Consider the following 238,609-nt stretch of genomic DNA (forward strand, 5'->3'; position numbering starts at 1 on the left):
TTCGAAAGGAAGAGTAGTTGCGCTTCAAATCATTCATTTATTAGTATTTTACAGGCTTTATGACACAAACAATTTGTTTTGTCTTTTCTAATATTTGTTTTTCTAAATACTAATCCTAGTCAATATTTAACATAAATTTTAATTATATAGTAGGTATATAATTAAGTTCTTTTGACATACTTTAATACATATGAATAAAATTTTTCAATAAACTAAAGTTTTTAGGTAGTTTTAGTGTAAAGTAGCGCAATTACTCTATATATGAAACAACAGCAGTATTAGCGTAAACGATAACATACCTGCTCTGGGAGGGTATTGGGCGCACTTTATTGTCATGCATAGTTAGGACTTCCTGACAAAGGCCGTGCAATCAAAGGGTTGTTTGTCTGTTGAATGTAAGTAAACCTAATATCCTATAATGGGCTTTAGAGTATCGCAGTCCATTACAAGCGGATGAAGCTATGGCTTCTCTAGATGCATATAAAAAGATATTTTTTGCTTGTTCTTGTTGCGCTTTTTAAGAACTTAATCATTATTGTTATATTGTACAGAATTAACTTTTTAAAAAATAACATGTTAAAATTAATAATTTGGCAAATAAAATTAACATATTTACATTATTCTATATACATTTTACATATTATATTATAACCTTTATAACAGATTTTTGATAATATAAATAAAAACTTTATTTTTATAAAATTTGAGTATGACTTTTAAAGATTTTTTCATGAAAAAAACAGGGTTTTACAATTTGATTTTGAAATGGGTAAAATTTTATTAAAATCTACAAAAACAAGAAATGAAATATACAAGTTAATAATAAGATTTGGTGTACGGATAAGAAATGGCGCGAAGCTTCTCCAAATATTGCTGGCAACTCTCTTTCCTGATAACAGATTGATAGATTGATTAATAGGCGGATAAAAAGATTAAAAAGGATAGATAGAAAGACAGATGGATGTATAGATATATAAATGGATTGCGAAATAGATCGATGGATATATTGATGGAAGAAAAATATAGATAACGAAAAGTTAGATATATATATAATAAGATATACTTAAAAATAGCTTGGTACCTGTCTAGAGACGTGTAATGCCTCTTGTGTAGTATGCCAATAAACAGGTCCAATGCTTGCAACACACTCTACTCGAAGACCTTAAAAAATTCAAAATTAAATCTTGTGATATCAGACTAGCGTTTGACAGTGGTCTACATTATAAAATGTTCTCTAAATATTATCAAAACATAGAGGGCTTTCAAGGCTGATCATAATTTTAATACTATATTAGACTTATTGCAAATAGATATCCTTATATAAAGTAACATGATCAGTGTCTGTGTGTCTGTCTGTAACAAATGATCTTGCTAACCGCTGAACCGATATGGTTATCCATAACAGTGAAGTTTAGGTCCTGTTAAGGTTTATAACTATTTTGGGGGAGGAGAATTAATACCCTCCTGAGAAAAATCGCCCCTGGAAAAAAAATTACCTATGCAAAATTATTTTACTTTTTGTTTTAAATACTCAAACTAAACTGAGGGGGCGGGCTAACTTCCCCTCCCTCACCTTAAGTGTCCCTAGAATCTTCTAGGGTAGTAGCCGCTAGCAGATATATATATAGATGTTGGGAAATAGATGGATAGATAATGTGCAAGATCTGAATTTAAATGCAGAAATATCGACTCCACAATTTTGGAGTGAGTATCGGAAACTTGAAATGGATCTAATAGCTATGGATGAAACTAAACCGATTGATTTCCTTATTCAGGGAAGCTTTTCATAGGTACTTTAGCATTAATAGGTTCATAGGGATTGTTTTTTTTATTTCTGAATGAAAGTCTTGGGATGATTTAGGTTATTTTTTCGGTCCTCCCTCCCACTCCTTTCAAATACAAAGCCCATAGATGCTATGGGCACAGCAACTGTTATGCTTATAATTAATCAATTTTCCTATATGATGTCTATACATTTGCTCATAAATGCATCCCTAGCCTCTAAGGACTTATAAGGGCACTACCTTATATGAATGCCATCCATTGTTAAAAGATCCTTCTTCTGAATTATGGATATAAGGATAAAACTAAGAAAGAAGAAAGAACAGACTAAAGGGGAAAATAATTATTAGGCTGCCACAAATATTCAGTATTAGTATTCAATGGCGTACACAGTTTTTTGCGCACCTGAAAATTTTGATACCCCGCCCCAATTTAAGCAACATCGAGGGTGGTGTAGGGGTTGTATTACAGACAACAAGAGGGGTGTATTTTTAAAAGCGAAGCTTTTCTATAATTATGATCCGTCCGAGAAAGATAGCTTTTTTTCGTTAATTTTGGCATGTTATAATTGTCCTATCGATTTCAAACTTTGCATGGTCATTCCTGTAGTAGTTTAGTACGATTAAGAAAGCGTAGAAACTCTATAATCATTACCAGAATGTCTGTACGTCTATTTTAAACATGTTGATTTTCTATTTTTTTAACAACAAATTTTTATGTGATCTAATTATCCGTTTGATCTGATTTTTGGTATATAGATTCCTGGGACAACAAAGTAAAATATTATAAGCGAAGCAACTTTATAATCAAGTCCTAAAAATGTAAGTATGTCCATAAACATTATCCTGTATCAAGCCGATATTCAACAAATTTAATTACAATTTTTCTTCGACTCTTATACTTTTATATTCTGATTTTTCAGTTCTGATACTATACAAGTGTTAATGTCCATTTGTCCTATCGTTTCAGTGCTTCGCTTTTAAGGATATTGTCATCCTTGTTAGTGATATTGGGTTGGGGGAAAAAATTGATTAATTGATTAATGTTGAAAAAAAATCATCATATTAGTCAATGGTTTAATTTGAATTTAAGGCATTTATTAGATTGGCCATTTGCTTCAGGTTTAACAAAGCTAATTGACCTCATATTTACGTTAAAACTCAAACATTTCTTTAGTTTTATAATATTTTTATTTTATGTATAAGATTATTTTAGGAAATGAGTTTGATATTAATTTTGTAAAATAAATATTGAAGCAACTTTATGAATAAAATAAAGAGAGGAGAGGGTAAAATAAGTGTTTGAACAATACTGACAATATTGCAAATTTGCAAAAATATCAGGAAAACTACAGAAAAATCCAGTAGAACGTTTGTCAGCAATGGTCACTTTATTTATAGTCGATATAAACTCTTAAAATTGTATGTATATCTTATTTGAAGTTATAGGACAAAATAACAACTCCATACCACTTCCTATTACATAAAATAGTAAGATTTATTTTGTATAGCTTTAGATTTCAATATCTACTGAACTGATTTTCTCTGTCTAATTGAAGCTACACACAGGTCCCATTATCGTTTTAGGCTACTTTTATGCCCCTTTCTTTCCCATTAATAAAAAGTCCCTAGATTCTAGTATCTAAAAAAGTAGCCAAATATAGTATTTAAAAAATTTAGTTTTTACTTTAGATATTTTTTGTTGCTTTGCTGGATAGCAGGGTAAAGTCCAATATTGATGAAAATTGATAACTCGTATAAGATGTTAGAAATCATTGAAGAATCCAGAAGAAACAATAAAGAAACTTATACAATATTCTACACTAGTTTTTATTGATATTTTTTAATTATGTAACACTTACATATATTTATAATTAGTCTTAAGGTAAAGCAAGGAAAATAGGGGACATTGAAGCGCATAAAAAATACTGGTACACAAGGTTTTATAACAATAATTTCAAAAATTTTAGCTTAAAAACTTTAGGTTCTTCTAAAAATCTTGATTTTTTTGTTCAAACTAAAGCACCCAAAACTTTTAGATTTACTCTTAATTTTGTCATAAAATACTTATGGGAATATCTACAAATAAAACGAAAATTGCTTTTTTTAATATTATTGCTAAAAAAGTAAATTTCAGTAGATTTTATTTTCATACCGCCTAATAACCCTATTTCATTACCATTCCCAGTTTAGAAACACATTTTATTCCTACCATGAATATTAAGGGAATAAAAGAACCCAAAGTTTTGGAGTCACCGAGTAATAAAACTTTGGGCACCAGTATAATTTACATTCAAATGTCCTCACCACTCTTACCTTGATGTCTGTGAATATCCAAGACTTTGAACTTGAGATTTGAGACAGAGGTGTCCAATTTTGAGTCTCCCGCTCGTTCTAACCAGGACAACGTCTTAGCTACCACCGGTTCCTTGGTAGATAGATAGATAGATACATATATGGATTGATATTTATAGGTAGAAAGATAGATAGATAGAGATTCTGAAATTTTGTTTTATTTATCTTTCCCTCACTACTTATGGATAATGTCATCCTTGTTTCTTTACAATTTACTTATTATTTAATTTTTTTCTCTTCTCCTCTAGGTACAATATGTCAAATATATATTGCTTGTGCCATAACTCTTTTTTGTTCCATTAATTTGTATTCCAATAATTAGTTGGTATTTATCTGTGGGACCATTAGTAATATAAAAGATATACAGTATACATAGAGTGCTAAATATGGATATACACATTTAGTTGGTATTTATAAGTGGGATTAATGTTAATTATGGGGTGCAATAATCTTATGTGGACTAAAAATGCTGTATTGTAACCATGCGGGGCTATCCAGTATAACCTATCCTAACCTAAAGTAATAAAAAAATCAACAAAAACTTCCCTCCCCTTACTTTCAATTTATTTTAAAAATTTCAGTGATGTAAAAAAAGATATTTAAGAAATTAAAAAAAAACTTGTAAGAAGCTCTATTCTGTACATATGAATAATATCAGGGAGGGAGAGGACATTGGACTGTAAATTATTCTGGTACCCAAAGTTTTATAACCAAGTTAGTAACTTTACAAAGTGTCTCAAAAATCAGGCATGTGACGTCATAAAATTGAGGAATTATCCATCTCTTTTTAGGAGTTTTCTTTCCCACTTCTTCTCTCATCTCCCTAATTTTTATGACGTCACATGGCTGATTTTTGAGACGATTTGTAAAGTTTCCTACGTTAACTAATACTTTGGGTACTTTTGATAGTTTTTATTGGTTAGTTCAAAACTTATGGTTTTCAAACTTTTCAACCAATATTTTAATTTTGTTTGTCATCATAAGCCATGCATTGTACATCAAAATATCATCAATTGTATTATCCCTTTAATCCTTAAGTTATTATGTAAATATAGGTTTACTAAACACTTTAAACAATTATCTTCTACATTCTAATGACACAAACTATTAGGCAGGAACCATTTAACAACAACAGATAGATAGATACATGGTTAATTATGTGAATAGTTAAATAGATAGATAAATATGTATCCTTATAATAAAGTAACAGGATTTCTGTCTGTTTTTCTGTCTTTTTGTACCGAAAGATCTTGCTATGGTTCTCCTTAACAATATAGCATCTCATGGATCCTGGTAAAATTTTTTTGGGGGGAGGGGATTTTTATCTAGGGGCGATTTCTCTTGGGAGGGTGGTGACACCCTCCTCCAAAATAGTTATAAACCTTCCCAGGACCTATGAGAAGCTACTCAGTAAAGGAGAACCCGATAGATTCAGCGAGAGCGAGATCCTTTGGTACAAAAATATACAAATACAAACACAGAGACAAACAGACATCCTGTTACTTTATTATAAGGATAGTGTATAATTATTTTTATTGCAACAAACCTCAACTTAATTTTGTTTTGTATTGAATTTAGATATTCAACCTAATTAAATATGCAATTATCATTATAATAACAAAGAAAACCCCATTAAAATTACATTATATGTGAGTGAAAGCAAGAAATGTCATATATTTATAATCTTATATAATAATTGTAATATAAAAGATAAGCGGATTATATTTTAGCCTTATTTATTAAATTGTATTAGCTGTAAAAAATCACAACTTTAAAGAATGAACAAAATTTCCAGAAGTTAAAACCACCAATCTACAATTACTTATAGTTTGTTGTAATAATAACAAAATTTTGAAATATGATGTCCCATTGAAATTAGATAACATCTTAACCCTATTCCAGGGGGGAAGACAAATATTCACAATCCCCCCCCCCCCACTCTCCATATTATCTTGAAAATATAAGAGATATCAAGACACACCTAAAAGCAAAGTTGTTCATTTTATTTTACCTAAAACTTTGATGGATTTCAATGTTTGAAGTGAATTATATGACCATTTAAAGTTATATCCGAGGGAAGGACATTTTACAAAGACACCCACTCTGCCCAGAAAAAGGTTGAAATTGTAACTCACCTGCGGTTGTACAAAATCCATTCTGTCTATAACCCTGTCGTCTGCATAGCGCTTGTATCTGTTATTCTCCTAGATAGATAGATAGATAGATAGATAGATATAAGAGGTTAACTCACAAACAAAAAATGAATTTTACATATCTATTCAGACATTACAAATTGTTTTGTGCATGTTTGCACTCTTCAGATGTCAATGTAAAACAATTTAGATAGATAGATAGATAGATAGATAGATAGATAGATAGATAGATAGATAGATAGATAGATAGATAGATAGATAGATAGATAGATAGATAGATAGATAGATAGATAGATAGATAGATAGATAGATAGATAGATAGATAGATAGATAGATAGATAGATAGATAGATAGATAGATAGATAGATAGATAGATAGATAGATAGATAGATAGATAGATAGATAGATAGATAGATAGATAGATAGATAGATAGATAGATAGATAGATAGATAGATTGATAGATAGATAGATAGATAGACAGATAGATAGATAGATAGATAGATAGATAGATAGATAGATAGTTAGATAGATAGATAGATAGATAGATAGATAGATAGATAGATAGATAGTTAGATAGATAGATAGATAGATAGATAGATAGATAGATAGATAGATAGATAGATAAATAGATATATATGTATATTCTGTTTATAACCCTCTCGTCTGCATAGCGCTTGTATCTGTTATTCCCCTAGATATACAGATAGATAGATAGCCAGATGATCTATATGTAATTCTATCCAAAATATCTGTTAGATCTTTAAAATAAGCCAACTTAAACACAGCAGAGTCCCTACAAAAAAAGCATTTTGCTAGCAGATAAAAAGGGTCTCCAACAATTGGGGCAGGTAGTTGTCTGAATAATGCATCTAAGCTTATGCATTTAGTGTTGAAGTTAACCCATTAGTGACGAACCTGGTATTAAAACCCGGTTCCGAAAAATAGAAAAAAACGGTTTCCAGCTTCATAACTGCATCATTCTCAGTATAAATCCCCCCTCTACTACCCTGACTTTCATTTCCCCCTGGAGCAGGCAGTTTAGCTTACTTCCGTTTGCCGGTATAGCTCAACAAAATTTGAAAATCATGAAAATTCAAAATACCCTTCTAACTTTTTTGTTTTTATAGTAAAGTCGCTGATTTTTTTCGTAAAATCTAATGTTTATTGACAAGTACATCTATTTGTGAATTCGTTTTATTTAAATTATTATTTTTTATATGATTTTTTTTATCGTTTTTTTACACCATATTATCACCCGGTTCGGCTTGGCCATAAATACCCGACAGTTTTAAAACCCAGCTCGGTTTTAACTTTTCAACCAATAAAAATAACAGTTTACGTCATTAGTAAGGGTTTGAGCCACCCTAATAACCCTAGTAATCTCTATATGTGTCACCCAATAGTTTTATGCTCGTTTTCTGATATGTAACACCCAAATTTTAAATGTTCTTTTTTTGTGTATGTCGGGTTTTAAAACTTCGACAAACGGGCTTTTTTACCCGAAACGGCGGCCGAAACCAGCCGAAACACTAAATTTGAAATAAATCGCTTTGTATATTACTTGTAGCTCTATAGATTACATGAGGTTGTGTAGTTTTCAATTACGGATCGTATCAAAGTTCTAAAAAGTGTTCATCTCACTTTGGGCGTTCAAAAATTACATTTTTCAATTTTTAGTCGAAATAACCGGGTTTTTACTACAAAACCGGGTTTTAATGCCGAGGAAACCGCCTAAAACGGGTAATAATGCCTGGTTGGTATTTAAGGCCAGGCCGAACCGTTTTTTTTTGCAACTTTCCTGTGCACGCCACTAGAGCAAAACAAAAAAAATTGGAATTCCTCTTTTACCATTATAAAGCTTCCCTGAGATTTTCAGCTTGATCGGCCCATAAAAGTGGCGCTAGGCACTAATGGGTTAAAAATAGAACTATGATAATGTTCATATTTCTTTCTATCATAAAAGAAAAAACCTAGTTTTAGCCTTATTTTCAACTTTTATTAACAGTCATTTTTCTTACTTTGTTGATGATTTTTTAATTTTATAATGCTAATAAGGAAGATTTTCCTACAAGACAATCCAGAAAAATATCAACACCCTCCCCCCCCTCTTGCTGGAAGCTGTTCCCTTTTTTAAATTATTATTTATGTTACTTACAATATTTTTTTAAATTATTGCATGCTTTTTTCAGTGTTCATCTACCTACCTTTTCATAATCTTTATCTTCCCAATCATCATGATGATCAGGGGGAGGGTGATATTGATGACGTGATTGGGACACATTTACAGCCTAAAGGGGTAGGGCTAATTATTTTCACTTTATGATAAAATGTTGTGTAAATTAATATTAGCTGAAGAATGCAAGTTACATTTCTTAATAAGAATAATTTTTGACTTCATTGTCTTTATTCTAGTTCACTATAGGGAGGGAGGGATCTTGGACAAAGTCGCTTCGGACAAAGTAGCTTCAGGACAAAGTAGCTTCAGGACAAAGTAGCTTTGGACAAAGTAGCTTCGGGCAAAGTAGCCTCTACTGTTTATAAAGGTCATGGCCACAGCGCTCGGCCCCCTAGCCTATAACCTAACCTAACCTAACCTAAAATTTGTAAAAACATCATTTTAGAAATTGTAAAAACAATATTAAAAATTGTAAAAATCTACCAACCACTTTTTGTAAAATCCACAAAATTCCAAACCACCTAAGTATTAATAGTTCAGGATATTTTGCTTAAATAAATGTCCTGCGGCTTACATAGATCAGGTTAGGTTAGGTTATAGGCTAGGGGGCCGAGCGCCCGCGGCTAGGCAGGCCAGGGGGCCAAGCGCTGCGGCCATGACCTTTATTACTATTGGAGAATAATTTTTCTTAAGAAGCTACTTTTCTTAAGTAAATGTCCTGAAGCTACTTTGTCCTGAAGCTACTTTGTCTTGAAGCTACTTTGTCCAAAGCTACTTTGTCCGAAGCTACTTTGACCAAGATCCAGGGAGGGGACATTAAGCTGTAAATTACACTGATCCCCTAAGGTTTGTGATAATAGAGAACAATTTGTGAGGTAGATTTTGGAAGTAGAAGCTAGATTTTGTTAGATTTAGGAAGAATTTGTGAGGACAGGGTAGATTTGTTAGAATAAGGAAGAAATTGTGAGAAAAAGGAAAGATTTGTAAGAAAAACTAAATTTTGTTAGAATTAGGAAGAATTCGTGAAAATAATGTAAATTTTGTGAGGATTAGCTAGATTTTGTTAAAAGAATAATTTTTCCTTTTTTTACTCCAATTCCTAATAAATTACCTGATTATAATGTGGTTGGGTGTTTAAAACTTGTCCATACTCTTTTTCGTCACTGTCAAATACCTACATAGATAGATAGATACATAATCATTCAAAGTCGATATATGTCTATAGTTGGGCAACTTTCACTCAAAGTATCTAGTTGAGCCCTCCTTATTTTTTAAATAGATTGAAACCTATTTGTTTATAACATTATGTTAGGTCAGGTTATATTGGATATTAGGTAACACCGCAGGTATAAGCACTGAAGGGTCTGAGTTCCCAGAATAGGCATAGGAAAATTTGATTAAAATAAGTTTGGAAGGGGGGTTTCAGTGCTCAACAGATGCTTTGTGCAAAAGCATCAGAGATTAAAATATAGAAGTATTTTCATGTAAAAATATAACAGAAAGATAGAGTTTAAATTTACATATGGTCTTCTGACTCAGTTACCTGTACATCATTTATTTTCCAGATGAGGGAGGCTGGGGGACTTGAATCTCTGGAATAGCAGGTCAGGTTGGCAACATCACCCACATAATATTTGTCCTCTACGCCCTTCATAGAAAGATATTATCATAAAAATGATTGCATAAATACATGAAATAGATAAAATATAAATTTAATGAAAGAAAGACATAATTTGACAAAAAATCATATTACATTATAATTCTGTTTTAACATTTTTCTAATAAGGTAAAACTTTTTCTTTATATCTTAGATCAATTTTAAAAGTTTTTTCATAAGAATGTGATAGTAATTTCTTTTACAAGATTAAAATGTATTAAAATGGGTAGGATGATAGCCTTAAACCATCACAAGGATTTAATTAAGGATAGAATTGCCTGAAACAATCCCAGGACCTTCCTGTGAAACTTCCCTAATAAGTATAATCAATCAGTTTAGTAGATATTAAAATCTTGAGCTTCAAATAAAAAAAACCCTATATACTTTATATATTAGGGAAACCTTTAAAAATAAAAAGGAAATCTTAAAATAAACTAACAGTATAAGTAACTAAAACACAAAGATGTGGCTGTCTGTAAGTATGAAGCCTAAGATCTTACTTAGTGCAAGAATTTTCAATTCCTACAAACAAAGAATAACGTTTGGAATTATCCGGAATAAATCTCTTTAAAAAAATAGAAATTGGCTAAGATCTCCGTGATCTTCTGAATAAAAGAAAGTAATTCGTTAACATTTTGTTATTTTCTTGGGATATTAAATATCTTTAGGTCCCAGCCTCTAAAAAATAATCACATTTTAAACATTCGTTCTGAGTTTAAGGTTTTTTGTCTGTAGCTTAAGATTTTGATAACTACTGAATCAAATATTGAGTTCAACATTTTATGGAAGCTTCTTATAGGATGGTTTTTAGCCATTTCATTTTTATATCTAATTTTAGTTTTCCTATTTTCCTTACTCTTTCGAATACTTATCTCCTAGATGCTATGAGCGCAGCCGCTATTAATTTCCTAAAAAGGAAAGCTCCTAACATTATTCATAAATTGCATAACTAAACTAATAGATAGGGTAAGTAGATTTACATTAGACCAATCATACACACTTTCGTATCAATGATAGTTATTTATCGCAATGTATTATAGACAGCTTTCAGCGGATATTAATATGCAAAGTTATAAGATTAAAACCTGTTTTGTTAGTCCAAGAATGGCATGGATATAAAATTGATTTTAATACTATAATTATATATTTTATATTCGTAGAAAACTGGATATTATACAATGCTATACATGATTTTTCAGTTTTGCTGAGAACTGGTTATAAACCATCGGATATTAAGCGATACTGAAAGAATTTTTTAGATCTGATAGCAATGTCGACGGTCATATCAAGAGTTCAAATAATAGTTTTTACGGAAGTGATAATGTTGTCTCGTATCATTGGGGTTGTGCATAAACTTATCGTTCACTGTCTTGTCACTGATAAAATCATCAGTACAAAGAGGTTATCAAAAAGTCTAAGTAAACTCAATTCCTTTTGCAAAGAAAATATTTTTAAACAAAACTTTGAATTCAACTTTTTATAAAACATGATCTTTTTAAAACTAGGTACAATTACAGTAATGCTTAACCTACAATTTTATATTATAAAACATTATTATAATATTGTTAAATAAAATGGTTAAAAACTATAACAATTCAGTGAAAGAGAGAGAGAGAGAGAGAGAGAGAGAGAGAGAGAGAGAGAGAGAGAGAGAGAGAGAGAGAGAGAGAGAGAGAGCGAGCGCGAGAGAGATGACTGTAAATTATTACTTCCCCTATATAATGTAAATAAATTTCTACCATTTCACAGTGGGATCTTTTGAAAAAAATCGGGACATCCAAAAAATTTAAAATCGACTTTCATCTATCCTAGGAATTAATAATGGCTGTAAGTAGACAGCTAGAAAAGAAATTTTTAAAAAATATTAATTTTTGGCGGATTTATGCCATTTTTAAAAAAGGTAATGAAAAATTTCTTTTCAGTTTTGATGATTTTCCAGATTTTTTTACACAATTTTTCAAAGCAAACCCCAAAAAATCAGTTTTCTCCATTTTACCCAAAAACGGACAGGAGGCCCCGGGTTTTGCAATAATAATATCAATATACAACATGTATTGTGTATAAAACAGTTTTCACAACCTGGGGCCTCTTGTCCGTTTTTGAGTAATTGAGCATTTTACATTGCATGGTTTGAACAATTTCGTTCTTGTTAATTTCAAATTTTCCCCCGTTAGAGGGGGAAGGAGTCATTTTAGAGCCCAAACTCATCTCTGCAATATTTTCAAACTTTTTAAGGCGGATCTTTCTTTACTTCTGCATTATTTGCCTCCGGCCAACCGTTACGCCGTTATTTGCCGCCGTTGGCGTGATTTTTAACGATTTTTGCCGTTCTCGGGGTTTTAATGGACATTTAAGGGATAAAGGAGTCGTTAAATAAAGATGACTTATAAATACTTTTATTTTAGCAATTAAATTTGCTTAATTTCATGTGTTCTAAAAAAAATTGTAGTTCTAACTGGTTTTGGCCCAGCAGAAATTCAAATTTGGTTATTAATTATAATATTGCAAAAACATTATATACGCTTCAGAGAGAGAGAGAGAAATATACGTTTGAGAGAGAATATAATTTAGGTAATTATGTTTATATTCTTATACAAACTTTAAATGAAGATAGCTCGACTCAGAGTAAAGCTATTAACACAAAATCAAAAGTGTTATTGTGAAAATTATGTTATTGTTGTTTATATCTGTAAAAAAAATATTTTAAAATATGCCTTAGAAGTGTCCTATTTTACTCATTATGGGCCTACTTAAAAAAGCCGGGACTCAAACTGGGTGCACCTGACGCTATATTCATGTTCACAAACATTGTTTGCATTAAAGAAATATTTACATAGACGTTGATTTTGTTAAAATATTCCTATCCTAGCTAAAGTTATGAAGGTTTATAGATTTTTTAAAAATAGGGTAGCTTCGCTCCTCCAAAACAGCAAGACGTACTTACCAAATGCACATTAGAAGTTAACAGGAGCAAAATTTAAGTTATTTCTGAGTTAAAGCAAAAGAAATTACATCATTTCTTCAAATACAAGCTTATTTATTGAAGTTTACTTTTGCCTACTCTTAATGTCCCGATATTTGTCAAAAGATCCCACTGTGCATTTGTAGTTTTAAACACGTCAAGAAAATTATAATATCAAACCTTTAATCCATTCAAATTTTAGAGTAGCTGCGCATCAAAAAAAAATATTGTTACCTTTATTTCATTTACTTTAGGTTGCTGAACAACAATCATTGACTGATAACAGATAACATTTCAATCAATATTAGGGTTATTTATCTTAAATTGTACTAAATTACGTCATACTAAAGAGTCACAAATGGTATATTCTGCTGCTATCACTAATTGTGAGAGTAGGGGGAATACCTTTGCCTCTAAACAGGCGTAACTCATTACCAGAGTTACGACAAAGGTCGTAGGATAAAGGGTTGGTTGTCTGTTGTATGTTACTTAACCTAATAGCCTAACCACTTTCCTACTCAGCATTGGGATAAAAATAAGTATTTATACTAGTCTTACATAAAAAAAAAATAGGTTGTATAGCAAATGTTTGAGTTCTCTATCAAAAAGTAAATAGATATATAGATAGAATAAACAGAAATTTAAGAACATTTTTAGAAAATATTTTTTTTCTTTTAAAGCATGAACGACAGACAGACGAAAAAAATGTATAAGCTAGGTGAGGAACAGGTCATGGGAATATTCACTAAAAACTTAAGCCGTCTATCATAAAAAATTCAAGAAAATCTATTTTTTCCCATACTATTACGTACTTAAGTTATAGAAAAGCTACGCTACTGCAAATGTTATTTTTATAATTAAAACTAGATAATAATATCTATTGTAAAGATGTGATTTTTTGATAAATATTTAGAACAATAAAAGTTTTGAAATGCCACCCCAGGGGGGAGGGTGTTAATTAATTTGGGTCAAACTGTGAACATAGAATAAAATACTAAATAGAATTATAGATAGGTAAAAAAAACATTAAATAAATCATGAATAGAGCAGTTTATAATAGTTATTTATCGTATTTTCGTAATATTGATCACAATGGAATAAGTATTCTGTCAATGTTTAATCACATAACATAGCTTAAAATTTATAAGGGATCGTATAAGGAAGAAATTATATTTTTTGCCATGTACTTTTTATAATAATAGAATACACTGTTAAAAAAAATTTTTTTTTTAGCATCAGATAATACTATATATTCTTCACATTAATGTATAGTATCAATCCGTACATTATAGGAAAAAACCTCATTATGATACAAGGAAGTTTTCAATACTGTATTGGGTATTATATATTGTACTGTAGAGTAACATGTAGTACTAAATAATGTATTTGTCGTCTGTAGAGTATTATCCAATACCCTCTTGGGAATAAAATTCAATATGGTAGAAGTAAGTTTTTAATACTCTCCTTTGCAATTTTTGATATCCTCTATCATAATTTTTGATACGCTGTACAGTATGAAACTGTTTTACTTCGAATGAAAGATCAGTTTATAATATATGGTTATTATATGTACATATACATTTTGTTATATCAACAAACATACCAAGCAGAGCAATAAAACATTAATTTAAATGTAAATTTAGTAAAAAAAATGACTTTAAAGATGTTTAGGACTAAACATGATCCTTAAAAATAAAAACTATGGTCAGTCAGTTACTATCTTAATAAACCATTCTCTTGCGTATTGTCTGATACGCTACAGCGTATGAAATAGTATTAAATTAAAAAACTTTTTTACAGCGTATTTTCCAGTACACTAGAGTCTATCAAATAGTACTATTATAATAAACATTTCTGTACCGTATTTTCCAGTATTCTATAGCGTATCAATCGATACTAAAAAAATGTATGGGTTCTGTATAGTAATAATTATTGTGTTATATAGTATTACATAGTGTTATATATTAATTATATAGTTGTAGCGTACTTACGGTTCCAATACTCTCCAGAGTATCAATTGATACTAAATAAAAAAATTATTTTTAACAGTGTAGTTTAGAAACCTGTTCTAGTATGTTCAATATTACAAACTTCTATATAGTTAGCTTTATTTTGTCAGTTAGCTTTATTTTGTCAGTTAGCTTTATTTTGTCAGTTAGCTTTATTTTGTCAGTTAGCTTTATTTTGTCAGTTAGCTTTATTTTGTCAGTTAGCTTTATTTTGTCAGTTAGCTTTATTTTGTCACCGAGAAAGGACACACCATTTTTTACTCCCCAACATCCAACAACCTAAAGTGAAAAATGTCTAACAATGTGCTTTTCAAATCAAAATCTGACATTTCTAGTTTCTTCAATAATGAAGCTAACCAAAATCGCGAAATCAATGAGGGTGACATAACAAATATTAAGCAGTTAAAACTTAATAATTTTGAAGAAACTTTATTTAATTTCTGTTTAAAAGCTAATAAAAAAATCCTTGAATTGTGCAAAACTGTTGAAAGCCTAAAAAGCTTGGGAGAAAGAGAGGAGGGCGTGAGAGGAGAGGCAAGTGCTTCCGTTAGCGGAGGAGGAGAGAGAGGCTCTAACCCTCAACAAGAGAGAGGAAGGGCAAGAGAGAGAGAGGAGAGGGGGCGTGATGAGTGGGACGCTACCCATAGTTTCAAACACAAATTCAACAGACTAAATAATAGATTGGACTATTTAGAGAGCCAAGTTGATGAAAACGCAACTCGCCTTAGAAAAGGAACACTGATTTGTTCCTCCTCTAGCAAAGAGGGACATAGCCTACTAAATCCGATTATGGCCAGGAGTAATGGTGCAAATGTTAGTACTAACAACAAATGCACAGAGGACGAACTTGTTCAAGTTTTGGAGCTAATTGAGAAGAAATATAGGGTACAACTTGTACCCTCCAATATATCAGCCTCTCATTGGCTTCCCAATGGTTCCTTTATTATAAGATTTAATGATAGAGGAATTAACTCACCTTGGCAGAAGCTGGTGGAGGCCATGGCTGAAGGAGGAGACAGGAATATCAACTTATTCCTAAACTTCAATCTCACCAGGAAGAGGTTGTCTTTACTGGCTGAAGTGCGAAGATTCAAAAAGGAGAAGAAAATTGAAAAGTATGAGGTGAATGAGAATGGACAAATTTCCATCAGAATTAAAAGTAAATGGATGAAAATAACACATCATTATTCTAAAAAGACTGACATTCAACCAAGTGAATTGATCTACACATACTCCAATTATAAACTTCAAACAACTGTAGAGGATTTGTATTCTCGCTCATGATTGGTATATAGATAATAGTTATGTAGATACTGCCGATACTCTAAATTATTTGCTCTATTATTTGTTATACAATATTTTAAATCACACACACACACACTCAGGCGAGCGCCGCTTCACATACTCACTTTACGCTTACACTTACACTTTTTTTTACTCACACGCGCAAGCACGCACACACACATACACTTCCTCTTTCCTTTACTCACATGCACACAAATACATTTTCATTTTTATACATATACCCACACTTAAATTTTTCTTTATTTATGATTTTTTAATTACAATTTACAATGTTTTGTCAATTTCTAAAGTTTTTTTCATTGTCAAACGGCTTATATTCTACTTTTTGTTTTATCAATCCTTAATGTTTATATATATATTTCAAACATATAATCTACTTAATGATTTTATTTATTCTCATAAGTATAATTTTCTTTTTCTTAACTCCTATTTTAAACTAAATTTTTTTATATCATTTGCCTGAAATGTTTTATAAATGGAGCAAAATAGGATTCTGAATTTTGAATTAAACAGTAATTTTTTCTCAATTTTAAATAATGAAATGATAAATGAAGATTTATTGTTTAATCCATATGAAAATATTGATATAAAATGCCAATACTTTGATATTTGTAAAGTTATAAACCACTTAAAATCAAAGAAAGGTCTAAAAATTATAGGTTTAAATATTCAAAGCCTTCAATCTAAATTTATTGATTTTCAAGAATTTGTTGATGAATTCTTGAGGCAAGGTTGTTATCTTGACATTATATGCTTAGGGGAAATCTGGAATATAAAAAATGATGATTATGTTAATTTAAAGGGGTATGATTTTATATACAAATGTCGATCTCAATCTAATGGGGGTGGGGTTGGTATATATATAAAAAAAGGTATTGCATTCAAGGAAATAAAAGCTTTATCTAGATTTGAGGAAAAAATAATTGAAAGTTTAACTTTAGAGATTAGTATTGGGAAAAATGATAAAATATTTCTAACAAACGTCTATAGATCAAATTGTAAACATCCTAATCTAACAGAAAGTGAGCAGTTAGACAGGTTTATCAACTTGTTCTCTGACTTACAAGCAGATCTAAATAGCCGCAAATACCCTTCCTATATTATTGGGGATTTAAATTTTGATCTATTAAAATTTGAGCAACATGATAAAACTAGATCACTACTTGAAAATAGCTTTGCAAATGGTTTCTTAGAATTAATCTCATTGCCAACTAGGATCACTCATACCAGTGCTACTCTCATAGATCATATTTATACCAATGATAATAAAAATAAGTTTGAGTCATTTATTATTACAGCAGATATTTCTGATCATTTCCCTACTTGCACTATTATTCTTGACAAAGTTAAAGAGTCTGGTCCTGTCTTTGTTCAAACTCAAAATTTTAGTGAGGAAAATATTTCCTCTTTTAAACACGATATGTTAAATGCTGATTGGAGTTCAGTGTCTAATAATTACAGTGCTCAAGATGCATATAATAAATTTTATAGTATTTTTAATGAGTCATACTCAAGACATTTCCCATTTAAAAAAGTTAAACTAAATAAAAATATTCATAAAGTTGAACCTTTTATGACAAATGCTTTGCTTAAATCTAGAAAGACAAAATTTGAGTTATATGACATTAAACTTAGAGAACCAACTCAAGATAACATTTCTAAATACAATGAATATAGAAAATGCTATAACAAAGCAATTAAAACAGGGAAAAAATTGTATTTTCAAAAATCTTTTGAAGAAAATAGGAATGATTTGAGAAAAACATGGTCAATATTAAGGGAAGCAATAAGGAAGCACAATGACAAAAGTTCAGTCATAACTGAAATTTTTAGTGATGGGGTTTGCTATAAGGAGGGGAAAGATATTTCTAACAAATTTAATGAATTCTTTACAACCATTGCAGATGATATAACAACTAAAATAAATCCATCAGATAGAGACTGCACTTATTATACCACTGCATCTGACTCCATATTTTCATTTACTCATATTCAGCCTAAAGATATAGTAACAATTGTAAATGGTCTAGAGTCTAAATCAAGCCAAGACATGCTAGGTGTTTCTAATAAACTTATGAAAAAAATCATTGAAAATATTGCTATTCCTCTTACTCACATTATAAATTTATCCTTACAGTCAGGCAACATTCCAAATGAGCTCAAAATAGCCAAAGTTTTGCCAATTTTCAAACTTAAAACAAAAGAATCTGATCTTTTAAGTAACATGTCTAATCATAGACCAATAAGTCTTTTGCCAATCTTTTCAAAAATCCTTGAAAAAATAGTTGCAAATAAACTTACTGCATATCTTGATGAAAATAACCTTATTTACAAACATCAATATGGTTTCCAGAAAAAAAAGTCAACCATACAGCCCATTTTTCATCTAATAAATGAAATTGTAAAGAATAGTAATGATAAAAAGTATACAGTTGGAGTTTTTTGTGATTTACAAAAAGCTTTTGATTGCTGTTCTCATAGAATCTTGCTGGACAAACTTTCTAAGCTTGGAATCAATGGTACAGAATTGACATGGTTTAAAAATTACTTAGCAAATAGACAACAATTTGTTTACATCAACAATGAAAAGTCTAATATGAAATATATTAACAAAGGTGTACCTCAAGGATCTATTTTAGGACCCTTACTATTTTTAATTTTTATCAATGACTTAGCTAAATGTACTACTCTATTTACATTACTTTTTGCTGATGATACCAGTTTTTTAATTTCGGGTAAAAACCTTCATGATATTATTGATATTCTTAATATTGAATTAAGAAAAATAACTTATTGGTTTAGAACAAATGAGTTAAACCTACACCCATCAAAAACTAAATTTATGATATTTACAAAAGATGAATCAACAATTGACTTTGATAGCATTAGTATTAATCTTGATCACAATAATGATAACCAAAATGATCCAAATTTGGTACACAAACTTTCATATGTCAACTCAAGGAGTGAAACTCCTGCAATTAAATTTCTAGGTGTTTATCTAGATCCTAAATTAAACTTTAAATATCATATTGATATGATAAATAAAAAGATTTCACGCTCATTATTTGCTATAAATGCTGCAAAACATATTATTGGTGGAAAAGCATTGCAAACTCTATACAATTCACTTGTCCATAGTCATCTTACATATTGTGCCCCTATTTGGGGAAGTGCAGCAGCATCAACTCTTGATAAAATTGTAAAACAGCAAAAAAAAGCACTGAGAATAATTACCAACTCAAAATATAATGCACATACTACAATTTTATTTAAAAATTTAGAAATTCTTCCTGTAACTCAACAAATTGTCTATTCTAAATTACAATTTATGTTTGATTACGTTAATCATAGGCTTCCATGTTCTTTTGATAACTTATGGATTAAAAATAGCACAAGAACAACAAGAGTTCTTAGAAATAATCAACAGTACAATGTTCCATTTGTTAGACTTGAGACATTTAAAAAATTCCCTTACTCTGATCTACCAAAGTTATGGAATGAAATCATTATTCCTAATACTAATCCTAATCCTGAAAATGATAATAATAATGACGAGGTTATGTATACTTTTAGCACAGTTATGTCAAGAAAACAGTTTTGTATGAAACTTAAAGATTTTTTGTTGGAAAAACTTAATTTTATTTGTAATAGAGAAAACTGTTCTGAGTGCATAAACAGATCTTAAAAATTGATTTCATAAAAAACCTAGTGATTTTTTTAAGGAGGGGGGGGGGGGGAGTTGTCTTTTTGTCGGGGAGGGGAGTGTTGTTGTTTGTTTGTTTTTTTGGCGGGGAGGGGAGGGTTGAATACAGGGCAAAGATCAAAGTGGCATTCTTTAAAAAGATATTATTTTGAATTGAGAAATTTCTGTTTTTGAAAAATAATAAAATAATAGAATGACAAAGTCTTGAAGTATTGCTTTTTTTTTCCTTTTTATGTGTTTTTTTCTTTCTCCTTTCTTTTTAAATAAAAACTTTACTTATTAATCTTCAATGAAATTTTAAAACTTAAATTATGGTATTAAAATTATGATCTATCTTATAATTTTTTCCTTTTATACTCTCTTTGCTTTCATAATTGATTCATTTTGTTTTATTTTTCTCTAAAATCCTTAATCTATTTTTTTCATCCTTCTTATTATTTACTGATTTCTCTAACATAATATAAATGTTTATTTGTGTTTTTTCTTTTTTTTACCATCCTCACAACTCAATTTAACTAAATTAAAGTTTCGATTTTCCCTTTAACATTTAATTTTTTATGTTCTTTTTTTCTTTTTGTTTTCCTTAAAAAGGGGCTTCAGGAATCAAATACACTATCCCCATTTTGGTAAAGATAGTACTTCTGTAGCTCCTGGTGCATATCCTGAAAATTTTCCTTTTATTCCACCAATTTATATTTAGTTAATAATTAAACTCTTAGTATATATTATTTTATTTTTGTATGAGACTAAACATCATAATGTAAACTCTAAATTGTCGATAGATAGCAGCAATTTAGAGTATTGTATGTGCTATCTCCTAAGCTAGGGGGTACCTAGCAGCACCAAATAAACATTATTATTATTATTATTAAATTATTCTGTGTGATATTATGACATAGGACTATCCTAACATAGTTCTGTATGAATTATTCTGTGTGTTATTATGACAAAGAACTATTCTAACATACTTCTATATGAATTATTCTCTGTGATATTATGACAAAGAACTGTCCTAACATACTTATATATGAATTATTTTGTGTAATATTATGACATAGAACTATCCTAACATACTTCTATATGAATTATTCTGTGAGATATTATGACATAGAACTGAGGTGGGTTCTTAAAAAACCTTACCCCACTGAACTTTGGAACACTCATTTGGAACACTCAATTGCTCCCTTGTTTTCCCATTTTTTTGGAACATCAAATGCGGTAAATGTGATTCTCATTCTTAAAAAAAAATCAATTGAGAAAAAAAGTGGGGCAAAATAATGTTCCAAAGAGTGTTCCCTAGTTCAGTGGATTAAGTTGGGTAGCCATAATTAAATTTGGAATATTTTTTTTTAATTCAGAGATTTTTCAAATTTTCAAATATCTAAATTAAGCATAAAAAACATGTCTAAAAAAACAAATACCAACAAAGACAAAAAAAATTTTAATTTTAATTCAAATAAAACTTGGCACCCCATTTTGTCGCCATTTTGTATAGGCTTATATAAAATGAGAAGACAATTTTTCTCAGCAATTTGTTCCCTTTTTTAAGAGCGATTTTTTTGGAGTCAATTGTAAGCAGATAATTCCTTTTACTTTGATTTATTAGTTTTAATTTTTTAAAAAATTACAATGTGAAGCTGTGGGATTTTTTGTCAAGTAATTTTTTGTCCCAAAAAAATGGTCCAATGAGGATAAATTATCCTCACTCAAAAAATCATTTTGAAACATTATAATAAGTGGGGTAAAAGTTTTTTAAGAATCAATATTACCAAATTTTGTACTTTTCCCCACTGGTTATAATGTTCCAAACTGATTTTAGTGGGGTAAATGTTTTTTAAGAACCCACCTCTGTCCTATACTTCCATATGAATTATTCTGTGGGATATTATGACATAGAACTGTCCTATACTTCCATATGAATTATTCTGTGTGATATTATGACATAGAACTGTCCTATACTTCTATATAAATTATTCTGTGTGATATTATGACATAGAACTATCCTAATATACTTCTATATGAATTATTCTGTTAATATTATGACATATAACTATCCTACCATACTTCTATATAAATTATTCTGTGTGATATTATGACATAGAACTATCCTAACATACTTCTATATGAATTATTCTGTGAGATATCATGACATAAGACTATCCTAGTCCTAACATACTTCTATATGAATTATTCTGTGTGATATTATGACATGAACTATCCTATTCTTAACATACTTCAATATGAATTATTCTGTGTGATATTATGACAAAGAACTGTTCTAACTTACTTCTATATGAATTATTCTGTGTGATATTATGACAAAGAACTATCCTAACATACTTCTATATGTATTATTCTGTGTGATATTATGACATAGAACTGTCCTAATTAATTTAGCCCCCCACCACTTGTATTGTGCACTCTTAAGTTCATCCAGGGATAAAGGAACAACGGAAATAAAAAAAATGTATAAGTAAAGATATATAACCCTGACAACTTCCTGGCGAAAGTGGTGGGGACCTTTTTCGTCTGCTAGAAAATTGCTTTAAGCTCTTTGTAGCGAGTTGGATGTGTTGATATTTCCGACGCTATTGGCTGATATTGAAAGATCAAATTGAAATTAGACAAAGGGTTCTAACCCCATGGGTAAAGTTACTTCTAGATTGTACCCCATCTATTTTTTACTTCAATATACAAATAATAATGCTAAAACAAGCTTACAAAACACTGATATGAAACAATTTAAAGCTCCATAGTGAGGTTTTAATAAATTTTAGTCAAACTCTGTTTGAAAAGCTCTATCATTATGATTAACTATGAATTTCCGGTGGATAAGAACTGGTTTTCAGCCACACTAGAAAATCATGTATCGTATCGTATTATATAAATTTTTCTATGAATATAAAGATGTACAATCAAAATATTAAAACAAGTTTTGGTAGCCCGCGCAACTTAGGGCTTACAAAAATGGTTGTAATTTTCTACTTTTAGTATCCGTGGAAAATTAATTACACAATTCATAATTATTGAAGTTCTAATAGCAAAAAAGAAAGATTTTCTTTTTTATTATGAAAATCAATCCTAAAATTCATTTACGTATCCATATATCCATGTTCCTAAACGCAGTAGTGGGACAAATCACAAACAAAAGAATAATTAATTAAAAAACTCAACAGGAGGATGCTATAATACCAGGAATAGATAGATAAAAGAATCTTGTTGTCTTTATAATTGATAATATTTTATGAAATTGTATTTGATCTTATAGAAGTTTTTATTGAAGCAAATAGCTGTTACATATTTGTTGTTCTTTTCGTGAAAGCAACCTGTTAAATGGTTTTAGGCTATTATTCTCCTTCTGCCCCTTAATTCGTATATATAATGAAAAATTTTTCATAAAACTTGTTTTGAAAAAAAAGAATTTTTAGTAGCGAAGCTACTCTATAATTAGAAATGTCCGTCCGTCCGTCTGAGACAGAAAAGGGAAAACATTAATTTCTCGGCTCCTATAAAAGATAGAGAGCTGAAATTTTTAGGGATTAATTATGTTGACAGTCATCATATTTTCACCAAGTTTTCGTCAGTTGGTTGGGGTGCTAGTTCGATTCCTAGATTTTTAGGTTTTCATGTTTTACTTTACTCCTATTTGAGATAGATTCACTTTTTCCGGATATCCATCCATAATTTTTGTGCTTCGCTACTTATGGATGTTGTTATCCTTGTTATTTTATGTTTAATACAAATATTTGTGATAAACAAATTTGTAGCTGACTTTAAAATGCAATTACTCCATTAAATCATAACATTCCAAATAAAACCAGATAAATTAGCAATATGAAATATCGAACACATGTTGCATGCAAAAATACTGAGAAATTACCGTATCAAACGCCTTTATACAGTCAAAAAGACATAGATTTAGATTTAATAGTATTTCTCAAAAGTACTTTATCTTGTGAAAAAGTGTAAATAAAAGAGTCCAAACCAGCCATTTATGAAGAAAATATTACTTTAGAACAGACAAACAAACTTCCAACTACTTCAATAAATAAATATTTGATAGACCTAAACGACCAAGCTAATATTGCTTGATTCACTTCTACAAGAGATGCGATTGATAATGAGTATTTTTTACTTGAAATATATTTCGGAATGATGAAGTAGACTTTTTTCCTTTTAAATTGGGTTGAGAAAGATTTATAACTGAATAGTTTTTTTATAGATTGAAATGTTTCCTCTTCTGCATGTTTAGTTCTGAAACTTGGCGCTTCAGCACTCACTTCACATCTAAATAGATACATAGAGAGATAGTTAGATAGATAGATAGCTAGATAGATAGATAGATAGATAGATAGTTAGATATAGAGATAGATAGATAGATAGATAGATAGATAGAGAGAGAGATGGATAGAGAGAGAGATAGTTAGATAGATAGATAGCTAGATAGACCGATAGTTAGATAGACAGATAGCTAGATAGATAGATATATAGATAGATAGATAGTTAGATAGTTAGATATATAGAGAGATAGTTAGATAGATAGATAGTTAGATAGATAGATAGTTAGATAGTTAGATAGTTAGATAGTTAGATAGATAGATAGTTATATAGTTAGATAGATAGATAGATATATTATTGGATGTATGAATTAGTGATTAGTCCTGAAACTCAGTTCATTTCTAGATAGATAAAGAGATAGTTATATAGATAGATAGCTAATAAGAAAGATAAGATAATTAGCTAAATAAAAATGCATTTGCATATAAATAGATATATTATTGTATTATGAATTTGTCCAAGCTTTTTTTGATAATGAGATAGATAATGTGTACCTGTATGTCCCAGTAGCTCCTATTTGTAGGTCTGACCATTAGACATGTTGTCTTAGAGATGATTATACAGGTTGATAGATAGATAGATAATGTCTACCTGTATGTCCCTGTGTCTCATATTTGAAGGTTTGACAATGTGACATGTTGTCTTATAGATGACTATACAGGTTGATAGATAGATAGATAATATTTACCTGTATGTCCCAGTAGCTTCTATTTGTAGGTCTGACAATGTGACATGTTGTCTTAGGAATGAGTATAAAGAAAGAAAGATAGATACATAGAAAGATAGATAATGTCTACCTGTATGTCCCTGTGGCTTCTATTTGTAGGTCTGACAATGTGACATGTTGTCGGGAAGATTTGGACCTCTAGAATTTATAAATGAAATTAATTTAGATTTTCTATGTTGAAAATTATGATAAACAAAAATGTCTCTTCTGGAGAAAAAAAATATTGAATTAATGGTGAATTTGTTGGTACTTTTACAATCACTTTTTTGGTATACTTAAAGTCAAAGTCCTCGAAGATATTTACATAGTTAAATTAAATCAGATACTTCGCCTGAAGTCTATTGTGGACGGTAGGAAGGACAGGAAAATAGCCTAAAACCACCCCATACATATTTGTAATGTCAAATAATTCATATTATCGCCACAGAATATTTCGCTACATTTGTCAAAATTCGCCCTTTCTGAATATAATCGTTATTAGCAGCATGTCTTTTCTGAACCGCTGGAAAGTGTTATTTTTGACGTCATAAAAATGAGTATAAAAAGGAGGGATAAGAGGAGAATTGGGAAAGGAAATCCCCTAAAAGAGATGGTTAGAGACATATTTTTATGACGTCACACTTGACACTTTCCAGCGCATCTGTCTCACTTACATCAACTTTAATCCCGGGTTGAGGGAAAATTTGTAGCTTCGGCCGGTCATTCGGTACAAATCTATAGAACTCCTAAATAAGATAAATTAAAGATAAATTGATAGTTCAATAAAAGTTAAATAAGTTAATGTTAATTGGATTTCAAGTTAAAGATACTATTTTCTTTACATAAAGAGGTTAATTATATATGATCGAAACAGTCTAATGAAATTTAGGTAAAAATCTTAAATTAATAAATACGGGGAGAGGTTGTTCAGTGCTTTAAATACACTTCGGGGAAAAGCACCGCATAATGCCATTCCTTATTTGAAAAGCTGCCTCGCTACTAAAAATTTTAACTATATATATATAACTGGCGGCTAAGTCCCTAGAGCCCTCTAGGAGCACCTTGGGTGGGATAGGAGGTGAAGTCGACCTCCCCCCAATAAAAATTTTATTTTTAAAAAGATGGAGTAATATTTATTCCCTTTTTGTGGTCATTTGCAAATAGGGCGATTTCACATTGTAAACATATCGATGCAGTGCAGTGGTTAGCAAGATCTTTCTGTACAATCAGACAGACAGGCAGACTTACAGACATCCTGTTATTTTTATATAAGGATTACCTGTTCATTTCTGTACCATTTTAAACTGTATAACGCTGCTCCCTCCATATCAAACCTAAACAAACGGGTTTCTAAATTAATCCTATATCTGTCTGTGCCTTATGATCTTGTTTTTAACGAAATCGACAAAACCAAACAAATATAGAGTAGCTTTTTTACTAAAATAAACTATGAAAGCCTGAAACACCCCTAATTTGTACGATAGCCCACGAAGATTCATAATTTTTGGATTATTTTTAAAAAATATTTACATTATCATTACGGACAAACTATGATTTTGAATAAATTTATAGATTCACCTGCATGTTAATTTTACACTCTCCCCAACAACTTTATGTGTTGGCACATTTAATTCTACCAATTTTAGGCCTCGGGTCAGTCCTAAAATAGATAGATATATAGATAGATAAATAGGTAGATACATTGATGTATTATGGTTTATTTATAGATAGATTAATAAAAACATATACATATATTTAATTTGTTGGATAGATAAATATATATAACTTTATGTGTTTGCACATTTAATTCTACAAGTTTTAGGCCTTAGATTAGTCCTAAGATAGGTAGATAAATGGATAGATATGTTATTGTTTATTTATAGATAGATACATATTTAATTCTACAAGTTTTAGGCCTCGGATTAGTCCTAAGATAGGTTGATAAATGGATAGATATGTTATTGTTTATTTATAGATAGATACATATTTAATTCTACAAGTTTTAGGCCTTGGATTAGTCCTAAGATAGGTTGATAAATGGATAGATATGTTATTGTTTATCTATAGATAGATACATATTTTTATTCTACAAGTTTTAGGCCTCTTAATTAGATGATAGATAGATAAATTGTTAATTTTATTATTTAGGACATTGGAGTAAAACACTAGAGGAAGAAAGGGTTAAATTACTGTATCTCCACATCGCAACCGTATTGTGCAACCTTCCTATTAGTTCTTTGAAAATCAACCAATGGTGTCGCTTATATTAACATAGCCAAGTAGCAGAAAATAGATTGGAAGCAGACAAAAGAGGTCTTTGAAAAATAAAGGGAGATAGTTGTCTGTATATGCATCTATACTATAGATCTGTTTTTAGGAAATTGAATTAATTCTACCAGTTTTAAGTCTTGGGTCTAAGTTTTAAGTCTATTTACTTAAATAGATGAAGCTCTACAAAATGTCAGAAAAAATGAGCCGTGTGACGTCAACAGATACATCTTTTTTTTATAGGGGTTTCCTCTCATCTCTCCCTTTTTAACTACACACGGCTTTGTAGAGCTTCTAATTAGATAAAACGGTACAATAATAGGTTAGATAGATATAATTATAAACAAATTCAAAAAAGGATAACAACATCCATAAGTAGCAGAGAACTTAAAAATCATGGAATGGACAAACGGACAAAGTGAATTATAGAGCAAATGTTTAGTAGTCAAAACAAAGAAAAGAAAGAGAGAGAACTTGCAAAATCTCAAATAAATGATAAAACTTTTAAAAGTTAAGGTTTATGTCTTTTAAACCATGGCCGTCAGACAGGCGAACAAACAATTTATGGACTAGATGCGCTATTTAGGAATCGTAACTAAATATATCAGCTGTCTATATTCAATAGCAACCGAGAAACTAAAATTTTCCCCATAGCGTAACGTAGTGACTGACTACCAGACAACAATTTCTTACCTGGTATGTATTGAAGAAGAAAAAGATGTGAAAACAGGGTTCTAAACTTCATTTTTCCCAGATTTTCTATATTATTATTTGTAGATTTTTTTATTATTTTGATGAAAATATTGGTTTATATCATCAAACTTTTCAACTCATTGTTCATTTATGTTTTATCTGAAACTTTTAGATTTTCTTATTTTATAACAGTTGGATAGCTTGAGAGACAGATATGATTTGAATTTTACGAATAAGACAATGGACGATAAATTAATGTACATTCCTAATTACCCCTTCCCTAGATTAAAACTTCATAGTGCTATAGTTTTTAACTTACTAATCAAGTATGAATAAAAGTCCCCTCCCCAAAGTTTAAGGTCAACGAACGTGTTTATCAATGGCTGTTTATTACACTAGTCCCCAAAGTTTTATAATAACGTTTTCGGGAATAGTCCCTTTCGTGGCAACGCCCCTTAAGGGGCGATTCGTCGTATTTTTAAAATGGCTTTTAAAAGGTTATTTTAGGTTGGGTTATATTGGGTTGGGTGATTGCTCCACAGGGTTAGGCAATTGGCCGCGAAGGGTTAGAGACCCCCGCAGTGTCTAGAAATAGTAGAAAAGCTACTGTGAAAAAAACGAAGAATCGCCCCTTAAGGATCGTTGCCACGAAAGGCACTATACCCACGTTTTCTTATTCGATGACTTAACAACTCAAGGTACTTTAATTTGTTTTGATTGGTTCATTGAGTTAAGTGTCCAATCGTTTCAACCACTAGCTATAATCTACTGTAATTTTGTGTATTATCATTTAGATGGTCATTTCTTATAGGCCATTGTCGTACCCTTTAAATCCATGAAAATTTACGGCAGAGTAGCTGTGTTACTCCAAAGGATATTGTACAACATTGTGGAATCATAAATTGAATTTATTTCTCAAGTTTTTTGGACTTTGGACACCTTTGATTACTATTTGTAGAGCTAAACTTTTCTTTACTTTTCAACAAACATTATTTACATGTAAGATAAAGGGATATCTTATACAGGGAAAGAGGAGATATTTGGCTGTTTATTACACTAGTCCCAAGAGTTTTATAATTAGTTGGTTTAACAACATTGAGGACTTTTAAATGTTGATTGGTTGTTATTAAGTTAATTGTACAAGTGTTTCAACAACTAATTGTAATGGTTAGAAGGGATAATTTTGTGCATAATCATTGGGGATTTACATAAATTTATCGGCCATAGTCTTATCCCTGGATAGATATCGTATATGTTTTTCCTGTCCTTCAGTTTGTACCAAAATATCTGGCTAAGGTATCATCATAATTAACTACTCTCTAGATATACAGGGTGGGGCAAATAAGACCGGACAAACTTTAAACGGCCATAGCGCCAAAACTACTTGACCAATCAGCACGTTTTACCACACTATAAAAAGCTTTGGTAATGACCTTTAAGCACAAAAAAATCTTTGGACGAAGATGGACGTGTATAGCCGCGCATATGTTCAACAAGTCAGATTCCAAATGCGCCGGTGGTTTAATATGGATTCTCGACTAGGGTCCACTAAATCTGACCTCAGCCCATCTGTAGGTGAGGTAGAGTTATGCAACCTTCTGGGGATACTGTTAGATACATAAGTAAGACACTAGAAAAGACTAGAGCTCTATATCTGAAATGGATTGGCCGTAGTACTCCAGCAAAGTGAAACGGGGCAGATTTTGAGATGTAAAAAACGTCAAAAACCGTGAAAATTCGTGAAAATATCTCGGTTCTTGACTTCAGGGACCCATATTGAACTTTAAAACTCATTTTAGACTATGGGTTGCAATGACAACCCTAGCTTCATGCTTCATTTAAAACTTCATGCCATTTCCGAAAAGGTAAAGAACGCCGTTCTAGCTCAACTGTGGTTCAAATAGGAGCCTCCATGTCTAAGGGTAGCTTGAAAGTTGGGCGAATTTGGATCCTGCAGTTACTCACGTTACTAAGGAAATATGGCCTCCCAGCAGCCTGCTCTTAATTCAATGGACTTTTGGGCCTGTGGCTACTTTGAAGCATGCCCCAATAGACATGCCCATACCACAAAGACCTCCCTCATTGCCACAATCAAGGAGAACTACGCCAGCTTGGACAGGTACATTTTGACCTGGACCTGCCGGCGGTTGAGGAGGCGGGTTGTGTCGGTGATTAAGGCTGGTGGCGATTTTATTGAATAATCTTATGGTCATATACCTATTTTGCTTGCCAGTTTTTAAAATTCAATAAAATCTTTAAAATTGACGATTTTATGTTCATTTGTTAAGAAGTTAGAATTTGTCCGGTCTTATTTGCCCAACCCTGTAGATAAATTAAGAGAACTAAGTCTTTTCCAGAATAACCGATTAATATCCGGTACCGGCTATTTGCAATACTAAAAAAATCATATATTGTATCGTATTATAGACATTTTCAATAAATAATGAATATAAATCCTGATCTTAAGTAAAATCCACTTATTAAGGGTAAAAGATTGAAAAAAACAAGAAAATTAAATTTCTTGACTTCAGTGAGAAAATAGATAATATTCTCTTTAGTATGGCTTCAAAAACCGATTAATATCCGCTGGATTAGAACCGGTTCTTACAAAACCGGTAAAATAAAAAATCCATAAAAAGGTTAAAAGTTGAAAGTACGACAAAACTACATTTCTTGACTTCAGTTAGGAAAAAGGATACCCTTTAACCTTTTATGTTAATTCAAAATATTGGTTATTGAACAAAATTTAGAAGGAGAAATTTTACAATTGTAATAAAACTTGGAAAAGGAACCTCCCAAGTAACAATGGATGTAGAATATACGTGGATATTATGATAGGGGAAATATTTAGGTTGCTATATCCACTGTCAGTTCGTTTATCCACTAGGGGGGGGGGGGATGGGGTAAAAGAAGGTAGGGAGATTGTTATTTTAGCCCGCTACGAGGTTCACTGAATTAGCGTATCGGTAACGTGTCGGCTTACTGCCAGGGATCGAGTTTGGACCAAATGCATCATACTAACGACGTTAAAAATAGTACCTTTTAGCTGCTGCTATGTTAGCAACTTATCACCATGCACAGTTAAGACTTCCAGACAAAGTTCGTGCAATCAATGGGTTGGTTCTCTGCTGAGTAACCCAATTCCCATCGGGGAATGGACATTTAAACAAACAGAAGCCAGTAATTAAAGACTGAATACAAAACATAAATTCGCTAAAAAATTCAACATTGCTTGGATAAATATATAATTATTTAAATATGTTTCTACTTTCATCTTATCAATCAAAAGAAATGAAGTTTACAAAATTGCAACAGCTAAAAATCCCTCAATTTTATTAATAATAGTCATTGAAATCTAAGTAATTTAATATTTTATGAACTTATTACTATGTACATCTCGTCTACCACATATACATGTATGTATATATATATATATATATATATATATATATATGTGTGTACGAATAGATATTTAAAAATTATCTATACATCTAACTATCTGTTTTTTTTATTATTTGTCTAGTTATCATTCTATCTATCTTTCTTTCGCCTATCAATCTATCTAGCAATGTATCTAGCAATCTATCTATACATCTATTTATTTATCTATCTATTTATTTAACTATCTATCTATTCACCTATCTATCCATTTATTTACCCATTTATCTATCCATCTATATATCTATTTATCTATTCATATATCCAGTAATCTATAATTCCATATATCTTTCTGTCTCATTATATTTATGTCTGTCAGTCTGTAAATTATCTATCTATTAGGCTATTCATCGATACATTAGAGAGGCATACCCATATAGGAAGGTATACCTACCCTTTAAAAGGTTTAAATGTTTATATCATGTTACTCCAGCTAATATTAGCAGTTGCTTCAATATTTCAATTTTATAAAAGTAAATTTTTAATTAGATTATAATTTTAATGGATCATACTTTTCGCAGACATTTAATTGCAGTGTTTGTTTACTTCAAGGGATCCTAAGGGATAAGACAATGGACGATTAATTAATTTACTTCCCCAATTATTTTCCCATTCAGTAGATTAAAATCGTTGGTTGAAAAGTGTGGATACTGTTATTTTGCACCAACTAATCAAGAATTAATTAATCCTCCCTTCCCGCTGAATGTAGGAAAATGTTCTTTGATTTAATTGACCGACTCAAAAACTATCATACATGTATATAAAGAGCACAAACAAAAAAAATAGGGTTACAATTTCATTAGAGGGTGGGCTAGACCATTTTAAAGACCGGTCAGTTTTTGTAATGTATACTGTACTTATAAAATAGGTTACTAGTACATCACAATAAAGTAAACTTTCTGTAATTTATCTCTTGAAAAATTGCCCTTCGAACATCTTTAACCCCTCCCTAGATAATATTAACTACCACCAAAATTCAAGAGGGTTTTTGTTTGTTTAGTACACAAATATCACAGTAGATTTTCTAGACATGAAATGACATTTTCTTGGGGAAAAAATATTTGTTAGAACCAGCCGAAATAATTTTATACAATAAAAATTTTTTAGCTACTAGAATTTGTGTTAATTGTTTCATTCATAACAAATTCCGTGGACACTGCGCGCAAGTCCCCAATTTAAGCACTTTAAGCTGGTCCTCAAGGTTTGAAACCCTAAAATATTGAATATTTGATTCATTGTCCCCTCCCTTCCTCCCTGGAAATTTAATGAAAGAGTGTTGGTAAATGTTTTAATTAATTGGCCACAAGAATTACAATCAATTATTAATTATAAAAAGTCAAATATTTAGAAAATACTTATACAGCAAATATTTTTAATTTATATTGTTGTTAGAATGTTAAACTCGTCAGTTTACTAGAAACTAATTTCTCGTATTCATTCGAATCCGGTGGATAGGAACCAGTTCTCATCCATACGAAAAAACTATGTCTAGCTTCGTATTATATTATCATAAGATTAAAAACAGTTTTAATCTCATAATTGTACATTCTATATCCGCGTAAAGCCGTTTATAATAAGACGCGAGAAATAACTATTCTTCTATTAAAATTATAAAACAGCTAACAGACGGAAAGAACTTAAATGGAGAAAAGCTTCACTTTTAAAAAGATTCTCCATTATGACTACATTTTATACAAGATTCGATTATTCCATTTCTTTGATTTTTAATTTGATTCCTAGAACATTTAGGCAAAATAATATAAGCAAAGCTTCTCCATAATTATGGCATAAATTGTAATTATGTGAATATTTAGTATCCTATATTTAAGTATGCTTGAGAAAAATATATACAAAATTTTCGTTTAGACTTCTTTTTACATGTTAATGTTCGTTTGTCTGACCATCTGATTTACATAGCTTCACTTTTATGGACGATGTTACTTATAAAAAAGGTTAATATTCAAAATATTGATTATTTTTAAAATTATTATCAACAATATTTTTTGCAAAGTGTTTTACAGAAAACTTTTCATTGTACTCATTGTCATTCTGTTTTAGATAAATAGTTCTCTGGTGAATAATTAAAAATGTGACAAGTTAATTGAACCATTTAAAACTAAAAGTGGGAGAGTTAGCAGGGATCTAAAGGGATAAGACAATGCCGATAAATTGATGTACATCCCAAATAATGATACATAAAATTACCAATTTCTGTAGATTAGGATAAGTTAATAAAACGTTTAAACACTCAACTTACTCAACCAACCAATCAATAAAAGTCCCCAAAGTTGTTAAGCCAATGAATAAGAAAACGTTATTATAAAACTTTGGGGACTAGTGTACCTCACGTTGTCATCTCCCTCCCTTTTCAGTAAATTTTCCTATTTTAAATTTACGGCTATTCCACACTAATAACCTCCCCCCCCCCCCTCCCCTCTCTCCTATTTTGAAATGAATTGAAAATAAGGGAGGAGGTTCTTTATCATGTATTTGTTTATTACTTTAGGTTACTCGGTAGCCCCCGAAGGGGTAAGTCACCCTAGATAAAGGCCTGGCAGGGTTAGGAATCTCTGCAAGGTTTAGGCACAGAAAAAATTATCTCTTGCTTAATCTTAATTTATTAGAAAATATGGGGGAGTTGGTTATCATAGCTCAACCGGCAATTCGCGTGAAAACAGCGGTTAACGAGATCCTGTGGTACAAACAGATATATAGGCATCATTCTACTTTTTTATCAAGATAAAAAAATCAAGAAATTCTAGTTTTTTTAATTTCAACTTATAGAATTTATTATTTGTTTTTCAGTTTTGTACTCAAACATTTTTTTCTGTTCAAAACTTTTTTTTGCAAATGAATGAAAACATCTGTCGTGGGAATTTAAAATTCTACAGGTCCATTGAACAGGTGATTTTTCATTTGGAGGGAGAGTGTTTATTCTGAGAGTTCACATATCATTTTAATTAATAATTAAGTTATCAAACTTTTTGAACTTATAGATTAAAGATATGTATTTAAAGCAATGGAAGCTACCAATAATGTCCAATTGACTTAAATTGAAAATAACTATTTAACTAATAATTCGATTTTGTCTTTTTTTTTAAATTTGTAAGTACAATTTTAATATTTTCTGCAAGTAGTGGATCAATAAGAAGCCAACAACTTGTACTATAGTAACAGGATCTCTCAAACTTCTGAACCAATACGGGTCTCCTTAAAGTGAAGCTACGAAAGGATTTCGATCATGATTACAATTACTTTTTTAACCAAAATTTAAGATAAAGGATATTATAAATATAAAATAGTTGCTTCATTGTTAATTTTGTAAATGTTTTATCCAAATAAAACAGATAATTGTAGAAGATTATCTAAAAAATTTAAATCATACCAAAATAAAGTAATCAAAGGACAAACTTATATAGAAAGATAGCAAGAAAGATAGCCAGAACAATATGAAAGTAGGTCCGGACTGTTTAGGTTTGCAATAAAGTTGTTATTGTAAGATTGTTTCCGGTGGAACCAAGAATCACAAATTAACAGAAAAGTAAAATGAATATAAAATTTATATTCTAGTTTTTAGTGCCGCTTCATTGCAGCCGATTTTTGAGACACAGCAAAATAAACAAAGGGTGTAAAGATTCGTATTTTTTTAGAGTCTATCCGCCTGTTTGTTCATATAAAACGTTTTGGAGGAAACGTGGTAAAGATACACAGCTAAGATTTCTGGTCAACATTCCAGAGCATGTTTAAGTATGAAACATCTAACAGACAACACATCGTTTATCTAAATGTCCTAACTAGTCTTTATAATGGAAGGTTGAAGGTAAAATGAAGTTAAATGACATTCATATAGAATAATGAATTAGTTTTTAAAATGTTAATAGCTTGAGCAAAATACTTTCAACCAGTTCATATACAGCCCAATGACCGCTCCTTCCCTGGATACATGTAATAATATTTATGAATTGTAGAATTTGGTTAAATTTACATATCCTTTTATTTATGTATAGAGTGAGGAGTTATTTATTGCCGTATTATTTTCATCAACTTATGCATAACAATTTCAAATACAAATTCTCATACAAAACAACAAAATAGAAACGTTCTATCAATTTTAAACTTTGATTGCCGACCTTTGTATAAAAGTCCCCAAAGAAGTTGTATATTTTTTCGCCTGTTAACCCTTAGATTCCATATCCCAACGGGATGCTATTCATGTAGCGCTCTTCTAACCTTAGCTTGACCTAACCGTATTTAAAACAGACATAAAAATACATTTTTTCGTAAGCAATAAAAAAACGTTCGTGGTCTCTAACCCTCTTCTGACTTTGATTCAACCCCAAGACGGTGTGATTAACACAAAAATAGTTAGTGAAAATATTTCTTTTTAAAAATCTGTTAAATTGACTCAACACCGCTTAAGTTAGTCAGCTATTACAACTAAACTTTTGACCAATGGACTGGTACACAATTTCTATTTATGATTGTTCCGAAAATGAATATCATTTTATTGCTTTTAGTTAAAAGAGTATAATGTAAATCTTCCTTTAACCATAGATTAAAGTTTTAAGGGACTTTAACAACGGGGTGAAGACCCTTTTCCTACTTTCAATTGGTCTTTTAACCGAAGTTTTAATTAATTTTAATTATAAGCAGTTTGATTTCAACAAAGCATTTAACAACATGTTCATATTCTCTGGAAATTAATTCTAAATTAACTACTAGCGATAACGCCGCTTGTATTTAGAGACACTGTATTAAAAAGAATAGGAGGGGTAGAAAACCATCCTAGATCTGAAAAATGAATAGCCTAAAACCCTCACATGACCTATGTGAAGCGAACACAGTAATAGTGTCTGACTGATTATGACGTAACAAAAAAATTAGCCAATGAGAGGCCGTTATTGACCAATGGTAAAATTTATAGTGGCCTCTCATTGGCTAATTTTTTTTGTTACGTCATAATCAGACAGACACTATTACTGTGTTCATGTGAAGCATATTTAAAATAGTTATTGAGATCTTAAGCTTCAGACAAAAACCTTACTACTTTATACTATAAGATTTTAGTATTAAACTGTCTCTTTATGAGCTGAGTAAACATATAAAAAAATAAAACTAGACAGAATTATGAACAATTTAAAACCACCCTACTATTATGATAAAAGCTGTTTATGGTTTAGTCCGGAAACTGAAAAAGAAAAAATTCTTAAACTAAATATTTCATTTACAGTTCTTAGAAACGATATTCTTCTTGCATAAAATATTCTCAATAGAATGAAATATTTATCTATCCATCTATGAATTCATTTCTCAATTCATCTACCAATTCAGCCAACTTTTTAGCTATCAATTTGATTATGAATCATCTATCCATTTTTATACATTCTTTTAGCATTTACAACTTTATCCATCTATCTATTGTCAATCTATCAATTTATTTATTTGCTAGATACCTCTAGGAACACTTTAGGAAAGTGAGGGGGTGGGGGGGGGTTGACCCTCTACATTACACTCTAATTTTAAACTAATTTTAAAATTATTTTTTGGGGTGTAGGTATCGGTCCTGCAGTTAGCGAGATTCTTCGGTACACACACACAGACAGACAAACAGAAGAATCATAGACATCCCTTTACTTTTGTATAAGATTTGTTAATCTATCTATCTATTTATCAAACTATCCATCTATCAATCAATCCATTCCATCATTCATCCATTTCTGAATATTTCAGAGAAACGATATTGAAATTGCAAAAAAGTTGAATATTTATTTATTTATGTTTTTGGTCAATACAAGAAATGAAACAGCATATTAAATGCCAAAAATAAAATTTGAAAATTTTTCTTTACAATCGAGGCTTTACTTTTTATGTCCGGTTAAGTTGTCTTTGACTAGGCGCAGTTATATGGATCGTAAATAGTATTTTATTTGTGCACAAAAGTTTTGTTCGTGTTTATTTATTTAAAAGATGGATGTATTCTCAATAATTGGCATATTAACAATAACAATAACAAGTATCTACATTCAAAAAGAACAATAAAATGTACAACAGTAATAGCATAAAAACCATTATAGTATAACTTTGATAAAATTGATACATTTTTAGTAATTTTTGTGACAACCGTCGAATTGTCGTGTTGATAGACACATCCTATTTATAGAGTAGCTCCACTAGAAAAAAATATATATTCAGTGAATTCCAAGACTTTTATATTACCGTCAATAAATATTTATGTATCCCTTACATGAAGATATCAAAAAGATATCAAGGAAGTTTTTTTAGCAAGAATTATATTTTTTATTGCACAACATCTCAAAAAAAAAAGGATGACAACAACCATAAAAGCGAAGCTCTGAAACAATATGACAGACGAACATTAACTTTTGTTGAGTGTCAGGACTGAATATACAAAATATGAAAATAAAAGGTTTGACAAAATTATACGTAAATTTGGTGCAAAACTTCTTAAATACAGAATTCTGTTTAAGGACATACTGACATTTTTAATACTTGATTATAGAGATGCTTCGCTCATAATATTGTACCTTATTGTAATAGGAATCAGTAATCAAAAAATCAGATCCATCGGATGATTTTATCACATAAAAAATTGTTATTAAAAAAGCACAAAAATCAACATGTTTAAAATGAACGTACGTACATTCTGGTAACGATTGTAGAGTTGCCACGCTTTCTAAGTCGTACCTAACTACTACAGGAATCACCATGCAAAGTTTGAAATCGATAGGACAATTTTAACATGCCTAAATTAACAAATAAAAGCTAACTATCTCGAACGGACGGACGGACGGACCGACCCTAATTATAGAAAAGCTTCGCTTTTAATAACTGCATCCCTGTCTGAGAAATGTTGTATATTTTCAATAAGAGTAAATGCTACTTGAATTCTCGTAGAATTAAAGCTTTAAAAAAATTACCTACATCAAAAACGCTTTATTTTTCTTATTGAATGTAATATAAGTAAATTCATTAAGAGTTTACATCTACGCATCTATGTTCGTTTTCGGTAATTAAATTTGGAAATAGTAAATACAATATAGGGGTAGAGTCTCTTTCGTGGCAACGCCCCTATTCGACGTATTTTCAAAATGGCTTTTGATAGGTTATTTCAGGTTAGGTGATTTCCCCGCAGGGGCTAGAAATAGGAGAAAAGTTACTGTGAAAATACTTAAGGGGCGTTGCCACGATGGGGACTATACCCAAATGTGGATAAAGCTATACTCCTCATAACGAAAAAAAAATGACTATGAAACATTACTAAAATTTATCCAAATTTTAAAATATGGGAGAGACATTACAGTTATTAATTTGCCCCTTTTCACATAGATCCCTTAAAGGTCAATGATGTTGAAAAGTGACTTTTAGTAGAAATTTCTATCTTCTTTCTACCTCTGCATTTTATGTGGCCTGTCTATTGATGTCCATTTTCTAAATAGTTGAGATATCTATTACATCTATTGATTGATAGGATTTGTGCATTTAATCTTATTCACTATGTAGCTTGTTAGGCAGTGCAACAAACAAACTTTTAAAAAAATATGCATTTTGTAAGAACACAGTAAAAGTGTCTGACTGATTATGACGTAACAAAAAAAATTAGCCAATAAGAGGCCGTTATTGACCAATGGTAAAATTTATAATGGCCTCTCATTGGCTAATTTTTTTTGTTACGTCATAATCAGTCAGACACTATTACTGTGTTCCTTTTTATTCCTTTCAATTTTTATCAGCCACCAACGGCAATATAGTAGTTTTACAATGCATTGATTATAATCGTCCTTGGTTAGTTGCAAATTATAATATTTTTGTTTGAATAAATCTGTGCCATAAAAGCACATGTTTAGATCTCACAGTTAGTTTACAATGTGCAGAGTCATAAACATTCAAAATTACGCATTTAAATCCTATTATATAAAGATAAGCTTTTTTTGTTTTTAGCTAAGGATCTCGCTAACTTCAGAATCGATATGGTTCCCCCATACAGTGAAGCATCTTATAGGTCCAGGGAAGGTTTTTTAACTATTTTGGGGGAGGGTATCTTCACCCTCCCAATTAAAAAGAACCCTCTCAAAAAAACAATTATTTTTAACTACTTATTGGTTTTTGTAACTCATATTAAAAAAAAAACATGGAGGGCCTTTTTTTATCTGCCATCTTAAATGCCCTAGAGGCTTCTAGTGGCGTAGCTGCTAGTGTAAGTATAATGTATAAACATAGATTCGGTTTAGAAATCAGTTGTCTGAGTAAAAAAAAATTATGTTTCATTCATAAGTCAAAAATATCATGACCATCAAAATAAATAATTATGTAATAAAAAACAATTGAGTTGTAAAAGCAGATTAATAATTATTTTTAATTGTTTTTTGGTTCAGTAATTTAAACTTTAAACATTTTTATATCCTATAACTTTAAAATGTATGTCATAATTTTGACCAAAACCTTGACATTTATCTAATATTAAAGTTGTTTTAAAATTTTGATATTTTATTCAATAGAAACAAAAACAGGTAAACCTCTACCTAAACAACGCTTTTGTCCGTTAGGTCAATCTTTGGCTGAAGATTAACAATATCGCACAATCCAGATAGCGATGTTACTTAATGTCAGAAACCCAATGATTTTAATCTACTGAATTTTCAGCTATTTTGACACAAATTTGAAATGTTGATTCTTAGGACTATTAGGCATAATATTAAAAGCAAAACATATCTATAAACCAGTTTAAAAATTTGTCCTGAGTAAGCCTACTGTATTCAAGGAATTTTAAGAAACATTTAATCCATTTATTCAGACTAATATAATTATCTGGTTTTTTTTTAATGTTATCAATCCGACTGTTAGATTGACTGTACTTTGATTATCCTATTTTTTTAATGGAAGGAAGAACAGACAAATTCAATTATAGAATTTTAGCTGTTTAACCTTAAAGTGTCTTGTTCAGCACCGAACATCCAATTATTTTTAAACAAAAGGGGGTCCGGGACGGAATCGTTGTTTTTTTATTATTTTTTTGTCATGTTATGTTTGGTACTGGATAGCCCTGCGGGGTTTGGCGCCACAGGAAAAGAACCCGCAGTGTTAGGGCATTCCAAGGGAGTTCGTTATAGGGAAAAAACTACATCACTACTATTTTTCAATTTATAAAAAAAAAAGTTGGTAGGGGGTTTCAATGTTCGACATGCTCTTTGTGGGAAGAATCTAGGAACGCATCCTCTAGTTTGGAAAATAAAGGCTTTTCTTCAGAAATACTTTACTAAATTTACTTTGCAGTTAATTTTTTTGAATGATCTTTTATGGCCATATTACAACCTATAAATATAAATATACATTATTTTACATCAACCTTCCCTTAGACAATACAAGATATTTGGAATTGAATCCTCTATGACTGACTATGCATATATAGATTTATAATTCCAATACATTTTACATACACTAGCGGATTCGCCCCTTGCGTCAAAGGCTTACTTATTAGAAAATGGGAGTGTGGTGGCCAAAATTTTCTCAAAACTTTAATTTTCAAATAAATAGGCAAACTTATATCCTGGGACCGATGTGCAGCTTCGCTTAAATGGAGTTCTTAAACGATTTGTTGGTTAGTCAAATCTTCATAAACAGACAAGGAAACCTTACAATTTTATGTACTAAAATAACATAATTTATTTGTTATTAGCAAAGTTTATTATTAAACCCTTCTATTCGACATGATCTATCTAATTTTTTTGTGGACAACATACTTCTAGGTTTCATAAAAAAAAGTCCAAAATTCTGAGGTTTGATTTCATATAAAGTTTTAATTTTGATGAAAATTTCTAGCAAACGAAATTTTAATTTCTTTTTTATTGAATAACTACATCATCATTTTTTTTTAAATTGACATTCTTTGATATTTTAAATAGTCATTGCTGCGCTACTTATAAAAATAATATCAAACATTAGAAAAAAAAATGTTTAAATGCATGAATATCATAAATGTTGTTTTCATTAAAATTTGTGCAGGTTATTAATCACACATGAATCCATATTGGTAAACTTCATGGCACTAAACATAAACCAGAGATGGACAGAAAGACTAGAGAGAGATAGAGGGAAAGAGAGAGAGAGAGAAAGAGTCAAGTTGCCCAAGCACACAATCTCTATCTCTCTTTCTCTCTCTCTCTCTCCTATTCTTTTTATGTTCCTTTAAAACATTGTAAAAGTTTGTATCATTGGCAGTTTTCTGCGAATAGTAAAATTTAAAAATCAAGCATAAAAAACATTGATTAAATTAATGACTGGTTTAATTCGTGGAATATTTTCCCTATAAACAATTCTATACGAGTATTTTAGTATGGCTATAAATAACCGGTTTTGATCCAGCAAAAAAATCAATTAAAGCCATTATGGAAACAGTTTTAACTTTGCACAGCTTAAGCTAGCTGTACAAAGCTAGCTAAACAATTTGAAATACCTTTAATATTATCCATTTTTGCAAAAATAAAATGTTGTCTGTTTTGTAAACTATTCAAGCCTATATTATTCTTTCTCTCTCCTCTCTCTGCCTAAAATATAATAATGATCCTTCTATAGTATTATGTAAGAAGGGTTTAGCGCCAAAATCTGTGGTCATGGCGGCAAATTAATGCCATGAGAGGTCCTCTTACAATACTCCGACAATTCGTGTCTCATCCTCCGGGAGGCTGCAGAGTAATTTGCCGTTTGGGAAAACAATTCAACACTTTTCCCGTACATTTTTAAGTTCGTGGATTTTTTATGCACAATATCTAAGCTGTACTAGACCGGTTTGTGTGATAGGTATTGTTCTGATAATAATATTTTTTTTTAAATTGAGGGGGGAGGAGGTTAATTTGTTGGGTGGGGTGAGGTATGGGGTCAAACTCATGGCCATATTTTTGCAAAGCCAGCCACTTGTAATATATATCTATCTTTTATTTTCTATCTTTTATATAGATAGATAGAAAGTTGGATAGTACTGCAATTTTCTTCAAATAAGTCTTATCTTTATTTTGCAATTCAAAAATTTATTCTATTTGTTGCAAGCCGCTACTCCCCTAGAGGCCTCTAAAGGCACTTAAGGTGTATTAGGGGGAGGGGATAAGGAAGGAAGTAATTTTACACACAGACATCCTGTTACTTTTATAAAAGGTTAGTGTTTACATATATTTTAGATATTTATTATAAATAATGCAAATCATGAAGAACCGAATGCAATATATAAAAAAACGAGAGGTTGCGTAGTAGAATTTAAGGTATGTATAATGTATATTCGAAGATTTCAATTATTGCCAAAAACCACCAAAAAAATTAATCTAAAAATATTGTGGGACATAAGTGAAGCTTCCCTAAAATAAAGAACTCAACCAGTTCATTAGTTCTTAAAATCTTATGTTTTACACATATAAAACCGTACTACTTTATATAATAGGATTTAACAACTAAAAAAAAGAGAAATTTAGCTTTAATTATAGACAGACAGAGGGATTCTATAGAACATGCTGTTCATCTTCATATATTCTTTATTTCGCTTATTAATATATCAAAATGTTAAAAAAATGAAGCCATACAAGAAAATGTGTCAGTTAGCTTTCAGATTATTGTCAACATCTTGCCTTAAGTATTTAATTTTTTTTTTTTGAAGCAAAGGTTTCATGTAATTGGGATCAGTCCGTTCGTCCGTTTTTGTTTTTGTTTTTTTGGGGGTTAGGGGGGGTCCCACCCCCCAAGAAAATAGCCTAAAACTACCACAGGACCAGTAGGTATATTCCCTGAAGAGTAGAACCCGATCGGTTCAGTGGTTACCGAGATCTTAAAGGACAGACGGACAGACAGACAGACGGACAGACATCATTCTACTTTGTATTGTAGATACATACAGCATAGGAACTCTATACCCGTTTCCAGAAAGTCTGTAGGTCCATTTAAAACATAATGATTTTTAACTTTTTTGACAACAACTTTTTGTATGATATAATTATCCTATTCATCTATTTATTTCAATTATGATTCCTAGGACACAAAGGTACAATATTCTAAGCGATGCATCTTTACAATCAAATCCTTAAAATCAAAAATATGTCCTTTTTAAATCCTGAATTTAGGAAATTTTGCCACAAATTTGTTTACAATTTTATTCTGACAAATTAATGTTCTCCTTCTGATTTTAGACCTTCGATTTTATGGATGTTGTCATCGTTGTTAAAAATTAATTTGTCATTTTGTTTTTAATATGATAAAAACTTGTAAAAATGAACTAAAACCTCCTTCCCCCCCCCCCCCCCCCACCGCATATATTTCTTGTTTTAAATTTTACATAACTAAAATTGGAAAAAGAATTAGAAGGTCAACTTTACCTCCCTACCTTTTCTCCTCTTAAAAAATCCGCTAATTTGTCTAAAAATATTGGATTGCCCATCTTCATATGCATATAGGAAAGTTATGCAATTGTATTTTAATTCCGGAGTAATTTTAATTTTAATCTTATATTTATGATTTGTTTTGTAAATATGAAATTATTCTGACATTTAAGTACACATATTATGTTATATTATAAATAAATAACATGACTTTGAAAAGTCACAAACAATGTCTGATACTGTTTCTACCTTATTATATGAAGTAAAAAGATGTTTGTCTGTCTGTCCTTTTTTTAAAAAATACATACTGGTCCTGCGTGGGGTGGGGCTTTCATATACTAAGAGCAAGGATGACTTCATCAATATAAGGCAAAACTGATAAACTTAAAACTGAAGCAAAAAAACAAAGGATTTTAAATCATAAAAACTCAATAGAATCGGACTTCTATTGTTTTACCAAAAAAAGGGGGGGATACTAGACTGTAAATTACACTGGTAACAACAGTTTATACCCACATTATCTTATTCTCAGGCTCAAATACTTTTGGTATTTTATTGAATTTAGATTGTTTAGATCCCAACTAGTTGTGTCAATGACTTATCTAATTTCAACCAATAATTTAATTTACTGAAAAGGAAATGTTGTCAAATAGTGGCGGCCTTCTATCTTTTATAGAAGCCGGGAAAATCACGTTTCCCCCTTTCCGTCCTTAACGGACAGATGGACGGACATTTGGAATTGTAAAGTAGCTTTGCTATAAAAAAAATCGCATACCATCGAAAGGTTTCGTGAATTTTATAAAAAATATTTAAAAGATATATTTTAAACTTGTGTTAGATACCAAAAAAAAGAGTGTGTTGAATTACAAATATGGGCACTATACTATAATACAATTAGTCCGTATATGCATCCGTCAAATGCCGTTGTAGAGATCACCTTTTACTTATATGGGAGCTTTTGAAGATAAGCTTAACAAATAAGTATCTACAGTGTAACTAACTTCGTCTTTCCTCCTTTTGAGGATACAACTTGTGGAGACTGACATTCTTGTTTTAGCGTTTCTTTTTAATTTGGATGTTGTCATCCTTGTTTTATATTTATTTCCTGAAACATAATCTGTTCAATTATTAAATGCACAGTTTTGAATTTGAGTTTACAGGCAACTGAACTTAAAACATTCACACAAACATGGATAGTAATTCAGTGATTTTAATTGGTTTAGAACTTGCTGTGAATTGTGAAATAAAGCTCTGTTCACAACCAGATAAAAGTTTATATTATAATTTTGTCTAAAATTTAAAGGATAAGGATCTAAAGAGATAAAACAATGGATGAAAAATTACTGTATTTCCCCAATGATGATAAACAAAATCACCCCAATTGTTTATTGGTTTAAAAACTTTGGATACTACTCATATGAACCAACCTACATAAAAAGATTTATTAATATTTATGAAAATTAAAAGCTAACGAACGAGATAACGTTTTCTTAAACTTTGGGTTCCAGTATAAGCAGTGTCGTGAACAGGATTTTAGATAGGTGTAGTAGAGTGGACGCCTATGGGGGTGTATCCACCCCCCTCCACAAAGTTTTTAACGCATCCTAATTTTATTTTATTTGTCGCTTTCACTGTAAGGAGGCAACATAAACTTCTTAACTTATTGGTGGCCTAGATATTAAAAAATATGGTTTCAAAGTTATCCAAGCCAGTAGCATAATAATATGATGTGTTACCATGATCCATGTACAAAAAGTAACAGAATGTGTGTATGTCTATGTATCTGTTTGTACCGAACTGAACTGTGTAACCACTGAACTGATATAGGTTTATCTTAACGATTCTCCTGTAGATCCTCATAGGTCCTGAAAAGGTTCATAAAACTAAAATTGAGAGTTAAATCCACCTTCACCTCAAGTGTCCTTAGAGGCCTCAAGAGTTTCAGGCTATTTTCTGCTCACTATACGTTCCCTAGATGTTACTGGAGTACCCACTATTTATGGAAAGCATAACGGCATAAGTTGCACAAAGCATAAATGTAACCAATGATAGTTTCTATTGCTACTTTGCTTGATGTGTGACATAGTTAAATTTAGGTGTAATTTTGTGAATTAACTAATTGTAAAATATTAGATATTATTTCTGCAGTTTTTGCCAAAATTCAACAACTGTTTAATCTGTGTTATGATACAAGGAAAAAAGAAGGACTTTAAACCCCTCATTGAAATGTTTGGTAACTGACCACAAAAAGTCTGAATGAAGGTGTTCTTTTAAAAAGTACAGTAAATATGAAAATCTTTTTTAGAAGGCGTCAATAAAGGTGTCAATAAATCACAGAAATCATTTATTCTGGAGTAGCTGAACTACTAATCAAGAATGGCAAAATCCAAAATAAATCTTAAATTGATGGGAAAGTGAATCAAAGAGCAGATGTTTAGTCGTCATAATTCAAAAATATAATTATATATACTTTTGGTATATGATGTCTTAACCAAAACAAATTAGCAGTGTATCTTAAATAGTATAGCAGCCAGGAAAATGCCATTTACCCAATAGTATAATGGATTGACTGACCTGACAGACGGACAGACAAAGTGAAAAATGCCGGGAGAAAGGTGACATTGGTCTATTTATTACTCTTGCCCCTAAAGTTTTATTATAACTGTTTTTATTCGTTTGCTCAACAACTTTGGGGACTTTTCTTGAATTTTGATTGTTTAGTTCATTAAGTTGAATGTCCTAATGTTTTAACTACTGATTGTAATGTATAGTATCGGTAATTTTGTGTATCATCAATGGGGATGTACATCAATTTATCGTCCATTGTCTTATCTCTTAAGATCCCTGGGAAAATGTTAGGTTTTATAGAGCATCGTAGAAGCACCCTATATAAAGATTTTGAATAAATTTATACTCTAGATGGACAATCATAATTCACCATTTTTCCCAATAGATTCAACTTTCTATAGCTGAATTTTTATATAGATGAAATGCAAAAAAAACTGATTTTTGTACTTATATGTACAATTTATAACCATTAATGTGGTCAAATTATTCCCGCATTATGTTGATATTACTTTATATTGTTCATCTTGACTTTCCATATTTATTAGAATTTCTTTTAGAAAGAAAATCTGTTGGAATAAAAATTTATGCGGCGTACATAAAAGTACATAAAAATAATACATAAAAACAGAGATGGCCGTATCCATAGACAGTGGAGTAATATTGTCGTATTTGCATACTAGTGGCTACACCCCTAGAGTATTGTGGTAAAGAGGTACTACAATCTCAACCCATATCCTTGATGCCCCCTAGGTAGTTCCAGCTCTTCCCAGCTTTCCCGCCTGCCACACAAATATATCTTCATCACAGAGATCTTCAGTTGTTTGCAGCGCTTTGTGTTGGTAGGATTCTCCTATATCAAAGCCTTTCTTAGCCGAGGATCAATAGGATCTGGCGCGGCTTACTTATCCATTCTCCACGAGCTTTCACCACGTCGCCGCCAGGCAGGACGCCACAGCTCTGCATCAGTATACATCTTTACCTAATTAATTATCTAAATCCTGTTTAAATGTATTAATGTTAATAAATTAGTTACTTTGATACTTGAGTAATTATTGGTAAAAAGCAACGGCCGCTCTATACTAACCCCGTCTGTCCGTAGTACTTTACGTCAGTATTCTCGAGAGGGTGGTGGGACTATCCCCTAAAATAGTTATAAACCTTCTCAAGACCTGTGAGAATCTTTGCTGTTAGGAGAACCATATCGGTACAAACAGAAAGACAGACACAGATCCTGTTAAATGCATACAGAGATTTCGGTTGGACTGTAAGACAGAAAATCGACGGACAGCCGTACAGACTAACCCTAGATGAAGAGAAGCTGCGCTAAATAAAAAACACATATTTGTACATAAAAGAACATTTACTATATTGAACTTTTTCAAATACAAGAAATAAAAAATGTTCTTATCAAACAACTAACAATTTTAGTAGCCCATCAATTAAATGGACTAAATGATCTGCAACAATCGATATATTAATACTTGGATGTTGCACCAGATTTTCATGTACTCTAATAAAGTGAAACTCGCGGCTAAAAATAGATACCCCCCATCCACCCCCTATACCCGATCTCCTCCCCTTCTGATGAATGAACGAACTGACCAATCAATGAGGTCCATATTAGCAACCTAAATTTACGACAATTTTTCCCTATCAATATATTTCTTCACCTATCCTATTGTATAAAGTAGAGAAGGTTATTTGTATGAAGCCTAAGATTTCAATACTTACAGAACCGATTGAGTTCGCCGTGTTAGGGAAGCTTCACATATCTCCCTGGATGGTTTTAGGCTATTTAAGTCTTGGGTTTTTAAGTCTAATTTTTTTGTTTCACTCTCCTTTCGAATACAGATATCTTAGATGCTATGGGGGAATCCGATAGTAGGAAAAAAACAGCACTTATTTTATTATTGTTTTAGATTAGACATTGACCTAAAATAAACAAAAAAAATATATAAATTGTGATGCATGGTGGTTCCTTGAGTGATTAGTCATTAAACTGAGACCTAACAACAAAATAGACAACAGAATGCTTATAATAAAACTCACGAGAAAAAAAAATGAATGAAGGAAAAGAAACAAAAAGGATATGAAACTTGAAAAGAGGCCAAAAATAAAAAGAAAAAACTTAAAAAGTAAATTCCTAAAGGATTAGATAGATAGATATATATTTATAGAAGGAAGAAATTTAATTAGAAAGAAAATTAGATATACAGATATATTTGGATATTAACAAGGATGACAACATCCATAAAAGCGAAACACTGAAACGGTAGGACAAACGGACATTAACACTTGTATAGTATCTGAACGGAATAATCAGAATATAAAAGTATAAGAGTCGAAGCAAAATTGTAAGTAAATTTGTTGCAAAACTGCTTGATACAGGATAATGTTTATGAACATACTTACATTTTTGGGACTTGATTATAGAGTTGCTTCGCTTATAAAATTGTTCTTTGTTGTCCCAGGAATCAATATACCAAAAATCAGATCAAACGGATAATTAGATCACATAAAAATTTGTTGCTAAAAAAGTAGAAAAATCAACATGTTTAAAATGGACATACGGACATTTTGGTAATGATTATAGAGTTGCTACGCTTTCTAAATCGTACCTAACTACTACAGGAATCACCATGCAAATATATTACATATAAATAACTTCTCAAAAAGTTTATTTCATTTGAGACAATGCACAGCTTAATAAGAAACCATAACACGCGAAAAAAATAAAAATAAACCTCGTCGTAGTTAAAGATGTGAAATATATGTTGGTTTGTCTGACTTAAGCTTCGCTCTTATGGATGTTGTCATCCTTGTTTACTAATATTGTTCCAAATCCTTGATTCTCAAAAGTTTCCAAGAAAAATGTAAAATCTTTGTATTCCTTTAAGTATACAGGGATAATACCCAGGGATAAGAAAATGGCCGATAAATTGTTGTACATCCCAAATGATGATACACAAAAATACCCCTTTAATAAATTACAATTAATGGTTGAAACGTTTGAATACTCAACTTAATGAATTAACCAAGCAAAAGTTCACAAAGTTGTTAAGCCAAAGAATAAAGAAACGTTATTGGGGACTAGTGTAAAAAACAGGCCATTGTCCCCCTCCCTCCCTGGGGGAAGAGTATTCATCTTTTATTGTCCAATCCCTACCTCCCTGGCTGGTATAAGAATGTTGTAATTATCTTTGTGTATTCAGGAAATGTATCTTTAACACAGATGGATGAGGTTTATCAAAACCGTGAAAGTTTTGATAATTTTTTTTAAAAAGGTTGAAAAGAATACGATTTAAAAGCATTTTTTACCCCCTTCCCAAAAAAAACAAAAAAATAGGTATAGCAACAAAGTAAATCTAATTTCCCCCATGGAAATCATAATTATCTTAATAGTATTATGGATACACAGCGTGTTGGACGTTTGTGGATGTGTTAAATATATCTCAACTAATACAAAGTTGTCTGAGTTATATTTCAAAATATTGTCTCTATTGTATGAACATAATGCTTTGTATGAGAAAGGATTTTCATCAACAACTTTCGAACAAACATAAACTAAAGTTTCATTTATCAAGATACTTAAACATGCTTCTTGCAAATCGTGTATGCCTTTTTTATTATGAACTAGCGGCTTTATATTGGAAATGACAGAAACCCTTATAAAGCTTCCCTGAAATGATCAGGGATAAGGGATGGGAAACGTAAGAAAATATTATTTCAGGCCTATTTTCCAACTAGGCCTAAAAAACTAGTTTCGGGATGACGCAGTAGTTAGATTTGAAAACTATGAACAATGATGAAATAGCTATTATATGAATGCAAAGAAAAAAAGTATAGAATAGAATTCAGGTAGTTGATTTCACCAATCATAAAATATAATAAAAACTTTCCAGAGAACCAATATGTTAGTGGCTTTAAGTAGAATCCCGTTATTACTTCGCCAACCCCCCCCCCCCCATTTAAAAAAAAAGTTTTTTTTGAGATGGTTAAATCTGATTTATTTTCAAACATTTTAAGGGGGGATCTACTTCACCCCAAAATTTGTATTTAGAAATAAACACCGCTTTAGCCCCCCAGCTTTAATAAATAAATTAAGTAGATTTGAATAAGTACATGGGTAACATTCTATCAACTAATTGTTCCATAGCATACATATAAATTAAGAATTTTTAAAAAAATTTATTTTACGTTAAATATTAACAGAAAAGTTCAATTAAGTGTGCAATAATTTTTACCAAAATTAATGAAAATTTTTTTTTAACAAAACACAGTACACTTTTATTTACATATTGAACTAGTTTTGTATTTGTAATCATTTAGGTGGGTTATCAATTCCACATGAAATGTAACTTTTAAATTGTCTAAAGACAATGAGTTTTTCACATTGTTCTAAAGTATAAAATGTTGAATCCTACTCAGTCTTCAAAAAACGATCTCTCAATTTATGTTTTGCTATATGGACATTTATTAATGTGTAGATTTAATAATAAGTTGATGTGATTGAACGTCATATATATTGTTGTCCTTCTGATAGCAGAAACTTTCCATTGTTGTCTTTCTAATAGCAGAAATTTATGTTTGCTTGAATTAATTTAGCCAATAATGAACTGGGGGACGCGTTTGTTATTAATAATTGGTTAATGCTAAAAGCAAGTTTCAGGCTATTGGATATTAGCCTACAGCCTAAAATGAGTTGATTTTATAGGCAAAAAAGAAAAGTTGCCCCATCACTTTAGAAAGGAGGCTGAGACCTAATTTTCGGTCAGGTTTCCCATCCCTTATCCCTGGAAATGATGAACTCAGTCGTTTTAGTAGTAATCGAGATCTGATACTACAGACAAAAAAACTCACTACTCGGGTCGAGCAATTTTTATAGGGGCAATTTCTCTTGGGAGGGTGGTGGAACGAACCTTAAAAAAGTTACAAACTTTTCCAGGACCTATAAAAAAAGAAGAAAAAAATTATATCGATTGAGCGGTACAGAAAACACACAGACATCTTATTACTGTTTAATGAATGTTAGTTGAATAAGTTACATGGTTATCTTTATCATTTCTGTACAATAGTTTACTACTGTAAAGGAAAATATTTATTGGCTGTCACTGATATTTTAATGAACAAATCGACATTTCTTTTCACCAACAATTGTTTTTATTGAAAATGAATTCAGCAAATTTTATGTTCGGAGCAGGATCAATGTAAAACTTTGTAGGTTTTTCATTTTCTTTATTATCAGAGAAATTAAAAAGTGATAAAACAAATTATAAACTTCTTACATAGAGATATCCTTATATATTTAGTAAATATTGCAAAATAAGAGCCTGAGGATAGATAGATAAGATAGTTAGACAGAAAAATAGACAATAGATGGATGGATAGATAGATGGGTAAATTAATAAATGGTGTGATCTATGGGCGGATGGATAAATAGATGGGTGGATGGATGGATAAATAGATAGATGCGAAGATAGATAGATGGATGGATAGAAAAATAGATGGATAGTTAGACAGAAAAATAGGAAATACATGGTTAGATAGATAGTTGGATAGATTGATGGAAGGACACTGACAGATAGATGGATGAATAGATAAATGATTGGATAGAAAGATGGTTGGGTGGATGGTTAGAGAGATAGATAAAATAGATAGATACATGGATAGATAGATGGATGGATAGATAGTTGGATGGATATATAGTTGGATAGATAGATATGTATATGGATGACTAGATATATGGATGAATAGATAGATAGTTGGGTAACAAGAAGGATTGATAGATAGATGGATGGATAGTTTGATGATTAGATAGATTGATTGATGGATAGATAGATTGATGGATACATAGATAGATAGATGGATTGTTAAATTGATGTGAAAATGGATGTGAAAATAGATAAATAGACAATAGATAAGGAAATAAATCATCTATAAATAGATGTATAAATAGGGGGAAGAAATTATAAATTTGTTAAGACAGCTAAAGTATAATTTTACAAAAAAAAATCACCCAACAAGAATTTATTAATGCAGAGTGGAGCAATTTTTTAGCAAACTTTAGAAGTTGATAATAGTTGGTAATTCAAGAATACTTTATTAAAAGCAAACCTTTCTATGACGAGGGTCGATCTGTCCGTCCGTTTGTAACTCTTGGCATGCTAAAATTTGAATGATGATTCCTGTAACAGTTAGATCTCATTTAAAAAGTGTAGCAACTCTATAAGTGTTACCAAAAAGATCATTTAAAAAACAAGCTCTTTTGACGCAATTCTTTTTTGTTTGAAATAACAATTTTTTTAAATATTGATTCCCAGGAAACCAGGTACAAGAACATCAGCGATGCATCTTAATAATATACCATTAAAAATATAAGTATGTTTTTTTAATTGGACAATTTATTAACAAATTTTTATACAATGTTGTATATACTTGTTAATTATAAACTGCTTATTAAGTTATGTTTGTCCTACAGTTTGAATTTAGAGCTTCGCCTTTATAGATGTTGCCATCCTTGTTTGTTATATAGCTATGTTAATGTGTGACTTATGAAACGTTGTCGTTGAATTCCTTTTTAGCTGATGGAACACCAATACCCCGTTTTCATCAACTATAAGGTTTTATTTTTCATGGCTCTATCCCTGTAAAATACAGTTATAGCTGTCTTTATTCTAGTTTACATAACATAGCCTCGGTTAGCGTATCGAAGACGGAATACCCTATGAGATATTATTTTGGGGTATTTCCGGACTGAATCTTGCTTATTGATGGTCAAATGATCTCCAGACAACTAAACCTTCAATTAAACGACCTGTGTCAGGATATCCTAACCCAGTGTGTGGTGTGTAATGAATTGGGCTAAGGCATACCCCCCCCCCCCCCTATCCTAACAATTTATATCGCGCGCCTGACAAATCGGCAGTATGAAGCAACTTCTGTAGTTATGACGCGAAGTTTGGCCAAGATTCGAACCTATCACCTTCCCAACAATGAGCTACAGTCACGTTTTTTTTCTTAACCTAACATGAAGGTATGAGGGGTGGGAGTTTATTTGGGATTTAATAATGGATCAATTATATTTTGTCAACATCGCAAACATTTTTTATTCTCATCAAGGAGGTACACACAAACAAACATATAGACGGACAGGCATAATTTTATATAAGGATTGGGCGTTTTCATCTCTGTGAAATATCTATGCTTAAAGTTGTCAAATGCAATATAAACTTTAGTAGCACAAAAACTGATTGAAATTCAGCAAGAATTTTTATATCTCTATATTCTATAAATTCAATTCCTATAGAAAGTTTATGGAGATAAAAAATATCAGTATGATCAGGGTCTGTACGTCAGCATGTCATTTTTCTTATTTCAGCTGATTTTTATCTTAAGAAGTAAAGCAAAATAACTACTTTTAATTCCAGCCGACTAAGATCACTTAAAATATCAACCAAATTTTTGCTGAAATTAAAATTAATGCATATATCATGCAGATCTATAATACTTATATGATTATTTAGTGTTTTAAATATGTTTTTTTTTTAAGTAAATAATCTATCTATTTCTTGCTATGTTTAGAAATGGATTATAATTCCTATTAGAGTGTAACTGTAACAAGTTAAAAAAAATAAGGTATACAACAAATCAATTCAAAAAATCTATTTAAATAAATTATTTTGCCACATCAAATATATAAGAATATTACTATTGTAAAGCCAAAGTTAGAATAATTAGCAGTCTCTAGATCCAGATTCCCAGGAAGGGTTTTGTTCCAAGTGCATATTATAGAGTTGACACAGGTTATCCTTATAACGCCAATTTCCACAGTTGAGTGTTCCCCGGCAAGCTCTATGACACTCTTCTGCACTTGTTGTCTTTATGTTGTCCATCCAGCTCCAGTAATAAGCCAAAATTCCATCATCATGGCACCTATTCTCCATAGCACAAGCAGCATTAGTTAGATCAGGACCATCCCACTCACCTGGGGTAGTAAGGAATATTCTGTTAAAGCAGTATTTATGCTGCTTATTATACAACCAACCAATACAAATAGGATCTATGTAACATTTTGAGAAACATTCCCAATTCGCATTATCATATCCACGCCATTGGAGATTATCATCAATTGTTATTCCTTTCTTTACACAAAAACTAAAGCTTCCAGTAGTAGTAGTTGTAGTAGTTGTGGTAGTAGTAGTTGTAGTTGTGGTAGAAGTGGTAGTGGTGGTTGTTGTAATAGCACCACATTTACTTTCATCTCCAAGGGCAGCCATAGCAAATCTATTTAGTGTAAGAATTCTAACGCTGTTTGAAGATCCAAGAACTCCTGTTGGTTGTCCAGTCTTAGGATACACTACATCAGGGTTAGAATAATAGTTGATATCTCTTTCTCCAAGACTAGTTGAATAAGCTTGGATTGTCTTGTATTTGCCTCCAGGTAAGAGATAACCATGACCATCAGCATAGTAGGGATTAGTTCCTTGTTCTTTATTATGCAACAAGCCAAAATTGTGTCCAAGTTCATGGCCTAGTACATAGTAACTTAACATACAATGTTTCATGCCTAATGTGACTGTATGGCCATTTCTTGTTGTATCGGTTGTACCAAAACCACATGCAGTAGAGTAAGTAACAAGTAAACTTGCAGCATCTGCAGTTCCTCTTAGCTCTTCCACTGATCCTTTCATTTGATAAAATGAGCTAAAGTCTGCACGACCATCACCAGTTTCCTCAAATGAGGTCATTTCTGAACCACAAGACTGAACACGGACAGGAGCCTTGGAATTGATGAAGCCTTGGTTGGTTACTGCAAGAACTTCATTTATAAACCCATCAATATCATCTGTATGGTCAGCAAACATTGGAGTGTAATAAAACTTTACGCTAAATGTTACAATTGTTGTTGTGTCTGTTGTTCTAATTTCAGGATAATCAATTCTTGTAGAAGTATTCCCAAATACATCATCAATCAAATGTTCAGCTTCAGGCATGCTTCCAACATCCATTTGTTTAACAACATGAATATCATCACCACAATATTCAATGTCATATGACTCACCATTATCAAGCCAAGCATGTCCATAAATATCACCATTGTGCTCAGTGATAGTAACTTCAGCCTCATCGTTTTCATACAGGTAAGAATTAGCAGCCTCTCCAACAGGTCCTTTAAAATCTAAGTCATCCTTGATAATACCAAGTTGAAGTTTGGGATCTCCAAGTTTTGTAATGTTGACTAAAACAGGCTGACACATCTTTACAAATGGTCCTTGGCAGCATGGCAATTCTGCTCTTGTTTCCCCAAGTTCAGTGTACAAGGAATTGCAATATATACCTAGATCATAAATTGGTTATCATTGCAAAGTTAAAATGTAAATATTACAAAATAATCTCTCTGTGTTAAAATCAAATTTAATTTATTTAAAAATTATATATGTACCTGGTAGAAGAAACCCAAACAAGACTACAAATAAGATCATCTTGGTATGGAGGATTCAACTGAAAAAATAAATTTAAGAACATTGATAATTATTCAATAAGTAGAAATTATAAAGGTAAGTTTAAAGCTAACAGTCCCTTTAATATATATTAGTTTTTCAAAAATCTGTTATAGCAAATTTAAAATATCTATAATATTGATATAATAAATGGAAATGTACTTACCTAAACAACTAATAGATGACTGTTAGATCCAGAATTATGACACATTTTTATAGAGTTTGTTTTTGATCACAAATGTTTAGTAATGGAAATAGCAAAAAATCAAATGTAAATATTCTAATATTCTCTGAATAGAGAATTAGTATTTGTATGTAAGTTATTTGTACAGTACAAAAGCAAAAAAAATAATTAAAAGAGTTGGATTTCAAGAAACATTTCTTCTCCTTTATAATTTCTCAGTTTAAATAATTAGTTTTTAGCTTGCAAAAATTTAAATGATCAAACCATTATTGTGGTTAGAAGCTGTTCCCAGAGCATTAGCATAAATGAAAAACTATTGATAGGTAATGGTTATCTTATAAAAATATATTAGCTCCTAACTTTTATAGAGGTATATTAGGTTCCCAATTGTTATTGAGATATATTCAAGCTCCCAACTGTTGTAGTGATAAATTCAAGTTCCTAACTGTTAAAGAGATACATTAGGTTCCCAACTGTTATAGAGATATATTCAAGTTCCTAACTGTTATAGAGATAAATAAGGTTCCCAACTGTTATTGAGATGTATTCAAGTTCCTAACTGTTATAGAGATATATTAGGTTCCCAACTGTTATAGAGATATATTAGATTCCCAACTGTTATAGAGATATATTAGGTTCCCAAATGTTTTAGAGATATATTCAAGTTCCTAACTGTTATAGAGATAATTAAGGTTCCTAACTGTTATTGAGATGTATTCAAGTTCCTAACTGTTATAGAGATATATTAGGTTCCCAACTGTTATAGAGATATATTAGATTCCCAACTGTTATAGAGATATATTAGGTTCCCAACTGTTATAGAGATATAATCAAGTTCCTAACTGTTATAGAAATACATAAGGTTCCGAACTCTTATAGAGATACATTAGGTTCCCAACTGTTATAGAGATATATTCAAGCTCCTAACTGTTATAGAGGTATATTAGGTTCCCAACTGTTATAGAGATATATTCAAGCTCCCAACTGTTATAGAGATATATTCAAGCTCCTAACTGTTATAGAGGTACATTAGGTTCCCAACTGTTATAGAGATATATTCAAGCTCCTAACTGTTATAGAGATACATTAGGTTCCCAACTGTTATAGAGATATATTCAAGGTCCTAACTGCTTTGCCTCATGTTGCGCTTGGGGTTCCCTTATATGTTATTTTCTACAAAAAAAAATTGGGGGGAGGTTTTCTTAGGTTGGTGGTTGGAGTCCCCCAAGAAAATAGCTTAAAACTACCACAAGATCCATAGCTATATTTTCTGTAGAGTAGACACCAATCGGTTCAGCGGATACCGAGATCTTGAGCTTTAGGCATAATGACAGACAAGCAGCGTTGCTTACAAAAAAAGAAAAAAAACAATCGGTTCAGCAGACACTGAGATCCTAATCTTCAGATAGATAGATGAACAGAAGGACAGACAGACAGCTGGACAGACGGACAGACAGACAGACAGACGTCGTTCTACATTGTAAATACAAAATATTTTAACACAATGAAGTCTATATCAAGGATGACAACATCCACAATGCGAAGCTCTGAATTACAAACGAATATGAACACTTGTAGAGTGTCATATATGTAATATAATTTGATTGTATATACAAATTTATATAAAATTGCTGTAAAATTACGTAAATACTTATATTTGCATGACTTGATTTGGTAAGTCATAATATAGTATTATTAAAAAATCTGAAGTAGACAAAATATTATCATACAAAAATAGATAAAAATCATTATCTTTACAAAGAACGGACTTTCTGGTAAAGATTATAGAGTTGCTACGCTTTCCTACTCGTACCTAACTGTTACAGTAATCATCATCTAAAGTTTGAAATCGATAGAATGAATCTAATTCATGCCTAAATAAACGAAAACAGCCAACCGTTACGTATAAATAAATATCTGTACAGTAACTACAAAAAAAATTGGAATACAATGAAGCTTTTATCTAAACAAATAATTACACATTAATTTTCATAAAACATTTGTATTAAAACGTAACAATTGTTTTTTACTTCTTCATCTATATATTCATTTGTTTACTTACGTAGTACAGCTGATCTAAAATAATTTCTTTTGGAACAATCTAGCTTCGAATTAATATTAAATTTTTAGAAAAATATTCCCTCTATTTCTTTCATTCATTTTTTTCTCTCTAATATTTCCTCTCTTCTTTATATTAAACCTGATAAATGATCAATAATGATCGCAGATTTGCTAAATTTACGTTTCGCAGATTTTTCAAAGCCAACTTTGACGCCAATATTCGGCCTGAGAAGGTCGGCTGGACACAAATGGACGCAACATTCGGAATTTCCGACCCCATATTGATTGAGGAAATGGTTTTCATATTTTTCTACAGTATATCTATGAGGGCCAAAATATTAAAAAATAATATCTTGTGACGTTGGGATAAGTTCTTTGTACATAACTAGCGGTTACACTCTATAGAGGCCTCTAGGGGCACATAAGGAAATGGGAGTTGGATTCGGTCACCCATGTTTTCTTTTCAGATTTAAAATAAAACAAGGATAACAACATCCATAAAAGCGAAGCACTGAAACGGTAGGACAAACGGACATTATCACTTGTATAGTGTCTAAACTGAATAATCAGAATATAAAAGTATAAGAGTCGAAGTTAAAAAACTGCTTGATACAGGAAAATGTTTATGGACATACTTACATTTTTAGGACTTGATTATAGAGTTGCTTCGCTTATGATATTGTTCTTTGTTGTCCCAGGAATCAATATACCAAAAATCAGATCAAACTGATAATTAGATCACATAAAAATTTGTTGTAAAAAAAGTAGAAAATCAACATGTTTAAATGGACATACAGACATTCTGGTAATGATTATAGAGTTGCTACGCTTTCTAAATCGTACCAAACTACTTATACAGGAATAATCATGCAAAGTTTGAATTCGATAGGACAATTCTAACATGCCTAAATTAACGAATAAAAGCTATCTATCTCGAACGGACGTACGGACGGACGGACCAACCCTAATTATAGAAAAGCTTCGCTTTTGAAAATAAAAAAATGGTGGGGGGGGGGGGGCGTTCGGTAATTTTTTTTCTATGGTCGATTTCTCTGTGGAGGGTGGTGGTACCCTCCAACAAAATAGTTATAAACCTTCAGAAATTTGATGGGGATTATTCAGGGATCTAAAGGGATAAGACAATGGTCGATGCACATCCCAAATTATTACCTGTTCTGTTGCTTATTAAAATTAGTGGTTGAAACGTTTGGACACTCAACTTAATGAACAGACCAATGAAAGTTAAATAAAACTCACCAAAGTTATTAAGCCAACGAATGATAAAACGTAATTATAAACTTTGGGGACTAGTGTAATAAAGAGCCCAATGTCACCTCCCTCTCTGGATTATTAATCCTTTGATTGATTTTATAATTCTTTGAAATCATTAAATTCGTATCTATTCTATAGAAAACTATTTGGGATAAAATATAAATCCATAAACAAAGAAGACAAAACCCATGAGTAGTGAAGCTCACAAATATAAACCAAATTGCTTAATAAATATCATACTTTATTATTATCAGGCCATTTATTATATTATTACTTTGATGTTTTACCAGATTTTCATGTACTCTAAAAAAGTGATACTCACTAACCCCCTATCCACCCATTTACCCAATCCCCTCCTATTGGATGAATCAACTAACCAATAAATGAGGTCCATATTAGCAACCTAAATTAAATACAAATTTTTCCCTGTTAATAAATCCACGTATTCTTTTCCATTTATTCAAGAGATACCAAATTCATAGGTAGAATTAAAATAATAACTCACTTAAAGTCTATAAAACTTACTAAAGCTCACACCTCTCTCCACCCCTCTCGAAATTGGTTTTAGGGAGAGTAAAAATTTACTGTTGTGATTTGCAAATCTCCATGGCAAAAAAAAGGTCTGTGAAAACCACTGAGGTAAAACAAATTTCTTTTCGGTGCCTTATCTCTCTCTGTATCATGTCCTTTGGGAATTTTGTTATTATCTGTATTATTATTCACTTACATAAATATATGCTGGAATATTCAGGGAAAGGACAATGGACGATGAATTGATTTGTATCCCCCATTAATATAAATAAAATAATACCTTCTGTAGATAAAAAATAACTGTTGGAAGGTATGAAACCCAAAAAATGAATTTCCAATAAAAGTACCCAAAGTTTTGAGTAAATAATAAAGATGACGTGTTATTTATTAATCTTAACTGTGTAATCTACAATGTCCCCTTCCCCCCTGAATATACTTAGAGATGTGTGATCAAGTTCGTAAAAAAAGTTAATAGGACCATCTAATCAAATAGCCACTGGTCTTATGATGGTATATTATGAATACATCTGTATGGTTTATAATAGGCAGGTAATTTAAGGGATAAGCCAATGGACATTAAATTGATTTGCATCCCCAATCATGATAAACAAAATTTTTCACCTTTTGTAGAACACAATTCTTAGTCTAAAGTTTTGAAACCAGTTTGAAACCAACCAAATTATTTTCACAGCTGAATAACAAATGCATAAGGTAACGTGGTTCTAAAACTTTGAGTACCAGTGTAGTGTCCCCAATGTCAAAAATACTTTTCAATTACCTGACATTTATAAAATAATAATTAGATTTTCTTTTACAATAATTACTAGAAGACATAGGATATAATTTATGTATAAAAAACCTAAAACAATATTTTGCCAATATAATGCTAAGTTTTTTATGATTTAACCTTTATTACAAATCTAAGACTCGATATTGATATTTGCGGGTAAATGATCGGACAATAATGTAATATGTGTTCATCATAATAAATTAATAATTTTTCCTTTAGAACCTACCCAGGGATCTAAAGGTGGTGGTTAAAATAAGTGGTTAAAAAATTAAAATGTAATGTAATCTTGAACTCAATCCTTATTAGTTTGACAACTCTGTTTTCTGAAAACCCCTCGTACAATATAATATTTAGCGCAATACAGAATCACTAAAAAAAACTCTCTTTTGCAGATTTAAAGGTTATAGCGAGATATATTATTTAGATTAGTGCCTCTAGTATTTTTATTCTAAAAATCGTTAAAGTAAAGTGAATGTGAAAGGCCTCTAGGGGCGTAGCCGCTGGTGGATAAATATAGCATTAGTATTCAAATGTTCCTTCCTTCTAAAATCATAATATTAATATACTATCCATTTCCTTAAAACTTACGAAGAAAACGACATTTATCAAGGTTGTTAAAAATTTCTCTGCATTAAAATTCCTTGAATTACTACAGATATAAACGGGAAAAGAACTCTGAAACTTAATGTGAAAATATTTTTAAATTTATATTAATTTTTGCCTACTTCGAATAAATTTATTTTTTTCTTATTTCTAGATAATATTTCTTATTGGGAAAATAAGATTTGTTGTTTTTTGACCGGCCGAAAGTTGAGTAGCGCGATAAGACCGCGTCAAATTTTGAAAGCAAAAGAACAACAATAACATTAACAAGAAAATAATATTTCTTGTAAATTAAAATAATATAATTGTTTATTATAATTTAGCAAATTTTTAAAAATCTTAACATAAAATTTTATTTTTTTGTCCATAAAACAATCAAAACTTAGATATAAACACACCAATATATAAGATTGATTGCTGGTTATTGAAGTAAAAGATATTACATTATTGTTTTTATTTTTAGGCTATCAGAGCTCACTGTTTACGTACGTAAAAGTGTACAAACCCCACCCCCCCCCCCCCTCCTTATTCTTTAAATATTACTTCAAATGAATTAAATTATTTTTTTTGTCACTTTACATTTGAAAGATTTTAAAAATAAATTATATTCATTTGAGACTTTATATTTTCAGGATTTTTTGAAATGACTGTATAGTATTTTATTGACTTTTAGATAACAAATACTGAAGGTATTGTTGGTTCTATTTCAGAATTTTTATAATTAAAGAGCTAAAAATAATAGTATGTTGCCTCTACATTGGGTTATTTATATTTTGTTTTACAGATTTTCAAAAATAAAATACACTAATAATATATATAAAAAGTTTAATTAAAATTATTTCCTCCTTAGACTGTCAGACAGCATGAAGAGACAACACTATAAAGAAAACCAGCCTTCTGTACACTGTGACAAAGTCCCCAGGCTTGATCATGTTCCTTTACAAAATATTGGCAATTTTGGTGATGGTATGCTTGGTCTCTTACCAAATGATGTTTTAGAGTACTTGTTGGTAAAATATCTGAGTCCAGCTGATAAAAAAAATCTTAAACTTGCCTCTAAAACTTGTGAAATTCGTGTTATGACCCTGGATAGAAAGCACATGAGAAAATGGAAGATTGTAATAGATAGGTAATAGGAGGCGTGTTTATCAAGATACAATTTTACCTTTGATGAAAGCTAAAATGAGACATTCAGTTTCTGGGAATCTAGAGAAAATTCAGCTTTCTATTGTAATTGATCCAGATACTAAAAGAAGTGGTGAATATTACTTAGAAAGATTGCTAATGTATGCTGATACTGTAATCAATCATTGGAAAAATAATATTATTAATCTTGACATGTGTGTTTGTGGCTCAGAATTCTTCTTGCTTGATCCAACTATTAAGCTATGCAACCTTAAAAGTCTTAGCCTTCAGAAGTATAAAGATGTCAATACTGTAACTTCTGAGCTTGTTGACTTTGGTTTAAAATCTTTATGTTCACGTTTTATTGAAAAGCATGCTGACACTCTTGAAAATCTTAAAATGATTGATGTAGAAGTTGAAATATCAAAAAAACTTTATCTCAAAACATTCGAATCATATGAAATAGATGTACTTTCTGTGTTGAGACAATGTAGCTCAACTCTTGAAACCTTAATATGGAGGACATCAGATAAATCAACTGAAACTGAGAATCCTGAATTTAAAAATTTACCATTGCAATTGATAGCATTGGAAACTAATCTTGAAAGAAACGCCATCCATGTGATAAAAACATGTAAAACAACTTTAGAGAGGTTGAAACTATTTTATTGGAGAAGTTATAACTTAGCAAAGGAAATTGAATCAGTTGGGCTGAAATTGAAACAGTTTCAAGCAAACATATGCAGATCAAAGTTAATTATATCCTTTTTAAAGGCCTCAAATTTAACTATTGAGGATCTTCAAATATACCTTCCCTTGAAACATAGTGAAATCCAATACAACAGAAATCTTGTCCTCAAAAGAATGAGAAAACTCTCAATAACACATGCTTCTGAGGAGCTATTTAACTTTTTGATACAGTCAGCTAAAGACACACTCACAGAATTAGATTTTGGTACCATTGAAGGCCAAGGGCCCAACATTCCTAAATTGCCCAAATTGAAGATATTTAGATGTATATCAGTGCTTTCACTCTCTGTGTCCTCACTACTAGAAGCTAATAAGGATTCCTTAGAGGAGTTACACTTGGTTGAGATAATAGATATGGAAAACTTTAGTCTAAATGTTTCTCAACTATTTCTCAAGAAACTTTGTGTTTACCACAATGACAGTACCAGAGTAGCATCAATCCTTATTGATTCATCAGCATCAACTCTTAAAGAGGTAGAACTTTATGGAATTAATGTTGATGAGGAATGCATCACAAGTCCAGAAACTAAACTCAGCTTGACAAGATTGGTGGCCAATAGGGTTAAACCTGAAATTGTATTACAGATGTTAAGATCAACATCAATTACCTTACGAGACTTGAACATTAAATATATAGATTCTCTTATGGATGAACATATTCCTCACACTGATATGATTAACCTTACGAGGCTTGTTGCAACTGAAGTTGCTGGAAATGTTGTGGACATCATCTTGAATTTACAGGAAAAACCTATCAATGTGGTTCTGTTAAGAAATATAATATAATTGTCATTTGTCCTTGTCTACAAAGTTTTTCGTTTATTTTTTATCTTTATACTCAATTATTAATACTTTTTTTCAAAACTTTAAAATGGCGGACACTTGAAATTTAAAATTTACAAATAAACCAAAAATAGTCTGTATTTAGGGACTTATATTGCCATTAAAAACATTTCAAAATAATTTTTTTTACTTAAACAAAATGAGGTCATATTTACCTAAATTATCTATGTCAAAAAAATATTCATTTATTCTAAATAATACCTAAGGTATGATGTTTTGTAGATCTACTAAAATTCTTAATTCTGTCAAGATTTGGGCAAAATGCGCATTGAATAAAACTGTTTACCAAAGATACAATATACTACGATGTAGGGCCACTGTGTTGTCGATCAAAAAAATAATTTCAACTTACTTAAATATAAACCTTAGGTATATAAAATACCTATATCAAATCTTGTTTATTATTTAATAGAAGATTAGGTACCTAGGTAATTATTGGTCTATTTCCTCAGAGTGCCCGTTAAGCACATAAACTCTACCCCTTTTTATTATGAATAAATAAATGTGGGGAGGGTAATTTTCACTCTTTACCTTACCTTTGCTGGGGGGGGGGGGGTAATTTTTACCCTTTACCTTATCCATGCGGGTGGGGGGATTATATCCTTTACCTTATCCATGTGGGGGGGGGGAGAATTATACCCTTTACCTTATCCATGTGGGGGGGGGGGGGGGGCTTGAACCTGGGCTTCCCATTTTAACCTATCTTTTAATAGATAAATAAACATAAAAATACTTACTGATTTATAAGTTTGTTTCAAAATAATTCCTGTGCTTTACACGGCACCTTGAGGTAAACGCTTGATTATTAACATAAGTTATAAGGGGGGGGGGGGGGGGGGGGTTAATGCAACCATCTCGTAATCAGTGAGCAAATGGTACTTAGAATTCAAATTTCCATCTGAAATTTTGCATTAGTAATCTTTGGTAGGTCTATTATCCCTAAATCGAACAAAAAGTTGGAAAAGTAACGGCTGGCGGCTTAGCCGTTTTACCATTTTTTGGATATTTATATTGCAAATTAGTCACGAAACCTATCTCCACATAATACTCTTTTCCACTCCAAAACGCTATCAAACGGTTCTAGATGGTAGCTGTTGGTTGGCACTAGAAGTTTTAAAAATGGTTATTACTAGGTATCATTTAACATGAATTAAACCAAAAATATGTTTTTAAAAGTTGATTTCTACGTAATTGATGATGGATTTGCCCTGAAAATAGGCAAAAAACGGCTAAACGGCTGAGCCGCCAGTCATTTATTTTTCCAACTTTTTGTTTGAAATAGGGACCCACCAAGGATTAATCATGCAAAAGTTCAGATCGAAATTCGGATTCTAAGTGCCATTTGCTCACTGATTACGAGATAGTTGCATTAAACCCCCCCCCCCCCCCCTTTATAATTTCCGTTTGCTGCCAATCCTCCAAATACAAGTATCGCACATACATTACTCGTGCAACTCATTATAAAACAACAATATGTTACTTTTTTTGTCCAAACCAAAATTCTAAAAACTAATATGTGTAGCAACTCTCTTATCGTTACCAGATTGTTAACATGTTGATTTTTATACTCTTTTGCTTTAATTTTTTATGTGATATAATTATCCTATTCATCTGATTTTTGTATACTATATTGTAAGTAAAGCATCTCTCTAATCAAGTTCTAGAAATGTAAGTATGTCCTTAAACGGTATCATGTATTTAAGTAGTTATGCAACAAACTTATTTACAATTTTGTTAAGGTACATTTCTTCATTTAGATTATGCTTATATAGCTTTTACACTCTACAAGTGTTGATGTTGATGGGGGGTGTCGTAGCTCAGTGGTAACGCACTGAGTTACGGGTGGTGAGAGTTCGAGTTCAAGTCCCCATGTGGCAACTCGAATTTCTCAGTCGCAATTCATTCACGCAACTTCCCCTTGGTTGTGTAAGAAGGGTGATAATTGGGTAGTTTGGATACTCAATAGTCACGTACATATAATCAGTGCAACCCTTACCAAAGCTCCTCTGTGGAGAGTGACATTCATTATGGTGACTTAATTTGGGACACCTGTCATACTCGGCAAGGATGAGGTAATAAAGAGTAGGTCCCTTGAGATAGCGGGTCAAGTAATTGTACTTGAGCAGGGTCCTTGAGCTGGCCCTGGTGCTAGCATACAAAACTGTCTCGTCCACTCCATGACTACTTAGTTCCAAACACTAAGAAACAATGTTGTCATCCTTGTTTCAGACAAAATGGATACAGATGGAGGAGGTGGAAACACAAATGGGAACTTTTCTTCTGATGTTATAACTCTAAATGTCGGAGGCAAACTCTTCACCACTACCAGGTTTGGAGATTCCCACTCCCTAAATAGTCAAAGCCTTCCCTAGATCTCTAAGAAGCTACACTGTAAAGGAGAACCGTATCGGTTCAGCGGTTAGCAAGATCCTTTGCTACCATGTTATCGGTTTGAAAGTTTACAGATTTAGTTACAAAATTGCAGTTATTTTTTCATTTGTATATTAAATCATCTAGGTATGAATAGTTGAATTTGATAGGATAAGATGGCTGTCGGGAAATTATATTATTGAAAATTATCGTTGCTCTTATTATTTGAATAGATTGTATACAAAAAGAGGTGCTTAATTTCCTTTTTTGTAGGTGGCGTTGTGTATTTATTTTGTATGGTTGATTTTCCTAGGAAGTTGATGGTACCTATCCCAAAATTGATCAAAACCATTCTAGGACATATATTAACTTTACTAAAAATAAGAAAGACAGACATACTATTACTTACAAATATTTTACTAGCTTTATATAAGGATCGGAAAAAGAGATAGATACCTAGAAATTTAACATTTTCTACAATTTATCGAGTTTTTCTAGATTGATTCCATTTAATGTTTAAAATAAGTTATCTTTTATAGGATGACCCTAACCTCTGTACCTGAGAGTGTTATAGGCAGAATGTTTGATCCTGCCAGCCCATTCCCACCTGCCAGAACTATAGGTAAGATCCTGCCAGTCCTTTTCCTCTGCCAGAACTAACCCCATGCCGAATCACAAGTATCCTTTGCAATGCATTTGACGTTTACAAAAGAATACCTAGTTATTTCGAATAGGGATGGGAATCCGTCGAATTTTTGGGCCGGATTCGGATTCCGGATTCTGAAGGAATCCGTCAAAAAAAGTGACGGATTCTTGCGGATTCCGGATTCTTATTTTTGGCGGATTCCGGATTCTAGCAGTATTTTAAAAGGCCGTCCGTCACAGAGGGATAGCTTTTTTCGTTAATTTATCACTATGTTACTTGGTTGAAGCCTTGATTTGTTTAAAGTGTTGACTTCCAGCATAACTAAAACATTTACATCACATTAATAAATTAAAAAAATTAAGTGCTACGTATGTCCTAAAAATGTGTTTGGTATTTTCTAACCTATTTAAATTAAATTTAGCCTACCAATTTAGAATCCGGAATCCGCTATAAAAAACGGATTCCGGATCCGGATTCGGATTCCAAAATTGGCCGAAAATTGGGCGGATTCCGGATTCGGATTCCGGATCCGGATTCCCATCACTAATTTCGAATGAATACAAGAAAATTTTTTTCTTTGATTAATTAGGGATTAATTAGATTAATTTTTTCCCATGCTAAGAAATATTTTATTACCCCCCCCCCCCCCCCTAGTTTTTCCCCCAATGAGGTTGGGGGGGGGGGGGGGAGATATGAAATAATAAATGAAGGAGCCCTTCTCTTCCCTAAATGCATTCAGTAAATTAAAGTTTTCTTCTTTATTTTTTCATTTTATTTCCACACCCAGCATATTTTTCATTATCCCCTTACCCCCCCACCCCACCTTAGCAAGGAATCCCATGCATTATAATACACCCCTGTTATATTATTAAAAGAAATATCGCAAATTATCATTTAAATTATAATTTAAAAATCTAGATGGAGCTTATTTTGTGGATTCCAATCCTACAGTGTTCTCTGTGATCCTTGATTACCTGCGATACAAAACTATTATTATTCCACCGGATATTCCTCCTGGTGCCCTTCAGGTTAGTAAATCATATTCATTTTCATTTGGAGATTTTTATTTTTAAAAGTGAAGTCCGTCCGTACATACGTACGTCCGTGATTGATAGCTTTTTTCGTTAATTTAGGCACATTATAATTGTCCTATCGATTTTAAATTTTGTATGGTGATCCCTGTAATAGTTAGGTACAATTTAGAAAGCGTAGCAACTCTATAATCGTTACCAGAATGTCCGTACGTCCATTTTCAACATGTTGATTTTTTCACTTTTTTAACAACAAGTTTTTATATGATCTAATTATCCGATTGATCTGATTTTTGGTATGCTGATTCCTAGGACAATTAAGTACCATATCATAAGCGAAGCAACTCTAAAATCAGGTCCTAAAAATGTAAGTATGTCCTTAAACATTATTCTGCATCAAGCAATTTTTCAACAAATTTACTTACAATTTTGCTTCGACTCATACATTTATATTCTGATTTTTCAGTTCAGACACTCTACAAGTGTTGATGCCCTTTTATCCTACCGTTTTAGAGCTTACTTTCATAGATGTTGTCATCCTTGTTACTTTGTCTGTTCGTAATTTCTTAACGCTATGGGAAAATATACTCATAAGCAATTGTCAGTTTAGATTCCTACGTCATATGCGCTAATAGTCTTTAAATTGTTTTGACCGTCTGTCTGTCGGTCATGCTTCAATGGATATAAGCCTTATTTTTTTTTTTTTTTTTTTTTTTTTTACAGATTTCGTGATTTTCTTTGAGTTTTGCATATTCTCTCTCTAACTTCTCTGTGTTTCAAATAACTGAAATCTGTTCTATAACTTATGCCCGTTTTTTTATATATTTTTTGCCTCGCTACTTATGGATGTTGTTATCCTGTTTAATTCCACATAACAGCGTCCTGTTAACAAATTGCTATTTTTCAGGAGCAAGCCAGATATTTTGGCTTGGACGGTTTAATAGAAGAAATTGAAACAAAGAAATTGGCTTGCAGAGTAAGGTGAGATATTGAAATTAAAGAAGAAGTTTTATACTAAACTTATATTGACAGAAAACATACTGCTTATTTTCTTTCATGTGTCGTATTTTTCAATGTTGAAGGGGAAACTCCTTTGCCCGAAAAGAAGCATTACTAATACTATAATGCACAGTTAGAACTTTAGACTAGAGTAAAGTTAATATACTTAATCCATGCCTTACTTTGTTCTAGTGGCGTATATTATATTACAACCAGGTTTAACTTCTTTCCCTACCCCACCTCTCCCTAATTAATATTATAAAACTAGGTAAATGGTGGATGATATATCATTACATTGATTTTCACTGGGCTCGGTAGCCGCCTGTAAGTTATTAGGGAAATTAACTTACTCAATTTTAAAAATCAGCTGAAAGCCTAAGCCTGATCCAAATGACAATCCCTCTTTTTCAAAAAAATTCAAACTGGTTTAAATTTGAGACTCCGCCGAGCTCTGGATTTTTTCTCTCCCTAAAATGGAAAATATCTACTCCTGTTGATTTTTCACCTTTTTTCAGGGTAAACGCAGGTGGAACTGTATTTGAAACATCCAGAGAAACTCTTATGAAACAGCCCAACTCTTATTTAGCTCAGGTTAATCAAATTCTTTTCAAAGTACAATCATAACCTAAAATCAAACCGGTTCTAAACCGTTGCAGCGAAAATTATGATAATTCTTACTCTTACATGATTTTTATGGATATTGTTCACATTTAACAGAAACGCGAATAAACTCTTTTTTAAATGCGAAAGCTCTCTTATATATGATGTCGTGTCAGTTGTAAGTTCGTTCTTATGTCTTAAGTTTCTAAAGATGATTTCTATGATGATGATTTCAAGTGGTTCAAGGCCATAGTTTACGAATTTACCCCTTAAAAAGAAAAAACGATAGCTACTTAGGTACTTTTTAAAAATCCTATATTTTTTTAGTTGGCTGAAGCGTCCACCTCAGAAATATTTATTGATGTTTGTCCAAAAGGTAAGCTATAGCTAAATTATGAAGGGAAAGGACAAATTGAGATAATTTTTATCACTCTATTTCCCTTTTAACTAAACACCTAGTATACTAGATAATTATAAAAAAATCTATAAAATATTTATGTAGGTACCTACTGATAAATATCATAATCAAAATCACACGAATCATAAGTTCATAACATATTCTATTAATGGTATAGTCTAGATTTTTGAAAGAATAAAATTTTTCCAATAGGGAGCCTTAAGGTAGTTAGTTGACTTTTAAAAGGTGAATTCGTCAAACTAACAATTAAAATATTCAATTATTAGTTATTATTGACACAACGGACAGAATAGGTGTAATTATAGAGTAATAGTCTTTTCTAATGCTTTTATATAAAGTAGTATTTTTTTTTGTCTGAAGCTAGAGATCTCGTAAACTGCTGGTCCGAATTGATTGTACTTTTTAAGGAAGATTTATAAATGTCTTTGGGTGGTTTTAGGTTATATTTCTGACCTCCTACTCAATCCCATAACGGCTAGGGACAAAGAAACCTATCATATTAAGTACCTAGAAAGTTTTTGTCTTTTGTTAAAGATCTCGGAAATTTTTGGTCCGAATTGATTGTATTTATCAGGAAAGATTTATCAATGTCATTGGGTGGTTTTAGGCTATATTCCTAACCTCCTTCGCTCTTCCCTAGAGTCTAGGGGCGAAGAAATCCTATAATATTAAGTAGCAAGTTTTTTGTCTTTAGCTAAAGATCTTGGAAACTACTAGTCCGAATTAATGGGAATAATCAGGGAAGATTTATCAATGCTTTTGGGTGGTTTTAGGCTTTATTCCTGACCTCTTTCGCCCGAGTCTAGGGGCGACGCAACTAATAAAAATATTTTTATTTTTAGCATTTGAAATTGTGTTGAACTTCCTTCGTTGTGGCGCCAGAAAAATTTCACCAAACACAAATGTTTGCACAGAAAGCATCGGACACACGGCTGAAGTTTTAGGAATTTTAGCAACAAATGTATAATATAGATGTATAATCCAGACAACTTCCTGGTCAAAGTAGTGTAAACTTTTTTCGTCTGTTAGCAAATTACTTTCTGTTCTTTTGTAGCAACTCGGCTGTGGTTATATTTCCGACACTATTGGCTGATATTTATAGACCCAATTGAAAGTCTATACATGGCGATCCCCACCCCGTGGGTAGAGTTACATATAGCTCGTGCCCTGTCCATTTTATTCTTTTACTTCAATATCTTTTTAAAAATAGAAAGTTATAAATAAAAGGATTAACTCATAGACCAGGAATATGTCATTTCCGGAAGTCCTTACCTTTTTGCATTTATTTAAAGGGTGTTAAGAAAAAACAATCGCTTCACTTTTTTCAATATAAACCTTACAGTCTTGGTCCAAAACTAATAAAAAATAATACAATTCATGCCCAAGCAATAAAAAGGAGAAAACAATATTGAATTTTAAATCTACTCACTCTTCCATAGCACTAGAGCTTAAGACCTACCCCTTGCAGAGAAATTTGCCCTACGCCTAAATGCTTGCATATTTTTATTACAAATTAAGACAAATGTTTTTTGTTTTTTTTAAGAACAACCCATCTTAATTACTTGAAATCTTGGAGATAGACCCCATAATGTTAGGAGTTTTGGATGTGTCTATAGAAAGGTTTTTACATGCCCCATCAAAAACTCTAAACATTATGGGGTCTGTCTCCAAGATTTGTATTTATGGTGGTTCAATTTGTGAGCGATTGGTTTTTTTAACACCCTTTAGCTATTGGATTTTATGAACTATTTTGTATGAACTTAACATAACATAATTGCGGTGCCATGTCTGAGTGACTCGAACTCAACACCTTTGAAACTATTTGCAAAAGTTTGATGGATTATTATTTTTCAAAAATTACTTGCTAATGTTAAGTAAAAGAATTTGATATGAAATATTTTGTTAGAATAAAACCACTGCACAGGAATTAACATTTGTATGGAGAGCAAGAAGGGAAAAGAATATTGTAAGGTAAAAATAATAGAGATAACCTAGAGACTCACTCTCTTAATCAGCCAATAGAATAATAGTGGAGGTACATTCCAGACATGACATTATTGGTTGAAATATTTTAATGATTTTTCACGTATAAGGGCATATTTTTTTCATTTTGTTCGCATTTTGAGCAAGCTATAAATTGTCGCATACCCTAGGATAAAGCTTTTCTCGGGTAAATTATTTTAATTTATAATGTAAAGCAAGTGGCAAAACATATAATAAGTTAGTTATGGATTGTTGAATTTCTTATCATAAAGTTAGCTTTCTAAAAAGGGGGGAGGCGGAAGTGACACCTTTTGACACCAAAACTAAAAGTCAAAGGAACTCAACTAATAAGATAAAGAGTTACAGCTATGAGATTTGGCATAAGAGTTACTTTAAAGAGGTACAATATGCAACTGTGACGAAACCGTCGCTCCCGCCCAAAACCGCCGTTTCCCGCCTAATGTTTTTTGCCTTTCCAATCATCTGAGATAACTTTTTTTTTAATAAAAATTTCCCTTATTCTTATTATTATGACAAGTAAAAATATAAGGGAAATTTCTATAAAAAAAAGTTTATCTCAGATGATTGAAAATTGTCTAATTTGGCGAGAAAAGGCAAAATAAATTTCGGCGAGAAACGGCGGTTTTTGTCAGCAGTTGCGGTTTCGCCGCCGTTAGTTTACAGTTCCATATTGTACCTCTTTAAAGCAACTTCTATGCTAATTCTCAGAGCTGAAACTCTTTTTTTTTGTTAAGTTCCTTTGACTATTAGTTTGTGTTTCAAAAAGTGTCATATCCGCCTCCCTTCTTTTTAATTATATCGTTGAAAAAATTTTCGTCGCCCATCTCGTGTAAAAAAAATTATAAAAGGTTTTTATCTGCTAAATTCAAGTCAGATGAAAAATGGGGTCAGATGGACCACATAGTTATATTATTTTTATGGTAAAAATTTACGTTTATTATTTTTACTTGTGGAAATATCTGTTCTTGTCTACTTCTTTTCATCTTGCAATAAAACAGGCAATTTCTAATCTGATATGACTTTTTTTATAGTTTTTATGACATTTTTCCACAAATAGTAAAATAAAAATCATACAATTATTACCAGTTTTGTTGGCTTAGGCCTTCGGCCTCTTGGGGCCAACAATCCTCAAATTTATCCTTGCTTTAGATTTCCTGGATTGATGATCGAAGGGACAAATCAAGATTCTGTAACTGTAAAATGTTGGGACTCAGGAATTTATTTCAAACATCTTTAGTAGCGAAACTACTCTTTAATTAAAAATATCTGTCCGTATATAAGTTCGCCATTTTCTTATGGCCATGTTTGCTATTGAGTTTTTTTGTCTTGCTGTTTTTGTTAGGTAGTAAATGATCTAGAGCAGTTTATGGTTTAATGTTCCTGGTAACGATTATCTTCAAAAATTTATTAATTTTAATGGCTTGTAACGGTCAAACTGTGGAACGTTTAGATAATGATAGCACAAATTTTTAACTGACCTTCAATTAATCTGGAATATTCATTACTCAATAGTGAATAAGTTATCTCACAGTGCACATAAATGCACGAAAAAGACTAACTTTACGCGTTTTTTCTTCAGTGAAGCTTTCCCTATGCATAATTGAATCTTGGCTTTCCTAGATTATTTGTATGCCTTCTCAAGCCACTTCACATTCAGCCGTTTTTCTGATATACAGTATACGTTACGAAAAATGACCGGTCTTTAAAATGGTCTAGACCCCCCCCCCCCCATTCCCCCCTGTAATGAAGTTGTAACCCTAGTTTATGTGTGTGTGATCTTTGTATACATGTATGATGGTGTTTGTATCAGTCTATTAGACTAAAGATCATTTTCTGAAATTCAGCAGGCTATGAAAGAAAATATTCAAAATGAAAAGATTCCAACCCTTATTATTTTAAGTAAATGTTACCTAAGCCGAAAAATCACATAGTAAAATTGACTTAAGCATAGGGGTTGCTAAAAGTTTTATCTTACGCATAAAATTCTGCTTCCATAGACACTTTACCCATCTTCCTAGCTCTCATACAAGTCATTTGAGCCCAAAAAGTATGTATCAAGAACTCAAAATTTATGATTTTTCGACTTGACTAAAGTTAACTTAAAATACAGAAGGGTTGGAATTTTTATTTTTATTTTTAATATGCTTTCATAGCCTGCTGAATGTCGGAAAATGTTCTTTGATCTAATTGACCGATACAAACACCATCATACATGTATTGTATAGTATATAAAGATCACACACACACAAAAATAGGGTTACAACTTCAAAACAGAGGGGGCTAGACCATTTTAAATACCGATCATTTTTCGTAACGTATACTGTATCTAAAATAAATGGTCCTATGACAAACGCAGGAGTCCCAAACGTCGGAGTGGTCAAACGCAGGAGTGGACACTTCTAACTAACCAATTTTAGACCATCTTATAGGTTTTTAAATGCCTAATCCCTGCGGGGGGCTTATTTGTACAAATTCATATCTTAACCTAACCTAATCTGCATAGAAATACTTAATTAGATTAATATTTTAACACTCCTGCGTTTGTCCACTCCGACGTTTGGGACTCCTGCGTTTGTCCTGGAACCAAATAAATGATTCTATGCTCTAATCCAATTTGACTGGTTTCATTTTTTGTTTGGTTAAATCTTGGCGTAAATTTAAATGTTTGAAATATTTATTCATTCTAGAAATCATAGAAATGTTTCTTCAGCTGATGATTGGTTGGTTAATGATTAATGATTGATATTTTCTACCACACCTGGACTATCTTCAAGATTCTTAATGTATGTGAGTCTTTGTTGATAATGATTATTTTAGAAAAAAATATCATAATGTTTGAGTTACATTTTCTTATGATGAAATATTAAATAGGAATTAAATTATTGATTGCCGAAAAATTTAAAGGAAAAATAAGATTGATCTTAAATCATTTATATAAATCTATCTCATATTATTGGTTTTTATTTGATTATTTTATATTATAACAATTTAATTTAAGGGAAATTTATTATTTTATCAGTTTTTGCCATCAATTTAATGTTCATAAATTGCATTTTAATGAAGGATTTTTTTATTTTTATGTATATACTACATTAATGTTGATTTTCTCATACTTTTCAAGAGGTAGGTACTCAAAGAGTATTTTTATATAGAACTAGTAAGTCCAATAATTTTTGTATTTACTGATTACCTAAAAAAAAATATTTTTCTCTTTTTGTCAAAGCTGTTAAATACTAGGTATGAATCAGAGGAGATACGATAAATTAATTTTAATTATGATAAATGATGCAAAAAAAACCTTTTTAATAAACATCTTTGCCTCTTTTGTAGTTTCAAATTATTGGTGAAAAAAATTGAATATAACTAATTGGATGGAACTACCTCTTTCATCTTATAAATGTGTAAATATTGATGTTTCATATTTTTATATTTTTCATTGTTAAAATTTCAGATTTAAAACAAAATGGCGGACTATTCCAACTTCCCCTGGTCGTACCCAGAGCTGTTCATCAACAACATACTTTTCAATACAGATTTCCCAACTATTCTGGCGTGTAGACAAGTGAGTAGGGGCTGGAAACAGTGGTTTGATGAAAACCAGTTCTGGAAGCTGTATCTTAAACAGTTATACAGGAAATATAGAATAGCTTTGCACTTCAGAGTGTATAAAATGCATTAATAAAGAATAGGATAAAGGACATGAAATTACATATATTGATGACTAGCGGCTACGCCCCCTAGAGGCCTCTGCCAGGCGTTGCAGGTTATATTTTTATTTTATTTCAGTCGATTTCTCTTGGGAGGGTGGTTGTACTGAATAGTTATAAACCTCCCAGGACCTGCGAGAAGTTACAATGTAAAGGAGAACCATGTCGGTTCAGCGGTTAATGAGATCCTTTTGTACAGACAGACATCCTTTTACTTTATTATACGGATAATGAGGGGGGGGGGGGGGTTATTAATATGTATAAATGGCACTGAAATTTTGCATGAGTAATCCTTAGTAGGTCTTTTTTCCCTAAATCGAACAAAAAGTTGAAAAAGTAACAGCTAACGGTTCAGCCGTTTACATGTTTTTAAAAGCGAAGCTTTTCTATAATTAGGGTCGGTCCGTCCGTCCGTACGTCCGTCCGTCCGTCCGTCCGTCCGTCCGAGATAGTTAGCTTTTATTCGTTAATTTAAGCATGTTAGAATTGTCCTATCGATTTCAAACTTTGCATGTTGATTTCTGTAGTAGTTAGGTACGATTTAGAAAGCGTAGCAACTCTATAATCATTACCCAAATGTCCGTACGTCCATTTTAAACATGTTGATTTTTTTACTTTTTTAAATAGCTTATATTCGTTAATTTAAGCATGTTAGAATTGTCCTATCGATTTCAAATTTTGCATGGTAATTCCTGTAATAGTTAGGTACGATTTAGAAAGCGTAGCAACTCTATAATCATTACCAGAATGTCCGTACGTCCATTTTAAACATGTTGATTTTTCTACTTTTTTAACAACGAATTTTTATATGATCTAATTATCCGTTTGATCTGATATTTGGTATATTGATTCCTGGGACAACAAAGAACAATATTTTAAGCGAAGCAACTCTACAATCAAGCCCTAAAGATGTAAGTATGTCCATAAACATTATCCTGTATCAAGCAGTTTTTCAACAAATTTACTTACAATTTTGCTTCGAATCTTATACTTTTATATTCTGATTATTCAGTTCAGACACTATACAAGTATTAATGTCCGTTTGTCCTACCGTTTCAGTGCTTCGCTTTTATGGATGTTGTCATCCTTGTTTTGGCTATTTTTAGGGCAAATCTGTCATAAATTACGTAGGAATCAACTTGTTGAAACATATTTTTGCTTTAAATCATGTGAAATGATACAAAAAAACATTTTTTTAGATTTCTAGTACCAGCAACTACCGGCTACAATCGTTTGAAAACGTTTTGGAGTGGCAAAAAGTATTATGGGGAGATAGGTTTCGTGATAGATTTGCCTTGAAAATAGCAAAAAAAATGGTTAAACGGCTGAGCCGCCAGCCGTTAGCCGTTACTTTTCCAACTTTTTGTTCGATTTAGGGAAAAGATACCTACCAAGGATTACTCATGCAAAATTTCAGATCGAAATTCGAATTCTAAGTGCCATTTATACATTGATTACGAGATGGGTGCATTAACCCCCACTCCCCCTTATTAAAATGTATTGATTTTATAAACAAACTTTGAAATTCTAGAATTAAAAGCATACCTAGTTTCATTCCTTCATTTCCATGCTAAGCGTCCCCCTCTCTGTAGTAATAGTAACCTTTATAGGTATTTATGTTAAATCAACTTGAATAGTTATTTATCGCATCGTATTACAGACAGCTTTCTGCGGGAATCAAAAACAGTTTGGCTGCAGTTGGGTCCAACAAAACTGGTATAAATTTCATGATTTTGACTGTAATATTCGTTAAGGAGCCTCTGTAATACGATGCTATTAATGATTTTTCCGTATGACTGAGAACTGGTTCTAATCAACCGGATATTAATCAGTTTAAAAGCTTTAAAAAACCGTCTCTCATTATGAACTAATTTCTGTATTTTCCCCTGTCATAATCTCTACGTATATTGTACATCCATTCATATTGGTCAAGTTGCTCTATTCTTATCTTGATGTAAACAGGATACATGTGAACAATGTGAAACCTCTGGAAGAACCAACAAATGAGGAGGAAGGGGGTGAAGAGGAGCCTGAACACTTTGTGGTGCCTATGTTTAGGAAAGTTCAATCATATTCACAAAGAATTTTTTTAAATCTAATTTTTAAGATATTTTATGATTTCTCAAATAGCACAATAGCAGTTATGATAAGTGAAGCGTGAACAGTGGTTTTAGTAGTGAAGCTACTCTATAATTCCCTTTGTCCGTCAGTCAGTCCGTAACTCTATGGGGGAAATGTGATTTTCTCGGCTCCTATTCAAGATAGACAGCTGAAATTTTCCGTGAAGATTCCTATTACATATGTCCATCTGTCTGTTATTTGGGGTGCTAGATCGATTCCTAGATTTTCAAGTTTTCGTGACTTTCTCAATTCCTTTTCAAGATAAAGGGCTGAAATTTTCAGGGATTATTCAAGTTTAGATTCTACATATTTCCATTAAGTTTTTTCAAAGATTTGTCTATAAATTGCGGTGCTATATTGATTCCTATATTTTTAAGTTTTCGTGATTTTAAAAGGTTGCGTGATTTTTAAGGGTTTCTTGTTTTACCTAAAATATAATGTTTATTGTATTACACTGCTCTATAGTAACTTTTTGCCCGATATCTATTCATAATTTTTGAGCTTCGCTTCTTATGGATGTTGTCATCCTTGTAATAATCTAGAAGATTATTTTTATTGGTCTTTTCGACCCACTTTTGACAATGATAAAGATAGAAAAAAATATGCTAAAGTTAGCTAATGGACTTTTAAGCTATTTGTTTGTGGGATGGGAAAGAAAAAAGGCACCACCTTAAAAAAAGAAAATTAGAAATGAATAAATAAGTTGGGTGTAGGTAGAACCACCCCAAAACCCTGGAGTGAAGTACCCCTAAGAAAAAATTCCCCCCTCTTCCCAAATTTCTTGTTTATTACCTAGGCATTAGTAATAGTTATAAAAGTTTTCACATTCAATTCTACACTTTCAAGTATTTATCCTGGAATAAATTGTTACAGACAGAGAGTAACCTTTATTAGAAGATTTTTAAATATCTAAATAGCTTTAAGAACGATTCCATTTAGGAGGGGGGATTTATTATCACCTGTTAGAGCGAAGCCTGTGGTGGAGGCTACGGGCGAATAGTCCACAACAGATAAAACGATACTAAACTAACTTCATTTTGGACAGAGATTGAACCAATTTTTATACAGGCCTGTAGCAGCTATTGAATCAAATGACCCGAACCAAGGAGACAAAATTACCAGATACAGATTGGAACGGTTGCTATTTGGATGTGATAGTTCCAAACTTACAGAACTAGAAGCATTTTCTCTCTGCTCCAAAGTTTACAACATTTGCCGGCAGCAGGAGAAAGGTTTGGTACCCCCAGTCTCAAAGAGTTCCTTGCAGACAACAGCAAAGCTGAAACAAATTTTGCATGAAGAAAATTTTATCAAAAGTTTTGGGCCGGCTAATGCATTTTTAAGATTGAAGGTGAAGAACCCAGTTGTCAACACAATCATTACAGAATTGATTTACAAATATCTCACCTGTATTATTGTGGAGAAAAATGAGAAAGGTAATGACACATTGCGACACCTGGTGATGAGAACTATGATCAGAAATCAGAATTGGGTCTTTCTTTATTTTCAGCCGCAGCCGCCAGCCCCCGAACCTGAAGTGGAAGCTGAAGTGTACGGGTCTGAAGAAGAAATTTTGGCGGCTTTTGCAAGAAAACAAGTTGCAGCGGCTAAAAGAAAGCGCTCAGCTGATGAACAGCTGATGACAGATGAGGAACCAACTAATAAAAAAGCTAAGATTTGTGAAACAGTTGAACATGAGGATATTAAAGGCCTGTATGATATACCCACTGACACAAAAATCAACCAATACTATCCCACAGTCATGGAGCTATTGGACTTTGACAACCCAGTTCTCAAGCAATGTTTGATCACAAAGTTTCAAATTGATAAAATTTTGGTAGTGCCCAAACTAAACGAAATCATTTTACAGCAGTCAACTCTGGAGAAAGTTGTCCCGGATGGGTTCGAAGTAGTTGGCATTGATCTGGAGGGAAAGCCGAGCAAACTTAATCCCGGGTGTGATAATCTTGCCTCGGACCAGGTTGTCGTCAGATATATCGATAATCTGGATAATATTAGAACTTGTAATTCACCCCATCAAGATGAAGAAATAGCATACTGGGGCGGCAAAGATATTAGGGAAAGATGGAGCCTATTTTCCAAACAGCTGGACAAAATTGAAACAGAGAAAGTAGAGAAGAAAAAAGAAACATTTCCTAACTTTGGCCGAGTATCAGGATGTTCTCTGCCTGTCTATTTGTCTGCGCAGGAGGTCAATGTGCCCACTAGTTTACCCGACATTGAGTCGTATCTGACCTCCAGGGGTGTGTCGCTGGTGCGACAATGAAGGCAGCCTGTCCTTGATAGAAAGGACCCCATGATGATATTGACCCGAGTAGAGAAATTTTACATCACTATCCTAGTATTATTGTTTTACATTGTTATTTACAATTATATTAAAGTTGAAATTTGTTTAATGAACCAAGGATAAGATAATGAAAGATAAAAATAATATTTCTCAAATGTGAAAAAAAACATTCTGTGAAAAGGAAACAGCAAGGATTACCTAGCTAATATACCTAATACTTTTTTCTGTTCATAACAGCTGCCATTTCTCTCAAAAAAAGTTAAATAACGAGAATGTTTTATAATTGCATAATATAAAAAATGTTTAAAATGAAGATTGTTTTAATATTTTCTTGTTATTCTTTACCTAACTCTTTTTATTATGAAGTTCTATTAATTTGAACAAAACTTTTTCTAATTCCCCATATTTATCACATTTAAGTAAAATAATCAACATCACTAAAAACCAGTTCAAATGATTTACAATTTATCATATTCATTTAAATAATACTAAATTTAAATATGTGTAGATAAACTTTGTTAAATAAATATTAAATACCACTGTGTATTCAAATAATCAAGGAAAGAAATTACCTACCTAGTTTCCTTTAATTTTAGTTTTTGTCTTGGAATTTTAAATTAGTCTAATACGTTTTTTTTTAGTAGCGAAGCTACTCTATAATTCGAAATGTCCGTCCGTCCGTCTGTCCGTCTGTCTGAGACAGAATAGGGGAAACGTGATTTTCTCGGCTCCTATTAAAGATAGACAGCTGAAATTTTTTGACAACATTCCCATTATTAAGGAGCACAATTAACTATAAAACAAGGGCGGTCGGACTGCTTTTTAGCAGGTTTTAGGCTATTTTTGTATTTTTCACATTTTTCTCCATATCTTCAGCGTTTATGGTCCGATTTTTAAAATTTGTTCAATTATTGATATCAAAATTAAATTTCCTGTCGTTTACAGAAAACAACCATGACGGCCACACTACCATTATGCAGGTTTTAGGCTATTTTTGTATTTTTCACATTTTCACCATATCATCAGTGTTTATGGTCCAATTTTCAAAAATTTTCTGTTATAGATATAAGAATTAAATTTCCCGTCGTTTAAAGAAAACAACCATGACGGCCAGACTGCCTTTTTGCAGGTTTTAGGCTATTTTTGTATTTTTCACATTATTCTCCATATCTTCAGTGTTTTTGGTCCGATTTTCAAAATTTTTTCAGTTATAGATATCAAAATTAAATTTCCCGTCGTTTAAAGAAAACAACCATGGCGGTCAGACTGCCTTTTATCAGGTTTTTGGCTATTTTTATATGTTTTACATATTTCCATATATTTGGTGTTTTTGGTCCAATTTTCAAACTTTTTTGGGATATCAGTATCAAAATAATTTTTCCCATTGTTATGAGAATCTTTTATGTAATCTACTTTGATATAGGTATTGTTTTATTAGCCAGCTGAAATTAACATTTTATCAAAGTAGGCGATATTATCTCACAATATCCACGTAATTTATATCCATTTTAAGCAATAGGATCCCTGCCTTTTAAAGGTGTGACGTCATAACCTTAGAAAATGGGTGTGTGTGTTTGTGCTCTGTAGGAAACCATAACTTGTATCTAAAAATTAGAGCTAAACCTGAGACATGTGACTGACATGCAGACTCTTGGGCAGATGACAGACAGACATTGTCTTAGAAAAGCTTTGCTTGATCAATGAAGATCTTTAGGTAATTAAAAACATATTTATCGCCTAATCTCAAATGTTTACTTAATCTATCTCAACTTTGTTGTAATATGCCTCTCTAGGTCTCTAATACATCCACACCCAAAACCTTACACATGCACAAACCCAACCTTGTTGGTTCTGTGGTCATTGAATTCTTACAATAACAGTTACATACTGGTTTAAAGCATCATATAAACTGGCATACTCATGTAATATAAGTAGTTAGGATGCATCTCTTCTGCCCAAAGTTTCTAGGCCCAGGGTTTAGCCCAACCTTGCCAAAGTTCTGACACTATAAATGATAATAAATAACAGTATAGTACCTTGCGTTTGAAAGCTGAAATCCTACAGTGATGTTGATTAAGAATAAATGTCAGAACTGTGTACAGACTCCCAACAACCCAAAATAAAGCTTGGTTCCTATGTATGTAATGGGTGTGTGTGTGTGTGTGTGTGTGAGGGAGAGAACACTCCCTAGAGCAAATAAGCAACATGGCCAGTATTCTTTCAATAATACCATTGCATACAAAAGAAATAAATCTTAGTTTTGATATTCATAATACACAAGGGCTTTCCAAACCACTTGATCACATTTTAATTAAAATAATACCAGCGTTCATATCCTTTAAGGGATCTTTATTTAAAGGAAGATTGGGTATTATCCTCTTAGAAATTTTTTTTTCAATTTTGAAAATTTTAGTCCCCAAATCCCCCCCATTTTATTGTTGTTAAAGATTTCCTTGGTCCTTTTACGAATTTCGCCTTAATTTTTTTTTCATCACATCTTGGGGCAAAGCCCCTAGAGGCTAGGAGCGAAGCCGATAGTTAAAATATAAAGTAATAAATAAAAATTTTTTTTAATTCATTACAATTTTTAGCATAAAATTTTTCCAATTTTATTACTTTTAAAATTTAGTAAAACCTATAGCTCGCAATTTGGTATAAACACCTATGCCCAAATATTATGAGACATAACCAAAAGAGAACTTTACCCCTAGTCAACCAAAGTGAAAGGGAAAGGAAAGGTGCATATAGGACCATCCTCCATTATACTCTCCACCCCCCACTCCCCCCTCTCTATATTTGTCTATCAATCTCAAAATTTGGGCCTTTTTTGGAAAATCTATTAAACGAAACGTTTTTTTCTTTCAAAAAGCAAAAGAAAAAACATTTTATCGTGAGACAAATGGGCATTCAAAATAAGTTCAGGGAGGGATTGAAACAACCCCTCAAAGTTTCTACTACATTCATACAATAAATTTCCCTTTCCTCTTTCTCACCTAATTTCCCTAACTATTACTCCCCTCCTTATTCTTCCGAGAGTAACCAGAGAGAGAGAGAGGGGGAAAGGTGGGGGGGGGGGGGAGATGTCTAACGGAGGGTGGGCCTACTCTACTACACCATTGTAGAAATGATTCGGTGGTTTAGTAACCTCTTAGCAGAAGGAAAGAAATAAGAAGCCTTTCTTTCTCTCTTTACATATATAAGTTTTCCCCCTCTGTATACTACAGAGAACGTACACACTCTTGATTATTAAGTTTAGTAGTAGTATACAGAGAGTCCAATCATATGGCCTACAACTTTTACTTTCATTTGCTGTAATCAAAACATTAAAAATCTACAAGTTTTACCTAAAATAAAAGAAGAAATAAAAATCAAGGAAAACTAATTTTTAAAAATCTGTGAATTATGTACTTTCAAATTACCAAGTTACAGTGATTCTTTCAATTATTTTGACCCATGATGAGTTATGATGTGAATTAATAATTTGAAATATTTCTAAATCTGAAATAAACTAAGTGATATTTTAAAAATATTATAATACTGCTTTGGTTATTATATAATGGCTTGGTTTAAAACAAGGTTTATACCATTAAATCTTTTAAAGCTCAAATATCTCCCAAACGATCAAATCTAAATGAATTCGTCAAAGATTTTAAACAAAATATAAAAATGTATGCATAATATAGGTCAACTAACGTTTGATTAATCCCCCAAAAGTGTATTTGTGAAATTTTGTCTCTGGTAGCTGGTTTATTTATTTGAGAAAGAAGGGCCATAAACATAGACGTCCAAGGGTGGGGGAAAAAGGGGTATTTGCCCCCCCTCAAAATTTTAAGAAATACGTTAATTACCCACCACAAACTCTTGAAATCCCTCAATTTACCCCCCCTAAAAACAAAAGCTTTGACGGCCCTCGTCGAAGATAAATTAAACATTCTCTATAATTAGTAACCAAAGAAAAAAGATATAATGTTATAAACTTATCAGGTATACGCGGTGGTTGTTCATCCTGTTGATCCTGGTCCATACCTGGATGCAACCTGTCCAGGCACAGTCTGGAGATATTCTAGTAGAGGAGGAGGAGTTACTTACTACAGTTTCAGGCATTTACAATTGGATTGTAATCTGAATCAATTTTAAAAATATTTTCTTTATTAAAGAATATATAATTCATATTGATGGTTGATTTTAAACTTAACTTGAATAACAAGTCGATTATGTATATTATAGGTTGTTTACTATTTGAACAATTGAATAAAATCACTAATCCTTAATATAAGGTAAGCTAAATGCAAAGATACTCCATGAGTTAACAAGACTAACAGTCCATATTTTTCTAATGATAGATGATTGAAATATCGTTTATTTAATACTTAGGTTTTGATGATAAATATATCCATTTCTGTGCTAATTATGGTTGTTATCATCCTTGTTTTCTATTTGTACCCAGTAAATGCGTAGTCTAGTTCTAATTTAATAAAACCATATCAATTTAATTTTGTTAATCAAAAATAAAACTTGAAACGTTCTTGGAACATAAAGGAAAGTTAATTTTCACATGCACATATTAATTAAGTAATTAAAAGACAATTTACATATGATAATTGACTTTATTCTGAGTTTTTTCAATTTTTTTACTAAAAATACAAATAATATTTTTTTAATTCTAATTTCATACTCCAGGTTTAAGATCAACAATACGTTACTTAAAATGACAATAAACAAAAGATGACAACATCCATAAAAGCTAAGCTCTAAAACATTAGGACAAACGAACAGTAACACTTGTAGAGTGTCAGAACTAAATCAACAGAATATTAATGTATAAAAGTAGAAACAAAACTTTTTGTAAATTTGTTGAAAAACTGCTTAAATACAGAATAAGGACGTACTTACATACTAGGACTTGATTATAGAGGTGCTACGCTTATAACATTATACTTTGTTGTCCTAGGAATCATTACTCCAAAAATCAGATCAATGCAAAGTTTGAAATCGATAGGACATGTCTAAATTAACGAAAAGAGCTAACCGTTACGGACTGACGGACCGACCTTAACTATAGGAAAGCTTTGCTTTAAACAAGGATGACAACATCCATAAAAGCGAAGCACTGAAACGGTAGGACAAACGGACATTAACACTTGTATAGTATCTGAACTGAAAAATCGGAACATAAATGTATAAATGTCGAATCAAAATTGTAGGTAAATTTGTTGAAAAACTGCTTAAAAACAGGATAATGTTTATGGACATACTTACATTTTTGGACTTGATTATAGAGTTGCTTCGCTTATAATATTGTTCTTTGTTGTCCCAGGAATCAATATACCAAAAATCAGATCAAACGGATAATTAAAACACCTGAAAATTTGTTAAAAAAGTAGAAAAATCAACATGTTTAAAATGGACGTACGGACATTCTGGTAATGATTATAGAGTTGCTACGCTTTCTAAATCGTACCTAACTACTACAGGAATCATCATGCAAAGTTTGAAATCGATAGGACAATTCTAACATGCCTAAATTTACGAATAAAAGCTAACTATCTCGGACGGACGGACGTGCGGACGGACGGACCGACCCTAATTATAGAAAAGCTTCGCTTTTAAAAACGCCAATAAAATTCGTCTTTTTAATGCACTAACAGGAACGTTAATATTTAGAACAGCCTCACTATTAATAAGACAACTAATAATAAATTGTCTCATGAGGAAAAAAGATAAATTGGTATATATCATGGCTAATAAATTACTTTACTTATACACTGAATAAAGAATCCGAGGGAGTTTTATATCGTAAGTTGAAAACAACGCCCTTCCCCCCCTCCACCCCTTCTTATTTGCTATATTTCCCTTATAACATGTCTTTTCGAGGACATTTCCTGGATTCTTTCGAACCATATTGAATATATATTGAAAAACAAGGATGACAGCATCCATAAAAGCGAAGCTCTGAAACGGTAGGACAAAATCAGAACATAAAGTTAAAAATGTCGAATTAAAATTCTAAGTAAATTTGTTGAAAGTACAGGATAATGTTTAAGGACATACGTTTTTAGGACTTGATTATAGAGATCCTTCGCTCATAACGTACTTTGTTGCCCTAGGAATCATTATTCCAAAAATCAGATTAATCAGATAATTTTATCACATAAAAAATTGGTTGTTAAAAAAATTAAAAATCAACATGATTAAAATGAACGTACGGACATTCTGGTAACGATTATAGAGTTGTTACGATTTTTAAATCGTACCTAACTACTACAGGAATCATCATGCAAACACCATGATTTTTTTTTATTTAACAGGGGGGGGGGCAGGGTGTTTTATTTATTGACTTAATATTGGATTTTTCAACGAATACTAGCTCATAAATTTGTAATAAACTGATGTGATTTATTAAAATGACACAGTTTAGTCTACTTGCATAGTACTCAAACACATTTTATTTTCATATTTCTGTTGTTTAGTGACGGAGCTACTATACAAAATTAACCTTATTCAAATAATATGGATAAAATTTGTCCTGTTATGTATCTTAAAAATTAAACAGAATTAATCGCCACCTTTAGTTTAAATTGAAGAGCTGATTTAAAAGTCTTAACTTAAATATTGAAAACATTCTTTCAATTTTCGGAGCCGACTGGCTCTCGGAGCCCGCTCCGAGAAATATATTGTAGAACATTTCTTTTTAATTCTCTTATTAAAATAACATCTATAATACAAAGTAGAACGTTGTCTGTCTATCTGTCTGTTTGTTTGTAACGAAGGATCTCGCTAACCGCTGAACCGATCGGGTTCTCCTTTACAGGGTAGATTCTCGGGAAAGTTTATAACTATTTTCTTTGGGGCTGGGACACCCCCAACCCTCCCCCCCCCAAAAAAAAAAATGAAAAATACCCACCCCACAGTTTAAAATTAGAATCAAATAGTATGGTCAACAAACCCCCCACCAAAAAAAAAAAAAATATTTCCCCCCAAAGTAAAAAAAATTTAATTTTCTTTTAAATCTAAAATACGAAAAAATAGGTTGATCAAACCTCTTGGGGCGAAACTGCTAGTTAATTCAAAAAATAACACACACTAGTTTATGTATTTGTCAGTTGTAAAAATGCTCAATAAATAAACAAGGATGACAACATCCATAAGTAGCGAAGCTCAAAAACTATAAATAGACAACTGGAAATGATCTATAGAGTACGTAATAAAAAACTTCAATAACAAAAATCACGAAACCTTTTAAAATGTATATTGTATAATGGTTTTTTGAAGCATTAAGCTAATAAGAATAAACGTTAAAATCTAAAATTCGATTTAGCACCCCAAAAAATATGTCTTTAAAAAACTTGGTCAAAATATGAAGAATGTTGACTTAATTAATCACTAAAAAATCCAACCGTTTATCTTGAACAGTAGTTGAGAAAATCACAAAAACTTGAAAAACTAGGAATCGATCTAGCACCCTAACCAATAAAGGTATCTTAATAAAAATAGGTGGAATCATGTATAAAGTAAACTTATTCAATCCCTGAAAATTTCAACTGTCTATCTTGCATAGGGATTGAAACAATCATGAAAACTTAAAAATCTAGGAATCGATCTAGCACCCAACCAATAAAGTCATCTAAATAAAACTTAATCGAAATATGTAAATCCCTGAAAATTCCAGCCATTTTTCTTGAACAGGAATCGAGAAAATTACAAAAACGTAAAAATCTAGGAATCGATCTAGCACCCCAATTAACAGACAGACGGACAAAACAATGTATAGATTAGATGGGCATATGTCATAGGAATCTTCACTAAAAATTTCAGCTGTCTATCTTGAATAGGAGCCGAGAAAATTACGTTTCCCCCATAGCGTTACGGACGGACTGACGAACTGACTGACGGACGGACGGAAGGACATAATGAATTATAGAGTAGCTTCGCTACTAAAAAACAAGCATATGAACTTAGCCAATGATTGCAAAATAGAGTTACATGAAACAGAGGAAGTTAATTTAAAATTACAAAAATATTGTAAAAGTAGATAATAAGATACTTTCAAGATATCATAAAAAATGTATTGTTTAGTAACAGCCAATACATAAAAAAATACTTTCATAAAACTACTTTTAAATATTTGCTTTTGCTTGTGTATACAATAAAACTAGCCAACATTTCATTAATTTTACTTATGTAAAAATAAAAAAGTTTATTATACTCATTAGAAGCGAAGCCACCATTTAATATAGTAAATGGTAGAAATATAAAAGCCTGATCTGCTTTTAGGAAAACTTTGAAGATCTTTTAGACTTTTTCATTACTTAACTATTTGACATAAATCTTAGAGGCCTGGGGCGATGCAACTAATATAATACATGCTGTCAATCAAGTAATGTAAAAAGAAACAATGATGACAACATCCATAAAAGCGAAGCACTGAAACGTTAGGACAAACGGACATTAACACTTGTATAGTGTCAGAACTAAATAATCAGAATATAAATGTATAAGAGTCGAAGCAAAATTGTAAGTAAATTTGTTGAAAAACTGCTTGATACAGGATAATGTTTATGGACATACTTACATTTTTAGGACTTGTTTATAGAGTTGCTTCGCTTATAACATTATACTTTGTTGTCCCAGGAATCAATATACCAAAAATCGGATCAATCGGAGATTAGATCACATAAAAATATGTTGTTAAAAAAGTAAAAAAATCAACTTGTTTAAAATGGACGTACGGACATTTTGGTAATGATTATAGAGTTGTTACGCTTTCTAAATCGTACCTAACTACTAAAGGAATCACCATGCAAAGTTTGAAATCGATAGGACAATTCTAACATGCCTAAATAACGAAAAAAGCTATCCGTTACGGACAGACGTACGGACGGACCGACCCTAATTATAGAAAAGCTTCGCTTTTAAAAAAGGGAGCAAATATATTTCTTATTATTCATATAAAGTCAATATCAACCATAAGTTGCATTTATAAACTCTCATACTAGTACCATTAATCTAGGTTATACGTGTTATATGTATTCTGAGTATAAAAAAATGAATTATGACCTAGCAAAAGCTTTTTAAAAACATGAAAAAATGTACAACAAAATATTACGGTATGTACACCCAAACAATTATAATAATTTCATATTAATTATCCAAAAATAGTTTATTACAATTACCACCAGTTGTTTTAGTATATTGCTCCATTACAGTTCACTGATATTTCTAATAGTAGTTTTCGTCTTTTACATGATCAAAAGGACCACTAAAACAATAGTCCTCCAAAGTTTGTATTTCTGTCTGTCTTCTGTCTGCCAGTCACACATTTTAAAATATTATCACTACCAGAATGTCCGTATGTTCATTTTAAACATGTTGATTTTTTCACTTTTTTAACAACAAATTTTTATATGATCTAATTATCCGATTGATTTGATTTTTGGTATACTGATTCATGGGACAACAAAGTACAATATTTTAAGCAAAACAACTCTGTAATCAAGTCCTAAAAATGTAAGTATGTCCTTGTAAGGGATGTATATTTCCTGACAATGTCTCACCTCATTAGGAAGAGAAAATGACTGACAGTTCTTAAGCTCTTATAAGGCAGAATCACGACATATTACCATTGTTAGGTTCTTAATGATAATAAGAAAATGCTGATTAATTGAGTAATAGTGGGGTAATAGTAGAGTGGTAATAGAGGAGGTGAAAAAACTGTTCCAATCCTGAGCTTTAGGAATCTGACATTATTGATTATCTGAAAGTACAAGACTTTCAGTAATTGAGAAAAATTTAGGGGGGGTATGCTCAGGAATGAAATTAGTTTATGTAGGCTTGCTTTGCTTCTCATGGGTGTGCCTATGGTCATCTAAAATAAGAACATTTATAATGTACATATAGTACAGTCCTTGATAATTATCCTGCATCAAGCAATTTTTCAACAAATTTACTTACAATTTTGCTTCGACTCTTATACATTTATATTCTAATTATTCACTTCTGACAGTATACAAATGTTTATGTCCGTTTGTTCTACAATTTTAGAGCTTCACTTTTATGGATGTTGTCATCCTTGTTAAAAATTATGTTGCTATTCAGGGGCGTCCAAGCTTTTTATTTTGGGGGGGGGTAAATTTTTTTTAGGGGGGGTAATTCGGTTTTGGGGGGGTAAAATGGCAAATTTTTTTTACCCACCCCAAAATTTTTACCCGGGGGGTAAAATTTGCTTGGGGGGGGGTAATTACCCCCCCTGAAATCTGTTGGCAGGGGTAAATTTAGTATACCCCCCCCCCCAAAATTTACCCCCGGGGTAAAAATTTTGGGGGGGGGTAATTTAAATTTTATTAAATATATAGTATTAAAAATGCGCGCGAAGCGCGCAAAATTTTTTTTTATTAGATTTTTTTTATTTTGGGGTGGGGTATTTACCCCCAAAAAATTGTTTGGGGGGGTTAAATACCCCCTTCTAAATGGTTGGGGGTGCCTACGGCACCCCCAGGGTAGGGGTAAATTTTAAATGGGGGGGGGGGGTAAAATGAAAATAATTTTGGGGGTGCCCCATTACCCCCCCCCCCCTTGGACGCCTATGTTGCTATTCCAGCATGTTCTTGCCAAACAACCATCTAAATAACAAAGGGGGATGTGGAAAATAACCATTTGGGCAGGGGGGGGGGGGGGTTTTCTCGAGAACCCTTAGAGCTAGAGGGAGCTAATTTTGGATATAAGCTTCTATGGGGCCAAAGTTACTTTTAAAATTATCGTTGACCCCCCACCCCCCCAAAAAAAAAAATTTTTAGGGGGGGGGGGCGGGTGGATTATACTATAGGATGTTTCTCATAAACGACTTGAGATAAATGGAGCAAACCTTGGGATACAAGTTTTGTAGGCCTATATTTGATTTTATAATTATCGTTGACCACCCACTCAACCCAAAACCCCTAATTTTTTTTTTTTTGGGGGGGGGCGGGTGGATTATACTATAGGGTGTTTCTCATCAACGACTTGAGATAAATGGAGCAAACCTTAGGATACAGGTTTTGTAGGCCTATATTTGATTTTAGAATTATCATTGACCACCCACCCACCCCCAAACCCCTAATTTGGGGGGGGGGGGGGGGCAGGTGAATTATACTATAGGGTATTTGAGATAAATGGAGCAAACCTTAGGATACAAGTTTTGTAGGCCTATATTTGATTTTATAATTATCGTTGACCACCCACTCACCCCCAAACCCCTAATTTTTTTTTTTTTGGGGGGGGGGCGGGTGGATTATACTATATGGTGTTTCTCATAAACGACTTGCAGCAATTTTATTTTGGGTGCTACTCCCTTAGTTTTAGAGATAATTGGATGAAATCTTTTGGGCTGGGTCAATAATTACCCCAACTATTGGTATCTTTAAAAAAGACGGCTGCGAGACCGCCGCTCCCGCCGCCCGCCGCCGTTTACCGCCGCCAACAAAAAAAATTTTTTTTATTGTATTTCTCGCTGAATTAGGCAATTTGGAATCATTTGAGACCATGTTATTTTTTTCAAAAAATTTTCGCCTTACAAGAAACCCTGCGGGGGATTTAGTCATTTTTTTCAAATTCTCGAAAAAAATAGCATGGTCTCAAATGATTCCAAATTGCCTAATTCGGCGAGAAATGCAATAAAAAAAATTTTTTTGGTGGCGGCTGTAAACGGCGGCGGGCGGCAAGAGCGGCGGTCCCGCCGCCGTTTTTTTTTTTAGATACCAATAGTTGGGGTAATCAGTGACCCAGCCCAAAAGATTTCATCCAATTATCTCTTAAACTAAGGGAGTAGCACCCAAAATAAAAGTCGAAACAAAATTGTAAGTAAAGGGGGGGGGGGGGGAAATGTGGTGACTCGTCACACGACATACCAGCAATTTATTTTGGGTGCTACTCCCTTAGTTTTAGAGATAATTGGATGAAATCTTTTGGGCTGGGTCACTAATTACCCCAACTATTGGTATCTTTAAAAAAAACGGCTGCGAGACCGCCGCTCCCGCCGCCCGCCGCCGTTTACCGCCGCCACAAAAAAAAAATTGCCTAATTTGGCCAGGAATGCAATAAAAAATTATTTTTTGGTGGCGGCTGGTAATTAGTGACCCAGCCCAAAAGATTTCATCCAATTATCTTCAAAACTAAGGGAGTAGCACCCAAAATAAAAGTCGAAACAAAATTGTAAGTAAAGGGGGGGGGGGAATGTGGTGACTCATCACGACATACCAGCAATTTTATTTTGGGTGCTACTCCCTTAGTTTTAGAGATAATTGGATGAAATCTTTTGGGCTGGGTCACTAATTACCCCAACTATTGGTATCTTTTTAAAAAAACGGCGGCGGGGCCGCCGCTCCCGCCGCCCGGCGCCGTTTACCGCTGCCACCAAAAAAAATTTTTTTATTGCATTTCTCGCCGAATTAGGCAATTTGGAATCATTTGAGACCATGTTATTTTTTTCAAAAATTTTTCGCCTTACAAGCAACCCTGCGGGGGATTTAGTAATTTTTTTCACATGCTCGAAAAAAATAACATGGTCTCAAATGATTCCAAATTGCCTAATTTGGCGAGAAATGCAATAAAAAATCTTTTTTTGGTGGCGGCTGTAAACGGCGGCGGGAGCGGCGGTCCCGCCGCCGTTTTTTTTAAAAGATACCAATAGTTGGGGTAATTAGTGACCCAGCCCAAAAGATTTCATCCAATTATCTCTTAAACTAAGGGAGAAGCACACAAAATTAAAGTCGAAACAAAATTGTAAGTAAAGGGGGGGGGGGGGGGAAATGTGGTGACTCGTCACACCACATACCAGCAATTTTATTTTGGGTGCTACTCCCTTAGTTTTAGAGATAATTGGATGAAATCTTTTGGGCTGGGTCACTAATTACCCCAACTATTGGTATCTTTAAAAAAAAACGGCTGCGAGACCGCCGCTCCCGCCGCCCGCCGCCGTTTACCGCCGCCACCAAAAACATTTTTTTTATTGCATTTCTCGCAGAATTAGGCAATTTGGAGTCATTTGAGACCATGTTATTTTTTTCTAACATTTTTCGCCTTACAAACCGCCGTTTTTTTTAAAGATACCAATAGTTAGGGTAATTAGTGACCCAGCCCAAAAGATTTCATCCAATTATCTCTAAAACTAAGGGAGTAGCACCCAAACTAAAATTGCTGGTATGTCATGTGACGAGTCACCACATTTCCCCCCCCCCCCTTTACTTACAATTTTGTTTCGACTTTTATTTTGGGTGCTACTCCCTTAGTTTTAGAGATAATTGGATGAAATCTTTTGGGCTGGGTCACTAATTACCCTAACTATTGGTATCTTTAAAAAAAAACGGCGGCGGGACCGCCGTTCCCGCAGCCCGCCGCCACCAAAAAAATTTTTTTTATTGCATTTCTCGCTGAATTAGGCAATTTGGAATCATTTAAGACCATGTTATTTTTTTCTAAAATTTTTCGCCTTACAAGCCGCCGTTTTTTTTAAAGACCCCAATAGTTTGGGTACTTAGTGACCCAGCCCAAAAGATTTCATCCAATTATCTCTAAAACTAAGGGAGTAGCACCCAAAATAAAATTGCTGGTATGTCGTGTGACAAGTCACCACATTTCCCCCCCCCCCCTTTACTTACAATTTTGTTTCGACTTTTATTTTGGGTGCTACTCCCTTAGTTTTAGAGATAATTGGATGAAATCTTTTGGGCTGGGTCACTAATTACCCTAACTATTGGTATCTTTAAAAAAAAACGGCGGCGGGACCGCCGTTCCCACAGCCCGCCGCCACCAAAAAAAAATTTTTTATTGCATTTCTCGCCGAATTAGGCAATTTGGAATCATTTGAGACCATGTTATTTTTTTCGAGAATTTGAAAAAAATGACTAAATCCCCCGCAGGGTTGCTTGTAAGGCAAAAAATTTTTGAAAAAAATAACATGGTCTCAAATGATTCCAAATTGCCTAATTCGGCGAGAAATGCAATAAAAAAAATTTTTTTGGTGGCAGCGGTAAACGGCGACGGGCGGCAAGAGCGGCGGTCCCGCCGCCGTTTTTTTAAAAAGATACCAATAGTTGGGGTAATTATTGACCCAGCCCAAAAGATTTCATCCAATTATCTCTAAAACTAAGGGAGTAGCACCCAAAATAAAATTGCTGGTATGTCGTGTGACGATTCACCACATTCCCCCCCCCCTTTCCTTACATGTTTTGACTTTTATTTTGGGTGCTACTCCCTTAGTTTTAGAGATAATTGGATGAAATCTTTTGGGCTGGGTCACTAATTACCCCAACTATTGGTATCTTTAAAAAAAAATGGCGGCGGGACCGCCGCCCGCCGCCGTTTACAGCCGCCACCAAAAAAAAATTTTTTATTGCATTTCTCGCCAAATTAGGCAATTTGGAATCATTTGAGACCATGTTATTTTTTTCGAGAATTTGAAAAAAATGACTAAATCCCCTGCAGGGTTGCTTGTAAGGCGAAAAATTTTTGAAAAAAATAACATGGTCTCAAATGATTCCAAATTGCCTAATTCTGCGAGAAATGCAATAAAAAAAATGTTTTTTGTGGCGGCAGTAAACGGCGGCGGGCGGCGGGAGCGGCGGTCTCGCAGCCATTTTTTTTTTAAAGATACCAATAGTTGGGGTAATTAATGACCCAGCCCAAAAGATTTCATCCAATTATCTCTAAAACTAAGGGAGTAGCACCCAAAATAAAATTGCTGGTATGTTGTGTGACGAGTCACCACATTTCCCCCCCCCCCTTTACTTACAATTTTGTTTCGACTTTTATTTTGGGTGCTACTCCCTTAGTTTTAGAGATAATTGGATGAAATCTTTTGGGCTGGGTCACTAATTACCCCAACTATTTTGAGACCATGTTATTTTTTTCGAGAATTTGAAAAAAATGACTAAATCCCCCGCAGGGTTGCTTGTAAGGCGAAAAATTTTAGAAAAAAATAACATGGTCTCAAATGATTCCAAATTGCCTAATTCGGCGAGAAATGCAATAAAAAAAAAATTTTGGTGGCGGCGGTAAACGGCGGCGGGAGCGGCGGTCTCGCAGCCGTTTTTTTTAAAGATGCCAATAGTTGGGGTAATTAGTGACCCAACCCAAAAGATTTCATCCAATTATCTCTAAAACTAAGGGAGTAGCACCCAAAATAAAATTGCTGGTATGTTGTGTGACGAGTCACCACATTTCCCCCCCCCCCTTTACTTACAATTTTGTTTCGACTTTTATTTTGGGTGCTACTCCCTTAGTTTAAGAGATAATTGGATGAAATCTTTTGGGCTGGGTCACTAATTACCCCAACTATTGGTATCTTTAAAAAAAACGGCGGCGGGACCGCCGCTCCCGCCGCCGTTTACAGCCGCCACCAAAAAAAAATTTTTATTGCATTTCTCGCCGAATTAGGCAATTTGGAATCATTTGAGACCATGTTATTTTTTTCGAGAATTTGAAAAAAATGACTAAATCCCCCGCAGGGTTGCTTGTAAGGCGAAAAATTCTCGAAAAAAATAACATGGTCTCAAATGATTCCAAATTGCCTAATTCGGCGAGAAATACAATAAAAAAAATTTTTTTGGTGGCGGCGGTAAACGGCGGCGGGAGCGGCGGTCTCGCAGCCGTCTTTTTTAAAGATACCAATAGTTGGGGTAATTAGTGACCCAGCCCAAAAGATTTCATCCAATTATCTCTAAAACTAAGGGAGTAGCACCCAAAATAAAATTGCTGCAAGTCGTTTATGAGAAACACCATATAGTATAATCCACCCTCCCCCCCCCAAAAAAAAAAAAATTAGGGGTTTGGGGGTGAGTGGGTGGTCAACGATAATTATAAAATCAAATATAGGCCTACAAAACTTGTATTCTAAGGTTTGCTCCATTTATCTCAAGTCGTTTATGAGAAACACCCTATAGTATAATTCAACCCGCCCCCCCCCCCCAAATTAGGGGTTTGGGGGTGGGTGGGTGGTCAATGATAATTCTAAAATCAAATATAGGCCTACAAAACTTGTATCCTAAGGTTTGCTCCATTTATCTCAAGTCGTTGATGAGAAACACCCTATAGTATAATCCACCCGCCCCCCCCCCAAAAAAAAAAATTAGGGGTTTTGGGTTGAGTGGGTGGTCAACGATAATTATAAAATCAAATATAGGCCTACAAAACTTGTATCCCAAGGTTTTCTCCATTTATCTCAAGTCGTTTATGAGAAACATCCTATAGTATAATCCACCCGCCCCCCCCCCCTAAAAAATTTTTGTTTGGGGGGGGTGGGGGGTCAACGATAATTTTAAAAGTAACTTTGGCCCCATAGAAGCTTATATCCAAAATTAGCTCCCTCTAGCTCTAAGGGTTCTCGAGTAAACCCCCCCCCCCCTGCCCAAATGGTTATTTTCCACATCCCCCTTTTATCTGTTGATTTAAAGAGATTTTGCCCAGTCAGGTGTCAGGACAAAATTTTTGCTTTTATTCTTTTATTTTTTATTTTTAGCTTTATATGTATAAACACCAAGGATTGTAACAGTAAATGCAAAATTTTACAATAGCTAGTTGCTAGGCGTCAAAATTGTCAGACTTTCAGTTTTATCTTTCAAAATTATATTTGATATTAGTTTGCAGTGAGTTTTAGTAGCTAAATTTATTTTGAAACATTAAAGGAAATATTATGTTTCATTATCATATTGCAGTAATTTTTAAAATATCTACTCTTTAACTGATGTAGGATCTTACTTCCTTTAAATTTTAATTTATTTTAAGTATTGTGTTTTGCTTCACTACTTATGGAAATAATATTTTGTTTTGTTATATTAATTTTCAAATTGCAAATATTTTCAATATAAAATATTTAGAATAAATCCTGGTTTATCCAGTATATATAAAACATCAAAGCTTTTATGAATCCGGCTTAGTCCAGAGTTTATTTACTTGTTTTTTTCTAAATTTTTTTAAAATTTTTTTGCTACCCAACCGACTTTGACCGGACACCACGACCGACACAGACCAGATATCCTAATAACATCAACTCTTGCCGACGTATAATTACTAAACTTAAAAAGTCATGAAGTCACAACTCTCTATCTCACCTACAAAAAAAATGACATAGAAAAAACTAGAGGGGGGGGGGGTCAATATGACCCCCCCCCCCCCCGATCTGTAAGGGTTAACAAATAACAATATTATAAAAATTTGTCACTTTGTAAGAAGACTATTTCTTGCAATTGCAATTTTAATTCAAGTTTGTATTTTTTTGTCAAGCAAAAATAGGGGACGGGGTAGGAAGATGGGCTACATACCAATCCTTTTCTTGGTAGAATCTCACATTCTTCAAGTGGACCATTATAAAGTCTCTCCATCACTGTATATATACAGAAGAAACATTTTATAACAAGTGGTTAGTTTTGTAAACTAAGTTAGGTCTATAAGACAAATAATGCATTCACTAGTATATCAGAACTTTTAGATCATACCTGGAACCTAATACTGGATTGCACAGTTATACTTTATCGACTTGGAATTAAATAATTTGAAAAAGCAATTAAATATCACTTACAACAGCCTTTGCAGCCTTTTGAACGCTAAAAATGAGATTTAATGAAACACCACATAATACATGGTAAAAAAAACTCTTTTTAAAGTTATTGTTCGAGCTAATTTTAATTTTTTAATCTTTATGTCTTCAGACAAAGAAACCACACAGCAACTTGTACATCTTTCAGTTTGGATAATAGAAGTCAAGTATAAAAATATGGACAATGGACCTGATATATTTGTTTTGAAAATATTCTCAGAAAAATATAAAACTGCATTTATCAAACATGGTTAGGTAATCATATATCCAAAAGTACAAAAATATGGTCAAAAAAGAAGATAAAGATCTTTTAAAGCAAAAATGTGCAGATTTATTTGCAAACCTTGATCATGTAAGGATGTTTATAAATCTCAAAACATTTATTTATCAACTATAAAATAAATTGTTATTGCACTTAGAAAATCAAATAGCACTTGACACACTTTTAAATGACACTTATATTTTAGTTTAATGTCAATCTAGTTTAATGACTTGGCTACTCTATAACTTACAAATACTGTTATTTAGTATTTCTTTTAGTTACTTTGGGGGATTTATTAGATATAATTAAGGATACACGATTTTGGTTGACCTTACATTTAGCAATTTTATTATAGGCAAAATGCAATTGTGGTTGATATCAGACCACTTTATATCATTTTTATTTATCATTAAAGTATAAATTATTTCTTTCAACCAAGAGTACAACATACTGTACGATAACGTTATGTCTTATATTTGCAAAGGGTCTTCGTAATGTTTACACAATATGGCAGTGTTTCTTTTAAAATTACCTTTGTTGTTTTGTTTGTCTCTTTGGTTAAAGTTGTAAAGAAACTTTAAGATTTCCTCTTAAAACTAATGTTTGACACAATTAGAGTCAGTCTTTCACAATATAAGTACCAACAGTACATAAACATTTTAAGTATCTGAGAATTAAAAAGCCCCAATTAAAATAACTTAGTTCAAAGTTTATTTTTTTATATAAAAAGCTTTGCCATAATATTATTTATTTAAAACTTTGTCCAAAACTCAAAGATCCCAAAATGCTTTGCTATCCTTGGACAAAATAATACTTGTTCTAAAACGTTTAACCAAGAAAAGGTAATCCGAAAAGAAAGATGATACTAATATGTAAAAGAAAATGGAAAATATATGTAAAAAAGATGCATCTGAAAAATAAAATGAGAAGTCAAATCATTTGGAAAAAGAGTTATTATGTAAGTGAAGTGGAAAGAGAACAATTGTAAGATAAAGAATTAGGGAAATGGATAAAATTAAATATTTTAGAAGGGGTTTTTGGTTGCTTAGATCCATACTGCTGGTAACACAACCAACTTTCATTAGAAAAGGTTTAACAAGACCAAAAAAAATATCAATGAAAGTCCCAAAAAATTTGCATGACTAACCATTATCTATATTACAAAGTAGCTTGATGTCTGTCCGTCCCTTAAGATCTCGGTAACCACAAAACCGATTAGATTCTAGGTACCAACAAAAATTTGTTTTTCTATTTACGTCCACATACAAATTCTTTATAGAAAGGTTGACTTCCTCTTACATGAAGGGCAAAGCCCCTACAGGCTAGGGGCGAAGCCGCTAGTCATTTTTTTTAAAGTAATTGAATTAATTTTCTTTATATTTTTCACTTTATCCTATATCTGTATAATGATAGTTTCCTTTCCTAACATTTATCTGGTAATGCATTTTTGTCTGACTTATATACCCAACAAAGTACATATAACTCACAAATAAAAACATTAGGTTTTTCTCGTGTATTTAAAACCTTGTTGTTTTATTTATAAACATTTTATTATCTTCAATTTTATACTCAAAACTAGGGGTTTAACTAAAAATCAAAGGAAACCCAATCTTATTCGCGGATTACTGAATTAAATATGTAGTCTTTGTTCAAATTACTTGTTCTGTACAGGGTGCACCACACATAACCGGACTTTTTTAAAACAGTTATACCGTCAAAACTACTTGACCGATCAGTCCGTTTGACCCCACTATGAAAAGCTTAGGTAATGACCTTATAGCACAAAAAAATCTTTGGACGAAGATGGGCTCGTACTTCGAGCTGGCCGCAGATTCGAAATGCGCCGGTGGTATAATCTGGATTCTCGAAATGTGGATTTATCCTATTTTTTCATCACATACAATGTTGAAGTTACTTATTATTTGTGAAATGGTCTACAGTAAGATGGATAGTCAGTTTAATAGATGACTTTCTATAGTCCATTTATTGGATTATCTATTTAAGTTGGACTGATAAAGTCACAAGTAACATGGATACTGAGATAGGAGAATATAATAGAAAATGATATTTCCTATCAATATTCTAAAACAAAAATATATACAAGAGTAAACAATCCCTGCTGAAAGAAGTACATATATTTTGAGGGATAAGGAAATGAACAATTAATTGTTATAATTAGATCTACTATCAAAATTACTCCATTTGAAGATTAAAATTAACAGTTGAAAGGGACGTACACTACTAGCTTCAAACCAACCAATCAAATTTAAAACCCCCCGAAACTAAGATAATAATGGTTTTAAAACTTTGGGTACCAGTGGAATGTACAGTATAAGAATGAGCTATGGCACTTACACATCCAGCAAATTTACAGTGGATGTATTTTTGGCAAAATGTATTCGCGTTTTTCTCATGTCATAAATAAATCCAACACTGGCAAAAACACATCCAATATTTTCATACATATGTCAAAAATACATCTGACACTGTATTTTCTTTTGTTTTCAAACACTTTCCGAAAGTCAAACTAACATTAATTACCCTTTCAATGCAATATACATACATAAAATTCATTTATGTATATAGAATATACATGAATATATTGACAGGGGGAAGTTGGACGTCAACTTTGGTTGCTAACATGGACCCCATTTATTGGTCAGTTCATTTATCCAGTAGAAGGATGGAGGATGGGTTAAAGTAGTTGTATGGAAGTAACGTTATTATAGTCAGCTACTAGTATCAGCTTATTAGAGTACATGAAAATAGCCAACAGATCTATAGAATAGATGTATATACAGACAACTGCCTCCCTTCCTTTTTCAAAGGCCTCTTTTTGTCTGCTTCTAAACTATTTTCTGCTACTTGGCTGTGTTAATATGAGCGACACCATTGCTTGATTTTCAATGACCCAATTGCAATATTACACAAGGCGGTTGCGACGGGGAGATACATTTATTTAACCCTTTCTCCCTCTATTGTTTTACTCTAATAAATAGCCTACAAAAAACACACTTTAATTACATTGTTTAGCAATGTTATATAAAAAGGAAATTAATAAATACAAAATTTGAAAGCAAATTTATTACAGACATCCTTTTTTAATGAGTATCTGTTTTATAAAATTCTTCAAGATATGATAAATAAAAAGTTCGCTCAAGGATTTATATTCATATTAAATATTCATCTGGTATTAACAGCAAATTTTCTAATATTTGTATTTTTTCAAAAATTTTTAAGAATTAGGTTTTTAAAATTCTGTAAATAGTAAAGTAACAAAATGAGCTCAGAGCATCTGTATTTATCTCTATAGTAAATTGAAAAATATATCTTTTTGAATGACAGTTGTTTCACCTACAAACTTTCTTTTATTTTGGGAAGCAGAGTGACATTTTTAAATTTAATTTTTTTTTGAAAGCAGGGTTTCTGTATATCTATAATAGATCTAGAGTTTCTACATTATTCTGTTTCATATTGAAACTAATGAATTTGAAATTCAATCAAATTAACCAGATTTAGATTGGGAAATTAATTAGAACCAACATGGATCTGTTTGAAATACTAATACAGCTTATTAGGAGTGAACCTCTTCTAATTCATGGGAATACACAAAACTTAATTCACCAGTCATCTAAAGATCATAGAAACAAAATTAAACGAACAAATACGCTTTCCGCAGAAATATTAAAAAAGATTAATAACTGTTGCTGCGCCTCTTTATGAAATATTTCTTTTGAGTTGCCAATTCAACTTTCTATATATCTATGCAATAAACGTATTAATCTTACTTTTTGTATGACGTCACTTGAATTTAAATTCTTGCAAGAAGAGAATGAATCTCATTCACTCATATTTCTTTTATCCAGGAATAAAGGGTTTGATATTGAGAAACTCTAATCAAAGTAGTTCTTTATATAGTTCTTTATATACTTATATATAATGTTCTACTCAAGTATTTGAGCACTTATAACTCACCCACCTTATTTTTTAAATAACTTTTTTCATAGGCCTACCTCTTGCAAAGAGCCTAAACCTGCAGTGTTCTAACCCTGCTGGCCAAACGAATATCCAATATAACCTTACCTGAACAGTCCACCCTTTATTTTCAATATATTTCAAAATAAGGGGGGAGGGTGGATTGTAGTGTGATAATACCAAATAATTTAACTTCTGAGGAAATCATACAACTTTAATTTTTGTATTTCTTACAATTATGGAAAAACTATCCATTAATCCTGATAATATTTGTAAGAAATTTGCCTATAAGAATTCTCAAATTGAGCCCTCATAACAGTAAAAACTCGTTCAAGTGCACATTGAACTTTTCAAAAATGGATATAACATCATTTATCTAACCAATTGCAAATAATTGAAATCGTATCCTGTAAGATCTGTATAATAGCATTAATCTGATTTTAGTCTTGGGTAGGTTTTTAATGTTCGGGAACAAGGGGTAGAAAAAAAAATAAATGGGATAAGCTCCAAAATAAGGCTCACAAAAATAAATTTCAGTCAATCTTAACAAGAGTCTTGCGAAAAGATACGTATTTTCCATGATTATTAAGTTGAATAAGTGCACCTACATTCTATTTTTTTATATATCTGCAAAATTCTTCGGTTTTACATATAGTGGTATGTATGTAATATATTAAATGCACTGGATATTTTGCTTCTAGACTCAAAGGGAGGTCAGGAAAAATCGCCCAAAACTACACAAAAGCTCTTTCTAAGATTACCTAAGTAGAACCAGCAATTTCCAAAATCTTTAGATTCAGAAAAATATCCTTATTGCATTACATAATACTAGTTGCTTATCCCCTAGTCCCTATGGAAGGGAGGAGAAGGTAAGAAAAATAGTCAAAAACCGCCCAAAGATGGTTAAAAGCATAATCAATTTGGACCGCCAGTGTCCGAGATCTTTAGCTACAGACAAAAAAACTTATTACTTTATATCATAGGATAAAAAAGTAAACATTGAAACTTGGATATTGACATTTGGAAAAAGTAACAACATAAGTGTAATCTTATAGCTCAAATCACTAATAAGTAAAATAACCTATTTATTAATAATCTTGCACCAGATTATCATGTATTCTAATAAAGTGAAATTTGTAGCTGGCTAAGATAACGACACCCACCATTCACCCACTTTCTCCCTCTATTTCCCCTCTTACTGTATGAACAAACTCACCGATAAATGATGTCCATGTTAGCAATAAGAATTGACGACCTTTTTTCCCCTGTTCTGATATCCAGGTACATTCTATATCCATAATGTCAACACTCTCGTATAAAATTCATCTATAATTCAGGCCTTACATTTAAAATTTAGACAAATGAAAAACATGGTCATTGGCTTGCAGATTTTAACCAATGGTGTTCAAACTGTGAAACAATTTCTAGAAAAGTTTATAAACAATATAACAAAATACTAAAAGAATTGTTCATATATTACATACACAATAAAAGTCAAATCTGCAAATAAAACTTTAAAGATAAAATAATTCTTGTTTTGTACAAAATTGTTATTTGAAGTTTTGTATTGACATTAACCTAACCTTAGCTTGCAAATTTGAGCTACGTAAAGTATCATTTGTCTACAAAAGTCCAATCTTTAAAAACTGAAGCTACTCTTTTGAAAGATATAAGATACATAATTTTTAATTCTATAAGGAAGATATTCAAAAGTATTTAATTTAAATATTATAATTTTAAAAGTTAAAATTTTAAGAATTGACTTCAAACAAACATAATGTTGTAAACATTATATTACTTTCAATGCAGATGTTCTAGAAAATACAAGTTAAAACAAGATAAAAATCTATTGGGCAGTAGGTAGTTATGGGAATGTATAAGGCTCTGAAGTCTGGACTAGTATACAATACTAATCTTTGGCTGAATAGACACATATTTGATTGATTTTACATCAGCAAAAGTTTGAATACAACTTTTGATTTATATTTGACAATGTCTGAAAGAATTAGGATATTGGATTATGTATAGTTTGACAGATTTTATATAATTTCCCTTTTCAATAGTTTTATTAATTAAATAGCAAACATGGAAAAGGAGAAATTGTTTTATATAAAAGTTCTTCTTTTTTTCTAAAATAATAATGTCTCTTATATGAAAAAAGGATGACACCATCCATAAGTAGCGAAGCTAAAAACTCATGGATGGACATCCGGAAAATAAGTGTCATAAAAAATGAACATTAAAATAAATCACGAAACCTATTAAAATTTACAATGTGAAAATCTAGGAATCAATCTAGCACCCCAACGAATAAGCAAATCTTAATGAAATTTTATGGGAATATGTAAAATGTAAACTTATTTAATCCCTGAAATCATTTCAGTCGTATATCTTGAATAGAAGTCTAGAAAATCATGAAAACTTAAAAATCTAGGAATAGAACTAGCACCCCAACCAATTTGCAAAGCTCGATGAAACTTTATAGAAGTATGCAGAATTGGACCTTATTCAATCCCTGAAAATTTCAGCCGTCTATCTTGAATAGGAGTTGAGTAATTCATAAAAATTTAAAAATCTAGAAATCGAACTAGCACCCTAACCAATTTGCAAAGTTCGATGAAACTGGATAGAAGTATGCAGAATTGGAATTTATTCAATCCCTGAAAATTTCTGCCGTCTAACTTGAATATGAGTTGAGTAATTCATGAAAACTCGAATGAAAAATCTAGAAATCGATCTAGCACCCCACTTAATAAAATTTGGTGAAAATATGACGAATGTCACATGTGAACTTATTTAAACCCTGAAAATTTCAGGCGTCTATCTTAAAAAGGAGCTGAGCAAATCACGTTTCCCCCAAAACTTTTCAGACGGACATACGGACATTTCAAATTATAGAGTAGCTTTGCTACTAAAAATATATAGGGAAAAAGTAAAGATAATCAGTCAATGATTATATCTTAAACAACATTTAGTTGTCTAGTCTATCTAACTTAACATTTGTAACAGTATTTATCTTTTTGTGTATTATCAAGAAGAAGAAATTACATGAAGAATTAGTTTACTATTAGCTTATATTTAAAGCTCTTTATAGTGCCTATAAAAATGACGTCATGCATAATAAATGTCCAATGGTAGGCCAAGAAACAGACTAAATTATCAGGCTAATATACCTTTTAATTGACCAATTGTAGGCCAGTATATTTTATTTGCTTTGAAGAAAAAAATATGAAAAAAAATTCCTCTACCAATATTTTCGATAATAATCCAATTGTAAAATTAGAAGAAGACGAGTGCGAGTTTCCAGAACCATGGCATGGAAATTATTTCAAGGAAAATCAATCATTTATTTATTAAAAGAGTTTGTTAGATAGATAGATATATAGATAGCTAGATAGATAAACTGATACATAAATATACTGAATAGATACTATATGGGTTAATAGAGTAAAAGATAAAAATAAATAGATTAGTAAGAGTAAATGTAGGCATTAGAAGATAAAATTAATTATTAAAATAAGGTTTCAAAAGATTAAGTTAGGGTTAAGATATTTTTAATTTAAAGTTTTATTTCTTGAATTGTTACATCTTTGTTGTTCAGTGTTGGATTATTGAAAATACTTGTTGTTCTACCTAGGTATGAAATATACAGGGTGCACCACATAAATCCGGACTTTTTCTCATTTTTAAACAAATAAACATAAAATCGTAAATTTTAAAGATTTTATTGAATTTTAAAAACTGGGAAGCAACCTAGGTATATGACTATAAGATTATTTAATAAAATCGCCGCCAGCCTCAATCACCGCCTCTACCCGCCCCCTGAACCGCCCGCCGACCCTGGTTACCATGTCCCTGTTCAAGCAGGCGAAGTTCTCCATGATAGGAGCAATGAGAGAGGTTTTTTTGGTATGGGCGCGTCTATTGGTTCATGCTTTAATGGCGCTATAGGCCCAAAAGTCCATTATATTAAGCTCGGGGCTGCTGGGAGGCCACATCTCCTTAAGGAGTAAGTAACAGCAGGATCCAAATTAGCCTATTTTTAAAGCTACCCTTTGACACGGCGGCTCTCATTTGGGCCACAGTTAAGCTAGAACAACGTTTTATACCTTTTTAAAAATGGCACGAAGATTAAGATAGGGTTATTAGCGCAATACATAGTCTAAAACGAGTTTCAAGGTTCCATATGGGTCCCTGAAGTCAAGAACCGAGAAATGTTCAAGATTTTTGACGTTTTTGACATCTTAAAATCTACCACGATCCACTTTGTCGGAGTACTACAGCCAAGTCAGCTGGGATAAAGAGCTCTAGTCTTTTCTAGTGTTTTCACTAGGTATCTGATAGTATATCCAGCAAGTTTCATTAGTCCATCTCACCTACAGATGGGCTGAGGTCAGATTTAGTAGGCCCAAGTCATAAATCCACAGTAATTTATCTGCGCAATTCGAATCTGCCTTGTTGAACATATGCGCGGCCAGCTCGGCGTACACGTCCTCCATCGTCCAAAGATTTTCATGGGCAAAAAGGTCATTACCTAAGCTTTTTATAGTGGGGTCAAACGTCCTGATTGGTCAAGTAGTTTTGGCGCTATGGCCGTTTAAAAAAAGTCCGGATTTATGTGGCGCACCCTGTATATGTATGTAGGTAAAGTGTTTGGGTATGAATTGACCATCAATCATACATCCAACAAATATTCTTTTAGTATATTGCAAATATAGCCATGTACTATATATGGATAGTTTAATAAATAATTCAGTCTATATATTTGATAGATTAATATAATCTAAAAATTTCTTTTACTATTTATTTTTGTACAAATATTCTGATCTATTCTCAGATTAATTATATGGTTTATTATATGAATAAAGAAAGAAATAGATTTTGACTAAGTTTTTACAACAAGAAATAATCTGAGATTAATTAGATGGTTTATTATATGAATAAAGAAAGAAATAGATTTTGGCAAAGTTTTACAACAAGAAATAATCATCTAAACTTGTTGGTTTGGGCCAAAGGATTTTGGTTTTACAAGGGGGTATTACACAAACAAGTATACATTTATCCATATAAAAGACATTACAGGATTAGATGTAACATAATAATTGTTTACAGCATATTTATAAGCTAAAATTTCTATACCCTGCTGTTTTAATTGGAATTATTGCTTTATTTTGCTTTATTAAACTTAAAGTGTATAAATTGTACATCTATCAAGCAGAAAATTATATTTACTTAAAATTGCAAAATAAAATTGGTTTAACATTTTATTTTTAGTTTTATTTAAACTAAAATTTAAAATGCTTTAGCATTAAGGTATTTGTAATCTTATTGAGTATGTTCGTTGCCATTATTTGAAATAATATAATCATTATTATCAACATTGATATGTTAATTAGTTGTGTGTGTACTTTAGAATTCAGAACATTTTGCCAAGTCATATTCTTACTATCAGCACAGTTTCTGAGAATATCTCTGCGCAAAATGTCAAAAATATATTATACACAAAAACAGCTAAAACTTGTTTTCATTGTTGAAGAATTTATTCACCTGTTTTTTGCTAGTTTTGCTTTTTTCTTAGCCACAATAGAAAGGTTTTGCTTTCTAGACAGAAAATTGTGTTTATATTCTATTTTTGCAAATGAAAATCCATAACCAGCTATAAAATACTTTTATTATTTTTTTCACCTTTTTTCTTAGCTTATAAAATTGAAAACTTTTGAGTGTTCTGGATGGTTTGTAATCACACCCAGCTATTTTATTATACTTTTTGTTTCTTGGAAAAAAATATTTGCAAAAATATATAATATGATGATTTTAATTCAATTTATTAATTAAATATTTCTCTTGAATTCCAATATTGAAAATTTCAAATAATTTTGAGTCAGACATTTTTCTTTGAATAAAACAAATTTCCGATTTTATATAAATTTTAATTTAGATTTTAAACTTTTATGTGACCTGATAAAATTTTTATTTTTGATTGCATTTCCGTTTGCTAAATAAGTTGTATACTTGCATATACTTGTATTGGATCTTGATTATTACCAGTTTTAGGACTAGCGTCATACTAAAGAAGAAAATAAAATCTAAGGTGGTATTGATTTTTTTATTTAAAAAGTGGGAGAGGGGTATCTTTAACAAACCCCCCCAAAAAAATATACCAAACGTTTTATTTCCCTTTATATGCATATCATATATATATAAATGTATATAAATGTTTTATGCTTTTTCCGCATTGAGTTTAAGTCATGCAATATCAAAATTAAAATCCAAATATATTTTGTACGACTAATAGAAAATATAATTAGTTTGCAAAGCTGGAGATTGTACATAACTGTTATTGAATAGTAGTAAGTAATTATATTTTTTTCTGAGAAAAACTACATATGACAGAAGACAAAATTATCTTTATAAGGACACCTATACATCATTTAAAAAAAAAAGAAGTAAGAACCCAAATAATCTTTAAGATGAAATAATTTGATTTTATTGTAAATTTTATTGCATATTTTCACCTACATGCAATACATCAATGACCTGTACTCAAAGGCAAATAGCATAACCATAAACAGAAGATTTGCTTCTATTGTTTTGCTGTTAACTCTAACTGTGTTAGTAGGTCTATTTGAAATACTTTGATCATAAAAATGAGTTTATGTGAACATGAAATATTTGCAAATATTTCTAAAAGTTTGACTAAAATTGCGAGTTAAACACTTTCCATATTGCCACATCTAGTGTTTATATGGTAAAACAATTTATAAAACTCCCTTAAACAAAATAAAATTTTTAAATTCAAATTCTAAAAAATATATTTCAAAATAAGAATTTTACGTAGCACAAACACATATTATCTGGTCTGTTTTAAATGAAGAATGCTTAACCTAATTAGAATTCTTAACTTTGTTGAAGTTTATTTAAATATTCTTTATTAGATTTAAAGATATATACAAAAGTTAAACTGACTTAATTTGATTTGTTAAACACAAAATAAAACTTTCTTGCTTCAAAATATTAGTATTGGTCAATAATTTATGATATAAGCCAAACTTTATTTCAAAGTCATTTTCAAAGGACTATACTTGATGACCCTTCCCAACCTCCTACCAAAAACCAAATTTCACATTAATAAGCTTTTTTTGTTGGATTCAGATATCTGCATGTTTAAAAAGTGGATCATTTGTCCTCAACTTTTATGTGTCTTAACAATTTACTTGATAAGGTAAAAGGTAAAAAAAAATTCGAAATAAATTTCTTGTTTTTATTGTCCAAAACTACAAACTTTTAGTTATAAAGTATCTCTAGACTGATGATAAAGCAGAAATTCAGTATCTGAGGTGTAAACCTGAGACAAAACACCTGGAGGGATTATGATACAAGAGTTAAATTTCTAACAACATTAAATTATACATTTTCTTTCATGTAAGTCTGGGTTATTTTATGGACATGCTATACTACAGTTTGCTTTATACAAATATGAAAATTTAGATTTCATTAATCTATTCAAAAAAGGTTGTCCCACATTTAAAGGTTCAACTATTCATTTTATTTGTTATAATATGCATTTAAATATTTGCAGGTAGATAGTTAAATAATACATGCAACCATACATAGGCTTTGATAGATGAGCTACAATAATTATCTTTGAGGTTATATAAAGATACCCAGGTAGAAGACTTAATATGTATAAGGTTAATTATCTGAAAATGCATTGAGTTGGCACTGGAATTATTCCAAGATAGGGTAAAATAACCAAAGTCATTCTTTCTTGTTGTCAGTGCATTTGTAGAAGTAACTTGGCACTTCAATACATTACTAAAAGATGTAAAAATTGGTTTTACATGTACTTAAAGTACAATACAAATAATTAAGAACTTTTGAAAGATAATCAGATAATCTGTCAACACTAGGATTATAAATATAAATGATTGTTTGATGCAGAGTGGCCAAAGAGAAGAGTTTATAGTTAATTCTGATACATTTGGTTCTGAAGGAAAGTGTTTCAGGTAACATTTTTAAAATCACTTTAATTTTTTAAAATATTTGCCAATGAAATCTTGAAATATTATTTCATTGTGTGTGTTATTATCAGTGATACAAATAGACACTGCAATTTTGTTCTTTTGTCAGCATTCAATTTATTTTCACAGCATGTAACTTCTCTTGATAAATTGTAACCAATACTTTGATTTTATTCATTTCAATACATTAAATACGTGCAAATAAAAAGTTATTAAAAAATCAATTTTAATATGGACAATTACAATCAAATATTTTTTGGGACAGAAAGTGAGAATGTAGGCTCATAAAATATAAAAAAAAGTCTGATTAAAACAAAAGATAGAATATAAAAGCAATATTTTATTTTGATTACCTTCTTTTTATTTTCTAAATTTCAAGTATCAACTTTTCAAAGTTACTAAACTTCAGGTTAAAATTATTTGAAACATGTATATAATACATGCTCCATTTTGTGGGATAATTGCATGACTAACACTAATCTGAAACTAGAGTGTTATTTACAGAGAAAAATATACTCATTACTTTTAATAGACCCAGGTAAGTAATGGTACTTTATCATTCTTAAACAAAATTAGTTTTCTGTTGCTTCAATTTATACCTTTAAAAAGCATTTAACTTAGAACAGGCATTGTTGATTTAAAGGTTTTATTATTTTTAGTAAAAATGCTTTTCAAAATTCTAATAGTTAATGATTCTTTGATAGTTATGTCCTTCGAAAATTTCTGTATGAAGATTCTGCTTACTATATATAACTACTCTGTAACTCACTGTTGATCTTTCTGTAATTTAATTTATTTAAAAAAACTATATGACTAAAAACTCCTAACACAGTGAGTATTACACTTGATTAATATTTTACTGCATTTGATATTAATTTTCTGCAATGCCAACATTATATGATAAAACTTTACAATTTAAAAATAATATGTTATTTTTTAAACCTTAGTATTGGTGATAACTATTTCATCATTCCGGGTATAATGAATTTCAGGAGATCCCTCCCCACTATAGAAAAGTGTTCTTGGACATTTACTGGCATTTATCTATCAAACAAAGAAAATATAGATATCTTTAATTAAATTCAAATACATGCAAAAATATTGTAAATGAATCAAAATAAGACTTTTTCGAATTATAATTTTATTTTAATCAACTAAACTTTGTTAGATTGTGTTAATACCACCCAATGATGTGTGTATTTAGTATTCTGTTGGTAAGGAAAGGCTTTTGCAGCACTTTTTTTCTAAATGCACCAAAATTTGATAAAATTTTTGTTATTGTGTTTGTGTGTTTTGTGGGGAAAGTTAAAGAAGGGTTGCATCAAAAAGTATCCTTTCAATTCAGCTTAAATTTTTTATAATTTTTTTTGAACAATCTAATTAAATTTGCTGCATTTGCGAATTTCCAGCAGAAAGAAAAATATTTTGTAAAATTGAAATAGGAGAGGGGTATCTTTCTGATAAAAATACATTACATTGAAAGATCTTTGAAAAACTTAATTTACAGTTTTTTTGAAAACTTAACTTTTTAGAGTTTTTGTTAAAATGTATAAACATCATGTCAAAATGATGCATTTAGACTGAAGCAAAAGAATAGGTCATGCTTGGGATAGATACTATAGTTATCTGGTCAAAAGTTCAATCAAATGATTCAAATAATTCCTTTAATTCAATTCCATTTCAATTCTAATCTTTTTTGGTTATTTTCACCTTAATGGGCAAAAGATTAGTTCAGAAGGTTTAAACAATAGTAACATAAGTTTTATTTTTCACTCGATATAGTAGTCACTCTTTTGGTAATCTGCAAAAGAAATCTTTTGTTATTCTCTTTGATCAATGAAGTTAAGATAAGTTGTGCAAAATAACTGAATGAAATTTTATAATTGTTTACACAAAGGTATCTTCAAAAAGAATCCTAACAAATAAATTAAATATTTTCTTTTATTTCAGAAAAGTGAAAGAAGATAAATTTATTATATTCAACCGCCAAGAGAGATGCTATAAGTGCCTTAAGGTAAGAAATATCTTTTTTGTCTGGCCAGAAATATATCTATAAACAGGGTCAAACAGGTTTGTCTGTATATTAGGTAAAAAAAATTTAAAAAATATTATCATTAATGTAAAAGACATACTGCATAAAAACTTCTTGGCAAATGAAAGCATTAAATTAAAAGTAATTCAGTTTAATATTTTGAATTTCTAAATAAATTTGATTAATCTTTATTTATTTATTCATTTTTTTGGACTCTTGATACACCACTGTACTCATATTCTTCGTAAGATCCAAGTTGTCTTGTGTAAATTAGTATCTGCCAATTGATCACACTCTATCACTGTCAGGTGCTTAGTTATCATTGACAGAATGTTAAAGAAAGGTGTTCTTTAAAAACAACAAATCATGACCCCATATAAGTTAATACAAGTTTTTAACTATAAACTTTAAATTTTAATTTGTCATTATTATTATTCAATCAAATATTTAAACAGAGAATTTTAAAATATTTATCAAATAGAAAGTTAGTAAGCTCTAAAATAATAAGTTAAAAAGTTTGACATTTCATTTATAAATTCATTTTTTAAGTTTACCAATAAATTTAACTAAGTTTTGGTCTTGTCAAAAAATATCCTGATTTCATTTCTCCAAAATGATTAAACCACAGCATTATTTTAATATGTTAACTTAAAAAATATATTATCCTAAAATAAAGAAATATATAGTTCTAGATGTAGATCCAAAGTAGAATTGTATAAACATTAAAGAAATGAGTAGAGAAGAGATTGGATTATTTCCTTTCCATCAGCACGCTGGTAGAAAAAGATATTATTATATTTATGTTTATATTGCTAAAAGAGTATTATAAGGTCAGCATAATACATAATTACAGTTATACCTTATGTATGGTTTAAATATTTTAGTTTTAAGTGTTCAATTCTAAATTCACTTGTTAGTTATAAAAAGTCACAATATTTAATTATTTCTTCTCTCCTATTATGTATCTATCAAAATCAAGAATTGTATTAGAAACTGTATCTATTTCACATTAAATTTAATTGTATTCTAGTTTATATTCCACCCACATACTCTATTTTCTCACTTACTAACAATGACATTATCTTTCTTGTCTCATTTCTTTTTTCTCTTCAGTTTCTAATCTTAAATATTTCCTGCTTATCTTGTTAAAGACACTCAGATATAAAAAGCTATTGTATGTAATTGGTAAGGCTAGAACAAAGCTCTATTATGCACATTATTCATTGGAGTATTCAGAGGCAGTTTAAAAAAATATATTGCTTATTAAGGTTGAGAAAATGAGCTTTTTTAAAATCTTCTTGTGAATCTTTAGAAAAAATTCTCCTTTTATTTTTGTTATCAAAATGATTTACTTGTTATGCCCTTGTATTACTCTTAATTTTATCTTTAAATTGTCACTATAAAGGAAGTATTATGGGCCTCTATATTTATGAATTATTCCCCTGTGCAGATTTACATTATCTTTTCTTAAGCACTTTAAGTGTTGGAATAGGCATATGGACATGGAGTTAGAATATTGAGTACAAAATAAAAAAAATAGGATATTTAATCTAACATGTTCAAGATAATTATTCTAAATTTATTTGATGTAAAGATATTTTGTTGATTATTTCTTCTGATTTATCATTTTTTAAAATCTGACAATGTTCTTCAAGCTAGCTAAATTTTTTCATTCTGACTATTTATGAATCTATAATTTCTGCCTATAATTTTGCCCAAAGGCGATAAAACCTCTTGTAAATGTTGTAAAGTCTTGTTTATGGTTTGTTTAGCTATATGGGTTATGCAAAACAGCTCCATTAGTGGTTTACTTATAATGTATTTTCTACAAATGCACTGATATGAAATTATGAATTAAGAGAGAATAAAAAAAATGTGAATGATAGGTAAATGAAATATAGAATTTTACAAAATATATTTCAGTTTTTCAATGATTTTTGATAATAATGAAAATAGTAGTATATGTGACAAAATACTTTTTCCAGTGCACTTTACATTACCAAAACACACATAAACAAAAAACAGACTTGTAAACAGAAAGGCAAACATTGCTCTATTTTGTTGCTTACTCACCTTGGTTTGTAAAACATCAAATAACCTTAAAAATTTAAGAATAATTAAATGTATGAATGATGAAATCTATATATTCAAATTTTATAATCATGGAAAAATTATGATGCTTTTAAATGATCTATTATTCTAAACAGTAATTGGATAACTAATTCTCAATAAACTAATGTTATAGATATATCTTTCATTTTTATCCTTAAGATAACCATTAAGAAAATAATATTTCTCAAGAGCCATTACTTGGTTTTTGACTAACCTTTTCTGTTGCAAGAAAATAGATAATTAAGCATTGTTGAAGCATAGATAGATTGCTCACAAGTATGTCTGGGTTAAGTCAGAGAGGTTAATTGGAAAATTGGTAAGGATAAAAATTTCTTACACATTTTTTTCCATGAATACCTGAAAACTTTTCTTAGGTTATGGATTAGAATAAAAGGGTATAGTCCTTTCCATGACATCGCTCCATATGGGGCGATGATTTTCTATAGCTCCTTCAAGGAGCTATAGCATAGCCTCTTATCATATGGAGCGATGTGATAGCCCCTTTTAAGGAGCGTTCATATCGCCTCTTATGATAAGAGGCTATGCTATAGCTCCTTCATGGCCTCTTAATAGCTCCTTTGAAGGGGCGTTAATATCGCCTCTTATGATAAGAGGCTATACTATAGCCCCATGATGGCTCCTTCATAGCCTCTCCATCGCCCCTCCATAGTCCTTTACCTCCAGTGCCCCTTCATCGCTCCTTCATCGCCCCTACATCGCTCCTTCATCTCTCCTTCTTGAAATTTATATTAAATTGTACTTTGATGGCCCCTACATCGCCCCTACATCGCCCCTACATCGCTCCTTCATCTCTAATTCTTGAATTTTATATTACATTGTACTTTGATGGCCCCTACATCGCTCCTCCATCGCCCCTACATCGCTCATACATCGCCCCTACATCGCTCCTTCATCTCTCCTTCTTGAAATTTATATTACATTGTACTTTGATGGCCCCTACATCGCTCCTCCATCGCCCCTTCATCGCTCCTACATCGCCCCTACATCGCTCCTTCATCTCTCCTTCTTGAAATTTATATTACATTGTACTTTGATGACCCCTACATCGCTCCTCCATCGCCCCTACATCGCTCCTACATCGCCCCTACATCGCTCCTTCATCTCTCCTTCTTGAAATTTATATTACATTGTACTTACTTTGATGGCCCCTACATCGCTCCTCCATCGCCCCTTCATCGCTCCTACATCGCCCCTACATCGCTCCTCCATCGCCCCTTCATCGCTCCTACATCGCCCCTACATCGCTCCTCCATCGCCCCTTCATCGCTCCTACATCGCCCCTACATCGCTCCTTCATCTTTCCTTCTTGAAATTTATATTACATTGTACTTTGATGACCCCTACATCGCTCCTCCATCGCCCCTACATCGCTCCTACATCGCCCCTACATCGCTCCTTCATCTCTCCTTCTTGAAATTTATATTACATTGTACTTTGATGGCCCCTACATCGCTTCTCCATCGCCCCTTCATCGCTCCTACATCGCCCCTACATCGCTCCTTCATCTCTCCTTCTTGAAATTTATATTACATTGTACTTTGATGGCCCCTACATCGCTCCTCCATCGCCCCTTCATCGCTCCTCCATCGCCCCTACATCGCTCCTTCTCCAAATTTATATTACATTGCAACTTGATGGCCCCTACATCGCTCCTACATCGCTCCTCCATCGCTCCTTCATCGCTCCTACATCGCCCCTACATCGCTCCTCCATCGCCCCTTAATAGCCCCTTACCTTAATTTATATAACAAAGCTCCTATATGGCCTCTCTATCGCCCCTTAATAGCCACTTAATTTAATTATATAACATTGCCCCTACATAGCCTCTCCATCGCCCCTTAATAGCCCCTTACCTAAATTTATATAACAAATCTCCTATATAGCCTCTCCATCGCCCCTTAATAGCCCCTTACCTTAATTTATATAACATAGCCCCTACATAGCCTCCCAATCGCCCCTTAATAGCCTCTTACCTTAATTTATATAACATAGCCCCTATATAGCCTCTCCATCGCCCCTTAATAGCCCCTTACCCTAATCTATATAACATAGCCCCTACAAAGCCTCTCCATCGCCCCTTAATAGCCCCTTACCTTAATTTATATAACAAAGCTCCTACATAGCCTCTCCATCGCCCCATAATAGCCTCTTACCTTAATTTATATAACATAGCCCCTAAATAGCCTCTCCATCGCCCCTTAATAGCCCCTAAACTTAATTTATATAAAATAGCCCCTACATAGCCTCTCCATCGCCCCTTAATAGTCCTTTACCTTAATTTATATAAAATAGCCCCTATATAGCCTCTCCATCGCCCCTTAATAGCCCCTTACCTTAATTTATATAACATAGCCCTACATAGCCTCTCCATCGCCCCTTAATAGCCTCTTACCTTAATTTATATAATCCTTACCTTAATATATACAACATAGCCCCTACATAGCCTCTCCATCGCCCCTAAATAGCCCCTTACCCTAATTTATATTACATTGCAACTTGATGGCCCCTACATTGCTCCTACATCGCTCCTACATCGCTCCTCCATCTTGATGGCCCCTACATCGCTCCTACATCGCTCCTCCATCGCCCCTTCATCGCTCCTTCTCCAAATTTATATTACATTGCAACTTGATGGCCCCTACATCGCTCCTACATCGCTCCTCCATCGCCCCTTCATCGCTCCTTCTCCAAATTTATATAAAATTGCAACTTGATGGCCCCTACATCGCTGCTACATCGCTCCTCCATCGCTCCTACATCGCCCCTTCATCGCTCCTTCCACAAATTTATATTACATTGTACTTTGATGGCCCCTACATCTCTCCTCCATCGCTCCTCCATCGCCCCTTAATAGCCCCTTACCTTAATTTATATAAAAAAGCCCCTACATAGCCTCTCCATCGCCCCTTAATAGCTCCTTACCTTAATTTATATAACATAGCCCCTACATAGCCTCTCCATCGCCCCTTAATAGCCCCTTACCTTAATTTATATAACAAAGCCCCTGCATAGCCTCTCCATCGCCCCTAATAGCCCCTTACCTTTATTTATATAACAAAGCTCCTACATAGCCTCTCCATCGCCCCTTAATAGTCCCTTACCTTAATTTATATAACATAGCCCCTACATAGCCTCTCCATCGCCCCTTAAAAGCCCATTACCTTAATTTATATAACATAGCCCCTACATAGCCTCTCCATCGCCCCTTACCTTAATTTATATAACATAGCCCCTACATAGCCTCTCCATCGCCCCTTAGTAGCCCCTTACCTTAATTTATATAACATAGCCTCAACATAGCCTCTCCATCGCCCCTTAATAGCCCCTTACCTTAATTTATATAACATAGCCCTACATAGCCTCTCCATCGCCCCTTAATAGCCCCTTACCTTAATTTATATAGCATAGCCCCTACATAGCCTCTCCATCGCCCCTTAATAGCCTCTTACCTTAATTTATATAATCCTTACCTTAATATATATAACATAGCCCCTACATAGCCTCTCCATCGCCCCTAAATAGCCCCTTACCCTAATTTATATAACATAGCCCCTACATAGCCTCTCCATCGCCCCTTAATAGCCTCTTACCTTAATTTATATAACATAGGCCCTACAAAGCATCTCCATCGCCCCTTAATAGCCCCTTACCTTAATTATATAACATAGCCCCTACATAGCCTCTCCATCGCCCCTTAATAGCCTCTTACCTTAATTTATATAACATAGCCCCTTCATAGCCTCTTCATCGCCCCTTACCTTAATTTATATAACATAGGCCCTTTATGGCTCCTGTACAGCCTCTGTAATTGTATTGCCCCTTCATTATAGAAGGTAGGGCATTAAGGTAAGGAAGGAATGTGACCCTCTACAGTTTTAAATTTAAGTTTTAAAAGGATTACAAGGATGACAACATTTATAAAAGCAAAGCTCTGAAACGGTAGAAAAAAGTTTAATGAACATTAATAATGTAGAGTGTCAGAACTGAATAGTCAGAACATAAATTTAAACAAAATTTAAAATTCGAAACAAAATTGTAAGTAAATTTATTGAGAAATTGCTTACATGCAGGAAAATGCTTAAGGACGTACTCACATTTTTTGACTTGATTATAGATATGATTCGCTTATAACATTCTATTTTGTTGTCCTAGGAATCAGTATCCCAGAAATCAGATTAATCGGATAATTTTGATACATAAAAATTTGTTGTAAGTTAATAATTAGTATGCTTAAAATGGATGTACGGATATTCTGATAATGATTATAGACTTTCTAAATCGTACCTTTCTACTACAGGAATCACATGCCTAAATTAACGAAAATAGCTAACCGTTACGGACGTACGGACTGATCCTTATTATAGAAAAGCTTTGCTTTTAAAAAGTTAAAAAGATTTTTTGAGGGGATGGGGTAATATTTTTCTTGGGGTGAATTTTCTGGGAGGGTGGAGATACCCTCCCTTGAAATAATTATAAACCCTCTATGAACTTAAAAGAAGCTTCACTGTAAAGGAGAACCATATAGGTTCAGCGGTTAGCTTTTCTACAGACAAAAAAAGATTACTACTTTATATAATAGGTTATGAAAAAGGAAAAAAAAGCAAGATAACAAGGATAACAACATTCACAAAAGCAAAGCTCTAAAATCAGGAGGTCAAACATAAATTTTGTTAAAATTAGCGTAAATCTATAATACAAAGTAGAATGATGTCTGTCCATCCGTCTGTCTGTCTGTCCGTCTGTCTGTCCGTCTGTCAGTCCCTTAAGATCTCGGTAACCACTGAACCGATTATATTCTACTATTCAGGGAATATACCTACTGGTCCTGTGGTGGTTTTAGGCTATTTTCTTGGGGGGTGGGATACCCCCAACCCCCCCAAAAACAAAAAAAATGAAGATTTTCTTGGTCCTATTACGAATTTCGCCAAAAAAATTTTTATCACCTCTTGGGGCAAAGCCCCTAGAGGCTAGGGGCGAATCTGCTAGTATAAAATATAGTAAAAGGGCATAATTTTATTTTTAGTATTTGATTATAATACTAAACCTTGTTGTCCTAAGAAACATTACTCCAAAACCCAGATGAATGGGACAATGATATTATACAAAAAAATGGACGTACATACTTTCTAGTAATGAATATAGTATTGTACCCAACTGTTACAGAAATCATTCTGCAAAGTTTGAAATCGATAGGATATTTATAACATGTCTAAATTAAAGAAAATGTCGTCTAACCGTTTGGACGTACGGACTAACCAATCCTTACTATAGAAAAGTTTCGCATTTAAAAAGGAAAATTATAATGAAAATATAATGAATTAATAAAATAAATATAAATAATATAATAACATAATGAAATAAAGAAAAAAAAATAAACTAAGAGAATGAAATTTTTTAGTTAAATAGAATATTGAATAAGGATCATATAATGGACAAACAGACAAAGTAAGTTATAGAGCAGACTTTAAGAGAATATGCTATTACTCAAAGATTATCACGAAACCTAAGTCTTTTGAAGCATAATTGAGAGACAGACAAAATAATTTATAGACTGGATATACATATGTCATGGGAATATTCACTAAAAATCTCAACAGTCTATCTTTAACAATAGCAGAGAAAACCACATGCTTAACTTAATGAGAAGAGCAATGACGAAAGGACTAACCCTAATTGTAGAAAAGTTTCTCTTTTAACAAAAAAAGTATTTTTTTTGGTCTGAAGCTTAAAAATTTCATAAACTGACTAAATTCTCCATTTAAGGGAAGCTTCACATAGGTCATGGGATGGTTTTTTGCTTTTTCATTTTCAGATTTAAGCCCCTAATTGGTTTAGGCTATTTTTCTGCCTCCTTACATTAAAAAGAGCGCAGCTGCAAGTGAATAAGAAAAGAGAAATATAAAAGGAGAATACATATTATCCTATTATATCATCATCATCATTGCCTTTTAGTTCTCGGCAGAACGTAGGCCATGCACAATGGTTCTCCAATCTTCCTTTTTTTTGGGCACGTTTAGAGGCATTGCTGAAAGATGGAATTTTCTTTTCTTTCAGTTCACTTAAGAGTTCCCTCCTCCAGGTTGTTTTTGGTCTACCTGGTTTCCTCTTTCCTACGTGGGGGTTCCAAGTCAAGGCTTGATTGGTTATATCATCATGCCCTTTCCTTAGAGTGTGCCCCAGCCATCTCCATTTTCTCTGTTTTATTGTCAGTTTAATGTCTGACATATCACTGCGCTCTAGAAGCTCAGCATTTGTGATCTTATTAGGCCAAAAGATCTTGTGGATTCTCCTTAGACATTTATTGACATATGTCTGTAGCTTGGAGACCACTGCTGTGTTTAGGAACCAAGTTTCAGCCCCATACAGCAAAACAGAGAGAACATTTGACTTGAACAGTCTTAACTTGGTCTTTATGGAGATGTTGTTGGAATTCCAAATTTTGTTCAGGCTGGCAAAGGCTGTCCTAGATTTGTTAATTCTAGCTTTAACATCTGTTAAAGTGCCTCCAGCTTCATCAATTTTACTTCCAAGATACTCAAAACAATCTACATCCTCAAGAATTTGGTCTCCAATAGTAATTGGTTCTTGGGAATTTGCATTTAATCTGAGTATTTTGGTTTTAGGAACATTTATTTCTAGTCCAATTTTCTTGGAGGTTTCAGCTATCCTGTTAGTCCTTCTTTGCATTTGACTTCTATTGCTTGTTAACAAAGCGATATCATCAGCAAAGTCCAGATCTCCTAAATATTTGGGATTGCCAAATAGCTCCCAGCGAATGCCATCATTACTTTCACAGTTCTTCATGATCCAGTCAATGGCAAGGAGGAAAAGGAAGGGAGAAAGAAGGCATCCTTGTCTAACGCCTGTTACAATCTCAAAAAAGGTTGATAGTTTACCTTTATACATTACATTTCCACCTCCTTTATGATAGATAGCTTTAATGATATTGATTATCTTTTCTGGAATGCCATAGTGTCGGCAGATTTTCCAGAGAGATCTTCTGTCTAAAGAATCAAATGCTTTTTTGTAGTCAATGAAGTTTACAAAAAGCTCAGAGTTCCATTCCTTGGATTGCTCTATGATGATTCTTAGAGAGGTTATCTGATCAATAGTGGAACGGTTTGGTCTAAATCCAGCCTGATTAGGTCTTAGCTTTTCATTAACCTTCTTCTTTATTCTATTAAGAAGAATCTTACTAAGGATACGGCCAGGTACTGAAAGGAGCATTATCCCTCTGTAGTTTCCACATTGGGTCAAGTCTCCTTTTTTGGCTAGTATTGAGATATGTCCATTCTTCCAGTCCTCTGGGCATAACTCATCATTCCATATCTTTGTGATCAGAGGTAGGAATGCCTCAGCAGATGTATCTAGGTCTGCTTTTATGACCTCAGCTGGTATGTTATCAGGTCCAGCGGCCTTGTTATTTTTCAAACTTTTAATGGCCTCCTTGATTTCCAATAGGTTTGGCGCTCGACAGTCAATGTCAAGTGCATCTGAGGGTGGAATCTCAGTTTCTTCCTCTGGAACTGGAAGATTCAGCAGTTCACTGAAGTGCTCTGCCCATCTATTTAGAATATCTTCATCAGTTTTAAGGAGTGAACCATCCTTGTCCCTGATGTGTGATCCTGATTTGTGTACTTTACCTGCAATGCTCTTAGTAATCTCATAGACATCTTTCATTCTATTTTGATTAGCAGCATTTTCTGCTTGCATAGCAAGGTTTTCCAAGTGTTCTTTTTTGTCAATTCTGACACTTCTTTGGATTTCCCTACTGAGCATCTTATACAGGTCTTTATCTTCTGGAGAGTTTCTGGAGAGTGTCTTTTGTCTTACCTCTCTTCTTTGATCCATGAGATCAATGGATCTTTGAGTGATCCACGGCTTTTGGTTAGCCTTTTTGAAACCTAATTTTTCTTGGCTAGTATCATTATAAACTTTTTTGATACCTTGCCAAATATCTTCAACTCCATCATCCTCTTGAAGAGTCAACAACTCAAATCTGTTCTTTAGAGTGAGCTTAAACTCTTGTAGCTTTTCAGAGTTTTGAAGGGTTGTTAAGTTATACTTTTTCCTGGGGTTAGGCTTTGTGTCCTGCTTTTTAAATCTAAGCCGAACTTTAGAAGATAGAAGATAATGGTCTGAATTAACATCAGGTCCTCTTTCAACCCTGACATCAAGGAGAGAACCTTTAAAACGTCTAGATATACAGATGTGATCTATCTGATTAAAGGTTCTTTGATCTGGTGATCTCCAGGTGGCAGTATGAATCTTCTTGTGTTTAAAGATGGTTCCACCAATGACAAGTTTGTTTTCAGTACAAAAACTTACAAGTCTATCACCATTGTCATTATCCTTGCCATTACTTAAGCCTAGGCCATATCTGCCCATGACTTCTTCTAAATTTTCATTATTACTCCCGACTTGAGCATTGAAATCTCCTAGGAGCATGGTCAGGTCCTTTTCTTTATGACCATTCTTAAATACAGAGTCAAGCTGGTCATAAAATTCGTTTTTGACCTCTGTATCTGCTTGTTCTGTAGGAGCATATGCTACTATAATTCTCAGATTGATGTTTTTATCTGAGGATTTGAAGTAAGCCTCCATGATTCTTGGACCATGGGGTTGCCAACTGATCATGGCCTGCTCTGCTTGCTTGGTCAGCATAAGAGCCACCCCTTGGTTATGTCCTAGATTCTCATTCATATGGCCTGAGTAAAGTATTTTCAAGCCAGAATGATGTTTAAACTCTCCATTATTTGTCCACCTTGATTCGGTGATAGCCAGGATATCAACCTTGGCTTTAAGCATTTCTCGGCAAATGTTTTCTGTCTGGCCTGACTGAAACATTGTCCGAACATTCCAGGTGCAAATTTTTGCTGGTCTGCGGGAATTCAGAATCATCCGCCTGACTGGTCCTTTAGCGGTTTCCCAGCCAAACATCATATTGTTGTTTCCAACCTCTACTTCGTTCCCGAGCCCAAAGTTAAATTGGTCTTTACTTTGTGCAGATTGAACGTGAGCAGGTTTTTTCTAGGGAAGGATTGTTAGCCCAACCCAAACCCCCTGAACTGGGGGAAGTGACCAGAATTCAGTCTGGCATCTACCCTAGGACCTTTCCAGCACAGTAGGACTCTTCTGGTGTAGCTCCTAGGATCATTGATGCACGGTGCAGGATGGACGGCGTGCACGTAACTGGTCTCCCATCCTATTATATAAAGTAGTAAAACATAAACAAACGTTGGAGTGGACAAACCTAGGAATGGGACAATCGTCGGAGTGGACATTGCTTATGTAAAACGCAGGAGTGTCTTTTATTTTATTTATAAGATAAAAATCTTTCAAAACAAAAAAAAAATCTTGAATATCTTTTCTCACAGACTGAAATTTTAAAATCAGTCTGACAGTTTTCCAAAGTAGGTAAGTTCTATCGAAAGGCAAAGGTTTGAAACAGATAGAACATTTCATTAAACTAAAACATATTTTTTTCTCACATTGTTTACAACTGTCAAATATGTTTTTTTATATACCTAACCCCTGCAGGGGGCTTATTTGTATATTTATATCTTAACCTAACCTAACCTGTGTAGAAATAACTAAACAAATGTTGTTGAAACCTAATTTTTAAGATATTATAGACACTTCTGCGTTTTACTTATATAATGTCCACTCCGACATTTGTCCGAAATATCCTGCGTTTGTCCACGTTAGTAAGGCTTTCTGTTCTGAAACTTAAGATCTCAATAACTACTAAACAGATTGGGCTTTCTATTTCAGGTAAGCTTAATATTTGTCTTGTAATGGCTTTAGGCTATTTTATTTTAAGTCGAGGGATGGTTTTAGGCTATTCTATTTTAAGTCCTGGGAAGGTTTTAGGCTTTTATTCATTCCCCTTTGAATACAGAGCCAATAGATGCTGGGGACGTAGCCGCTAGTCGATATACAAAGTTTTTTTTTGTCTGTAGCAAAGGATCTCGTTTGCTGCTAAACCGATATGATGTATGTCTGTCTGTCTATACCGTAGGATCTTGCTAACCACTGAGTCCTGAGATGATTTTAAGATAGTTTATTTTTTTTCCTTATAATAAAATAACAGGATATTTGTCCATAAAAAGCGAAGCAATATCTTAATTTTTGTTGTTGGAACTGTTATTCAGTTGATTATACCAAGGATCTAAAGGAATGAGACAATGGCTGATAAATTTTTATCCATCCCTAATAACGATACACAAAATTGCAACACTACAACCAAAATATGACAAAAGTCCCCAAAGTTTTGAGCCAACAAATAAGAAAACTTCATTATAAAACTTTGGAGACTATTGTAAAAATTGCCTAATGTTTCCTTTCTCCCTGAGATTATACAGACTATCCTTAAACTAATATTTACATTAAAGTAATAGGATGTTTATCAGTATCAACTGAACCGATATGCTTCTCCTTTACATTGAAGCTTATTTTACTCGCAGGAAAAGTTTTCATTTTGGGGAGGGGACCAACACTTTCAGCCCCCGGAAGGTATCACTTCCCTTAAATTCTTAACCTTCCCCCTCCCCCCCCTCTCCACCACATCTATTCATTAAAGTACTCCTAGGGTCATCTATGGGATTAGCCATTAGTGACTTAAAAATAATTCAAGTGCAATGATATATTTACCAAATTAATACGATAATTTTGTATACAATTTTTTATGAAAAAAAATTATTTTGCCAAAGGCAGCCAAAAAATAAGCAGCAAATATTTCAAAAATGCTCTGATAATCAGAGATCTACAGGGATAAGACGATTGTCGATAAAATGATATATATACATATATACAGTGTGTTTTTTTATGAGAACTTTTTTGAAAGCAATTTTACCTTACTTATAGTTATCAGAATTTAATGATTAATGGCTTATTCTCTTCTTTTTTTATAACCTTTAATAGAAAAGCAAAAAATATTTCAGTTTTTATTCAAAAAGTACAGTAAATTAAAAAATTTAAAACTTAGGTGTCAACATCTAAAAATGGTTTTAGTGCATTTTTCTTATAATCTACCTTTGCAAGAATGGCTGCAAAACGCTTCAAAGTTGAGATATAGACTATTTGTGACATGTACTAGAACATTTTGAAATTTGAAGGCCATATCTCAACCAGGGAGGGAATACTGGCCCCCCAATGTACTCCCTCCATTCTTGGAAAGGGTAGAAGATTTGAGCATAAGAAAAATGCGCTAAAACCATTTCTCGTATTCATTTGAATCCGGTGGATAGGAACCGGTTCTCATCCATACGAAAAAACTATGTCTAGCATTGTATTATATCCAGCTTTCTACGAATATAGATATGTACAATCATAAGATTAAACCCAGTTTTTTTAGCCGGTGCCTTCGGCACCTCGGGGCTAAAAAAAACTAGTTTTAATCTCATAATTGTACTTTCTATATCCGCGGAAAGCCGTTTATAATACGATGCGAGAAATAACTATTTTAGATGTTGACACCCATGTTTTGAAATTTTGAATTTACTGTACTTTTTAAATAAAAACTGAAATATTTTTTTGCTTTTCTGTTAATGGTTATAAAAAACGAAGAGAATAAGCCATTAATCATTAAATTCTGATAACTATAAGTAGGGTAAAATTGCTTTCAAAAATGTTCTCATAAAAAAAACACTGTATATATATGTATGTTTATATATTAATTATTCCCATTGATGATTCACAAAATTACCCCTTCTTTAGTTTAGAATTAGTGGTTGAAACATTTAGACACTCAACTTAATGAACTAAACAATCACAAAACAATAAAAAGTCCCCAAGGTTGTTAATCTAACGAATAAGAAAACGGTATTATAAAACTTTGGAGACTAGACAGCACTCTTGGATAAGCCAACTTATAACACTTTGGGAACTATCCCAATCCTCCCTGGCGAAATGACAATGAGATTTTTTGGTAAATTTGTGGCAAACTTTATTCTTAATAAATTAGCACTTGCCAAAATTATACTGGAGAGATATTTCATTGAAGAATAAATCTTTTTTTTTGCCCAAACTTTTCGTCAGCCAATAATAACAGATAAGTTAAACATTGTAAAAATAATATAGTAACTTAACTCGAGTTGTCAACGGCAGAAATTAGGTCCTGAGATGGTTTTAGGCCTGGAAAGGTTTATAACAATTTTATCTGTATTTCTTAAAATAAATTAACAGAAGCTTTGTCTGTATGTATGAATGTCTGTCTGTACCGAAGGATCTTGCTAACCGCTGAACCAATATGGTTCTCCTTTACAGTGAAGATTCCTATAGGTCCTGAGATCGTTCTCCTTAATAGGGTAGCTTCTCATAGGTCCTGGGGAGGTTAATAACTATTTTATTTTAATCCTTATAATAAAGTAACAGGATCTTTGTCTGTATGTATTTCTGTCTGTACCTTGCTAACCACTAAACCGACATGGTTCTCCTTTACAGTGAAGCTTCCTATGGGTAATGAGATGGCTTTAGGCCATTTTATTTTTAATCCTTATAAAAAGTAACAGGATCATTGTCTGTATGTATCAAAGAAGATCGCTAACTGCAGAACCAATATGGTTCTCCTTTATAGGGTAGCTTCCAATAGATCCTGGGAAGGTGTATAACTGTTTTGAAGGAGGATATAAGGGGCTATTAAGGGGCGATGGAGAGGCTATGTAGAGGCTATGTTATATAAATTAAGGTAAGGGGCTTTTAAGTGGCGATGGAGGGCTATTAAGGGGCGATGGAGAGGCTATGTTATATAAATTAAGGTAAGGAGCTATTAAGGGGCGATGTAGAGGCTATGTAGCGGCTATGTTATATAAATTGGCTATTAAGGGGCGATGGAGAGGCTATATAGGGGCTATTTTATATAAATTAAGGTAAAGGACTATTAAGGGGCGATGGAGAGGCTATGTAGGGGCTATTTTATATAAATTAAGTTTAGGGGCTATTAAGGGGCGATGGAGAGGCTATTTAGGGGCTATGTTATATAAATTAAGGTAAGAGGCTATTATGGGGCGATGGAGAGGCTATGTAGGAGCTTTGTTATATAAATTAAGGTAAGGGGCTATTAAGGGGCGATGGAGAGGCTTTGTAGGGGCTATGTTATATAGATTAGGGTAAGGGGCTATTAAGGGGCGATGGAGAGGCTATATAGGGGCTATGTTATATAAATTAAGGTAAGAGGCTATTAAGGGGCGATTGGGAGGCTATGTAGGGGCTATGTTATATAAATTAAGGTAAGGGGCTATTAAGGGGCGATGGAGAGGCTATATAGGAGCTTTGTTATATAAATTTAGGTAAGGGGCTATTAAGGGGCGATGGAGAGGCTATGTAGGGGCAATGTTATATAATTAAATTAAGTGGCTATTAAGGGGCGATAGAGAGGCCATATAGGAGCTTTGTTATATAAATCAAGGTAAGGGGCTATTAAGGGGCGATGGAGGAGCGATGTAGGGGCGATGTAGGAGCGATGAAGGAGTGATGGAGGAGCGATGTAGGAGCGATGTAGGGCCATCAAGTTGCAATGTAATATAAATTTGGAGAAGGAGCGATGAAGGGGCGATGTAGGAGCGATGAAGGAGCGATGGAGGAGCGATGTAGGAGCAATGTAGGGGCCATCAAGTTGCAATGTAATATAAATTTGGAGAAGGAGCGATGAAGGGGCGATGTAGGAGCGATGAAGGAGCGATGTAGGAGCGATGTAGGGGCCATCACAGTACAATTTAATATAAATTTGGAGAAGGAGCGATGAAGGGGCGATGTAGGAGCGATGAAGGAGCGATGTAGGGGCCATCAAGTTGCAATGTAATATAAATTTGGAGAAGGAGCGATGAAGGGGCGATGTAGGAGCGATGAAGGAGCGATGTAGGAGCGATGTAGGGGCCATCACAGTACAATTTAATATAAATTTGGAGAAGGAGCGATGAAGGAGCGATGTAGGATTGATGGAGGGGCGATGTAGGAGCGATTGAGGGGCGATGTAGGGGCCATCAAAGTACAATGTAATATAAATTTGGAGAAGAAGCGATGAAGGGGCGATGTAGGAGCGATGAAGGAGCGATGTAGGAGTGATGTAGGGGCCATCACAGTACAATTTAATATAAATTTGGAGAAGGAGCGATGTAGGAGCGATGGAGGTGCGATGTAGGAGCGATGAAGGAGCGATGTAGCAGCGATGTAGGGGCCATCAAGTTGCAATGTAATATAAATTTGGAGAAGGAGCGATGAAGGGGCGATGTAGGAACGATGAAGGAGCGATGTAGGAGCGATGTAGGGGCCATCACAGTACAATTTAATATAAATTTGGAGAAGGAGCGATGAAGGAGCGATGGAGGGGCGATGTAGGAGCGATGAAGGAGCGATGTAGGAGCGATGTAGGAGCGATGTAGGGGCCATCACAGTACAATTTAATATAAATTTGGAGAAGGAGCGATGAAGGAGCGATGTAGGAGCGATGAAGGGGCGATGTAGGAGCGATGTAGGGGCTATCAAAGTACAATGTAATATAAATTTGGAGAAGGGGCGATGGAGGAGCGATGTAGGGGCCATCAAGTGGGTTGTTATATAAATTAAGGTAAGGGACTACGGAGGGGCGATGGAGAGGCTATAAAGGAGCCATCATGGGGCTATAGCAGAAGGAGCGATTATGGAGCGATAAAGGATCATTTAATCGCCTCTTAGGGCAAGGGGCTATCAAATCGCTCCTTTCAAGGAGTCATAACATCGCCTCTTGTTATAAGGGGCTATTAAATCGCTCCTTTCAAGGAGCCAATACATCGCCCCTTGTCATAAGAGGCGATCAATTAAAATCATCGCCCCATATGGAGCGATGTCATGGAAAGGACTATACCCGAATAATATAACGAATTTAGATTATCAGAACCTAAGAAATAACTTTTAATTATTAGGTTAAAACATAATTGTCACAGAACTTAGAAATATTGATTTTGAAAATAGATGAGATATTTATAAAGTTAAAACTTAGATTTTCAAGGACACTGAATCCTTGGTTATTTTGTTTACAACAATGTAACATGTTGTTTACAGTTTACTGCATTGTAACATCTTGTTCATACCACACATTGCATTAGACTTATAAAATAAAACATATAGGGGATCCAATCATAGATAGGAAGATTGTCCTTTTCTATACAATGGTTTCCCTACTTTTGTTTTGTGCCAATTTTTCATTGTGTATACAGTTAGGGAGTTGAATCCATTTTTATAGAAGCAGAAATATAATATATAATCTATGATTATGGTTTGGACCCTCTAAAACTGTAATCTACCCTTCCACTTTCCCCTCTCTTGGTGAAGATATCTTCAACGCCGATCCGATTTTTGAAATTTAAGATTCCACTTTTGCCTCTCTTGGTGAAGATATCTTCAACAAGAGAGACAAAAGTGGAATCTTAAAGAACCACGTACATCTTAATTTTGGAAAATTAATTTTCTCTTAAAAGCATAGAATAGTTAATATTATAGGTTTTTTTGTACTTATTTTTTGTGTAGATTCGATATTTCAAACCAGATTAAATAGAGGATTTGTAGTTTTTGAGATATTTGACCTATTAAAAAGCCCCTTAATAAAAAAATATAAAAACCAAGAAAGCCACTAAAAATAATCACAAGAATATAGGCTTGATGTAAAAATTATAAAGTTAATGGTATCAATTAAAGAGATAATAGTTATAATTTGGTTTACTTTACAATAAGCTTTTGCTACCTGATATTGGGTTTAAACATCCTCAATATCAGAATTACAGTAAAATATAAGTCTAATAACAGTTCATCAGTGCAAAACTTTTTGAGAAAACAGCATAAGTCACCCCTTTTTTCTTGAATCTCCAATATTCCTATTGATCTCCTCTCTTTCTCCTTCTACACCATATACAAAAAAATGGCATACCATGCCTATGTCTAAGTATGGAAAGGATGTTGAAGATTAAAGTCATCCCTAGTATTTAAAGGGCAAAGCTTCTATCCTTTAAGGGTAGACCTAGACCTATCAATTGGCCTCAAATTGTAAAATAAACTCATATTTTGTGAGTTTGCATGCCTCATAGATGCAATACAGACTTGACTTGTGCCACTTTTCTAAATATGATGCATTGAAGGTCCTCAACATCCTTTCCATACTGAGACATAGGCAAGGTATGCCATTTTTTCATATATGGTGTAGAAGGAGAAAGAGAGGAGATCAATAGAAATATTGGAGATTCAAGAAAAAAGGGGTGACTTATGCTGTTTTCTCAAAAAGTTTTGTACTGATGAACTGTTATTAGACTTATATTTTACTGTAATTCTGATATTGAGGATGTTTAAACCCAATATCAGGTAGCAAAAGCTTATTGTAAAGTAAACCAAATTATAACTATTATTTCTTTAATTGATACCATTAACTTTATAATTTCTACATCGAGCCTATATTCTTGTGATTATTTTTAGTGGCTTTCTTGGTTTTTATATTTTTTTATTAAGGGGCTTCTTAATAGGTCAAATATCTCAAAAACTACAAATCCTCTATTTAATCTGGTTTGAAATATTGAATCTACACAAAAAATAAGTACAAAAAAACCTATAATATTAACTATTCTATGCTTTTAAGAGAAAATTAATTTTCCAAAATTAAGATGTACGTGGTTCTTTCAAAAATCGTATCGGCGTTGAAGATATCTTCACCAAGAGAGGGGAAAGTGGAATCTTACATTTCAAAAATCGTATCGGCGTTGAAGATATCTTCACCAAGAGAAGGGAAAGTAGAATCTTACATTTCAAAAATCGTATCTGCGTTGAAGATATCCTCACCAAGAGAGGGGAAAGTGGAAAGGTAGATTACAGTTTTATAGGGTCCAAACCATAATCATAGATTATATTTCTGCTTCTATAAAAATGGATTCAACTCCCTAACTGGTATAGATGCAACTGTAGTGATTATTCTAGCATGATGCTTTCTTGACAGCCTATAATACAATACATTGGTTTTTTTTTAATAAAACAATACATTCTTTTCTTACTTAATAATTCATATTGTAAAAATTATGAAATATTAACAAAGGAAATAAATGACTATAAAAGGATTAAATATGGCTGTTTAAAATATATTCCAAAATTAATCTATAAAAAAGCTATTTTTTTTATTTTTACCAAAAGATGCATAAAAAAACATTTAAAAACTGGAAACAATAAATATGTTGAAATCAATTGTATGAGATAATAGGGAATGACAGCCAACAGAAGTTATAGAGCAGCCATAGAGAAAATAATAAAATAGAGGAATCGAGGTATTTGACGGACTAAAATAGGCAGTGGGCCTAGAGGCCTATATTGAGCAATTGCCGCGCTGAATTTTTATTGTTATTCCACCACTTTTTAAAATGGGAATGTTTTAAAATTAAATGTAATTTCAAGACAATTATAGTTACTGTTTGAAGCATACATCTGATTTTTATAGAAATATTTTGAATTATTATCCATTCTGATGAAACTTATTGAAAGGATATAAAATTATCATTATTAATTTCTCATAACTTTGCTACTGACTTTAATCATTACACACATTATTAGTTTATAAGATTTATATTGCAGTCTATTTAACTTTTATTTCTTAATAAATAAACTTTTTTACAAATTCATATGAACATTTGACTGTAAAACATAATTATCAATTTTTCAGTGCCATCTAGCTTTGGATATAGAACTAGAATATCAAAGAGTTCATCTATTTTTATTTTGTCTGTATTTTTCTTGTTTTGGATTTTTGTCACTAAAGGGCCAAACCCTGAGAAGTAAAAACGAGAATTGTCTTAGAAAGAACATAGATAGCATTACAGATTATTCACCTATTTAGATTATTCAGTTTTGAAATATTTTATTCAATATTTAGTTTTAGTTTTTATGTATATCTTTGAAGTAGAAAACTAGCGAACCTGGTGGCTGAGAGCTAAAGTATTACTTTTTTATTAGTAAACATTCTAAAGTTTTATAATGTTAATTAGATTTAAATTTTACATTTAGGCTAATTTAAAAAAAATAAATTTTCTATCATAAAAGGTAGATCCTCCTATTTTTGAACTAGGTGAAACATACTTTTCTGCCGCACCAAGACCACAACTGGCTTTTTGTTTTTTTTAAGATTCTAAATCAAATTGTATTTTAAATATTTTCCTTTAATTTTTTTAAACTTAATAAATTATAGAATAATAATAATAAAAATTAAATTTCTAAAAAAAATTTATGATTGACATACAAAAAGCCAGTTGTGGTTTTAGCTTTTCATCTGCTAAATTTCTTTAAAAATTTAGGTATGTGGAAGTAGTATTATACCATAAAAAAGGGGGTGGGTATTACTATTCATGCTCTGATCCTTTTTCCTTATGAGAGTAGCTAAGCTAATACAGTTTTTTGCTATAAACATTATATTTACATTGTAAAGCATTTAGGATATTATCTTGATTGTAAGTTGATATTGTTACAGATTATACTATGCATTATCTACTTCATTACACCCTTAAGAAACCTTTTTTCTGATGTAAATATATATAACAAAATATTGATTTTTTAATATGATGAGATCCACATGTAAATCTAAAGACAGTTATGTTTATCATTAATTTCTGTGCATCTATTTATTTGTTTTCTTTACTTGGTATCTGACAAATAATCACATAACATGTAGCTGAGTTGTTGACTTGCTAATTAATTATCTTCCTAATCAACACACTGACAAAGACATTTGTGCAACATTCTCTAGGTTACAATAGGATTATTCTGACATTGTCCTTCAAACAATTACAAATAGAATAGCTTCTTATTCCATTAAGTATTAGTATATTAGTTATATTTTAACAATTTAAAGAATTCTTATAGGCTTTGCATTTTTTAACAGAATATGTCTTTTTAAATTTATTTTTCAATATTACTGGCATTACATATAGATTAACAAAATAATATTTGTTTAAAAGTTCACTGACTTTGAACACTTTGTAAAGCTCAACCTTTGCAAAATTGAATAAAACTTTTTAACTTCATTAAAGCATGCCTTAACTATCCTTACTTTTTAACAACACTTATGTTGCATTTTTTTTACTCTAACTATATTTAGAGGGACTCCTAAAAATTGTTATTTCGGGAGATAGTTGGTGACTTCCATGTATTTGATAAGATAATTTTTTGCCATTAATACCATAGACTTTTTCTGTCCCGATTTAGCGTTTTAAATATAAAAGTTTATAATAAATTGACTTTTTGAACGAAATTATAGTACACAGCTATATAAGAGGAAACATTTTAAGGATGTTTTATTACTTTAAAAAAGATTTTGATTTAATACTAAAATAGTGGCAGCATAGTAAAAACCTATTTAATTTAAAAGCCCAAGTTTTCAGGCTCCAGGTATGATCCTGTAAGTCAATTTGAAATACCTAAAAATCATTTATGAACATTTTATACAGCTAATCCAAGGTCCTTTTGTAGACTCAATAACTCACCCCCCCCCCCAAACTTTTCCCAGAAAATGTTAAGATGTTATCAAATAAATACATTAAATACAGATAGTTTAAAATGTAAATCAAATTAGAGGACAAACAAAAGATGAAAGCAATCTATAAAATTTGTCAAACATAAAGCAAGGAAAAGTATAAAAGCTGCACTTTTGATATGAGTACACTTACAAATTCTAAACATTATGAATGCTTTTCATATGTAAATGGTAATAGCTGCATCTGCATATTTTACCTTGATGCTCTCATAGAAATGTAATGTTTTATTTTTATGTTTCTTCAGAATGATATGTGTAGTCTTCATTATTCTTCATGTTTTATTCATGTTTAGTGCAATTGTTTCAAAAGTTTTTAAAAACGTTTTGTTTCTCAGATGTTTGTGCATCTTTATATGGCAATTTCAATTTTTAATGTCTACCATTTGGTAAACATTTCTGGACCAGTAATAATAGTTGTAAATAGTTTAATTAAAAAATATTTCATATAAGAAGTTTTACCTTAAGTAAAATTGATAATACTAGATATTTGAATCTCGAAATCCTAAATTATTAACCTACTTATGAACACAATGAATTTTAGAGTATCTAAACAATAAAGGGAAGATAAGAGGAAAATGTAGTGCACTGCACAGGACCTAAATATATAATGACAAGTGTGTACCCAATAGAGATAAAGAATTTACACTTCCATCATTCCTCACCAAATTGCCAACGGCTGAAAAGATAAATGCATTTTATAGTTTTGCAGAGCTGCTAATAAACTATATTTTTCAATAGTTATAGCTTGACATAAATTGTTGGTAAATCCTAAAATCTTGGTTTTAAAGTAAACTAAACTTTAAAAAAAATAAAATAATGTTTGAAGCAAAACCCAAAGAGAGTAAACATGATCAAAAAAATAAAATTCCATTTATTTAATATAGATTTCAATAATGTTTTGCATACCCAGATATAGAATTTTCAAATCGGTGAAATCAGATAAAAGAAAATGTATTTTTCATGCTGATTCAATACAAAATACTGCTGTGATCCAATACAATACTTGTATAGAATTAGACTGGTAATTTTACAATACAGCCCAATACAAATATATTTTAGTATTCTTAATTTTATAAGAAAATAGGTTTTCCTTTTGTTCTATTTGGAAAGCTTTTTATTACATATATGTTAAGAATAATGAAGGTTTAAATATTTTTGTCTCTTTGTCAAAATTTTATTCTATTCTCAAAACACTTTGACTAGACAACAATGCATAAATTGTTAGCATAAAATATGTAAATTCTGGGATTTACATAAAAAAAATCTACATAAATCATGAAAATTACTTTGCAATTTGACAGAAACTAAATTAATTTTATTGAAAACATAAATTACATATTTGATTTCAAAAACCTTTGAAATTGTAATAATATTTTGAATTTTATATGACCCTACATGTAACATATGATTTTTTTAGGTTTGGAAAAGACATGAAAATTTTTATGCTTATAAACTTGGTGCCTGCAACAGAAGACAGGGAAAAACTACTCAAAACTGTAATATTATACCTGAGTCACCTTTCAGGTAAGCAACAGAGATTGTTAGGTGAACTAAATAAAGAGATACTAAAGTACAACTAATTATTGCCCAAATCCTGTAAAAATTTCCTAGGTTTGCCTAAGTTTAATTGTTATCTTAGCTATACAAAATTACAAAGGAAATACCATCTTAATGGCTAAAAATTACCAGAGGATTCAACTCATTTCAAGCTACACTATTTAATGTTTCATTGTATGATATCGTTGATCTTTGTAGGGTGACAAAGTGTCTCAAAAATTAGGCATGTGTCATCATGAAAATTAGGGATATGAGAGGAGAAGTGGGAAAGGAAACCCCCCATAAAAGATGGCTGATATTTGAGACACTATGTCTCCCTACTTGATCTTTGCTTTTCTGATTTTGTCAACCCTTTTTCACTGAAAGATTATTAGTAATTACTTGGAGAAAAATTCATAAATAATGTTTTAATGTTTAGAAAAAAATCTAGGGAATAACAGGACATATTGCTTATTTTAATATTTTATTTCAGAGAGCTTTTAAACATAGATGGTCCTAATGCCCCCTGCCCTTTCACTGGAGAGTTTACTTTTACTTACAAGGAACACATTTTATAATCAAATATTGTATAAAATAATCACATAAGGGAATTTCTACAATACAATCGATATATTTGATTCATGCTCTAACCTTTTAAAATTATATATAAATTTTGAAAATATACTAGGAACAATTTATACTAGTTTAAATATTGACCAACTGATAAGTATCCTAGTCCTCAGGTTTTTAAGATTTTTTATACATGCAGTATTTGGTTAAATGTTTCATGCATTAGCTAAACAATGCACATGTAATTTATTAAAACTGCAATATAGGCTTATATACAAGCTGTTTTTTTAATGAAAAAAAGGAAATTTAAGATTGGTATTATAAATAATGTAGGATAAAAAAAACTGTATAAATGTGTATCATTGAAAGAAAAAAATCTCTGGTAAAGTTTAAATTAGAAAGTTTAGTTGAAAGTGTCAAATGTTGAGAGATGGAATTTGCAAATACATCAATTCCTTGAATTGGGATAAATAATAAGAATTTAGGCTTTTGAATGATTAAAAGCAAAAGGTTTAAAAATAGATAGGGCAGATCCATTAATCATACAATTATAAAAGTTCTTGAGTAATGAATTCTAAAGATAACATAGTTTCATTAAAAATTTTAAAATATCATTCCGTGTTTTTAATATTTTAATTTAAAAAAATCACCTGGAGTGTCCTTTGTTCAAAACATGAAATTCACCAAATGAGATTTAAAAGTTTAGATTTGCAAAGATGAACAAAATTTAGTCAGAGGGATTTTTTTCTCTGAAAACTTTGAATTTATTCTAAACTTTGGAATTAAGATAGGGTCATATATTTGATAGTTAGGCACTTTAATATATGCATATAAGGTTGTTTAATGAATTGCTTTTAAATTTCTTACTAAGTTTTATGTCTTACAAAAGTTTAAATTAATATCCAACAAACCTAACAAAACTAATTAAAACAAATTTTAACTTATATCTATTTACCCTCAGAAAGCTAGGCATTGTAAGTTTTTGATAATTTTAATGTTTTTTTCTTTTGTATTCATATTGTTAATTTAATATTTTTTAACCTATTTCCATATTTTCCTTTTTATGGTTCGACTTTCTATATTACCTTTATTTCATTAAGATTTCAAATCATTTGTGTTAGGAAAAGAAAATAGTAATAGATATATTCTATTTCTTATTTGTTAAATTCTATAGTTGGCATGTTAAAAATAAAGAGAATTTAATTCTTTAAAAATATAACTTGTATAAATTATTTGTATAAAATGTATTGGTCCACCAGGAGGGAAGAAAAGAATGCAGTGAGCCTGAGAGTTTTATTAGTCAATGTGTTGATAGTTCACAAATGAAACTAAGGTAAGAAAACATGATTGCATCTACTTAGGTTTTTTCTTCTTTTCATATTTCTGTCAAAATCTTTGAAATATATTAAACTATAATAGTGATTGTTAATATAAATGTCAGAAATTCAAAAACATTGAAACTTAGCTTTTGTTCAATAATATTCATATAATTAGTACTTTAAATAGATTCAAGTTGTCTCAGTTTTCCTCCATGAAATTTTTAAGGTTTGGTGTGTGTCCAGAAAATGTTCAAACTGAAGACAATGGAAATCTTTTCTATGGAATTTTTATCAGTTTGGAAGGAGATCCGATTGAAACATTGACCTGCAAGGTTTGCTGACTTTTAAATATTTTAAGTGGCTTGAAGCAACCATAAATTTTAAATTCACCTCGTGAAAATTAGATGGCCAATTCAAAGATTTGTTGATCCTAAAAGAATTTATTAATTAAAATTCTTCTTATTTTATCAACCAACAATAAATATATGATTTATTAAGAAAATATAAAATATATACATAATTACATAGTAAGTAATAATGAAATGAATTATGATAAGGTAATTAGTGTTACACTAATGATCTAAACCTAATTAATTAATATTATTTTCTTAAGTATATATTTATTTTCTTGTATTTAGGCTGTCTGGAGCAATGCCCTGGATGAGAATGAGAGATATATGGTTGGCACTCTTGATTACAGGTAAATACAATATAGATAGATAGATAGATCTCTGTAAATTAGGATACACCGCGTCAGACTAGAGACATTGACAATTGTACTGTTGCTATTTGTGGCGCGTGAAACTTATAGTAAGAGTATGCCATGAACATGTTCAACTCATTAACATGCACAATTATGACTTCCATAAAAGGCCGTGCAAGTAATTTGTTGGTAGTCTGTTAGATATTACTAAACCTAATATCTTAAAGAAGGCATTAGAGTATTGCATCCCATTACAATTGAATGAGGCCCTTAGGTGATGATCTTTTGAAATCACAGGAAAACCCTACCCCTATGGGCCTTTAACTTAAAATATACTTAGATAGATGAACAGACAGACATATACTTAGATAAAAAGATATTTTTTCAGTCAAGGTTGTCAAATACTTTGTTTTGTTTAAGAGTACAATTTTTAGATGGATGGACCTAATTAAAATTTCGTGTTCTAGATAATTTTAAGGTTTTGTGCGAATAATTATAGAAAGATATTAATTATACAAATATTCATTATAGTTCTTTCAAATTGATACAAATGCATATTTTTTGGGTGGTAAAATAAATTTTGTCAGAGAAAGATTTCTACCATTCTCACACTCAAACTGACAGATAGGGAATCTATGTGTTCTTACAAAATGTAAAATTTTATTATCAAAAAGAATGAAACTAAACAACAATCACTTTTACCTTAAAATTAGTAAAAAGAAAAGCACTAATTAGTATTGTTGTCCATTCGCTTATCAATTATGAATATTTGAAATGTTTTCAGAAAATTCTTTTATTTCCAGTTTGCATAAACACTTTCAATTTTGCTAAAATTTTGCATTCTCAATCATATTATGTGCTCATACATCAAAGCATATTTTATAATTTATGATAAGTATGAAATATCAATGACCATATTCTTCTTTATTTTAAAAAACTTAAGTTGCAAAAGCCTTTTAAAAATATTTAATTTTAGTTAACCTAATCCATTTTTTTGAGTGCTACTTTTATATACTATTGGCTTCGCCCCTAGTCTCTAGGGCTAAATCCCATTAGAAGAAAAACCAAAAAGTTGCATGTTATACCACAGTTTTATTAAAATGAGCCCAACCGGCTAAGCGGTTACAAGGATCAAACTTTAGAAAAATATATAGACGGACGGACAGACAGCGTTCTGCTGTGTCTTATAGATAAGAACAAATAAGGATCATTGCAAATAAAACCTTCATGAAATTGTACATATGTTCAATTTTCAGATACAAGAGAACGCCAGAGGAACGTGTCAGATGTTTTCTGGTGAAAGAGACAAAGCGTGGAATACAGGTAAACAATATTACCACATAATTTTAATTTCTCACATATTTATATTTGCTGAAATTTGTTATACAATGTTGGTTTAGATCTATCTACCAAATGGCCAATATTTCAAACAATTTATGAGACAGATTTGCCATGTAGCAATGCTGTTCAAAAATCTACCAATAGACCCAATATGATTGAAGGATAAAAACTTAAATTCAAATGACTGCTTCTAATAGTAAAATCTATATTTGGTTTTAAAAATGTATTTATATTTATACAAACCTTCTTTTTAAAAATTATTAAACAACTCCTGTATAAAATTAGAACATAAATTAACCTCACATTAAAAGAATACGTTTTCTCATTCGTTTCTCGTTAGTTAAGTGTATTGTATGGATAAAAATAAATTAGGAATTTGGAAGTTAATTAGGTTAGGTTAATTATCCTAAATAGGAAGAAAACTTTTCTACCCAAGAGTATTTAGTAAAACTTAATTAGTCAGCAAATAAAGAGAAAAAATAAAAGTACAATGAAAAAAATGCGCATACGCCATAGCATTTTCGTTTTATTTTATACTTTGCTACTTTTTTAAAAATAAAATTTTTAATTTTTTTATTCTTGGCCACGGCTGTTTTTCTTTTGATTTCTAAAATTAATTGCTTAGTCTATCACACTCTAGTATAATCTCTGTGGGTATCAAATGAAATTTTTTTTTCTATTTTATGCTTTAATATTGTTTTTCCTATTTTCATTTTTTGCAAGTGAATGCCCTAACAATAAAATATTTGCGTTTAAACAATAGTTCCCATGCACCAATTTGCAATAAAAAGAGACATTGATATTTATTGAAAAAAAAGTTCATATTTTTTTTGTAAAGGAGCAACTAAAAATATAAATAAGATACAAAATCATCATTCTCGTTTTTTATTTATAAATTGAAGTAAAATTACCTGCAAAATTTAAGTTAGGCTAGGTTACGAAAAAGGGTGCACTTTATAAAGCCCTAAGCAATAAGGCACATCATTGTTTAAGCTCTCATTATAGAGGTTTCGAGGTTTCTTTGAATTATCTTTTAAAATTTTAAGATTATAAAGTATTTGTTTAACAGAATACTTATCTCCTCTAGAAATAAGGAAAAGCATGCCTAAAAGTTTTACTCATTTAATTTGCACTAAATGTACTCTTTTATTATTCTAAGAAACAAATAATTAAATTTACTTTTTTTTGCAATGATTACTTTCTTTAAATTGAAAATATTTTATTCTGTACAAATAACCATATTATTTTGTTTAGTTCAAAGTATCTTCATGTTTTTCTGTCTTTCTACTTAGGATTTAAATTTTATTTAAGGGCAAAGCTTAGGATTGGGTCATGTCGCAAACAGTAACCTAAACAATGAATAACAATATGAAAGTAACAGGACTATTACCAGACATTGAGAACTAGTCTTTCTAAAGAAAGGGGTATTGTCTTTTATTGGGGAGTTTAAGGCTATTTTTATGTCCCCTTATAACCATTTAAATACAGATCCATTAGTCAAATTTAAAGTAAAATTCAGAAGGGCTTTGCGAGCCCCAGCCTACTTTTGAATTGTTTCAAGTAAAATTAAATTGAAGATATTCTTGTAGGTATATGAATATCTTTGAGCATGGCTGCATATAAATGTAATTAGAACAAGGCTTAGTGCATGTCAAATTAAATTATAAGCAATATCCATATAAATGTATCTAAATCATTTTAAATATTGGTAGAGATCATAAGGAAGGTTTTAAACAAATAAACAAACAACAGCTTATCTCTGAAAGAAACATGAACTTGTTATTGTGTTACAAATTTTAGATTTATAAATGTTTTACAAAATAAATTGTCAATGTAAATTATTGAGTAGATTCTCTGTAAATCTAAATTGTATATTATAATGCAGAAACTCACCGCAATTGTATTATACTCTACAATTTGTGCAATTTCTAGTAAATATCCCTATATATCTATCTACATATCTCACTTCCAAATGAAGCTTGAGGTCTTAAGTTTTAAAAATTAACTTTTCATTTCTTAAATGTTCAATTATTGTCATTGCTATGGTACTTTCTTGTCCTTGTTGTTATATATTTGATTATATGCATAAGTATATTTATCACATTATCAAGACTACATAATTTAATAGAATTCAAGAACTATGCAATTCTATATACACCTAGTAACAAGTATAAATGTCGGATAACATATAAATTAACGATAAAGGATATTTTGCATTTTAAAAACAAATAAATTTATTTTCTCGTATTAATTCGAATCCGGTGGATAGGCACCGGTTCTCATCTATACGAAAAAACTATGTCTAGCATCGTATTATAAACGGCGTTGCTACAAAAGACCAATTCTAAAAAGACCAACCTCTACAAAAGACCAACTCTACAAAAGACCAACGCCTACAAAAGACCAACCCTACAAAAGACCAACGCCTACAAAAGACCAACGCCTACAAAAGACCAACTCTACAAAAAAAACAATAAAACAAAGCATCAAATTTATTCAAGTAATGCATGAATTATTTATGAACATATTAATACAAGCACATATAATTTTTACAATTCTGATGTACAAAACTGGCATCTCAGATATCGTCAGCTCTTAAGACCAAACATGTACTCAGTAAGTAAGGCGCGCTTGTAATTTGCCATTGTACTTTTTAAGTACTCAACTCCATTTTTGATTTTTATAACTGTTGGGGCTGTACATTTATAAGCCTTCTTTTGCCGGCAGACCCAATAAGGCATTAGATCTTAATTTCATGTTCTGGTACCGATGTTCGTCTTCCAGGATTCTCTTTTCCTTGTTAAATATAGAAAAAAAAACAGCTTGTTTCAGCCCCGTTTCTGCCATTTCATAAAAGGATTACCATTCGTTGCAAAATGTTTGAGAGTAATGAATTTTATCATTAAAATTGGAAGATTTTATCATCAAAATTTGAAGATTTAAAAATTTTTCTTGGAAGATTTTCAAGCCATTATTTCATTACATTGATACAAAAAAAATAGTTTTAATTTTTTCTCTCGTAATTGTGTCGTTTATAATCTAGTTAAAGCATTCATTTTATTCATTATATTATTTAATTTGATCAATACAGATATGATGGTACACCATTTGCAGCTATTGACCTTCCAGCTCTACGATTTTTTTAGGCGTTGGTCTTTTGTAGAGTTGGTCTTTTGTAGGCGTTGGTCTTTTGTAGAGTTGGTCTTTTGTAGCAACGCCTTATAAACGGCTTTCTATGAATATAAAATTGTACAATTATAAGATTAAAACCAGTTTTTTAGCCCCGAGGTGCCGAAGGCACGGGCTAAAAAAACGCGGAAAGCCGTTTATAATACGATAAAAGAAATAACTATTAAAATCCCCTCTTTTCATTCTAGTAAAGTTGTATTTGTTGTTGTTATCTTGTTATCAATGCGCTACATATTAACATACTTGTACTTGTTTTCCTTATCTGAAATGGCAGTTAACAAACAAATTTTTCTTATCTCTTAAAAACAAAATTATAGTTCAAGATTTCACTACAAGATGACCTATTGTCAAATGCAAGATATTAAAAAAACAAAGTTTGATTGCTAATGTTTTATTTTAAACATATTTTTTGTTGTACAAACATTATTTTTGCTAAACTAGAAATTGAAAATATATTTATTGAATTGGTAAAAAATAAGTAGATTTTTCTTCCCTGCTTATCAATCCAAAAAGAAGGTTTTAATACAGTGAAACAGCATGAAGGTGGAATTGAAATAGTGATTCGCCAGATTTTTTTGAAATCTAAATTTCATTAACTTTTCTTCAGTCAAATGTTGTTTTTTACTACCATAAAGACCATATGAGAATTACCAAGCTATCATAGAGTTTACCAAGACTTTATGATTTGGTGTTTTGGTGAATCACATAGATAAACCTACCTTTCTTATTTTTTTTGTACAGAAATCTTGGGCTGAACTTTAAAATTATTGTTTAGGTGGCTCAGTCAGAAAATTCAAGCTGTACCTCAAATCTGCACAGCAGTATAGCTGGATATAGAACATTGAAGCTGAACAGAGTAGAGAGAAAGTCAGAACCAAGTTGTGTTTATCCTGACTGGGCTAGGGAGATGGACCAGCTATTAAGTTTTAGGTAAGATTAATAAGTAGGTTTGTATAGGTGAACTTGGGATAGAGAGATAAATCGAGTTAGAACCTGCAGTTTCATTTATCCTCATAGGGATATTGAGTTTTTGGTAAATATACAGAGATATATTTTTATGTAAAGATATAGTTTAGATAAAATGGGTAGATATAAAGATAAATACATCATACTTATATAATCAAAAGACAAAAAAAAACTGAACATCAGACTGCTTATTTGGGTAACAAAAAAATATCTAGAAATTCTTCTGATGAAGAATGTGATACTTGTTTAATGTTTAATCTTGACCTTGTAAGGAAAGTATGTATGACTATGTATATAATCAAATCATATATTTTTTTTCAGTTTATCCAGCATTTACCAGTTTTCTGAAGATGGGTCTGTTCTTTCTCTTAGCAATTACAGTGTTACTACCAATAGGTATATGAAGGATAGCATAGAAAATAAATAAATACCTAGATAGCTATGTGTATTCTTCAATTTGACCCTTATCTATAAAATTAACAACATGCTCTGTGAAATGATTGTGAATAGCTTCTAATAATATAATCAAACCCTTAAGAATCTTGACTTGATATTTTTAATTCCCATTTTTTATTTCAATAACTGCCTTATCTCTGAACTTTTACCTTGTGGGAATGAAACATAGATGTGAGATATAAGTTTTAATCTATATTTCTAAGAAATTAAAGTACAGGGTGTTCCCATAACAACAAGTTTATTTTTGTCTTGTCTGTTTGATATGCATTTTGTACAAGGGCGTCTAAGCGATTCTCGCCGCAAATTTGTTTTAACCCCCCCCCCAAAAAAAAAAAAAAAATTTTCCCCGGGGGCAAAATTTGCTTTAATAAATTCCCCCTAGAAAAAAAAAGATTTTGTTTTTTACTGAAATTCATTTGGGGGGGGGGGATAAACACAATTTCCCCCCCCCCTTCCCCCACTTGGACGTCCTTTTATTCTTATTGGCTTTCAAAAATTTTGTTATTTCTTTATAAATTTCAAAAGAAAGTCTTTAAAGTATAAGACCCTGTAGACCATTCACAATACACATAGAATTGAAAGCTAGCCCTGGGTATTGCAAATATTAAATATTTCAATATGTGTAAAATGTCAAGGCTACACTTACAGATTTTATATTGTAAATAGATAGGTGGATATAAATAGATATTACATATAACAATGTGTTATTCTCGAAAAACAAATGGAAAAATTTTGATAAGTTAAGATTGTCAAGATTTTAATACATTTTTTGAGTAAAGTATCTTTAAAAATAACAAAGATGTTTTCAGGTTTTTGATAAAATGAGAGTAAGATACAGAAAGGTTAAAACAAAACTTTTATCCTTAGTTTATTTCATGTGAATTACCATTTATTTTGACTTAGATATTAATATATTAATAACAAATTTATTATTCATCAGCATTAAACAAATGTGACCTAGTAAGTAATTTTGCATTTATTTACAGTTGCAAATTTATTTGTAAATTTTAATTTAGAACCATGATAAATACTGAATGATATACCTTTAAATATTCTATTTTTAAAATTTTATTACCCATTTTGTTAGGAACATGAAAAAGTACATATCACAAAATATTCTTAAATCTAGTATACTTCTAACAATCAATATTGACAAACTTGTGAATTAGATGAGTCTCAACAAGGATGACAACATCCATAAAAGCGAAGCTCTGAAACGGTAGGACAAACGGACATTAACACTTGTGTAATGTCAGAACTGAATAATCAGAATGCGAATGTATAAGAGTTAAAGCAAAATTGTAAGTAAATTTGTTGAAAAACTGCTTGATACAGGATAATGATTATGGACATACTTACATTTTTAGGACTTGATTATAGAGTTGCTTCGCTTATAATATTGTACTTTGTTGTCCCAGGAATCAGTATACCAAAAATCAGACCAATCGGATAATTAGGTCACATACAAATTTGTTGTTAAAAATGTAAAAAAAATCAACATGTTTAAAATGGACGTACGGACATTCTGGTAATGATTATAGAGTTGCTACGCTTTCTAACTCGTACCTAACTATTACAGGAATCACCATGCAAAATTTGAAATCGATAGGACAATTCTAACATGCATAAATTAACGAAAAAAAACTATTTAAAAAAGTAAAAAATCAACATGTTTAAAATGGACGTACGGACATTTTGGTAATGGTTATAGAGTTGCTACGCTTTCTAAATCGTACCTAACTACTTGTTTCGGTATGTTTTTCTTGTATTCCCTGGCAAGTTCGAACCCATTAATCCCTGTTTCCTTACACCAAATTTCCTAGAGAATGAGTGTGTTACGCGGCATTCCTAACTATCTCCGCGCGGCGCGTGGCTTGTAAACAGACAAAAGAAACGCGCACTTTTCCTTTGATTAGTCCCACGTGAAGAGCTACGTGATTGAAAATAATGTATTGCTTGAATATACATGCGCTCTGATGTGTGGAATATCTCAAATAAGCCTTCTGCTTAGTTTGACATCATAATGTGGTAAGAATTTATCTTTAATTCTTAATAATAAGCGTAGTATGGTATATTTTTACAAAGAAATTTAAAACATTAATTTTTCAACAAATAGACCATTTAACTGCTAACTTTTGACATACGAATATTTTCCATAATTTTATTGATCATTTGAATCTAAAATTATCAATTTCTGATGCTATTTAATATGTTTCGTGCCAATTTAAAGTTTTTTAGAAATTTTATATTTTTAATTAAATTGAAATCACGCAACCTCGATCTTACAAGAATAGTAACCATTAATTTTATGATATTAATTCTTATATTTTTGTTTTAGACTCACTGTTTTCATGGTAATAAATACACATTCGTAAACATTCACATGTTGGTCATTCGGAGGGCTTGGAGATTAAGAATTCGTGAACGGCAAGGCATGCGTTCCGAAACAATGAAAACAAGACAGAACAGATGCAGCTAAGAACATTCTGTGAAGTTTTGTGAATGTGTTGGTTGTGATACCTTACCACACATTATTATTATAGTCATAATCAGTACAGTTAACTTTAGTGACAATTATGGGTCCTAAAAAGAATAAAGGTGAACAATTTATTTATTTTTTTTTTTATTTATTTTATGACACACATAACAAGTAAAAATAATAACAGTGTTATAATACAGGTATTAAATATTCATATACAAACAAAAAAATTGAATATGAATAAAATATTAAGGACAGATCAAATAATAATTATGTACAGTGTCAAAGGACTAAACAATCTCGTGAGAGGTAATATATCTCGTGAGAGGCTGCGTCCAGCCGTTGATGCCCTAACCAGTGAGCTAAATAGAGTGATGAAGTTGGTCAGTGATACTTCAGAACTTAATGTTAGACATCTCACTAAGGAATCAATCCTTGTCCATGACAAGTTCGAGACATTTGACAGCATCATGGTCGGTTTTAGCAAGCTTGGTTTGAGAATCCAAGAGCTTGATGAGTTTAGTGACATTTATTCTGATATAGTTACTGTACAAAAAGACTATAGTGCCTTGAAAGACGCTCTTGATGCTATAGAAGAGCTTAGTGACATTCAAAGTGTTGTTGATGTTGTTGGTGATAATTTGCCTAACCATCAGGCTGAACTTTATGATCGATGTTTGAAGATTGTGAAAGTTATTAAAGGGCCATACTTTCCCTTGCCTGATGCAATTATAAACACTTTGTCTGCTTTGATGAAACGTCTGGCTGAGGTTAAGCTTGAACCTGTGAAGCCACCCACGACGACGGCGGGTGCCTCGACAGCATCGCCATTTGTGTCACCGTTTGGCACACCACAGTTCGTCGCCGGTTCTATGTTCACGCCAGGATATATGAATCGTGTCGACGAACGTCTTCTTCCATCTTTCGACGGCCTGGAAGCTTCCTATGTAAGTTTTAAAGACACTTTTAAAAAGCTTACTGTAGGACAAGACCCGTCGTATTTACAGTTATTGTTGAGCAGTGAAAAGGTCTGTAAAAATAAAGAGCTTAGACTCCAGTTAATTCAGATTCAATCGCATGAATCTCAGTGGGCCTACCTTGACGCACGTTTTAAGTCCAAAACACGTCAGATGCTCTGCCTTTTCAACCAATGGGAGAAGAAGTCTAAACCGTCGGACTCCAACCAGATTGTGACTGTGTTAGCAGAGTTTGGCGGAGCAGTTAGCCAGCTGGAGCAGCTGACTAAAGATGATGAAGATGATGAAGTTACCACTAGCCAGTGGTTGACTGTGATACTTCTTGAGATGTTATCCAAGAAGTTGCCACGTGATTTTCAAGATAAGCTCAATTTATCATTGGGCTCGATGGATGTCCCAAACGTCCCAAAGCTGTTAAAGATTATTGAAGAACAGCGTGGCGCCATTTTAATGAGGTGTTCGACTGATATGGACACCCCCTCTAAGAAGAAAGGTAACCCTGCGACAGCCGCTACCGCCGTAGGTAAACCTGGTAAATCTAAGATGAAGCAGTCATGTTTTGTTAATGGCTGTGATGACATGCACTTACTTTACAAGTGCCCAAAATTTCATGACCTGTCAGTGTCAGAAAGGAAGAGTATTGTGGAGAGTGCTGGATGCTGTTGGATTTGTTTGCAAAAAGGGCATAAATCTGTGGATTGCCCGAAGGCAGATGTAATAGGCGGCTGCAAAGTGGACAATTGTGGTCAGGCCCATAACAACCTTTTGCATGAGAGTGTTGATATGGCTGCCGCCGTCTATGAAGTACATACTTCCCCTGAGGCGAACCTAATGTTAATGTTACAACAATTAGACGTCGTTGACATTAATCGCCAGAAGGTCCCAGTGAACGCTTTGTGGGACACTGGTTTAACTACCACAATGGTAACCCAGTCACTTGTTAATAAACTTCAGTTACCTTTTACTGGACGTTCAGCAAGAATTTCTCTAGCTGACGGTGAAGTTAAACGTCTCCCGACGGTCAAGTTATGTTTAGTTGATCGACACAAAAATTATCACATATTAGAACCTGTGGTAGTGCCTCTCATTGGTCCAAAAGAGGCGATCTGCTCCATAAATCCTGTGGAGGCAGCTGTTTTGTTTGATATGAAACCTGAAGATTTTACTTTGGTTGATGGGCAGGTTGATTTGCTCGTAGGGCACCTGCACCCATCGATGTTTCCCTACTCTGAACGTTCAGTAGGAGAAACCATGCTTTACTCCAGCCTGTTTGGATCTGGATATTTTGCTGTTAGTGCTAATGGTTTAGCAAAGAGTAGGTATGTTGTCTGCTCAGATGTTCAGCCGCAGCCGACTGTTGGTGCTGCTTGTGATGCTATTATTGAACCTGTTGGTTCTGTTTGTAACGCGGCTGATGAACCTTTTGGTTCTGCTATTGCCGCAGCCGTTGACAACATGGCTACGGCGGGTGTTGCCGTGGCTAATATTGATAATGATGTTAGTTGTGCTGCAGTTATTCCTGATGATATTGGTAACGATACTGTAGTCGTTGATAACTTTGTTACGGCGGGTGTTGAGCCGCTGAATGATTCGGTTCCAGCCGGACAAGAGCCGACGGGAGTTTCGGTTCCGGCTGGACAAGAGCCGATCAGAGTTTTGGTTCCAGCTGGACAAGAGCCGACGGGAGTTTCGGTTCCAGCTGGGCAAGAGCCGATAAGAAATTCGGTCTCGGCCGGACAAGAGCCGACGGGAGTTTCGGTTCCGGCCGGACAAAAGCCATTAGATGATTCTAAGTTTTATGACAGCCACACTTTTATTACGTGCCCTGGTGGTGTTATGAATCAAGAATCGACTTGGTTGCTGCCAAGCTGGCCGCCCGACGCAGGGTAAGAGGCCTGCCAATGGCGGGTGGAAATATGGCGGGTGTTGCCGCCAGAAAGTCATTGAAATTTTTCAAACCACACATATCTAATCTACGACATAAACTATTATGTGAAAATGATTTTAAAGAAAAAATTACAAGTTATATATTAGGCTTGTGAAGGGAACCAAAATGGGTTCTGTAAAGAATAAGTATTCATTATTCAACTAATTTTATTGTTCATACCTAAGCACAAAAATTCTACAAAACTGTTTAGACTTTTAAAGCAGATTTTAAAAAGATTTTGTTTCTTTAAGTATGATTTTGAAAAGCAAAAGTTCGTGTATATTAAATACCAAATGATTTTGCAGATTTTAAATTGAGAAAAATAGATTTTTTTACAAATTATTTTTCTAGTTTTTTTTATGATTCACGTTTACTTAAAAAATGTTATTTCTCAGATTCTCATATGAAATAATGCATTAAAGTAAAGAACAATATGTAATATTATTATGATAATGTTTAAAATATTCCTCATTATTATTTTAAAAGATTATCGCAAAAAATCAAGATATTTGTTTAAATTTGTAAGCAAATCAAAGATTTTCTTTCAATTCCGGAGGCAGAGATTCTTAACAATTCATGTACAAAAGTTTTTTTTTTGTTCACTCCGGGAGCTGGGATTCCTATTAATCCACGCGTAAAGATTTTTTTTCATTCCGAGAGCAGAGATTCGTAGTAATATACGTACCTAGCGGTTTCGGACAATTTTAAACCTTGAGAAAATACTTTAGCAATTATTTTCCTAAGTACATATATTTTTTGTTCATGTTTAAGCATTTATAATAATGAACACGATGTATGATATTATTAAAATATTGATTATTATTTTATATGAATATCACAGAATTAATTTAAGATAAACTATGCATATTTTAAATTAACTCTACCTTCATTTTTATCGTATATATTAAAATACTGCTTCAATGCATTTATTTTTTGTAAAAAGAAATTAACCATTTCTTAAGATTTTTTCAAGAGACAAAAAACGCAAATTTGATACGATTTCGTTTAAACTTTCAAATCGATGCAAGATTTTTTTCATTTGAAATGCAAACTTAAGTTTTTTATACGTTTACGCAAGTTCTTTCAATGATTTAAGTCTTTCCAGGACCAGGGATTCTTTTCGCGGAAAATTTCCTAGGTACCTGCACAGATATAAACATTTTTATCCTTGTTGGATTGAAATTTGATATGATAAGAAATTAACAAAATGAGATTTTTACATCATTTAAATATTTCTTTAAGATTTATTACAATCACATAAATAATTTAATATTACATGCATATTAAAATTATTACTATTTACCTTTTAACCGATGTACCTAGAGAAGTTCTTTTCTTATATTGAGCTTTTGTTTTATTTTGGTAATTTAATTTGCATATTTCAATTGCAATTTTATTTTACGCAATTTTGATTCACGAAGATTTAAAATTATGAAATTTTAATTTTCCGATGTTTGATGATTTTTTTACAGTCATATTTTATTTAGATTTAAGTATCTATTTTATTAAACATGTTAGATTTAAGGATCTTACCTATCTTATCTTAAAAATGTTTAGATGTAAGCCCGAGTATTTTTCCGCTGGAAACAATGCTAATTATTGAGAAGTTTTTTATGAAATTCTACTTTTCTTTTCTAGCAAAAAGATTTAGTAGAAAAAATGTCATTATTTAATCTTTCTTTCTTTTGATGGAAAAGTTTGAGTTGATTATTTAATTATTGATGCGATTTTTAGTATAAAAATCATTTACCTGTTTTATTATGTAGGTGCCTAATTGAAGTTTAGGTACTATTGATTATTATTAATTCATGTATTCGCAATTACATGGTCTGTAATTCTAAATTTATTGAGATTATGAGGCCATGATATAATGAGATGTGTGAGTGGTAAATGTGCAATTCATGTATATTGAATGCTTTTCCCATTCCTTATTCCTATCCTTATGTGGTAGTGGACTCGGTTTGAGTTATTGTGGTATTTGCGAGTTACCATAATTAATTTTAGGCCTTATGGCCATAACATTTTAAACTCTTGTGGTTTATGTGTTGTGAGATTGTGATTTAGTGGACACTGTCTGCACGCATATTGCAAAGATGAGGTATTGTGTTCGATTCCCAGTGAATAGACGGGTGTGTTTCGGTATGTTTTTCTTGTATTCCCTGGCAAGTTCGAACCCATTAATCCCTGTTTCCTTACACCAAATTTCCTAGAGAATGAGTGTGTTACGCGGCATTCCTAACTATCTCCGCGCGGCGCGTGGCTTGTAAACAGACAAAAGAAACGCGCACTTTTCCTTTGATTAGTCCCACGTGAAGAGCTACGTGATTGAAAATAATGTATTGCTTGAATATACATGCGCTCTGATGTGTGGAATATCTCAAATAAGCCTTCTGCTTAGTTTGACATCATAATGTGGTAAGAATTTATCTTTAATTCTTAATAATAAGCGTAGTATGGTATATTTTTACAAAGAAATTTAAAACATTAATTTTTCAACAAATAGACCATTTAACTGCTAACTTTTGACATACGAATATTTTCCTTAATTTTATTGATCATTTGAATCTAAAATTATCAATTTCTGATGCTATTTAATATGTTTCGTGCCAATTTAAAGTTTTTTAGAAATTTTATATTTTTAATTAAATTGAAATCACGCAACCTCGATCTTACAAGAATAGTAACCATTAATTTTATGATATTAATTCTTATATTTTTGTTTTAGACTCACTGTTTTCATGGTAATAAATACACATTCGTAAACATTCACATGTTGGTCATTCGGAGGGCTTGGAGATTAAGAATTCGTGAACGGCAAGGCATGCGTTCCGAAACACTACTAAAGGAATCACAATGCAAAATTTGAAATCGATAGGACAATTCTAACATGTCTAAATTAACGAAAAAAGCTATCCGTTACGGACGGACGGACGGACCGACCCTAATTATAGAAAAGCTTCGCTTTTAAAAATAGTAATAATGTATACATTATAATTATTTCTATATTCTGATACTAAAGAGACACTGGACAAAATATTAAAATTATACAATCATTTTTTAAAAATTCTTTGACAAATAAACTATATTAATTTAAAGTTTGACTTTATGACTTCCCTGAACTTTTCAATTACAATGGTATTACAGTGGTATTAACACCAAATAAAAAAAACATCCTAACTCTATGAAAAAAATAAACAATTTCATTAATATTTGATGAGTAAATATTAATCTAACACATTCTAAGGGAAAATTTTTGATAAATATCAGTGTAATAGTTTCTCTTTAGTAAATAGATGCTGATAATATCTGCATTTTTATACATCACTACCAGATATTAATTCTTTATCAATGTCTGGTAAGATATTAAAAATACAGGGATAGAATAATGCAAGAGAAGTTCAGAATAATTATGTACCCACTTGACAGGGGCGTCCAAGCTTTTTTTTTGGGGGGGGGGTAAAAAATTTTAGGGGGGGGGGGGTAATTCGTGTTTGGGGGGGGTAAAATGGCGCGCGAAGCGCGCCGAAATTTTTTTTTACCCCCCCCCAAAATTTTTACCCCGGGGGTAAAATTTGATTGGGGGAGGTAATTACCCCCCCTAAAGTCTGTTAGGGGGGGTAAATACTCCCCCCAAATCTGTTGGGGGGGGGTAATTACCCCCCTCAAACTAATTTACCCCGGGGGTAAAATTTTTGGGGGGGGTAATTTAATTATGTAAAAAAAGCACCTACCTAATCTATTAAGTTAATAAGTACTATCCTATAACATAAAGTAGTAAGTAAGGTTTATTTGACTATAGCTTCAGATTTCATTACTTTTAATACTGAGTTCTCCTTTTTAGGAAAGCTTCACATAGATCCCATGATGGTTCCACACTATTATAGGTCAATCCTTTGAGTGGTTTTAGGCTATTTTTCTCCTCCCTTTTTACCCTTTAGAAAATACGAGTTCTTAGATGCTAAGGGCGCCACTACTATTCAAATATATAGTAGTATCTCATTCTTTAGAACATAAAAATACAATAATTAACTCACTAACAAATGAACCAATATGATTATACTTTAAAGTGAAGCGTCTTATAGGTCCTGGTAAGTTTTATAACTAGTTTTGAGACACCCTGACATCCTCCCAAAAGAAATCGCCTATAGAAATTCCTTTTCATTATTTAATGAAATATTAAATTTAGTTAGGTATCTATTTTATGGAATCTTCAGTGCTTTACAATTACATCATAGATCCCCGGGATGGTTTTAGCCCTGATAAAGGCCCAAGCAAATAAAACATGATCAAAATATTAAATTTTTTGTTATCATGGTTAAGAACTGTTTTAACTGGTTGGACTATATTGGGGTATAGTCCCTTTTGTGGCAACGCTCTTTAAGGGGCGTTTCTTCGTTTTTTTCACACAAGCTTCTCTCCTATTTCTAGCCCCTGCGGGGGGCCAATTGCTTAACCATGTGGGGCAATCACCTAAACCAATATAACCTATCCTAAAATAAACTATCAAAAGCCATTTTAAAAATACGACGAATTGCCCCTTAAGGGGCGTTGCCACGATGCAAATTTTCAGTAAAATTTTTTTTAAGAACATTCAAGTTGGGGGGGGTAAATACCCCCCCTAAAAAATTTTTTTTTAAAGAACATTTAGTTTTGGGGGGGTAATTACCCCCCCCCCCAAAATGGTTTGGGGGGGGTAAATACCCCCCCCCCAAAATCGTTGGGGGTGCCTACGGCACCCCCAAGGTAGGGGTAATTTTTTTTTGGGGGGGGTATTGTTCACAAAATTTTGGGGGTGCCAAATGGCCCATTACCCCCCCCCCCCTTGGACGCCTATGCCACTTGAAATAACTTACTAAACATTTTCACATACTATTACTTTAGAATAAAGCATAACCACATCTTTACATTTACCCGCGACCGTGGCTCAACACGTAGCGCATCTGCTTGTCGTCAGAAAAGGTTCGAATCTCGATCCTTCACCGCGTCTTAACTAAAGACGTTAAAAATGTTTCCTACTGCTGCTATGTCAGGTGCGAGACATAAATAGTTAGAGTAGGGGGGATGCCTTGACCCAAAACAGGCGCAACTCACTACCATGCACAGTTAGGACTTCTCAGACAAAGGTCGTGTAAAGAAAGGGTTTGTTTTCTGATGGGCAAATGGACGCTTTACACTGCAATCATTGGGCTTAGTGCTGACAACCCTATCCCATATCCATAAAAAGCCACACTGTTACAGAAACACTGACAAATTGTCAGCGGCCTATGCTCCCCCTGTGGAGTGAACAGGGCTTGTTACTGTTACTGTTTTACATCTTTAATTTGCACTTTATTTTACTCTCTATTATCTTATTTCAATAAAAACCTTACCTAATATTAATACAAGTTGAAACCAAGAAATTTTACATGCAATACAATATCCTGAAAATATTCCAGAGCTGGATCTTTAAATCATTTAAATGGTGCGCCAAATCGGGGTGCACCGAATTTCGTAAAATGCTGTGCTCTCATTGGTGGAAAGTTGGCTCACCCCGATTTGGCGCACTATTGAAATGATTTAAAGATCCAGCTCAGTATAAAATAGTCGCTATATAATAGTTATTTCTAGCATCGTATTATAAACAGCTTCATATCCACCGGATTCGAATGGATACGAGTAATGTTAATCTAGTATCCTCCCTGATTAATGATGCTGGGAAGTGGTATACATTTACTAGTGAGTTTACAAAACAACAAGCAAAGTTCTGTAGTTGTAATGAAAAATAATTTCAGGTTTATCAAATGAAAAGGAATAGAGCTTAAAATCAGCTAGCCTACCTTTTACATTTCATTGAAAATCAACAATATATTTTTGAAAATATAGTTTAATCATATGTAGGTATTTTGATAAGGTTTTTGCGGAAATCATTTTAATATCAAATATAAAAAAATTTTTAATTACATTCTTTCCTCCTCAAACTTGAAAAGGTAAGCCTTCTAAAAATACCTAATTTTTTATGATTTTTTTTTTAAATCGGAGGAACACTACATTTAACCACTACGTAGTCTATAAAACATTGTCTTTTATATCCAGGCATGTTAAGAAAAAATGACTATCTAGTAAAAAGGTGTATTTTTACTTGAATTAAGGTTAAAAATTTGTCAAAATAGATGTAAGATGAGCAATAATTGACCATGCATATGAAAGTAACTTTCAACAAAGTAAAATAGTAAGTAAATAATTACTGAAATCAAAACAAATATACAGAGGGAAATTTCATGAAGCACTAAAATTGAAGTCTGGTTACAAAAGAAGATGTATCTTTTAGCAAAATTTGATATTTTTTATCCAGATGATGGGCTGAAGGGCGCCAAACAGTATCTTAAATCTTAATTAATCAATTGATAAAGGATATAATAAATTCAGATTGTTCAATAAAAAGATGGGAAAAAGAAAACATTGAAGTTATACCTGACTACTCCAATGAAAGCACTCATGTGTAATCATTGTCTAAGCCATCTAAAGACGAGTCAACTTATCATGAGAGATAGATAGATAGATAGTTAGATTCTTAGTATTTAAGTGAAAGAAAAAAAGGGAAAGAGGTTCAAAACTTCATAGTTTAATTAGCCAGTATTTCAAACAATTTGACAATAGCTTATAGATAAAATATATTAGTATGTGCTGCATATAGATTAAATGGATATGATAATGATTGTTTATGCAACTAACTGTTGTATATATATTTTTGGTCAAGAATATTTCCTGTATAAATATGAAAATATATGTACATACCAAATAAATATTTTCTTTTATCCAGATAAACTGTATAAACATGATAAATTTTTATATAAAGGATTACCAAAAAAAGTATCAAACAGACAGTTAAATAACAATTTCTGAAGTCAAAATACTCCAAAATATTTAGTTTTGGTTAAATTAATATCCTACTATTTGATTTACCTAATTTATTCAATTTATTGCCTTCTGACATTTCTGATATATTTCTGACATGAATGCTAAAAATTTTAAATATGGTGACCTAAATAAAGTGTTTAATTTAAGAATTTTTTTTTTTTTTTAAACATGATTGTTGGAATTACCCTTTATATTTTTTATATTTTGCTTCCATTCTAATTGAAATAAAAATCCTTGTTGAGATTTGAGAATATATCTAAATTTGCAGTTATTTAGTGAGGGCCTGTTTATTTATTACTTTCTGACTAGTGCTGCTGCAAGCTATCTATCTTTGTTGCTGTCGAAATATATGTTAGCTTACAAACAAATATATATCAATAATGCTTTAAGGAGCGCAGCTACTCTACAATAAATATACTTTTTTGTATTACTTTCTTACTTATATTGCAATCTATCTATCTTTATAGACATATATAACTTACTCTTAGTTGGGTTTTAGTCGTTAGTCTGTCATAATAAAATAGATTATGATTTAGATAGCAGCTATATTTAAGCACAATAAGTTTTGTATTTCTCCACGAATTAAAACTTTAACCCTCCTTTTTTTAGCTGATTTGATTTTGTTATTGGTGCGCTACTTATGGTAACAATTGTTCTTGATTCTTTACATATATAGTCTTTTTAGTAACTGTCTTTACATACATTATACAGATTGTACTTTGAATGTACTTTTTTCATAGCATTAACTAATGTTTGTAAGTGTGTAAGTATTTCTAGATTAAATAGACTTGCAAACAGCGGGACAATTTTTAGTAGCGAAGCTACTCTATAATTCACTTTGTCCGTCAGTCCGTCAGTCAGTCCGTCCGTAACGCTATGGGGAAAATGGGATTTACTCAGCTCCTATAAAAGATAGAATTCTGAAATTTTTTGACAACATTCCTATCATTAAGGAGCACAATTAACTATAAAACATCAATTGCGGTCGGACGGCTTTTTTAGCAGGTTTTAGGCTATTTTTTAATTTTCCACACTTTCCCCCATATCATTGGTGTTTATGGTCCGATTTTTAAATTTTTTTCAATTAAAGATATCAAAATTAAATTTTCCGTCGTTTGAAGAAAACAACAATGACAGTCAGACTGCCTTTTTGCAGGTTTTTGGCTATTTTTATATTTTTTACATTTTCCCCCATATCTTCGGTGTTTATGGACCGATTTTCAAAATTTTTTCAGTTAAAGATATCAAAACTAAATTTCCGTCATTTGAAGAAATCAACAATGACGGTCAAACTGCCTTTTTGCAGGTTTTTGGCTATTTTTATATTTTTTACATTTTCCCCCATATCTTTGGTGTTTATGGATCGATTTTCAAAATTTTTTCAGTTAAAGATATCAAAATTAAATTTCCCGTCGTTTGAAGAAACAACAATGACCGTCAGTCCCATCCACGAATTTTTGTGCTTCGCTACTTATGGATGTTGTCATCCTTGTTTTATGGATATTTGGGATGTCTCTCATGAATTATGAAAATTGTATACAAAAAAATGCTGAAAAAAAGGAAATAGGGGTTTTCAATCCTCTTTCAGCTAATAAGGTCTTACTAGGTGCCCGAATTACAAAGCAAAGCCTATCGGAGCTTACTAATTAAATATAAGGCTTTTCTATACATTTATCTTTAAAAAAAAACCGTTTTATGCATCACAATACTTTTATATTTTTTTCTAAGATTCTATCTATTTAGCATGGTAGACTGAAAATAAAAACATGATAAATTGAGTTACAAACACATTAAATCTTTCACTCTACATTTCATAACACATATACAAGAATAGTAAAACATTTGGGTTTATATTATTCTCATTTTTAGATGTTGCTTAGTGTTTTGGGATTTTGAAAAATAACAAATACAAATGGAAAATGATTGTGGAATTTTTAGATAAATCGCTTAATTGTTAGGCTTTGCAGGAACCAAAATGAATTTTGTTTTATTTTATAAGTTGACCTGAGTTCTCGTTCCACAGTAACCAAACTGTCACCTCCGCCCTAATAAGAATGACAGGTGTTCCTAATTGATTGCTATCATCTACAGCATGACCCTCGAAAAGTATTTTTAAGCATCTGCAGCCTATATTTCTCAATAAAATATTAAAAGATTCATATGTACTTGTTCTCTATAATTTTCCACATCAAATGATATCAAAATATTTTTTTTTACATCAATTAACAGCCGAGATTTTTTAAGCCAAAGTTTGGAAAAAGTGCTTGAGAAACTGGATATTGCTAAATATTTCTTAGTTTTTTTATTAGTATATTACTTTTTATCAACCAGTTAAAAAACAAATGAGAAAGAAGAGCAAGTTTACAATTGATACATTTTTTATTGCATTAAAAACATTACTTTTACATATAAAAAACTACTTTTCAAATTTTACTGAATACATTTTTCTTATAACCATTTTCCCTCAAATCTTATAATATCTCCCACTTATTAATATGACCTTAAATAAACCCCTCCCCAATTTATGCTCATTACCGGAAGGATTAACGCCACCTTTACCAATAAATTCACGCCCACTCATCAAATTAATCTAAGACACATAAAAATCATTTGAATTGTTAAATGTTTAATAAAAGTTTGTAGCTGTAACTTTTTGGTTTTTTAACTTATTTTGATAAAATAAAAAGTGTTTGATTTCTGTTTATGTAAACTTTCAATTTGCTACTATTTTTTATAGGATTTCTTTTTGTAAGGGTGTTTTTGCAATTTACACTAATCTAAAAATGCCTTTTAGAGCAAGTGAAAAAAGTGCTTTCAGCATGAAATAAATTTCTTGGAAACATCTTTATATAAGTTTTATAAAAAGTATTGAAATTATGAGGAAAACACGTCATTTCACTTCAAAAAAAAAACATTTTTCTTGAAAAGTTACTTTTTCCTCAGCCACTTTTTCAAAACGTTGGCTCTAAAAATCTCAGCTGTTAATTGATGTAAAAAAAATATTTTTATATCTACTTATGTGGAAATCTACAGAGAACAAGGACATATACATTTTTTGATAATTCATTGAGAAATATGGGCTGCAGATGCTTAAAAATACTTTTTCGAGGGTCATGCTGTAAATAAAGAGTGTGTAATGGGGAAAGCATTGATGGATTCTTACTATTTTAACTCAAGTTTGCAAGATTAAACGGTTGCGACACTTGTTGTATAGCCATGTCACTAATAGCTAAAAAAAATCTACATATCCAAGCAACTTTTATCTTGACCCGCTATTGGTATTGGGTAATCTATATATATCATTTACAATTATGGTTGAAGGTTCAAACATATAACTTAAAGATTGACAACCCCCCTCTTAAAGCCTTCTTGCACGCCCTTGTAATTGTGTAGAGACTTATCCTTTACTTTGAGGATTACACAAAATTATTTTCATAACTAAATCCTTCTAGGAATAATAAAACTTTCAGGGTCCAAAACTACTTAACAGAGTTTTATAATCTCTGTACAAAAAATATATATTTATGATTTAATATATTTTTAAACCTGGTAGAAAAAACTGTATTTTTAGGTTTACTAAAGAACCTTGAGGATTTTGAGAAATCATTAGTCTCTATATTCATCTTTAATAAAGATTTTTTTGAATAAAAGAAATTAATTTTGAGCTTTATAGAGCATTATTTTGAATACAGCTAAAAAGAGTAATTTAAAGCTTATGATTTTTCCTGACCTCTTAAAGTTTTTCTTATGTTCTCTAAATACCCAAAATTGTTCTTTTTTCATGTTTTTAGAAGAATTTAAGTTTGAAGAAGACAATTTAACATAGGAATATTTTATTTTAGTTCGTACGAGCTCTCTAGGACTGCGTGTGTAGAAATTATGGACGAGAGTGAAGATTATATCAAGATAGTAGCACAAACTAATGCAGGTACTTAGGTATAGATAGATAGATAGATAAAGGTTGTGCAAAAAAATGCGTACCTTTTTAAAATTCAAATTGCGCGGCTTGTGTTAATAATAGAAAAAATGTTACGCATACCGTTAGAACCGCTAAGAATTCTATTTTTTGTAAATATAAAAACGATTACTCTGCTACTTATAGTTAGGGAGCTACTTGGTAAAATGTCCCAACTGACTTGCGAGTATATTAGTATTAGAGAATAGGATGTGCAAAAAGAAGTGCGTATATTTTTAAAATTCGAATTGCGCGGCTTGTGTTTGTAGTAGAAAAGTGTTACGCATACCGTTAGAACCGCTATGAACTTATTTTTAAAAAAAATTATAAGAACAGTTTCTGTGCGGTTCTAAAGGTATGCGTAGTATTTTTCTACTACTAACACAAGCCGCGCAATTAGGATTCTAAAAATATCCACATTTTTTTTGCATTCCCTTTAGATAGATAGATAGATATATAGATTAATAGATAGACAAACAGACAGACAAATAAAGAATTTATTTTTCAAGAGATGTTATGATACCAAATACCATGTTAAAAACTAAACTTATGTAATAAAATGTAGAATGGGATCTTTTAGAGGAGAGTCGGTGAAATAAAAACTGTTTAGGCTGTGACAGAAAATACAAATGTTTGAGGATGTTTAGAAGGGATGAAAATATTTTGGAAATTCAGGTAAATACACCTTTTTATTGCTCATGTATTTTAAGGGCATATTAATACCTACTACGCCCCTGTCCTCTGTGTTCTCTATATCTGAAGGTGTGTGAAGGGAGGAGGGGGGGTGTCAAAAATAGCCTAAAACCATCTTAGGACCTAAATATGAAAATAGAATGAGCTTAAAACCAACCCGAGACCTATACAAAGCATCCCTAACATGGATAACTAAATCAATTGGTACACCGACAAACGTCCTAATACGACAAACGTCCTAATGCGACAAACGTCCTAAACGACAAACCTCCTAAACGACAAACGCCCTACCGCGACAAACGTCCTACTGCGACATCTCTTTAGTAAAACGTCCTAAAAATTTTCAAAAATTATGAAATAAAAAAAATCTTCCAAATTTAAGGACAAAATCCTCTAATTGTAAGAATACTTATCAATATAAAATTCAAAATGGCGATAAAACACAGGAAAATAATCTTTAACTGAAATCTATTTTTTGAATAACTTTAACCATAGGCTAAATTTTAAAAATCTGTCCGACAGTTTTCCCAAAGTCTGTGTTGGCTATCAAATGGTATGGTTTCGAACCCGATACATCCTTGCATTACAAAATTCGACCTTTAAATTTTTAGGACGTTTTACTTAAGAGATGTCGCAGTAGGACGTTTGTCGCCTAGGACGTTTGTCGCGTAGGACGTTTGTCGTAGTAGGACGTTTGTCGCGGTAGGACGTTTGTCGGTGTACCAATCAATTCAGTAGTTATCCAAATCTTAGACAAAAATAACCTTACTACTTTATATCATAGGATAATTAATTGTATCTGATTGTGATATAAAATTCCAACTTTTCAATAAGTTTTAGTTCTAATATTAGATAAAAGAAAAGTTTGTTTTCTTTCTTCAAATAAAAATGAGATAGGATAAGATAAATGTTTTAACATGATATTCTTTATATAACCTTTTTTTACAATTGATTCTATTAAGACTTAAGAACTTTCCTCAATTATTTTTATCATTAAATAAAAGTAACAGGATGTTTGTCCGTGTGTAGCAAAGGATCTCGCTACCACTGAAACGATAGGGTTCTCCTTTACAATAAAGCTTATTATAGGTCTAAGCGTAATCACCCTAGAAAATCTCCCACCTGAAATTATTTTTTACTTTTTTATTGTAAAAGTATAATTAATTAAAATTAGAGGGCAACTTTAGTAGAAAAACTTTTCTCCTTTGCGAAAAGGACGAAGATCAAACTGCATAACTTTTGTGTTACTTTTGAATCCTGTGACGTCATAAAATGAGGAAGATGAGAGGAGAAGTGGGAAAGAAAACCCCTAAAAAAGAGATGGAGAATATGACGTCAAAAGTGGTGCAAAAGTTATGCAGTTTGGTCTTCGTCGCAAAAAAGCCTAAAATCTACTTCAAAGTTCCCTGGAATTGCGTACACTGCGATTTAATGGTTTCTGAGATCTTACTGGATATATCTTTGAAATAGTTTTTATATAAATTTAAAAGTTATAAAATAATGATTCTTTGAAATGCTAAACTTTTAAAACTAGAATGTGACATTTTTACAAAACATTTAGTTAATCTCTTTTCCACTTAAAAACAAGACAACTTGTGGTGATATCACACAAATATGAAGATAAAATAAATTTAAAACTCAATAAGTTAGGTAGTGTTTTTGGGGTAATAATAGTTAGGTTAAAATATTTATATAGTGGTTAGGCTTCCACATGGTTTTAAGCCCTGTCTGGCTAGAATTCTTTTAAATTTAGAAAATAAGATATAAAATATATCAAATTTGAGAGGGATATGAAAAGTTAAAAATAGCTCTAAATTTAAGATTTTGCAGCTTTCATCCTTCCGAAAAAATTAGAAAGTTATGGAAGTAAAGCTATATAGAATACACATTGCTGGTTAAAACTCATTTACACCAAAATGTATTCCATACAAATAGAAAACTTTTTTTAATAAAATTGCAAAAACAAAAAACATAAAGACAAACTATAAAGAAAATGGAATAAAAACACATCCTCTTTAAATTGCTTCCAAAGTTACATCTAGCTTTAGGGGCTTCTAAAGTTTTACTGGTACAGTAAAAACTTTAATTTTGAAACCAGTAATGGAGCGATTTTTACTGTGAAAGCCTTATATAAAGAATCTTCAGAAACCATCTTCAGATTTAAAATTATCTGCAGTGTTAAAGTTGACAGGGAGTCAATAGGATGGTTTGCGCATTTTCTCTCAAATGAATTTTAGAAAAGCAGCTGCCTTTTATGTAACTTTCAAAAATAAAGTGAGATAAAATTTTGTTGGGGTTGGGTCATACTATTCGATTTAGAGGGGAGGTACTCTCCCGAAAATAGTAATTAACCTTCCCAGGACCAATGTGAAGCTAATCTGTAAAGGAGAACCATATCAGCTCTGCATTTAGCATGATTAACACATACAGAAATACAGACCGTCACAGATCCTGTTACTCTTATACAAAGATTAAATTAAAACTTGATTCCGTCTTATTAAAGGTAAATGTAAAGTCTCTGCAGAGTTTACTCGATGTCCCTATAGTAGTGCAATCGCCATTAAAAGACCAATGCATTACCTACTTATTAAGTTAAACTTATTTATCTCATACAAAAAAAACCTTACAGTAATGATTTTCTATATATAATTATGTCGTGTGTTCTAAGCTAAGCTTTTACTTCACAAATTGTCTTTTTATTTCAACATTTACTAAATATGGCAAGAAAGTGTTTATGTAATTTGTGGTAAGCTTTTTTGCTTTAGTAATACATACACAAAAAAATGTTTAAAGAAAATGTATCCTTTAATCATGAAATACAACATACATAGTTTACAGATCTAGAATTCTGTAGCAACGTTCACCTGTATCATAATATTTTTATTTTTTAAGATTATACTGCGGAGTTACATATAGCAAGGGCTAAACTTTAACTTTTAAATTAAAACAAAGATAATAACTTCCATGTGTAGAGCGGTAAAAAAGTAAGTTAAAGCAGATTGTTCATGAGAAAACTAAGAAGCATTTAATCTAAGAAATTTCCGATCATGGAAAGGAAACGAAGTTGATGGGTTCGTCGTATTTTCACAGTAGCTTTTCTAGTATTTATAGTCCCTGCGGGGGGCCATAACAATGCGGGGACTATTTTCTAACCCTGCGTGGCAATCATTAACATTTACCTAACATAACCTATCCTAAAATAACCTTTCAAAAGCTACTGTAACGAAAACCGCAACTTCGTTTCCTTTCCATGATTCGAAATTCCTCTTTGTGACCATTAATCCTCATTGCGTTATAAATTAACAGACAGAAAACAAGAACAATAAATGTCCATAGTTTGAACGTACGGACAAAGGTTTATAAAGAATATTTGTTGCTTTAAAAATATGGAATGTTATTTTTATCTAAAAAGTTGGAAAGTTAATTAAAGGATTATTTTAATCCATTTTCATGAAATGATTTTATATTTAGAATTAACTAAAAGGATAAAAGAGAATTAACAAGAAATAATGATATTACCAGTATTTACATATTTAACCAGAACCTTATTATATTTTTAAAAAGTTTAGTTTGTAAAAAAATAATTAAAGATATGAAGAAAAGTTTTGTTAAGCAAATCTTACTTTCAAAATCAAGTAAATAATTTTTTTGGAATGAAAAAGGGTCATAAATTCGGTACACCGACAAACGTCCTAATACGACAAACGTCCTAATGCGACAAACGTCCTACGCGACAAACGTCCTAAGCGACAAACGTCCTACCGCGACAAACGTCCTACTGCGACATCTCTTTAGTAAAACGTCCTAAAAATTTTCAAAAATTATGAAATAAAAAAAATCTTCCAAATTTAAGGACAAAATCCTCTAATTGTAAGAATACTTATCAATATAAAAATTCAAAATGGCGATAAAACACAGGAAAATAATCTTTGACTGAAATTTATTTTTTGAATAACTTTAACCATAGGCTAAATTTTAAAAATCTGTCCGACAGTTTTCCCAAAGTCTGTGTTGGCTATCAAATGGTATGGTTTCGAACCCGATACATCCTTGCATTACAAAATTCGACCTTTAAATTTTTAGGACGTTTTACTTAATAGATGTCGCAGTAGGACGTTTGTCGCTTAGGGCGTTTGTCGCGTAGGACGTTTGTCGTAGTAGGACGTTTGTCGCGGTAGGACGTTTGTCGGTGTACCATAAATTCTACTTGATAAATTTATACTTTTACCAATCATCAAAAAAGATAATAAAAATTATATCTATTAATTTATTACTCTAATATTTTTTTCAGGAGGGATCCCCAACCAGTTATAAAGATGCTGCTTGTTCATTTACAAATTTTGATGAAAAGTATATGATCTACACTACTCTAATAAGGTTATTTATTTTAGCTCTTATTATTTCTAATGCGCATTTTGCTATATTTCTATACATGTAGCGGGATAAAGTGTCTCAAAAATCAGCCATGCGACGTCATAACAATGAGGGAAATGAGAGGAGAAGTGGGATAGAAAACCTCTAAAAAAGATATGGATAATATTAATCACTCATTTTTTTTACGTCACATGGCTAATTTTTGAGACACTTTGTCCTGCTATCTATACAAAAACAAATTTTACGCTTACAAATACTCCATACTCCATTACTAATACTAAATTACCTAAATTTATCGCCCCAATTTACCTAGTCATAAAAATACAATTATCTATTCTAAAAAGGAATAATTAAAAAAGTACTATGCCCCTAAAGTGTCTTAGAGATGGCTCTAAGTGTAATATCTTTAGCTGTTTGTTTTCAAATTTGATTGAAAAGGAATAGAAAGATTAGTCTGTCCTTGATGGACATCTTATTCTTAACTTTGAATTTATTTTAGGAAAGGTGTTGATAGAGTAATCTGCCCTATAAATGGTCTGCATAATGTGACAGAATTGTACCTCAGAGGCAAAACAGAACAATGTGATAACCAGGGAGGTTTAGTCAACCAATTATATGAAAAAAAGGCAAATAAATATTATAATCTATGATTATAGTAGTGATAACATGTTACTTCATTTTAATAATGGTGCCTAATAAAGTAAATTTCAATATAACATTTTTTTTATATTTTTTTACCAATTTAAAGTTAGGCAACTTTTGTTTCAAAAATTTCAAACTCAATCTCTATTATAAGATATAAATGATAAAGTTACTGTCTTCGATAAAATAGCTATTTATCATTATTTTTTTTATAAAAATCAAAATTTGACGTGAGTAATTTTTAATTGCTAAGTGTTTAGTGTTTACCATAAATAGGTATAATTTGTGGTTGGACAATGGGGAAAATCAAAAGTCCTGTGTGTTTTACTTAATTACAATATCTTAATCAGTTTAACTAAACAAAGTGTTTGGTATATGTATTTTTTGTAATTATTAACGTATTCGGAAAAGACATACATGGCTCAATTAATTGTAGAATCTTAGAACAATAAATTAAGAGTGGTTTATTTATTTTCATTGTCCTATCCATGAATAATAATAGAATTCTTTATTACTAAACCCAAATTTTGATAGCAGGGATTTACAACAGTTAACATCAGGTAAGGTTTTTCTATCAACACAATAGCAAATTAATAAATAATAATATTAGTTCTATTGAAAATGAAGATTATTTAACTAATCAATTAACTATAATTAATTTGAAGAGTATATAATGATATAATTTTTTTTTCTTTTTTATATCTCAATAAAAAAGAATATTAGTTAAATAAATATTTTTGGTATTAGTTCCTTATTTAAGGTTGAATTTTGATTGAATTGGTTTTAAAGCTGTTATTTTCATAAACTATAAGCTTTCTTTATTTTATATAGATGTGGAGATGCTGAAGATTTGATACAGTTCTATTATGAATGTCCTGATGAAAAAGGTTTAAAGTAAGTCTTTTTATTTGAATTGTTTGATCAAGCATCAGTGACAAAAAAAAACAATGTAAGGAACTATATGAAGCCAATAAAATCCTATTACTTCGTTCTATAGATTCATAATAGTTATTTATCGCATCGTATTTTAGAGAGCTTTCTGCGGATATTAAAATTAAAAAAATAACAAATTGGTATTAATTTTATGTTTTTTTATTGAAATATTTACAAAAAAAATTGCTGCAATACGATGCTATACGTGGTTTTCAGCGAATATTTAATAATTTATCGGTTTCGAAGTCATACTAGATAAATATTTATATGTAAGAAAAAATTTCTTGTAATATAACTTAATAATTCAGGATAAATGTTGGTCCAAAATCAAATTACATTTGTCTTGGAGGCTGGCAGACTCAAATAAGTTATCAAGATCTTCCAGTCAATGTTAAAGGGTAATTATCAATATTTTGTATACTGTTTGGTAGTGTCCCTCAAAAAGCAAATTAAACACCAACCCCCCTATCACTTTTTAAAAGCAAAGCTTTTCTATAATTAGGGTCGGTACGTCCGTACGTCCGTCCGAGATAGTTAGCTTTATTCGTTAATTTAGACATGTTAGAATTGTCTTATCGATTTCAAACTTTGCATGGTTATTCCTGTAGTAGTTAGGTACGATTTAGAAAGCGTAGCAACTCTATAATCATTACCAGAATGTCCGTACGTCCATTTTATACATGTTGCTTTTTCTAATTTTTTAATAACAATTTGTTATGTGATAAAAACATCCGATTGATCTGATTTTTTGATTACTGATTCCTTTTACAATAAGGTACAATATTATGAGCGAAGCATCTCTATAATCAAGTATTAAAAATGTCAGTATGTCCTTAAACAGAATTCTGTATTTAAGAAGTTTTGCAACAAATTTACGTTGGTATAATTTTGTCAAACCTTATATTTTCATATTTTGTATATTCAGTTCTGACACTTAACAAAAGTTAATGTTCGTCTGTCATATCGTTTCAGAGCTTCGCTTTTATGGATGTTGTCATCCTTGTTTGATAAAAATTAAAAATAAAGGACAGGTGGAAGTTTCCTGTGGGGCCTAAACCTGCGAGGCTACCGTACCCAGTACCTAATCCTTATACTAAAGTAACAGGATGTCTGTGTGTCTGTCTGTGTGTACCGAAGGATCTCGCTAACCGCTGAACCGATCGGGTTCTCCTTAACAGGGTAGCTTCTCATAAGTCCCGGGAAGGTTTTTAACTATTTTGGGGGAGGGTACCACCACCCTCCCAAGAGAAATGACAAAAAAATCGAAATTTTAAAAAACGTTTAGGAGACTTCAACGTCAAATGAAGAGGTATCGTACGTAAAAAATTATAGTAGAGACTTTATCAAACAAAAACATTTAAAGTGCCACTAGAGGCCTCTAGGGGCGTAGCCGCTAGTATAATATAACGTAACTGAACAAAGTGTCTCAAAATCAGCCACGTGTCGTCATAAAATTGAGGGAGATGAGAGAAGTGGGAAAGAAAAACCCTTAAAAAAGAGATGGATAATCCCTCATTTTCATGACGTCACCTGGCTGATTTTTGAGACACTTTGTCCAGTAACTAATAACCAAACCTGACCTAAAGTAGTAAACAAACAAAAACTACCCATTCATTAATTTTAATTTATTTTCTCGTATTCATTCGAATCCGGTGGATAGGAACCGGTTCTCATAAATACGAAAAAACTATGTCTAGCATCGTATTATATCCAGTTTTCTACGAATATAGATATGTAAAATCATAAGATTAAAACTAGTTTTTTTAGCCCCGAGGTGACGAAGTCACCGGCTAGAAAAACTGGTTTTCATCTTATAATTGTACATTCTGTATCCGCGGAAAGCCGTTTATAATACGATACGAGAAATAACTATTCTCGTATTCATTCGAATCCGGTGGATAGGAACCGGTTCTCATCCATACGAAAAAAACTATGTCTAGTATCGTATTATATCCAGCTTTCTACGAATATAGAAATGTACAATTATAAGATGAAAACCAGTTTTTCTAGCCGGTGACTTCGTCACCTCGGGGCTAAAAAAACTAGTTTTAATCTCATTAATTGTACATTCTATATCCGCGGAAAGCCGTTTATAATACGATGCGAGAAATAACTATTAAGAAATAGAGGTTTCAGTTCTTATCTTCACACTTTAATGGGATATCCCTAATGTTTATACAAACTAATAATCTTTAAAAAATATATATATCATTACATTTTCATATGTTTATATAATATCTAGAGGAAAAATGTAAATAAATAAAAAACTGTAATGGTCTCCCGTTGATCCTAATATCATATGAAAAATTATTTCTGTCTTTTCAACAAAAATATATAAATTTGTAAGTCTATAAGTCCCTCGCTTGAGACATAATATTTACTTCATTGCCATAAAATTAGGCGGATTGGATATGTTGATAAAAAAAATAGTTTGGATCTACTGCAGTTCACGGTAAAATATTGCTAGTAACGAATATTGCCAAAAATCTATGAATTTTAAAGGCTGCCAAACGGTTGAACATAGACGTCCAAGGAGGGGGGTAATGGGGTGATTCCCTCCCCCCCCCCTCTTAAATGAATTTCCCCAAATTTTGGATTTTCAATTTTTACCCCCCCCCCCAAAAAAAAAAAAAATTAACTTGGACTCCCCTGCGGTTGATCCAATGATTTTTGGCAATATTCGTTACCCGCAATATTTTACCGTGAACTGCAGTAGATCCAATAGTTTAAAATTATTTAATTCCAATTATTCTGTCAAATAAATTAAATTAATTTTTAGTCAAATATCTAATTATTCACTTTGCAAGTTCTTTTATTTTTATCTTATCTGAAACTGTATTATTACAAGTTTTCATGTTTAAGATAATATTTTTTCAGTTGTATGGTTCCCAAATGAATTTTTTCCATAAACACAGGCAAATCTTTCGTGTGTTAGTTTGAATTGGGCATAGTATGGCCCTGCAAGGTTAGGGAACCACAATAATTGTTAGGCATAAGAAAACTTTACCTCCAGCAAAATGGGGATAGATGTCACCACATTTGGCTTACGTGTTCTATTGACGTCATAGTAGAGGGAAAGAAAAAGGGACGGGGGAAAGAAACTCCCTAGAAAAGAGATTGGGTAAAGGGTATTATATGATGTCAATAGAATTGGCACGTCAAAAGTTGTGACATCTATCCCTATTTTGTTAGGGCTTATTATATAACTTGTTAAATTGAAGTTTTTTATCATATTGTAATAGTGCAATACCTATCTTGTCTTCAAAATCAAACCATTGTTCTATTTTTAACCGTTTCTTCAATTTAACTATCCATCTATTTATTTTAGAATGTATTTTGATGATAACCCAGTGACAGAAACATCAGAAGAATCTGATCTCTTTGTATCTGATGAAGGAAAACACACAAATCATGTCTTTTAACTTATAAAATTTAGATATTAAGAGATTTCTAAGGTGATGAGGGAGGACGGATAGTCACGGGATGGTTATTGGATGTTCAAAGATATAAAACAAAATTGATTCTAATTTATGAATAGTTCTAAAACATATTAAAAATAAAAACTAAAAATTTAGATTTCAACTAACTTAGAGATATAAAAACTTGGTTGAAACAAACAATATAAATTCTAATCTATTTTTTGTTATCTGACCATCATCTCTAAAAAGATATAACTACTTTATCGCAATATAATTACCAAAATGAAATTTCAGATGTCTATTTTTGTGTCTAATTCTATGTTTGGAAACAATCTCTATCTAAAATTAAAATCTAATCAGTCCTCTTTCACCTCTCTTTCAAAATGTCTCCATTTTTTTCCAAACTTTTCAGAATGGTATTATGTAACTTTTTTCTTCTTTTTCCTTGGAAATAGATGACTTTATAAACATTAAATTATAATGAAAGGGGGGTGTAAAATCAAGCTTTAAGCAGTCAGGCAGTGGTTCTCTTGTCAATGGTATTTCATTGATTTTGGGAATCTTCACAAAAAATGTAATGATATAGAGTCCAATCATGAATGTGTGTTCCCCAATGCTTAGGGTCTGGTATAGCACCAACTTCAGCAAATATCACTCTTGGCTTTCTAATAGCAGCTCAGGTAATCCATAGAGTTATGTATTCTATTCATCTTTAATATCAATCTATCCATCTATTTATATCTATCTAATCATGCATTTAAATATACCTATCATGCAATTATTTCTATCTATGCATCCATACGCCTGACAATCCTTTGATCTAACCATCAATTTATGCTTAAATCTATCCATTTATCTATTTACAATTTTACCAATATATCATTCGACCCATCTATATATTTTCTATTCTTCATTTTATCTACCTCTCAATAATCTATGCATCTATTCACTATTCATTTTTTCATCTATCCAACTAAACATAAGAATATCAATCCATCTAAATAACCTTTCATCTATCTATTATCATCTAGATGATCTATCAATTTACTGATCTCTACATTTAATCCATTTTTATAGGAGCTAAGCCCTGAGAAGCGAATATGTTTCATGTACATGAGAAATGAAGAAAATTCTTACTATTCTTGGACAGTGGATAAAACAGCTTGTCTAAGAAACATCAGGCATTTTACTATTCTATAACATTTATTTTTTATTCATATTTTCGTCTTTTTATTATATCTATCTTTTTGTTATTTTTTACCTAGAAAAGGGTGTTATTTTTAGTTTTTAGTATTATCTGTTAATTAATTAATATGTTTTTTAAAAGCGAAGCTTTTCTATAATTAGGGTCGGTCCGTCCGTCCGTACGTCCGTCCGTCCGTAACGGATAGCATTTAGGCATGTTAGAATGGTTCTATCGATTTCAAATATTGCATGGTGATTCCTTTAGTAGTTAGGTACGATTTAGAAAGCATAGCAACTCTATAATCATCATCAAAATGTCCGTACGTCCATTTTAAACATGTGCATTTTTTACTTTTTTAACAACAAATTTTTATGTGATCTAATCATCCGATTGATCTGATTTTTGGTATATTGATTCCTGGGACAACAAAGTATAATGTAATATGCGAAGCAACTCTATAATAAAGTCCTAAAAATGTCATCATCATCAGGCGCATCTCTCTTTTTGACTGTTAAGTCTAGAGAATACGGACACCTTGTTCCTCCATGAATTCCTTTTTTTGGCAAGTGCTTCAGCTTCTCCACATGTTAATTCCAAATTAAAGAGGTCCTTTTCAGTGCTCCGCCTCCAGGTCATTTTTGGTTGTCCCCGTTTACGTTTACCAGTGGTTGGGTTCCATTTTAAGCACTTTTTCTGAAACCTATTTTGTTCCATTCTGAGCACATGCCCTAGCCACCTTAGTCTTTTATATTTCACTTCTGCTTCAATACTATTGCACTTGGTCTTAGCATACAGCTCAATGTTTGATATTTTGTTTGGCCAGAATATTTTGCAAATTCTTCTTAGGCAGCTATTGTGAAATGCATTAAGTTGATTTGTTTCAGTTTTCACAGTTCTCCAGCATTCAGCTCCATAAAGAAGAACTGATTTCACATTACTGTTGTAAAGTCTGATTTTTGTTTTCAGAGCAAGTTTCTTTGAATTCCAAACGTTGTGTAGACTGTTGAAAGCAACCCTAGCCTTATCAATCCTGGTCTTAATATCAGCTTTTGAGCCATTTTCGCTGCTGATAACACTCCCCAGATAGGTGAATTTGTTGCTTTGTTTCAATTGTTCACCATTTATTGTTATATTTTGATCAGGGTTTGTAGGTATATTCATAATTTCGGTCTTCTTGACATTAACAAAGAGCCCGACTTGTCCTGCATATTTGACTAGTTTATCTGTTTTAGCTTGTAGATGTTTGATTGTTTCTGAAATCAGTGCCAGGTCATCAGCAAAGTCCAGATCCTCTAGGTGTCCTAGTATGCCCAGCTGGAGACCACGTTTTTTGTCCTCTGGTTTTCTTCATCACCCAGTCAATGACCAATATAAATAGAATAGGTTATAAAATGCATCCCTGTCTAACTCCAGTGCTTATTCTAAAGAAATCAGATGTCTTATTGTTTCCAACTGAAACACAGGCTTGGAAGTTGTCATAGAATTTAGTTATCATAATTATCATCTTTTCAGGTATACCATAACTTCTTAGTATTTTCCAGAGTGTTTGTCTGTGTATGGAGTCAAAGGCCTTAGAGAAATCAACAAAATTTACATGGAGTGGCTTGTTAAATTCAACACATTGTTCAATAACCGTCCTAAGGGTGAAAATTTGGTCAACACAGCCCCTTCCAGCACGGAATCCAGCTTGTTCTTCTCTTAGTTTATTGTCAATTTTCTCATCAATTCTGTTTAAAATAATTTTACATAGGACCTTGCTTGGGTTAGAAAGCAGCATAATTCCTCTCCAATTATCACATTTGTTTAAATCTCCCTTCTTAGGAAGTTTTATGATTATACCTTTAGACCAGTCCGTTGGTATCTTTTCTTGCCTCCAAATTTTATCAAAGAGATCAGTTAGAGTCCTAGCAGAAAGATCTATGTCTGCCTTAAGCATTTCGGCAGTTATTAAGTCAGGTCCAGGTGCTTTGTCATTCTTTAGACTATGTATAGCAGCTTTAACTTCTTGAATAGTTGGTGGTCGTGTGTCTATGTCTATTTCATGTCCTGGTTCTGGTTCAGCAGTAATTTCTGGTTCAGGTCTGTTCAACACTTCTTCAAAATGTGATTTCCACCTTTCAGCAACTTCTTTTTCTGTAGTGAGTAATTTACCATCTTTAGCCTTGATAGTCTCACCAATCTTTTTGTTACATTTTCCACTTAGTTGCCTGGTTATGTTGTATACTGTTTTCATGTTACCGAAGTCAGCTGCTCTATGGGCCTTTTCAGCCAGATTGTCAATGTAATCTCTCTTGTCTTTCCTTGTGCACTTTTTGACCTCTTTATCTTTAGCAGTATATTCAGCTCTTAAATTGCTCATGTCAGCCAAATGTTGAGCACTATGAATTTTATTTTTAAGCTTCTTTCTCTCTTCTGTTTTGTTCCATGTTTCATCAGAGATCCAGTCCTTTTTCTCTGGTTTCTTGTGTCCTAGGATTTCCTTAGCAGTAGATTGAAAGTTTTCTTTAATTAAAGTCCATGTGATCTCAGTCTCGTCATTTAGGTCCTCTAAGACCTGAAATCTATTTCTGAGTTTTAAGACAAATTCATTCTTTATCACAGGGTCCTTTAATCTTGAAGAATCATATTGTCTACCAATCTCACTCTTTTTATCATGGCCAGTACGCTTCAGCTTTAATTTAATCTTACTGACAACTAGTTCATGGTCACTAAATATGTCGGCTCCTCTGTAACTCCTACATTGACTTGACCCATTTTCTATTGATCATAATGTGGTCAATCATGTTTCTTGTTTGTCCATCAGGCGTTGTCCAGGTATATTTGTGAATGTTTTTGTGTTGGAATAGTGTACCTCCTACAACCATATCATTATCTAAACAGAATTCAAGTAAAAGTTCTCCATTTTCATTTCTTGTACCTATACCAAAGTGTCCCATTGCGTTCTCCACTCCAGTCCTGTCAGTTCCTACTTTAGCATTCATATCTCCAAGAACTAGGCACATGTCATGTTTGGGTACTGAGTTTCTGATTGATTGCAGTTGATCATAAAACTCTTGTTTTACTTCTCCATCTTTGTCATTTGTTGGGGCGTAGCATTGGATAATAGTCAACTTGCAATGCCTTGATTGGAATCTAGCCTTAATTATTCTGTCTGATACAGGTTTCCAGTCTATTAGTGAATTGACATGTCGTTTTTGAATAATTATAGCAACACCATACATATGTTGGCTTTCATGACCAGAATAAAGTATTAGGTGGCCATCTTTGGTTGTAGTTTGTCCTTGTCCTGTCCATCTACATTCAGCAATTCCAAGTATTCCAATATTGTAACTTGTCATTTCTTTAACTACTTGGGCTGTTTTAGTTGACTCATACATTGTTCTAACATTCCAGGTTCCTATCTTACAGCTTTGCTTAGAACTTATTGGTCCTGTCATCAAGTTGATAGCTTCCTTTCGGATTTGACCATCATCTTTCATATTCTCAGTAAACTGAGCATCAGTTCCAACAGTTCTTGTTTCATGTACACCTCTGGCTGTGTGAAAGCCATAAGTGTTTGAGGTTCTGTGGGTGTTTTCGCTAACTGTGGGGATTTTTACAGGTAGGATAGTTAGTCCTACGCAAACCTTCCATATCCCTGGAAGGAAGGGTGACTGGTAAGGGGAGGGACGTCAATATCCCCCAGTACTTCAAGAAGTACCTCCTGCCCTTGTCCTAAAAATGTAAGTATGTCCATAAACATTATCCTGAACCAAGCAGTTTTTCAACAAATTTACTTACAATTTTGCTTTGACTTTTATACATTTATATTATGATTATTCAGTTCTGACACTATACAAGTGTTAATGTCCGTTTGTCCTACTGTTTCAGTGATTCGCTTTTATGAATGTTGTCATCCTTGTTTACTTTTTAAAGTAGTTATAATATTCTATTTGACTATCAGCCTGGATGCTCATTTGTTCCGGCGACTTCTCCCATTGTAGGCAGATCCTTTTCGGTCTCATACAAGGGCGCCTCTTGCATCTATGTTCAAATACCAACCTCAAATCTATCGATATGAATTTGTATAAAAATAGTAAAATGTACCAAAGGCCTGGAGTAACAGGCAGACAAAGGTTCAACACAACAGTTCTGGAAACCTGTTCAGCTTTGAGGTTGACCTGTGGCCACCAGCAAGTTTTATACCTGGCTCTAATAGTTGTACATTTTATTTATCAGTTAATAGTAACGTAGCACTAAGCGAACTTATTTATACTTTTTCTTATATTTCATTTTTTACTTATTTTTAGACATTATCACTACTTTTCTTAAAAAGTCTCAAAGTTATAAAGGGTAAAGTTTTTTTCATGTTCAACAAAGACTAATCTAAACCATTAAGGCCAAAAGTAGAAGAAAAATACTTTTTACTTCATTTTGGGGCTAATTAATTCAAAGTATTTAACAATACAGGCAAATGTTAATTTCCCAATCTATACCTGATTGATATTAATTAAATAATTCAATTTTTTTCCAATCAATCTATAATACTTTAAAAATCTGCAACTAAAAAACTGCTTAAAATAACAATGGAAAATCGCTTTTTTAAAATACTTTTTACGACGAGTAATTTTTAATATTGGTTATTACGGATTGCGATAATTGATAACGATAATACAAGTTCACAGAAAGGAATTTAATTAAAAGTCATAAAATCGACACATTTTTAAATTAAAATATTAGCTCTTTAATCTTTCTATAATATGCAAATCTACATTATTAAAGACAATTATCCCATTCCCTAATAACTACTGACTTGCCTTTCAGTAAATAATTCACGCTGCCGAAATTTTCAAGTGATTATACAAAATAATAATAAAAACATAGATGACAAACTCAATAAAGTGCTAAAATGATTGATTTTAAAAGTAGACATAATAACCTGTTCTTGTTCGATAGTTAATTGATGCTGAAAACAGATTTGTTATTATTTTGTATAAACACCGATAATCTTTTTATTATATGCTTTATATATATCAAATAATTAGCTTTTTATATTTTTTCTTTAAAATTCTGATATTCAGATGAAACAAACAGAGACTAGGATAAGTAATAAGAAAATAAATTGTAAATCAGAGCAGACAAAATTTTTTTTTAATGTTTTTGAAGTTGATAATACAATATATTATTATCACCAATTTCATGATTTTAATCTTTTAAAATATATCTTTCAGATTAATTATTTACTGCTTATTCTCCCCCTTAAGAAACTTGTGCTTGATTTACTTTTTTTAAAATCATTGTCTGCTATGTCCTTTTTTAAATCCTCTCTCTGAAAAAATTAAATAGGCTTTTTTTCTCATGACAAAATGCATGGCTCATAAACTTTTTTTAAAATATCAAAATATCTTGAACATATAAAATTGATTATATTATCTTTTAATATTAAAAAAATTCTTAATCCTGTGATATTCTAGTAAATGTCTTGTTAAAAATGTAATTGTATAAAATATTTATAAATGTTTTTTCTTTCTTTTGGTGATAGAATCTTTACATATGTTGTCTAATAACATAAAACATTTAAAAGGTACAAGAAATCAAAGGAAAGGACCCAACCATGATTGATAATTAAAGAACCCACCTAACAAAATACCCTTACTGAAATTATTATGAAGAAATAATTATTCTACTTAAGCATTTGGGTGGGGGGTATTGGTCTGTTTATTACACTAAACTATTAAAATTTTATAATAGGTAAAGTTTTCTTTTTCGTTGATCAACAACTTTGGGGACTTTCATTGTATTTTGATTGGTTGAGTGTCCAAACATTTTACAACAAATTGTAATTTACAAAAGGGATAATTTTGTGTATCATCATTAGGAATGAAAAGGGTTCGGAAGCCGCGCCTCAGCCGCGCATAAGCCTCAGTTTTAAACCTGCTTGTGAGCAGAAAAGGAAACTTTTGAAAGAAGGATTGTCTACTAAAGAGACAGTTTTATACATCCAGCTAAATTTTATAGTGATAAAATGACGATTTCACTGAGGCTTACACGCGGCTTACGCACGGCTTCCGATCCCTGGGAATGAACATCAATTTATCGGCCCTGCATTAAAGGTTTTTAACCATACCTTTCTTATTCCTTGATAAAAAAAATCAAAACTTTATCCATGGGAATCTTTTAAAATAATTAGCTTTGTTATAATAAAATTAAATTTACCTCTGTTAAAACTTTATTAATGTTAAAACTTGGCTTTCATATGATGCATTCAATATAATTATATAGAAAATTGTATAGGGTACCTTGGATTTTGATCATATTGGAATAAGATAACTTGACTTTAATGACAAATAATGAAAAAATGCCACATAAATGATTTTAGTTGTCAAAGCCTTAGGTTTTTATGTTAAACTTAAGTGATTCAGCGATTTTTATGGCTTAAGGTCAGGTTTTGGATTTCCAACGTGTCTAATATCTTCGATACCCTTATAATGATATTTAATAATCCATATGCAAAACTATGTATTTAGGTTTATACAGTACACCAAAATTTATAACATTTTACAACGTTATGAATTTAAGTCTTCAGTTACTTTAAAGTGTAGATTTTTTCAACTATTTTAAACACAATTAAGAAAAGGATATAAGTAAATTAAAATTTTGGTGTATTGCAAAGACATATTAAAACCATTTATTATCATTTTTACTTATTCTTATATACTATATCATCTGAAATAAATACATAAGAAAATATAAAAGCCGTAGCTGCATTAATCAGTCAAACTAATTTTTTGATGTCACCGAAACTGTCCCAATTTTGTATAACTTTTGCGGAACAAGTTCCAATTACGTCATATTTTTCTTTCCCGAAAAAGGGAGGGGGGGAAGAAAATCTCTTCAAAAGAGATGGGGAAAACCCCCTTTTCTCCCATCTCTTTTTTCTTCCCCCCTCCCCTTTTGTTTCTTTCCCCCTTCTCTTTTTCGGGAAAGAAAAATATGACGTAATTGGAACTTGTTCCGCAAAAGTTATACAAAATTGGGACAGTTTCGGTGACGTCAATTTTTTTATATATACTTTATTCAATAACAAGTGACATTTATTTACATCATAAATATTGATATAAAAACGCAGAATCATACTTAACAACTAAACATTACAATATTCATAAAGTATTACAAAATATTTAGAGATTCCTTGAAGTTTAGACAATAAACATAAAAACTTGTACTTGAAATAAATGTAAAGTCAAATTTTTATCAAAATGCAGGAAAAAATGTTATAGGAAACTGTACTTGAATATTCTCCTTAGTTTAAAATTATGTTTTAATTATTTTCCCATTTGAATTCCCATTGAAGTTGTGCCATCCAATAATAATAAATTGAATTTGAAGTTTCATATTAGGAAATTATTTCAGTTGTCTATTAATTTACATCAAAATTAAGTAAGTAGTTTTGTGTAAATATTAGAACTCAAATAAGGTTCAAATTTAAATTTAAATTAGGCTTAAAAAAAAAAAATACTTTTTCGGGAGTGTTTTTATATGAATGAAAAAAGAGAACGAGATAAATGAGCTAATTACTAAACTCAAAATGGTGGAAAAAAATCTTAATAACTTATTCTGCTCTTCTAGTTTTAACATGGATAAACATTTCTTTGAATCCTTCTTTGGGATTTAATAATCCTTCTTCCTCACTTGCTTCTGGCGTGTCTGGCAGTGTTTTACCCTAAAAAAGAAGGTGTTGTCATTAAAACAATTATTTATCTGTCTATTTGGTTCTACTATAGTTACATGAAAAAAAATTTAATGAATCTAAACTGGTCACTCCCCCCCTCCTCCCTAACAAAATAAAATATGGTATGCCAAACACATTTTCCTCCTGGGGCTCTCTATTGTTTCTAGTGGTATAACTAAATAATAAATCCCCTCCCCCTCCTTCCCCCCCAAAAGTTCATAAAATTTAAATAAAAAGACGTAGCTAGTATATCATAAAAATTAAGTACATATCTCTTTTTAAAATTTTGAAAACTAGATTTGAAATCTTAAAGTTTATAAACACACTATATAACTCAGCGACATAGGAATGGGAAAATTGGCAATCAATTAATCAATAGATAAATCAATAAAAATGTATCACACTAGTCTAGTTTGTCTATCAGCTAGCCTGTTATAAGCATAAAAATACATTTGAAACTAACCAAAATAGTCTTATGTTTATGTGAAACAGTATTGTCTACAAATGTGTTGTTCGATTATGCTAAGAAATCTCCGTCTGCTTTGAAAACGACGATCCATTGTCTTATCCTTATATCCCTAATATAACTAGAATTCAGATTGGTGGCTTTTTTTGTCTCAATTTTTTTAAAAGGCCATTCATTGATAAAACAAGAAAAAAATTGTTCCAAAGTATTTATTAAAAATCTTGCGAAATCAACAACTATATTTATAATTTTTTTCTTTTAAATTGAAAAACATATATAATGATATTCATTTTTTAATATTAAAAAATGATTTATTTCTGAACTTGACTGTCTGACTGAAGCAACTTATAAAAGAGTTTTTTTCATCTATTTCATAAATATGTGAAATCCTAAAGTCAATAAATATCTAGAATTCAAGTAAAACTAGTCAGTAGATTCTCTACGTGTATGAGATTAATAATCTCGACTTATTCTTGAACATGAAGATCTCCTTGGTTCTGTTATTACTGAGTGGGATTGTACTCTTTACTGAGGTTTGTATATTGTAATATGGTATGTGAGATGTATTTATTACTAAACTTTTTAAAAAAATTACTGTATTTTTGCTTTGACACCAAAACAAATGCTAATAATATCTAGTAGTTTCCAAGATAATAAAGTCAGATATAAGTGTAGCTTAGCCTGAGGTTGGGTTAGAATAAATAAGTTAATCTGCACTGCAGCTCAGAGTGGCTAAGTTTTTTTCTAAGCCGCTTAGATATTTTGAAGCCATGGGTTGTGTTTTAGCTTTGGCTGGTCAAACTGCGATTTTGGCTGCAACTCATATATAGGCTTGTGGCTGAGGGTGGCATAGGCTCAGTGAGGCTAAGGGTAACAGTGGTTTATTGGGTGAATGAGGTTGAAGCTGCTTATATGACAACATACAAAATGACAAATTTTGCATGAATTAGAGTATGATTTTTTTACAATAATACATTTTAGTAATTTTTAGGCATTACAATGTCCACATACAACTTTTAAAAGAAAGCACATGTGCAGCAATTGTAACACTCATCAGAAAGCAGCAATTAAATCAAGGTTCTCCTTTAAGATAATTTGATTTGCACATTATTGCTTGGGTAATAGAGTTACTCAAGAGATATATTGTCTGATTCCACCAATAGGAGAATAATAAAAGGAACATACAAGGGATTTCATTGGTTGAAATTGTATACATATTTTGTTACGTTAGGGCATACTTTTTTCATTTCGTTCGTATTATGAGTCAGCTATAAATTGACGCATATTTTAGGATTAAGCTTTTCCTGGGTAAATTAATTCGTGTAAAAAATCTTCCCTCGTATAATGTGGAGCATATGACAAAATATATATTAAGTTAGTTATGCAATTTTTTTGATAAAGTTAGCTTCCTAAGAATTATATCGTTAAAAAATCCCTTTTTAATTCTGACGAAAAATGAGGTCAGTTGGGCTATCTAGATATACTATGTCTATTGCTTGGGTTGCAAAATGTCTGAAATATTTCAGTAACCGACCTAATCGAGTGATAAATGGTGTTGAACAGCCAGTCACACTGAACACAGTTCTGTATGTAAGAAACATCAATCAAATACAATGGTCTAATCATGCAGGTAATAAATTAAAATTATTAGAAATGATATAATTTTTAAAAGCGTATGAACGTCTTTCTATGACGGATACTGGATAGCTCTTAGCGCTAATTTAGGCATGTTAGATTTGTCCTTTCAATTTTCAAAATTTTGCATGATGAATTATGAAATTGTTAATCGTTACCAGAGAGTCCGAGGGCTAATTTATAACAAGTTGATTTGTGACTTTTTTGACAAAAATTGTTTTATGATATAATTGTTTTAATATTCTCTTTTTTTGTAACAAATTTTCCTAGGACAAGGTACAATATTATGAGAGAAGTATCTATGTAAGTAAGTTCTAAAATATATCCTTAGTCATCATCCTTTATTTACGTAATTGTGGAACAAATTTACTCACAATTTTGTATAGACTTAAACATTCAGCATTTTTTTATGGATGCTGTTATCCTTATTCATTCTGGTTTTTAACGAATAAACAATATTATATTTTTAGCTTCATTCTCCTGTAGCACTCGTGTGAGAGTTGATAAAGTTTGGAATTGTGTGTAAGTATTTAATTTGATTTTTCACACAACGTGTTTTATAAGGGTTAGCTTCCTCACTAAGTATGTTTTTTAGTAGGCATCTCTTAGTTTTCTTTAAATACCAGTACCGTTTGGAATTGCAAACTATTTTCATCAAATAAATGAAGCGTTTTTGTATATTTTGTTTAGAATTTAAATTTAATTTTTCATAAAAAAAATTCTAATTAACTTAATCCTTACTAAATTAAACTCATTTTCTCGGTTTTACACCCATTAAAAAAATAGTAAAATTTTTAATAGATTTTGTTTAGTTTAGTTAACAGTCAAAATAAAGAGTATAATTGTGAAGAGATCCATAGGAGTAAGGTATATTACAATTAAAAAGATTTTATATCAACATATCTTGATAGCCTTTCTTGAAATAAAGACATGATCAATAAACCTACGGACAATGTTAGTTATTGAGTAGATATTTATTTATGGACAAGAAAAATCAACATGATTCAGCCATATTTTTCAAAGTATCTGAGGAAAAAAGTAAATAAAGTAGCTGCTCGTTGTTCAGAAAAATCTTGAAATAATAATGAATGTAGCCCAGTGACTCTGTAGCATTACAAAAGGAATGGCAAATTTATAGATAGACAAATTTTAATATTTAGGACTGTTATATCGAGCATGATACCAGAAATGGACACTTCCGTTTTGACGAACTCAGATGTCAATAAGATCTACTTGTTTTCTTTTAGACAGTTGTTTAGTTTTTTTTTTTAAATGTAGTCCTTCTTAGATTTTATGTTCAATATGAGAATATATAATTATAAAATATTATAATTGATTTGTATATTATGATTTTGTAACTATTATGATTATTTTCTGCCTTTTTATCTAAAATAAATGCATAATATAATAGTAATAATTGTTTCAATCTCCTAGGCTCGGTGGCTGATGATTATGGCTAGGCAGCCACAAGCATAAACAGCACGCGGCTAACAAAAGCATTATTATTAGCCACCCATTAGACATTGACCTAGTCGAAACCTCGCTGCTGAAATAAATAATAAGCTACTAGAAGCCTCATCCACTCGAAGCCCTACTTTTCTCTACTCTATCTTTTAAACCTTTCATTTCTTGCTATCTATCTATCTACCTGGGTTTCTGGAAGGGTGAGTGACAGAGCAGCAGAGATAAGGGCAGTTGTAGCAAACATGGCAATAGGTATTGTTGGGGATACATCTGCTAATTTTCCAACAGTTGTAGCAAGAACCTTAACAGATTTTCTTTCATATTTTAGGATTTCCTAATTATAATTCTGGCAGCTAAGCCCATAGAGGGTACTAGGGGTACTTGAGAAAAAGAGGGGTAAGGGGTTTAGTCGGCCTCCCCACACTTTTACTTTCAGTTTTTTAGGTGGGTCTTTTTTCTAGGGGCGATTTCTCTTGGCAGGTGGATGGTACCCTAACCCAAATAGTTAATAACCTTCCCTGCTCCTATGAGAAGCTACATTGTAAAGGAGAACCATATTGGTTCAGTAGTTAGCGAGATCCTTAAGTATACACAAACGGAAAGATATCATGTTACTAATATATAAGGATATCTACCTATCTAAACAGTCTTCTTTTATCTATCTATCTATCAGAACTTACCCCTCCAACTCTAGCAATCATAGATGATGAGCCTACTCCAGCATTCCTAACAGTTGTAGGCATCAATTCTGACATCCACATCCATAGCATAGCAAAGGAAGAAGATACACAGAAACTAAATAGATAGATAACTAAATCCAATTTAATGTGCGAAGGATATAAAAATTAGCTTGCTATATAGAGAAAATTCTAAATCTGGAAGAATATAATAGTTTATTATTAATTTTAGCCTCTATGTATACACTTTGAACATTATTATTATATGGTTGGTTATTTTTTTGATATCTTAAGGAAAAAAAATAAATGAATATGAAATGATAGATAGATACCTGGCACATAGAGAAACTATCATAATAGCCAAGTCATAATTTCTTGGGATACACAAGATGACAACAAACAAAATACCTAAAATATTGATATTTAAGTATTATAGCTGTCAAGTTTCATAAATTGCACTGTTCTGAAATTCCCTTTAAGGTGAAGATCAATGCTCTGTAGGTTATTCCTTCTGCAGAGTTGGAAGTTTTTTTTTCAGGTAAAATGGAATTGTAGGTAGAAAAATACTTAATTTAGAGATTTTTTTTATTATTTTCCTTATCTCAAAATTCTATAGGCTAATTTCTGAAAATCATTTCTGAGGTCTTTATATAAACAAATAGACCCTTTTGAATAGGATATCATAATACTTTATAGAATATGACCCCCCCCCCCCAAAAAAAAAACATAATGAGTCAAATTCCATAATTTGTTTTTCATTTTCTATGATGATATAAAAGAAAGAATTTCCGATAATCTTCAATATGAAAAGTAAAGAATTTCATCAGAAAAAAAATATTATGAATGAATTTCTTTTTCTGTCTTTACTCATAAATAGAACAAAAAATATGTCTTTTCCAATACTAGTAGTTACGCCCCTAAAGGCTTTTCGGGGTAAAGGGGGTGATGAGGGCTTGATTTCGATGAACACAGTAAAAGTGTCGGACTGATTATGACGTAAAAAAAAATTAGCCAATGAGAGGCCACTATAAATTTTACCATTGGTCAATAGTGGCCTCTCATTGGCTAATTTTTTTTGTTACGTCATAATCAGTCCGACACTTTTACTGTGTTCGATTTCGATTACTCCCCCCTTCATTTTTTTATGTTTCAAATTGAGAAAAGTAGACATAGTTTATTGGTTGTGGAGGGGGGTGGCGGGTATTATTTCCCTCCAGGACCTATGGGAAGCTACACTGTATAAGAAAACAGTGTCGGTTCAGTGGTTAGCAAGATTCTTCGCAGACAAAAAAGATCACCTTACTTCTATATATCATAGGCTAGTATAGATAGAAAGTTATTATAAGAATAGCGTCACTTGATGTCAGGATTGGTTTGTCTAACAAGCAGTGATTGAACCTTTCAACCATTAATTTGAATCTATTCAGAACGGGTTATTTTATTTATCATTATTATGTTTGAACATTATCTTATTGTGCATAAAAAAACATACTTATCCCTTAAGATCTCTAAGAATACAGAAAATTAAAAACAAATTTTCATTCGAATCCGGTGGATAGGAACCGGTTCTCATCCATACGAAAAAAACTATGTCTAGCATCGTATTATATCCATCTTCTACGAATATAAAAGGCACGAAGGCACGGGCTAAAAAAACTGGTTTTACCCTTATGATTGTACATTCTATATCCGCGGAAAGCCGTTTATAATACGATGCGAGAAATAACTATTCTTTACCTGCAATAAAAGTCAATGAAACATAGGGTAACTTTCTTCCATAAAACAACAAGGAGATAACTGCAAAACCTAAAAGATAAAATATTTTAAAGAATTACTGAAGTGTATTCATTTATGTTTGTTTGTTCAGTAAGATTTCATCAACGGCAATCAGGTAGCCTTTGTGGTGATCTCAGACAGTCAAAGAGGATAAAAAATTTACCAATCCTACTCTTATCTTTATCTATAAGAACCAACCATTTTGAATTAATATATGACAATTTTGGTTGCACCACTAGCACCTAGGGACTTTTACTTTAAAGGGGTAAGAAAAGGGCAGAAAAATAGTCTAAAACCATTCTAAGCTTTAAATCATAATATAAAATAGACTAAAACCATTCTGGGACCGCTATAAAGCTTCTCTTAAAGGAAAACACTATAACACTATCAGATTTGTAGTTACCAAAACCTTAAGCTTCAGAAAAAAATTCTTTATATATGTGGATTATATTTTCTTTTATTAATAAAGGAAAAAATGTTGGAATTATGTTTTACCTTTAGCCGGGAAATCAAGTACGGAAGCAATCAGAAATGTCAGCCACAAGTCTCCTATGACAAGAAAAATATTTTATCATTGAAATTCTTTGGGAAAAAACATCAAAGAAGAAAATGTTATTAGTTTTAAACTAGATGGATTATTCTTTCAATATATGGATTGATGTTTGTTATTAGCAAAGCTTATTGATAAATCAAAATGTCCGTCAGTCAGACACGTTCATTGGGGAAACGTAATTTTTTTAGATGCTTTTTAAGATAGCCGGCTAATTTGTTTGAGGATTCCTTATACCAATTAGCATCCAGTATATATAATTAACTTGATTCGTTAGTCGGTAATGATCTGGAGGCCATTTTATTCAAAGCTAAGATTTTATCTATTTATCTGAAAGATTCAAAGATTTGTTTTGGATGTTTTCATCTTCGTTTTGTGAATTCAAAAAAGAATATAAACAAATTATTAAAATATTTTTTTTCCATTTATATTTTAGTAGATAAATAGTAGAAAAATAAATAGATAGGTACCTGTCAAATTTTGCCAATTAAGAGAGAGTCCATACATCATGAAGGAGCTTGCAAACCAATTGAAGTACATTATTAATGTCTTCTTCCTCAGGACTTAAACAGAAATAGACATTACTATTATAGCCTGGTAAAGATTTTCTTATCCCCACCACCCATTTTACTGAGCCCTAGTTTTATATACAAAAAAAAGTTAATTGCAAAGATTGTTTATGTTTATTATTCCATATTAGGATACTAATAAAAACATTTCAATAAAAAAAATCATAATATATTTACCCGGGTATTTGAAAATATCCAAAACTGTTCCTTTCCTAAAGCAAAAAAATATGAAATGAATTTTATAAAATTAATATCCTGCCTTTATTATCATTTATGTATGCTTTATTGTCCCCTTCCCCTTATATAAGAATCTTATATAAAAGCTAAACTGAATTAGTCTTCTTATTATTTTAAAAAAGTGCAATTTTTGGGCCTTGCATTTTTCCACATATAAAGTTTTTTTTCTAAAACCAAATGAAGAGGTCTCAAAGTTAATCTGCAAGCAGGGGCTCAGCTACTACCTACGTATATTCATGTATTTATTAATATGTAATATTATCAAACCTAGTCTGAACAGGGGTCTTCAAGGTAACAGAAGCAACATCTACATCCAAATTGTTTTCAGCTACAGCTTTACCTAAAGTAGATTTTTGATAATTTTCAAAATGTTACGAAAATATAAAGTAAAAGGCATGGTAGAGTCTCTTACTCATAAGGAAAAAGGATAAGAGGATGAATACTTACCCCCTTTTCATGGTAAAATAAAACTTCCCCATCCCAAAATTTTTGAAGAAAATTTAGCAGACGAAAATCAAAAGCCGCCCAGGGCTTTTTGTATGTCAATCATAAATTAAAAAATTAAAAAGATAATTCAATTATGTTTGGCATTATCGGTCTTGCTTGGCCTTCCGAAATTTTTGACCTAACCTAACCTTAGGAACACTTTTACCTTCTCCAACAAGAATATATTAAATGGTTTTGTCAGGTTTAGAATTGGTGTCTGTGTGTTTTTCTGTCCAGAAGATTTTTGTTAACCCCTGAACTGATATGGATCTCCTTTACGGTGAAGCTTTTAATAGGTCATGGGAAGGTTTATAACTATTTCGGGGGGGGGGGGGTACGATCACCTTCCCAGGAGTAAACTTTTTGTGGTTCAGAAAAACAATGTAAGTTTTTGACTAAGGGCTAGAAATCAACCTTATTAGACAATTACTCAAAGCCCAAAAATAATGGACTTAAAAGTGTATTAAACTGTATTTAAGACATTTGCGGATATATTGATACCATTAATTTGCCTATTAGATAAAAAAAAAGTATGTTTTTTTAATATTTTTCTCTTGCTACAAATCAAATTTCAAATTTGAGTCACCAAAAATGCTTAACTAATTTTTGCTCTAGAAGAATCATTTTTTGGAGTTAGAAAGTGCTTAATACCTCATTTTAATCGCCTGACATTGCTTTATAATATACAGGTAATGACTTGGTTGTTTATAGAACAGCTGACTAAAAAACCGAGGTTTTGTGATAACCCCACTTTTGTTGTTGCTCCATAAATGATATTTTTTTTCTTAATTTTTTTGGCTGTAAAGAAGCTTTATATATTCATATAACATCCACCTAAATTTGACTTTTGATATATTATTTATAACATCACCAGAAGGAATTAAATTTTAGAAAAAAATATCAATTTATATTTTACACTGTTATGCATTGTTCTTGTTCTTGTTTCTAAAAAATATTTATATTATTAAAAAGAGAATTATTTAACGCTTCTATAGGTATGTTTATCATTTTTCTAGGCTAAATATAACTATAATTACACCATTTTAAAGTTAAACATCATAACATATAAACTCACTTATTGAATCGGTCTGTATTATTGAGCTGCCAATCCTTAAAACAGCTGCATTTCATTATTCTATTATATAAAGTAGTCAGCTTTTTTGTTTGTAGCTTAAGATTTTGATAACTAATGTACCTATTGACTTCTCTGTTTTATGGAAGCTTCTTATAGGTCCCGGATAGTTTTAAAATATTGAAAAAAAATATCAATTTATATTTTACACTGCTATGCATTGTTCTTGTTCTTGTTTCTAAAAGATATTTTTATAATTAAAAAGAGAATTATTTAACGCTTCTATAGGTATGTTTATCATTTTTCTAGTCTAAATATAACTATAATTTCAGCATTTTTTAAACATCATCATATTCAAGTTATTGTAATTTTTAAAAAAAATATCAATATCAAGAACTATTGGAACAATTTTTACCATTCAAAACAAGGTGTTAGAAAGTGTAGGATCCTTCACAATATCTATATGTCTGTCTATAATGCATTACACATGTAATGCTAATAGAGATCATAGACATACAAGCTTTTTTTTTTTGGGGGGGGGGTAATTCGGTTTGGGGGGGGGGTTAAAATGGCGCGCGAAGCATGTTGCAAATTTCCCCCCCCCCAAAATTTTACCCTGGGGGTAAAATTTGCTTTTGGGGGGTAATTCCCCCTCCAGAAATCTGTTGACAGGAGAAATTTTGTTTACCCCACCCAAAATTTACCCTTGGGGTAAAATTTTTGAGGGGGAGAAATTTAAATTTAATTAAATAATTAGTAAATGCGCGAAGCGTGCAAAAAATTTTTTATTTTGGGGGAGGTATTTACCCCCCAAAAATTGTTTGGGGGGAGGTAATAATAATTATTTTGGGGGGGGGGGTAAATACCCCCTCTTAAATGGTTGGGGGTACAGGTAAATATTAAATGAGGGGGGGGGGGGTAAATGAAAAATTCGTTTTGGGGTAATCGCCACTTTACCCTCCCCCATTGGACGTCTATGATAGAGTGGATGCTATAAGAGTGCTCTTATAATGTGAACTTCTTATAACTGAATGGGCTTCCAGAGACCATGAAGTTGGCCTAGTCACTACAAGGGAGAGTGCAGAGATATCCAGGGGGGGGGGGGGGTTCCTGTAAAAGTGTAATTTTTTGGGGGGATAGGGGTAATCACCCCCATTAATATATTATGTGTGGTATAAACCCAGCCTCTTTAAATTTTTTTAATAGGAGTAAAGAAAATCAGGAAAACTTAACAATCTAGAAATCAAACTAGCACCCCAACCAATAATCGGTTCCATGCCAAATGTAGGAGTCCCAAACGGAGGAGTGAAAAAACATTGGAGTGGACAAACGCATGAGTCCCCAACTTCAGAGTGGAACAAATGTAGGAGTGGGACAAACGTTGGAGTGGACAAACGCAGGATTTTTGGGACAAATGTTGGAGTGGACAAACACAGGAGTCCCAAACTATTTTTTAAATTTTGAATTCTCATTTCAATTTTGATTTTTTTTTATATAAACCCAGCCCCCCCCCCCCCCCCCTTCGTCCAGTTACTTTTCTTAGTTAGGTTAGGTTAGGCCAGGGGGCTGAGCGCTGTGGCCATAGTCATTATTTTATAGACAGGGGTATAAAAAGATTCAAAATTGTCATATTATTAAAATAGCAGACACTCCTAGGTTTTATTTAAGCAATGTCCACTCTAACATTTGTCCACTCCAACATTTGTCCACCTCTGATGTTTGTCCCATTCCTACGTTTTACTCTGATGTTTGGGACTCCTGCGTTTGTCCACTCCAACATTTGGGACTCCTACGTTTGGGGTAGGACTCCAATAAGTAAATCTCAATAAAACTTGATAAAATTATGCAGAATATCAAAGTTTTCAATCCCTGAAAATTTCAACCATCTATCTTAAATAGGAGTAGAGAAAATCATGAAAACTTGAAATGTAGGAATTGATATAGCCCACCCCAGTTTATTGAAAAATCCTAATAAAACTTGATGAAAATATGGAGTATCGATAGAAAGAGAGAGAATATTCAATCCATGAAAATTTCAGCCTTCTATATTCTAGCGTTAAATAATTCTCTTTTTAATTATAAAAATATCTTTTAGAAACAAGAACAAGAACAATGCATAGCAGTGTAAAATATAAATTAATATTTTTTTTCAATATTCTAAAACTATCCGGGACCTATAAGAAGCTTCCATAAAACAGAGAAGTCAATAGGTACATTAGTTTCAAAATCTTAAGCTACAGACAAAAAAGCTTACTACTTTACATAATAGAATAATGAAATGCAGCTGTTTAAAGGATTGGCAGCTTAATAATACAGACCGATTCAATAAGTGAGTTTATACGTTATGATGTTTAACTTTAAAATGGTGTAATTATAGTTATATTTAGCCTAGAAAAATGATAAACATACCTATAGAAGCGTTAAATAATTCTCTTTTTAATAATATAAATATTTTTTAGAAACAAGAACAAGAACAATGCATGACAGTGTAAAATATAAATTGATATTTTTTTTCCAAAATTCAATTCCTTCTGGTGATGTTATAAATAATATATCAAAAGTCAAATTTAGGTGGATGTTATATGAATATATAAAGCTTCTTTACAGCCAAAAAAATTAAGAAAAAAAATATCATTTATGGAGCAACAACAAAAGTGGGATTATCACAAAACCTCGGTTTTTTAGTCAGCTGTTCTATAAACAACCAAGTCATTACCTGTATATTATAAAGCAATGTCAGGCGATTAAAATGAGGTATTAAGCACTTTCTAACTCCAAAAAATGATTCTTCTAGAGCAAAAATTAGTTAAGCATTTTTGGTGACTCAAATTTGAAATTTGATTTGTAGCAAGAGAAAAATATTAAAAAAACATACTTTTTTTTATCTAATAGGCAAACATAGAGAAAATAATAAAAGAGAGAAATCGAGGTATTTGAAGGACTAAAATAGGCAGTGGGCCTAGAGGCCTATATTGAGCAATTGCCGCGCTGAATTTTTAATGTTATTCCACCACTTTTCAAAATGGGAATATCTTAAAATTAAATATAATTTCAAAACAATTATAGTTGCTGTTTGAAGCATAAATCTAATTTTTATAGGATGATATAGAAATATTTTGAATTATCATCCATTCTGATGAAACCTAATGAAAGAATATAAAATTATCATTATTAATTTTTCATGACTTTGCTACTGACTTTAATCATAACACTCATTATTAGCTTATAAGATTTATATTGCAGTCTATCTAACTTATATTTTTTAATAAATAAACGTTTTTACAAATTTAATATGAACATTTGATTGTAAATTATAATAATCAGTTTTTCAGTGCCATCTAGCTTTGGATATAGAACTAGAATATCAAAGCGTTCATCAATTTTTATTTTGCCTGTATTTTTCTTGTTTTGAATTTTTGTCACTAAAGGGCCAAACCCTGAGGGGTAAATAACATCACTTGAAAATGTTAAAAATATTGTAAAAACGAGTATTGTCTGAGAAAGAACATAGATAGCATTACAGATTATTCACTTATTTAGATTATTCAGTTATGAAATTTTTTATTTAATATTTAGCCTTAGTTTTAATGTATGTCTTTGAAGTAGACAACTAGCGAACCTGGTGGCTGAGAGGTAAACTATTAATTTTTTATTAGTAAACATTTAAAAGTTTTATCATGTTAATTAGATTTAGATATTACATTTAGGCTAATTTGAAAAAAAATAAATTTTTGATCATAATAGGTGAACCCTCCTATTTTTAAACTAGGCGAAACATACTTTTCTGCTGCACTAAGACCGCCCACGGCTGTTTGTTTTTTAAGATTCTAAATCAAATTGTATTTTAAATATTTTCTTTAATTTTTTTTAAAACATAATAAATTACAGAAAAATAATAATAATTAATAAGATAAAATTTTTTTTATTTTTTTTTACATATATTGAATAGGTTATGATTAAGATGCAAAAAGCCGCGGACGGTTTAGATAAATAGCAGACAAATTATTTTAGTAGGGGGGAAGTAATATTTTACAATGAAATTGGGGTGAGTATTCATCCTCTTATCCTTTTTCCTTATGTAGGCAAATTAATGGTATCAATATATCCACAAATGTCTTATATACAGTTTAATACACTTTTAAGTCCATTATTTTTGGGCTTTGAGTAATTGTCTAATAAGGTTGATTTCTAGCCTAAGTCGATTCGTTAATTGAACATCATAAAGGAACTTGTTTATGGAATATATTATTACTAGGGGCACTTGAGGAGTGGAGAGTCGAATTTGATAACCCAATTTCTTTTTTTAGATTTTAAAAGAAAAAGTAAAAATAAAATTTTTGGGGTGGGCGAAATTTTTTTGTTTTTGTTGGAGGGGTTCCCCTCCTCATTTTTAATTTTAGTTAAAAAATTCAAAAACTTTTTTTCTTGGGGGGTGGGGGTGTACCACCCCCCAAGAAAATAGTTATAAACCTTTCCGAGACCTATGAGAAGCTACCAAGTTAAGGAGAACCCAATCGGTTCAGCGGTTAGCGAGATCCTTCGGTACAAACATACAGACAAACACACAGACACACAAACATCCTGTTACTTTATTTACCTAAAATAACTTTAGCCTCCTCAGTTCTGCCTTTGGCAACCAACCATCTGGGGGATTCGGGTAGGAAAAATAACAACACAGGAGCTATGGCCATTGGAATGGAAATAACCTAGAAATAAAGATTTTTTTCTTCTTCTGAAATCTAATTTTCCATACATTTTTAACTAACAAGGATGACAACATCCATGGAAGCAAAGCTCTGAAGTGAAAGGACAAACGAACATTAACACTTGTAGAGTGTCAACTGAATAAGCAGAATATTAATGCATAAGTATAAACAAAATTGTAAGTAAATTTGTTGCAAAACTGATTATATAAATTATACTGTTTAGGGACATACTTACATTTTTAGGACTTGATTGTAGAGATGCTTTGCTTATAATATTAAACCCTGTTGTAATAGGAATCTGTATTCAAAAAAATAGATAAATCGATTAATTCTAACATACAAAAATTTGCTGTCAAAAAATTAAAAATCAGCATGTTTAAAATGGACGTACGGACTTTCTGGTAACGATATAGAGTTTCTTTCGCTTTCTAACTCGTACCTAACTCCTATAGGAATCATCATGCAAAATTTAAAATCGATAAGACATTTTTAAAATGCCTAAATTAACGAAAAGAGCTATCCGTTACGGACGTACGGACTGACCTTAACTATAGAAAAGCTTCGCTTTTAAAAACCTACTAAAACATGATGGTAAGAATTATAGATGCAAAGTGACTTTTATTTAAAATTTGATTACATACTACATACAACTCGAAAAGAGATGATTTTATATAATTTAGATGTGGAATAAAAAATGTCGAACACAGTAATAGTGTCTGACTGATTATGACGTAACAAAAAAAATTAGCCAATGAGAGGCCGTTATTGACCAATGGTAAAATTTATAGTGGCCTCTCATTGGCTAATTTTTTTTGTTACGTCATAATCAGTCAGACTCTATTACTGTGTTCAAAAATGTCATACTCATAAGTATCGTAGTCAAAATAATTGCCACAAAAGTTGTTCAGATTTTTTATAAGGATCATACCCACCTATTCAAATGGATGTAGAATATACATTATAGTTATACATGGATATTATGACAGGAAAAATTGTCGTCAATATAGGTTGCAATAACCCCTCGCGTTTATTGGTCGGGGCGTTTATCCAGTGGGAGGTCAGTGGATGGGGTAAAGGAGAGGGATAGGGAAGATCGTTTTTTAGCACGCTACAGAGTTCCCTTTATTATAGAACACGAAAATCTGGTGTAAGATCCAAGTAATGATAAATTCATTCCGATTAATTAGACCTATCTATTATCATTCTTTCTATCCTAACTATCTATCTATATACCTGCATAATGCGTCTCCAATGCAGCAACAACCAAGCAACAAGAACAACAAACATACGAGACAGTGGCCAAGAAAACTGCATACCCATACCAAGAATAATCTTCCATTTTCCTATAATACATTTTTTTTATTGTGAGGTTTCGTGATAATAATATAATTATTTGTAATTGAAAATAATAGGATTACATCATCCATAAAAGCGAAGCACTAAAACGGTAGGAAAAAACGGACATTAACACTTGTATAGTGTCAGAACTGAATGATCAGAATTTAAATGTATAAGAGTCGAAGCAAAATTGTAAGTAAATTTGTTTAAAAACTGCTTGATACATGATAATGTTATTGGCATACTTACATTTTTAGGACTTGATTATAGAGTTGCTTCGCTTATATTATTGTACATTGTTGTCCCAGGAATCAATATACCAAAAATCAGATAATTAGATCACATACAATTTGTTGTTAAAAAAAGTAGAAAAATCAAAATGTTTAAAATGTGTGTACGGGCATTATAGAAAATCTTCGCTTTTAAAAACTGATAGTTGGATTTTAGGTGGTGTTAATATTTCTAAAATACAGGATTTTGTTCAATTCCAAAAATAATTTTACCTGAAGCTAACTCCATAACCCAAACAAAAGCAACAGTAAAGTTACCAACTGCTGCTATGCCAACCACTGTAAAAAATAAGATAATTTGATAGTTTTGTGGAAATAAGAGGAAAAACTAAGAAAAATAGGTATAATTTTGTTAAATATAATTGAGTGTCTACTTCATTTGATCGATAATTGCCGCATTCTTTAAACCAAAAACTACAATGGGTTTTTAAAATACAAATATAAATTCATTAATATTTAGTTTAATCTACATTATAATTTACATTTACATTACAACTAGGAGCTATGTCCCTAGGGTAACCACAACGGTTGGCGAGATCCTTCGCTACAACAAAAAAGCTTACTACTTTATATAATAGGATATGTTTAAATAGGAAATAAAAAGTTGAAATTACCTATCCATAAAACAGTAAAGCCAGCATAATTAGGCATGAAGCTACAGCCAAGTCCAGATACTAACAACAGAGTTGAAAAGCAGATCAAAGCTTTCTGAAAATAATTAGATATTAATAGATGCTTACTAAAAGCGCAAGGAAAGGTGAGGGGAGAAAGTTGCTCAAAAAATCAGCATGTGACGTCGTAAGAATGAGGGATTATCCAATATCCATCTCTTTTTTAGGGGTTTTCTTTCCCACTCCTCCTCTCCTCATCTCTCATTTTTATGACGTCAAATTTTTTTTGGAGCGACTTTCTTCCCTCACATGGGAAGACTAATAACAGTCATACTTTATAGTAGTCTTTCTTTAAAGTAAAACTTTGTAGTTATGTTTCAAAATATAAATTTTTACATGCAAGTGTGTTCTACAAGTGCTTGTATTGAGTACATCTATTGTTTATGGTCGTAATGTTAAGATTTTAATAGTATAGATACATCTTAAAGTTAGCTACAAAATTGTTTATCACCAAAATGTTATGTTGATGTTAAAGGTTCTAAATTGTAAGAAAAGAACACTTTCAAAACATAATTTTCTGAAACTATAAAATAACTCTAATATTTCAGTCAGTTGAATTTGCGTTGCCGAATGTGTACACATTTTCCTCATCCTTTCTCAATAGTTACTACTAGCTAAAAAAAATTCAAACTTTTAGATTATTTTTGGGGAAGTATGAAGCTTTTTAGCTAGTTGTAAATATTGAGATAGGATAAGAAAACACCGAGGAAACTCTGTACACATTCGGAAATTCAAATTCAGCTTATCAATATTTTAATATAGCTTTGTCGGGATCAAGGTATAGGTAATAGGTTAAAGATACTTCTCTCAATTTATTTAAAATTTATCTATTATAGTTGATATGTTTTGGGGGGGAACAAAAGTTTGAATTATACTTCGTTTTTTCCCTATATCCCTGCTATTTATATCCTATAAGATAATTCACCTTTCTTCCAAAAGTATCAGAGACCATGCCAGCAAAAAATGTTCCAAGTCCAAAACCACCAAAAAACAACATCTTGGATAATGTTGGTTTGTAACTATCCTAATAACATAAGAATTTCAGAACAAATAATAACAATCAAAGTGAACTGAACCAATAATCTAATCTAAAGAAAGAAGGGTTAATTGTTATCATCTCGTTGGAGATGTACATAAATTATCGTCTTATCCATAAAAATAAATGGTTTATATAAAATGTCATCCTTGTTTTTTTTACATAAATAAATAACCATAATCATATCTCACAAACATACACTAATTGCTGACAAGGGGGGGAGGGGAATGGGGTGTTTATCCCCACAAACTTAAAAAACCCCTTGTTTTACCCCTTTCAAGATTTTAAAAGATAAATTATAATACCCCCTCCAGCCCCCCCCCAACCATTGAAACCCCTCATTATATCCCCTCAAAATTTTAAAAGTACATCAGATGACCCTCCTCAAACCTTTGAAATCCTCATTTTAACCCTTCAAAAGAGCTTGGACGTCGTTGTAGTCTTACATGAAAATGTACAAACCTGGCAGACCAAATCAAAATCAGTTATCACTGTACTTCTCCAGAAACTCAAATCATGCTAAATATAGCAAAAATGTGATTTTAAAAAGATTGATTATGTAACATTAATATCAGATTTCTATAAACAAGAAAAGAGAAAAAAACAACTTTAAAATTACCAATCAATATATGAATATGTAATTTTTGCGGGTTACTGACTATGTGTTGCTAAATATTTAGCATTAGACAAGGAAGTTTCATTAATTTCTTAACACATGGACAGACAGAAAGACAGATATGCCATAGTTTTTGTGTTGCTTTCCTAATAAATATAGTAGATTAAGTGAGATTTAGAACAGGTAACTTTTATCCTCTTTTTCAGATATGTGAGGACAAGGAGAGTGATTTTTGTCTATAGTTCACATATCTCAGAAAAAGGAAGACAATTTCTGTCCTTTTTAGGAATGACTTCATTTCCTTCATATGATCCTAAATTTTAATTGGTTCATATTTTTGTTACCTGATACTGTTGACAGGAATCAACACACACTCCAACTTCCTAAATATAAATTAATTTAAGGTATATCCAACAATATAGAAATATTTACCAGATTTTATATTTTACTGAATTACGTTTATTTTATTTACAAACAAAAAATGCTTTGTTTCTGTCACTAACCAACATATGGATAAAATTGACCTTGTTAAAATTAAGTTTGTTCAATTATTCCAGCTTAATGAGTTACAGAGTGAAATCATAATAGTTGGTAGTTTATTCAAAGTCCGTAGCGACCTCAGAACCTTTTCCCCCTTGTTTGAAAATTAAGAGGGGACGACTTAGTTTATTCTTGTGATATTTTATTTTCACTTAGGTTAGATTATAATGGGTACATTAGAGCCCCCAACATGATATAGGCATAAAGAACCCCCCTTTTTAATTCTAATATATTTTTTATATTCTCTTGTCGATAGGAGGGTATTTTGAAAATCTGCTCACCTTCGTATCATTGTTATCAGCACACCAATAATCAGTCTTTGGCATTGAGAATGGACTCAAGAATATCTGGGATAATCCTAAACAATATAATTATTTTATACTATTTTTATTTGATTAAATACTATGCAATGCAATGGAATGAATCAGAATTCAATAAATAATGAAACAGCAAGTTTAAGACTATCTTCTATATTACTCGAACTAAAGACAACTCCTATATAGGCCTTTGGAGTACTTTTTCTATGGTGATTTCTCTTTGAAGGGTGGTGGTACCACATAATAGTTACAAACCTTTCCAGGACCTATGAGAAGCTATATTGTAAAGGAAAACCATATCAGGTTGGCGGGTCGGGAGATACTTCGGTACATATAGACAGACAAACACAATTTTTGTTACTTTTAGGTTTAAATATATAAGGATTATAATGAATCGAGAAAATCACGTTTCCCCCTTTCAGTCTCGGACGGACAGACGGACGGACGGACATTTCGAATTATAGAGTAGCTTCGCTACTAAAAATACAGTTTTAGCTATTCCTTGCAGCTTCAATAGTCTTTCTTTGACATAAATCTATGCATCTACATAAATTTTCTCATTTATATATCCTCTATTTTATCTATCTTTTTACCTGGAATTGAGATAAAGAAGACAATAGCTATCCTTTTCAACTGCCACGCTCCACTTTCCCCAATTATTCCAGTAATCTTATTAATAGATGTATGATAGATATACATATAAGCCTTTAGGCTATCTAGTACACATTTCCCAATTGAATTCCCATATTACATCTACTGTTGGATTAGGTATCAGTTATTAGTTAGATCAAAGAAGGACACATGCCATAATCCAGGGATAAGGGAATTATATTCTTACAAACAAATCTAAAGGAAAATTTCCAACTTCTTTTCCACCCCTCTTCAGTTACATAAAATCAAAATATACCACCACATAATTTATAAGGTTTCGTGATTTTTTGTAGAATTGATTGTTAAAATAGCTACCCCTGGCCATAACCAAGTAAGGTTATAGCATAAAGAATGTCAGTCTTCTTATGTGATTTGGTATTATGTTGTCCCTGTCTTTTTATTAAACATTGAAATGAAGTAGCTTGAGCTTTTTTACTGGGCCGGGGTAAGTAGTAGTTGAGACATGTATTGTTTTTATACTATGTCTTTTTAGTACTAGTTTATACATTCCTGGTCTGAATTTATTTTCATGGGTTTTTCATCTTTCAACATCTCCTCTTTTTCAGCCACCTTACATTCATTTTTATATTCAAATTTTAGAAAATTATTTTTTTTAACATTTGAAGAAATTGTACAAGGTATGTCGATTTTTTTACCATGCATTCGTCTTGTATTTGATAAATGTTGTTAACTTAAATTTGCTTTACCTCTCAAACTTACTTTCACTTCTCTCTACTTTTAAAACCTAAGCTTTTCTATAATTATGGTCGACCAGTCCGCACGTCCGCACGTCCGACCGTAACGGTTAGTTCTTTTCGATAATTTAACCAGGTAAGAACTGTCCGATAGATTTCAAACTATGCATGCTTATTCCTATAACAGTTAGGTACGGCTTAGAAAGCGCAGCAACTCTATTATCGTTATCAAAAAGTCTCTGCGTCAATTTAAAACATTCTTATTTTTACCTTTTTGACAACAAATTTTTGTATGATAAAATTATCCGATTCATCTTATTAATGGTGTACTGATTCATATTACAACAATGTATAATATTAAAAGCGAAGCATCTCTATCATCAAGTCCTAAAAATGTAAGTATGTCCTTAAACAGTATCATGTATTTAAGCAAATTTATTTACAATTTTGTTTACTACAAGTGTTAATATTTGTTTGCCCTTAAATTTCAGAGCTTTACCTTTATGGGTGCTGTCATCCTTGTTAATACAAATTTAAAGCTCATGAAAAAGGGTAAAAATTCAACATATGTTTTTGATAAATAACAATAAAACATACAACACATTAGCTTTATGTATAGTACATTAAAGCTTTTAAAACATGAAACTCGTTAAAAATTTTAAGGATACTCTAAAAAAAAGAATGATAACGTCCAAGAGTTGCTAAGCCTTAAAAGGTTAAAAGAATAGCCAAGGTGAGAATAAAATATAGGCAGAAAACGTAATAGAGGTTCAGTAGGCAGGTGGACATTTTAAAGATATAGAGTATCCTTGCTACTAAAAGTGGTAAATTATTAGGTTGATAATAGTTTTAATTAAAAAGAATATAAAACCATATCTTGCTTTGAATTTTTTTTCTATCCTTTATGCGTAACACTTAATTGTTTCTTTCATCGGAAATATTTGTTTTTGACAGTACAAATTGTGAAATATTTAGGATATGAAATCAATTGAATTGATTAATTTCAATCAACAATATAAAGATATCAAAATAAACACCGAACAGTATCCCATTTTAAGTTCTGTAAAGGGGGTGGAATCAATTTAGGCACAGAAAGGCCTTAAACAAAAAGAAGCTGCGCTCCTGACAATAATTCAAAAAATATAAAATTCCTGGTCTTTTAATTCTACATCGGTTTCTTCTTCCGCTGCCATTTTTTGTCACTGAAAAAATGTTATATTTGATTTTATTGGTCTAAAAAGGATGACAACATCCATAACAAACAAAGCACAAAAAAATCTTGGATTATAATACGGACAAGGATATTTACGAGATGCTTAAAGTAGTATGAACATCATTGACTATGCTCCATAATGATGGGAATGCTGTTGATATGAAGTCTCAGCCGTAGGATCCGAGAAAGTTACGTTTCTCCCACAAAAGGCCGGAGAGACGATTGGACTGACGAACATTTGGAATTATAGAGCAACTATGCTAATAAAAAGTATAATTGTTTGTTATGAAGTTTTTTTTTGCATCAAATTAATCCCCAAATTCAAAACAAGGGTGGCTCGGCCATAGACGTCCAAGGGGGGGGGGGGTAAAGTGGGGATTACCCCCCCCCCCCCCCCCAAGCAAATTTTACCCACGGGGTAAAAATTTTGGGGGGGAATAAAAAAATTTCCCCCCCCCCTAAAAAAAAAAGCTTTGACGCCCCTCGGCTCAGCCAACTCTAGCGAAAAGTTAATTACATGTTAGACCCTTGCCTCTTGTAAGAACTGATATATTAGTGTCTGCCTTTTTGGGGGGTTAAAAGGCGCCCTTAAAATGATTATCACTAGATCTCTATTTCTTAATGGAAGTATTTACATTTACATAATGTCATTGTCTATAGCACTTTTTTCTCACTTTTTGTATGCGTGTTTAAATATAACTGTTCTAGAAAACATAGCAAGAAATTGTATTCAATTGATTGGATAATCAATTTTTAGGGTGTCCTAAAATCTGTTTTGTTATAAAGTATTGATACTAAACTGAAAAAAAATCTCATTAATTTTAATCACTTAATATTACGCTTAAAATTTATCAAATCTATGCCAATCCATATTTCAATCAATCTATCTATCGATTAATCAATCTATCAACATATATTTCTATTATTAACATCTGACATATATGAAAAATCCAACTGAACTGTTTGAATTAATTGACAAATCTATTTATGCTGTCTCACATATATGCTTGCAATAGCGTTCAAGCAATGATGATGAAAAATATGACAATTATGTCCGAAGAAAAGCAACAACAAGCAGACAATTAGTTAGTCTTATAAAAGTAAAATGTCTTTAAAGCAATTTATTAGTGTCTTTTTACAGATTACTTAAACATTACTTTAAATGAGTTTAGCAGAGATATTTAGTAAATTAGAAGTAACAATAAAACACCATGTAAACTCTACATTAAAAGAAATATAAAGAAAACAATGATAATTTTGTTAAGAAGTAGCGCAGCAATTTCATTGAAATACAGAAGCATAAAAACAAGATTGTCGTGGAATTAAATTTCAAGAAAATAGATTGAAAAACAAGGATACTGATAATAACATCAAAAAGTAGTGCTGTTCTTAGATATATAAAAGTAATCATCAAAACAGATATAGAAAGAAAAAAAGTGAGTATAACAGACAGACTGACATTTTTAATTATAAAGTAGCTCTGCTTCTCGGAGATATTTTATACAGTAAATAGATTAAATAGATTTTACTTTACAAACTTTTAAAATTAAAAATACTTGAGAAAGTATAGAGAAGTTGCGACACCAAAATAATCCAACATTTTATTTTTAAACACAAAATAAAGTTATATGTGTACAGAAGCAAAACATAAAAGGAAATTGAGAATTAAAATATAGAAAAAGTACAATCATTTTTATCAACAGGGCAGACAATGATTTTGGTAAAAAGAAATATAAATTTTATTAAAAGATAAAAGCTTGTGGAAGGGGGTATAGGGGGTGTCTACACCCTCCTTAAAATTAAAATTGGGATAGTCTGCGTTCCTCTTTTTTAACCCTTGTGAAAAACTCCCCCCCCTGGGAAAATGTCTGAATCAGCAAGGATAAGTGAGTCCATTTGAAGCCCATTTATTATCAATGAGGGCGAGCCTGTCTGTGAGTTTTTTGCTGTTCTGATGACACTAATTATAGCATCATATGTGATATCCTAAAATACTAGGGGCTAAGAACGTCCCAAACTTTTTTTTAAAGTGGGGTAGAAATCTACAGCACTCTCAAAATTCGTTTGAGGGGGAAAACTCCCACCCGCCTTGGACATCCTTGTTAATTGCTCTGCATTCAAAGGGTAACAGCTAAAAATGAAATAACTAAAAACCATCTCGGGACCTATGTTAAGCTTCCCTAAAGAAAAGAAAACTCAATCAGACTTGTATTTTTTAATATCATTTTTTTTACAAATAAGAATGACAACATACATAAAAGCGAAAAACTGAAACGGTAGGACAAACGGACATTAACACTTGTATAGTGTCAGAACTGAATAATCAGAATTTAAAAGTATAAGAGTAAATTTGTAAATAAATTTATTGAAAAACTGCTTGATACAGGATAATGTTTATGGACATACTTACATTTTTAGGACTTAATTATAGAGTTACTTTGCTTATAATATTGTACTTTGTTGAACCAGGAATTAATATACCAAAAATCAGATCAAACGGAAAATTAGATCACATAAAAATTTGTTGTTAAAAAAGTAGAAAAATCAACATGTTCAAAATGGACGTACAGACATTCTGGTAATGATTATAGAGTTGCTACGCTTGCTAAATCGTACCTAACTACTACATGAATCACCATGCAAAGTTTGAAATAGATAGGACAATTCTAACATGCCTAAATTAACGAAAAAAGCTATCTATCTAGGACAGACGGACCGACCCTAATTATAGAAAAGCTTTGCTTTTAAAAATGCTACTTTATATTAGGAAAATAACTGTTAAAGGATGAACAATAAGCAATCATAATAGCTACAGTATTATGTTGATATAATGTCAGCACAAAATTAATAAATGGGTTACAATAAACAAAACAGTCCTCAAAGTTTTATAATAACTTTTTCTTATTAGTTTGTTTAACATCTTAGGAAACAATGATTTGTTGGTTCATTAAGTTGAGTGTCGACACGTTTCAACCAAGAATTGGTAATTTTGTGTACATATCATAGGAGATGTATTGTATAGAAATCTTTCAGCCATTGCATATTTATCTCTGATAATATAAAAACTGAATAGTTCACTTCAAACTTGTAAATCAGTGCTTTATAACTGTATCTTTCCAACTTACTACTCACTTGAAAGTACTTTTACAACTAAGTAGTACTAGTGTATTACTAAATAAATCAGAAATATATATTTTGACCTTATTTAGTACGCATTAATGGAATTTTTACACCTTTCCCTTTTTCTACGGAAGAAAATGAAAAACTTTCCTATCCCCTTTTTAATTTAGCCCGCATCCGCTTATAAAACCCCCTTCTCATAATTATAAGGAGATGATTAATATCCATAAGTAGCGCAGCAATAACAAAGCATTAGAAATATCAACTTCATTTACAATTATAATCATTTACTTAAAAGTAGCTAGTTAAACGATTTTCAGGAAAGTTTAGATGGGTCAAAGGCAGGTTTTAGGCTATTTCATGTAAATTAATACATTACAGAATAATAAAACATACCGGGAAACAGACTAATCTCGCGTATTGAATACCAGCTTTTTAAAATTTTAGACACCTATCTTACATATTAGTAGAGCAAATTTCATGTTGAATAGGTACTCCTTAAAACTACCATATTACAGAAAATAACTTTCAGACAGGCCCATATCTATAGAGTAGCTTCGCTACTATTAATCCGAAACCCCGCCCCTATAAATTTTCCCCAAAAATGCCATAACGCGCCGCGCTTCCATTGTGTTACTATGTTATACATATGTTTATCAAATACAACTAAAAAAAACTTATAACATCAAATATTACTCTGGTCGAGCTAAAATATAAAAAAATACTTTTAAAATATTATTAAATGTTATACGAATGAAAAAAAATGGGAATGTAGTCAAAGCCTTTCATGTTTTTTATTTTTTATACAATGATCATATATTCATAAACCAACTTCTAATCTAAAGATCTTTGGAGTAAAGGAAAATAACTTTAGCTACATTGTATGACGTATCCCATTCAATTGTTGCTTGCTTCTATTCTTCATACTTCAGGGCAAATCCCCTACCCACCCAAATCCGCTATGTATGTACAGTAGTAGCGCAGCAACAATTCATTTAAGATTTGTCTGTACGTCACTAAAAAATTAATAAATCATAAAACATATTTTTATGTACAGTAAATATTTCAACTTCATATAACATAAAATAATAAAAATTGATATTGCTATGCTTCTATGGATCATCTTGATCTTGTATCACTAGGGAAATGTTTGGTTTTTATTTTTGTACTATGTAGATATGTACCACACCCCTCCTCAACCAAACTTTATATTAAAAAAATGTCCCAAACATTCGGACAATTGGGCATTCAAATAGGACCTAGTGGTAGTTAGAATCAGTTGAGAACAAAATCCTAACCGTTCCTTCTTGCCAGATATGGCCATTTTAAGATTTTAGTCAAATTACACTAAATAACCTGATACAAACTTCGCATTCTTTGAATATTTTAGTGTAATTGTAGTGGGACAGCCCCAAAATAGAGAAGCTTTGCTCCTCTGACCAAACTGACTGCCTGAAGTTCCTAACAGGAAGTGCCTTATTGTGTTAACACAAGTGGGGATTCGAACCCATTCCCAAAACTATCAAATGTGGATTAGCGGTATATTACAGCAAGAGGACAGTAATTTGTCTATAAGGCTCAGGCAATGGATACCCCTCTGGATACCCTCTGCTAATCCTGGCTGTTGTTGGTGATCAGCAGGGTCAGCTTCTTGTTGGACTTGTATCTGGGGTTCCCCACAGCCAGGCCTCTACGCTGGAAGTTTGGCCTGGTCTTGACCACCATCTCTGTCCTGGGAGTTAGTTTGATTTGTCTTGACCTTCCCCAGGCTTGGCATTGCTGGGGCCACTGGCTTAATGGGAGTGGAGCAATCACGGCTACTCTCTCAACTAATCTATACAATCAGCTTTTGTCCATCAAACAGCAACTGTGTCCCCTAACTCCATCAGAAAGAACCCTCCCAGGTTCAGGGTATGGTTCAAGATGCACACCAGCATCTTGCATCCTAAGCCTAGGTATGCGGCCAATCACCTGCAGCTATCCTTCCATGGCAGCTGTGATGATCTGGGATTGGCAGGGGAGCATCTCATCTTAGCTCTACCCTGTTCTTGACTAAACCTGAGAGTGTTATTTCTGAGGGAGTTAGGGGACACAGTTACTGTTTAATGGAGCTGATGGTATGGATCAGTTGGGAGAGTAGCCATGGTCGCCCCCAATCCCATCAAGCCAGTGGCCCAAGCCCTGCCAAGCCTGGGAAAGGCCCAGAGCCCCTCCCACCACCAGCGACTGAAGGCAAGATTCGCTCTAGCCGCACAATCAACTGTCTGGCCAAGGCAGCTCTCATGAGGCCACTGTCAGTCACAGCCATTGTCCCCATTTGTTAAGAGCTGACCGATGACCAGGATATTGGTAGCATTGAGTTGCTGGCCATTCTAATCAGGGTAGAGGCCCCCGGAAGGGGAAACTGGAAAACTGGACAGGGGCTATTATTAGTTGTACAACCCCATGGTGTTTAAGGTGCCTCAAGGAGGCAACTAGATAGGGTTGGGTTTAAACATCAAAGTGCCTCCCAGGACAGAGATAGTGGTCAAGACCAGACTTTACTTCCAGCGCAGGGGCCTGACTCTTGGGAAACCCAGGTACAAGTCCAACAAGAAGCTGACCCTGCTGATAACCAACAACAGCCAGGATCAGCAGAGGGTATCCAGAGGGGTATCCATTGCCTGAGCCTTATAGACAAATTACTGTCATCATGCTGTAATATACAGCTATTCCATGTTGGATAGTTTCGGGAATGGGTTCGAATCCCCACTTGTGTTAACACAATAAGGCACTTCCTGTTAGGAACTTCAGGCAGTCAGTTTGGTCAGAGGAGCAAAGCTACTATATTTTGGGGCTGTCCCATTACAATTACACTAAAATATTTAGAGAAGAGTGAAGTTTGTATCTGGTTATTTAGTGTAATTTGACTAAAATCTTAAAATGGCCATATCTGGCAAGAAGGAACGGCTAGGATTTTGTTCTCAACTGATTCTAACTACCACTAGGTCCTATTTGAACGCCCAATTGTCCGAATGTTTGGGACATTTTTTTAATATAAAGTTTGGTTGAGGAGGGGTGTGGTACATATTAGATTTGTACTTAAAAGAATAGTACAAACAAGGATGACAACATCCATAAAAGCGAAGCACTGAAACGGTAGAGCAAACGGACATTTACACTTGTATAGTGTCAGAACTGAATAATCAGAATATAAAAGTATCGAAAGAGTCGAAGCAAAATTGTAAGTAAATTTGTTGAAAAACTGCTTGATACAGGATAATGTTTATGGACATACTTACATTTTTCGGACTTGATTATAGAGTTGCTTCGCTTATACTATTGTTCTTTGTTGTCCCAGGAATTAATAGACCAAAAATCAGATCAAACGGATAATTAGATCACATAAAAATTTGTTGTTAAAAAAGTAGAAAAATCAACATGTCTAAAATGGACGTACGGACATTCTGGTAATGATTATAGAGTTTCTACGCTTTCTAAATCGTACCTAACTACTACAGGAATCATCATGCAAAGTTTGAAATCGATAGGACAATTCTAACATGCCTAAATTAACGAATAAAAGCTATCTATCTCGGACGGATGTACGGACGGACGTACGGACCGACCCTAATTATAGAAAAGCTTCGCTTTTAAAAAGATCCAGGAAAAATATTTCACTTCTAAAATTTTAAACCAAGATTATCAGAAAACTCAAACACCTTTAACAAGCTATTTAAATTAGATGAAATTAGTGGCTTCATTACTAGCATCTAGTATTTTTGCCCAAAGAGAGGAGAAACTAAGTAAAGATGAACCACAAATTTTTTGTAGCGATAAAAATTTGGAGGGTAAATTTTTCTTTATTGGGGGGCTGGTAGTGGATCAATCAATGTCGACTCAGCAGTTACCAAAATATTAAGCTTCAGAAAGACGGATATACAGACAGACATCGTACCTCTTTGATTTATAGATAACAATATACAAAAACATGTTTCTATCTTTCCTTAAAACTGATCAAGAAACACATTTTTACTAACTAATTAAAGCTCCACTCTTATTTCATTGCTCTCCAAAAAATCCTCTCTTAACTCTTAATTTCCTCCCAACATGTTAGAAAGTACGCTTAAAATGCGTAATAATATTAATATGTTACTAAGTGGTCCTACCAGCTTTCCTTTTTTTTATTTTGAAACTAGCGGCTTCGCCCCTAGCCTCTAGGGGCTTTGCCCCAAGAGGTGATCATAAGTTTTTTTTTGCGAAATTCGTGAAAGGAGCAAGGAAATCTTCAGCAAAAAAAAGAACCAAGGAAATCTTCAGCAAAAAAAATGGTAGGGATTTTTTGGTTTTTGGGGTGTCCCAACCCCCAAGAAAATAGCCTAAAACCACCACAGGCATTTCGTAAAATGCTGTGCTCTCATTGGTGGAAAGTTGGCTCACCCCGATTTGGCGCACCATTGAAATGATTTAAAAATCCAGCTCTGTTAAACAAAACTAACTTATTTGGTCATCTGGTAATTTTAATTAATTTGGGAAAGAAAATGAGGGTTACCTTGCCATTTTATAAAATACAATCTTGAAATTGCATATAAATAAACCACGATTATTTATTGAACATTTACCCCGTTACTCAGTTTGTCCGTTTAGTGGTCTTAAAATGTCAAAACTTAGGTTACCATTCCTGCTAAGTAAAGCGCATGACATAAAACGATAGAGTGACGGAATTCCTTGGTCCAGGAACACTAAGATCAACCACAAGTAACCACATACCTTCATAGTATATTAGACTTCAGATCTTAGCTAAGCCTTTTTTTTTATTTTCCCTAAATAATTATGTTGTTTTATCTTTACTACTGATGAACATAATCGTTTTTGTTGATAATACAAATTTTTGTTTTCAAACTAGAAGTATGATTGATACTCATTTAACATGTCAAGAACAAATCAATGATTCTTAGTTTGTATTCTGAAAAGTATACTCACAAAGAGCAAGTAACATATAAATTCTAATATGTATTAAAGGTTTCGTGAATTTTAACTGATAAATTCTGACCTATTTAGATCTTCTTTAAATAACCAAATATATATAAACCAACTAAAGTTTTAGTCAACTAGAATTACTAAGCTACAATTTACAAAATCCGTTTCTCTAATTGGTATCTATGGTGCTAGCAGTTACGCCCCTAGAAAATTCTAGGGTTCCCTAGGAGGGGGGGGGGGCGGGAGGGGGGGGGTGAAGGACAATCATCCCCCACACTTTCAATTGTAGTTTTTTTTATATATTTTTTGGGGGATGGTTACTTTGTTCTAAGTACAATTTCTCTTGAAAGTGTGCTTGTACCCTCCAAAAAATAATGAAAAATCTACCCACGACCTAGGAGAACCTGTAGAAGAGAAATAGATTCAGCGGTTAGAGAGATCCTTCGACACAGGCAGACACACACACACAAACAGACACATAACCTGTTACTTTTATATAAGGATTAAAAAGATTTTAACATGCTTTAAAATATTTTATATATATTTTAAATAAAAACTAAAATAAAATTTATTATAATACAATATAAATACATAAAAGGATCTAGCTTCGACTTTGTATAAAGTTTAGACCTTAAAGGTCTATTATTTGTTTACACTTTTATTGCACGGCTTTGGCTTTTAAAATGTGGTAGATTGGTTGGTATTGGTTTGATTTCGGGGGGTAGGGAAGGCCAATCCTTAAGAGGACAAGACCAGCTGTCCCGGGTGACACATCTATCCAAAAGTTACAAGCAGTACCTAAAATTAGCAAATATTAAGTAGATAAAAATTTTAAAAATTTATTTTTTATAAAGCTTCCTTAAACTTCCTTGGTTTAATAAACTAATATTAAAGAAGTTTCAAAGCTAAAAGTTTAGCAATACAAAAAAACGGGGATAACTTCAATGTGGATAACCAGCTGCCTAAAAAAAAGTGTGGCTATAGTACAATAATTATCAATACTCATTTGCATGTAGATCAAAAAGGACATAAAGAATTTGTTTAAATATTTTTAGGCTCCTATGGACATTAGGATGAATAGATTTAAATCCAGATTTATCGTGTTTTAATTTAATAAAATGCTTACTTGTCGATCTCTTTGTTTTTCAATTTGTACATAACATCATACCAGGGTTTTGAACATCTATCAAAACAGGTTTGTTGACAGTTTCTAAACAAAATATATATACATCTAGTGCGCAGTTAACATTTGAGTATCTCCACATCCTTGTGCCGACTCTAAATTGGGTCATTGAAAATCAACCAATTGTGTCGCTAATATTAACACAGCCAAGTAGCAGAAATGAATTTGGTAGCAGACGAGAAAGGTCATTGAAAAAGGGAGGGGTATAGTCCCTTTCGTGGAAACGCACCTTAAGGTAATTTTCTCCTATTTCTAGCCACTGCCTAACCCTGTGGGGCAATCACCTAACCAAATATAACCTAACCTAATCTAAAATAACCTATAAAAAGCCATTTTAAAAATACAACTAATCGCCTCTTAAGGGGCGTTGCCACGAAAGGGACTATTCCCAAAGGGAGGGAGGTAGTTATCTGTATATACATCTATACTACAGATCTGTTCAATTAACGGTAATTTATTACTTGAATTTATTATCACTTAAGAACTTTGAAGGCTGTTAGTTGTCAAACGCTGATTGTATATGTATTACATGCATAACGTTAAGAGCAACGTTATCGATTATAGTAATATTTGACCATAAACAGAACAACACCAAATATAAATATTATCATCAGGGTTTTTGAATTAGGAAAATAATTATAAACGACTTCTCCTCAAGTTCTATTTTTTAGTTTATACAAATTTAAAATAATTTTTGTAAAATATTTATCTTTACTCTATAACAAACTATACACCAAACCCTTCCACCTTTTTTTCAATTTATTTAAAAAAATTACCTCATTTCTGAGAGGGTAAAACAGGTTCTCAGATCTGAAAAAAAATAGGTATATAAATACAATGGAGAAAAATTATAAATAAGAAGCGGAACATAGAACTTTTATAAATATAATACCTAAGGAATATTCTACTGCGATGCAAAACTTTAACGTTCTACTCCTGTTTTAAAGTCCAATAAAATAAAGAGAAAAAATGACGCCTTCTTTATAAAATTACTAGCGGCTACGCCCCTAGAGGCCACTAGTGGCATTTAAATGTTTTTAATTTATTTTAAATATCTAATTTGAGAAATAATTTGTCTAAGCTAGCGAGACTACGGTAGCGACACTATGCGGCGAAAATATTTTAAAAATTTTCGATTTTATTGTGATTTCTCTTAGAGGGTGGTGGTACCCTCCCCCAAAATAGTTAAAAACCTTCCCGGGACATATGAGAATCTACCCTGTTAAGGAGAACCCAATCGGTTCAGCGGTTAGCGGGATCCTTCGGTAAAGACACACAGACACACAGATACACACACAGACAAACAAACATCCTGTTACTTTAGTATAAGGATAAAACTGAGTATACAGTACGGTGCAGCACTGAAAGTAACCCATGGATGAAATATTGTAGGCATTCTGGAAATTAATATATCTGATAACCAAAGCAATTCCTTTTTTACTTTATCTTTTTCATGAGTGTAAAGATTACCTTTTGGTGTGTAGCTTGGTGTTGGTGTGGGGCTGGGTGTTTGTGTGTAGCTTGGTGTTTGTTTGCAACTTGGTGTTTGTGTGGGGCTTGGTGTTGGTGTGGGGCTTGGTGTTGGTGTGGGGCTTGGTGTTGATGTGGGGCTTGGTGTTGGTGTGGGGCTGGGTGTTGGTGTGTAGCTTGGTTTTTCAGTATAATATTTATCTTCATCTAATTGAGAACCAAGAGTGTCGCTGGAGCCACTTACTAAAGAGTCATTGTCCTCTAGATCAGGCGCAATGGAACTCTAAAAAGTAACATATGTTAGTAGCTAATTCGGCGGCAGATTGCTGTTTCGCCGCCTATTTTACAGTTCCTCATTGTACCTCATTAAAACAACTAATATGCCAATAAGGGGACAATGCACGAACGAGAGCAAGTGATTCTAAGCACCTTCCAGCAGTGATTCTAAATACTTTTTTTTTGAAAATATACTAGGGTTATGTTTGATAAAGTTTTACCAACTAAAAAAGGTTTCACCATGGTTTTTTATGAATAAAACTTTAAAATGTTAAGGATTTTTTGATGTAATATCATTGAATGTTTTGTTGAGTTCAAAGGTCCAAATAAAAATAACACACCATAATCAAATGCTTTAAATTACAAAATTTAACTAATAAAACTATTTACAATATTACAAGTTACCATCTCCATCTCAGCCGTTTAGCCGTTTTTTGGCTATTTTTAGGGCAAATCTGCCATAAATTATGTAGGAATCAACTTTTTGAAACATATTTTTGCTTTAAATCATGTGAAATGATAAAAAAAAAACATTTTTAGATTTCTAGTACCAGCAACTAGCGGCTAGAACTGTTTGAAAACGTTTTGGAGCAGCATAGAGTATTATGTGGAGATAGGTTTCGTGATGATTCCCTTGAAAATAGTTTTAAAATGGCTAAACTGCTGAGCCGTTAGCCGTTACTTTTCCAACTTTTTGTTCAATTTAGGGAAAATAGACCTACCAAGAATTACTCGTGCAAAATTCCAGATCAAAATTCGAATTCTAAGTGACATTTGCTCACTGATTAGGAGATGGTTGCATTAAACCCCCCCCCCCCCCCCCCTTAACATTTTTCATAGTTTGGTGTCACAGCAATTTGAACTCAACAATATATTTGATGATATATAGCCAAAAAATGCCTAACATTTTAAATTTTTTTTCATATAAAACCATGATGACACTTATTTTTTTAAAATTGATATAACAATATCAAACCAAACCATAGTATATTCACAATTATTTAGAATCACTGATAGAAGGTGCTTAGAATTACTTGCTCTCGTTCGTGCATATCATCTTTTGTTTTGGTGGAGTTCTGTTGTGTTTAGATAGTGTCAAATCCCCCATTTAAAGTAGAACAAAATTAATTAGACCTCATAATAAGTTTTTTTAATGTAAAAGTTTATTTCTTCTTGTTGACTGGTAGACCTGCTTTACTTTATAAAAAATAAAAATCTTATAATATGGTTGCATTGTCTGAAGTTTAGAAAAGTTACTGATCCATATAAGTTGTTCTTTTTAGGGTAGATTTGTAAATGTGGTGTTAAGCTATCTTTTGCCTTCCCTATGCTTATTTTAGAGACTAGTGGCAAAGCAACTAGTAACAAACAACTCATTACAAAAACATAAAAGTAAATAAATAAATGGCACATGAGATAAATGTAACTCTACTGCAACAGGGTATTATAGACTCTGTGGACTTTCAATTGGGCCTTCAAATATAAGACAATAGCATGGGAAAAATAGAACTGCCAAGTAGATACAAAAGAGCAGAAAGCAAATTGCTAGCAGACTAAAAAGGTCCCCAACACTTGGGTATTGTAGTTGTCTGAGTTATACATCTATACTTTATACATTTTTTACTGAACAAGAGATTAAATAAAAGGGAGTGGTAGCTTTCGTAGAATTACATAAAGGTGTGTTTTAAGACTTTAAAATTGGAGTAGAACTCTAAAAATTGACATAACAGTTGCTTTAAACGGGTATAAAGTGCATTTGCGAAGAAAAAAAAATGTGGTCGAACCGCCGCTCCCGCCGAAAACCGCCGAGTTGGTGGGTGTTTTTAATATTAAAATCCAAAAAATCACAAATATCCAGAGCAAATAAAAGGTCAATGAAAATACCTCATGATGACAGGTATGTTGTTTCTGTGACACTTTCTGCTTAAAAAATGGTTACAGATAAAAAAAACAATTTTCCTATGTATACTTAAAGATTTCACATTAATGTGCAGGTGTAAATAGCATATAAATGGCGGCTTAACCGTTTAGCCATTTTTTGGCTATTTTCATAGCAAATCAGTCACGAAACCTATCTCTTCTTGCTGGTAATAGAAATTTAAAAAATAGTTTTTTGGATCATTTCACAGGATTTAAAGCAAAAATATGTTTTAAAAAGTTGATTCCTGCGTAATTTATGATAGATTTGCCCTAAAAATAGCCAAAAAAAACGGCTAAACGGCTAAGCTGTTAGCCGTTACTTTTTCAACTTTTTGTTCAATTTAGGAAAAACAGACATACCAAGGATTACTCATACCAAGTTTAGTAATAAAATTTGGATTCTAAGTGCCATTTAATCATTGATTAAGAGATGGTTGCATTAACCCCCACCCCCTTATATGACCCTTTGCAGTTCTCGCACAGATAAACAATAAAGTGACAATACATGAAACTACCATTAAATTATTAATTTAAAGTATATTTGTAGCCATTCCTTGCTGCCAGTATTGATCAACTTTTCCTCAAAAGCAGAATTTGTGGTTGGGGGTATAAAATCTTCAAATTTGTCCTAGACTTTTTATGATTACTAACAGATGACAAACATGGATAAACCTATTTTCATCCCACTTGTCCTAAAAACAATTATGATGCAACTTTCTATCATTTATAAAAAAAATCCATAAAAGTGTCATTTAGGATAGAAAAGCTTAAATAAATATATAATAAAAATGCATCCCATAACAATCTGATATTAAAAATAAATGTTTATAACCCAAGCTGTTACTGAATAACAGTGAAAATAAAGTTTGAAGAAGTTCATTTTCAATAATCAATTTGATTCAAATAAAATCATTTGGTTTCATCAAAACAACGTAAGTAAAAGAAAGTTAGTAAACATCCCTGGCTAACTGATCCCTTCTCTTTAACTACGTAGTCAGTTTCTTTGACCGTTTTAGACTGATACAATGTGTCAGGTTCCTCATCAGCATACTCTGTGTCAGGTTCCTCATCAGCATACTCTGTGTCAGGTTCCTCATCAGCATACTCTGTGTTAGGTTCCTCATCAGCATACTCTGTGTCAGGTTCCTCATCATGATACTCTGTGTCAGGTTCCTCATCAGCATACTCTGTGTCAGGTTCCTCATCAGCATACACTGTATCAGGTTCCTCATCAGCATACTCTGTGTCAGGTTCCTCATCAGCATACTCTGTGTCAGGTTCCTCATCAGCATACTCTGTGTCAGGTTCCTCATCAGCATACTCTGTGTCAGGTTCCTCATCAGCATACTCTGTGTTAGGTTCCTCATCAGCATACTCTGTGTCAGGTTCCTCATCATGATACTCTGTGTCAGGTTCCTCATCAGCATACTCTGTGTCAGGTTCCTCATCAGCATACACTGTATCAGGTTCCTCATCACCATACTCTGTGTCAGGTTCCTCATCAGCATACTCTGTGTTAGGTTCCTCATCAGCATAATCTGTGTCAGGTTCCTCATCATCAAACTCTGTGTCAGATTCCTCATCAGCAAACTCTGTCTCAGTTTCCTTATCAGTATACTCTGTGTCAAGTTCCTCCCCAGCATCATTTTCTCCATCATCAGAATCAATGTCGGGTTCCTCATTATCAGACTTTGATAGTTCATTAGAATCTGATTCTTCTTTATGAGACCCAGAGTCCGTTTCCATATTCTCAGATAAAGGTGCCTCCAAAGCAGATTCAGTTTTTTTTGGTGCCTCAAAATTATCAACTTCTTCGTTTCCCTCATCAACAACTTCTACACTTGCTTCATCATCATCAACCTCTTTGCTTGCTGCTTCATCAACCTCTTTGCTTGCTGCTTCATCAACCTCTTTGCTTGCTGCTTCATCAACCTCTTTGCTTGCTACTTCATCAATATCTTCACTTGCTGCTTTATCAACTTCTTCACTTGCTTCATTAACTATGTCACTTGCTTCATCAACTATTTCACTTGTTTCATAAACATCTTCACTGGCTTCAGCTTTTTCTATTGAATCATTATCCACTTTACTTGTTTCATCTTTTTCAGGATTAGAGGATTCTGATTCTTCTGAATTAAAGTATTCTAGTTCTTGATCGGTGTAATCATCAAGATCAGTGTTAAGATCAACAATATCATAATCTTCAAAATCTCCATAATCCTCATAATTCAAAGGTTTTGAAATATCTACGGGATTACTAGAATCTATTATATGCTCATTTAAACTAGTATGAATACTTGCCAAGTTGATTTCATTAATATTTAGATTGTGAGGTATGACTGGAGATGGATCCTTGTATTCTTCATCATAATCATCTTGATCCTCAATGTTAGTGCTATCATAACCAGAAAGATAAGAATTGTCAATAGAACTCAATAAACTGAAATTTTCTAAATTTAAGTTATTCAATTCATCAGGACTAAACAAGTCATTTGAATCTTGGCCAATGCTTGAATCAAATATATTTTCATCATTATGTCCATTTACGTCATCAATCTGGTTATCATTGACATCTATCTCATGAACTAGACTATATAATGATTCATGCTCTTTGTTGTGTTCTTCATTGAAGAATAAATTATTAAATTCATCAGATTGAAAAGGGTCATTAATGTTGAGGCTTTCAATTTTTTCAGGTATGGTATTTAAATTGAAATCACCATATTCATCTGGGCTGAAAAGGTCTTGACCTGATTCCATATCCTCATGGTATAGGGAAGCAGCTGGCAGTTTATGCTCTTTGTAGGTTTCTTCATAGTCTTCTATATTTTCATTATTATAAATATTATCTAGGTGAAAATCAAGTATGGTAGTTTCCTTATTCACATTAGTTTCAGCAATATTTTGGAATTGTAAATCATTGAATTCATCAGAATCAAAAGGGTCATTAATGTTTAGACTTTCACTTGCTTCAGGTATAGCATTAAGATTAAAATCACCATATTCATCTAGACTGAAAAGATCTTGACCTGATTCAATATCCTCATAGTATAGGGAAGCAGCCTTGTTGTTTTCTTCATTGAAGAATAAATTATTAAATTCATCAGATTGAAATGGGTCAATAATGTTTAGGCTTTCACTTGTATCTGATATGGTATTTAAATTAAAATCATTATATTCATCTGGGCTGAAAAGGTCTTGACCTGATTCAATATCCTCAAAGTATAGGGAAGCAGCTGGCAGTTTATGCTCTTTGTAGGTTTCTTTATAGTCTTCTATATTTTCATTATTATAAATATTATCTAGGTGAAAATCAGGTATGGTAGTTTCCTTATTCACATTAGTTTCAGCAGTATTTTGGAATTGTAAATCATTGAATTTATCTGAATCAAAAGGGTCATTAATGTGTAGGCTTTCACTTGCTTCAGGTATGGTATTTAAATTAAAATCACCATATCCATCTGGGCTGAAAAGGTCTTGACCTGATTCAATATCCTCATAGTATAGGGAAGCAGCTGACAGTTTATGCTCTTTGTAGGTTTCTTTATGGTTTTCTATAATTTCATTATTATTAACATTATCTAGGTAAAAATCAGGTATGGTAGTTTCCTTATTCACATTAGTTTCAGCAATATTTTGGAATTGTAAATCATTGAATTCATCTGAATCAAAAGGGTCATTAATGTGTAGGCTTTCACTTGCATCAGGTAAGGTATTTAAATTAAAATCACCATATTCATCTGGGCTGAAAAGATCTTCAATATCTAAGTTGTTAGAATTAGAGCTTTCCACTTGATAATTATCTGGGCTGAATAGATTATCCTCATTATCTAGGTGAAAATCGTTCAGGTCAATATTCTTGAAGCTTTCATATTCATTTGCACTTGGGGGAAAAATTTCATTTGCAGTATTACCAATTTCTTTATAACCATCCTTAAAAAAAAGAATATATAAACACAAAATTATTTTTAATGTTGAAACTGATATCTTTTTAAAATCATTGTCCCACAAAATAGGCAGGAATATATTCCCTCAAAATATTATAGATTATAGGAATCATTGTTCTTAATTCAAATTAATGGGAAATTATATACCTTCCAAAAAAATTTTTTAAGTTGTTATAGCTAAGAGGGGGGGGGGTGTACACTTATAGGAAATGGTATTCAGTATCAAATTTTGGGAGGGACATGTGGGCTTGTTTTATAGTTATCAACTTAATTCTTTTTGTAAAATCTCTTATATGACTGGATGTACACTTTGATAATTGAATTTCGGCACTTACCTTCTAGGGGCTAAAGACCCCCCAAAACAATAAAAATATAAATCCTGAGCTTATTTTTAAAGATATCAACCTGATTTTTTAAAAGAAAACTTTTAAAAATAACTGAACTAAGTAATCATTACACATTTCATTTTGGGACTTTCCTTCTGGGGACTTGTGGAGCAAAAGACCCCCAAAACTAAAAATAGGAGTTATGTGCTTAATTTTAAAGATATCAACCTGATTTTTTTAAAGAAAACTTTTTAAAAATGACTGAACTAGGTAACCTTTACACATTTCATTTTGGGACTTTCCTTCAAGAGGCTTGTTGAGAAATGACCCTCAAAACTAAAAATAGGAGTTCTGAGCTTATTTTGAAAGATATCAACCTGATTTTTTTAAAGAAAACTTTTTTAGAATAACTAAACAAGGTAACATTACACCTTTAATTTTGGAACTTTCCTTCTGGGGGCTTGTGGAGCAAAAGACCCCCCAAAACTAAAAATAGGAGTTCTGAGCTTATTTTTAAAGATATCAACCTGATTTTTTAAAAATAACTAAACAAGGTATCATTACACATTTCTTTTTGGAACTTTCCTTCTGGGGGCTTGTGGAGCAAAAGACTCCCAAAAACTAAAAATAGGAGTTCTGAGCTTATTTTTAAAGATACCAACCTGATTGGTTTAAGAAAACTTCTTTAACATAATCGAACTAAGTAACCAATACACATTTTTTTAGGACTTTCCTTCTAGGAGCTAGTGGAGCAATAGACCCCTCAAAACACTAAAAATATGAGTTCTGAGCTTATATTTAAAGATATCAACCTGATTTTTTTAAAGAAAACTTTTTTAGAATAACTAAACAAGGTAACATTACACATTTCATTTTGGAACTTTCCTTCTGGGGGCTTGTGGAGCAAAAGACCCCCCAAAACTAAAAATAGGAGTTCTGAGCTTTTTTTTAAAGATATCAACCTGATTTTTTAAAATAACTAAACAAGGTATCATTACACATTTCTTTTTGGAACTTTCCTTCTGGGGGCTTGTGGAGCAAAAGACTCCCAAAAACTAAAAATAGGAGTTCTGAGCTTATTTTTAAAGATACCAACCTGATTGGTTTAAAAAAACTTCTTTAACATAATCGAACTAAGTAACCAATACACATTTTTTTAGGACTTTCCTTCTAGGAGCTAGTGGAGCAATAGACCCCTCAAAACACTAAAAATATGAGTTCTGAGCTTATATTTAAAGATATCAACCTGATTTTTTTAAAGAAAACTTTTTAAAAATAACTGAACTAAGTAACCATTACACATTTCCTTCTAGGGGCTAGTGGGGCAAAAGACCCACAAAAACTAAAAATGTTAGTTCTGACCTTATATTTAAAGATATTAAGCTGAATCTTTAATGAAAACTTCTTTCACATAATAAACTACGTAGCCACAACAGATTTTTTAAAAATCGGGTTGATATCTTTAAAAATAAGCTCAGAACTCATATTTTTTTGTATTTTGGGGGATCTTTTGCTCCAGAAGCCGCTAAAATGAAAGTCCCAAAATGAAATGTGTAATGGTTACTTAATTCGGTTATGTTAAAAAATTTTTTTTTTATATGAAATGTGTAATGGTTACTCAGTTCAGTTATCTTATTAGGTTGATATCTTTAAAAATAAGCTCAGAACTCATATTTTTAGTGTTTTGTTGGGTCTTTTTTAGCCCCTAGAATTTCAAAGTTTTCCGTGTACATCCAGTGATATAAGAGATTTTACAAAAAAAAAATTAGGCTGATAACAATAAAAACAAGCCCACACGTCTCACCCAAAATTTAATGCTGAATTTCATTTCCTATAAGTGTACAAACTACCCCCCCCCCTTTGTTTCATGAATCATTATTGATAGTTTGAAATCAATTAACAAAGAGAGCTAAACGTTATGTATGTGCGGACAGAACCTTAATATAGAAAAGATCGCTTTAAAAAATTATATATTATAAAAACATAGACCAGAAGTATTGCAACGATAAATTATTAGTACCACGAGTAACAAAACAGTGATAAATTCTAATCAAAGCCTTTGTCAATCATTGAATACATCAATTGACATATCTAAATTATATTTAATTTTTGCTCTATTTTTTTAAATAAAAGTTGACAATTTAGCATAACCTAAAACAAGGATGACACCATCCTTAAAAGCAAAGGTAAAAAACAGACAGTAAAACAGACAGACATTGACACTTAAATAAGTATAAATAAAATAGCATGTAAAAATTAATTAGTTAATTTCTTTGCTTACAACACTGACTTTTAGGTATCATACTTTAAACAAGATTAGTTTTTGATTAAGACTAAGACTCTTGGATACTACTGTACATAATCAGATCTAAAAGGGACAGTATAACAAGAAAATCATATCAATAGAATACTACCATAATTTTTTTAAAAATAGGTTTTAAATTGACCTACAGAATTCCTGTCAACGATCATAGAGCTGCTATCCACAAACAAAATTCCAAAATACAAAGGGAAAACAAGGATGCCAACATCCATAAGTAGCAAAGCTAAAAAAATTAGAGATGAATATCCGGAAAAAAATTAACTTGATTGCAGTTTTATAAAAAAAAACAACATTGAATTAAAAAAATCACAAAACCTTGTAAGATTTATAACGTGAAAATCCAGGAATCGATCTAGCACCTCAGCAAATTAGCAAATCTTAATGAAACTTTGAGGGGATATGTAAATTATGAACTTATTTAATCCCTAAAAATAGCAGCCGTCTATCTAAAAATCTAGGAATCGAACTAGCACCCCAACCAATAAGCAAATCTTGATAAAACTTAATAAAAGTAATCAGAATATGAAAGTATTAAATTTCAGCCGTCCATGTTAAATAGGAGTTGAGAAAATCACGAAAACTTAAAAATGTAGGAATCGATCTAGCACCCGAACCAACTGACGAATCTTAATGAAACTTGGTGAAAATATGAAGACTGTTAACATAATTAATTTTCAGCTCTTTGTCTTTTATAGGAGCCGAGAAAATCACGTTTCCACTTTTCTGTCTCAGACGGACGGACGGACATTTCAAATTATAGAGTAGCTTCGCTACTAAAAAATATTCCTGATATTCTTACCTCAGACGCAGAGTTAGTTGCCTCAAAATTCTCTAAAGTGTTAATGTCTATGTCTCTTATACCATCTTCAATTTCAGGACTAGCTGCATCACTAATATTTAATTGAGTATCAACATCATGCTCATTGTTGAGCTCTTCATTGAAATCAGTTAGGGTAGTTTCCTTATTCACATAGGTTTCAGAAATGTTATGGATTTGTAAATCATTTAATTCATCAGATTCAAAAGGGTCATAAATGTTTAGGCTTTCACTTGCTTCAGGCATGGCATTAAGATTAAAATTGCCATATTCATCTGGGCTGAAAAGATCTTGACCTGATTCAATATCCTCATAGTATAGGGAAGCAGCTGGCAGTTTATGCTCTTTGTAGGTTTCTTCATAGTTTTCTATATTTTCATTATTATAAACATTATCTAGGTGAAAATCAGGTATGGTAGTTTCCTTATTCACATTAGTTTCAGCAATATTTTGAAATTGTAAATCATTAAATTCATCAGATTCAAAAGGGTCATAAATGTTTAGGCTTTCACTTGCTTCAGGCATGGCATTAAGATTAAAATCACCATATTCATCTGGGCTGAAAAGGTCTTGACCTGATTCAATATCCTCATAGTATAGGGAAGGAGCTGGCAGTTCATAATCTTTGTAGGTTTCTTCATAGTCTTCTATATTTTCAATGTTTATAATCTTATTTTCTTCATTGACAAGAGCCTCAAAATTATTGTTAGAGCCTTGAAAAGGAAAATTTGTGATTTCTAGTTTTACATTTTCAAATGAATCTTCTTCAAAGCTGCCATCAATCAAACTGCTTTCAATGTCAAAAATATCAAAGTTGTTAGAATTAAAGCTTTCCACTTGATAATTATCTGGACTGAATAGATTATCCTCATTAGTTGCTGCAAAATCATTTGTGATGGACTCACTGTCTTCAACACTTTGCAAGTCAAGATTATGGAAATTTCTAAGCACAGGTTCTTTATATTTTTCTTCATAGTTATCTTCATTCTCAAATATAGTATTTTGTATGTGATTAAGATTAAAATCACTAAAATTAGCATTAAAACCAGAGTTCACTGTATTCTCTAGAGTAATATCAGTCAGGTCACCACTATACTTAAAGCTTTCATATTCATTTGCACTTGAGGGAAAAATTTCATTTGCTGCATTACCACTTTCTTTGTAACCATCCTATAACAAAATTTATAATAAATACAAAAACTTAGTTCAGAAGTAGTGCAGCAATAATCAATGGGGGGGGGGGGGGGGGGGTTTAATGCAACCATCTCATAATCAATGATTAAATGGCACTTAAAATTCGAATTTCTATCTGAAATTTTTCATGAGTAATCCTTGGTAGGTCTATTTTCCTTAAATCGAACAAAAAGTTGGAAAAAGTAACGGCTGGCGGCTCAGCCGTTTAGCCGTTTTTTGTCTATTTTCAGGTCATATTCATCATTAAGGGGGGGGGGGGGGGTTAATGCAACCATCTCATAATCAATGATTAAATGGCACTTAAAATTCGAATTTCTATCTGAAATTTTTCATGAGTAATCCTTGGTAGGTCTATTTTCCCTAAATTGAACAAAAAGTTGGAAAAGTAAATGCTAACGGCTGGCGGCTCAGCAGTTTAGCCAGTTTTAAAACTATTTTCAAGCAGGGAGGAAGGGAGGGGACAATGGATCGAATATTCATATTTTAGGAGTCTCAGACTTTGGGGACTGGCTTAAAGGGAATGTGCATGAATTTAGCAGTTTCTGACTGACTTTGGGGACTAAAATATGAATGACGTCACGAGAAATCATGCAACATGACGGGGCATTCTTATAAAAACTAGCGCAATAATAAAAATGTAAACAATAAACAAACAGACAGAAACTTTTACTTTAAAAATTTAGTGACACGTTGCGATTTTTGGTTTCCTTTTTCAAATGTTTTATTGACAAGATATAATATAATATTTGTATCCTTTTATATATAGTAATACGTTTTTTGTATGTTGATATAGTTCTCCATTTTAGAGGGCATTACATACAAGATAAAATTTATTCTAGTGATGATTTTATAAAAAATTTAAAAGCGAAGCTTTTTATAATTTAAGGGTTGGTCTGTCCGTACGTCTGTCCATTACGGTTAGCTCATTTTGTTAAATTAAACAGATTAGAATTGTCCTATCGATTTAAAACTTTACATGATGATTTCTATAACAATTAGGTATGACTTGGAAAACGAAGCAACTCTATAAGAATCTTTAATATTTTTCAGATGAAATCTTGTATAAAATGCAAACAAGCAGAAAATGTGATACTGCCTAGGTTTCCAGGAGAACAACAAAATGGTTACGGTATATATACATTTTTTACTACATTTATACTACCAAAGCATAGAAATTTAAATATTAAGAAAATATGTTGTAATTAATGGAATGTTAGGAAGGGAAAGACATACAGATTGACATTTTTAATCATACTGTACCTTTGCCACTAATTATTAACAATTAGAAGATTGCTTTTCGGTTATCATTTCATTCTTATTAGGTACCTAATTTTGAGAAAAGTAAGGGAATAGTGAATAGTCCCTTATGTAACATCGCCCCATATGGGGCTATTCTTCGTATTTTTAAAATGGCTTTTTATAGGTTATTTTAGGTTAGGCTAGGTTAGGTTAGGTTTTATTGGGTTAGATGATTGCCCCACAGGGTTAGGTAATGGCCCGTTGGGTTAGAGCCTCCCGCATGGGCTATAAATAGGAAAAAAGCTACTGTGAAAAATACGAAGAATCGCCCCATATGGTGCGATGTTACGAAAGGGACTATATCCAAAAGTAATTTCCAGTTATGGTTTTTAAAAGCGAAGCTTTTCTATAATTAGGGTCGGTCCGTCCGTAACGGATAGCTTTTTTCATTAATTTTGACATGTTAGAATTGTCCTATCGATTTCAAATTTTGCATGGTGATTCCTTTAGTAGTTAGGTACGTTTTAGAAAGCGTAGCAACTCTATAATCATCACCAAAATGTCCGTACGTCAATTTTAAACATGTTGATTTTTTACTTTTTTAACAACAAATTTTTATGTGATTTAATCATCCGATTGATCTGAATTTTGGTATATTGATTCCTGGGACAACAAAGTATAATGTTATAAGCAAAGCAACTCTATAATAAAGTCCTAAAAATGTAAGTATGTCCATAAACATTATCCTGTATCAATCAGTTTAAAAAAAAATTTACTTAGAATTTTACTTTGACTCTTATACATTTATATTCTAATTATTCAGTTCTGACAATATACAAGTATTAATGTCCGTTTGTCCTACCGTTTCAGTGCTTCGCTTTTATGGATGTTGTCATCCTTGTTTAACTAGGTAGCAGTAGGTAATGATTTCATTGGTATTTATATTAGTGCCGAATTAATATTTTTGCCTTTCAGTTAAGCCTATAAATACTAAAAAAAATATTTATTTCAGATGACTAACAAAGAGAAAATTAACTTTCCTCAAAGAAGAAGTTATTGATATGGTGCGAACGTGCAAGAAAGAATTTAAGTTACATCACGGAGGGTATCTGCAGCGTGTAGGGGTGGTCCGTAGTTTGACATTTACATAATTTTTTTTTTTTTTAAGCGAAGCTTTTCTATGATTACGGTCGGTCCGTCCGTGCCTCAGTCACAGAGAGTTAGCTCTTTTCGTTTATTTAAACAGGTTAGAATTGTCCTATTGATTCCAAACTTTGCATGATGATTCCTGTAATAGTTCGGTACAATTTAGAAAGCGTAGCAACCCTATAATCAATACCGGAATGTCCATACATCCATTTGAAACATGTCGATTTTTAACTTTTTTGATAACAAATTATCCGATTTTTCAGATTTTTTGAAAACTGATTTCTATTACAATAAGGTACAATGTTATAAGCAAAGCATCTCTATAAACAAGTCCTAAAAATTTAAGTATGTCCTTAAACAGTATTATCTATTTATGCAGTTTTGCAACAAATTTACTTACAATATTGTTTGTACTGAAGCATTAATATTCTGCTAATTCAGTTCTGACAATCTACAAGTGTTAATATTCGTTTGTCCTTCCATTTCAGAGCTTCGCTTTTATGGATGTTGTCATCCTTGTTTAATTTTATTTTAAAGGGGGACATTTAGAAGTTTATTTTACTTTTATCAATTTGTTTTATCTGATACTTTCCAAAATATGTTTTATTAAGACTTTATCAATAAAAAGTAAATTTTTTGTAACTAGACCAAATATAATTAAGAATTAGAACCATAAATCTAAATACAAAACTAAAAATATCCTTGAGACATTCTATTCTGCAACCTTTTTTATTCATAAACAAATTTTAATCAAGTTATTTTGTTTATACCTAGTGTGTGTAACTGTGTTGGTACGTCTTAAACTGACAATTTTTTTAGATTTTAAAAAGTTAATCTAATTGATTTTATTTTTATTTATTATTTTGTTGTAATTAAATCAGGGTAGCCCCTTTCGTGACAACACCTCTTAAGGGGAGTTTCTTTGTATTTTCACAGTAGCTTTTCTCCTATTTCCAGCCCCAAACAATTTTGAAAATACGACGAATCGCCCCTTAAGGGGTGTTGCCACGAATAGGACTATACCCATAAATCATTTTTGATTCAATTGTTTTATATTTACCTAACAATTCTATTGTGATATGATATATACATATATGTATTATTTAAGTAGAATTTGTTGTTATTTTAATAATTTTTAATACAATTGTTTTAACTGATTCTTGTTTATTATTTATTACGATTTAGAAACCATAAAAACTCAATTGTCACTAGAAAATCCGTACGTCCATTTATAACATGCTCATACGCATATAAATAGTAAGCTGCGCTAATATCCAATAAAAAGTAGCAAGTTTTGTTTATATATAGCTTAAGAATTTGGTTACCGATCCGATTAAGTTCTACATTTTCTACATAAAGCTCCTGAAATCCTTTTAGACTGTTTTTATCATTAAAATCTTAAGATGGTTTTATGCTATTTTTCTCCGCTAAATTCTAAAACTAATATTCTTTAGTAAATGAATTGCTACCAAGTTCTTTATCTTGATAATCAGAGGCTTTTAGTAAAGTAGAATTTGGGGGATGGTGCATTTTGAATTAAAAATAATTAAAAAATGAATAAATTTCCAATAAAAGTTGCACTATCAGAAATACTCGTTTTATCTGGAATTATCTGGTTTTTCAACCTTAAAGTGTCACAACTATAAAATTGAATTAATTGCCCATTGTCCCCTCCCTTCCTCCCTGATTTTCAAGAGAAATCATCACGAAACCTATCTCCACATAATACTCTATGCTGCTCCAAAACGTTTTCAAACGGTTCTAGCCGCTAGTTGCTGGTACTAGAAATCTAAAAATGTTTTTTTTTGTATCATTTCACATGATTTAAAGCAAAAATATGTTTCAAAAAGTTGATTCCTACATAATTTATGGCAGATTTGCCCTAAAAATAGCCAAAAAACGGATAAACGGCTGAGCCGTTAGCCGTTACTTTTTCAACTTTTTGTTCGATTTAGGGAAAATAGACCTACCAAGTATTACTCATGCAAAATTTCAGATCAAAATTCGAATTGTAAGTGCTATTTGCTCACTGATTACGAGATGGTTGCATTAAAAACCCCCCCTATACGTAGGAATCAACTTTTAAAAACATATTTTTGGTTTAATTCATGTTAAATGATACCTAGCAATAGCCATTTTCTAAATTTCAAGTAACAACAGCTACCGGCTAGAACCGTTTGATATGGTTTTTGAGCGACAAAAAGTATTATGTGGAGATTGGTTTCGTGACTATTTTGCTCTTAAGAAAGGTAAAAATTGGCAAAACGGCTGAGCCGCCAGCCGTTTGCTGTTACTTTTCCAACTTTTTGTTTAATTAGGGAAAATAGACCTACCAAGGATTATTAATGCAAAATTTCAGATTTCAGTGCCATTTAATCATTGATTACGAGATGGTTGCATTAACCCCCCCCCCCCCCCCCTATTAGAAATCATTAGAACAAGAGTAACACAACATAAATAAGTTTATTAAGCCTTTGCTAATCAATTTGATATTCGGCATCTGAATAATATTTTTTTGTAATTTTGCTCTGTTTTCTAATGAAAAGTTGACAGTTTATCATAACCTAATTAAAGCTAAAACGTATAAAATTACCTCAATGTTTCCATTAAAAGAATTTTCAAGATCAAAATCTGGAATTTCTGCCTAAAAATAAATTTCTATTTAATAACAACAATAAAATCGCAAAAAGATCTTTAAAGAAATGTGTAAGAACTAGAGAAATTAAAGGAAACAAGGATGAAGACATCCTAAAAGCAAATCTTTAAAATTAAGCATTGGACATATGAACATTGAAAGTTGTAGAGAAGTCTTATCAAAATTGTAACAATTTTCCTGGTATATTCATAAAGATTTATTTGTTTTTTTAATCTAAAACAATTTTGCCTAATAAGCAAGTTTTTCAAAATATCATTAGACTAAAAAGACTCAAAAATATGTGTAAAAAATGCTTTTAACTTAAAACCTAAATTTTTATTTCTTTTTTTTATAAAGTTTCTGTTAGTAACAAAAGTAAAAGGATTTCTACCTAAATGATAGAAAAGTCGTTTCATGTTAAAAGTTACTTTTTGCTCAGTCACTTTTTCAAAACTTTAGCTCTAAAAATCTCCGGTGTTAATTGAGGTAAATAAAGTTTTTTATATGTGGTTGTGTGGAAATGTATAGAGAACAAGGACATGTAGATTTTTTAATTATTTATTGAGAAATATGGGCTGCAAATGCTAAAAAAATTCTTTTTCGTGGTTCAATCTGTATGTGAGGTAGTTCATCATAATATGGTAAAAAGTTTAGTTTTAACTCTAATTTGGGGAGAAAAAGCAAAAAATAGGTTTTAAAATGACATAATTATGGACTTCCTGTTAGCGATAAAAGGTTGCAATCCACGGATAACAGTCTGTAATACAAATGATGAATAAATATTCAAGATATTCTCACCTCTTTATCAGACGCATAATTAGTTCCCTCAAAATTCTTCAAAGTGTTAATGTCTATGTCCCTTGAACCATTTTCTATTTGAAGACTAGCTGCATGGAAATTTTGATTAAAATCTTCAATGATAGCATCACTATTACTTATTTGAGTATCAGCATCATGATTCTTGTTGTGTTCTTCATTAAAATCAGGTATGGTAGTTTCCTTGTTCTCATTGATTTCGGCAATATCATGAAATTGTAGATCATCAAATTCATCAGCACCAAAATGGTCATTAACGTTGAGGATTCCACTTGTATCAGATATAGTATTTAGATTAAAATCACCATATTCATCTAGACTGAATATGTCTTGTCCTGATTTAATATCCTCATAGTATAGGGAAGCAGCTGACAGTTTATGCTCTTTGTAGGTTTCTTCATAGTCTTCTATATTTTCAATATTTATAATTTTGTTGTCTTCATTGATAAGAGTCTCAAAATTATTGTTAGAGCCATGAAAAGGAAAATTTTTAATATCAAGTTTTATATTTTCAACTGAATTTTCTTCACTGCCAAGATGTAAATAGTTTTCACTGTTGAATGAAACCTTTGAAGTGTCTTCTTCAAAGCTACCATCAATCAAACTGCTTTCAATGTCAAAAATATCAAAGTTGTTAGAATTAAAGCTTTCCACTTGATAATTATCTGGACTGAATTGATTATCCTTATTAGTTGCAGCAAAATCATTTGAGATTTTCTCACTGTCCTCAAAATTTTGCAAGTCAAGGTTATGAAAATTTCTTAGTACAGGTTCTTTATATTTTTCTTCATAGTCATCTTCATTCTCAAAGATGGTATTTTGTATGTGATCAAGATCAAAATCATTAAAATTAGCATTAAAACCAGAGTTCACTGTATTATCTAGAGTATTAATATTCTGGTCACCGCTATTCTCAAATTGATTTGCACTTGTGAAGGAAAAAAGTTCATTTTCTGTGTTCTCGTTTTCTTTATATCCATCCTAAAAGAAAAAAAATTAAAAAACAAGGATGACAAAATACATAAAATAGAAATATGTCAAATCAGATTGTCAGCCATAATATCATTTAATACTATGTAACCAAAATGCAAAAATGGAAATTCTAACTCCCAAATAATAATCATAGAATTCTAGGCTCTAAAAAAATGTAACCCTATGTTAAAGGAATCTTCTTTAAAGTTAAAATTTATATATGCCTATATGTTACACCTAAACTGACTGGCACTAAGTATAGAAAATCTTTGCTCTTAAAATTTTTAAATTAACTTTTTTGAAAAACTATATGGTAGAAAATTAAAAGTTTTTCAATCATAAGATCTTTAGATATAGCTAAAACCATTGAGCAGGGAAAAATACCTAGGCAGTTCAATGAATTTAAGTTAAAATGCATTTCGTGTGCAACTATCCCAGTTTTAAAAATGTTTGTGGTGTTTCTGTTCTTAACAAGGCACTTTAAGGGATATTGCCAAGTTTTCACAGGAAATAATATCCTAATTAAAGAGTAGCAGCTAGCACCACTGCACAGAGTATACACCTACCTGAATACTTCCATGAATAAAACTTTCAACATCAAAATCTTCAAATTCTGACTAAAAAAAGAATTTGTATTGAGCAAAAAATAATAATGTAGATTAGATTTTTGAATAAACGACCAGACTAGAGAAGTTAATAAATGACTAGTTAGAGAAATAATACTTTTACAAGTATCAAAAATCTTAGCTTAAGAATAAATGCTACAAATTAATGTATATTAAAATTCAACAAAACAATTAAAATCATATTTATTAAATTATTTTTACTTTCAACAATCGCGGAACTTTTAAGATAAACAACGTTATTAAGCAAATGCTTAAAAGTTCTCAAATTTTAAACTTCTAATGATTCAAGTATTAGTTTTTACATTTTTGTATCATTTTAGAAAACCCTTTAAAATTAGTAATACCACCCTCAGTTTTTCCATCATCACAATAATATTTAACTAAATTAAACCTCACTCTCCCCTATCCTTCAACTAAAAATAAAGAAGAGGGGGGGGGGGGGGGGTAATGCAACCATCTCGTAATCAATGATTAAATAGCACTTAGAATTCGAATTTCGATCTGAAATTTTTCTTGAGTAATTCTTGGTAGGTCTATTTTCCCTAAATTGAACAAAAAGTTGGAAAAGTAACGCCTTAAAGGGCGAATATAGGTTGAATATGATATGGGCTCAAAAAAAACATGCCATTCCATAGATTATAAATAACTTAAAGATATTGACATATCTAATTGTATAAGTCTGTTTATAGCTTAAAACCTGTCTAACTGAAGATAATATTATGTAATTAGTGTGGTTCCCTAAGAACTCAAACACCCTAGCATCACACAAGGCTTCGTAGCAAGGTTGAATTAAAATGCTTTTGTTAAAGGATAGTCATAATAATGTGGAAACCAATTAATCAGGGGTAAATATACCCATCTTCTACCTTCATACAAAATATATAAAGTAAAATATTAAAAGTTAAAAAAAAAACATCAAATAATGTAAATAGTAAAAAAAAATAATCAATAAAATTTTCTTGGAGAAAGAATGATTTCAAATCCCTGTTTTTTTAAGGTTCGTGTGTGTGTGTGTTGAAAATGCGTACTTGAGGGTATTTATATCTTCCAGAATTAATCAATGATCTTTGTACAGAAAATAAACTTTAAGACGTATTATTTACCCTAGTCAATAATCCTGGCACACTTTAACGCAAGTTATTTTTATGCTTTTTAAAAATTGAATAAAAGAGTATATAATCTAAAATAATAAACATTTAAATTATCATTTAAGATGCGTGCCATTGTAATAGTCAATCAAACTTAAGCAAAATAGTCAAAAAAAAGTCTTGTAAAGGGCTAAAATAAATGGTTTGTCGTCAATCTGATTTATCATATGTTCAATTGAAACAGAAAATTGCAAAATCTACTTAAGGATTTTTTTGAATTTTATAATTTGGCATAGATATTCTAAAAGTATGAAATGGCACCTTTCATATAAGCTCATATCATATTGAACCTATATTCACCCTTTAAGAGGAAATTAGTCACGAAAACTATCTCCACATAATACTTTTTGACGCTCAAAAACCTTATCTAACGGTTCTAGCCGGTAGCATTAGGTACTAGAAATTTTTAAAAATGGTTATTGCTATCATTTAACAAGAATTAAACCAAAAATATGTTTTAAAAAGTTGATTCCTATGTATTTAATGATGAATTTGTCCTGAAAAAAACGGCTAAACGGCTGAGCTGCCAGCCGTTACTTTTCCAACTTTTTGTTCGATTTAGGGAAAATAGACCTACCAAGAATTACTCAAGAAAAATTTCAGATAGAAATTCGAATTCTAAGTGCTATTTAATCATTGATTACGAGATGGTTGCATTAACCCCCCCCCCCCCCCCCCTATAATCGTCTACCCGTCATAGTTACCTGATCTGAAAAATTGGCAGAAACCAAGCCAAGTAGGAGGAAAAAGTTATAATAGGAGAACTTTAACATCTTACATCTGAAACTTAGAATTTTAAAGTATGCTTTTTTAAAAATCAAAACAATATACCTAATTCTTAATTTAGTATAAAAAAGTGTGATTTGTCATTAAATCTAAAGGGATAGTTGCATGAAGTGCATTTTAAAAGGCATAAGTTACAAGAATGCCATCTAGCATATATAATTTTGTATTACAATAAATAGCATTCGATTAGGCACCACCAAAGTATTCATCATGCTGTTTTTGTGAGAAAAGTGGCCATATAAGTTGCATATATAAAAAAACATGATTTTCAAGTCTTGATATTTTTAAAACTACATTGTAGAAAATTGATATTCTTTCAAGTATATGTCCATAGACGTAGTTTAAACAATAGAACAGAAAAAATATGCAGTTCCCTAAATTCAAGTTTAAATGCACTTTGTGCAACTACCCCTTTTAAGATATCTTAATAATGAGGGGGGGGGGTTAATGCAATCATCTGGTAATCAATGATTAAATGGCACTCAGTATTCGAATTTCGATCTGAAAGAGGACTATCCACGAACAAGAGAAAGTGATTCTACGCAACTTCCAGCATTGACCCATAGTATTTATTTTAGTAAATTTACTTGGTTTATGTTTAATATTTGCTTTATCGACTAAAAAGTTAGGTTTCACCATGGTTTTATATGAAAAAAATTTGAAATGTTAAGCATTGTTTGGTCTAATATCATCGAATGTTTTGATGAGTTCAAACTGTTGTTTAAAAGCTTTGACACAAAATAAATTATTGTGATTAAAAATGTATATTTAGAAAAAGGGTTTGTAACTTGTAAACAGTTTAATTAATGTACTTTTGCAATTTACAACATTTGTTGCTTTTCTGCAGTGTTATTTTATTTTGTCCTTTGAACTCGACAAAGCATTTGATGATAAGGCTTTAAAAATTGCTTTACATTTTTTTCATATAAAACCATGGTGAGTGATACCTACCTTTAAAGTTGATAAAGCAAATATTAAACATAAACCTAGTATATTCACTAAAAAAATACTATGGGTCAATGCTGGAAGATGCTTACAATCACTTGCTCTTGTTCGTGGATAGTCCTCTTTTGCATGAGTAATCCTTGGTAGGTTTATTTTCCCTAAATCAAACAAAAAGTTGGAGAAAAAAAACAGCTAATGGCTGGCGGCCATTTTTTGCCGATCTTCATGGCCGATTAGTCATGATTAAGAAACCTATCATAATACGCTTTGCCGCTCTAAAACGTTATCACATGGTTCTATCTGGTAGCTGTTGGTACTAGAAATTTTAAAAATGGTCATTGCTATCATTTAACATGAATTAAACCAAAAATATGTTATAAAAAATTGATTCCTACGTAATTAATGATGAATTTGCCCTTAAAATAGTCAAAAAACGGCTGAGCCGCCAGATGTTACATTCCCAACTTTTTGTTCAATTTAGGGAAAACACACCTACCAAGGATTACTCACGCAAAATTTCAGATCGAAATTCAAATTCTAAGTGATATTTACTCATTGCTTACGAGATGGTTGCATAGTAGTAGAACGATAATATTCACTAAATATATGTATTTCCTATTGTAAAGAACTACAGACATTTTTTTTTTTTTAAAGTTAACCTAAAATTGTATCGTTCTACTACTGTTTTAACTTATAACACATAACCTTAAAGGATTTTATCAGAAACTTTCCCCTCTCTTACTTGCAACAACATCTTACACCAATCACGAAAGAAAATATTTATAAAATCACCAAAATTGACGGCACAATAGCAATTTAATCAAAAATTGCGGCCTTATTTTTACATTTAATAGTCGATTCTTTCAGTAAAGCCAAAACACAATCATAAACTAAATAAATATAATAATATAAATTAAATTTAAAAACGTTAGTTACAAAATGTCAACAAAATCCATTGAATTTACGAAAACTTTTAAAAATATAATCACGCAGTGTTGGTGTCTCAAACTCTCAGCTGTTACTGACGCTCTTCCTACTGCCGTTCCCTGTACCTTGGAGTAACTCAAAATTAGCGATTTTTATTTTTTGCATTCTCTGATCTTTTATTATAAGGCGTTTAAAATAAGGAATGAATAGTATCAATGGTGTTCAAGGGTGATTATTGTCGGTACTGTACCCGCCCCATTCAAAACTAGGACCCACAAATTTATTTGTATAGAATTCAGAGATTGAAAACATTACGTTTCTTTAATTCGAAAATGGTGTTTTTTTTTCATATGACTTTAATCTCAATATTGTTGTACGTAAAAAGGAGGTGTTCCTTTTTTTTGACATTCGTTTACCCTGACCTCCCTTTATTCATTTTTTATTCAAAAATAAAGGGGAGGGGGGGGGGGTTAAATGGTCTAAAAATTAAAGATTAAAGGAAGCCTGCAAGAAATACCACGCTTTAACTGCTGAAAGACTGCCACAAGTAGACCCAATTCCCCAAATTTGAAGCCTTCAGCTTCTATAACAAAAAAGTTCTAGGCATTTTAAAATGCCATTTTATGTACAATGAAAATTTTGAAAGAATTAGAGTGCTAATGTTAGAAATTTTGAAATTAAGCTACGTGGCCTAGAAACAAAATTATAAGCTTATTTTTGTCATAAATTTAGGCAACCAGTAACTAATTATAATTTTACAATAAAAATACCCATTGTTATAGTCAAAATCATTAAAAAAAATTAAGTTTAACTTGAGTTGTACCGAATGTACTGTAGCCAATCAGAAGGCTGAATCAGCTAAGCAACCAATCACAGCTGAGTTTCCCCCTTTGTGTCCGCTATGATTTTCGTTTAAAAATGCAATTTAAATCGAATTTTTTTCATGGATTTTGACTATGAAATGTGGTGTTTTTATTGTAAAAATGTAATCAGTTACCGGTAATGTAAGTTTCTGACAAAGGCAAAATCATAATTTTGTGTCTAGGTGACGTAATTTAATATTGTTTTTTCTTTTATAAGCATTGGAAATCTTTGAAAATTTTCATTGTACATAAAATGCTATTTTGAAATGCCTAGAACTTTTTTGTTATTGAAGCTGAAGGCTTTAAATTTGGGGTATTGGGTCTACTTGTGGCAGTCTTTCAGCAGTTAAAGCGTGGTATTTCTTGCAGGCGTCCTTTGATAACAGTTTATGAATCCAAATACTTTTGACATAGTGACATGGCAGGTTGACAGAAAAACTAATTAAAGGGTATATGTATAACATAATATAATTGAAAGCTATGATATAAGTTTGAAATTCGAAACAAATAATTTAATTTTAAAAAAAGGAGCACATTTCATAACACATAATATTTGAGTAGAGCCTTAACCAATGTTTATAAACAATTTGTTAAAAGTTTACATATTTTTTTAATAAATAGATTTAATCCTATAAAAATCTAACAAGCGACAAATTTTTTTGAATTTGTATTTTTTTCGACCAAGTTTATAACAGATTTATATACGGCAAAGTATGGTTGTCAAAGTCTCTTGCTGGGTCTAATTGTCTAATTAATACATTGGTTTAGAAGTGTCTGGTAATCTTTAAAACATTTGCTCGTTTTCTACATCAGACATATTATTCTATGATACAAAGTAGAACGATGTCTGTTTGTCTGTCTGAAGCTTAAGATCTCAGTAACCAAAGAACCGATTTGGCTCTACTCTTCAGGGAATTTATTTATTGGTCCTGTGAGGGTTTTAAGCTATTTTCTAAATCATTACTAAATCATACTATTACCCTATAAATACGCCCTCTCGCTTCAAAACTTTTAATAAAAGATCATAAGTTTTAGTTCAAATTATCTGGGAATTTTCAATGAAAAAAGTCCCTTTTATAAAAGATACTAGAGTTAGCTCGATATAATTATCTCCCTATTGGCTAGTTTTCTATATGCATATCTATTTCTCAATAAATCTATTTTCCTCACCCGGCATTACTATCTAAAAGAAAGTAAATATTTAATAATTTAAATGATTTTTAAAAGATTTTTTTAAATTATATTTTTTTCTTTACATTACCATCACCAAAGGGTTAATGATGATGATTACAATTTTAGTTTAATATTTGAACACACAAAATGTCGCCACAATCGAATTCTTTTAAAACATAGTTTTCTTAAATTTATCATATTATAAATTTAAATTTTCTTTTTTATGATTAGAAATTAAATACATCAATATAAGGTAAATAGCAACATGAAATGAAAAAAATGAATTTATTTTTAATAAAGTAAAATAATGGGTCTTATCGTTCTGGGCAATGAGAGTTTATTATGGATTATTGGAGCACTATGAGTTTTAATCATATATTCCTTGGAAAACTTGAGCTCGTTTATAGACATTTATTTAATACCTATATTTGCGACAACTTTTACTACACAGAAACACCCAATTTTGATCAACAACAAAATCCCTGCCCCTCTCGGAGAGCCTCGAACCCGCAACATGCGGACAAGGAAACCGACATTCTATAATCAAGCTATGAAGGAGACCAATTATCGAGTGTGAAAAAAGACAAGGTAAAGAAAAACTGAAATCTTTATAGTGTACTATAAAAATTTACTCATATTCATAAATGTCATTTTAGCTCAGGGGTAAAGATGAGGGTCCAGTTTTGCATCGGTTCAAGTCAGAAGGTTATAAGTTCGAAACTACCCAAACACTAAGTATCATTTTCCCTCTCTGAGATAATAAGTAATATAAGGTAAAGCAAAAAATAATTTTAATGATTTACAATGTACCAACAGTCACTTAAAATATAAATTTGTTCTTGGTCAGACTCAAACTCGCATCCATAAGACACGATAGACAAGGAAATAATAAACTGAAAAAATTAATCATGTCAACATCGCTGGGATTTGAACCCGCAATCATCATATTCGATCTTTGACTTTGACCACCATACCAAAAAAATATACATATTTTCTTGAAAATTAATAAAGTACTTGCAGAAAGCAAGAGATAGAGAGAAAAGAAATCCTATTATATAAAGTAGTAAAGTTTTTTTTGTCTATAGTGAAGGATCTCGCCAACCACTGAACTTATATGAATATCCTTTACAGGGTAGCTTCTCATAGGTCCTGGGAAGGTTTATAGCTATTTTGGGGAGGGTACCACCACCCTCCCAAGAGAAATCGCAAAAATCCAATAAATATAACTAGCGCTGCCTAGCTGAAACAGCTAATCTTAGCATAGATTGAAAAGAAAACATTTTACGTACCCCTAGAGCCTCTATGGCCATAGCGGCTAGAGTAATAAAATAAAGTAATAAATATCAATCACATCTATCACTACCGGGATTTGAACGCATGAACATCATAATTGGAAGCCAGCAATTTGACCACCATACCAAAAGAGACGTCATATTTTCTTCAAAATTAATAAGATACATAGAGAAAGAAAGAAAGAGATAGAGAGAGAAAGAGAGAGAGATAGAGAGATAGAGAGATAGATAGAGATAGAGAGAGAGAGAGAGAGAAAGAGAGAGAGAGGGAGAGAGAGAAGAAATAATAAACTGAAAAATATAAATATCATCTAACATCACCAGGATTTGAACGCATGATCGTCATAACTGGAAGCCAGGACTTTGACTGCCATACCACAGGAGACATTATATTTTCTTCAAATTAATAAAAAACAAATAGAGAGAGAAAGAAATAATAAACTGAAAAAAATTATTTACATCTATTATCACTGACATACGATAATAAACTGAAAAAAAATTATGAAAATCTAACACCACTAGGAGTCGAACGCATGATCTCTATATCTGATAGCCAGTGCTTTGACCAGCATACCACAATAGACAACATATCATGTAAAAAAAAATTTAAGATGTATACACAGAGAGAGAGAGAGAGAGAGGAAAAATTGAAGGCAACCAAATATGTTCATTGACAGAGGCAATATAGACAATATTTAGATTTTTTTAATAATTGTTTAAATTGACCACTATAAAAGGATATCCTCTGTAGCTTAGTGGTTAAAATCATAATTTAATTTTAATCCAAGCAGTCTGAAGCACATCAGATCAAAACCACTTCAGTGATCAAAAGAAAAAAAATATTTTTCTAACATTATAAACAATGTCGATAAAGAATAAAACAAAACTAATTTTGAAAGATCACTCAAAATCTTTTTTAAAAAGCAATTAAATTTTTTTAAAGATTTGAACCGGCTACCGTTGCCCTACATCATTTTGAATCATTAAACCTCGAAATCGAGAGAGAGAGAGAGAGAGGGAGGGATTTTGAAGGTGTGAATTATCATTTTTTTTTTGGGGGGGGGGGGGAGGATGGGGTGGGAGTCGACCATCTGCTATTTTTAATTTTAGTTTTTCAAAAATTATATCCTTTTCGTGGGAAAAAATAGTTAGAAAACCTTCCCAGGACCTATGATAAGCTACCCTGTAAAAGAGAACCATATCGGTTCAGTGGTTAGCGTTTCCTTTGGTAAAAACAAACAGACAAACAAACATCCTGTTACTTTATTATATGGATGATATCTATAAAAGTTTAGATTACTTGCAGGGAATTAAACTGGAATTTTTAAATAAGTCATGTCGTAGGTTTGAACCGGCGACGTTCACGCTACGTAAACATCATTTAAAATATAACTTTTGGGGATACTTCTTATAAGAGGATAAAAAGCAATAAAAATTTATTAACCTTCCCTGGACCTATTGGATGCTTCACTGTAAAGAAAATATTTCGGTTTAGCAGTTAAAAGATCCTTTCCTGCAGATAAAAAAAGCTTACTACTTTATATAATGGGATATAGTTAATAGATTTAAGTTTTTCCGCGGGGATTAGAACTGGAACTCTATATGAAGTTATTAAAAATAAAAAAAAATTACGTCAAACTTTACCCCACAAAACCACACCTGTATTATATTATATCAGCAATTTTAAACAATACAATGTAAGTATCGTAAATGGCCGAGTCTTTTGTTCCGCACTTTTATTCAGGGTTGCCATTTTAGAGTAAAAATTATTGTTATTAATAATAGTATGTAACCAACCTGAGAAATTTTAAAGATTGTTTAGATATAACTTCATGAATATTTCAAATAAAAAAAAATGTACAAAAACTATTTGACAACCATTATGGTTTCGAGGTTTGTTGATTCTCTTCTATTTAGTTCAACTCATTAAGATCAAGGTAGTGTCCACATAACATATGATCAAGTTAGTGTCCACATAATTTTGGAGAAAATTTTTTGTGGATTCCCAGTCAGATTAGAACCTGGATTTTAGAAATGGGAAGCTAGAGTGTAAAACACTAAGGCATGCAGGATACATATCTCAGTGCAATTTTTTTAATAATAAATAATAAAATTTGTATTTGATATTCCCTGACCCCAAATACTTTCTTACTTTAATATTCCAGTACCGCTTCGAAGCCGAATTAGAACCGGTTCTTAGCCATACTGAAAAATATATATATGCATTGTATTATATCCAGTTTTCTATGAGTATAAAAATGTACAATCATTTGAGATTAAAGCCAGTGTTATATAATAATTGTTAATGATACGATGCTAAATAACTTTTATATTACTCCCCCCTCTCCACCC

At 31.9% G+C, this 238,609-nt stretch overlaps 10 protein-coding genes and 1 long non-coding RNA gene across 12 annotated transcripts; 6 read left to right on the plus strand and 5 right to left on the minus strand.

The window, feature by feature from the left end:
• Positions 1-521: 521 nt before the first annotated feature.
• On the minus strand, positions 522-28,274 carry LOC145325113 (uncharacterized). Its single transcript, XM_080167961.1, has 13 exons — positions 28,111-28,274; positions 26,728-26,809; positions 26,429-26,483; positions 25,824-25,895; positions 25,241-25,308; positions 24,341-24,392; positions 13,320-13,361; positions 10,010-10,114; positions 9,578-9,640; positions 6,272-6,340; positions 4,098-4,209; positions 1,082-1,161; positions 522-889 (listed from the first exon to the last, which is right to left on the minus strand). The coding sequence occupies exons 1-13, from the start codon at positions 28,160-28,162 to the stop codon at positions 788-790; spliced, it is 954 nt and encodes a 317-aa protein (XP_080024087.1). The 5' UTR covers positions 28,163-28,274; the 3' UTR covers positions 522-787.
• On the plus strand, positions 24,177-75,681 carry LOC145325114 (uncharacterized). The gene is made up of 11 exons (XM_080167962.1): positions 24,177-24,211; positions 66,377-66,478; positions 67,059-67,141; positions 68,084-68,193; positions 69,104-69,177; positions 69,711-69,786; positions 70,123-70,171; positions 71,056-71,155; positions 72,136-72,184; positions 73,367-73,429; positions 74,903-75,681. The coding sequence occupies exons 2-11, from the start codon at positions 66,384-66,386 to the stop codon at positions 74,951-74,953; spliced, it is 750 nt and encodes a 249-aa protein (XP_080024088.1). The 5' UTR covers positions 24,177-24,211; positions 66,377-66,383; the 3' UTR covers positions 74,954-75,681.
• LOC145325106 (uncharacterized) lies at positions 54,138-56,004 on the minus strand. Its single transcript, XM_080167952.1, has 2 exons — positions 55,933-56,004; positions 54,138-55,827 (listed from the first exon to the last, which is right to left on the minus strand). The coding sequence occupies exons 1-2, from the start codon at positions 55,970-55,972 to the stop codon at positions 54,224-54,226; spliced, it is 1,644 nt and encodes a 547-aa protein (XP_080024078.1). The 5' UTR covers positions 55,973-56,004; the 3' UTR covers positions 54,138-54,223.
• LOC145325111 (uncharacterized) lies at positions 62,062-64,170 on the plus strand. The gene is made up of 2 exons (XM_080167959.1): positions 62,062-62,120; positions 62,282-64,170. Exon 2 carries the CDS (start codon positions 62,602-62,604, stop codon positions 64,090-64,092), a length of 1,491 nt encoding a protein of 496 aa, XP_080024085.1. The 5' UTR covers positions 62,062-62,120; positions 62,282-62,601; the 3' UTR covers positions 64,093-64,170.
• Positions 75,682-77,786: 2,105 nt separating the features above from the next.
• On the plus strand, positions 77,787-80,892 carry LOC145325112 (uncharacterized). Its single transcript, XM_080167960.1, has 2 exons — positions 77,787-77,980; positions 79,112-80,892. The coding sequence occupies exons 1-2, from the start codon at positions 77,975-77,977 to the stop codon at positions 80,330-80,332; spliced, it is 1,227 nt and encodes a 408-aa protein (XP_080024086.1). The 5' UTR covers positions 77,787-77,974; the 3' UTR covers positions 80,333-80,892.
• A 2,596-nt stretch (positions 80,893-83,488) lies between these two features.
• Positions 83,489-178,169, plus strand: LOC145325109 (uncharacterized). Its single transcript, XM_080167957.1, has 24 exons — positions 83,489-83,929; positions 84,338-84,453; positions 105,440-105,487; positions 110,096-110,162; positions 112,128-112,191; positions 135,291-135,397; positions 135,903-135,970; positions 137,237-137,312; positions 137,525-137,630; positions 137,937-137,998; positions 139,258-139,324; positions 143,307-143,461; positions 143,819-143,893; positions 160,076-160,161; positions 160,799-160,863; positions 165,173-165,258; positions 165,755-165,846; positions 166,430-166,457; positions 166,729-166,791; positions 167,139-167,228; positions 170,159-170,224; positions 170,869-170,929; positions 171,327-171,430; positions 175,527-178,169. The coding sequence occupies exons 1-24, from the start codon at positions 83,910-83,912 to the stop codon at positions 175,666-175,668; spliced, it is 1,914 nt and encodes a 637-aa protein (XP_080024083.1). The 5' UTR covers positions 83,489-83,909; the 3' UTR covers positions 175,669-178,169.
• Positions 177,626-200,169, minus strand: LOC145325110 (organic cation transporter protein-like). Its single transcript, XM_080167958.1, has 20 exons — positions 200,089-200,169; positions 198,754-198,812; positions 198,186-198,261; positions 197,557-197,633; positions 197,080-197,118; positions 196,582-196,638; positions 196,009-196,107; positions 195,027-195,120; positions 194,626-194,691; positions 194,018-194,127; positions 192,676-192,784; positions 186,788-186,860; positions 186,461-186,495; positions 186,185-186,277; positions 185,660-185,713; positions 185,126-185,194; positions 183,721-183,796; positions 183,392-183,506; positions 182,896-183,012; positions 177,626-179,137 (listed from the first exon to the last, which is right to left on the minus strand). Exons 1-20 carry the CDS (start codon positions 200,129-200,131, stop codon positions 179,027-179,029), a joined length of 1,572 nt encoding a protein of 523 aa, XP_080024084.1. The 5' UTR covers positions 200,132-200,169; the 3' UTR covers positions 177,626-179,026.
• Positions 179,987-182,652, plus strand: LOC145325115 (uncharacterized). Its single transcript, XM_080167964.1, has 6 exons — positions 179,987-180,145; positions 180,604-180,689; positions 181,139-181,242; positions 181,718-181,769; positions 182,060-182,114; positions 182,408-182,652. The coding sequence occupies exons 1-6, from the start codon at positions 180,092-180,094 to the stop codon at positions 182,471-182,473; spliced, it is 417 nt and encodes a 138-aa protein (XP_080024090.1). The 5' UTR covers positions 179,987-180,091; the 3' UTR covers positions 182,474-182,652.
• Positions 200,170-208,753: 8,584 nt separating the features above from the next.
• Positions 208,754-213,959, minus strand: LOC145324464 (uncharacterized). Its single transcript, XM_080167051.1, has 6 exons — positions 213,912-213,959; positions 213,044-213,082; positions 210,884-211,166; positions 210,190-210,223; positions 209,357-209,440; positions 208,754-209,028 (listed from the first exon to the last, which is right to left on the minus strand). The coding sequence occupies exons 1-6, from the start codon at positions 213,957-213,959 to the stop codon at positions 209,016-209,018; spliced, it is 501 nt and encodes a 166-aa protein (XP_080023177.1). The 3' UTR covers positions 208,754-209,015.
• A 14-nt stretch (positions 213,960-213,973) lies between these two features.
• Positions 213,974-231,054, minus strand: LOC145325108 (uncharacterized). Of its 2 annotated transcripts, XM_080167955.1 has the most exons (7): positions 230,976-231,054; positions 229,064-229,114; positions 227,508-228,506; positions 226,668-226,718; positions 220,475-221,662; positions 214,988-217,012; positions 213,974-214,939 (listed from the first exon to the last, which is right to left on the minus strand). In XM_080167955.1, the coding sequence occupies exons 1-7, from the start codon at positions 231,042-231,044 to the stop codon at positions 213,989-213,991; spliced, it is 5,334 nt and encodes a 1,777-aa protein (XP_080024081.1). In that variant the 5' UTR covers positions 231,045-231,054; the 3' UTR covers positions 213,974-213,988. The 2 variants fall into 2 exon arrangements, with proteins under 2 accessions (XP_080024081.1, XP_080024080.1); XM_080167954.1 differs by having other exon boundaries at positions 213,974-217,012.
• LOC145325116 (uncharacterized) lies at positions 222,729-225,231 on the plus strand. Its single transcript, XR_013881400.1, has 2 exons — positions 222,729-222,815; positions 223,938-225,231. It is a non-coding gene; the product is annotated as an uncharacterized LOC145325116 (long non-coding RNA).
• Positions 231,055-238,609: the final 7,555 nt, after the last annotated feature.

This window comes from Acartia tonsa, chromosome 7 (assembly GCF_053477335.1).
Source record: "Acartia tonsa isolate MP-2025a chromosome 7, ASM5347733v1, whole genome shotgun sequence".
Taxonomy (NCBI): domain Eukaryota; kingdom Metazoa; phylum Arthropoda; class Copepoda; order Calanoida; family Acartiidae; genus Acartia; species Acartia tonsa.

Bases quoted from the DNA above. Each gene is read 5' to 3' on its own strand.
- LOC145325113 (XM_080167961.1), bottom strand. From the start codon at position 28,162: ATGAAGTTTAGAACCCTGTTTTCACATCTTTTTCTTCTTCAATACATA. The intron at 26,810-28,110 runs GTAAGAAATTGT...TATCTATTTTAG, and splicing joins TCTTCTTCAATACATACCAG to GACTGACCCGAGGCCTAAAA. The intron at 1,162-4,097 runs GTAAGAGTGGTG...GAATTTTTTAAG, and splicing joins GGATATTCACAGACATCAAG to GTCTTCGAGTAGAGTGTGTT.
- LOC145325106 (XM_080167952.1), bottom strand. From the start codon at position 55,972: ATGATCTTATTTGTAGTCTTGTTTGGGTTTCTTCTACCAG. The intron at 55,828-55,932 runs GTACATATATAA...TTTATGATCTAG, and splicing joins GTTTGGGTTTCTTCTACCAG to GTATATATTGCAATTCCTTG.
- LOC145325111 (XM_080167959.1), top strand. From the start codon at position 62,602: ATGAAAGCTAAAATGAGACATTCAGTTTCTGGGAATCTAGAGAAAATT.
- LOC145325114 (XM_080167962.1), top strand. From the start codon at position 66,384: ATGGATACAGATGGAGGAGGTGGAAACACAAATGGGAACTTTTCTTCT. The intron at 67,142-68,083 runs GTAAGATCCTGC...TTAAAAATCTAG, and splicing joins CCCACCTGCCAGAACTATAG to ATGGAGCTTATTTTGTGGAT. The intron at 71,156-72,135 runs AGGAATTTTAGC...AAACCACTGCAC, and splicing joins GGACACACGGCTGAAGTTTT to AGGAATTAACATTTGTATGG.
- LOC145325109 (XM_080167957.1), top strand. From the start codon at position 83,910: ATGGCTTGGTTTAAAACAAG. The intron at 83,930-84,337 runs GTTTATACCATT...TAAACTTATCAG, and splicing joins ATGGCTTGGTTTAAAACAAG to GTATACGCGGTGGTTGTTCA. The intron at 166,792-167,138 runs GTAAGTCTTTTT...TTAATAATTCAG, and splicing joins CCTGATGAAAAAGGTTTAAA to GATAAATGTTGGTCCAAAAT.
- LOC145325115 (XM_080167964.1), top strand. From the start codon at position 180,092: ATGAAGATCTCCTTGGTTCTGTTATTACTGAGTGGGATTGTACTCTTT. The intron at 180,146-180,603 runs GTTTGTATATTG...AGTAATTTTTAG, and splicing joins GGATTGTACTCTTTACTGAG to GCATTACAATGTCCACATAC. The intron at 180,690-181,138 runs GTTCTCCTTTAA...GAAATATTTCAG, and splicing joins AAAGCAGCAATTAAATCAAG to TAACCGACCTAATCGAGTGA.
- LOC145325110 (XM_080167958.1), bottom strand. From the start codon at position 200,131: ATGGCAGCGGAAGAAGAAACCGATGTAGAATTAAAAGACCAGG. The intron at 185,195-185,659 runs GTAAAACATAAT...TTTATCTTTTAG, and splicing joins ACTTGATTTCCCGGCTAAAG to GTTTTGCAGTTATCTCCTTG. The intron at 183,507-183,720 runs GTATCTATCTAT...CTATCTATTTAG, and splicing joins ATAGTTTCTCTATGTGCCAG to TTTCTGTGTATCTTCTTCCT.
- LOC145324464 (XM_080167051.1), bottom strand. From the start codon at position 213,959: ATGAACTTCTTCAAACTTTATTTTCACTGTTATTCAGTAACAGCTTGG. The intron at 210,224-210,883 runs GTAATCTTTACA...ATTTTTTTTCAG, and splicing joins ACCAAGCTACACACCAAAAG to ATCTGAGAACCTGTTTTACC. The intron at 209,441-210,189 runs GTAATTTTTTTA...TATTTTGTTTAG, and splicing joins TTTACCCTCTCAGAAATGAG to AAACTGTCAACAAACCTGTT.
- LOC145325108 (XM_080167954.1), bottom strand. From the start codon at position 231,044: ATGTTAAAGTTCTCCTATTATAACTTTTTCCTCCTACTTGGCTTGGTT. The intron at 229,115-230,975 runs GTAACTATGACG...TTCTTTTTTTAG, and splicing joins CTGCCAATTTTTCAGATCAG to TCAGAATTTGAAGATTTTGA. The intron at 226,719-227,507 runs GTGAGAATATCT...ATTTATTTTTAG, and splicing joins ATTATGCGTCTGATAAAGAG to GCAGAAATTCCAGATTTTGA.